The sequence below is a fragment of the Salmo salar genome, chromosome ssa22 (assembly GCF_905237065.1).
Source record: "Salmo salar chromosome ssa22, Ssal_v3.1, whole genome shotgun sequence".
Lineage (NCBI taxonomy): Eukaryota > Metazoa > Chordata > Actinopteri > Salmoniformes > Salmonidae > Salmo > Salmo salar.
In genome coordinates, this window is record NC_059463.1 from 12,506,911 (window position 1) to 12,795,268 (window position 288,358).

Sequence of the window (288,358 nt, forward strand, 5' to 3'; positions counted from 1 at the left end):
TGGATTGGAGTCTATTGGCTTATTGATATGTTCCTCATTTCCATAACTGTTACTTACTGCAGCTAACATTGTCTCTGCTGTGGTAAAATTCAATACGCAAACTGGCTCGTCCTCACCGTGGTCGATAGATCTGGGGGACATTTTGTGGGAGAGGACAGGGAGAGAGCTGAGCGTAGGGCAGTCTGGTGAGGGCATGGTGGGTAGGACAGGGGGAGGTGGCGTTGGAGAGGTCAGGCTGGAGCCGCAAGGGGAGGAGGGGTTCATCGTGACGGGCGTTAGGGAGGGGGGAGAGGGATGGGCTGATTCAGAGGGCAGATTGGAAGAGGGACTGTGAGAAGCGGTGCCTGTACCACTGCCTGCAGTATACTGAGAATCTGGGCTTCCCAGGGGAGAAGAGCCTTCCTCTTCTGCTGGGTTTAAGCCAGCATACTCGTTCATCAACACCTTCTCTAGCATGCTGGTGTTGGGTTTCTTCTTCTTGGTGGGGGGCTGTGCCGGAGATGGACTTCCCTTAGACTCTGCTGTACTCTTCCGACTCATGCTTAAATCCAGGACTACCTCCCCGGGCGTCTTGTTGAAGCTGTCACTCCTCTTACTGATGCCGCTGGACAGATCCAAGGGCTGCTGATTACAAGAGTTCCCTCCGGTCCGAGAGGCAGACCAGCTGCACCCGTTCTTCCCGCTGGGACTCAGTGTGTCCCTCTCCTCCTTGTTGGACAGACTCCAGGCAGGGGACATGCCCAGGCTCTCCAGATTTGGCACCTTGAGGGTGTACGACGAGACCCCCGCCTCGTTCTTACAGCCGTTTTCTTTCAGCGCAGGGCTGAGCTGTGGAGATGAGGAAGGGGAAGCTGTTCTTCTCTTAAACCTGCTTGAGGCTGCAGGCAGAGATGTACCGGAGAGAGGGGGAGCTAATCTGTGCCTCTCTGCTATCAGGGCGATGGCAGGTTTCTGACTGTCTGTCTGAGTCTGAAGGAGCTGTTTGAGCTTAGGAGACAGATAGATCGTTTTCTCCTTTTGAAATGTTAATGAGTCTGAGGACTGAGGGAAGACACTTCCCACCAACAAGGCGGATGAGGAAGACGTGGAGGAGGAAGAGGAGGCGGAAGAGGACCCAGTTTCAGACTCCATTTTAAGACTTGGCATGAGCGGGGGTGTCGACGTTCTCCTTTTCGACATGGGCTGGCCGAGATTCGAGACCTGCCTCACAGCACATGTCCTGGTATCCACTTTGAGAGCCTGACTGATCTGATTGGGGCTGATGACCAATGCGTCGAGACCAAACAGTGCTGCAGAACTGGAGTCCACTTCGATCACCTCACAGCCGCTGACTGAACTAGTGGACAGGATCTTGCCGTCGATGTACAGGCTGAGATTCTCTGAGATGTTATTGGCTATGTCGACCATGTACTCCTCTCGGTCCCCCTCATCCTCAGTGTCTGCACTGGGCACGTAGACGAGGGGTGGGCTGACGCTAGGGGACTGTTCAGGCAGATGATGCAGCTGCTGCTGAGATGGGCTCTCCTGCAGCAGCATGCCTTTCCTGCGCACACCCTTGGGCAGTAAGTGGCGCTCGTGGATTCTGCGCTGGTGTCTGCGCATGTTGGTGTGAGTGCCGAACGCCTTATTACAGTACTTGCAAGGATGAAGCTCCTTTGTCTCGCCATTCTCATCCACGATAAACGGCCGGTCACTCGCAGCCGCAGGGTCCTTCCTCACAACCTCAAGGCTCCCCATAGGTCCTCCAGGGACAGGGGAGCCCCTGACAACATAGTGGCCAGAGACGGTGCCACAGTCTGGGCTGGAACCACCAGCCTGCCCCAGAGGAGTGAGTAAAGTAGCAGTCCCAGCCAGTGAGCCAGGCCTTTGGCCTTTGTTTTTTGGCCCGTTCTCATGCCTCCGCTCGTGCCGCCGACGCCCCACCTGCGAGCCGAAGGACTTGCCACAGTAACGGCATTTGAATGTGTGCGTTTGCTGGTTTGCGGTGGCATGGATGTGTGTGTGGCGCTCCAGGCCCTGTTTGGTGGAGAAATGGCGCTCGCAGTGCTGGCAGGGATGGGACTCCTCTCCGTGGGGGTCACCTTCCAGGTCAGGGTCGGGGTCAGGGTCTGCCTCTGGTTCAGGCCTTGATAGGGATGAGGCAGTCTCAGTGTCATGCTGAAGGCTCCCAGGCCCCTCCTCAACTGGGCTGCTATGGCTTAGTGGCAGATCAGGCTGCTCACTCCTCTCCTCTGGCTCAGCTTCAGTAGCAGACTGAGCACTCTGCTGTGTCAGCGACAGCGGCTGCTGCAGATCCCCTGGGTCTTCTTCATCATCCTCCTCCGCTTCCCCTCTTATTGCTGCTGAGATGAACTGGGCTTGAGAGAGGCCGTTCCTCCCCATGGGGGAGCTCTCCCGAGTCCCCTTGGAAGGCCCTGGTGATGGGGAGAGTCTCTCGTCTTCCTCATTTGGACCTACAACAACAGCAGAACAACAACAGTTAGTTACATCATTTCAAAAAATTAAATGCTGAGATTTTAAGAGAAGAATATTGCCGAAATGGTTGAAATACATGAATAACAGGATTTGACTAGCTTATACCTAGGGCTGTTGCGGTGACCGTATTACCGCCACTAACGACTGCAGTAAAATGCCACATGACCTTTGAGACACGGTAATCTCCTTATGCGCTCAGGTCATGCGTTGGTAGGACCCTAATGACCAGCAGGTCCTAATACCCTGGTACTCAGGGCTCTATTGTCCCTCTAACCCCTCTGACATCAATGCAAATAAAATAGAAAATCATATCAAACAGTGATCATCAAAACAGTATCATCCTCTTAAAACTCACCTCACTGTGATGATCAATGTGAAGAAAGAAGTTCAACAGCAGGTTGAAACAGTGTAAAACAGTTTCGTTGTGGATGTTGTTTCAAAGTCTAACAACAAAATGGACAACTCTTTAAGGTGGTTACTAATTCATAATACCCATACACATATGAGAGCTTATGCATGTCAGCCCAAGCCCCTCACCCCAAAAAACTGAATTAAAACGATGATTGTGCCGTCATACAATACATCGCCTACTGCATATTACATATGGCAGGAATAACATGAAACAAAACTGATTTAAGATGTCTTTGGTACACAATTGGTCTAGCAGTCTATACTCCAAAATGAAATGCATTCTGTTAATCACCTTTGAGTGTGGACTGTATTATTATGCATACTGGATGGACCGGTTGCCTTACGCTACGCTCCAAACGTTCTTTCCATGAGTCTGGGGGAGAACGTCTAGCCCTAGGCCAGGTACTCCCAAACTGGGGTACGCGCAATGCCATCGAGGGAACACAAAATACTTTACTTTTCTTCACATTTTCAAACAGTCCATTTATATTTTCCAACGGGGCTATACCTTTGGGTGAGTTCCCCCTCCCGAGTCTGAGTAGCCTCGTTTCACTGCCAAAAATACAATTAAACCATCTAGTGTTCAACGAAATAACAAAGTCAAATACAGGTAGCCTAGTCAAATAATGAACATCAAATCACATTAACCGTTACTCTCTCGCGGGAATTCCACTAACGGTCCGTATGTAGCCAAATGTAGCTGCTGCTCATGTTGGTATCTGTACTGATGGAGCAAAAGTCATGACAGGGAGACATAGGGGAGTGGTAACACGCGTAGAAGCAGTTGCTCCCGACGCTACTTGGATACACTGCAGCATCCACCAAGAGGCTCTTGCTGCCAAAGGAATGCCGGACAGCTTGAAAGACGTTTTGGACTCTACAGTGAAAATCATTAACTTTGTTAAAGCAAGGCCCCTGAACTCTGTGTATTTTCTGCATTATGCAATGATATGGGCAGCGACCATGTAACGCTTTTACAACATTCAGAAGTGCGCTGGTTATCAAGGGGCAAAGTATTGACACGTTTTTTTAAATTGAGAAACGAGCTTAAAGTTCTTTACTGACCATCATTTCAACTTGTCTGACCACTTGCATGATGACGAGTTTCTCACACGACTGGCCTATCTGGGTGATGTTTTTTCTCTGCTGAATGATGTGAATCTAGGATTACAGGGTCTCCGCAACTATATTCAATGTGCGGGACAAAATTGAGGAGTTGGAGCTCTTCTCTGCCTTCATTAACAAGGACAACACACAGGTCTATCCATCATTGTATGATTTTGTGTGTGCAAATGATCTCAAGCTTATGGACAATGTCAAACGTGATATAGCGAAGCACCTGTGTGAGCTGGTACTTTCCCGAAACAAACAACTGGATTCGTTATCCCTTTAAATTTAAATCAGAAGCAACTGACAGATTTCTGGATTGGGCTGCGCTCAGAGTATCCTGCCTTGGCAAATCGCGCTGTTAAGACACTGATGCCCTTTGCAACCACGTACCTAAGTGAGAGTGGATTCTCAGCCCTCAATAGCATGAAAACTAAATACAGGCACAGACTGTGTGGAAAATAATTTCCTGAATAAAATAATGGCATGGGACTTACAAGCATATCTTTTCAGCTAAATGAACAAGCCTACAGCCTATGGTATGGAGCACAGCCAGATAACATAGTTGGCCAATTCATATTCTGTTATTCTAAAATAAATGTTATTCATATCATAATGTTTCTTTAGGCCTAAAATAAACAATGGATTTATTGTGATGGTGTATATTAATTTTTATTATATATTTGTTTTACCCTTTTTCTCCCCAATTTCATGGTATCCAATTGGTAGTTAGTCTTGTATCATCGCTGCAACTCCCATACGGACTCGTGAGAGGCAAAGGTCGAGAGCCGTGCGTCCTCCGAAACGCAACCCAACCAAGCCGCTCTGCTTCTTGACACAATGCCCACTTAACCCAGAAGCCAGCCGCTCCAATGTGTCAGAGGAAACACCGTGCACCTGGCGACCGTGTCAGCCTGCACTGCACCCGGTCCACCACAGGAGTCCAGGTGCGCGATGGAACAAGGACATCCCTGCCGGCCAAACCCTCCCCCTAATCCAGACGACGCTGGGCCAATTGTGCGCCGACCCATGGGTCTCCCGGTCGCAGCCGGCTGCGACAGAGCCTGGACTCGAACCCAGAATCTCTAGTGGCACCGCTAGCACTGCGATGCGGTGTCTTAGTCTCCCTAGTGGCGCGGTGGTCTATCAACTTTTTGCATGTACATGTTCCAAAGGCGCACATCAGCGGCTTGAACGCAGCTGGGATGCGTGGAGGCCTGGAGATGCTAAACTTGTTTATGTTAATTAAATACCGTGAGACCGGCAGTCTTTTGCATGACAATAATTGGCTAACAAAATGTCAAGACCGCCATAGCCCTACTAACACCTCAACTGACTCCCCAAATTACACAAATATCCATAATAATGGGAGAACTACTAACCTTCCTCTGTGTCCCACATCTCTCTGACAATAGGTTTGGTTACGCCTGTTTGCTTGGGCCCACGGAATGCACCCAAACCAGCCTGTCTGGCTCCCTCCAACAGCTTTCTTCTGGCTAAGGGGGAAAGCACACATCAACCAACAAACATTAGCTAAACATAAATAAACCATTTCACACCAAAGCAATACTGGTAAGTTGTGGAATTTCATTATTTCAAAATGTTACATTGGACTACTTCTACATAAGTAAGTCCACTATTAGAAAAGGAGATTTTCAGATGAGTAAACATCTAGCGGGGGAAGTGTACTAATTCCCTTTCACACCTCAACTCACAACTGTGCTATGTATTGGTTGGCACTTAAAACTACATGGAATTACAAACTCATAACATTAAAATGTGGCTAACAGAAAGCAAAGCAAGATATGACTGCTGAACAAGTTCTGAAAAATCTAGGTCAAGTACCACGTGTGCTTATGTAAAATTTTATTTCAATATTAACAATGTTTTTGTTTTTTTTACAAGCTGCTGTGGGTTAAAAAGTCCATTAAGAGTCCAATACATTAAAATAAAACTGCTGGCCAAAATCACTTTTAACAGCCTTGATGCCCTCATTCCGAATATTTCAAGAATAAAACACTTTTCTTGGCTACATAATGAACACACAAATGTGAAGTGAATTATGGAATGGCTCATCATTGTGGTATTTATGGCCCCAGGCAGGAGACCATTTTAAGTTTTAATCTCAGCCTGCCTCAAGAGACTGGGCTAGCACCCAGTCATCACTGGAGTTGCTGTGACAAGAAGGTAATCTGGCATGGTCTACAAAGCCTGATTCATGCCACAGAAAGACACGCTACAGCTCAGTCATCTGACAAGCATGGTCAAATACATTCTGCAAAATATAAAACAGTGCCTCTCAAATGGGTTTCAAGTCAGAAAATGTAGCAAGTTTGAGTGCTTGGAAACAAGTATTGCAATGTTGCTAGCATTGAGGCTCTCTACCTGAAGTACCCACTTAGTGTTGTGCATTTGATACAGATTTGCTAATATCATTTAGCATTGAGGGATTGCAGATGAATGACAAGCAGGCTCAATATTACACAACTCAGAATGTTGAGACGTCTAACATCTCACTGAGTCAATAAATCATACTGCAAATTCAAAAACAGACAAGGGTTGCATGCATAGGCCTACACCGCATATAGACTTTCAGTAGCGACTGTGGATATACCACCAGCACTAACATTTTCCTTCATATTGAAAAATAAACACTAGGCCAATTACATGGAGAAAGAATTCTCAAATGCTATGGATTGCATTCTAGCAGCTAGCCTAAATCAAAAGATAATTATGGAAAATGCAACTCAATCTGAAGGTTTAGTATTGTGGAGAAAGGAAGGGTGGGACTTCAGAGCTTGTGCAACTGCATTCATCCAGGGCCTAGTCTGCACTACCTCAACTTTGCATTGGTTTTGGCTGAATAGCTAGCTACCCTCCCTAGGCCAAATGAAAATAGAGCTCACACTTACCTGGGGGAATTAACAAAATATCTAACCGTTCAGCTAAGTAGTCTTGGTTTCATCGAAAAACTAAAACAAAGTCTTTATTTTCAGGGCAGGCATATATTCCTTGCGATGGTACAGACAAAATTGATAACTTATCCAGCTAGCTAACAGTGGGTAGCTGGCTAGATGTAGCTTACGTTAAGGGTTTACAACACATGTATGACACATACCTTAAGTTATCTACCCTAGCTACTTTTTCCCCATTATCACAACGGCCCTGTTTTGATCAGTTAGCCATTTGCTGAACACAAAGCCAGCGCTTGCCATCTTCCCTGCACGGGTTGTCTGGCACGTCCGGGCTTGATTTAGCCTGCTAGCTACCTGAACTGGATTGACAGGTCCGATCGAAACAAACAGATCAGACTATGAAATGTATAACCTGCAAGCCTTGTAACAGAACTAACTAGCTGGGTACCTTTTAAATATAGGTAAGTATCTAATGTAATCAACCGATCAGATAACGTGGCTCGCAACTGAGTTGTAAATCTGGAAAGGACGCGTCATATAAAACGACATGATGAGTTAGCTAGCTAACTTATTATTCTGATTTATTTAGCTGACTAGCTAATGTTGACAGTGACGTACTGTCTGTGTTGTTACATAATAGCTACCAACTTAGCTGCAATCACACTCTTTTATATGAATTAACAGTAATATAAAAGTAGCTAACTTTTTGAGATTGAAAGTTTGGAAGGAAAAATGGACTGCATCAAAACCTCGCTACAGTTAGCTAAGCTAGCTAGCATGCTATCAAGAATTCAACTTTGAAATGGCATAAATACCATTTTCTTCGACCGCTGCTACCCACTGCGAACTACCGTATCGAATAGGTGGGTGAATAATATCCTGCAAAATGTATGACAGGATTTGTTTTATTGTAGGGGTGTACGCCTTACCTCGCTTTGCCCTGGGTGAATTTTTCTTGCTCAGACTGCTGCCTCTTTCTTCCTCTAATGCAGCTGTTATCTCAGGGTTGTCTTCCCCATTGTACCACACCAGCAGCTCATCCCCTGGCCCAATTGGCTGTTACAAGGAAAGAGGAGAGTGGGAACCAATCAGAGACACGTTTGCTAAAAGACAGGACGAAATATTTGGGCCCCTGTCGTGTCTGTCAAGTCAGAGTCCAACAACAGGAATGATAGGTCTTGACATTTTGGTAGCTATGGTAGTTGGGTGGCAAACGGTATTTTAAAATGTCATTCCTTTTATGTTCATTATTTATTAGTCTACCAGAGACAACATAATCATTTAAAATGTGCTTGAATTATAGAAAGAGGTACTTACAATGGTAAACATAGCAAAGACCAAAAGGTTGTAATTCTCTCATTTGGCTTTAAAGCAGCAATCAGCTGATGAAACACTAACAAAGCTTTTCCCCGCCCCTGTTTTCAGTAAAAAAAAACTGAGGGTTGGGGCAGGACAAATGTAACCACTCTCAAATTCATAGACAGAGCTATGGATGCAAGGACTAACCATCCATCACAACAATGATCGTTTTGACCATGTTTTGAGGCTATATAGTGTTTGTTGACATTTACTTTCTTCACAAACATTGGATCACAACAAGCTTCCATTTTAGATTCGGATGGGTTACGACAGCTAAACTAAGCTAATGGGGCATTTATAAGTTGTGTACCTATTGATTCTTTAAGAACATATCAGTAATTTATTAGTCCAAAAATGGATGTAGCAACTGATTGCCCCTTTAATAAGAATGTAAATAGCCAATACTCTAGATTCACATTAGAGCTGGGACGATAAACCGAAAATCATCGAATCTGACCACAGAGATCACTTATCGCAGGCATTTTGCTGATATCGTTCATTACAATAAGTAGCCCATGCTAGAGAAATGTTAAGTTTGAAATGAAATAAGTTTGCTTATATGGGTGATAGTTAATGGGACAATTGATGGTTACAAGCATCTAACTAGTAGTAGTATAAATGAAAAAAATGTTAAACTATGGTGCACATTAATTATTATAAACATATTCTATTCATCGTTATTGCATCAATTCAAGTAATTTATCACAATATGGATTTTTTGTCCATATCGCCCAGCTCTAATTCACATACCTAAATAGCAAACCATCTCATCACTCTGCTTTAGTGATCACCTGAATGAGAATAACATTTTACCAGTGAGACTAAATGTCTAACTTACCCGTAACACTTTGTAGTAAATGGCTCGGTTTATCTCCATGGGGAAAAGGTTCTGTTCTTGAGTGGAGTTAGCCCAGTTTACATAGCGTAGCCAGTTCCCCTTCATGGGGTCTGTGGCATCCACACACATCCAGCCCCTGGCTGGAAAATACACCTACAGAGGACATCTTGGTTATCTAGCCAATATTCTTTAAAATGGATGTATGAAAATGGATAACAGCATATATAATAGGGAGGGTGTCCTGTGCCTGTAATGTGTACAACCTACAGTACCAGTCAAAAGTTTGGACACCTACTCATTCAAGGGTTTTTCTTTATTTTTACTATTTTCTACATTGTAGAATAATAGTAAAGACATCAAAACTATGAAATAACACATATGGAATCATGTAGTAACCAAAAAATGTTATATTAAAATATGTTTTATATTTGAGATTCTTCAAAGTAGCCACCCTTTGCCTTGATGACAGCTTTGCACAGTCTTGGCATTCTCTCAACCAGCTTCATGAGGAATGCTTTTCCAACAGTCTTGAAAGAGTTCCCACATGCTGAGCACTTGTTGGCTGCTTTTCCTTCACTCTGCGGTCCAACTCATCCCAAACCATCTGAATTGGGTTGAGGTCAGGTGATAGTGGAGGCCAGGTCATCTGATGCAGCACTCCATCACTCTCCTTCTTGGTCAAATAGCCCTAACACAGCCTGGATGTGTGTTTTGGGTCATTGTCCTGTTGAAAAACTGATGATTGTCCCACTAAGCACAAACCAGACGGGATGGAGTATCGCTGCAGAATGCTGTGGTAGCCATGCTGGTTAAGTGTGCCTTGAATTCTAAATAAATCACTGACAGAATCACCAGCAAAGCAACCCCACACCATCCACACCCTTCCTTTCCTGTGGTGGTCTTCATGAGATCCAGTTTCATCATAGCGCTTGATGGTTTTTGCGACTGCACTTGAAGAAACTTTCAAAGTTCTTGAAATTTTCCAGATTGACTGACCTTCATGTCTTAAAGTAATGATTGACTGTCATTTCTCTTTGCTTATTTGAGCTGTTCTTGCCATAATATGGACTTGGTCTTTTACCAAATAGGGCTATCTTCTGTATAACACCCCTACCTTGTCACAACACAACTGAGTGGCTCAAACGCATTAAGGAAAGAAATTCCACAAATTAACAAGACACACCTGTTAATTGAAAAGCATTCCTCCTCATGAAGCTGGTTGAGAGAATGCCAAGAGTGTGCAAAGCTGTCATCAAGGCAACGGGTGGCTACTTTGAAAAATATCAAATATATTTTGATTTGTTTAACGCTTTTTTGGTTACTACATGATTCCATAGGTGTTATTTCATAGTTTTGATGTCTTCACTATTATTCTACAATGCAGAAAATAGTACAAATAAAGACAAATCTTGGAATGAGTAGGTGTGTCCAAACTTTTGACTGGTACTGTGGATGTGTGTTAAGGTTGATCTGAGGCTATCGCTCTATCCTCTGCTGCTCACCTCCCACATGTAAACATTGCTGGACACCTGGGACCGCTTTTTCTTCTCTCCTACAAATGGGCCGAACCTCTTGCCTTTAGGAATCGGCCTAGAGGTCCAGACACCTGGGGAAAAGAGTGGAATGAAATTCAAAATTTCACCATGCAATATAGAGAATCTTTCAGTTTCTAAAAATGTGTTAAGATGCTATGATTCTCTGAGGCATGCCAGGACAGGCTGGAGATTGTTTTTTTGTATAATGTACTCTGCTTCCACTACCTGATCTAGTTCATCCTCTCCCTTGTGATCACTTGTTGTTACTGTATGATCATCAGTATCAGGAGCTCCACTCGTCCTAGGGCCCTGTGTTTTGATTGATCATTTAACCTGGATTTGAACCTTTATTTAAAAGCTTTTTCATCAAACTTTCCCCTTTTATTTTTATGTCAGATGGTCCAACACCATCCTCAGACAATTGCTTTCATTTTTGGTGTAATTCTAATTTCTGGAAAAGACTTAAAATGAAGGTTAAAATCCAGGTCATGTGACATGGTCAACCAAAACACAGGGCCCTAGACCACACCAGCGAACACCGCAGAATCAGAAACCACACAACCACTCACTGCTTATCGGAAGATACACTGCTGCTATTGGAATTTTATCACAAACAAACGATCATGGATCACTTATCTACGAAACTGATTAGTAATGTTACGTTAGAACAAACCCAAAGCAGCTAATTTTCAACTCACCAATACGACTTGGATCAACAGCAGAGGGGCTTAGTCTCAGGCCATCGGGCAAGCTCTTCCACACATGGTGTGGAATGTCAGCAAGCGTTTCCATTGTCCCCCCAGGAACAGCCATGGTCACCTAGAATATAACATATCCTCATGTCTCAAACAGACCAACACCCTGACCAAAACATTTTAAAAACTGTCACACCGGGAACACTAAAACTCATGTACAGAATGGGCATAAATGTATTGGCTTATTTAACCTACTCAGGTAAGACTCCACATGGACTCTGGGTCTGGCACTTCCGGCAGGCTGTGGGATGGGATCTAAAGGGGAGGCAGGACAGGAGACATGGTAGGATAATAGCATTGAGGCTGACTGCCAATGCCACATGTCGGCAGAGTCACTGTACTGATTATCAAGGGGATAGCTATCAATACTACTCAACTATAATTATGTGTGCATGACACTAAAATGTAAAGATGAACTGCCCCTGTATTAACAACAAAATGTTGCAGTATATGATCTACCAGTACCACACAGATCTGCATGTTTGTTGAATCAAGTTGTGTTCTTATTTCAACAAGCTCGAGGAGAAATATCCTTTTGTAAGAAGTTGTATTCGTTTCTCATGATGAATAACTTATTAGGAAAGGAGTGGGGATTGTAAGGCAAACTGTCCTAGCTGTCACTGGTTCCAAATAACACACTCTCCTTCATGTAGGCTATCAACCAGCTGTGACATGGTTTTCTTCATCGGTGACAAAGTCCTACACAAAGCAGATAACATGCTGGCCAATTGTTTGAAGCTTGCAGACATGCATATATTTGAGATTATAGGATGAATTCAGTGTAATAACTCATTTTTGTAATAGAGGTTAGTTTATATAGCCTGGAATAGTGATCAACTCAAATAAATGAATCCCATCTCAAAGATGCAAGATAATGTGCAGTCTTCAGTAGGCTATATATATAGGCTGCACCTCATGTAGAATATAGGGTAGGCTATAAGGAATTCATTTTAAAAACAGATTCCACTGATGATAATTTTAATGAAAAGAGACTGTGGCCTATTGCCCATCAGATAAACGATTATTTATCCAGAACATTCCTAGGCTGTTCACAAATCAATTAGGGCCTCAAGAAATATAAAGACGACCAATTTAAGGGCTGGTGGTTAAAAAACGCATATAGGCCTGTACTGTTATCTATATTTTTATCATCGAATACATTTAGACTTAGTTTGTATTGAAAGGTTTGAATTAAGAGATCAAACTACCAGTACCATTTGATAAAATAATGGATATACGGGAAGTTTCTGAATTCTTAGTTCATAAATAAAATAAATCATTATATGCCATAGCCTGAAGTACAATGAGGCATGCTTCATTTTTTATTTTATAAAGGCTATTTGCAATTGGAAACAATAAAGGTCTGCTGATAAAAATATAGCCTTTTAATTTAACCGTATATATTGCTTTGGCCTACTTATATGCTAGAATGGCCCAGTAAAGCCTAGATTTACCGCTAAATCTTAACAAAAGGGATTTATTTATTTTTTAAATGCCTCCATCATGTGCTTGGAGTTGTATTCCGAGATTAGATATCAAGCAAGTATTCCATTGTTACAAACAAATAGATACAGAGGATATCACATTTTTCTTTCAGATTGTGTAATGCGCTTGACCGAAAATTTGCGCGAGATGTAGTGCATCCTGATCAAATAATATGACAAAAAAATGCTTTGTATTGCATCGACCACTCGCAGGGTAGGCTATTCCAAGCCGATGCAACCATCGACGAGGCGTTTCTGGTTTTCCAATGTAGGCCTATGTGTCGTCTACAGGTTTGATTGGGATACATATTTGTGGACTTACCGGTTTTATTTTGATCAGCACTGTGATTTTTGTCTACCTGCTTTCAATCTGCTGAAAATGGCGGATGGAGGCTTGAATCGAAATGTTATCCAATAACTATTCGTTCGGTTCGTAGTTGGGAGAGGCAGGCAAGCGCCTCGTGCAACCATCGAGGGGCAACGTTCAATTCGGCCCTTAAAAGATTTTTGTTCAATGACTGTGGAAAATGGACAACAGACATCGCTTGAATTTTTTTATTAAATATGAATAATTGTTTTAAAAAATGTACGCCCCCAAGTCACTAAGTAACCTAACCTCAAGTGCCGAATTGTTTGCCGATGGTCTTTGCATAATAATGCCTCACATCATTATTCAAGGGCATATCTAATGGAATTTAGGGGTCAAGTGCCTTGCTCAAGGGCACAGTGGCATAATATGGCACCTAGGATACTGATGCCGGCTCACTCCCCAAGAGATTTTCCCTTCGGACTATGAATGGACGTACTCTTAAATACACCATCACATTGATTTAATCGCATGGTATCTTATCCAGTTTATTTTTACTTTAAAAATAATGAAATGCAGTACATATGAAACTAGCTACTGCTTCAGGGAAAACATTTGTTGTCAAAGTTATGTTTCAAACATGTTAGTGGCCACCAGAGGAGGCTGTGTTCCCATGTAATGTAGGTGATGACAGCCTAAACTCCCTTTCCATCTACCAACAGTAGAGCAGCACACTGTCATTGCAATAAATATTTACAAAGTCACAAGCCTATCAAGAGTATTCAGTTCATAATCCATGGTGAATTGTCAACCTGAGCAATAAGTATCTCTCATTCATGTTGTTGGCAAACAGATGTAATAATTCATTAGCAACCCCCTGGCATTGTTAAAGGGCAGCTGAACTCAAGAAACAACTTCTCAGGATGAAAACGGTCCATGTTGCATCAATATTAGTCAGAAACTTTTATTCTAGTGTAACGTATGACTTCAAAGTGTAAATAGCATCATATTTTGGTCATAAAGTTAGTGTCTTCCAGAACTGAGATTTGCGATATTTATGGAAGCTGTTAAGTTCCTAGAGCCAGTGGATATTTGAGGGTTGGGTTTTGATTTCAATCATGCCCACTTTCCTATTAACACAGGATGGTAACGCCTAGGAAGAATTGTTTTGCATGGAGAAACAGCTGCACTGATTGTGCTCTATCCAATCATACAGTACCTATCTATAGACAGTGAGATAGACCTACCCACATTATGCAGCGCCTCAGACTTGTTTACATAAGACAACACGTCACCAATGTTCTGTTCAAAGAACAGTGGCCCCTAAACCCTTTATCGAGTGGCCACTTGCTGATGTGTCTGCAAGTGTCTTGGGCAAAATGAGAATTGAGACGGTGCGCACTTGCATCCCCTATATGAAAAAAGATTGCAGTTAGAGTGCAGTATAACTGCATTTATTCTGCAGTTACGGTGTCCAAAATACCACAGTCGACTGCAGTTACGGCACTTATACTGCAGTTTCAAAACGGCAATCTTTTTTCAACTGCCACTTGTCAATATTCAAACATTCAAAACCCATTCGCGAGCATCTTGTGTCCCGCCGGAAACTTGTTTTTGCAACATGATTCGCTATTGTTATGAATTCCCTCTCTCAGAGACACAAACTCTGTAAGTCCAACTACCGCAGTAGACACCCCCTCCCCCACTGAAGACTATCAGGCTAGTGTTGGTTGCTAGGGGTCATATCACACCGTGGGGTCAGCCAATCACAGGCAGTCATCTTGGGTCCCAGATCCCCAATTCCTGCCTCCCTCTCTCAGTCTCCTCCAAGCAGTGACAGAGAGAGCAGCAACGTCATCTCTGTCCTGCACATCAACTGGACTCATCTCTTTGGACATGTGGGATGTTGTGTGTGTGTGTACAAAGTAAGTTGTGTGACATGTACATACACTGAGTGTACAAAACATTCAGAACACCTGCTCTTTCAATGACAGAGACTGACCAGGTGAATCCAGGTGAAGACTATGATCCCGTATTGATGTCACCTGTTAAATCCACTTCAATCAGTGTAGATGAAGGGGAGAAGACAGGTTAAAGAAGGATTTTTAAGCCTTGAGACAATTGAGACATGGATTATGTATGTCTGCCATTCAGAGGGTGCATGGGCAAGACAAAAGATTGGAGTGCCTTTAAACAGGGTATGGTAGTAGATGCCAGGCGTTACAGTTTGTGTCAAGAACTGCAACACAGCTGGGTTTTTCACGCTCAACAGTTTCCTGTGTGTATTAAGAATGGTCCATCACCCAAAGGACAGTGGGCCAGTATACCTGTGGAACGCTTTCGACACCTTGTAGAGTCCATGCCCCCACGAATTGACCTGTTCAGAGGGAAAAAGAGGTGCAACTTAATATTAGGAAGGTGTTCTTAATGTTTTGTACACTCGGTATATATTGTTCTTCATACATAGTTGCATAAATTGAATAACAAGATGGCACAGTTGGAGAAAGCCGACACCTTACGAGTTCCAACCCGACTTTGCTATTTAGTTACTTTTTTCTTGTTTATCTTTACATTTTCTATACAGAAAGTTCATACTATTATCACATATGACCGTGAAGCACTTTTGGACATCAGATCGACAGTTACTAACCTTGATTTCGACTTCAAACTCAGCTGTTCCCTTTTTCACACCCGACCCTATTGCTTTGTCTCAAGCTTTTGCGCACCTGATATAGAATACCTCTTGGTAAACTTCAGACCTTTTTTATCTACCAAGAGAGTTCTCATCTGTAATTGTCACGGCTGTCTACTACACTATGGTGTCCCACAGAGCCCAAACAGGCCACTTTACACACTGCCCACCTGCGGTCCAGAGGAGTGTGGCTCCAGTGTATCCAGTGGACTACCATCATTTGGATTATGCCCTCTCTCTGGAGCCTATGCCAACGGCGCAGCATGGACTTTATGGCCCCTCTCCTCCACCACATGGATTACAGGCATCAGACATTGTGCCGGCTGGTGCAGGTGTGCAAGGGGCTATTCCTGTTGTTCCTGCGCCAGCCCTGAGTGACTGGACTATTTCAACCTGGGAATACAAATGGCGGAGGAGCCAGTTGCAGACGGCAGTGAGGTTCTGCAGCCACCCAGGCTCTACATTGCAGAGCAGCATGATTTTCTGCCACTCACAGCTCCACAGGTGGCCCTGCAGTTCTGTAGCCCGCTTGCAGTCCACTGGTCACCTATGTGGGAGCCAGCACCGGTACCAGCTCCTCTGCCACGGCCCCTATTGGAAGCACCCAGGCCAATCCAGCAACCCCTGCGACTACCAACAGTCCGGTTGCCTGGGCTGGATCAGCGATTCCTTGGACTACAGCCAGTCCGGTCACCTTTGACCTTTGGTGCTCCAGCCAATACCCCAGCTGACGAGAGAGATGGCACTCCAGCTGCTACCGCAGCTAGAAATCCAGCCTGTCCGGGAGCCACGAGCACCCTCAGCAGATCATCATCGGCCAGAGCTTCCCGGAGAGAGTCTCCAGCAGCAGGGGAACCTCCTCAGTCAGGCCTGCTTTCCTCAACTGACCCAGCCTAGGGGGCCCTCCTAGCTTCCCTCCGGGTATGACCCACCTCGGGTTGGTGAACCACCGCCACCAAGCCTGCTCTCCCCCGCTGAGGCAAGGCCCGTCTCAGTTGGGGAGCCACCACCATCGCTCCTGCTCTCCTCCCTGACCCAGGCCACCTGGGCCCTCCTGGCCCACCTTAGCACCGAACGAAAAGGGTAAATATCAGGGGATATCTTTATCTATATACTGTATTTTTTGGATATCTGAGATTTTATTCGAAATAAGAAGTAGACGTGCTCCAAATACGCATGTCCTTAATTTCATATACGAAGCTAGGATATTCTCCATAATGGGACAGTTTCTACATGCATCCAATCCGGACCTCCGAGATCTCCCTGCTACCATATACAGTGCATTCGGAAAGTATTCAGAACCTTTCCCTTTTCCACATTTTGTTACGTGACAGCCTTATTCTAAAATTGATTAAATTATATTTTTTATCATCAATCTACACACAATACCCCATAATGACAAAGCGAAAACATGTTTTTAGAAATGCTTACAAAAGTATTAAAAACAGACATATCTTATTTACATAAGTATTCAGACCCTTTGCTATGAGACTCGAAATTGAGCTCAGGTGAATCCTGTTTCCATTAATCATCCTTGAGATGCTTCTACAACTTGATTAGAGTCCACCTGTGGTAAATTCAATTGTCGAGACACAGATCTGGGGAAGGGTACCAAAACATTTCTGCACCATTGAAGGTCCGCAAGAAAACAGTGGCCTCCATCAGTCTTAAATGGAAAAAGTTTGGAACCACCAAGACTCTTCCTAGAGCTGGCCGCCCCGGCCAAACTGAGCAATCGGGGGAAAAGTGCATTGGTCAGGGAGGTGACCAAGAACCCAATGGTCACTCTTACAGAGCTCCAGAGTTCCTTTGTGGAGATGGGAGAACCTTCCAGAAGAACAACCATCTCTGCAGCACTACACCAATCAGGTATTTTTTGTAGAGTGGCCATACGGAAGACATTCCTCAGTAAAAGGCACATGACAGCCCGCTTGGAGTTTGACAAAAGGCACCTAAAGACTCTCAGACCATGAGAAACAAGATTCTCTGGTCTGATGAAACCAAGATTGAACTCTTTGACCTGAATGCCAATCGTCACGTCTGGAAACCTGGCACCATCCCTACGGTGAAGCATGGTGGTGGCAGCATCATACTGTGGGGATGTTTTTCAGTGGCAGGGACTGGGAGACTAGTCAGGATGAACGGAGCAAAGTACAGAGAGATCCTTGATGAAAACCTGCTCCAGACCACTCGGGACAGACTGGGTTGAAGGTTCACCTTCCAACAGGGCAACGACCCTAAGCACACAGCCAAGACAATCCAACCTGACAGAGCTTGAGAGGATCTGCAGAGGATAATTAACTCCCCAAATGCAGGTGTGCCAAGCTTGTAGCGTCATAGCCAAGAAGACTCAAGGTTGTAATCGCTGCCAAAGGTGCATCAACAAAGTACTGAGTAAAGGGTCTGAATACTGATCTAAATGTGATCTTTTTTTTATTTTTATTAGCAAACTTTTCTAAAAACCTGTTTTTGGTATTGTGTTTAGATTTAATCAATTTTAGAATAAGGCTGTAACCTAACAAAATGTGTAAAAAGTCAAGGGGTCTGAACACTTTCCGAAGGCACTGTATATGAGGCTTATCATTATACTGGATTTTGTACATGCCTTGTGCTGACATGAAATTGGTTAGTGCAAATCCTACCCTTGTAATCTAGGTGGGGAGATGTCTGGAAGCAGGAGATAATGGGATCCTTATCTTAGAACATACAACCTCTACCACCAAGTTCAATGTCAGATACTTTTGTCCCAGAAGGTCTGATTGGGAATTGGAGGTGCCCCTGTGATAATGAATATGGTTTGCCTAAGACTATCACAACAATTACATTGTCTATGCTAAATTTGTTTAAATTGTAAAATAAAGAAAATAGTTGGACTATAAGAAATACTTTTTATTCAATGGGGCTAGGCTGTCACGACTTCTGCCGAACTCGGCGGTCGCCGGTCTTCTAGCCATCATCGATCCACTTTTCATTTTCCTTTTGTTTTGTCTTGTCTTTCCACACACCTGGTCTCATTTCCCTCATTACATGTTGTGTATTTAACCCTCTGTTCCCCCCCATGTCTTTGTGCGGAAATGTTTATTGCAAGTGCATGTGCACGTTTTCTCTGGTGTGCGACGGGTTTTGTACCCATTTGTTTGTTGTTCTGGTCTCCGGTGGTTTTATGAATAAAACTGCTCCGTTGATTACCCAGTTTTGCTCTCCTGCGCCCGACTTCCCTGCCGCCAGTTACGCACTCCCTTACATAGGCAAAGCAGAGACTACAAAATACTTTTCATTTCACCATACAACAACATAGCATATTATTAAAGTACTGTATGTTTACAATATCATGAAAAAAAAGTATTTTCCACGTTCAAAATTATATTTAATATATTCATACGTTTTAAGGGGGCACTTTTGTCATGACGTCAAGGGGAAGGTGCTCTCTACTTAAATGGAAGAACAGAATCATTCAGATAGTCCGAAAAACAGTATATATGACAACCATCTCATATAACTGAAGGATGTCTCCTTTAATACCTGGAAAACGACAAAGTTGAAGTAGAAACAGATGCTGAGCATTGCTCATCTTCACAGAGGGACATGGGTGTCTTGATAGAGGTCAGCTGGTGAACCTACAGTAGGACATAAACAAATGAAAAGCACTCCTGGTGTTAGAATATCACTTCTTCAGGTCACCTACACCATCAGGGCACTTTAGTGTTTGGTTGTGTTAAGTTCATTCAGGTGTTTTAGTGTCATATAAAGATGAACTCTATTGTTGGGCTGGATCAACCAATAGTCAACACAACAGGTTGTCCTATCCCATTGAGGCCTTTGTCCTATGTCCATACATTTTCCCCCCATTATATGAATATATGATAACCACTGGAGTTTTTTGGACAATAATGTCCTCCAGGCTATACGGACGTCAGATCGTACAATTTACATCTCCCCTTTTCATGGCCATGGCTGGAAAGGATCCAACGTTTGTCAAATTAACGTAATATTTGACATTTCGTAGAAGATTAGGATAATTAACGCAGCAGGTTAGGAGAATTAAAGTAGCAGGTTAGGAGAAATAGCTTAAGGTTAGGGAAAGGGTTAGGGTGAGCTAAAATGCAAAAAAATATATTTGGGCGTTAACTTGACAAAAGCTGGCTCCCTTTTAGCCAAGACCCCTTTTCAGCCTAGATTACATGGTTGCCTTCAAGACAAGGTCGTTTATATTGAGCTGTGTCAGTAGAGTAGGCCTAGGCTACCGTCGTATTAATAAAGATTCTGCTAATGTCTCCAGTCATGTAAAGTGTAGTAGAATTGCATGAAATGTTTATCAAAGGCCACATTTTTCCTGCGCAAAGGAAAGAAACGTCTCTGATATAGCCTATAAACCTATGTCACTACACGCTTATTAATAGCCTAAATTATCACTATCCAATCTACTCATCATATCAGGAATAGTAGGTTTAAATTGGTCTGCGATGATAGAGGCATTCAATCCTTTGTTATTAAGGTGCATTTTTATGGTAAAAAATGTGCTTTGGCTAACTTACTGTAGTGTTGTTGTTAACACCTGGTTAGCATAACAGCTAAACTAAACTCAAAATCGATCAGACTTGACTTGCCAGTGATGAAATGATTGTAGCAGACCATGTATTGACAGCTGTCTGGGTTCAGGCCTTGATGGGCAAAACGGTTTCTTCGCTTTTCTGACAATTCTTGAGTCTTATCTCATTGGTATCACCAATAGTGTTTTGTGATTGCAGGGAATCTGTAAATCATTTCCCCCGTTGTCTTTCCTGCCTTGTCAGACCGTAGTGATGAATCAACTAGTTTTAGGCACTGTTATCATTTTTAAATGTATTTATTTCTATTTCACCTTTATTTAACCAGGTAGGCTAGTTGAGAACAAGTTCTCATTTACAACTGCTACCTGGCCAAGATAAAGCAAAGCAGTGCGACACAAACAACAACACAGAGTTACACATGGAATAAACAAACATACAGTCAATAATACAATAGAGAAAGTCTATATACAGTGTGTGCAAATTAGGTAGGATAAGAGGGGTGAGGCAATAAATAGGCCATTGTGGCGAAATTATTACAGTATGGCAAATTAAACACTGGGGTGATAGATGTGCAGAAGATGAGAGTGCAAGTAGTGGTACTGGGGTGCAAAGGAGCAAAATAAATCAAATAAATAACAATATGGTGATGGGCTATTTACAGATGGGCAATGTACAGGTGCAGTCATCTGTGAGCTGCTCTGACAGCTGGTGCTTAAAGCTAGTGAGGGAGATATGAGTCTCCAGCTTCAGTGATTTTTGCAGTTCGTTCCAATCATTGGCAGCAGAGAATTGGAAGGAAAGGTGGCCGAAGGAGGAATTTGCTTTGTAGGTGACCAGTGAAATATACCTGCTGGAGCGCGTGCTGCGGGTGGGTGTTGCTATGGTGACCAGTGAGCTGAGATAAGGCGGGCTTTACCTAGCAAAGACTTATAGATGACCTGGAGCCAGTGGGTTTGGCGACGGATATGAAGCGAGGGCCAGCCAACGAGAGCATGCAGGTCGCAGTGGTGGGTAGTATATGGTGCTTTGTTGACAAAACAGATGGCACTGTGATAGACTGCATCCAATATGCTGAGTAGAGTGTTGGAGGCTATTTTGTAAATGACATCGCCGAAGTCAAGGATCGGTAGGATAGTCAGTTTTACGAGGGTATGTTTGGAGGCATGTTGCGAAATAGGAAGCCGATTCTAGATTTAATTTTGGATTGGAGATGCTTAATGTGAGTCTTGTTGGAGAGTTTACAGTCTAACCAGACACCTAGGTATTTGTAGTTATCCACATATTCTAAGTCAGAACCGTCCAGAGTAGTGATACTGGACGGGTGGGTAGGTGTGGGCAGCAATCGGTTGAAGAGCATGCATTTAGTTTTGCTTGCATTTAAGAGCAGTTGGAGGCCACAGAAGGAGAGTTGTATGGCATTGAAGCTTGTCTGACGGTTAGTTAACACACTGTCCAAAGAAGGGACAGAAGTATACAGAATGGTGTCGTCTGCGTAGAGGTGGACCAGAGAATCACCAGCAGCAAGAGCGACATCATTGATGTATACAGAGAAAAGAGTCGGCCCGAGAATTGAACTCTGTGGCATCCCCATAGAGACTGCCAGAGGCCCGGACAACAGGCCCTCCGATTTGACACACTGAACTCTATCAGAGAAGTAGTTGGTGAACCAGGCGAGGCAGTCATTTGAGAAACCAAGGCTGTTGAGTCTGCCGATAAGAATGTGGTGATTGACAGAGTCGAAAGCCTTGGCCAGGTCGATGAATACAGCTGCACAGTATTGTCTCTTATCGATGGCGGTTATGATGTCATTTAGGACCTTGAGCGTGGCTGAGGTGCACCCATGACCAGTTCGGAAACCAGATTGCATAGCGGAGAAGGTACGGTGGGATTCGAAGTGGTCGGTGATCTGTTTATTAACTTGGCTTTTGAAGACCTTAGAAAGGCAGGATAGGATAGATATAGGTCTGTAGAAGTTTGGGTATAGAATGTCTTCCCTTTGAAGAGGGGGATGACCTCGGCAGCTTTCCAATCTTTGGGGATCTCAGACGATACGAAAGAGAGGTTGAACAAGCTAGTAATAGGGGTTGCAACAATTTCGGCGGATAATTTTAGGAAGAGAGGGTCCAGATTGTCTAGCCCAGCTGATTTGTAGGGGTCCAGATTTTGCAGCTCTTTCAGAATATCAGCTATCTGGATTTGGTTGAAGGAGAAATGGGGGAGGCTTGGGCAAGTTGCAGTGAGGGGTGCAGGGCTGTTGAACGGGGTAGGGGTAGCCAGGTGGAAAGCATGGCCAGCCGTAGAAAAATGCTTATTGAAATTTTCAATTATTGCGGATTTATTGGTGGTGACAGTGTTTCCTAGCCTCAGTGCAGTGGGCAGCTGGGAGGAGGTGTTCTTATTCTCCATGGTCTTTACAGTGTCCCAGAACATTTTGGAGTTAGTGCTACAGGATGCAAATTTCTATTTGAAAAAGCTAGCCTTAGCTTTCCTAACTGCCTGTGTATATTGGTTCCTAACTTCCCTGAAAAGTTGCATATTGCGGGGGCTATTCGATGCTAATGCAGTACGCCACAGGATGTTTTTGTGCTGGTCAAGGGCAGTCAGGTCTGGGGTGAACCAAGGGCTATATCTGTTCCTGGTTAAAAATAAAATTGAATGGGCATGCTTATTTAAGATGGGGTAGCAGTTTGTGGTAGCCACTCAGCTGTTTTTATCGGAATAATTAATGTGGTGGTCTTCGAACATGGCCACCAGGAGGCATTGTATGTCAACTGCAAGCCCTCTACTGGGAAAATATGATAATAACACAACAACTGATGGCAGTAGCTAACTACTGTAGCTAACTTCTGTAGCTAGCCAGCACACAAGCAACGCTAAAGGGATTGAAAATGGATAGCATAACTCTAGCCCAAAAAATTAAATACTCTAAATATTAGCTAGCTGGCATGTGTGAAACACGTTCCACACATGCTAGGAATGTACAGTATTTCCTCCAACGTTATAATGAAAAGACGCCTCTCGGTCCCAAAACACACATTTTCTGGACACTTGTGGGAGGAGTGTGTTGTGTTCATCACTGATTGCCTAGTTTAACATCCATGATTCGTATCACAGTCTATTTTGTTTATCGGAAATGACTAGGTGATTTGGTGGCTCTATTTCCTTTGTATATTGAGATGCTACTCGTTGAGATAAAACCTCATCTTCAACTGAGAACAAATGTTTGTTGAAAAACATAACATTTGGCAAACGAGGATGTCTGAAAGTATTTCTACAATATCTCTACCTCCACTGGAGCAGTTCGTGATTCAAAGGGCCCTTCTTCTCCACTGTCTCGGCACCGAGGGCCTGCAGATCTTCCAAACGCTCGGGGAAGCATACACATATGATGCAGCTGTTGAACTTTTGGATGTACATTTCGCAAAGAAACAAGTGTGCTTCTGAAGAGGTTGGATAGAGGGAGGCGCTAGCATTCGTCTGGGCCTGCGAGCGGTGGCACATTTACCTCTACGGGCCTTCTTTCACCCTGCGCACCGACCACCAGGCCCTCACAGCCTAGATGTCTACCTCCGGGTCAGGTCACAAGCCCCTCCGCATGTACCGCTGGGTAGACGGCCTCCAGCAGTATAACTTTAAGCTGTAGTTTACGCCGGTCAGGGACAATGTGGTGGCTGACCTCCTTTCACATCAGTTCCCCCAGACCCCACCTGTGCCCAGGTTGACTCCGAGGAGGACCTCATCCAGCTCCTACACTCACCTCTCCAAGACACAGTGTCGCTCAAGGAGCTGACCCGAGAATCAGCCAACAACCCCATCTTCACGACCTTGCGGGAATACGTAGCCTATGGCTGGCCAGCACAGCTCCCGTCGGAACTCCAACCATATGCCAGGTTTGAACATGAGCTGTCATGCTGGGATGACACGTCTGGCTCGCGGAAACTGCACCGTCATACCAAGCAGCCTCAGAGGACGAGTGTTGGCCATGGCTCATGAGGGCCACCTTGGCATTGTGAAGCTTAAGCAGCGCTGGCGGGACCTGGTGTGGTGGCCTGGCATCGATCATGATATCCAAGGGCTAGTACGTGACTGTGCTCCATGCCTTGTCAGTGGAAAGACAGGCCCACCCCCGGCATCACCACTGCAGCCACTGGCCTGGCCATCCTGTCCATGGGAACATATCCAACTGGACATCTGAGGTGAACTCTACAATGTGCCACATCACCAACGCTTCCTGATGGTTTCGTATGACCTTGTCTAGTATAGCAGCCATGATTCGTATCATCGATTGGACAGTCTATTTTGTTTATATGTTTTTTATCGGAAATTACTAGGTGATTTTTGAGATGTTACTTGTGGAGATGTGAACAAGTGTTTGTTTTTTTAAACATAAGAGTGCTGATGATAACGCCCACTGTATGCGCTTTCGGTAGCTTGATTGTGTCCAGACTGAGGAGAAATCTGCATACAATGCAGCCCTGGTCAGCCAGATCTGAACACAATCAGACCACAAAGCGACTTTTGTGTGTCTTGACCAGAGTATGGGAGCATAGTTGAGCAGTTAGTTATCCCGCTCACGGATCGCGCTCCACTTCCTTTCCAACCATTCAGCTAAAAAATAATATATATATTAATTAAAAAAACAATTTAACCAACATCCATCTATTTTTCTGACTACCTGAACCTAACATTTGGTTTTAGGTATTGAAACCAAACCATATGAGTTGAATGAAAAGTATTTTAATAAACATTAAAAGGTAAATGTAAGAAGCGCTCATAATTTCAAATAGGCTACATGTCATATTAAACAGCATATAAACACTCTAAATAGGTCAGGAGACAGACAGGGAGCCTAAGAAGGAATGGAAGTGAATTATTTAGGCTATATTATTTCAAGGCTATAGCCTACAAAGAAATACATTGTGAAGCATTTGCAAGTGCAACACTATAGGCTGGTAGGGACATAAAGTGCTCAGCTGTCAATGTCCGTGTATATGAGATGAGAAAATGAGTCAGTCGCAGGACACCGAACTGAGTAAAACATACGTTATTTTACTCTATGAAAAGTTCAAATACAAAATCCACGCAGGGATAAAACAATAACTATACATACAAGGAACACGACCAACAGTAAAACAATAACGCACAAAAAATACTGAATATCGGAGGGTTTAAATAGGGAAGTAATCATAACGAAATGGGACCCAGGTGTGAACAATTAAGACATAACAAATGGACAAAGAAACATGGATCGGTGGCAGCTAGAAAGCCCGTGACGATGACCGCTGAACGCCGACCGAACAAGGAGAGGCACCAACTTCGGCGGAAGTCGTGACATCAGCATTTAAACAACATTTCGTGGTTTAAATCACTATATTTTATAAATTGTGCATATCGGCTGTGACTTACTTAGAATTAAATATAAATTAAATGAAAAATGCCTTATTAGGCTCAGTCTACAGTGCCTTTGAAGTAATTTTTAGAAATAAGAGTTTGGCCAGTCTGTGGCTTCAGGCTGATGCAATGGTGCCTGGAGAACAGGCCAGCAGCGTTCTCCGCGCTTGCAGAGCCACTGGGGATGCTAAACACCCTTTTGGCCACTCTTGCCAGGCTGGGGAGAGACCTACAGTACAGTATGTTTTAGCAGGGAAGTTTGGTAGGGTGACCTGATTTTATAACTATGAAAATAATTTTGTCGAACAGATTGAGAACCCAAAAGTTTGATTCTAGATGGGGAACAATAAATCAAAAAATGATTTGGTAAGGGACATGTAGGGTCAGATTCATGACATCTTGTCTTCAGGATATTTTATTATCCATTTTCTTTATGTAGTCTGAACAGTGGAACAATTCTCATTCTCAACCATGTGCTATAATATAGCGTAATTAATGTGCTTGTCAGCAAGAACACTACTGTTATTCCCCACAATTATTTTTGTAACGTCTGCTTCCAGCTCACACTCTCAAACACGCAGATCCCCTGAACGCAGCTCACTCTCCAGATCCCAATCACCTGAATTCTGATCAGCTGTTCACACACCTGTATGTCATTTACACACACTATTTAGTTCAGTTCTTTGCACCCCATCATTGTAAAGTATTGTTTATTTTGATACACATTTCTATTTGGAGCGCTGGGTTTTTCCTGTATTAGTCCTCCTGTGTATTGTAGTTTTTGGCCATCCTCACTAACGTTGATTTTTTTTGCCTATTCCCTGCCTGTACTTTTGCCTATTGGATTTACTATCATCAACCTCTTGCCTGATCTCCCGGACTACGTTATTAGCCTTTTCCCTGCCTGTACTGTTACCTTTTTGGAGCCCCTGTGTATGACCTTCTGCCCCTGGACCCAGCTACCTGCCTCCTCCTGTGGTCCTTTACAATCAAACACCTGCGGCGCCCTGCGCTTGAAACCAGCTCTCTGTCTCCCATCATATTCATTGCAATTTTATTATTCCACTTCTTCACAATTTTGCCAGTGTAATCACATATTTGAAATTTGATATGCCAACTTGTGTCTTTGAACATGAATTATATGAGGCTATGTATTTTGGCAGCCATTCATGGACAGTTTTGAATACGTCGTACAAATAAGCATGGGATATGCTCAAGGAATCAAATCAAATGTAGGACATTTTAGTATTGTGCACATGCTAGGCAGAAATGGTAAGGGAACTCAACTTTCGTCTATGTAGAGTAAGATGATGGCAAGGATCTTCAACTAGTAGGTATAAACCACCTGAATAATGATATTCATTGGGTTTTTCTTAAAGGTTGGATGTTGTTGAGAAATGAATTGTTATAACAATAACATTTTCAAACACCCAGCACTTGGGAAACAGATCAGGGGTGGCCAACCCTCCTGGAGAGCAAGCAGGATTTTATTCCAGTCCTATTTTAAAGAGATCGTTCGCCCAAATGACAAAATATCTCCTTACCTTGAAAACAGTCTATCAACAAGGAGACTGCAATCTATGATTTGGTTACCCACTGCCATCAACCAGTAATATGAATATTTCCTGTGCAGAGCCTTGGTGTAGTGGTAACACTCCCTGGCACGTGTCGTATACAACTTTCCACCTTAGAACAGGGATCAATCCCTGCTTCCAACCTTCTGACTTTTTCACCCATTTGCCTGTCTCCCCATCTCATTTAATTACTGTGTGAATAAAGTGTCAAACCACCTAAAAAATAGTATCATACTTTACATTTCATCCCCCCCAAAATCTCAAAGTAACAAAATCGTTGAATTTTGAGTGTTCGTTTAATGTTCAAAGTATGCTGAATTCACCTAAAATAGAATTGCAGGAAATTAGCTTTAAAACAGTACAACTTTACTGGGGGAAGACCAGTCCCTCCCCATCTAGGGGTTGTGCCAGTAAATCTCACACCAAGCTTTCTTCAAAAGTTGGCTGTCCTGGTAGACTCTTCTAGCCTATTCACTCTATTGTTGGCGGTGCTTGTCTACTCAACGGCACAACTGCAGGTGCTCATACACAACAATACACAACTAGACTGTCTACAAGTTAAAACCCCTCACATTTTTCACATCTTTGCTAAAATCCCATCTAAATGCCCCATTATTGACTCAGAGTGTAACTAAACCCTTTTTATTTTCTTTTTTTTACAGATGAACATGGTTTATTGTATGATTACACATCTCCATAATCATTCTTCATGTCTTTCCAGGAGACTTGCAGTACAAGACAAATCTTCTGAAGAGGTCGAAGCAGTGGGTGGGACTCTAACCCGGAAGCAGTGGGTGGGACTCTAACCCTTGCCACATCTGACGCTCGTCGGATGTGGCAAGGCTTGCAAACTATTACAGACTACAAAGGGAAGCACAGCCGCGAGCACAGCCGCAAGTAACACAAGCCTACCAGACGAGCTAAATTACTTCTATACTCACTTCGAGGCAAGCAATACTGAAGGCCATGAAGTGGCCATGAAGTGCTTTGAAAGGCTGGTCATGGCTCACATCAACACCATTATCCCAGAAACCCTAGACCCACTCCAATTTGCATACCGCCCCAACAGATCAAACAGATGATGCAATCTCTATTGCACTCCACACTGCCCTTTCCCACCTGGACAAAAGGAACACCTATGTGAGAATGCTATTCATTGACTACAGCTCAGCGTTCAACACCATAGTGCCCTCAAAGCTCATCACTAAGCTAAGGACCCTGGGACTAAACACGTCCCTCTGCAACTGGATCCTAGACTTCCTGACGGGCCGCTCCCAGGTGGCAAGGGTAGGTATCAACACATCCGTCACGCTGATCCTTAACACAGGGGCCCCTCAGGGGTGCGTGCTCAGTCCCCTGCTGTACTCCCTGTTCACTCATGACTGCATGGCCAGGCACGGCTAAAACACCATCATTAAGTTTGCCGATGACACAACAGTGGTAGGCCTGATCACCGACAACGATTAGACAGCCTATAGGGAGGAGATCAGAGACCTGGCCATGTGGTACCAGGATAACAACCTCTCCCTCAACGTGATCAAGACAAAGGAGATGATTGTGGACTACAGGAAAATGAGGAACGAGCACGCCCTCATTCTCATCGCCGGGGCTGTAGTGGAGCAGGTTGAGAGCTTCAAGTTCCTTGGTGTCCACATCACCAACAAACTAACATGGTCCACGCACGCCAAGACAGTCGTGAAGAGAGCATGACAAAACCTATTCCCCCTCAGGAGACTGAAAAGATTTGGCATGGGTCCTCAGATCCTGAAAAAGTTCTACAGCTGCACCATCGAGAGCATCCTGACTGGTTGCATCACTGCCTGGTATGGCAACTGCTCGGCCTCCGACCGCAAGGCACTACAGAGAGTAGTCTGTACGGCCCAGTACATCACTGGGGCCAAGCTTCCTGCCATCCAGGACCTCTATACCAGGCGGTGTCAGAGGAAGGCCCTAAGAATTGTCAAAGACTTCAGCCACCCTAGTCATAGACTGTTCTCTCTGCTACCGCACGGCAAGCGGTACCTGAGCGCAAAGTCTAGGTCCAAAAGGCTCCTTAACAGCTTCTACCCCCAAGCCATAAGACTCTTGAACAGCTAAATAAATGGCTACCCAGACTATTTGCTTTGTCCCCCCTCTCTTTTAAGCTGCTGCTACTCTCTGTGTATGATCTATGCATAGTCACTTTAACTCAACCACATGTACATTTTACCTCAGTTACCTCAACTAACCTGTGCCCCCGCACATTGACTCTGTACCGGTACCCCCTGTATATAGCCTCGCTATTGTTATTTTGCTGCTGCTCTTTAATTATTTGTTTATTTTTTACGTATATATTTTTTACTTAACACCTATTTTCTTAAAACTGCATTGTTGGTTAAGGGCTGTAAGGAAGCGTTTCACTGTATGGTCTATACCTGTTGTTTTCGGCGCATGTGACAAATAAAATATTATTTCATTTGGTGAAGAACATCGCCACAATGCCAAAGTCTGCTAAACCAGCTGCCATTACCCAACACAAGAAGAGGTTCACCAGCTGAAGAACATTCTGGAACCTGCCTGGAACATTCAACGAACACAACATCCATATAGATTTCGACTGATGTTGTAGTATAATATAGAATGCCTTGTATGCTCACAACTGCATTGTGGTATTGTTATTGCTAGCTGTTATACATATGTATATGATGGTGTTTTATATAATATTTTTTACAAGTGTACTGACAAGTGACTAAATGATTCCAGCTGCATCAGAAACCAATAAAGTGTTGAATTCAACTTCTGTATCAATTAATTGTGATATTCATGAAATGTATTTGGATAAACTAGCTTCAATCTTACTGATAAAACAAAAGATGCAGGGAATTGGTGTATCATTTAAACTTTAATTTGTTGGCAAGTAAACATGTTTCAATAAAACAGTATGTTAGTCTGTCAATATAGCAAATAAGTAGACATATGGCTTGTATTCAATGCAAAGTGTAAGGACTGACGCTTGAGTCGAGAAGTAGGTACCGGGAGTCAACATTTAATTGGAACAGACAAGGCAAAGGACAGGAACAGCGTCAGAACCGGATAATACACAGACGTAAGATAATTAATGCAGACGCAGGGAACAGAGCTGGGGAACAGACAGATATATTGGAGGTAATAAAACAGGTGATTGAGTCCAGGGGAGTCCAATGAATCGCTGATGTGTATGACGAGGAGGTGTGTGTAATGATGGTTGCAGGAGTGCGTAATGCAGGGCGCCCTCGAGCGCCAGGGGGGAGAGCGGGAGCAGGCGTGACACAACGTTTATTTGCTCAGGAGACCGAGAGGAGTTCACACAGCAGTATGCAGGAACAGTTATGGCAATGTATCACATATACACAGTAGAATACAAATATACCACTAACGCTTAATAAATACTACAGTTTTACAAAGGGAATACATGCACATGGTGTTTTTGGGTGGTGCAGTGAGGTGTCCGGAGTCACTTTGATACAAGGGGAGATTGTTGTTATGGGACCTTTCACATCTCCTCTTGAGAGTCATCAGATTATTTGTATCCAAGTGGTATTGTCTGTGAGAGAAAGACAAAAATGCTATTAGATATTCATGTGCAATCGTTGTGTACTGTCTGTATTCCTGCTGTAGCAGCATGGTGTAAAATATGAAACATCCCACAAACCCACGTTAGCTAGCTTGCTACAACAAGCAGGTATAATTACTCCAAGACTAATATGAGTCATAAAGCCAAAGTCATTCCTTTACACTCTGCCATCATCATCATCAACATTTCTCAATTTCTCCACCTAATGAGAAGCACTGAGGCTAGCTAGGCTAGTTAGCTAGCTATAATGTCAGACTACAGTACATTTTAGGTATAGCAAACACAGCTAGCTAAACTTGGCTAGGTTGGCTTGTGGTGGTACTAGCAAGCCCAGTTATGGCCAAATCTATCACAAAAATTGCACTGTACTGAACAACACTGCCTCGTGCAAAAAGAGAGGTTATATTGCAAATGAGTCAACTTAGATATCCTGCAATGTCTTGGCAGATAGGAACATTGTTGAGACCAATGGCTCTATTGAATAAGGACACCCATAACTACTCGCTGCCAGCGTGATTGTGCAATTGGCAAAACACAAAGGCCACAATAATTGCTATAAAACATGACTCCATTCATTTTTAGATCAGACAGACAGCAGGCTCAATCAACAAATGAAGTCATTGGTTGAACTCTCCAGGTGCGAAAATAAAACAAATATATATACAGATATAGTGCATAATTGAATGAATTAAATGTATGAATGTATGAAACATCCTCTCATCATTCATAATTATGTAGGGAGACTGGAAAAATACAGGAACACCCATCCTGTAGAATGAATGCATTTGAGCCAATCAGTTGTGTTGTGACAAGGTAGGGGTGGTATACAGAAGAAGATAGCCCTGTTTGGTAAAAGGCCAAGTCAATATTATGTCAAGAACAGCTCAAATAAGCAAAGAGAAACGACAGTCCATCATTACTTTAAGACAAAGGTCGGTCAATATGGAACATTTCAAGAACTTTGAAAGTTTCTACAAGTGCAGTCGCAAAAATCATCAAGCGCAATGATGAAACTGGCTCTCACGAGGACCGCCACAGGAAAAGGAAGACACAGAGTTGCCTCTGCTGCAGAGGATAAGTTCATTAGAGTTACCAGCCTCAGAAATTGCAGCCCAAATAAATGCTTCACAGAGTTTAAGTAACAGACACATTTCAACATCAACTGTTCAGAGGAGACTGCGTGAATCAGGCCTTCATGGTCGAATTGCTGCAAAGAAACCACTATTAAAGGACACCAATAATAAGAAGAGACTTGCTTGGGCCAAGAAACACGAGCAATGGACATTAGACTGGTGGAAATCTGTCCTTTGGTCTGATGAGTCCAAATTTGAGATTTTTGGTTCCAACTGCCGTGTCTTTGTGAGACGCAGAGTAGGTGAACGGATGATCTCCGCAAGTGTGGTTCCCATGCAGTGGCAGATTGAGGTATAGGCGACATGGGCAGCAACTTGCTGGGGGTGGCACCGGCTGCCTGCACAAAGAAAACGTAATGGTGACATTTGCGCGATAGGTTTTCTATCGCTCATTTGCAAGTCACGTCAATGATATCATGTCACCGTGTGGGACTGTGGGTCAATTAACCTTAGTTAATAAAGTGGGCGCCCTGATTCTAGTTTGTGAGCTAGGCAGGCTACTGCCTGGGAAGGTCTCCCACTCAGAAGTACGAGATGCTACCAAATAAATCACAAATCATTCATAATACTGTGAATATATAGTTTCACAGACATATTGTTGCATTTTTTTCTGGTTTGTGCGAAATCGTTAAGAATAATATAAAACCAGTCTGCACACCACCAAGGTGAATTGGTTTAGTCTTGACTCTTGGTTGACAGTGTTGGGGGACGGGTAATGTACTGATGCTTGCGTGCCAATGTAACAGTGTAGGTTCCGTCCCTCTCTTCGCCCCAACCTGGGCTCGAACCAGGGACCCTTGCACACATCAACAACTGACACCCCACGAAGCATCGTTACCCATCGCGCCACAAAAGCCACGGCCCTTGCAATGCAAGGGGAAACCCTACTTCAAGTCTCAGAGCGAGTGACGTCACTGATTGAAATGCTATTAGCGCGCACCACTGCTAACTAACTAGCCATTTCACATCAGTTACACCAAATCAACTCAAGATTGTTTCTATTTGTCTTTGTTACTTCTTTTGATATTTATGAGTCTTATTTTTATATGTATATTTATATTTATATAGTTTTAAATGTTATGATTATTTATTTGTGTTGTTCCAAATGTCTGAATAAAAATTACAGATAGTGCAGAATGGTGCTTTTTTTGGGCAGGGGGGCTGAAGGAGGGGGTCGCCCAGCATTCTGCAGCGATATGCCATCCCATCTGGTTTGCGCTTAGTGGGATTATCATTTGTTTTTCAACAGGACAATGACCCAAAACGCACCTCCAGGCTGTGTAAGGGCTATTTGACCAAGAAGGAGAGTGATGGAGTGCTGCATCAGATGACCTGGCCTCCACAATCACCCGACCTCAACCCAATTGAGATGGTTTGGGATGAGTTTGCCCGCAGAGTGAAGGAAAAGCAGCCAACAAGTGCTCAGCATATGTGGGAACTCCTTCAAGACTGTTGGAATAGCATTCTAGGTGAAGCTGGTTGAGAGAAAGCCAAAAGTGTGCAAAGCTGTCATCAAGGCAAAGGATGGCTACTTTGAAGAATCTCAAATAAAAATTGTATTTTGATTCAACAGTTTTTTTGATCATACATGATTCCATATGCGTTATTTCATAGTTTTGATGTCTTCTCTATTATTCTACAATGTAGAAAATAGTAAAATTAAGAAAAACACTTGAATGTGTAGGTGTGTCCAAACTTTTGACTGGTAGTGTATATTGTTTTAATTCAGATTTTTCAGGGGGTGCTGCAGCATCCTCAGCACCCCTTCTTCCTGCGGGCTATGCGTGGAGGCTCCAGTTAGTTATTCACTTCTAACGTACTTCCACCAGTTTGGTCCAAAGAGATGGAGCAGAATTCCAAAATGAGCATGAAGGCAAGTGTGTCATGAGGAAGTGTGAAAACCTCCTGGTGTCATTGGGAGCATGACCTGGACATACACGGACCTGGTAGTCATGTGTAGGGGCTAGGGGAGGGTCTTCGGGGGGCTGGGCGGGGAAAAGGACATGCATGTCTTGATAAACCTTTGATTTCTGATATCTAAGGAGGTTTCCATCCTTTTTATGCGAGTAAAGTACATATCGGATGAAAAAAATGTAATGACAGGCCAGATAGAAACATAACATTTTCCGGTAAACTTTCCAAATGTCAACAAAACAAAATATGGTAGACAAGGTGGGGTATTTTTGTGTAGCTAAAATGATTTATGCTAGAAATGTGCAAATATTGATATAATAACCATCATATCGAAGTAAATTTAAGAGTCACGCCATGACATGTACTCCCACTACGACTCGTCAGAAAAGCATGACGTTTATCAGGCTACAGATTAAATAAATGATTAACCTCACAGGGTAGTGAAAGTGCAAGATGAGCTTGATGCTCCTTTCCAATAAATATCGAGTCTTATTCTAGTGATCATCGATGCGTTGTCATTTGACAAATGAAAATAATCTTGCTATTTTGTCCATAATAATTTAGGCTATAAGAGCGCATCGCTATTGGCTAGAGCGCACGGGCCAATACCAGAGTGGGCACACTCGCAATGTAACGCATTTCTTTGGTGAGAAAACCATCAGTAGAGTTGAAAATCAGATGGAAACCCATTTAACTTCAATTTTTTATTCGGTACATGTGAATTTAACCACAAGAGGTGGGCCTATTCTTTATGTGCACCACACCATCACACAGCCTTTAATCTGCAACAAGTCAATTTGATGGAAACTTCTCTGGGACGTAAAAACGCGCATATTGTTTTTATGCGGATTTTAGAATATTCGCATTACAATCTGTCGCCAATTGGATGAAACCTTAGCTAGTAACCGTCCTGGGAGACTATTCTAGTCCAGGAACGTGTTAATGTGGAAAATAACATATGGAACCTGTCACTAGGCAGATTCCCATTGACCCAGGTTCTTTCGCCAAATGCAATCATTGCGAAATGTGTAGGCCTAATGGAAATGGCAGATACAGGAGAATTGTTCTACAATATACATTTGTCATTTAGCAGACGTTCTTATCCAGAGCGATTTACAGTAGTGAGTTCATACATTTTCATACTTTTTTCGTTCTAAAGAGCGATAACATTTTCATCCGTTCAAAGGTGGATTTTTCTTTTTTTCAAACTTTATTACGACAAATTATGGATTTTCTAATAATTTTGAAGGTACGCGGTGCATGTGATGTCATCACGTAACTATAAAGCGCCACTCCACATTTAATTGTAAATACCTACTGCATACAGTAGGACTAGGATTGTCCTGACATTCAAGAATGCCTGAATTGTTTAGCCTTGATTTCCTGATTGGCCGGCAAGATTCACCATCCAATTATTTCAGATCTACAGGAGTGCAAGGACTGTGGCGATACGTTGGCACATGATAATTATGAGAATATGGCAGATTATTGCATTCTATCCATGTTGGCATTCGCAGGCTACCGGAGGTATTTAACAGATACAGTAGGTGGGATGCCATGCAGGCTGTAGCCAGTTTATTAATGCGCAATTTTCTGAAATAAGTAATGGATGCATTTCAACCAGTGCAGTTTTATTCGACACTAGGTTTTTGCGAAAACGGTTTAATTAGGTGTTACGTCATTGTTTAAAAAAAATCAAATATAGTGAAATGGAAATGCATCATAGAAAATAGATGTAACAATTGCCTGCTATGTGAACTTCCTAAGTGTAGAGAAAAAAAAAAAAAAAAACACTAGACAAGTTAATGGAAACAACTATTGATATGAAAGTGTGAATTGTTCACTTGGTAAAGGACAATGAGTATGGAAGACTACTGTACTATTGTAATACTAACCTTCTGAATTAGGAAACTTTTAAACATTGAGTGCGCCGATCAAAGTGGAATGTTGCAGGTGAAAAAAAAAAAACTTACCCCAAAAATATTTTAGGTATCATGCTTGAGAGATGTGACCAGAGGAGCTGCACTACTACCGGTTATATTCAACCCTAACCTTTAAGTTCGCTGTTTCATCACAATTGCTGTCATTTTACACAGTGCACATAGAAAGTGCAATTCCACTACAGTTCTCTCAGACTGCAAAACACATTTTCTGTGACTGATAGCTACTTCTACTGTTCAAAACAGTAAATAATTCACAGGATAATTCACCGTAACACAAGTCTGCTTCATATAACTCATTGAAATACGACAAACACCACTCCTTTCCACAGTGAAGTTAACATTTTATTTCTTTAAGTGCCATTCATGCATATTGGGGATGGGGGTGGGATAGACAATTCTAATAACACTGGAGTTATTTTACAGCACTAAACCAATACAAAGAGTAGCTGTGTCACCTCATTGGACAGCAAAAGTAATAAACCGTGCAATAACCAAAAAAAGGACAAAAAGAAAACAAATACAAGAAATGACAAAAGACAAAATCAAAAACCGAAAAAAACAAACATTATCAACATTGAAACACTGTATGTAGAACCATAGTACAGGTAAAAGGTAGTGTCACACAAAAAGCCAACGCATTTTCATCACATATATACAATATAGATATATACATACTGTGTCACCCTCTGATTGGACAATAACAAAATACTCTATTCTTTTCCCTCCTCTCATGAGTAAGTCCCACCCCTGCCTTGATGCCCCACCCCCAAGAGGAAAAAGGGATGATTGAAAATACATTTATTTACAAGAAGCACAACACACCAGCACTGAATAAAATAGGCCTCAATCAGCAGTACTTGTTGGCAGTTCTCCGATGTAACAAGGCTTATTTTCTTTTTTTGATATCATAGTAATCTCTCTGGCAGGTACATCTCCAGTGGTATTTTAAAAATTGAGTTGTGTTTTCAAACAAAATGTACTCGCTCACACGGACAGACACACAGACTCAGTAAAGAGGGTGATGCATAAACATGATCCAGTCATTGTCTTTCCCTTACTCGTTCACGCGCATCACATCCATGAGCTCTTCCCCGCCCTTCCCATCTCTTTGCGCTGTGGGGGGTGGGTTAACAACTACATACCCTTTGACGGTCCTCTAGTGTTTTTCCATTAGTGCCCTCATCATTACCAGTGATGAAATGCAACATACCAAACATGCCCTGCCAACCATGGGCTGCCAAGACTTCCCTATCACATTTAGATCCACATTCTAACCATCTCCCCCGAAACACTGATTCCTTGGGTCAGTCTCAATAGAGTCTGCAGGACCCAAGCTGACCTTATCTAGCAGTCAAATGGTAAATTCACGATCACTACTTCTTCATAAAGTATTCATTATTCACTAATGAAGGACTCAATGGTTGAGAATCTGAAGTAACCTTGGCATTTTAACTGAATGAGCATTCTGACTGTTTTAAAGGGATACTGTGAGATTCTGGCAATTAAGCCATTTTTCTACCTACCGATATGCTAGCGTACCTGCAGACTTCCAGTCAATGTGCTAACAGAGGCTTGCGAACTACCTCTAACTTCCTTTATACTGCACGTAGAGACATAAAAATGGTATCCACGAGTTCAGCGGACTCCGGGGAAGTAGAAAAACAATTGTCCGAATCACTCAGTATCCCTTTAAATGACTGACTGATTTGGGCCAATAAACAAAGCCTAAACACTCAATGGGTATCCACAGGCAAGAATATGAGCCACACACACAACGGTTGTTTAAAAATACAAGGAACATTTGGGAATCTAACCCAAAACCAGCTACAGGTAAAGGTAGAAGTAGTAAGACATGATGGATAAAGATAGAAAAGCAACAAATAAAAACAATTCGCCTAAAATATCAAAAACAATGGGTAGTATGAACCATTTAAAGAGTGAACTGGCTGGCAAAAGATCTGTACAACCTTGCAGACACGCCTGGCAATATAGGTTTTTGTAAGAAGCTCTAGTTCCATCCAAGCTTCCCCCACTTATGTCTTCTGCATCCTGTTTCAAAAGGACAGCCACATTGTATCTACACATGTATACTCACTGTTACAACAGACAAAAGGTGTCTGGGCTCAGCTGTGTTAATGTGATACTACAAACCTTGTCGCGATTGTCATTAGATCACACACGAAAATCTACATTTTCAACAATGGAGAGAAACAAAATCCAACCCAAGCTTTAGTTTGTCTAAGGGGGGGGGGCAACAGTGAATGTTTAGTTTATCTCGGGGATCCATAGTGAAAGAAACAAAGTCAAAAGGTAAGCTGTACTGTGCTAGACTCAGACCAAGCTCCCATATAGGTAGAGCAAAGCAACCATGTTGAGGGTTCAGGACAAGTCAGATTCAGTAGCCACTAAGGGACAGGCAGGACAGGTGAACAGGAGTGTTTCCAGCACCACTAGTCTCCCACCCATCTTCTCTCTCTCCCTCTCTCTCCACTTGGCTGTTGACCAGAAAAAGTGCTAATTTCTCTGCATAAGAAACCCTGCCTAAAAAAAATGCATATCTGCCTCTAACCGTTCATTTCTCTTTTTTTTGTGCATCTGTTTTGTGCTCATTGATAGCATATGCAGATGATTGGAGCAAACAATCATAGCCCTAAAATTACATTAAAATCACACACTCATACACACACACACACACACACCACACCACATTCCCATTGTTTTTTTATTTTATTGTTCATGATTGTATTACAGCATATTCTCTGCCTTGCAGTGCGTAAGTCTGACTGGGTCACAGCAAGGACGATATTGGGGGAGATTGATACTGATTCAGATGTATAGCATCTGAATGAAGAACATTCCTACTGCATGGCTTGTAGTAGACCTTACGACTGGAAAAATGAAGGTAGCCTGTACATTTCCTGCATCAGAGGAGAACAGGGAGATATCCTACAGTTCTTTATGCAGCATGTGCACTGGATTTAATAGGTGAAGAGACACCCACAGACAACAGGCGTACGTGTCCAAATTCATTGTGTATTAACTATTACTAGTGAAAGGATGTAGTGATTGAGAATGAGACTGCACTTGCAGTCTAAGTATTATTCAACAAGTCAAACAAAGGAAAAAAGGAGGTTTGGATTTCTTACAGTTACCCACTCATGCATCTTTCAGTCTTGTTGGAGTATTGGAGATTAAAAAAAAGGTACGATACATTGTTGACAGAATAGACAAAACCACAAATACTGCCGGTAATGTTGCTGAATTTCCACAATTAGCTTCTTTTTTTTTTTAACTGGACCAGATGGGTTGGTTAAAGGACAACTGGATGGATTACTCAATGATGAAGCATCTGTGATCTTTATATCAAGCAGAGTTCAATGCAAAACACCCTGGTCATAACGTAACCTCACTACCAATAAACCCACCATCGGGGATCCATCGTCCACCCAAAAAAGGTGACCAACAAGCACCATCACGTTACTCAAAAAGGCCTGCGTTTTCCATAAAAGAACAACGAAAATGAAGAGAGCAACTCATCGACGAAGCAGCTGAGGCCTAAAGTCAACACGAGAAGGATAACAAGCCGAAAAAGGTCGCTCAAATCACACAACAGTTACGGACGGACCTGGGGGACTTTGGATGGCTGCTGGCTGGGGGGACGGAGAGGGCTGGCTGAGGGATGAAGGCTGGAGCATGTGTTTGGACATGAACATGTGTTACTTGCCTCATCAAGACAAGTACATAAGCCACCACTTAAACATGTTTTACTAAATATGATTGTCTTCAAAGTAACACTTTTTTTTTTTTTGTACGTTTTGATTTTGTTTGTAAAAATGTCAGGACTCTGAAGTCTCTCCTCCGAAAGTGACCCCTGTTCTATGGTTCTGTATCCCACCAACAACAGTTCGTCTCCTTTTACTGTGAGCGTACAGCTCAGCCTGGCTTCTTCCTCATACACTCATCTCCTCTGCACCTCCTGGACGCTCCTCGTTAGGGGCAGAACATCTAACATTAGACAATGGAGTCCCAGTCAAAGTCATCCTGGATGTCATCTGCTGGCATGCGGTGCATCTGGAAGTTTCTGGGAGGGATCATGTGCTGCTGGTTCATCTGCGCATGGTGTCCTAAGAGAGGGAGAGAAGGGGAATGAGGGCATAGTACATATACACTGTAGAAGCATCATTGGTTAAATTAGTCATTTTGGGCTTCCGAGTGGCGAAGCGGTCTAAGTTACTGCATCTCAGTGCTAGAGGCGTCACTACAGACACCCTGGTTCGATTCCAGGCTGTATCACAACCGGCCGTGATTGGGAGTCCCATTGGCCCAGCGTCATCCGGGTTAGGGTTTGGCCGGGGTAGGCCGTCATCGTAATTAAGAAGTTGTTCTTAACCGACTTGCCTAGTTAAAGGTTGAATAATTGTTTTGAAATAGAAGTAGTCAAATGAGGAAAGGACCTGACAAGGTGTTGTTCTAGTGCTTGTTTAATGGATACCTAGTGTACTGTTAGAGACCATGCCCTTGGCTGAGACCTAGGTTAGTGATTAGTTGAATGGGGGCTAGAGCTGTACTGTACCTGTCATGTGGGGGTACCCTGGGGGCCCCATCATAGACATGCTCTGTCTGGAGTCCATGTAGAGATTTCCTGTGGTGAGAAAGACCAACTTCACTGAAATACCACAATCCCAAAATAATGTATACGCTAGCTTAAACAATCCTCCTCATCCCCAGCATTATTGCAATGTAAGTTCACATAAGAGGAACATGTCGTCAATAATGTCCTAATAATGGGAGTGGTCTGAAACGCTAAATGCAATCATAGTGTGAGCTAGGATGTAGGTGAGGGTCACTGACCTGTGGTGATGTGCTGGCTGGGCTTGTTGGGGTGCATGGAGCCATGGCATACGGGTACGGGCGGCGGCTGCACTGCCCCCTGTGGCTGAATGACACCAGTGCGGGTGAAAAACTGGTTGATAGACGAGCAGAGGTCAGCGATCTGGGTGGGCTCCAGGGACCAGTTGTTCAGCTCTGCTTGTCTCATGCTCTCCTTCAGTCCTGCACGGGGTCAGACCCAAATGCAACATGAGCCAAGGAAAACAGCAATACACAGCCACCTCTGCAGCACACCAGTCAAACCATATCAGTAGTACTAGCTGCCAGTCACAACAGTGGAGCTCTAAAAATCACACCACATAAAAAAGGTCAAGAGGGTGTAGATAAGTTTATGTAAAAAAACATATTACACAACTACATTTCAGCAGTGAAATCTAATTAAAACCTATTTTGCAATTGTAGATTGTATACTCAGCTAGCACATATTGGAATATGTTCTGGGATTCATCGGATGGCATTGAGGAGTTTACCACAACCACCCGCTTCATTATCATCCTTGAGATGTTTCTACAACTTGATTAGAGTCCACCAGTTGTAAATTCAATTGATTCGACATGATTTGGAAAGGCACACACCAGCCTATATAAGGTCCAACAGTTGACAGTGCATGTGTAACAGTGTAGGTTCCGTCCCTCTCTTCGCCCCAACCCGGGCTCGAACCAGGGACCCTTGCACACATCAACAACTGACACCCCACGAAGCATCGTTACCCATCGCGCCACAAAAGCCGCGGCCCTTGCAACGCAAGGGGAAACCCTACTTCAAGTCTCAGAGCGAGTGACGTCACTGATTGAAACGCTATTAGCGCGCACCATCGCTAACTAACTAGCCATTTCACATCGGTCACACGTCAGAGCAAAAACCAAACCATGAGGTTGAAGGAATTGTCCGTAGAACTCCGAGAAAGGATTGTGTTGAGGCACAGATCTGGGGAAGGGTACCAACACATTTCTGCAGCATTGATGTCCCCAAGAACACAGTGGCCTCCATCCTTCTTAAATGGAAGAAGTTTGTAACCACCAAGACTCTTCCTAGAGCTGGCCGCCTGGCCAAACTGAGCAATCGGGGGAGTAGGGCCTTGGTCAGGGAGGTAACCAAGAACCCAACGGTCACTCTGACAGAGCTCCAGAGTTCATCTGTGGAGATGTGAGAACCTTCCAGAATGACAACCATCTCTGCAGCACTCCACCAATCAGGCCTTTATGGTAGAGTGGCCAGATGGAAGCCACTCCTCAGTAAAAGGCACATGACAGCCAGCTTGGAGTTTGCCAAAAGGCACCTAAAGACTCTCAGACCATGAGAAACAACATTCTCTAGTCTGATGATACCAAGATTGAACTCTTTGGCCTGAAACTCAAGCGTTACATCTGGAGGAAACCTGGCACCATCCCTATGGTGACGCATGGTGGTGGCAGCATCATGCTGTGGGGATGTTTTTCAGCTGCAGGGACTAGTCAAGATCGAGGCAAAGATGAACGGAGCAAAGTACAGAGAGATCCTTAATGAAAACCTGTGCCAGAGCTGGGGCAAAGAATCACCTTCCAATAGGACAATGACCCTAAGCACACAGCCAAGACAACGCAGGAGTGGCTTCGGGACAAGTCTCTTAATGTCCTTGAGTGGCCCAGCCAGAGCCCGGACTTGAACTCGATCGAACATCTCTGGAGAGACCTGAAAATAGCTGTGCAGCAATGCTCCCCATCCCTTCCTGACAGAACTTGAGAGGATCTGCAGAGAAGAATGGGAGAAACTTCCAAAATACAGGTGTGCTAAGCTTATTGCGTCATCCCCAAGAAGACTCGTTGCTGTAATCGCTGCCAAAGGTACAAGCGTTTCGCTACACTCGCATTAACATCTGCTAACCATGTGTAAGTGACAATAAAATTAGATTTGATGTGCTTCAACAAAGTACTGAGTAAAGGGTCTAAATGCTTATGTAAATGTGATAGACAAAACTAGGTCAAGGGGTCTGAATACTTTCTGAAGGCACTGTATCCCAATCAGATGCCATAGATTACAGGCAACATCCGTACTCTGACGCTCGTCGGATGTGGCAGGACTTGCAAACTATAGCCCCTGTGCCCAAGAATGCCAATGTAACCCATCTCTGGCCTCGTAGCCCTCTCATCTGTAGCCATGAAAAAAAACTTTGAAAGGCTGGTCATGGCTCACAAACACCATCATCCCAGACACCCTAGACCCACTCCAATTCGCATACCGCCCCAACAGATCCACAGATAATGCAATCTCTATTGCACTCCACACTGCCCTTTCCCACCTGGACAAAGGGAACACCTACGTGAGAATTTTGTTCATTGAACGCTGAGCTGTAGTCAACACCATAGTGTCCTCCAAGCTCATCACCAAGTTAAGGACCCTGGGATTAAACAACCTCGCTCTGCATTTGGATATTGGACTTCCTGACGGGCCACCCCCCAGGTGGTGAGGGTAGGCAAACACATCCGCCACACTGATCCTCAACACGGGGGCCCCTCGGGGGTGCGTGCTTAGCCCCGTCCTGTACTCCCTGTTCACCCACGACTGCATGGCTGCACACGACTCCAACACCATCATTAAGTTTGCAGACGACATGACGGTGGTAGGCCTGATCACCGACGATGAGACAGCCTATAGGGAGGAGATCAGAGACCTGGCAGTGTAGTGCCAGGACAACAACCTCTTCCTCAACTTCAGCAAGACAAGAGAGCTGATTGGGGCCTACAGGAAACGGAGGGCCAAGCACGCCCCCATTCACATTGACAGGGCTGTATTGGAGACGGTCGAGAGCTTCAAGTTCCTTGGTGTCCACGTCACTAAGGACCCATCGTGGTCCAAACACACCAATACAGTCGTGAAGAGGGTACGACAACGCCTCTTACCCCTCAGGAGTCTGAAACGATTTGGCATGAGCCCTCAGATCCATCCGGCTGCACCATTTAGAGCAGCTTGACTGGCTGCATCACCGCTTTGTATGGCAACTGCTCGGCATCCAACCGCAAGACGCTACAGAGGGTAGTGCGTACGGCCCAGTACACCACTGTCATGTCATACTTCAATCAATCACCTAACTAAACCTACATGTAGATATTACCTCAAGTCACACCAACTACCTCACTTGGGACTGGTACGCCTTGTATATAACCTTGTTATTGTGATTTTATTGTGTTACTATTTTCTTTATCCATTCGCAAATGTTATCCATTTTTAACTGTATTGTTGGGAAAGCGCTTGTAAGTAAGCATTTCACAGTAAAATCTACACTTGTATTCAGTGCACGTAACAAATAAAATAACATTTGTAATTGGATCAACTCTGACCTGCTGAGCTACACTGCATTTGGTAATTAATCTTGAAGGCAGCGTTCTTTAATTGAAGAGCTCCTTCAAATGAAACCCTTGATTGGCAACACTTCAGCACACCAACAAAAGAGCTCCAATAAACTTGCCTGTTGGTGCTCATCACAGGCATTATGGCATGAAATAATTTTGATAAAATGACTCTTGTAATCACAATAAACAGCTTTTGAAATGTTGGTAAAAAAAAGACCACAGGTTGACAATAAAAATATTAAAAATAAAAAGACAAGTGTATAATTAGTTAGCTTATTGAGGCTTAAGTTGGATATGCCAATGCAATGGAACTGCATTCCCAATCCTTCATGGCCGCACCTTGAAAAGGTGAGAGATCGACATCAGCCCAGTTATAACTGCTGGCAATACGGCAGCTCTCTTTCAGTGCGTCCAGATTGGGGTACCAGTCAGAGGGCAGACCTGCAAACAGAGAGGGGAGCACAGATATGTTTTTAGAGGCTGGAGAGGAATCAGCATTTAATCATTTCTTTTGCAACAGTACTCTACTTTGGCCACGGGGTGGAGTCGGTTCCCTCTGAAAAGGTTGCAGGGCTCCAGAGGTACTGTCTGGATGCAGCATTTGCTTTGTTCTCATTACAGCAAACCACATAAATCAGATAATAATTTACTGTCTGTTGACCAAAAGCAGGTCTCTGTACTTAATGCAGAATAAATACTGAGGTAGCCAGGTCCAGCTGTGTCTCACTGGGTTATCTCTGAATGCATCTGAATGAGTGTGTGGTGCAGAGGAAAGAGGCAGGTCTTACCTGTGTTGCAGGCCATCTGTTGCTGGGCAGGATGGGGCTGGTGAGCCAGGCTCTGGTGCTGCTGCTGGGAGGGGTGCTGGCCGTGCTGCTGGGCATGTTGGGAGGGGTGCGGGGTGTGCTGTGCGTGTTGGGAGGGGTGCGGCGTGTGCTGCTGCGGGTGCTGGGCGTGCGAGGGGTGCTGCCCATGCTGAGAGTGTGGAGGGTGCTGTGGGTGCTGGGTGTGTTGGCCGTGTTGGCCATGTTGGTTGTGTGGGCCATGCTGGCCGTGCTGGGAGAGGTGCTGTGTGTGGGGCGAGCCGTGGCCCGGGTGGGTGTTCTGGCCAGGGAGCTGGGGAGGGTGGGACAGGGGCACCTGGCCACCGCTGCTGGAGTGGTTGTTTGTCAGGCTGTTCTGGGTGCTGATTGTGCCACTGGGGGAGTGCTGATAGGAGCAGGCGGTATGGGTCTGCTGGGACGACTCCGTTGGCATGCCCATCAAACCTGGAAGTCCATACACACACACACAGTCATCCTTATTACTCTGTGCTTAGACAAAGTAATTATTTTATATAAACATACAATGCAACAAACTACAACGAACCACTTAAATGTTGCAGATAAGTCATTAACACCAAGTGGGCTTGTAGGTTTCAGTTGTAAAAGCACCCATTCAAGTTAACGACGACATCATCATGCAATCAGTGGATCTGGGACTCCCTTGTTCAAGGAGCAATACACTTGACACAGCTGCCATTTTGAACGAGCAGCTAAAAAAAGGAATGAGTGAGCAGCAGCAGAGCTTCTGAAAAATCAGAGAGCCCGAGCATTTCTTCTTCCGAACCCTGCAATTCTTTTGACACTTTTCATTGTGTTGCCGCAACTATTTTGAAAAACAAGCACGACTGGAGCGCAAACATCTGCACATCCAACAACAATAATCTGAGTGTAGGGGAGCGGTTCTTAAGAGGCCCTGTCCATCACGGCTTTGGCACGGTAAAACCTATTTCACTGGAGTGCTTTTAGAGCCGACTCCAGCCCTGCCACAATCGCCCCCAGAACACTCACTGCAGGGGTGACAAAAGGTACATCTCTTATCGGCACAGAAAGCCCATTGTCCAACCAGGGAAATACAGAAAGCAATTAGCGCGCAGCCCCAGAATAATAATGCGAGCTCATTACCTATTATCAAAGCCGGTGAATTAGCTCACTGTCTACAGCACCAGGGTGTGAAATCCTCTCGCTCGCATATTTACACTTTTTAATTGCAAGGGCTTGTCTGACTAAGAGATTTCACTTTTATGCATATAAAAAAAAAAGGTAACAACTTTAAACTAATGAAACCTAGATGATAGATTAAGGGAGAGGAACACTTTTGAAAACATTAGCATGAAATGCATTTGATTTGTGAAAGTAGGTTATACAAGAAAAAGCTTTGTCGGCGTTTGCCCATAACCCGCTTTTCAAGTGCTTTTTGTTCATCAGTCAATCAGATTACAAACAAAAAGCATTACATTCTAAAGGGCTGCCAGGCTTTTCGAGTGTCACACTTGATCCGACCCTGTGCAATAGTTCTATACCATTATGAATATCATTGTTATGGAAAATGCGCCAACAGACAGAGGTTTGATGCTGCAATCTTGTAATCATCTGAAAAAGAATAAATGTATACAACACCGTAAAGATATACGAGACTACAGGCAGAGTAACAACAAAGCTGCATTTACACGTTCACAAGACTGCATTATTCTGCTATGAACTCTGACTCATTTGTGCATTCGCATTGGGAATGAGGCCAGAGGATTTAGCATGTGGCTTTAGCACACCGTAGACCGTGTAAACAGCCATATGGATTTGCACTAGAGCTACTGTCTATCGAATCCCTACTCATCCAACCCACTTAACCTAATTAGTGCCAATTCCACTCTCCTTCGACCAACTGTTTAGTGCAAAACAAAGGCCATAGAATAATCCTGGCCTCTTGTGCACAAACTTGTCCACTACAGTACCTGATGTGTAACCCTTCTTGACGAGCACTCACCCTGTTGGCTGAAGGACTGCTCAAAGACAGACTTGTAAAGGCTGCGGAAGGAGGCACTGAGATCTTCAAAGTCGGAGAAGAGGAGTTGCTTGTCCCTCTCTGGCATACTGTACTGGGGCTGGGGCGGCTGCTGGAGGCTCATGGACTGAGACACTGACTCTTGATGGTTAGTCACCTGGGGAGGAAGAGAGAGCAGGAGAAATAGAGGAGAGATTAGAGATTTGGGAGCAGTGAATTAAATCTATTCTGCTCTGCTTAGAGAACCTGAGGGCTCTTATTTCAGTCATTCAGTACAAGCTAGCGGTCGCACCTCAGTCTAAAACTAACCACAATACAAACCTATTCCAGACAGACTACAACTTTCACTTTAACTGTTGACGGGTGCTGATTACACCGTCAAACTGACTCTCGACTGGGAAACATACTTCTCAGAGACATCGACAGATATCTGCACATAGATCTGCTGGAGAACAAGAGAGAAACTGAAACATTTCACGCAAAACATGTTTATTTAGACCTACCTACCTACCTACCTACCTACCTACCTACCTACCTACCTTAGTCCACTAAGCTAATCGAACATGAGACATAATGGACATGTATAAGCAGCTAAATATCCGTGTTCATTCTTCAACCTATCAGCTACTTGCCTTTGACAGTCTTAATCCCTGCCTGCAGCCTGATCCCAAATAGTAACCAACATCAACACTAAGCCAATAACTCAGATGGCCGGCAAAATGTATTTAAAACAAATCAATACCAAAGCCTTGTACAAACATCCATTCATTTTAGTCATGTACAGCATATGCCTGGGGGTCAATTTCTATCTGCTGGTGTATGAGAGTGCAGGCAATGTTGTGCTCTAGCAAGACTCTCTAATGAAGTGTATCATGAGAAGAACACCAACATGGAGTCATCACTATTCTATAACTGAGGACACAAAATAGTCTACATTATTTATCTCCACATCAGAGGTAGCTTTTCAAGCCATACCAGGTTTAACATGTGGAGGACACTAATAACTGAGCCATCACTACACTATCACTAGGGAGATTGCTTAAATTCACCACATTATTTACAACAGCAAAGGCTTTGAAGCCATACTCGTGGGCTACGGTATAGATTGCCTTGCTATAGAATCCAGTCGGTGTGGCTGGCTGAAGTGAGGCAGTAATAAGAGACTGGTCTCAGCAGCACTGGAGAAACATCCATCAGTCTGAACAGATCGATGCAGAGAGCCTGGAGCAGAGAGCACCCTGGGAAGCGGAAGGACCACACCAAAGAAGGGGGCATCTCTGGTGGGAGGACATCACAGGCAGCAGCTCTCCAAGAACGTGTACAGATATCTTTCCCTTAACCCCCCCCCCTGGTCAGGGGCACTGCCCTCAGAGTGGAGCTGCTTCACTGTGTTAAAGTTCCAGGCTTTCAGCTAACTAACCGCTATGTAACTGTGATACTGAGGTTAGGGATCGGCATGCACGGTCTAATTGACTATGTCTAGCGGTGATGCAGATGGTAGCGGTTTTAGGATCTGTCTTAGAAGTATATAGTTGTCAGTGTGATTACAGATTGACATACATAGTCTAAATTACTGCATGTCTAGCTGTGATACAGTGGCAGTGATTTGTGGTGTTTCTTTGGTCTTAGCTAGTGTTTAGCCGGGCCACTGTGGTTAGAGGTTGATATACAGTGCATTCGTAAAGTATTCAGACCCCTTAACTCTGAATTTTGTTACGTTACAGTCTTATTCTAAAATTGATTAAATGTCCCCCCCCCAAAAAAAAATCTACACACAATACCCCATAATGACAAAGCAAAAACAGTTACATTTTTTTGCAACCGTCACATTTACATAAGTATTCAGACCCTTTACTCAGTACTTTGTTGCAGCACCTTTGGCAGTGATTACAGCCTCAAGTCTTCTTGGGTATGATGCTACAAGCTTGGCACACCTGTATTTGGGGAGTTTCTCCCATTCTTCTCTACAGATCCTCTCAAGCTCTGCAGGTTGGATCAATTATTTATAAAAAAAATAAAAACTGAAATATCACATTTACATAAGCATTTAGACCCTTTACTCAGTACTTTGTTGAAGCACATCAAATCTAGTTTTATTGTCACATACACATGGTTAGCAGATGTTAATGCAAGTAGCGAAATGCTTGTACCTTTGGCAGCGATTACAGCCACATGTCGTCTTGGGGATGACACAACAAGCTTGGCATACCTGTATTTTGGAAGTTTCTCCCATTCTTCTCTGCAGATCCTCTCAAGTTCTGTCAGGAAGGGATTGGGAGCATTGCTGCACAGCTATTTTCAGGTCTCTCCAGAGATGTTCGATCAAGTTCAAGTCCGGGCTCTGGCTGGGCCACTCAAGGACATTCAGAGACTTGTCCCAAAGCCACTCCTGCGTTGTCTTGGCTGTGTGCTTAGGGTCGTTGTCCTGTTGGAAGGTGAATATTCGCCCCAGCTCTGGAGCAGGTTTTCATCAAGGATCTCTGTACTTTGCTCCGTTCAGCTTTCCCCTCGATCCTGAGTAGTCTCCCAGTCCCTGTCGCTGAAAAACATTCCCACAGTATGATGCTGCCACCACCATGCTTCACCATAGGGATGGCGCAAGGTTTCCCCCCCAGACGTCATGCTTGGCATTCAGGCCAAAGATCAGACCAGGGAATGTTGTTTCTCATGGTCTGAGAAAATGTAGGTGCCTTTTGGAAAACTCCAAGCTGGTTCTCATGTGCCTTTTACTGAGGAGTGGCTTCCGTCTGACCACTCTACCATAAATGTCTGATTGGTGGAGTGCTGCAGAGATGGTTGTCATTCTGGAAGGTTCTCCCATCTCCACAGAGGAACTCTGGAGCTCTGTCAGAGTGACCATCAGGTTCTTGGTCACCTCCCTGACCAAGGCACTACTCCCCCGATTGCTCAGTTTGGCCGGGAGGCGAGCTCTAGGAAGAGTCTTGGTGGTTACAAACATCTTCCATTTAAGAATGGAGGCCACTGTGTTCTTGGGGACCTTCAATGCTGTAGAAATGTTTTGGTACCCTTCCCCAGATCTGTGCTTTAACGAAATCCTGTTACGGAGCTCAAAGGACAATTCCTTTGACCTCATGGCTTGGTTTTTACTCTGACAAGCACTGTCAACTGTGGGACCTTATATAGACAGGTGTGTGCCTTTCCAAATCATGTCCAATCAATTGAATTTACCCCAGGTGGACTACAATCAAGTTGTAGAAACATTAAGGATGATCAATGGAAACAGGATGCACTTGAGCTCAATTTCGAGTCTCATAGCAAAGGGTCTGAATTCTTACGTAAATAAGGTATTTTTTTTGTTTTTTTAAAAATGTGCAAATAAAATTAAATGTAAATCTGTTTTCACTTTGTCATTATGAGGTATTTTATGTAGATTGATGAAGGAACAAAAATTATTTAATCCATTTTAGAATAAGGGTGTAACGTAACAAAATATGGATAAAGTCAAGGGGTCTGAATACTTTCGGAATGCACTGCACATGGTCTAAATTGTATCTAGCTGGAATCTTGTAGTCGTTTGCGGTGCTTGGTCTGAGAAGTGTGTAGAGCTGTTGCAATGTGGTTAGAGGTTGCAGTGCAACGTCTTACCGGTGTGTAGCTGTGCACGTTGGTAACACTGTTAAGATTGACTGAGGCCAGACTCTGGTCAGACAGGCTGTTGTTAAGGCTGCTTCTTGGGCTGTCACTCCCATCCTGATCTGGGTTGTATAATGCCACCTGAAATAAGATGAAGGCACTGCATTAGCTTTTCTTGCATATCACACATCACACATCCTGGAGATCCACCAACAGGGTTTTTATGCAATGACTGCATGCCATCTAAAATCATTATCATTCTGATGGTAAAAATGCATGCAAATCAGTTTGGCTCCGTAACAAACTGAATTTGGCTTGTGTGTCTAGGAATTCGATACCTGTGTGCGCGTAAAGCTTTTGTGTACTGGATGTTATCACTTGTCATTACTGCAGAGTGCTTTCTCTGAACCGAGATGGTGGCTGGCCTGGAACACCTTTACTGAGGCTACACAGCCAGCAGAGCAGAGCCCCAGGGGGCCCTTCTGAATGAGTGTCCAGGTAAAGGCTCTTCTCTCTGGGTAGGTAAAGTGGGACCGCCCCCTTCTTCACTAAAGGTCACACTACTGGCTGTGTCAGACCCATCTGCTCACAGTGCGCAAATCGGTTTGGGACAGCCAACAAAGGTCTTCAACGCAACCGAGACCATGACCTTTCAATACAGCAACGCAAGCAGCCAGAGCACTTAAACACTTTATTATCATCATCTGAAAAAGGTTTCGCTAAGGGGAAAAAAGTGTATTGTGGCATAACACAACAGACCGCAAATAAGTAGCATTGGTGGTAGAAACAATCTGGTAATGAATATAATGAGATCCGGAGAGAATAGCTGTTGCGTTCAGTTTTTTCCATTGTGTGGAATGGCAGCTATGTGGGATGCTGCTAGCTGGTGTGTGTGCAGGGTTTCTTCTCATACACATTGTGGCCACCACCGCAACATTTTTTACAATAAAAAAAATACTAAACTTGGGTTGGTATAATGTTTTCAGTGAAAACGTAAACGACTAAAACAGATAAAGTATGTAGAAAAGATAATGAACACACACACACACACACACACACACACACACACACACACACACACACACACACACACACACTTTTGTAAATAAGATCTTTGAGAACTAACAATCACCAAAATAAAAACAAAGAGTCACAGAGTATCAGAAATTCCAAAAATGGCATGGGGCCCCATAGATTTTTCTATGCTATCTGAGTGACTCAAACATTATAAGAACAAGGCATAAGCCATGGCAAAATGTGTCGAATTGCAGGAAATTTGCCTTAGAAATAGCAACATTGTGTCTCTGCATCCAAGAAGGCCTCTAAACCCTCCCCCCACTAACTACACCACCGCAGCTGAAAAAAATCCTTGGGGAAACACTGGTGTGACAGACCATGCAGATCTTGGCAGCCTCAGCCTGGATGGTGCTGGTGATGAATCTGAGTCTTGCCCAGTGGCCGGTCGGGGCTGCCTGCTCATCAGGCTGAGTGGAACAAGGCTGGGCTCTGTGCTCTGCACAATGAGACATGCAGCCCTTGGGCCGAGTGTCTGTGGCCCTGCCTGCGCCCTCCCCTCTCTATAGCTCCCTCTGTCTAACAGACAACAGCAGGACATGGCTGCTTTCCTTTCTGAGGCCAGAGGGAAGTCCAGGCCTGACTGCCCTCCAGTACTTGTGCGTGATTGAGCATGACGGGCACAATGGAAGTCAAAAGTGAAAACCCAGCAAATCTCAAACCAGGAAAGCGGAATCAAACCAAACGCTCAAAGTACGTATTATCTATTATGAAAGAAAACAAATAACATTCAAACCCAGATCGAGCTGTTGTCCTTATTGTTATGTTGCCAGTCTGAGCACAGACACCTCTTAACTCAGTTTGATCTGTCTGTCATTCTAAGCTCTCAATTTCTCAGCTAGAGAATGACACAAATGTTGTGCTTTAATGACAACAGTCAGAAGAGAGAGCATTGAATTCAGCATTGTATTGTATTGTATTGTGTGTGTGTGGGGTGGGGGAAGGGGATGCAAGAGAAGCTCATTAGTCGACTCTAGCCTTCCACCACTCAGTGTGGGCTGGGCTCCAGTGTTCATTAGCGTGAATGGGGAACTCAATGAGCGGCTAAGACTGAGGGCTTAGGCACGTCTGAGAATCAGCACTACAATGCTGATCAAACTCAGTACGCTGCAGAAATATAAATGGTATGTGTAATGAAGTCATAAAAGAGGCTTTTAGCCTTAAGCTGCTCGCCATAAATCTATTTTTACTCTCCTCATCCATAAAGTGTGATGATTTCCAAACATCACTGCTCTGTGGGTTTAAACAGACCCTAGAGACCAGGGAGTCAAGACGCCCACTTGAGCATGTACCCCACACAGTCACAGACCAACACTCAATGTCATCATGTCTCTCAGACACATGCACTGCTCCCCCCCCACACACACACACCTCCCCCCCCCACAAACACACACATACAGCCCACCTCACAGCTCACCCACACAGCACTCACCCCCCCCACACCCCACCCAGCTCACCCCCCACACACACCCCACCAGCTCACCTCCCACACAGCCAACCCCCCACACACACACACAGCTCACCCCCCACACACACAGCTCACCCCCCCCACACACAGCTCACCCCCACCACACACACACACACACACACCTCACCCCCCCCACACACACACACACACACACAACTCACCCCCCACACACACCTCACCCCCACACACACACACACACACACCTCACCCCCCCACACACACACACACCTCACCCCCACACACACACACCTCACCCCCACACACACACACCTCACCCCACACACACACAGCTCACCCCCCCACACACACACAGCTCACCCCCCCCCACACACACACAGAGCTCACCCCCCCACACACACAGAGCTCACCCCCCACACACACACAGAGCTCACCCCCACACACACACAGCTCACCCCCCCACACATACACACAGCTCACCCCCCACACACACACAGAGCTCACCCCCCCACACACACAGCTCACCCCCCACACACACAGCTCACCCCCCCACACACACAGGTCACCCCCCCACACACAGGTCACCCCCCCACACACAGCTCACCCCCCACACACACACCCCCACACACACAGCTCACCCCCCCACACACACACACATCTCACCCCCCCACACACAGCTCACCCCTCCACACACACACCCAGCTCACCCCCCCACACACACACACAGCTCACCCCCCCACACACAGCTCACCCCTCCACACACAGCTCACCCCTCCACACACACACCCCCACACACACACTTCCCCCCACACACATCCCCCCACACACACACACACCCACACAGCTTACCCCCCACACACACAGACCTCACCCCCCCACACACACAGACCTCACCCCCCCACACAGCTCACCCCCACACACACACACAGACCTCACCCCCACACACAGCTCACCCCCCCCCACACACACACACACAGCTCACCCCCCACACACACACAGACAGCTCACCCCCCCACACACACACAGCTCACACACACAGCTCACACACACACACACAGCTCACCCCCCCACACACACACACACACACAGCTCACCCCACCACACACACACACAGCTCACCCCCACACACACACACACACACACAGCTCACCCCCCCACACACACACACACAGCTCACCCCCCCACACACACACAGCTCACACACCTCACCCCCACACACACACACAGCTCACACACCTCACCCCCCCACACACACACACACAGCTCACCCCCCCACACACACACAGCTCACCCCCCCCACACACACAGCTCACCCCCCACACACACAAAGCTCACCCCCCACACACACAGCTCACCCCCCACACACACACACACAAACCTCACACCCCCACACCTCACACCCCACACACACACACCTCACACCCCCACACACACACACCTCACACCCCCCACACACACACACACACCCCACACACACACACACACACACACACCTCACCCCCCACACACACACACACACACCTCACCCCCCACACACACACACACACACCTCACCCCCCACACACACAAAGCTCACTACCCCCCACACACACAAAGCTCACTACCCCCACACACACAAAGCTCACTACCCCCCACACACACAAAGCTCACCACCCCCACACACACACAAAGCTCACTACCCCCCCACACATACAAAGCTCACCACCCCCACACACACACACACACACAAAGCTCACCCCCCCACACACACACACAGCTCACCCCACACACACACACACAGAGCTCACCCCCCCACACACACACAGCTCACCCCCACACACACACAGCTCACCCCCCACACACACACAGCTCACCCCCCACACACACACAGCTCAACCCCCACACACACACACACAGCTCAACCCCCACACACACACACACAGCTCAACCCCCCCACACACACAGGTCAACCCCCCCCACACACACACACACACACACACACAGCTCAACCTCCCCCCCACACACACACAGCTCACCCCCCAGACACACACACAAAGCTCACTCCCCACAGCTAACCCCCCACACACACACACAGCTCACCTCCCCCCCCCACACACACACACACACACACACAGCTTACCTCCCCCCCCCCACACACACACAGCTCACCTCCCCCCCACACACAGCTCACCTCCCCCCCACACACACAGCTCACCTTCCCCCCACACACACAGCTCACCTTCCCCCCACACACACAGCTCACCTCCCCACACACACACACACACACACAGCTCACCTCCCCCCCCACAGCTCTCCTCCCCCCCACACACACAGCTCACCCCCCCCACACACACACAGCTCACACCCCCCACACACACACAGCTCACCCCCCCACACACACACACCTCACCCCCCCACACACACACACAGCTCACCTCCCCCCCCCACACACACAGCTCACCTCCCCCCCACACACAGCTCACCTCCCCCCCACACACACACACAGCTCACCTCCCCCACACACACACACAGCTCACCCCCACACACACACACAGCTCACCCCCCCACACACACAGACACAGCTCACCTCCCCCCCACACACAGACACAGCTCACCTCCCCCCCACACACACACAGCTCACCTCCCCCCACACACACAGCTCACCCCCCCACACACACACACAGCTCACCCCCCACACACACAGACACAGCTCACCTCCCCCACACACACACACAGCTCACCTCCCCCCACACACACACAGCTCACCCCCCCACACAGCTCACCTCCCCCCCACACACACAGCTCACCTCCCCCACACACAGCTCACCTCCCCCACACACACAGCTCACCTCCCCCCACACACACAGCTCACCTCCTCCCCACACACAGCACACACACAGCTCACCTCCCCCCACACACACACAGCTCACCTCCCCCCCACACAACACACACAGCTCACCTCCTCCCCCACACACACACACACAGCTCACCTCCCCCACACACACACACAGCTCACCTCCCCCCACACACACACACACAGCTCACCTCCCCCCCACACACACACACACAGCTCACCTCCCCCCACACACACACACACACAGCTCACCTCCCCCACACACACACACAGCTCACCTCCCCCCACACACACACACAGCTCACCTCCCCCCACACACACACACAGCTCACCTCCCCCACACACACACAGCTCACCTCCCCCCACACACACACACAGCTCACCTCCCCCCACACACACACAGCTCACCTCCCCCCACACACACACAGCTCACCTCCCCCCACACACACACACAGCTCACCTCCCCCACACACACACACAGCTCACCTCCCCCCACACACACACACAGCTCACCTCCCCCACACACACACACAGCTCACCTCCCCCCACACACACACACACAGCTCACCTCCCCCCACACACACACACAGCTCACCTCCCCCCACACACACACAGCTCACCTCCCCCCACACACACACAGCTCACCTCCCCCCACACACACACACACCTCACCTCCCCCCACACACAGCTCACCTCCCCCCCCACACACACAGCTCACCTTCCCCCACACACACAGCTCACCTCCCCACACACACACACAGCTCACCTCCCCCCACAGCTCTCCTCCCCCCACACACACAGCTCACCCCCCACACACACACAGCTCACCCCCACACACACACAGCTCACCTCCCCCCCACACACACAGCTCACCTCCCCCCCACACACACACAGCTCACCTCCCCCCACACACACACAGCTCACCTCCCCCCCACACACACACAGCTCACCTCCCCCCACACACACACAGCTCACCTCCCCCCCCACACACACACAGCTCACCTCCCCCACACACACACAGCTCACCTCCCCCCACACACACACAGCTCACCTCCCCCACCACACACACAGCTCACCTCCCCCACACACACACAGCTCACCTCCCCACACACACACACACAGCTCACCCCCCCACACACACACAGCTCACCTCCCCCCACACACACACAGCTCACCTCCCCCACACACACACACACACAGCTCACCTCCCCCCACACACACACACAGCTCACCTCCCCCCACACACACACACACAGCTCACCCCCCCCCACACACAGCTCACCTCCTCCCCCCACACACACAGCTCACCTCCTCCCCCACACACACAGCTCACCTCCCCCCACACACACACAGCTCACCCCCCCACACACACAGCTCACCTCCCCCCCACACACACAGCTCACCCCCCCCACACACACAGCTCACCCCCCACACACACAGCTCACCTCCCCCCACACACACACACAGCTCACCTCCCCCCACACACACACAGCTCACCTCCCCCACACACACACACACAGCTCACCTCCCCCCACACACACACACAGCTCACCTCCCCCCCACACACACACACAGCTCACCTCCCCCACACACACACACACAGCTCACCTCCCCCCCACACACACACCACCCCCACACAGCTCACCTCCCCCACACACACACACAGCTCACCTCCCCCCCACACACACACACACAGCTCACCTCCCCCACACACACACACACAGCTCACCTCCCCCCACACACACACACACAGCTCACCTCCCCCACACACACACACACAGCTCACCTCCCCCCACACACACACACACACACAGCTCACCTCCCCCACACACACACACACACAGCTCACCTCCCCCCACACACACACACACACAGCTCACCTCCCCCCACACACACAGCTCACCTCCCCCACACACACACACAGCTCACCTCCCCCCACACACACACACACAGCTCACCTCCCCCCCCACACAGCTCACCTCCCCCCCACACACAGCTCACCTCCCCCCCACACACAGCTCACCTCCCCCCACACACAGCTCACCTTCCCCCCCACACACACAGCTCACCTCCCCCCCACACACACAGCTCACCTCCCCCACACACACAGCTCACCTCCCCACACACACACACAGCTCACCTCCCCCCCACAGCTCTCCTCCCCCCCACACACAGCTCACCCCCCACACACACACAGCTCACACCCCCCCACACACCTCACCCCCCCACACACACAGCTCACCTCCCCCCACACACACACAGCTCACCTCCCCCCACACACACACAGCTCACCTCCCCCACACACAGCTCACCTCCCCCCCCACACACACACACAGCTCACCTCCCCCACACACACACAGCTCACCTCCCCCACACACACACAGCTCACCTCCCCCACACACACACAGCTCACCCCCCCCACCACACACACAGCTCACCCCCCCCCCACACACAGACACAGCTCACCTCCCCCCACACACAGACACAGCTCACCTCCCCCCCACACACAGACACAGCTCACCTCCCCCCCACACACAGACACAGCTCACCTCCCCCCACACAGACACAGCTCACCTCCCCCCCACACAGACACAGCTCACCTCCCCCCACACACACACACAGCTCACCTCCCCCACACACACACACAGCTCACCTCCCCCACACACACACACACAGCTCACCCCCCACACAGCTCACCTCCCCACACACAGCTCACCTCCTCCCCCACACACACAGCTCACCTCCCCCCACACACAGCTCACCTCCCCCCCACACACAGCTCACCTCCCCCCCACACAGCTCACCTCCCCCCACACACACACAGCTCACCTCCCCCACACACACACAGCTCACCTCCCCCCACACACACACACACAGCTCACCTCCCCCACACACACAGCTCACCTCCCCCACACACACACAGCTCACCTCCCCCCACACACACACACAGCTCACCTCCCCCACACACACACACACAGCTCACCTCCCCCACACACACACACAGCTCACCTCCCCCACACACACACACACAGCTCACCTCCCCCACACACACACACACAGCTCACCTCCCCCACACACACACACACAGCTCACCTCCCCCACACACACACACACAGCTCACCTCCCCCACACACACACACACAGCTCACCTCCCCCACACACACACACACACAGCTCACCTCCCCCACACACACACACACACACAGCTCACCTCCCCCACACACACACACACAGCTCACCTCCCCCCACACACACACACACACAGCTCACCTCCCCCCACACACACACACACTCACCTCCCCCCACACACACACAGCTCACCTCCCCCACACACACACACACAGCTCACCTCCCCCACACACACACACACACCCTCCCCCCACACACACACAGCTCACCTCCCCCCACACACACACACAGCTCACCTCCCCCCACACACACACACAGCTCACCTCCCCACACACACACACACACACAGCTCACCTCCCCCCACACACACACACAGCTCACCTCCCCACACACACACACACACAGCTCACCTCCCCCACACACACACACACACACAGCTCACCTCCCCCCACACACACACACACACAGCTCACCTCCCCCACACACACACACACACAGCTCACCTCCCCCCACACACACACACACACACAGCTCACCTCCCCCACACACACACACACACAGCTCACCTCCCCCCACACACACACACACAGCTCACCTCCCCCACACACACACACACACAGCTCACCTCCCCCCACACACACACACACACAGCTCACCTCCCCCACACACACACACACAGCTCACCTCCCCCCACACACACACACACACAGCTCACCTCCCCCCACACACACACACACACAGCTCACCTCCCCCCACACACACACACACAGCTCACCTCCCCCCCACACACACACACACAGCTCACCTCCCCCCCACACACACACACAGCTCACCTCCCCCCACACACACACACAGCTCACCTCCCCACACACACACACAGCTCACCTCCCCCACACACACACACAGCTCACCTCCCCCCACACACACCACCTCCCCCCACACACACACACAGCTCACCCCCCCACACACACACACAGCTCACCCCCACCACACACACAGCTCACCCCCCACACACACAGCTCACCCCCCCACACACACAGCTCACCCCCCCCACACACACAGCTCACCCCCCCACACACACAGCTCACCCCCCCACACACACAGCTCACCCCCCCCCACACACAGCCTCAACACAGCTCCCCAGCCCCCCCATGTGCGCAGCGCACACGCAGCAACTCCCTCAACAATAACTCCTGATGCGTGTTTGGTGGTAGCGAGTCAGTGTGTGATATTCTTAGCCATGAATTAGGTAAAAAGCCAGGGGTGTCTTTTACATGAGAGTCTAATCTGGAGCATGAGACACGGATTATGAAATCAAAGCGAGATTCACCCAGGTGTCGCTGACAATGCCAGCCAGTGTTCTGCAGAATCCCTCTTCAGGGGATTTAAGAGGGAGAGAAGCAAAGCACAGGGCCAGACGTTTCCTCAGTAAACACACGTCTTCCTACAATCCCCCTTCCTTTATCACACTAGTGCCCGACTTCCGTCTCCTTCACGCCACTACAAACGGCTACCTCAGAACAGAGAAACGATGTGCGTTTGTTTCAGAGGGAACGAGAGCGAGAGGAAGAGGGCTAACTTGAGAAATGTCTGCGGGATAGTGGTATCTATCGCTGGTTCTGTAGCCCTGACAACCTCACACTGACCTCTCAGAGAAGGCGGGAATTTGAGAGAGAGCGAGCGAGAGAATTCCTGTGGTTTGGCACAGTGCACTGAAAGAGGCGTGGCCAGTTGTGTATTTACAGTGTACTACAATGAGAAACCAGCTCCCTGGCAAGAGCAGGGCTCCGATCTGCTGCTGCTACTTCTCCTATCCACTTGATCTTCGCATAGCAGCAGTTACAAGCAGGAGAACAAAAAGACACATAATAACATCCTCACACACACACAGCCCTGCTGTAACCTTGCCTGGAGCGAGCATGTTCACAAGATTGGTTTTCCTGCTCATGATTCTTAGCATGTGTGAAATCTTAACGGCTGTTGTTATGCCGTGGAGGACGTCCGTGTTAAAATGCCCAACTGAGGTTTGAAACCCCGGCAAATCAATGACAAGTGCTTATTTGTTGAGATGAGAGGAGGAAAGACAGACATGTGGGTTTGTGTGGGTTTACAGTGCCCCCCCCCCCAAGACAACGGGCAGCCACTCACACAAACAAGACTCTAACTGCACACTGATTTTACTTACACACACACACACACACACACACTGCACATCCCACCACACCTACCAGCGCCTCCCACCCGTTTACATTAAACCCAGTCTTTTTTTATGCCTGCTGCAGTAAATGAATAAGCGACTTGCAGGCTTTTTAAAAAGTACTCCAGAGAGCTGCCCCCACTGGGCCCAGAGGAGAGGGCTTAAGGTTAAAAAGCCTATTTCAATATCAGAGTGAACAGCACACTCAGAGCCAACAGCTTGCAGTCCCTGTGGTTTCTCCCCCTCTCTGCAGTATCGGCCCCACCCACACACACACACCCCTGCAGCAGAGAGGGTAATGTCCCCAACCACACCTGAAGGACAGAGGACTGGGCATCAACTTCCAGGTGTGTCGGCAAAGGGGTTGGGGGTCAGTTCCATTTCTCCTCAACAAGTAAACCAAATTCCAATTGGACATTTTCTTCATGGAAATGAGAAATGTCAGTGTACTTCCTGAATTGAGCCCCAACCCTTGTGTGTAGAGTATCACATTGCAAAGTCTGTGTGTAGTGGTGTCGATCATATTGCAGAACGGCCAAGTATCGATACTGTATCGCACAGTACGAGTAATCCCTAGATGTGGTGCTGTGTGCGTGTGCGTGTGCGTGTGTGTGTGTGTGTGTGTGTGTGTGTGGAATGAAGCTGGAGAGGAGCGTGCCTAATTTGGCTGGAGCGGATTTAAAAAAAATGTTGGCTCGACCTTCTCCCCCACTCCAATTTTGCTCCGGTACCAGTCAGCCACGAGCTCTGGGCATGCTCTGCCCAGCATTTTGCTTCATTTCCTTCATCACAGTTCTTTAAAAAATAAAAATCAGGGCCTGGCGTTGTATTTATTTAGCCTAACCCACCACTAATGCGCAGAGATGTTGATGTGAGTCGACGGAGAAATAGGTCACACGGCCTGTGTTATTGACGGCAAGACAACGAATGAGGCGATGCAGCAGCAACGGAGACGTTTGGATTTCTATACAGGCTATTGTTAAAAGAGGAGTCTAAGTTTGTAACCGTCCATCAACTGTAAATGTGAGCGCCACAGAGACGCAGCTACAACTGAAGTATCTGATTATCAATTGAAAAAAAAAAATAATTCAATTTAACACATCAGGTAGGTCCTTGTTGAATTGCCTGCCCTACAACATGTTGAATTGTTGACGATTGTTATGATAGCCTACTTCAAAACCAAATGGTTGATGGGGTGACTATGAAATTATTTTTTAAATCCCAAATTTGAGAACATTTGGAGCAGCATTTTTTTTTTTTTGCGGAGCCGAGGATAAGGACATTGACCGTTCTGTGAGCAACAAAGGGGGATTTCTGACCGCTCAACTCCGCTCGCATACTCACCACTACAGTATTTTTGTATACAGTGCTTCTTGTGCTGCATTGCAGCTGTGCGTTAGTGTGAGATGTACTGGAAAGAATCTGTAAATGTGTGTGTGTGTGTGTTTATCCCAGTTGAGTGCTACTCTCAGGGGGGGAATAAGCTGTGGGTGGTTGGGTGTAAGGAGGGAGGGTCAGGGCGGTGCAGTGTGTGCAGGTGCATGCTGGGAAGGTACCTTGTTTGTCACAGTGTTGATTGCCAGCGTTGGAGAGGCACTTCCAGAGATCATACAGTCCATTCCCAAAGACTCCGACTCCAGACTGTACGGTGTGGAAGCCTGGAGGAGGGAGACCAAAAATAAAAATCACTCTTTTAGCTAATTATCAAATAAAGGAGCACAAAAAAACCAACCGTTCTAAACTAATTATCAGAATGATACAGGACCTCAAGCCATAGGCGGAGGTAAAGGTCCTAACGCTCATGTTGCCGTGTTTGTTGGGAAGCTAGTTTTCCTTCCAGGCAATAGGGAGGGATGCAGATCTCCAGTATGGAAAATACACCAGGACCATTTAGAAAACAAAAACGAGCAACACCTTTATTTAGGTCACATCTGAAATATTTCCAGAGGAGATGAAGAGAAGAGCACAGCCCCCATTGCTCCCTGCACGGCTCGGGCGCTCGGTCGGGGGAGATAACTCCACCACGCCTGTCTCCCAAAACTGCTTACTGTAAGAGGATTGGCTGGCAACAATACCATTTTTAATTCATGATAAACATAAATGAGATTTCACAATTTCTAATGTCGGAGGACTTAATGGGATGCCTTGTAGGCAGCCAGTCAAAACTGTAAGGGAGGATGGCACGCACGTGTCCTACCAACACAACATACATGTACAAACTTGAGAGAGAGTGAACACTGTGCATTTGTCATGCTTTTGAATTACACAACAATGACTATATTTAAGCTCATTTACACAGCGTGTGTCACACACGCATAGAATGGAATGTGCGTTGCTCTATCCCTCTCCCTATCTTACAACCACAGATAGACAAACGGAGGCACACATATAGACAGACACACACACACGTGGGTGGTTAACGGAGTGAGTGGGTTTGCCTTTCCGCTGTGAGTCTTTGTGTCTTCGTCTCAGTGTTTCAACCGAAGCCTCACATGTCTCTTGTAGCCTATAGCGGGCCACACAGGGGAGGCCAGACTGCAGTAGCCAGGGAGGAAGGGATGGATGCCTCGGAGCCAGGTCAATCTGGGCAGTTGACTAAACCAGTATTATTACACTGGACACGACTCATGCATAATTAAAAGACAAACGCTCCCACTCAGAATAACCAGCCAGAGGACATTAATTGATGTTTTAAAAAAAATAATTGTATATACACACACAAAAGTATGTGGACCTGGCTATTTCAGCCACACCCGTTCTTGACAGGTGTAAAAAAATAAATAATAATAAAGGCACACAGACATGCAATCTCCATAGACAAACATTGGCAGTAGAACGGCCTTACTGGAGAGCTCAGTGACTCAACGTGGCACCGTTGTTACATTTCTGCCCATGTCAACTGTAAGTGCTGTTACTGTGAAGCGGTAGGCCCAGCCGTGAAGTGGTAGGCCACAACAAGCTCACAGAACTGCCGAGCGCTGAAGCGCGAAGAAAAAAAAAAAGGAAAAGCCTGTCCTCGGTTGCAACACTCACTACTGAGTTCCGAACTGCTTCTGGAAGCAACGTCAGCACAAGAACTGTTCATCGGGAGCTTCATGAAATGGGTTTCCATGGCCGTGCAGCCGCACACAAGCCTAAAATCACCATGAGCAATGCCAAAAGCCGGCTGGAGTGGTGTCAAGCTCGCCGCCATTGCACTCTGGAGCAGTGGAAAGGCGTTCTCTGGAGTGATGAATCACGCTTCACCATCTGGCAGTGCGACAGCTGAATCTGGCGGACGCCAGGAGAAGGCTACCTGTCCCAATGCATAGGAGGAATAATGGTCTGGTGCCATTTTTCATGGTTCGGGCTACGCCCCTTAGTTCCAGTGAAGGGAAATTAATAACAGCATACATTGACATTTTAGATGATTCTGTGCTTCCAAATTCGTGGAATCAGTTTGGGGAAGGCCCTTTCCTGTTTCAGCATGACAATTCCCCATGCACAAAGCAAGGTCCATACAGAAATGGTTTGTCGAGATCAATGTGGAAGAACTAGACTGGCCTGCACTGAGCCTTTACCTCAACCCCATCTAACTCCTGTGGGATGAATTGGAACACTGACTGCAAGCCAAGCCTAATCTCCCAACATCAATGCCTATCCTCACTAATGCTCTTGTGGCTGAATGGAAGCAAGTCCCTGCAGCAATGTTCGAACATCTAATGGGAAGCCTTCCCAGAAGAGTGGAGGCTGTTATAGCAGCAAAGGGGGGACCAACTCCATATTAATGCCCATAATTTTGCAATGAGATGTTCGACGAGCAGGTGTCCACATACTTTTAGTCATGTAGTGCATGTAAATAATGGCATGTGTTAAGTGAGGGTATCTACAACTGTATGAAGACAAAGAATCAGGGTGTGTTGTCTGGAGGACTTACCCTCTCTCCGGACCGTGGCCTCTTCTTCGGCCGCGTGGGCAAGGCGTCTTCCTTTGGGTTGGTGTCGATGGCCCAGTAGGAGCCCTGTGGAGAGAGAGGACCATTGAGCACCGCAGTAAAGAACAAAACAGACAAGGCCTTGCCTGGCCTCACACCACCGGGATGTTAGCAACGAACGTGATGGCTTTCCATCTCAGGACAAAGAGTAAAAGCATCAGACTTCTTTTTGGAACTGCCACATTAGTGCTTTGACAAAATGTTAGCAAAACGCCATCCACAAAAAAACAAAAAGTATAACAGTCAACCTGTGTGGGTATTAAGTGTGCGCGTGGGTTTTGTTTGTACTTTTAAGGGAGCTGTGTTTTGTGGTAAGGCTTCCCTTTGTCTCTGGTGCTCTTTAGTTAGAGACTGGGGCTGTTGAACTGGTAAACCCCTCTGAGAAGCAGTGCTAGTGTGTCCAGGTGTAGCTGGCCTGCTGTCGCCAGGCGCGGGAGCAGCGCGTTGGGTTTCTGTTCATGTCTGAGCCCAGCTAATCAAGGAGAGAATAGACCTGCTGGCTCGGAGGCTCCACACAACTCCACCCCCTGGCTGCATTATTTATCTCTGCATTCGGCCACATTTAATTCATTTTTCAATGGCGTTCCTCCGTGAAGCCACAGGCAACACTGCTTACAGTGGTTAAAATGAGATTCTCACCCCCAGGCCATTACAAGTTGTGATTTCAAAAAATATTTTATATTACTCCTGATAAAATCATTCACAATTGTCCGGGGAAGTGAGATCAGGACCTTTAAAATGACTTCCTCAGCAGAGAGAATAATTGATATTGACAGAGAAATTGTCAGTCTAGACAACAGAAGAGAAGTACTGTTGCAACAACCTGTGTCTAAAGTCATCCATACAACACGTGTCCCGTAGTAGGCCCCTTTCGTAGTCGTCACGGTACTACTGCCATCTAAAGCACGGTCCTGTGTTTCTCTCCTAGCTTTCATTTTGAAACACTGCAACTTTAACCCCACTGCTGCAACAATACAATGTTGAGAAAATATGTTTTAATATTTTCAAAGCTTGGGGTCAATTAGTGTATCCCTCAGAGGGAGAATAATTCACAGTGCAAATTAACCAGAGATAAAGAAGCAGTAATAATATACAGTTGAAGTCAGAACTTCACATACACTTAGGTTGGAGTCATTAAAACTAGTTTTTCAACAACACACATTTCTTGTTAACAAACTATAGCTTTGGCAAGTCGGTTAGGACATCTACTTTGTGCATGACAAGTAATTTTTCCAACAATTGTTTACAGACAGATTACGTCACTTATAATTCACTGCATCACAATTCCAGTGGGTCAGAAGTTTACATGCACTAAGTTGACTGTGCCCTTAAACAGCGTGGATAATTCCAGAAAATGTCATGGCTTTAGAAGCTTCTGATAGGCTAATTGACGTCATTTGAGTCAATTGGAGGTGTACCCGTGGATGTATTTCAAGGCCTACCTTCAAACTCAGTGCCTCTACTTGACATCATGGGGAAATCAAAAGAAATCAGCCAAGACCTCAAAAAGAATTGCAGACCTCCACAAGTCTGGTGCATCCTTGGGAGCAATTTCCAAATGCCTGAAGGTACCACATTCATCTGTACAAACAATAGTACGCAAGTATAAACACCATGGGATCACGCAGCCGTCATACCGCTCAGGAAGGAGACGCGTTCTGTCTCCTAGAGATTAATGTACTTTGGTGCGAAAAGTGCAAATCAATCCTAGAAGAGCAGCAAAGGACCTTGTGAAGATGCTGGAGGAAACAGGTATACAAGTATCTTTATTGACAACCTGAAAGGCCGCTCAGCAAGGAAGAAGCCACTGCTCCAAAACCGCCAGAAAAAAAGCCAGACTACAGTTTGCAACTGCACATGGGGACAAAGATCGTACTTTTCTGGTCTGATGAAACAAAAATAGAACTGTTTGGCCATAATGACCATCGTTATGTTTGGAGGAAAGGGGGAGGCTTGCAAGCGAAGAACACCATCCAAACCCTGTGAAGCACAGGGGTGGGCAGCATCATGTTGTGGGGGTGCTTTACTGCGGGAGGGACTGGTGCACTTCACAAAATAGATGGCAGGAAAATTATGCGGATGAATTGAAGCAGCATCTCAAGACAGTCAGGAAGTTAAAGCTTGGTCGCAAATGGGTCTTCCAAATGGACAATGACCCCAAGCATACTTCCAAAGTTGTGGCAAAATGGCAATCAAGTCAAGGTATTGGAGTGGCCATCACAAAGCCCTGACCTCAATCCTATAGAAAATTTGTGGGCAGAAATGAAAAACCATGTGCGAGCAAGGAGGCCTACAAACCTGACTCAGTTACACCAGCTCTGTCAGGAGGAATGGGCCAAAATACACCCAACTTATTGTGGGAGGCTTGTGGAAGGCTACCCAAAACGTTTGACCCAAGTTTAACAATTTAAAGGCAATGCTACCAAATACTAATTGAGTGTATGTAAACTTCTGACCCACTGGGAATGTGATGAAAGAAATAAAAGCTGAAATAAATCACTCTACTGTTATTCTGACATGTCACACTCTTAAAATAAAGTGGTGATCCTAACTGACCTAAGACAGGGAATTTTTACTAGGATTAAATGTCAGGAATTGTGAAAAACTGAGTTTAAATGTATTTGGCTAAGGAGTATGTAAACTTCATACTTCAACTGTATATGTGAGTATAAATCTCATTATACTCACTGTTCTGTAGCTCAATTCCATTATTGGTGTATTTGACGATGTTGGTCTTCACTGCAAGAGGCTGAGAGTAACGGACAGAGAAACGTCTAAGGACGTCTGAAGGTGAGCTGCGTGTTTTGATCAAAGCATCTGGTTCACTGCTAGATGTATGAGGATTTTGGGGTTAACTGTTTCAATTAGAGCTCTTGGTAGACTCAGACTCACTGTGCCGGTGGAGAGACGGGCGGCGTTTCTTTTAATTAGGCAAAAAAAATCTTTAAGCAGAAACCCTTCGGGAGTTTCTGCATTTCTCCACACGCCCCTCGAGACTCGACGGGGGAAGAGAGAGAGAAAAAAAAAACACCCATAAAGACTTCTTAAATAAAATCACAAATACACTGCATCATAGTGAAGCCGGCACAGCAAGAATGTCTGTCCATAACATAAGCTACAACTGTAAGGAAAACTAAGCTCTATGATCCATGTAGTCTCTACACAAAATGCCATGATGGACATGTGATGATTCCACCAGAAGCCCTGATTACCTGTTTCTCTCAGAGGCTGGTGATTTACCTACAGTATTGTATGTCAACCTATTTCTTGTTGTAATCACGGTGCACATTTAGCATGCCTAACCGGTTAACATGTGAAATAAATAGGTCTCTGCAGTGGGAGCCGTAACGGTGAAGGAGTACGCCACGCGTGTCATCTCGCTCTCCATCTCAGAGGTAGACACGGTGCTCTCCTATCTCATCCGACCAGCAGTGCTCATATTCCTGCCACATTACAATACTGATGGAACCTATCTAGAGGCTAGCACTTCTTTGAAGTTGTCTTCGGGGGGGGGAGGGGGGGAAGGGAGTGAGGAAAATTCCAAATTAAGTTGGCCATGCATTTGGAATGGGATCCACACAGCAATAGATTATTTTGTATTTAGTGCAGCTCCCAGGAGTGTCAATATCAGAGGATTACAGCAAAACATGAAATTAGCATTCAGTCCCCAACCTCTACAGTACATAGCTTGGCGTAGCTCTTCAAGCCACTGTGTGCCTGTTCATGTGCCTGTTCGCCAGACAAAAACTCTTACATACGGGTCGACCAATTCACATAACCAGGATACACCAAATATAGGCCCACATGGTCCAACCACGTGAGAAACAAAGCGCAGTGAGAGATACTAGTAAGACAAGTGACAGGGTGAGAGATTGTGTGGTAAAACAGGCTGGTATGGGAGCTGGTGATGTCATAGCGGTCCCTGCCGGCCTGAGAGAGGGCAGGAAAGGCAGGTGCTGTATGTGTCAGCGTGGCCTCCCTCTCCTCTCACCCTAAGTGCTGAGCTGAGGGCTTTTCTCCTCATAACCCAGCCCGAGAGGTACTTTTGGGGCGTTACTCGAAATGCACTGACTACGGCCTTATTATGGACTGTTCCCACAAGGACAATGACTTATTACCACATCTTCGTACTTATTATTATTTTTTTTAGACCAGCAGGGCAGACTAACACGGTCTTTACATTTGCCATGCAATTTTGAGGGGGTGGAACGTTCATAATAGATTACGAGCATGCCATGCATTTCCAGACTGTCAGAGCACTGGCAGGCGTTCACAGCCAACATGTTTCTCATGCAGATAGCATTAGATCATATTGGAGGACTGGTAGGTCTGTCTGTGGACACCAGCTGCTTATTTCCGCTACGTTTACAGTCATCTCTGTATGTTGGGTTTGAATAAAACACGGTCGTCTTACCTTTCCTGGGTCGTCTTTGGAGCGAGGCACTTTGAGAAAACACTTGTTCAATGACAGATTGTGCCGTATTGAGTTCTGTAGGGAGAGAGAGAGAAATTTGGGGTTAGAGATAAAAAAATAAATCACATTAAAAAGGGAAGAGGTCGTGTCTTTGAGCAGAGAGCATGTCATAGCCACAGAGGCTGTGACATTGTGAGAAAGACAAAACAGGAACCTTGGTAGCATAGTAAACGTCATGCTTTGGTGTCAAGTCCCATTTCCTGTCAAGATACACTTGTTTTAGAATGACACCTTAAAATAAACTGCTATATCTGTGACTAGATGTCAGTCTACACACTGATTGTCACTGGACCAGGACAAAGCTACCAGGAAGACATAGGGCCTAATCTACCCGGTAACAGCAGACTGGCTTCTACTACTTCTCAAATTACATGGGCGCCAACAATCAAAGCTCAGCTTGAATTAAGAGACACGCATCCCAAATGAATCCCTCACTGGGACGACGCCTGATATTAATTAACGCTACACAAGTCTCCTTGGGGGGGGGGATAAATTATGTAGATCATTCTGAAACTTAACTCATTATGATGTTAGCTATTCCTCACCCACAGAGGCTGATATATCTGCCTGGTCGGGGACTCGAAGCAGCCATGACGATGGCTGTAGAGTGGTGCTCCTGGTTTAGTAACAGTTAGGGTGGAGCCGGCCAGCCTCCTGGAATCAGCTGGAGCTGGGCCAGCCACGGGCTTAACGGACGAGCCAAACGCACACATCTCCACACCATTTTAGCATTGACAGACGGCCGCACAAAAAACCTTTGAGATCCTCAGACGAGTCGGACGGTCGTTGGGCAGATGTGAGATGTGTACAGCCCAAAGCCGATAAGATGGCGCTGATTGTAACATCAGTATAGAGAAATACACCTCAGGAAGAGGCTGACGACAGTCTCGTTATCGAGCTGTCAATCTCTGGTGGTAAAATCTCCTGAAATGGAGAAATCCAATACACCAAAACAACAAAACGTGGCAGGACCGTTACAGCAGGGCAGATCGCGTTCGAAAATCAATGACGAGGTTAATCAAACCACAAAATCTGTGGCACCGTCTGATAGCATCAGTGCTAGATCTTCCAGTCTAGTGTGGGACTGGAGTGTATCAGTCAGTGTCCATGGTTGGATGGAGAGATGGTCCGGTCAGTGCCTGCCTGATCTACTGGGAATCTGTTGGAGCAGCCGTTCAGTCAGGCCTGGCAGGGCTTCCTCACAGACTGCACTAAATCAATAGGATGGTCTCTATCCTGTCTGTCCACCAGTTTGGGAACTACTGCATTAGGTGATATGGCCACATGTCATGTGGGGACACTCAGCTGTGTCTGACAGCATGCATGTGGATACATCTGTATAGACATACAGTAGACCATACAGAATATTCATAGCCTACATTCAGGTCCAGGAACAAAAGGGTGTGATGCATGCCATCAGTTTAGAAAACATTAAGGCCATCTGGCCCCTAGGAAGACAAAAGAGAGAGAAAGTGACCGAGTGTAATGCTGACCTTACAAGCGTAAGCACTTAAGACCGAAGTAAAAACCCGTCCACCTTCCACAGACTCAGCCGGCGAGGAGCAGGAGGGCATGTCGAGCACTTGATGCCACGAGGTGAGAAGGGCAAGTAGCGCTCGGCCTCACGCGCCGCGAGATGTTGCTCAGTCGCCATTTAGTGCCTTCTTGCAGGTCGAAATCATTGATACGGTCATCCAGTCTGACCCAGCCTAGAGTACTGCCAGTGCATTAACAGGTTGACTTTTTAAATGCACTCATCTCTCTGACCGGCTCTGTGCTCCAGCGACACGCTGTATTCTATCAAACACAGCTCCCTTCTCTAAGCTTACAAGTCACTGGTGTGAAACTAACAGGCTGAGGGTCAATCGTAGAAGAAAAGGGTGAAATGGACTGGATAGAAGCGTTTAACACATTACGACCGCAGCGTCTCGCAGAGAAACGTCATGAGAGCCACTTCTGCTCCATTTGAGAGACCCTAGCATCCTTACAGGGAGGCAGAGCACAACCCGTCAATAAGACAACGCGCTGGTGACAATCCTCCCAATTAAAGCCAGTTAGCTTTTCCAAAATAAACCCTTACTGGCTATACTACAATTAGCCTTAGCATCTCCAGCATGCAGAGCATCATACTGGCACACAATGAGGACGGAGCAGCCAGATCAGTAACTCACAGTGTGGTCAGAAGTACACTGAGTAGAAGGATTTTTTGCGTTAAGGCAGTATTGCAGGGGTCCATCCAAAGTACTGCCCAGCACGTACAGCACCTGCAACCCCCACAGTGCGGCTCACGCCCAGCCGGTGTCTCCCACTGTCGCCTCCCACACACACACACACACCACAGCGTCTCAAAACTACCGTGGTGATTTAACGCCAGGACAGCACCGTCCCTGCCCCGTCCCGCCTTAACAAATCACTCACACACACACCCCCCCTGCGGCTCAGCAGGAGGGTAGCCAGGGGAAAGTAGGTCACGTTGACGACCTCACGCCACGTGTCAAACGTTCAGAGTGAGCCAAAGGGACAGGCCGTGTCACTGCCCTGCTCCTCACAGGGAGGGCGGGAATGGGGGTCAGTGTACCCTGCCGAGGCCCAGCGGTCCGCAGCCTCACCGGGATGCAACTGCGACGCAGGGAGGTGGAGTTCTCTCACACAGAGAGAACCCGTGGAGAAAAGAGGACTCGCCACAAGTCTAACACAGTCCTTCTCTGCTGCTGCGCCACTACCTCAAATACATGTCCTACTGACAGGCATGCCAACACACATGACATTTCTCCCTCATGTAAAAGTTGAGTATTTTACTTGTCAGCCCATTTAAAAAAATTAAATAAAAACAATCTTAGTAAGGGAAGGTCCAGACGAGCTCTTTAAACTCCAAATGGGACAGCGCTTAAATGCCTTCAGATTTGCAGCAGTGTGTGATGCCACAACTGTGCAGTAGTGGGATTGGAACCCATTAGATTGCATAAGCTGTTGTACTGGAGTTCCACAGTTTCTTTTGATACTTTCCCCCAATAATAACACTAACAACGTACCCACAAGTTCACTTTACATTCCCAACATCTCTTCAACATTAACAATTAAAGACAGACAGCACCAGGAGGCTTTTAAGAGCATCTCAAACATGCATGTAAAAAAATAAATAGAATACAGGCCTGAGCCAAAAGCAAATAGTACAAGGATAGCATGACCTTTAAATGACCTGTGGGAAAAACTCCATGTGAATGACTGAGGCAGACAAAAAGAGTTGAGCCACTGCTGCTGCGGTGCATACATCAGATCTAGTCTTGTTATACAGAAAGGGATGTGATCTTTCAGATAAGGCCTGCAGCAGCATTCTGTGAGCGAGGACAGAAAGAGAGCTCTCGCTGAGCCACAGCACAGCTATGATACAACAAAGGAAGGAACCAACCAGCAGTGAGGATAAAGCATTGGTACAGTAGATTAGTTTGCATTGTTGTTACACACATTCTATACAAGGTCCCATTCCTACACAAAACATAAACCTGACCTCAGCTTCAGAGATCTCCACAGGGGCTAAGGAATGTAGCACCTTCGCTGTCTATTTGTTGTGGGGGTGGGAAGACGTTGAACGCTACAGCGCGCACACACACTCCTTCACTCCCCCTCCTCCCGCCTAACACAGTTCTCCCCCAACCCCACCAACTGAAGAGTAGACGCACAGGCTCGATGCACAGCACACACCGAAAATCTCTCATAACCAAAGTACTGAGACCCGTAGCCCACACTTGAAGAGCCACGAAGTCAACTGCAATGATTTTCAACTTGATTGTTTACAGGCTTCAAAGGCATATAATCTGCCTCCCTTGGTATCTTGTAGCAGTCTTGGCATGCTAGGCTTTAAACCCCTTAGTCTCTGATCTTCACTCGCTTGTATGTCGTTTTAATAAAACATCAACAGTTTGCTTGCTGCAGCAAAATGCATGCCAAGGTAAAAACTCACATTTAAAAACCCTACTTGGCCTGACTCCATTTAGTCGACTAGTCAATTGTTTGGTCGATAGCCGTTGGTCGACAGAGATGTATTTTTTTAGTCGAGCCACGGCAAATAGATATAACTATACACATACAGTACAAGTCAAACGTTTGGACACCTAATTCCAGGGTTTTCATTTTTACTATATTCTACAGTGTAGAATAATAGTGAAGCCATCAAAACTAGAGGTCGACCAATGATTTTTCAACACCAATACCAATTATTGGAGGACCAAAAAAAGCCGATACCAATTCAATCGGATGATTTTTACATATTTGTAATAATGACAATTACAACAATAGTGAATGAACACTTTAAATATATTTAATATATTAAGTTGTCTCAAATAATGAAACATGTTCAATTTGGTTTAAATAATGCAAAAAAAGTGTTGGGAAAGTAAAAGTGCAATATGTGCCATGTAAAAAAGCTAACGTTTAAGTTCCTTGCTCAGAACATATGAAAGCTGGTGGTTCAACATTCCCAGTTCAAGTTTTAGGTTGTAGATATTATAGGAATTATGACGCGTCGACTATTTCGCTCTCTACCATTTGTATTTCATAGACCATTGGATGTTCTTATAGGCACTTTAGTATTGCCAGCCTAATCTCGGGAGTTGATAGGCGTGAAGTCAAACAGCGCTGTGCTTCAAGCATTGCTAAGAGCTGCTGGCAAACGCAGGAAAGTGCTGTTTGAATGAATGCTTACGAGCCTGCTGCTGCATACCACCGCTCAGTCAGACTGCTCTATCAAATCAGACTTAATTATAATATAATAAACACACAGAAATACGAGCCTTTGGTCATTAATATGGTCAAATCTGGAAACTATCATTTCGAAAACAAAATGTTTAGTCTTTTAGTGAAATACGGAACCATTCCGTATTTTAATCGAACGGGTGGCAACCCAAAGTTGCACAACCTTCAATGTTAGGTCATAATTATGTAAAATTCTGGCAAATTAGTTCACAGTTCGCAACGAGCCAGGCGGCCCCAAACTGTTGCATATGCCCTGACTCTGCTTGCACTGAAAGCAAGAAGAAGTGACACAATTTCCCTAGTTACTATTTATTTTAACTAAATATGCAGGTTTAAAAAATTAAATAAAAAAACACTTCTGTGTTTTGATTATAAGAAAGGCATTGATGTTTACGGTTAGGTACATTTGTGCAAAGATTGCCGAAAAAAGCACAATGCGCTTTCGTTAAATCACCCGTTTGGCGAAGTTGACGTAGGCTGTGATTCAACGATAAATTAACAGGCACTGCTTTGATTATATGCAACGCAGGACAAGCTAGTTAACCTAGTAATATCATCAACCATGTGTCATTAACTAGCGATTATGTGAAGATTGTTTTTTTTATAAGTGAAGTTTAATCCTAGCTAGCAACTTACCTGGAACCTTGCAGCCAAAAGGTCCTTTTGACGCTGCACTCGCGTGGCAGGCTGACCACCTGTTACGCAGTTTCCTCGTGGATGGCAATGTAAATTGGCATCCAAAAAGGCCGATTACCGATTATGAAAACTTAAAATCTGCTCTAATTAAAAAATTACATTTAAAAAAGCCATGCCGATTAAATTGGTCGACCTCTAATCAAAACTATGAAATAACAAATATGGATTAATTGAAAAGAAAAAAAAAAAAACACATTTTAACTAGGCAAGTCACTTAAGAACAAATTGTTATTTACAATGGCGGCCTAGAAACAGTGGGTGAAGTGCCTTGTTCAGGCGCAGAACGACAGGTTTTTACCTTGTCAGCTCGGGGATTCAAGCTCGCAACCTTTCGATTACTGGCCCAATGCTCTAACCACTAGGCTACCTGCCGCCCCAATCAAGTTGTAACAAAAAAAAAAAAAGGTATAAAATCTTGAGTAAGGAAACACACCGGATTACTTTTGATCCCTTGCGCGAATAGCCTACAGCCGTGTCTGTCAGGAGCTCACTGGCACAGGCAAAGTTAATTATTGATACAATGTCTCAAGTTCCTTGCAGGCAGGCCATGGGTATCCAATGTGATTTATAGGATATTTTTTAAATCAGCATTTTTACCTATGGGCTGCAATGTTATTTGTTGGCTTTATGTAGGCAATTTTTACATACTGGCAATAGAAGTTAACTTTAGATTTGTATAATTTTCATTTAGATAGAATTTTGATTAACCACATGATATTGATTGAGATATAAAGATAAATTAAATGAAACTGTTCCACCATGAACATCCTAAAATGCACGCAGATCAGTAGAAATGGTACGATAGTCCTGTGGCCCCGGGCGCAGTGCACGCCGACACGGTCGCCAGGTGTACGGTGTTCCCTCTGACACATTGTAGCGGCTGGCTTCTGGGTTAAGTGGGCATTGTGTCAAGAAGCAGTGCAGCTTGCTTGGGTTGTGTTTCAGAGGACGCACGGCTCTCGACCTTCGCCTCTCCCAAGTCCGTATGGGAGTTGCAGCGTGAAACAAGACTAACTACCAATTGGACACCACGAAATTGGGGAGAAAACAGGGGGAAAAAAAGAAAAAAAAGATCTTTTTTTGAAACGGTAGAATAACTTGGCACTCCGAATGGAAGCCAACCGCTGGTGTAGCCTATCACTGGCAATTTCAGGAGCGTAACAGCTGCAAAGGGCAGTGGGATGAGTCAGGAAAATGTTTATCTTTTGTTTAGGCTATATAGATCTCTGGCTCTGTCTTCATTTTTAAATCACAGAGCTTAAAGCATCAGACATGCGCAGTAGCTTACATAGTTGATTTTATTAAAACACAGGGTATCTACATGGAAAAATGCACGTTTTAAAATGTTGACCAAGCATGCAAGTTGAGGCCATGTGAATTAAAAGACGGAGAGAACAGTAAAAATAGAAAAACATGTCGATCACAAAACGCACAGTTTGTGATGAAGATCCTATCTAGCCTACCTGTGTGTAACATGTTGAAGTAGGCCTAATCTAAACCCAAAATAATCCTGTCCTCTGCAAAGTGAGATTACACCATCTGGAAATTCTATTTCAAATGGTTAAATTAAACCCATACTTCACATGTATATTTAAAATATGAAAGCGATAAATGCTTGCATAAGGAAATGTAACAGATAAGATGCATGTGCAAAGAAATCAGTGCTCAAAATAACCACAGTGATAACTCCTGTTTCTACTGTACAATAAACTATTTGCTTAAATCAGATAAAGCTTTTAAAAACGTACTGACTATTTAGAAAGGTTTCTCCTTACAATTTGGTTCTCAAGAGCTTCAGATCCAGTACAATAAAAAGCAACCCACGCAAGCCGTTTAAACCCCAGTTGAAGCTGTGCCGACTACACCCACTGCATAACCATGGTGGGAGTTGCTTGCTAAGGTCATTTGATTCCATACAGATCTTAGATTCACTTTTGTATAGGCTAGTATACATCATCCATACATATGCATTGGGTCATGTTAGGTAATAGGCAGATGACAGACGGGCTGGTTCCTGTCCATCAGGTGGGTATGGGGTCGTTAAGCCTCGCTTGCCAGGCTTAGAGCGCTACTTGCCTATATTAACTACACTTTAGTGCAGGGGTGAGCAAAATACGGCCCACGGTCTGGAGCCGGTCCGTCGGCCGATTAAACGCAGACCTAGGTATAAACTTCGAAATAACTGCAATAGGTCCAAAAATAAATTTGTGCAGCCTTCAAGAAATAAGTATTACCCACCCCTGCTTAGTGCGTGGCTGGCTGTGAAGAGGCGACATGACTGGGAATGAAAATAGGTGTGGGAGACACGGAGTCCCTCCCAGGCAGGTGTGCAGGGGACAACAAGATGCCGAGACAGAAACGGACACTCACTGGCTGAGCCGACTCACACGCCAGTCAGTCACGGTCTATCCAAAATGCACTGATAGATACTCTGCTATTCGAAACAGAATATTCCCCATATTCTGGCTTTTCAGTTAGTCATAGAGAGTGTGATCCTGAAGACATCCGTCTTCATCTGAAGTTACTTTGTGAAAGTAATCTGAGGATACTTACACCCACATTCAGTTTAGGCACAGACAAAACTCCTATTCTCCGGAGTGGCACAGAAGTTTATGAACGCTGCACTAAGGATGTTCCCTGTTCAGCAGAGTAGGAGGGGGTTGGAGACCAAAAGCACTGCAAAGAAAGTGTTCTGAGCTCAACCTCGCTCACACCCACATCTTTACCTGCTTTGTTGGGTAACCTTGAGCTCTGTCTACGGAGAAAAAAAAATAACCAAACTCTTCTGCATTATTTCCTGGATGCATTCAAGGTTACAGCCCTGACTCTTCAGTGCAACATTTGAGATTTTTTCCAACGCTTCCATTTCAAAATTGGTGGCCAGGTTGGCTGCTGCGAATTTATTTGAAAGGCTACAGGGGGGGGAAAATTCACTTAAATTTAACACTGAATGACAGGTCAACACAATGACAAAAGATCTGAGCCACTCATCTGAACCCTTGTAATCATAGTCCTTCAGGGAGAGCGCTCTCGCCTGGTGCTGAGAGCAAAGCACACACATTCAAAGGGCTTTCCACAGTCTCCAGAGCAGAGCAGCTCCACTCATAACTAGGGCCTTTCAAATTGTTTTATGTTTTGGCCTGATTCAGTTTAGTTTTCCCCAAAAACTCCATTTAGTTTTTCCAGGTTTAAGGTTTTTTCCCCCCCAAGTTTCGCTCTCAAAAATCACAAGGACATGGACCTTGTTAAAAACAGTCAGAGAGAGGAGAGGAGAATAGAGGGGAGGGAGAGGGATGGAGCCCCTGTTCAGTCATCATTCACTGGTCAGCACAGGAGACTAAGAAGAATCGGGTCTAGAGGAATGGATTAAGGAACCAGGTGGTCCAGAATAGTGGGGGGAAAAAAAGTAGTGGACATATAGGCCTAGTCTAGTATTCGCTTCATTTGTCTGTATATTTGGTTTTTCTTACCAGTCTGGTGATATTCAAACTGAAGGTCTCACTGAATTCATTGGCAGACAAAGGAAACATGTCTAAAAACAAGATCTGCATCATCTAGATGAGGGCCAATTGCACTTCCACTCTGACTTGATCCCCGAACTGTGAAACTCCAAGAGTGGTTTTCAGAAGGGAAAACATTCCTCACACATAGCATTCACCATTTGACATAACGTCGCAAAAAACCTGTTCTGAATTCGCAATATTTGCCATAAGAGAGAAGCACACAATAAGCCTGGCTGTAAATTGGGTCTGTTCCTTTCTGACGGATGCAAGCTTGCACTTTCGTGCTTCTGTGCAATACATGGCTCTCCCCTCCCTCCCTCTCTGCGGAGGCAGCACAAGGCCATGAGAGATTGGAGGCAAAGTGACGTCCTCCAGTTTATCCTCCCTGAAAGCCTTCGCATGCTCTCAGTTCCACATGAGAGATCTGATGAAAGCCGTTTGTCAGCACGCCACTTAATTATCAGGCAGTAGAGCGTCCGATAGCATCCTTCCACTAACAATAGCTGCTCACAGCAGCCCCCTATAGTGCCCACACTCACACAGCTTCTTCGGTACCTAGTAGTGCCAATGGCCCACTTAAGAGTAGAACGAATTAAAATGCTACAAAGACGTATTGGGTATAAATTCTGATTTATATGGCCTTGTGTCAGTCTCTAGCCTTGTAAGCTGTGGATAGAAAATATACGCATGTAAAATGTAGTTAGTTACCTGTCCGGGAGATTTTTTTGGTCTACAATAATGCTGCAAAACATTGCCCATGTCACCAAAATTAAATGCATATACCCTTTTTGGAGGTAGAGGGCATAATATTGAGGGGTAGATGACATGTTTTAGGTTACATTTTGTCTTGACCCTGCCGCTTCTTTGACGCTGATTTCGTAAAGACAATTGAAGGATGTGGGAAAATAAATGTGGTCGTTTTGCGTCATGAAGTGTGGCAGAGAAACGAAACACATTGACCTGTAATTTGCTTCCATTGAATTTACAGAGCTTATACTCCACAATAATCAAAGCATACAAAGCAAAATGTAGGCAACACACATTCATTCTTTAGGTCTACCATTCTTGGCAGAGTCAAATTTGTCGACTTTTAAAAAGCCTGAGAACAGCACAATGGCTCTGGGATGGAAGAAAGATAAAAAAATAAATAAAAATCACCACATCTAACGTAGCCGGAAGGTCAAAGTGGAATAATATGAGACTGAAATAAGGCATTTGAATTTAGTATTCAATGTCAGAGACAGAAATGACTTGCCAGCCATGATTGAGCACCACTAAAAAAAAGGCAGGAGGAAGTACGTTTCGCGATTGGGACGATCTCATCAGAAACGTGGCGGAGTTCTCTGGAGGCATCATATATTCACTATGCCTGGTGAATGCAAACCGCCTGCCTCTGGGAGTTTGGTTGTTTAATGAATTGCAAAAAAATTAGATTCTCAGCGGAAATGCAGGTCCATCGTTTCATATTCAGTTGTGTTCTTCTCCCGGCGCTCTTAGAGAACAAGCAGTGAAAAGACGAGGATAAATGAAGGGTTCACAAATAGACCAGGGGTCTTAAGGTCCACATTTACCTCCATCCAAAGCTGGGGGTGGGTCAAACTCATTCCATGGAGGGCCTAGTGTAGGGCTGGGCTTTACACAATATACACACACACACCGGTTTAGGTTTTTACTTTACCTTCTATAACAGTATTTCCATGTTTGGTTTGTTAAATGTGATACGCCACTCGGCCTTGTGTAACCTGCGTTTTAATAGTTTGATATGCTACTTGAGTGAGTCGTCCCTCTCTGCCTCTCACCAAGCCCCGACCCGTCACTAAAGGAGCGCAGTTGCTGTTGCTCGCCCACTTCACCCGACTTGAGTCTGCATGATCAATGCAGCAGCTGGCAACAAGATGTTGATGAAAACGACGCAGATTTCCACTTTGCGTCTTAATATAGAAAACCACAGCGTTCTATGATTACATTATTAGTTTGTGTGTCTTACTGTCGTCTTGTCTGCAAAAAGCTAGTTTGTCTTTTCTTAGGTAGTTGTGGCTAAAATAAAGTGTGTTAGCTGCTAATCACTAGTTAGCTAATAAATGTACTGAGTCAGAGCAAAACGTAGCTAGCTAATACAGCCCGATTGATACCAGTGCTGATGTAGGCCTAAATCAGCATGTTGCTTGTACAACATCTAAAATCAGAGAGGAATAGGTGAAGCATGAACATGTTAGCTACATGTACATGAAGTAAGAGTAACATTTAAAATGTTGCCAAAGATTACAGGTTTCCCTGGGAAACACATTGATTCCCACCCTGACAATAATTCCTCCCTGTCTTTTTCCATAGTCGTCATGTCAAACTGTATTCGTAGCGCCCAATATTATATTCTAACTATATCTTTAGAATAATCATTCTATTTCCATGATTGCAACGGTTCACCCATGTTTTGATCTAAATCGCAAGCGAAATCACAATTGCAACATTTGGTTAAAAAGATGCGCTTGATTGTTTGCCCATTTCATACAGACCTATGTGGCAGTGTAGAAATTCTCTCAAATAAGTGCCAACATTCAGCATTTTCTGCTAATGATTATTTAGCGTTGAAGTTTGATTGAACAGTATAAAACAAATCAGAATTGAGAAAGACCCATTGAAATCACTTAGAACGTATGTGTTGCCACCAATGTGTATAAACCCTGGATGACTGACAGGGGGCGTTGTATTGAAGCCACAGCACAGCCATCTTGGTACACCTCAAAATGAATGTATTTATTAATGTCTACGTTAATTTGACACGTTTATTCTACTACAGACACCTTAATTAATGCATCATTTAAAATTATGTGAGCTAAAACATATTTTCCATTGTTGTTGAGAGTTAAATGTTACTGTCCCCACTACAACCCCCGAAAATACTTAAAAGCTTGTAATTTTGTCCTTTAATTGAAATACTGTAGAATTGCATTCATTCCTATGGAGGACTGCACCTACAAGGAGGTGCCAATATGGCCGACCGGTGGCTTCAAAGCCTCTCACTGGCCAACACATCATCAGCAATCCAGGGTTTATATAAGTCATTGGTTGCCACCCTAGGGTTTTGCACTTCTCATAAAGCAAATTTAGAACTATTATATAAAAACAAAGATACTGTTAAAAATGTTAAAAATATATATTTTGGCCATTGATCGCCCAGCTCACTGTCTGCTGGTTTTTCCTTTCAATTAAGACCTAGATAACCAAATGAGGGGAGTTCGTTACTAATTAGTGACCTTAATTCGTCAATCAAGTACAAGGGGGGAGAGAAAACCTGCAGACACGCTGCCCTCCGTGAAATGAGTTTGAGACATGCGATCTAAAGCCTCTGGATATACAAACAATCCCCCAATAAGACAGAGAAACTATCCTACCTCAGATTAACCAATACAGAATCAAAGAAGTTCATATGGGGCAACCAAGCACGTCATGCCTTTGCATCACAGGCAGACAGAGCATGACTCAACCCTGTATCCGAGGTAGATCTCCCATGGTAACCTGTCCTCAGGGTGCACTATTCATTCTTACAGGAACTACAGAGGAACAAAAAGAGCCTTTAAAAATTGTAAGCGTTGCCTTAGCTTCAACCTTCAGACCAAACCAGAACTTTCCCGAATTCTGTGTGACTTGCTACTGATTTAAAAGAAGCAACAGACCTCCTATACAGCCCATTAGCCAAGTTAATGTTGAGCTGACAGACTCGCTGACCCATAAATAATACATGGCAGTGGTCAAGAGAGGCCAGACACCTCGGAGCACCCGTTCATCCCTCTACACGACCGCATTAATGGGCTAATTCAGAGGCAATTAACTGGTGGGGAAGAGGGCTGTGGCCTCGCGGCTGCAGGGCTCAAAGCCGGGGCTAACAATTGCTCTGAGCATTCATACACACACACACACACACACACACACACACACACACACACACACACACACACACCATCTCCCACACTGAGCCCCATTTACATATTGTTGTTTTAGGACAGAACTCCCAGCATCTAGAAAGAGCCTGAGCAAAACCACAAGTTAACAATAAACAATTGTTAAAACGTTTGTTTCCGTTCTTCCTGGTCACTGCTAAGATTCCAGAGTACAATCCTGTCTCAACACTGGCGACTAGTAAGCATAGTCAAACTGTGCTGCTGTGAGCCACATTGGTTTTCTACTGCAGCCTTTATGCTTACACAGCCTCTGCATCGTAGCAAATTGACTTAGACCATTTCTTTGATGTTTGTTAAATGGGACTTTCATTCGATAAATTAACTGCAGAAAACTTGCATTGACAAACGGTGACATTGACAAACGAGCAATTACAACCAGCAATATTCATGTGTCATATCCGTGGGTGCAGTGACCTGCGATTAGCCATGCTGATGCTGGATGGGAGAGTCGTGGCTGTCAATAGGAGCGGAGGGAAGGCTGAGCAGCCCATCCTGACATGTCATCCATCACTGGTTCCGCTCTGCCGCCACAGCTGTGTCACTGTCGCCCCTCTCCGTCGAGCACCGACCCCAATGAGGACACGCAGGCACGGGGTTCAAGTTTCCCTCTCAGAGACCGTCCTGACGTGAGCAAGGCGTACAGAGAGAGGTGTACAAAAGCTCTCCGATTTGTGGCAATGACGACATTATAATAATCAATACGTCGCCATGTTATGCTTTGCACGTGGAGATATCTTGGCATTCACACCACATTCATGTCGTTCCAGAAAGCGGTGATCGCAAGCGGCAGCGTGAGGTTATTAGCTCTGGGACAATGACCGAAGGGGTGATCAGGGTTACGTAATTACCGTCGAGGCTAAAGGACTCATGATAACAAAGATGAAATGAGAAAAAATTAAAATAAATAAATAAAATAAATCAGCCAGGAACCTTCTCACTATAATTACTACCCATGCTGATTAGATTAACATGCCAATCAATCATTAGAGCTTGTTACCTCTGCTTTTAATTCCTATCAGATGACGGTGACCTGCACTGTGGCTGTATAGGCTTGTTAGCGCAGATAACCCTCCAGGTTTAACGGTATACCCTCAGCGAAGGGCTTACCTCAGCCAGCCTCCAGAACTCCGGCCTGATCCCCAGCCAGTCTCATTCCCCAGGACCTTCCCACAGGTTCTAATAATTAGTCCTGGCTGGAGCTTCTTTCAAAAAGGGGGGGAAAAAAACAGAGCACGAGAGAACAGCTGACAAATTAGCAGCGAGCTTCACAGGAGGCAAACGATCTACAGGGAGAACAGACTACCTCAATTATGGATATTATTAATGAAATCAAACAAAGACCGGGAGGCCGAGAGAAGGGAAGAAATCCGTCACACATACTTTATTAAAAACACGAGAGCATTGATTGTTTTGTTTGATCGCTCATGTTTTCTGGAGGATTTGTGAAAATAATAGTTTTTATATAGCAGAAGCCAGCGGCAGCAGCAGTAGCCGGCCTAGCCCAGCTTAGGTGGATTTAACAGGGAAGATTCAGAGTTAAAGGCGGATTCCAAGGACTTGGCTCTATTTATAGCATGTAGAATTCATCATGGCTCAGCGACTCTCCACCCCCTCTCTGTCTACCCCCCCCGGGAGAAATCACAGTACCTATGAGAGGCCATGCTTAGGCCCAGACTGACCTAACACCGAAAGGCCATGAGTAGGAATTGAATTCAAAACGTCTAGCTTTCAATTAAAACGAGACCGGTAAAGAGGCTTTCAGTCTTATACTGAAGCCATGGTAAAGCCGTCACCATCTCTCATACTAGGGCCCTGTAACATGCATGATTTTAACCTTTATTTAAAAGCTTTTTCCATGAAACTTTCCCCATTTTCTTTTTATGTCAGATGGTTTAGCACCATCAGACAACCGCTTTCATTTTGTGTTTAGGCTTTAAATAGAGGATTAAAATGACGACGTCACATGACTGCGCAAACCAGAGCCCTGCACTTAGGACTGTTAGACGCTCGCTGCCCTTGCTACAATGACTGGAACACCCATAAGGCCAAAATGGACACACCACCTCAGAAGAACATCACATCTAAAAATGAAATACAAATATCCAAATCTGATTGGGTACAAAAGGATGACTGAAGGATTCTCATACTCCCCATCCATTTCCCTTTAGAAGAACCTGAGGACAAGCTAATTCTTTTTCTAGTTTAAAGATGTTTTTTTTTTTTAAACGCCTAAAATTCCTTGCAGTTCATAACTCTGTAGCTAGGGTTATTTCACCCCCCCTCCCCCTCCCTCCCAAATTGTCTCCATTTCCAGCCTCAGATCTGAGACAAAGCATGGGCACAGCCCATTGGAGGTGATGATCTCAGTCGCCACATAAGCGAACAAATCTGGAAAAGCCATAAAAATACAGAACCACCCCCTTTCCTCAGTTATTAAATACGAACATATAAATCTCAGCGAATCAAAATGCATCCCTATACTGTGCTTCAACGTCTCACTGAATTGCTTAAAGTACCAGCCCAAACCCTACCCCCAGCTACTGAGCAGCTGTAGAGCACATTCTGCTTCCTCACTGCTTTAGTGTCGTTGTAGCACTCAGCGGCTGAGCAACATGCCCCCATAACACAGACCGAGACACACTGCTTTTCAGAAAGGCCAGGAGCAGTGACTCAGCAAGTATGCACCCCATCCAGAGCTCAATAGTGGATCACTGTCCAACACCATCGGTGGAGAAATAAACAGCACAGCAGCAGTACTACTACTGGGGTCTCAGAGTCAGACATTGACTTTAAACAGATTTCATTATCACAGTCCAGGGAGCTTCGGCGATCAATTCCTGACTAATGACGGATGGTAAAATGTGTTGCTCAGCAGGGAAAGGAAAAACGGTAAAAAAAAGGGTGGCTAATATTTAGGCTAAGATTTGCTTGTATGGAATGGAACCTATAGATAAACTGAACTGTGAAGTCATGGTCATGAGCAGGGAAAAGACGCGGTTACATAAAAAACAGAGCCAAAATCAGTACATATGGACCACAAGAGACAGCTCCAGAGCCCCGAGCCCTTTCATGTTCCTCAATGTAGTCGACTCCTCACTCAACGAGGTGTGGGGACAACAGCTCCTGCCAAATGGATGCGAGGCATGCCAGCCAGCATGTCCTCTCCGCCCACTCCAAGGGGCAGAGTGTGAGCAGTGGGGAGGCGGTGGGGGGAGGAAAGGTGAGGCTGGTGGGCGGGCAGCCAGGCAGGAGCTTCCTGACACGGGAACCTGCCACACAGCAGGATCAAACCGGCTGCCGAATGAATCACTACCACTCCCACCACCAACACAGTCGGCACCGGGCCTCCACACAGCCACTTCTGCTGCATCTACAATTAACAACAATCTGGGGAGAGACGGAGTTGCTAAAAATAATCCCACATGCATCTCAAAAAACTGGGCTCACACTTTGCACTGTCAGTGCCTTTGATACAGCATGATAAGACGGTGTTCTAAAATGGTCGTATTTTTTGGGACCGGGGAAAATAAGCATTAGTTACTCTAAATATGTATCTCAGCTGCTGAATTATTGAATATCTGCAAAGCGTTTAAAATGTAACTGCTTGCTTAGCGGGGTAATGGAGAAGTAGATGGAGGTATCACAGAGTCTACCGTTGAAGCAATTTTACACTTTCACATTCCACGCCCTGAAACCCAAGCTTGGAGGTGGGAGATAGCAGGGGCAGAGAGAAGCGCAAAACAAGCTTACCTGACTGATCACATTTAAAATAGGCAACAGGAGCTGCCTGGGATTTCTGTGCTGCAGTCAGTCACTATGTTAGTGAGCAGCAACATTATCTCCAAAGTAAATAATGTCCCGGAGGAAAGGCAGCTCCCCAAATCACTTCTTAAAAAACAGAAACCGCTCCAGGCTGCTATTATTAAGCCTGCGCCATCCAATGGGAAGGGGAACCTTTGATCCCTTTAGGGTGAAGCGCATTTGCATTTTATAATGAGATCAAAGAGGCTAGGTCTGTCCAGGGCCCCTGCAGAAGGCAGCGCCGTACCCCATCTCAAGTCTGCAGACCAGCCGATTTATAGCCTCCTAGACACTGGAGTCGTTTCTTAATCAACATGACAGTAGCTGTGAGGACATGTGGACATGCAGTAGGGAGATGGTGTTTGTAGGGCAATCAGCATCCATTCTTTGCCAGCTTGCCTTCACGCAGGTGTGGAAAACGGAGAAAAAAAAATAAACACACCAGTCGCAACAATCTCCTCCTCAACAGTTAAAGTTCAAGAGCAAACGTTTCAAACCTGGTTGAGAATTGCGCCACGTTTTCTTTGACATCCTTCACCTGCGAGAAACGCAGCAGGGAAAGAGTTTCTGCCTGCACTGGACGACATAAAGTGTGGGAAGAAATATTTGAGACGGAGGTGGGCGGCTCCACAGTCAGCGACTATCGGATTGGGTGTACATGCGTGCGTGGGTGTGTTCCATCCGAGAGCACTAACGAGCTGGTTTCCCGGAGTTGGAGCAGGCCGAACAGGAGTTCCGCTGGTGTCATCTGTGGGCACCCTAGCATCTATACATTTAATACCTTAACACCGAGGTTTATACTGAACGTGTCACACGTCAAAGAATCCCACACTACTGCATTTCAGCGGTAGCCTATAGGCTGTGTGGTCTAAAGAGAGAACAAGTCACTGCAGGGCCGAGGTATGAGACCAAAGCAGGTCAGGTAGAACTTGGATCGCTTTAAATTCATTAGCGGTGCGTACATCTGCCAAGGCCCGGCCGGCCACACGTTTTCAGAGGGCCTGATCAGATTAGATGGCCGGTTTGAAGCGGGATTATAAACCCGTTTTGTAAACAGAGATTTCAGATCTCTGCAGATAACATGAGCTTTTGCATGGACTGGGTGCCCGGTAATCCTCTAGTGTCTATACATTTAATACCTTAACACTCAGGCTTATACCGAACGTGTCACAAAACAAAAGGATCGTACACTAATGCATTTCAGCAGTAGCCTACAGGCTGTGTGGTCTGAGGAGAGAACAAGTCACTGCAGAGCCGATGTATGAGACCCCAAGCAGGTCAGGTAGAACTTGATCGCTTTAAATTCATTAGTGGTCGCTCAGGCAGGAGCCAGCCAGTTTGAAACTCATAACCTTAGAAACTGACCCACAGCCAAAACGTCTTGATAGAAAAGAAGAAGAAGTCTCATCAGCATCAAGAGCTTTGGACAGGCGAAGCAGGACATCCTAACCTGGGAGAGACCAGATCACTCTGATTTGCCTTTTAATCTGTTGAAAGTCATTAGGGCCAGCTCCACATATCCTACACTGCAATGACAGACTGGAATGATTAGTTTGAGCAGCAAGATTGAAATTGGACTAGAGGGAACAACACAGAAGGGTCTGTTTTAGAATACAAAAAGCACTACATGCACAGACAGAGATATATATATATATATAAATAAATTCTCCCATGTAACATGCTCAGTGATGTTGGTACAAATATATGCTATGGGATGAAGGGGGGGGGACTATAGAAAGGACGATGTATCCTTAAGCAAGTATCCATGTGGCAGGCATACTGGGTCAACATAAGTCAGGACTAGCCAGTGTGTTTCTCCAAGTACTAGCTAGTCCCCAAACATCGTTCTCGTCAGCTAATAGAGTGTGACCTACAGCACAGGCCTATAAAAAAATAACTCTTCTGCATCGCTTAAGAGTGCAAAAATATATCCAAAAGTGCTTTAGAGAGCTGGAGAGGGTTTAAGAAAGCCTCTGTTTAATTGCCTGCTCGTGGACGCTGTGTGCTTATTCGCTCCTTCAAAAAACGACCACGCTCATATTTTTTGACCTTGATGAATTAGCTGTTCCTATTGACAGCACTTATTGATATTTCTTAAAAGCGTGGGCTAATGGAGTTCTATGGAGATGATTAAATGCCTGGATTAGCCCGGTCTCATCTCGGAGGCACAGCCCGCATTATCATACAGAGCAGACGCGTGCGTGCTCTGGCTCCTAAATTCTTGCAGCCCGCCAACATCTCTCCAGGGGAATAGCGGAGTGATGACTGCATCCGACCTACATTCACCCCGCCCAGACATGCTCACATCAACCCCTCTCTCACACAAACACGAAAGGATCTAGACACACGCTATCCACATTTTCTAACGTTGCTATGTGCACAGACAATAGAAGTGAAGGATTCGACTTACGCCTTCCTTACCAACTGCAGTGCCTTCCTGGCAAACCTGCTCGAGTTAAAAAAAAATTAAGGAGTCAATTTATAGAGTATTAAAGTCAAGTAAACAAGTGAAATTGTATATGTATTTAATTTAAGTTAGCTCAATCTACTAGCAGTTATGTTGTGATAATTAGGTTAGTTGTGTAAGAGTTAACCTCTATGGGATCGGTGTTCTCCCCCCCGCGGGTCGGTTGAGCTAACATGCGCTAATGTGATTAGCATGACGTAAGTAACAAGAACATTTCCCAGGACATAGACATGTCTTATATGGGCAGAAAGCTTAAATTCGTGTTAATCTAACGGCAGTGTCCAATTAACAGTAGCTATTACTGTGAAAAAATACCATGCCATTGTTTGAGGAGAGCACATAACAAAATATACTGCTCAAAAAACTAAAAGGGAACACTTAAACACATCCTAGATCTGAATGAAATAAATAATCTTATTAAATACTTTTTTCTTTACGTAGTTGAATGTGCTGACAACAAAATCACACAAAAATAATCAATGGAAATCCAATTTATCAACCCATGGAGGTCTGGATTTGGAGTCACACTCAAAATTAAAGTGGAAAACCACACTACAGGCTGATCCAACTTTGATGTAATGTCCTTAAAACAAGTCAAAATGAGGCTCAGTAGTGCGTGTGGCCTCCACGTGCCTGTATGACCTCCCTACAACGCCTGGGCATGCTCCTGATGAGGTGGCGGATGGTCTCCTGAGGGATCTCCTCCCAGACCTGGACTAAAGCATCCGCCAACTCCTGGACAGTCTGTGGTGCAACGTGGCGTTGGTGGATGGAGCGAGACATGATGTCCCAGATGTGCTCAATTGGATTCAGGTCTGGGGAACGGGCGGGCCAGTCCATAGCATCAATGCCTTCCTCTTGCAGGAACTGCTGACACACTCCAGCCACATGAGGTCTAGCATTGTCTTGCATTAGGAGGAACCCAGGGCCAACCGCACCAGCATATGGTCTCACAAGGGGTCTGAGGATCTCATCTCGGTACCTAATGGCAGTCAGGCTACCTCTGGCGAGCACATGGAGGGCTGTGCGGCCCCCCAAAGAAATGCCACCCCACACCATGACTGACCCACCGCCAAACCGGTCATGCTGGAGGATGTTGTAGGCAGCAGAACGTTCTCCACGGCGTCTCCAGACTCTGTCACATGTGCTCAGTGTGAACCTGCTTCATCTGTGAAGAGCACAGGGCGCCAGTGGCGAATTTGCCAATCTTGGTGTTCTCTGGCAAATGCCAAACGTCCTGCACGGTGTTGGGCTGTAAGCACAACCCCCACCTGTGGACGTCGGGCCCTCATACCACCCTCATGGAGTCTGTTTCTGACCGTTTGAGCAGACACATGCACATTTGTGGCCTGCTGGAGGTCATTTTGCAGGGCTCTTGCAGTGCTTCTCCTGCTCCTCCTTGCACAAAGGCGGAGGTAGCGGTCCTGCTGCTGGGTTGTTGGCCTCCTCCACGTCTCCTGATGTACTGGCCTGTCTCCTGGTAGCACCTCCATGCTCTGGACACTACGCTGACAGACACAGCAAACCTTCTTGCCACAGCTCGCATTGATGTGACATCCTGGATGAGCTGCACTACCTGAGCCACTTGTGTGGGTTGTAGACTCCGTCTCATGCTACCACTAGAGTGAAAGCACCGCCAGCATTCAAAAGTGACCAAAACATCAGCCAGGAAGCATAAGAACTGAGAAGTGGTCTGTGGTCACCACCTGCAGAACCACTCCTTTATTGGGGGTGTCTTGCTAATTGCCTAAAATTTCCACCTGTTGTCTATTCCATTTGCACAACAGCATGTGAAATGTATTGTCAATCAGTGTTGCTTCCTAAGTGGACAGTTTGATTTCACAGAAGTGTGATTGACTTGGAGTTACATTGTGTTGTTTAAGTGTTCCCTTTATTTTTTTGAGCAGTGTACTTTATGGCAACTGGTTTACTTACATTCAATAATCTTGCTATGATGTGTCATCCTGAGGGTCCCAGAGATAAAAAGGTAGCATAGTTTTGTTTGGTAAAATATATTTTTACATTCAAAACGCAGGCACTGGGTTCTACAGTTTGAACCCCTACTGTGTCTGCCCCCATCTAGATGTGAAGGTTAGTGTCTTTTCTGTAGGGAAGCCATCATTTATGACATTCCTGGGAGAGTATAAAATATATATATTACCATACCATTCCTATATGATCTCTTTAGTTATGTACTTGAAATGTATCAATTAACCAATTCGGCACATTTGGGCAGACTTGATACAACATTTTGAACAGTAATGCAATGGTTCATAGGATCAGTCTTAAACTTTGTACATACACTGCTGGCTACTAAATAGTGGCCTAAATCACACCTAGAGTCCTAAGTGATATAATGGCCTTTCTTGCATTTCAAAGATGAAACAAAAAAATTGAAAATGCATGTATTTGTATTATCTTACTTGTTATATTCTTCTACATTAATTTCAAATTTCCACAAACTTCAAAGTGTTTCCTTTCAAATGGTATCAAGAATATAAACTCAACAAAAACAGAAAAATCCCTTTCAGGACCCTGCCCTCCAAATAATTAATGAAGATCTGTGAAGTTATGGTTAATTGAACAAGCATGGGGAAACGGTGTTTAAACCCTTTACAATGAACATGCACCTGTGGAACGGGTAATAAGACACTAACAGCTTAGAGACAGTAGGCAATTAAGATTACAGTTACGAAAACTTAGTACACTAAAATGGCCTTTCTACTGACTCTGAAAAACACAAAGAAAGATGCCCAGGGTCCCTGCTCATCTGCGTGAACGTGCCTTAGGCATGCTGCAAGGAAGCATGAGGACTGCAGATGTGGCCAGGGCAATAAATTGCAATGTCCGTACTGTGAGAACTAAAATAGAGCTACAGGGAGTCAGGACGGGCAGCTGATCGTCCTCGCAGTGGCAAACCACGTGTAACAACACCTGCACAGGATCGGTACATCCGAACATCACACCTGCGGGACAGGTACAGGATGGCAACAACAACTGCCCGAGTTACACAAGGAACGCACAATCCCTCCATCAGTGCTCAGACTGTCCGCAATGGGCTGAGAGGCTGGACTGAGGGCTTGTAGGCCTGTTGTAAGGCAGGTCCTCACCGGCAACAACATCACCTATGGGCACAAACCCACCATCGCTGGACCAGACAGGACTGGCAAAAAGTGCTCTTCACTGACGAGTCCCGGTTTTGTCTCACCAGGGTGATGGTCGGATTCGCGGTCATCGTCGAAGGAATGAGCGTTACACCGAGGACTGTACTCAGGAGCGATTTGGAGGTGGAGGGTCCGTCATGGTCTGGGGTGGTGTGTCTCGGCGTCATCGGACTGAGCTTGTTGACATTGCAGGCAATCTCAATGCTGTAGTTTACAGGGAAGACATCCTCCTCATGTGGTACCCTTCCTGCAGGCTCATCCTGACATTACCCTCCAGCATAACGCCACCAGCCATACTGCTCGTTCTGTGCGTGAATACCTGAAGACAGGGATGTCAGTGTTCTGCCATGGCCAGCGAAGAGCCCAGATCTCAATCCCATTGAGCACGTCTGGGACCTGTTGGATCGGAGGGTGAGGGCTAGGGCCATTCCCCCCAGAAGTGTCCGGGAACTTGTAGGTGCCTTGGTGGAAGAGTGGGGTAACATTTCACAGCAAGAACTGGTACATCTGGTACAGTCCATGAGGAGGAGATGTACTGCAGTACTTAGTCCGTATCTGGTGTGGCCACCAGCTACATTTACGCTTGATTTTGACCACCTCTATGTTCAGAGAGACATTATTCAATTTCTGTTACTCACGTCTGTGGAACTTGTTCAGTTTCTCTCAGTTGTTGAATCTTATGTTCATACAAATATTTACGCGTTAAGTTTGCTGAAAATAAACAGTTGACAGTGAGAGGACCTTTCTTTTCTTGCCGAGTTTACATATCCTTGCTTCAGGTCCTGAGCTACAGGCAGTTAGATTTGGTTTTAGGCGAAAATTGAAAAAAAAAACGGTCCGATCCTTAAGAGGTTTTAAGGGCCATCAAGCCAATAACTATAAAAACAATGAAGATAAACTATAGGCTACAGGACTAGAAAACGTTGGTGAGCATCCACAAGAAAGTTCATCGTTCTACAGTCCTGCACCGGTCGACTGATCAACACATCCTATTACATGTTGCAGATTAATAAGGTGGTAACAAGACTTCCCTGTGGCTCAGTTGGTAGAGCATGGTGTTTGCAACGCCAGGGTTGTGGGTTCGATTCCCACGGGGGGCCAGTAAGGAGAAAACATTTTTTTTTTTATGAGATGAAATGTATGCATTCACTACTGTAAGTCGCTCTGGATAAGAGCGTCTGCTAAATGACTAAAATGTAAATGAAAGACCATTCATGACATTTAACGCAGATACTGGTTCAGACAATTCAGTGCTTTCAGGGTGTGTTTGTCAGTGACAACTGAAAATAATACTTCAATGTACATGTAGGCCTAAGGAAAAATAATAATTATATATATATATACACACACACCTCAAAAAAATAAAAGGGAACACTAAAATAACATCCTAGATCTGAATGAATGAAATAATCTTATTAAATACTTTTTTCTTTACGTAGTTGAATGTGCTGACAACAAAATCACACAAAAATAATCAATGGAAATCCAATTTCTCAACCCATGGAGGTCTGGATTTGGAGTCACACTCAAAATTAAAGTGGAAAAACACACTACAGGCTGATCCAACTTTGATGTAATGTCCTTAAAACAAGTCAAAATGAGGCTCAGTAGTGTGTGTTGCCTCCAGGTGCCTGTATGACCTCCCTACAACGCCTGGGCATGCTCCTGATGAGGTGGCGGATGGTCTCCTGAGGGATCTCCTCCCAGACCTGGACTAAAGCATCCGCCAACTCCTGGACAGTCTGTGGTGCAACGTGGCGTTGGTGGATGGAGTGAGACATGATGTCCCAGATGTGCTCAATTGGATTCAGGTCTGGGCCAGTCCATAGCATCAATGCCTTCCTCTTGCAGGAACTGCTGACACACTCCAGCCACATGAGGTCTAGCATTGTCTTGCATTAGGAGGAACCCAGGGCCAACCGCACCAGCATATGGTCTCACAAGGGGTCTGAGGATCTCATCTCGGTACCTAATGGCAGTCAGGCTACCTCTGGCGAGCACATGGAGGGCTGTGCGGCCCCCCAAAGAAATGCCACCCCACACCATGACTGACCCACCGCCAAACCGGTCATGCTGGAGGATGTTGCAGGCAGTAGAACGTTCTCCACGGCGTCTCCAGACTGTCACATGTGCTCAGTGTGAACCTGCTTTCATCTGTGAAGAGCACAGGGCGCCAGTGGCGAATTTGCCAATCTTGGTGTTCTCTGGCAAACGTCCTGCACGGTATTGGGCTGTAAGCACAACCCCCACCTGTGGACGTCGGGCCCTCATACCACTCTCATGGAGTCTGTTTCTGACCGTTTGAGCAGACACATGCACATTTGTGGCGTGCTGGAGGTCATTTTGCAGGGCTCTGGCAGTGCTTCTCCTGCTCCTCCTTGCACAAAGGCGGAGGTAGCGGTCCTGCTGCTGGGTTGTTGCCCTCCTACGGCCTCCTCCACATCTGATGTACTGGCCTGTCTCCTGGTAGCGCCTCCATGCTCTGGACACTACGCTGACAGACACAGCAACCTTCTTGCCACAGCTCGCATTGATGTGCCATCCTGAATGAGCTGCACTACCTGAGCCACTTGTGTGGGTTGTAGACTCCGTCTCATGCTACCACTAGAGTGAAAGCACCGCCAGCATTCAAAAGTGACCAAAACATCAGCCAGGAAGCATAAGAACTGAGAAGTGGTCTGTGGTCACCACCTGCCGAACCACTCCTTTATTGGGGGTGTCTTGCTAATTGCCTATAATTTCCACCTGTTGTCTATTCCATTTGCACAACAGCATGTGAAATGTATTGTCAATCAGTGTTGCTTCCTAAGTGGACAGTTTGATTTCACAGAAGTGTGATTGACTTGGAGTTACATTGTGTTGTTTAAGTGTTCCCTTTATTTTTTTGAGCAATATATATATATATAAGTAACTTGTATTTTCTTTTTAAAGAATTTAAAAAAGTAGCAATTCAACAAAAAATGCCATTTACGCTGGGCTAAACTTTACAGCATGTCATTGCCCAAGTGGTTTGCAATTGATTTCCATTTTTCTAACGGTTATCAATTGCTCTGGGTCTTTCACTGTGCTCATCTAGGCTACGTAACAGTGTTATCATAACCGGCCAAAAGTGATCACACCAATGCACTTTGTCCTCAACTTTCTGACGTGCATTTTCTATGCTGTAGGCCTGTTTCACATTCAGCAAATTAGTAAAAGTAAGCCTGCTTCTTTCCACAAATAGGCCATTAGACTTAGTATATTAAAAAAGTATCAAAATAAAAAATGTCCTATAGCTTGGTAGCCTATAGCTTTCATTGGATTTCACGAAGAGAGGACAGGCCTATTATTGGAGAGCTGTAACAGACGCTTGTGATGTGTAGCTGAAGAAAGAAACTACAATATTAGTTACCTATATTAGGCCATTCATTAGCTAAATATATTAGGGCAATATTTACCTGTCAAAGTGCAAGGGGAGAAAAAAAGTTGAGATCTGTAGTGAGTTCCTCCAGGCTAAGATCTGTGGTGCCTGGGAACACAAAGTTTCACTAGTGATTAGGCATAGGGCCATGTTTTTACACAACACAATGGCTATACCTGGGCTACAACAGGGCGACGAGGAATTTATTGTCGTCATCTCGTGAATACACAATTATTGTCCATAGGTTGTAAACTGCAGTGACGTAGCAACCATTTGGATGAGTTTGGGTATGTTCTTGACAGTTTAGAAGGACAAGGTACCATAGCAGGCCACTCATACGGTGGATTTTATCAGTGTTAAGATAGTAGGTCCTACTATAGGAAATGACGGACTTCCCCTTTCCATCTCCCTGCCCGTTCTTAATGCTGTAGCCAAATCTCTCCTCCAATAGGCTGTTAGGCAAAAAAACTACATTTGAAATAAGTGTCCAACAAGCTTTTGTAGTCTGGCTTTTCCTGGGACTCCAGGAATAGCCGTGGCAGCGGAGAGGCCAGGTGCGTAATTGTGCAACAGTACAAAGACAGGCTCGAGATGTAACCTACAGCCTAAGTAGAAGTGTACGCATATTAGACCATAATTCATATAAGCGCAATGTTAGGCTTAATACCGCAGTGAATATATCCAGTCAATTTACACAGCGAACTAAAACATTTATTAGATAAGGAAATCATAGGTAGCTACCCTATGTGCCTCCAGAGGCTGCGCTGAGTGCACTCCCTACCAGTCCAGGGGTACGCAGCTGGAGAAGCTACCATACGTTACAATGTAATGAAGAATGTTATTGTTTTCAAGTGAGTATAAAACTCTAGGCTGGAAACTGCAGTGAATAGCCTATGCAATTGGAATAACTGCTTAAATGCCTGGTGTTTTGAATGCATCCCGGTATTCATTTCAAAAGAACTGCATCTAGACTGCCTGATTGAGAAACCATTCATTTCAGTTACAGGTTTTTTTTCTTAGCAGTTTTACAAGGTTCAGGCACACAAGGCCAGTAATATGTTGTATTTTGTCAGGATGTTTCGGCTAACAGAAATGTGCTAATGTAGGGATTTCTAGTGACGCGCATATGAATTATGATAATGCATGAGCACGGAGGAAGTGGTATCCATAGTTCACACATTTGGCTTCCGTGTTTTAAAAGCGTTTGAAAAGGAGTTATATAGGTGCGTACATATCATAGTAGGTTGCATTCCCAGGACTATCAGTGGGCTAATTGAATTAAACACTGTTGCTCTTGTAATTACCATGTTTCACCATCATCTAAAAGACAATGCCGTCTTTGAAAATGTCATCATGAATGAACAGACCGCAAAACATGCGTAGTGATACCACATTTCACATCACAGCCTCAATAGTCAACCTAAATACATTCTACCACCATGCAGTACTTCTTTTTACATATGTTCAAACTGTGTAGGCTAACAATTTGTTTTGTTTGTCATTTAGCAGACGCTCTTATCCAGAGCGACGTACAGGAGCAATTAGGGTGCTTTTCTCAAGGGCACAGACCGATTTAACCTAGTCAGCTCGGGATTCAAACCAGCGACCTTTCGGTTACTGGCCCAACCTCTTAACCGCTAGGCTACCACCCAGCCCACAATCCACTATTCCTTAGTAACCTCTGCAATGTCAACAGTAAGCATGTCAGTCTCTCTTGGCTCAAAGTAGAGGAGAGATTGACTCAGTGTTAATTTCGTCGCCAATAACTGACGAAAACTCGTCAAATCCCCATCTTTCCCTAACTAAAACTGACGATAATGAGATGCCCCGAAAAATAACCCCAATAACTTTTACAAATTTTAGTTAACAAAAAGAATTCCACGTGAGCCTAACGGACATTTCATTTGACATGAAGCTCCATTTCATCTGTTTTGTCCAATCCTAAACATGCATGCACAATATTTCATGCAATCCTCTCATTGGCAGAATTGACATCTTTCAGTCATGTGGTCTGATTGAGCTGATCTGCCCCGGCTCTCCCTCACAGCTCCCAGGTGGTCACTTCAGTCACTTGTCAGTCTTTTAAACTGATGCGAAGCCAGGACACTTGACTTGCAACTAACCTCAACTAGAAACAATGTTTACGCTCTCTCCTACTTTCATGTAGGCTATTTTTGCTTTGATCAGAAGCTCCATTTTCCCATGTGTGCTGTTATTCACTCATCGGTGTTGCCGCCGCCACGCCGCAGTCCGCAAATGAGAGTTGTGGTTGCTTTCTTCCTATGGGAAGAACAAATGCTATTTGTTGAATATTAGGAGTACTGTAATCCGTCTGGCATTTTTGGAAAGATCCCATTTACCCACTTTCAAAGGAAACCACTGTTATTTACCCCCTTGTTATTTACCTCCCTTGACTGTTATGATGGGGGGGGGGAATCAAAGTTGTAAATTGTTTAACCTGTAGCCAAGGCTTTAAAGCCTATATAGCTAATTATGGCTGGCATTGGGCACAATCTGCCACAATATTAATGTTGCCAGCTTAAGGTATAGGAGGGGATAGTAGGCCTAGATGGACAAGGCTATCTGAATATGATTACAATGGAAGTTGGAGGTAGCCTAAATATTCATTATTTCACCTAGACAAATCTATACAGAACAATTTCTGTATTTTTATTTTACACAACAATTTCAAAGATTTTACGGAGTTACAGTTCATAAAGGGAAATCAGTCAATTGAAATAAATAAGGCCCTAATCTATGGATTTCACATGACTGGGAGTACAGAGGAGTCTTGGTCACAGATACATAAAAATAAAATAGGTAGGGGTGTGGATCAGAAAGACAGTATCTGGTGTGACCACCATTTGCCTCGTGCAGCACAACACATCTCCTTCACATAGAGTTGATCTGTTGATTGTGGCCTGTGGAATCTTGTCCCACTCCTCTTCAATGGCTGTGCGAAGTGGCTGGATATTGGCGGGAACTGGAACACATTGTCCCACACGGCATTCCAGAGCACCCCATATATACTTCCTGAGCATTCTTATATCTCCAAGATATAGGGCAAACACCTCAAAACCTTGTTTCTTATGATACATTGTTTGCCATTTCTGAATATGTTATTCAATGTGTTTCTCTGGGCTATACTAGTAAATGCCAAATTCAATATTTTACCAAATAATTGTTATATATAATTTTACCTAAAGGGGCCCTAAAATTCATAATCAAATAGCTAAATGATCCATAGTATGACCATCTTAAAACAATTACATTCTTCACCTTAGAACCCCCCCCCCCCCACGATCATATTCATCTCAAATGACTCAAGCAAACAGAATTACCTAAAAAAATAAATAAGAAAAACACCTCTCCCCGACCTAGTTAAGACAAATGTAGTAAAGTATTTTTGTCTAATACAACTGTTTTTTTTGCGCCGGACCACAGGAAGACTAGCTGTCGCCACTGGCGTCGGCTAATGGGGATCCCACTAAAATCCCCATCTAAAATCTAAGACAATGCATATCAACATGGTTGATATGAAGCTAAATCAATCAATTTAATGCTGGATACTTTCTTATCCCCTCCCCACATAGACGCACACAGGAAATGGGCTGCATACATCATGTCTGACTGCAATAAACCAGTGCCGCACATCCTCCTTCCTATAAATGTCTACTGATTGGAAAACTCATTCTTGTATCACTTTCCATCTGGGCTCTTTAAAAGGCAATCAGCATAGCTTCATCTGTGTATATCATGTGCTCCTTGAGATGATGATGACGGCACTGGCTCTCTCCTACACAACGGCCTTCTCCCTATCAAGGCATCTGCAATGAATAATACCACCCATGAATGAGTTATTTAGTCTTTGTTTGCTCAGATAGGGACATCTCTGAATATTAATCCAGAATTTTACACTTCACAGTTCTCGCAGGGCTGCTCCGATTTTTTTACAATTTTTTATTCAAAAAGGATGTACAGCTCGCTTTGAGCTTTAGGGAAATTACAGTGTGGTGCTTGTTATGAAAGACATTGAGCTTCACGTCTACAAAACTAACTCGATAGCGTTCCAAAACCACACACTGGGTGATGTCATCAGCTGGGAATTGACATCCGTTCTACTCCAGCTCGTCTGTCTGTCCTCTTACAGTACGTACCTTCCAGCCGCTGCCTGCCTCCCTGTAGTAGGGGAAGTTGTCACAGATCCACTGGTAAATCTCGCTCAGGGTCATCTTCTTCTTTGGCGAGCTGTTGATGGCGAAGGTGATGAGGCTGGCGTAGCTGTAGGGCGGCTTGCCGTCTTTGTGCTGCTGGACCTCCTCCTGGTCCAGCGTGGTGTTGGGGTCCAGCATGGCGTTCTTCTTGCCCATGCCCTGCCCCCCGTGGCCCCCCTGGGCATCCGCCTTCTGGATGGCAGCCCGCATGGTCAGCTGAGGCAGCCAATCCATGGAGGTCAGACTACTCTCCAGCTCCGACGTCATAGCGGCGGCAGGCTGGGCTAGGCTGGGGGGGGGCGGGGGGGTGTTGATGGGTGGAAAGCAGGCCAGGTGAGGTGAGTGGAGGCTGAGGGCAAGGTTCCCCCAGCTCAGCTGTCTAGCGGTCTCTGAGTGAGGCCTAGAAGAAGATAAGACAGGTAGTGTTTAGTCCAATTACACACATTTTGAAATTACACTAACAATGAGGTTGGTGAGCATAAAAAAAAAAAGACAAAATGTCTGGCAGCTAGCTAGACATACTGCATTAAATTAGTATATTCCCTGTAGTAAAAAGGTAAACGTCTGACTGCTTTTAGGTACTTTCAAAACATATGGATGCTTCCCGTTTTACAGGATACTAGAAGAAAAAAAATAAAAAAATATATATATAATAATTTTTAAAAAAACAGGTAGGTATGATTGACTCAGCCTGGCCTTAAATCCACATATTGGTAGCCAACGCTGTGCCACATTTTGTTAGAGATGGTTCACAATACCACACAAGGCTGTCTAACAAACACTCCATAATCCCGATCCCAGGCCAGCACACAGGAACTCAAGTCCAGGAGCATCCCACTGGCTTGCTTCTGAAGCTAAGCAGGGTGGGTCCTTGTCAGTCCCTGGATGGGAAACCAGATGCTGCTGGAAGTAGAGTTGGAGTGCCAGTAGGAGGCCCCCTTTCCTCTGGTCTTAAAAGAGAGATCCCAATGCCCCAGGGCAGTGATTGGGGACGTTGCCCTGTGTAGGGTGCCGTCTTTCGGATGGGACGTTAAAACGGGTGTTCCGACACTCTGTGGTCGCTAAAGATCCCATGGCACTTATCGTAAGAGTAGGGGTGTTAACCCCGGTATCCTGGCTAATTTCCCAATCTGGCATTCATACCATCATGGCCACCTAATCACCCCTAGTTTAAAATTGGCTCAGTCATCCCTCTCCCCTGTAACTATTCCCCAGGTCGTTGATGTAAATGAGAAAGTGTTCAGTCAATTTACCTGTTAAAATAAAAGATATCCCACCACCCCTGCAAGTTAGCACATTCACTCTCCCTGCTGCCCATAGAGCTGACAGAGTTAAATGCTAGAGGGAGAATTGTTTTCACAACTGCCAGCCAAATGGGGGAATGGCTCAGGAGGAATTCTGACTGCAGGGGAGTAAACCCTCCTCCCCCAGGCGGAGCCTCTACCGTAAACAACTAGCCCTGTGTCATCATGCCAACCGTCCTAGCCTATGCTCGGCCCTTTGTATCCGCCTTGATTTGCACACAAACAGCCCCTCTCTCGCTGGGCTCGATGCCCTCTCTGGCTTAAAATAGCAGCAGAAGAGAGGGGCCTAAAGTTACAGGCATAGATAGGTGAAGGCAGGCAGCCATGCAAAACAAGCCCCCTGTGAAGGACTGACACTGCACTATGGTGGGGGAGAAAGCCCCACAGGAGAAAGAGGAATCTCCACTGTGTGTGTGTGTGTGTGGCTCACATGCCCACCCTGCTGTAATAAATACCTCCCAGACCTCAGAGAGTTTGAGGAGCAGCAGGAATGCCCTTCACAGAGACAAGGCTATAACGCTGCAGCAAGTCACTGACTGGAGCCTCAGCCTAGTGTTAACTAAGACCCTGATCTGTGAGAGGAGACATAGTAGCAGCACTTATGCAAGCTCACTGCTGCTTTATTACCTGAAACTACCAAAATGCCACAGTGGCTCTGGAGCTAATTGAAATAAAAAGGTGAGTCACGTCCTGCTAATGAGTCATTTTCCACTTTAAATGAGATAGCAGGGCGACCAACCCTCTCCTAGATCAAATTAACACACTATTCTCATTATCTTTATGTACCATTGAAAATACGAATCTAATTGTTCTACTACCAATTACATTGTAACACAAGCCACAATACCCCGAAATACAACTAGCAGACTTTCCCCTGCATGGTCTCTCACTCTGTCTGCAGCTGGTTCTAACATGTGGCTCAGTGGCAGTGATAGGCTGCATCCTTACAGTAGGATGATGAAGCAGGGCTAGGATGCAGCCAGACCCCATTGGCTTGCCATGAGAGGCCAGCAAGCTGACAGACAGCAGGTTGATGAGTGGCTCCACCCGCAACACTGAGACGAACGCCATTTGACCCTACGCTAATGATCCAGATGTTTCAGAATCTGCAGGGCCAATCGTCTTAAATTGGTGAACCCTGGCTGTGGCAGGAATGATGAAGAGCGGCAGCAGCCCCTCTGCCTTCATCAGGCCAAGGCTCCGTGACAGGCAGCCAAGGGCAGGACCATCCAGAGGTCAGAGAGTTCAGGCCCCGACACTTAGGAGACCCAGGGAGGAGATTACCACTCCGCACATGGAATCGCTTTGATCCGACTGAGTCTGTCACTGTCGCTTTCACAAAGCAGGGTTTTTCCCTCAACTGTAATTTGTTTTGAGTGTGGTGCTCTGGGGCGCGTTTTACAACTGAGGAATAAACGCCTCGTCAAATTCATTTCTATTCAGTGGCGCTTGAAGGGTTTTATCCCCCTCAGATTAATGGCAGATTTGGTATTGAAATACCTTAATCCAACAAGTTCCCTACCTTTTTTTATTACACAGAGCACCGACAGTGATTCAGTCATGCCTCACTGTCAATAAGTCCAATGTGGCTCAAACCCAGTGCAATCACTGCGTAGTGCCAAACCCTTTTGTCAGTAGGCGTCATCCTCTGAGGCAACAGGGTGACTAATGATGGAGCCTGCTGTCCTCGCCATAACGTCACAGTAGATGACACCTTCACGGTCTTGAGATGGAGCGGAAAGAATTGGGTTTGAAACTCACCCCGTCCCACTGTCTGCTGCATAGCCTTACACTTGGCAAGCGATAGTTTCAGTACCTGCTTATAGTTCCATATAGGCTACATTTCCTACTACCTTATGCTCACCACGTTCTCTTTACCTAGCTGTAGAAACCTGTAGATATCCATAATCCTGAATCATTCCCTATCCCGGAGAAAGGGATATCCAGACTCCACATTCCCAGTCACACTTCGACGTAAAACTCTTGATAGGTACCAGACCAGTGTTCCTTCTACTGCACTTATCTGCAATGAATTCCCCCCCCCCCCCCCCCAATTTACTCCAGCCATGCATCTGTCACACTTAACACCTCAGCACAGCATATGTCTGCCGGGCTACACAAGACCATGAGACCCATGGCCATGATTGTGCTGCACATCTCCTTAAGACCAAACACCGTCACCGGTAGTCAAAAACTCGACAGTAAATATTTACACCACCGGTGATTAAATGCTGCCCCTGAGCATGTTAGAGTACAGGAAAACTAAGAGGAGAAAGAGAAAAGCTTGTGGTGACAGAGATATCTTCCTGTAGTGGGAGGGATGGCAGGTAGCCTAGCGGTTAACAGCACTGAGCCAGTAACCGAAGAAGAGCAGACTGGGTGAAACATCTGTTGATGTGCCCTTGAGCAAGGCACTTAACCCTAATTGCGCCTGTAAGTCGCGCTGGATAAGAGCGTCTGTTAAATGACTAAAAAAAAAAAAAAAAATTAAAAAAAAAGGTAAAAAAAAAGTGTAATGTAACTTGGCGAAAGAGACGGGAATGGCTCAGCGAGTCCCCCGCCGCTACGCCTGAAGATCTGGCACACAACTCACAACAGTGATGTAACCTGGTAACAAGCTTTTGGTATCATCTTCACTCTCGACCGAAACCCAGGCCATACCTTCCATATCAACAGCCGTATTCCACTGCTTGAAAAGCCCTCGTTTTCTTAGTGATATGCGGGGGGGGATGGGCGGGAACCCTGCACACCTGTCCGTCCGTCAGTCAAAAGGAAGATTCCTCAATTTTTCCAGTCCTGGAGGCAAACGGCTTATTGGAAGAGTTATTTTTGGAAGAACACGGCTGGCCATTGTGATTAAACGTGAGCGTTTGTAATCGTGCCGTGTGAACGCCCCCAAGGGGGTTTCATCTTCATAAAAAAATACATTCAAGTAGGTAACGGCAGTGCCAAGGCAATGACTTTTAATTTCAGTCTTCCTTCTCAATTAAAGGTTTAATGGTGCCGTTGAAACCACCGCCAGGAAGAGAGGGAGCATTAATAACCCAATCCTTACTTGCATTTTTTAGGATGTGTCAATTATCGCTTCACTGCTCAAACTGCTGAGCACATTGTTCAGCTTATTGTAGCCCGCAGCCAAGCTGGGCTCAGAGACAGGGCCTGTGTTTGCAGATAGCTGCTAACTGTGCGTTTGGAGTTCTGTTTCGGTGTTGGGAAGCGGTCTATTAAATTGGTTGGGTTTGGTGGTTGTGTGAAGCAGTCTATGGTATAGTGTTGGGGAAGTGGGTTCTCTCGGTTCACCTGCTCCCACTTCAGAGACTTAACACCATACTCCAAAACTATTCTGCCAATCAGTGGAGATTGCCACTATGCTGTGTGTGAGGCAGTTTAAAGCGTTAGTTGCTGAAATGTTTGGGCTTACATGTACCCATTGATTCTTAAAAGAATATAACTTGTAAATGCCTCATGACCAAGCAAATTTTACTCCAATGTTTGTGAACAATGTAAATGTAAACAAACACTAACCTCAAAACAGTTAAAACGTTAATATCATGGATGGCCAGTCTTCGCAGCCATAGAGCTGTATGAATTTGAGAGGTTACTTTTCTCCCAACCCTCAGCTTTTTACCAAAACAGAGGTGAGGTGATCATTTCAATTCAAGACACAAGCTTTAAAATACACAGATCCATACGGAAGGGACTCGTCTTTGCCCGCTTGCCCTTTTCAGGCCACGTTGATGTGAACAACTTGGCTCTTGTTGCACTGAGCAAAAACATACTAGTTGGGGTGCTTGAAGCACTTAGCATCAAACCAAGCAGAGTATAATAGGCTGCATGGATGTGCATGCCTGTCAACATAAGCCGTAGCAGGCAGCTGACACCAGCCCAGCCAATACCGTCAGAGTTGGACGAGGCCCAGCCATGCAGCTCAAGCCTCCAGGCTGTCATGAGGTTACAGCACAGACAACTGACTCTGTGACCCCCCCCCCCCCACCCCACATCAAGACCTGGTCAAAACAGACACCAGGGGTCGCGTTAACGCCGATTGTGATTTTTCACGCATAAGAAATACCTTGTACTGTATTGTAAACACAGATGTAAAATGTTTATTGTAATCTCTGCTCGGAATCAGACTAATTTTGAGCTTCAGTTGCACTTCTCCACTTGAATGAGAATTCAGGAACTGGCATTCTATCAGCAGACAGCGCTTTGACTGGTGTGTAGCTACTCTCTCTGGTATTTATCCTCGTGTAGCCTACTTTTCTCCGGTATTTATCCTCGTGTAGCCTACTTTTCTCCGGTAAAATGCGAGATTAACTTCAAGCAAAACATTAGGAAAATGTAGCAGGCTGCATTCGCTCTACGATAAACAGACATAGGATGGCCATGCATTGTTTTAGCAAAAATGCATTGCACTAACGCAATGTCTGAGAATGTAAACTAAAGCTGTACGCCCCTGATCACTATTGAAGAAAAAAAAAATCCCCCCCCCCAAAAAAAAACAATCATAAAAACGCAGTTGAAATGGGGTTTAACCTGTTGGGGGTAGGGGGCAGTATTGACACGGCCGGATAAAAAAACGTACCCGATTTAATCTGGTTACTACTCCTGCCCAGTAACTAGAATATGCATATAATTATTGGCTTTGGATAGAAAACACCCTAAAGTTTCTAAAACTGTTTGAATGGTGTCTGTGAGTATAACAGAACTCATATGGCAGGCAAAAACCTGAGAGGATTCTATATGGGAAGTGGCCTGTCTGACAAGTTGTTGTTCATCTGGGCTCTTTTTATTGAAGACTGAGGATCTTTGCTCTAACGTGACACTTCCTACGGCTCCCATAGGCTCTCAGAGCCCGGGAAAAAGCTGAACGATATCAAGGCAGCCTCTGGCTGAAACACATTATCGCTTTTGGCAAGTGGCCGATCAGAGTACTATGGGCTTAGGCGTGTGCCCGAGTCGACCCCATGCTTTATTTTCTTTCGTCTGTTTACCTAAATGCAGATTCCCGGTCGGAATATTATCGCTTTTTTACGAGAAACATGGCATAAAAATGGATTTTAAACAGCGGTTGACATGCTTCGAAGTACGGTAATGGAATATTTCGATTTTTTTTGTCACGAAATACGCCATGCTCGTAACCCTTATTTACCCTTTCGGATAGTGTCTTGAACGCACGAACAAAACGCCGCTATTTGGATATAACAATGGATTATTTTGAACCAAACCAACATTTGTTATTGAAGTAGAAGTCCTGGGAGTGCATTCTGACGAAGACAGCAAAGGTAATAACATTTTTCTTATAGTAAATCTGAGTTTGGTGAGTGCTAAACTTGCTGGGTGTCTAAATAGCTAGCCCTGTGATGCCGGGCTATCTACTGAGAATATTGCAAAATGTGCTTTCACCGAAAAGCTATTTTAAAATCGGACATATCGAGTGCATAGAGGAGTTCTGTATCTATAATTCTTAAATTGTTATGCTTTTTGTGAACGTTTATCGTGAGTAATTTAGTAAATTCACCGGAAGTTTGCTAGTTCTGAACGTCACATGCTAATGTAAAAAGCTGGTTTTTGAAATAAATATGAACTTGATTGAACAAAACATGCATGTATTGTATAACATAATGTCCTAGGTGTGTCATCTGATGAAGATCAAAGGTTAGTGCTGCATTTAGCTGTCTTCTGGGTTTTTGTGACATTATATGCTAGCTTGAAAAATGGGTGTCTGATTATTTCTGGCTGGGTACTCTGCTGACATAATCTAATGTTTTGCTTTCGTTGTAAAGCCTTTTTGAAATCGGACAGTGTGGTTAGATTAACGAGAGTCTTGTCTTTAAAATGGTGTAAAATAGTCATATGTTTGAGAAATTGAAGTAATAGCATTTCTAAGGTATTTGAATAACGCGATTTCGTCCCGCCGGCCCTAGAGAAGTTAAAAAAAGGCAGATTTCTGGACGGTCTGTGTTTTGAAACAGCAGACTTATGAACGCTAACGCGACCCCCTGGGCACTTGAAAACAAGAGAAAAGGATTCTGAATGGAAGCTGCAGTAATTACGCCGTTTCGGGATATTAGAAATTAGCAGTCTGCCATTTTTCACGGTAGTGTTCTGAGCCTGGGCTTGGAGAGAGCTGCGCACGCAGGAAGGCAAACAAGGCCCTCAAGCTCATTGTGCAATCTGCAGCAGGTCCTCACAAAAAAAACACATACAGCATTCCAGTAATTCAATAAGCCTTTCCAATGAATTACACCAGTGATCAGTAGAGGTTTGTGTTTCTGTCCCTAACAGCTTGGCTGGGAGGTGGCCTTTATGTAGGGAGCAGTGGGGGTGCCCTGACACCGACCATGCAAACCCAATTACCCTGGTCCCCGGGCCTGAGGGCCTGCATTAACACTCTCCCCCGGGGAGCTTGACTCCACGACAGCCTGGCAGCCGGCGCGGGAGACAGAGAGAGAGAGACAGACAGGACACAGAGAGAGAGAGACAGACAGGACAGAGAGGGGCTGCTGCTGAATCCCAAATAGACCACTTAAGGGACTGGCAAGAGGACTGTTTTGGTGGCATTATTGAGAGCCTTTCCCCTCATCAGCATTCCCCAGATCCCATCCTATAGGCCACAATTAAATTCCAGGCTCTGGGGGAGGCAGGGTAAGGAGGGAGGCGCCGGCACTGCCTCTGGACCAGATATGATCGGCCCCAGTGTCACGTCAGTAGAGATACAGCAAACTCACATTATTAAAATCAGGCAGTTCTCCTGCAATTAAAAACGCACGGACTCTACCTGAATAAGCCGTTTCGTCTTGACATGGAGTTCCAGCACTACGCTGTGCATTTGTAAATCCCATATCACCGCCGTCACAAATAACGGTGCACAAGCCCTCTTCCTCGCGGCAACTGAAATGGTGTTCAATAACGAGAACAAGCTGAAGTCGCCCAAGCGTGAGTCGAAGGAATTACCTGGGTGGGCAGAGCATGCTCAGAAATCACATCACAGGAGGTGGAATAATGTCCTGAATTTCAAAATGGAGACAGGGTTCAGGCTAGGCAGCTAGGTTGTGCAAAGATGGAGAGTGATACTAGAGCAACACACAGCTACAACACTAGTCAGGCCTATTTAGGGCTACAAATATAAATGCCATTCTAATGGGAGAACAAGGCGCTTTGGTTCAGTCATTAGAGGTTCTTCTCACGTAAGCCTAAAATTGCCTTCACTTGGGATGGCATTAACATTTGAGTTTTAATTAAAACCGCTTTGCTTTTTAATCAATATCCACTCTCTCAGAAATAATTAAGAGCTTATGAAAAGAGTTTACTGCCTGATGGAACTGGACGCTGTTGAAGAGCTGCTCTTTGACTCCGAGTTCCATTTCAGCGTTTTACTGCACCTCCAGCTCCCTCCCCCCTTTAAAAAAAATAAATACTCAAAGGCCTCACTGTACCCTCTACCCTGCATGAGATAACACCTCCCAGTAGCCAGTGAAAAAAAGCATGCAGCACACCCCACAAACAGATAAACACAAACACGCAACAAAAATAGTATGGTACAGACTGCAGCCTTCCAGCCAGTAATTGACTAAGATAAAGCTTACGCTAGAGTGACCCTGCACAATAAGAGCATGATGGGCATTTATGGCACATTGCAAAGGGGCTGGCTGGGCCACCCGTCACAAAACCGTGCCCTTTCCCTGGAACGATAATGCCTCTGCATTTGTGGTTGCACAATAACAGCAGAGATTAGAGGATTAAGTCACAGGTCAATAGTTTCATCTTTTGTTGGAGCGTCAGCTTAGCCTCTGCTCAGACAGCGTAGCCATTTGGCGCAGGGCGGGCAGGCAGGCTGAGGAGGCCATCTTTGCGGAGGGCAGCTTGATGTGACGTCAGAGCGTTCTGCGGATGTGCGCGCGAGGGGGATAGCATGCCATCACTAGATCTGTGAGTGACCCCCCCCCCCCCAATCACTGGGTCACAGCCAGCACAGACAGTCCATCGGTGGCCCATATTCACTGCCAGGAGAAACAAATCATCCATTACAGAAGGCTACATTCTTTCTGGAGAGCGATCCCATTCCATTCCAGAGTGAGACTGCTGCTGTGTGTTCCGGTAGCCCTAGTAAATGAGAGAGTTGACAAAGCGTGGAGAAACCACAATCAACTGTGGAATGGACCAGGGATACCACGAGTCAGTCACCAGGACTCAGCCACGGTCAAACCTGGTTAGAAATTCCTCAGGAATTCTCTGGAAGCCTTCCAAATCAAATCAAATGTTATCTGTCACATGCTTCGTAAACAACAGGTGTAGACGAACCGTGAAATGGAAACATATAGGCCCTCCCCAACAACACAGAGAAAAGAGGTGTAGACGAACCGTGAAATGGAAACGTATAGGCCCTCCCCAACAACACAGAGAAAAGAGGTGTAGACGAACCGTGAAATGGAAACGTATAGGCCCTCCCCAACAACACAGAGAAAAGAGGTGTAGACGAACCGTGAAATGGAAACGTATAGGCCCTCCCCAACAACACAGAGAAAAGAGGTGTAGACGAACCGTGAAATGGAAACGTATAGGCCCTCCCCAACAACACAGAGAAAAGGAAAAAAAAAAATTATTAACAAGGAATAAATACACAATTACTAACAATAACTTAGCTATATATATATATACACACACACACACACACACACACACACGGGTACCAGTACCGAGTCCATGTTTTTATTGTTTCTTTTTTTATTTAACTAGGCAAGTCAGTTAAGAACAAATTCTTATTTACAACGACGGCCTACACCGGCCAAACCCCGACGATGCCGGGCCAATTGTGCACCGCCCTATAGGACTCCCAATCACAGCCGGATGTGATACAGCCTGGATTCGAACCAGATACTATAGTGACACCTCTTGCACTGAGATGCAGTGCCTTAGACCGCTGCGCCACTCGGGAGCCCGATGTGCAGGGGTATGAGGTAACTGAGGAAGATATGAATTTTTTTTTTTAAAAGGCAGGGACAAAGTGACTAGGCAACAGGTTAGATAATAAACATTAACAGCAGCACGTGTGAGGAGTCAAAAGAGTTCATTCAAAAAGGGTTAATGCAGATCCACTAACTATTTAGCAGCCGGATGGCTTGGTTCCAGACTCGGCGCATCCGTACCACTTGCCGTGCGGTAGCAGAGAGAACAGTAGGACATGGGCGGATGGAGTCTATAACAAGACTAGCTGGAGTAGCACGGCTTCCTTCTCTCTCCCTGGCTGAGACCGAGCAACTTCAGAAGGCAGCTTCCTGGAAGCTTTAGGCCATGTGAGGGACTGCGAGTCGGAGATAGACAGGCATTCAGCATCGCCACCTGTCAACATCCTCCCTCCCACACACCCTGTTCCAGGTTGCGTCAACGCGTTTGGTTTCCAAGAGACCACACTGTTTACCTGGGTGTGGAGGAGGAGAGAAGGTAACTGTACGAGTCATTGTTGTTCTAGGCCTTTGCTGTTCAAATACCTCCAGGCAAAAAGGGAATCAACATGGCATTGCTCATCAAACAGCTCAATAGGGCATCACTAACCCAGAGGATTTATCGTGAGACCAGGTATATACGATTTAGATTTTAAAAAAGCTCAAAGTAAGCAAAAATCATCTCCCAAAGCCAAGTGCACGATGTTCAAATGAAGCGATGGAAATTTCAGACACGCTGTCCGAACAGCCGCTGTGCAGCAGTATCAGACTGTGAAATCACCATGGGGACTGAACTCGTACTGCCTGGTAGAGCCACTGCCGACATGACGCTGATCACAGATCTGATCCGAGAGATCACTCCACATGCTGACCAGTCCACACAGTTGGAAATAATAATAATAAAACCAAACAATACAGTGTTGCAGACTATCAAGTCCCCTGCCCAGACCTGGCTTGCTGAACTTGTTTACTTACATTGAAGTTGCAAGGCAACAGAACAAAGCCACCAGCCACCACTCCCACATGGCAGCAGCTTCAGGAGAACAGCACCACGGTGTTGTGTCCAGTGACATGACTCAATGCTACAGTAGCCTGGCCGTCAGACAGACAGAGGAACTCCCTCCAGCGTTAGGACGCAGCCATAGCCAGGCGGTAATCGGAAACTGGTGTTGTCAGAGAGAGAAGGCAGAAGCCCATGCAGGCAGTGAGGAGAAGCATGCTTCTGCTATGGAACTCACACTTTATGAGGGGAGGAAGGCATGGGAGTTGCTTGATAAATCCTGAATCTGGTCACTAGCGAACTGTACTGTATTCATGGGACAGACTGGTGTGGACGCCCTCTGCTCCTCCCATGAAACAGCTGCGTCAAGGCCGTTTGTACATGTGTGGTTAGAAACATCTGGAGACGCATAAAGCAGTGGACCACGCTGAGTATGTTGTCATATACACCATATATAATTTCCCAATATTTTATGACATTATTTAGAGAGAGAAGTCTCTGGGTTGTCTAGTGCACTACTGTGGATATTGTACAAATTGGTCTAGTATTTTATAGAAAGCGCCCAGTTAGCGCAGCCATTTCGCAGGGCTATAAGGGCCTCCAGGGAAATTCCCATCAAGTCAGTGGCAGCTGACGATCGATTTGCAAAAGCTCATCAAAAAACGGAGTCTTAATTCCTCAGTGTATTAACATTATATGACAATGGCTGAAGGCGATAAATCGTACATTGATCGAGGACGTTTACAGACAGCACAAAGCTCATCTGTGCACGTCACATGACATGCACCCGATGGATTATTTCTTTCCAAAGATAAAGGTAAAGTACCCTGCACGCTTTGTAGTCCACAGCAAGGAAAACCTGAATGTACTGCAGACACATACGGGGGGGGGGGTTGTTAAGAACAGACAAATGGAGGAGTGTTTGGGGATTCTAAACATCCAGACAAATCAAAAACTGTAAAAGCCCTCACAGTAATTCTCTGCGTGAAGCAATGTGCATTACTGTTGATGCTGGTTGAAAATGTAATTACCAACAAAAAAAAAACCTTTGCAGCTTCACTCCAGAGTGTTTTAGCGCCAAAGAGAGGGAGCCACGTCAGATAACAGAGGGGCTAATGAATGTTTGAGTCGAGAGAGGAGACTTCCTATCACATCTACTGACATACCCCTCAACCTCCCTCACAGATTACAAAGCCTTTTTCTCCCATGCTGCTCTGGCACGTTGCTGTCGGTTGCTCACCTTACCTTCCTTTTACCCCACTTTAAAATTCCTGAGCATATCCCCATCCCCCTACACACACACACACACACACACACACACCCCCCACAGGCTGCGCTCATTAAAGCGGATTTGCATGTCTGCTCCAGAGCTGTATGAGAGGAGATGAAACAGAAGTCCCAGTTGCTGCCTCTGCCGAGCGTCACTCATCTGACAGAGACACCTTCACTTAGGGGCCCCAGAAACAGCCAGCCAGCAGACACGGGCTCCCCTTAAAGGGGCCATGCACACAACACCATAGAAATGGTATTACTAATACGTCTAAGAGGGTACACACAGCCATTGTACAATACATAATATTCACAATGAGTAACAGCCATATGCAGAAAATCCATGGAAACAATGTCAAGCCTATATACTGCAGGAGACACTGCGTGCGCTATATCAATCAGAACGGTTCAGCTGAGAGGGTGAGCGCCGCGATACGAGAGCTCCAAACCAATCAGTCTCCATTGCCTCAGAGATCACATGCCCAAGACAACGATCATTTCTTATTTGTGCATCTCTGCCTCTATGCCTGTCATTATGGTTTTATTATAGCCTAAGCATGAGAAAGCATGTGTTGGCCAAGGACAAACAGCTGTATAGGTTAATAAAACTCCCTATTGCTCTCCTGGGTCTTTGGCATGGCTTCTGTTCAACAGTGAGCGAAAAAGGAATTATACTGTAACACAATGAAGAGCCACAGCAAAGATTCACTATGAATTCTACAGCAAAATTGACTAACAGACTTCAAATGATATAGCAGGATTATTAAAACAAGGAAGGCCAGAGAGTAGAATGCCTTGGAGTTCGAATCAAATTCTGGGGGGGGCTATAGCTTTTGTGAAACAGCCATGGAGGACATGTCTGTCAGATAGCAAGCGCGTGAATAAAAATAGAAAAACTATTCAAAAACAGATGAAATGCACAACACTATGCTGCTTTAAGTTCTCTGCCAAGATCGCTGAAAATATGAGAAATGTGAGAGAATTCATGCAGTGGATAGGACAATGACAACCAAATTGCATTTAACACCACCCTATGCTATACAATCCTCACCAATTCCTGGTTATCAGAAAACAGAACACACGCGTACGCTCACAAAACTAGGCTAATGACTAGACAGATTTGGAGAAGCCGATAGCGGACAGCACGAGGAAATTTATCATATGACCTTTTACAGCAATTTTACAATTAAAGACAAAAAAATGATTTCTCCGAAAGACGTTCCTGGTTCCCCCTCAGCCTCCTCCATATGAGGCGCTTTTGTTAGAGATGACTCACTTGGCGAAAGTGGTGAGTCATGTGGTATGCAACATGACTCACTGGTTCAGAGGAGCTGTGGTGCAGCAGAGCAGACTGCTGACCCACAGGGCCTGTCCACCAGGAGCTGCAACGTCTTGACAGTTCTCAAAGATCATGCCACTTACAGACCAAAACACTTATCGAATAGCCACACACACACTGAATGTATTCTGCATGTAGACTCCTTAACCTTAATACAATTCCTGGCTCTCATGACTGTGTGAATTTCTAAACATTTGTTAGCACTACAGTAGCGTGTATCACCTTTTTGGGGGATTAAAGTTCAATTATCCATGAGTTTTGAAATAAATAAAAAGTAGCGTTACACCTTTAGGTTCTAAAAAGTGCATTTGCAACTTCTTGCCTTGGGCGCCAAGTTAGCATGGTAAGTAGGGCTGCAAAACAGCAAGAGTAGAAAACGAATAGGCTAACGCTAACCAAATAAATAAAGCCTGCTTGCTATGAACCCTTAAAAATGTGAAGTTTATAGGACAACATGAAAGTCAAAGAACAAGAATGAGGCAGGCAAGGGGGTTTCAAAGCCAGTCATTTCTGAGGAGGGATAATGTGACGAGAGCACTATGGGGATTATGAGTCTGTAACCGCTCCACCCAGTAGTAAATCAGTATTAGCCAAAGAGGCACTACTAATTTCTTCATCCTCAATCATGATCACTTTTGTCAGAACATTAACTTTGACACTCTGCAGCTAGACATTGTGTGAGCTACAGAACTTGTGTGCTCGGTTTCTACAGCGCCCACTAAGTAATTAAAGTCCCAATGCGCACACACTCGCCCTCACCCCCCTACCGAACAGACTTTCTCTGCCTCCTGCATCTTAATGGGGGGGAGAAACCAGAAGGCGTCATAGTATTAGAGGAAACCCAATAAAAATGTGTGAACACACCCCCTGGAGCGGCCATGCCGGGGGGGGGGGGTTACAGGGGGTCGAACTGAGCAGGGCCGATCGTGTCAAACTGACATTTCAAAGCAGCAAAGCCTTGTACAAGGGAAAGAGCAGCCAAGATGCCGCATTCAACAGCACAGCTTGTTTCTGCTTCAATGAGGCAACACGCTGAAAAACTGCAATTAGAGATTAGTTTGAGATGCTGTCCTCATAGGAAAACAGCACCGTTTTCCAATTAAAGCCAGCTCATATCAGACCACTCTCATAAGCATTGATCTTCCCCCTGCTTTATTTTCAGTGATCACCAAGCTTTATGGTCCCGCCCCTTTTAAAACTTAATTCATGTAGAATCGGTTCCTCGGTCTATAAAGGCTGGGAATTGCCAAGGACCTCACGATACGATATTACCACGAGACTTAGGTGCCGATACAATATGTATTACGATTGTCCTCATTCTATATGTATTGCGAATCAATACTGCGAGTTGATGTTGCAAACATAATGCTCCCTAAAATATATATACCTGCTGTAGAGATACGAGAGAAAGCATGAGGAAAGTTTCAGTCAGGGAAATGTGCCCAAACCATGTGGACTCACTATTTTAAAAAGATTGATAACAAGCTATAGGATGAAAAATACCTGAGTTTTGGCGCAGGTAATTGAGTGATCAGTGCTTTGAGGTCAGTTCGATAACTGGGTTATTTTGTTTTCTATTTCAATTATTATTATTATTATTATTATTATTATTATTATTATTATTATTATTATTATTATTATTATAATAATAAACGCACCTGCATCGTGGGTTGAATGTAACAGAATAAAACAATGAATAAAAGACCCATGGTAGTTAGTGCTCATCGCTTAATCATTCATTTTCAGTTGTGTATGTTACTTTTATTTGACGACTTTCATTCCAAGTCATCATTGCATCTCTATAGAGCTGCTGCCTAAGCTGTCTGACAAAATCTAAATTGTAGTAGTTCTTCAAAGTAAATAAGGCATACTTTTATGACTGCTGAATACCAACCATCACTTAGATCATGCATTTTCAGGTAGAGGTAGCTCACGAAGCAAACGCTCTCTATTCTTCTCAATCGCGCATTCGAATGGCTATTCTCTGTGTCAGCCCCACTCGAACCTAACGTAGCATGCGTAAAAGATACAGACTGGACAAGTAGGTGCGCAATGGATTATGGCCGTTGTAGTTAGTTTAATGCAGACAAAGTGGCAATTATGTAGAATATAGGCCTGTTGGAAACTAACTCCTTACTACATTGCACAGTTCGGGCTTGATCGGATTTCTCTCTAGAGAAACTGCACAGTGTGCTTCGTGAGCGCACAAAAAAATATATATATCCATTTAGTTATACACACACACACACACAACTAAATGGAATTCAAATAACTCAACCTAGCATTAGCCAACTAGCTAATGCTACCCACAGTAGCAAAAATATATACATTGTTTTTTTTCACAAAACCGATACTTTGAGTCATATCTATAATAGTGCATTACGCAACTGTATCGGTTCTCCCCCGCAATTAATACGGTCTATGCACACGTATGGGGGTAGACCAAGATGGCCTAGGTACTATAGGGGTTTTCCCCTTCATGCCCAGTGCCACTACACTAACTAAAAGCCTTTGATATCGATTGAATCATACGTCTGAGTGACAACATGGATACATCAAACAGAAAGTATACCATTACGGACTTTGACAAGGCTAATTAGTTAGATGCTGACATTTTTGGAATTGGCTTGAGGGAGGGAGAGCCAATATAAAATTCAATCATTTGTTGCTAATGAGATATTACATCTGAAATGTTTGCAGAATGCCTCTGTGGCTCTGCGATAACGAAGGGAATTCTCTGAGGTGACTACCATGCTGACACAGCCTTTGGGTGCTTAAATCCTAAAATGGGTTTAACTACATTTTAATTGACATATTTAACCACCGTATTCTCCTGCAAATATAAGTATCTCCGGCACTCTCAGAAGACATAAGTAGGTCACTCAGTCTGAGTTATTGATCCTGGCAAGGGATCAAATAGAGCAGGTATAGGGAAGACAGGACTAAGCCGAGTGAGGGTCAAACACTAACCGTTATCAACACTAATGTGAACGCCATGTGATTTAACTATACACCAATACAATTGAATACAGTTGACATAGCCTACATAGCAATGACTACTCCAAATCAATGGAGTCTGTGCATTGCGCAAAGTAAACAGTAGCCTAAGAATTTCTCTACTATAAAAATAAATATTCTTCCTAGACGTCAAGGTTGGCAGATGTGTGTGTGTGTAGCCCTATTGCACAAGACGTAACAAAGTGCATGCTTTGATGAAGGAATCTTAATTCCTGCACTGGCCAAAAGACTAACACAACACCAAATTCCTCCAGAGATAGAGGCGGCAATTGCTTCAGACATGACCAGGTGCAGCAGGCTCCATCCTCTCCAGCCCCGGGGCCTGCCTGCCTGCCTCCCAGGCCCAGTGGAACACAGCCCTGCCAGGGTCAGCGGTTGGGCTTCCAGGCCGTCAGTTTACCAGGGGATGACTCACCCTGGCTGACCCACTGTCCGTCACGCCAGCCACCTGAGGACTGCCATTCTGTTGTACCGTGGATCTGCCTCGCCTCAAGCTCCTTCACCGACACACTGAGAAGGGCCCTATACACTACACATGCAGTTCTACTTACTCTTGTGTGGCAAAACATTTTTTTAAATAATAAAAATGTTGGAACGGACCGTGTACAACGCTCTGACGCCGTTTGCATGAAGTGTGTCGTGGCCTTGACACTTCCTTATTACATTATAGGCCACTGGCACAGTGGCAGGGCACCGCAGCCATCCTGCCACTCCCCTCCCCCCACCGCACACCCGCTCATTCATCCACTCTGAGGCAGAAGCACACAGGCCAGAGGAAGTATGACTCATCTGAGTAACAAGATGCATTCTTCAGAAATCTCCACAGACGTGTTGTTTGCTAAGTGAGGAGCAGCAAGTGAATGTAGTGGTATGGGGTTAGCAGAGAGAGAAAGGGGAGGGGGGAGAGAGAGTAAATCACTCATTGTGTCGGTTATGGCTCCACAGACCGACGTTTCCTCAAACTCCACAGAGATCCCTTGGCTTCATTCTGGGATTTTCTGAATCACAAATGAAATCTGTGTGCACATGAACTACGTGAAGAGTAATTTATTAGTTTCAGAAACACACAATATAGCGGGGGAGACTTAAGACGTTCTGTTGAGCAGGCAGAAAACATCGAGGCACAGGGTAAAGACCATTTAAAATCATAAGTTTGAGACATCTAACTTAACACAGCAGCCCCCCCTCCACCAAATAATACATCTGCTAAACTTTGCCATGATCCCTAAAGATCATGTGCATTGCACCACATCACAAGTCTAGATAAAACCTCAGAAATTAGGTGGAGATAATTTGTCTGGTCTGCATTAGCATTGCAAGAGAGAGATGAGGGAGGGAGAAGAATGAGCAGTTACTGAAGCCGTAGAGACGAGGCTGGTTGAATGGTGGCCTAACTGGTTCAACGCCAGCAGGACTGACTTGGGACAGTGACCGTCACAGTGAGTAGCGTCTCCACATACTAACACATTTAGCCTGACTTTACTAAAGTCAGGATTAAGAGCAAAGGCTTCATTAAACCGACCCTGCTTTTCCTCACTGAACAGAGGCTGGCAGTATAAACACACACACAGGTCATTGTATTATTCCAGTGTTTACAGCAAAAGGACTTGGCTACAACTTTGTTTTGGGATGAAGATTCCTCTCTCAAAAAGGTCATCTTTAGCAAGTTAAGCCATTTAACTTGGAGGTGAAATTTGCATTCGCTAAGAGCGAATAAGCTAGCCACTGTAATTAAAATGGATACTAAATAGCATGAGGAGAGCTCCATTCTCATTAAGCTGTGTAAGCTTAGCAAAAGCCGTCGCCAGCACACAGCTCACAAGTCTCTTAAGAGTGTGAATCGTATAGGCATATCAATTGCTTCTACTGAGCATAGGAAGAAAAGAAGAAAGAAATGTAAGAAAGTCCTGCGATAGGCGATGACAACTCAAGGACACCGGGTACAATACCATGAACTAATGAAATCCTGTCAAGGTATTAAGCAGTCAGTCTTACGCATACTGTTAGTCTCACATGGCAGAGATGGCAAGGTCCTACTATGGATGCTCTAATCTACACTTATTTATGGTCAAACCTTCACTGAGGTCAATTCCTCTGGAACATTTTTTTCTTGTGGTGGTTAGGCCTTCGTACAGCTGCCACGTGCAGCCTATTCTGAGAGAACCACAACAGCCCCGCGTTGCAAGAGATGAATTCATGATTCCCTCTGTCCTCTCTCACCCACACGTTCTCGAGCGCGAACCCACCAGGCCACAGTGTGGGTAGCTGGTTCCTCTGTAGCAGCTTCAATAGTCAACATGGGGATGGTTGGTCCAAAAACATGACACCAGTACACAAAACAAAGCCCTGATCTAAGCTAGCGGATGGCAACATGGACACATTAAGAGATTGAGTTAAAATGTGTAGACTTGTTTCGATAATTCTGGGCAAGCTGAATAATTAAAACATTTCTTTCACTGATCAGTGTCCACAACTAGTTTCTGCCCAAATACACTCCACAGACACATTTTCAGCCTTGCATATTGGAGAGAAGGAGACAGAGTTAGGCAGTGTATTGCTAGATGAAATAAAAAAATAATTCAAGCATAGTTCTTCAGTAAACTTGCTCTCTCCATCCCATGAGGAGGTTGGGGGGGTTGTTTGAAAACTCTGAACCAATGCTGCATTCCCACATCCACCCGTATCCAGCGAACGGCTCTTTAAAAATTCATTAATTTACAGCAAAAATAGATTAAAGCGCCCAGCTGAGCAAAACAAAAAATTTGGCTCCTGAATAACATTAATGATAAAACATCTCCCACATGCCCTGGGGGTTTCGCCTGAGGAAAAGAAGTTCTGGCTTTCTTTCACCTTACAGCACCTTGAGAATAATTTATTTTTAATCATTACAAAAAATAATGCGTTTCTAATTGTTATTTTTAATTATGACTTTCCTTAGATGCAAAACAGCTGCATAAAACCTGCAAAACTAATTAAAATCCATCCTTGAACATTCCATTTCCACATAATGCTTTGCCAATGTCAATCTATTCACCATTTGATATCACAGCTTCAGAGTGTTCAATGACAGCTGCTGCAGGCCCCTGAAAATGCCTGGAACTGCAGTTACTGTAATTGCTCTGGCCAGCACTAAATGAGGTTCACTTAAGAGCAATTATCCCCCTCTGATCTCTCACATAAAGATATTTCTTTAACATGGAGAAGTGGGCTCACACAACTGCAAATAAGATTCAAATTGGAATCAGGGACGCATTTCCAGGAGATGAATGGCTTCATAGCTCATCTGCATTCTGGTGATGCACAACGTTGCTAATGAAGACTGAGCTAGTCCCATCTCACCAACACCGCAACCAGGAGCACAAACTACATACTGGATTAGAGCAGAACATAGGAGAGATTTCATACGAACCCTTCAGACTCACTTAGGCCTGAGCTGCTTCAGAGAAGGCGCCTGCAATAGTTGCCTGCCATCACAACAACGAACAGAGGAGCATGTATGTGCCCACCCAATACCCAGGAGAAAGTGTTGTAACACACAGAGTCAGGACAAAAAAAATATATATTCACGTTGGAGGTATTTTTTAGGCAAACATGACAGTTAAAATAAAAGACCATTTGTTACCCATAATTCCTCCATGACACCAATACATTTTTGCAGTTAAAGAATTTCTTGCAATTCTACAAAACTTTCCACTTTGCAGTTTTAAAGCTAGTTCCCTGAAATTCTATGCATTTTGCAGTTTTAAAGCTAGTTCCCTGAAATTCTATGCATTTTGCATGGCTAATGCTGTGTTATTTATTCAAAACAATGTTTTGGGGGAATTTTCATTTCTCCCCGTCTTGCTTTTATATTGGTGATTGTTAGTTCTCAAAGATTATATTATAAAAGATATATATTGGTCCATTATCTTTTCTACATACTTTGTGATTTCAGTCGTTTAAGTTAATACTGAAAGCATTTCTTTCCCACTGTTTGGCAGCCAGCTCAAGGATTAATGGCAGAAAAATCCCTGGTTATGAACAAAGATATGATCAATCAATAAGGACAATGCACCACAATATTGCAATTGGATTGAAGACATACTGCCCTCTACACTTGCACTACTGTGGTCAGTCACCAGTCGATGAAAAGAATAGCCCAGCCTATAATATATAATAGGATGATGATTGCTAATATCTTGACATTGACTGCTTGGGCTGGTCTGAATGGATAGCCTCCCTCCTGAGTTCTGTCTGTCCGATCCCTGGGCAGCAGGGGACTGGTATATTCAGGCTGCCGGGCCTGGGGCTCAGCTACCACCAGCCGTCGGGTTCCGGAGTCTCATGGACTGCCATTTGAATAATCACTTCAACAGGGGGAGAAATTAAAAAGCCTCTCAGTGAGACGGAGCTAGGCACAGGGCCACAGATGAATTTGAAATGAGCTGCTCGTATGTGAAAGGTGAGAGACTGCCTCTTACAAAGGCTTTGTCAGTTTGGAGACCCTACCCACCTCTCCACAATGGTGTCATTATCCTATTAAGCTTATTAAAAGAAATAGCACAATATTCAATACTGGATTCCACAATTTTATGAAATGCAAAACCTGTGAAATACAGTACTTGCAGGTAGATAAAGATTAATACCTTAAGCCACTGAACAGGCTCCAATGATTCAAAAAATGAAAAGTAATTTTGTTTCATTCAGATGTTTGTAGTACCACTGTTAAGCACAGCTGGATCAATCAATGCTGCACAATATCTCAAAAGCCAGGGAAAATGCAGGTCTTCCACAGAGGGCTCTGAAAAGACAGCAGGCAGACTCAAGCATGATCCTTGTGAGGGTACATCTGAAGCATTAATCTAAACCATCAGCACACTGTATAGATATTCCCGCCCCTGATCACAAGAAAACCTGCCAATCTAGCTTGTGAGGAATGGAATCTTTCAGTCCATAACAGTAAGGTGGTAATTGGGTGGGTGGTATAGCCCCTTTCAATGTGCTGGTTTTCATTTGTGGAACACTTATGTTGAGCAGATTTAACCCCATAGTGCTTGCTTGTGGTCGCATTGTGCCTCATCTCCTCAAAATGCTGCACATCCTTGGATGGAAATGGTTACAGACAGACCCGAACAAGCAGATGCTGCACCTCTACTTCCTCAACTGACATTGTGCATTTATCCCTGCTTGGAGGTTATTTTAAGATTTAAAAAAAATGAGGCCTACAATTTCAAACTGAAAGGGGTAGCCTAATCCTTAAAATTATTGGTAGATACATTTAATTACACAGGACCAGCGACACAGAGCATCTAAGAATTGCCTAATTTAATGCAGACAAACGTTGTGGCTGATACTGTTCAAAGTCTAGGCTACATGGCCCATACATTTGCATAGATAAGGGATATGAAAACCCCTAATAGAATAGAGGTGAACACTGATGCACAGACTGGTGGACTAATTTCACAATGCTCAGAGAACAGTTAAGCACACAGCCGCAACCATGCTGCATCACGCCGCACAATATCTCCCGCTCTACTATCCAGTCACCCAGAAACAACTCATTCACAGTTCACACAATTCCTTGAAAACACTATACATTTTTTAAAACGTGTGAATTTCTCACTCGGGAAGTGGGGGGGTGCCAAAAAGTCTTAGAAATCTAATAAAAGATGATTACTCCACTTATCACTATCAAAACAGATTAGGTTACAACCTAAAAGCAGACTACCATCCCTGTCCTAAAGACTCAAACTGTGGACAGCATGAAGGCTAGTACAATATCGATCCCAAAGGGAAATGGGGGGGTGAATAATGAACACCTATCCATCACTAGGGGAGAGGAGAGAGTTAGAACCTTGATGGCACATTGAATGACAATTATTATTTTTATCACACACATTTGCAAAGCCCTCCCCATTACCGTTCAGTAACTGAAACTGTACTTTGAGGAATCAGATGCATTTGTGACTTATGCACATCGTCATTTCTAAAAACCAAGTCAAAATAGAACCAAAGACTTACTCAAGTCATTAATGTAATGCCGGTGGAGTGATATCAATACTTGAACAGCTTCAAGGCTGCATGTACATGCAGACAGCACACTGTAGCTGCTATTTAAAGATGCACTACGCAGAAATCATGCCGCCATTTCCTGGTTGCTAAAATTCTAATAGTTTGTCTAATTTCAGTTTGTGACAAAACAAGCCGTCATTGTACCATTAAACCGCTGTGAAATTCATTTTCCATAACCAAAAATGTTATATATTCAGCTGTTTGAAACGGATTTACATAACCGAAAGACTCAAAAACGTAACTTCAGAACGGGAAGCATTGAAATAGCACACAAAGAACAGATCTACAGCTTCTTAGACTTGCTTTCAATGGGAATTAAAGATCTAACTCACATTTCTGTGTGAATTTGGTCAGGTCACCAAAAAAGTTAAATATTGTAGCTTTAAATAATGGATGATTAAGACAAAACGGGTCTGGTCTATCTTTGTGGGACTAAGTTAGAGATTTTTTTTTGTATTTGTTAGTAGGACATATAGCAGAGATGGCACATGTATAGAAACAACTTAACTTATGTTTCGTAGACATGTGATAATAGAAAACTGTAGCTACATATTTTACACCAGATAATGTGATATAACCAAAGATTTTAAGGACTAAAGTCGCATACAAACCGCCGCCATCAATTTTGCAACTAACCTGTTCTTGCCAATACCCCCCCCCCCCCTTCTCCAAATCGAGGACAAAATAAATTCTTCAAAATGTCATTTTCCAGTTGATTCTACAAAAATCATAGATTTAATATCTTTCTGAATTTATGTTTTGTATCGAGTGAGATAGCGTGCATTCGGAAAGTATTCAGAACCCTTAACCTTTTCCACTTTGTTACTTTACAGGCTTATTCTAAAATTTATTAAATAGTTTCCCCCCTCAATCTACACACAATACCCCATCGTGACAAAGCAAAAACAGGTTTAAAAATATGTGCAATTTTCTTTTTTTTTTTACTGCAATAACACTTACATAAGTATTCAGACACCTTACTCAGTACCTTGTTGAAGCACCTTTGGCAGTGATTACAGCCTAGAGTCTTCTCGGGCTCCCGAGTGGCGCAGCAGTCTACGGCACTGCATCTCAGTGCTAAAGGAGTCACTACAGACACCCTGGTTTGAATCGGGGCTGTATCACAACCGGCCATGATCGGGAGTCCCAACTGGCCCAGCGTCGTCTGGGTTTGGCCGGTGTAGGCCGTCATTGGAAATAAGCATTTGTTCTTAACTGACTAGCCTGGATAAATAAAAGGTTAAATAAAAAAATGCTACAAGCATGGCACACCTGTATTTGGGAAATTTCTCCCATTCTCCTCTGAAGCCCTGTCAGGTTGGATGGTGAGCGTCGCTGCACAGCTGTTTCAAGGTTTCTCCAGAGATGTTCGACCGGGTTCAAGTCTGAGCTCTGGCTGGGCCACTCAAGGACATTCAGAGACTTGTCCCAAAGCCACTCCTGTGTCGTCTTAGCTGTGTGCTTATGGTTGTTGTACTGTTGAGGTCCTTAGCGCTCTGGACAGGTTCTCTCTCCCTCGATCCGGACTAGTCTCCCAGTCCCTGAGAAACATCCCCACAACATGATGCTACCACCATGCCTTCACCGTAGGGATGGTGCCAGATTTCCTCCAGAGGTGACACTTGGCAACAAGGCCAAAGAGTTCAATCTTGGTTTCATCAGACCAGAGAATCTTGTTTCTCATGGACGGAGAGTCTTCAGGTGTCTTTTGACAAACCCCAAGCTGGCTGTCAGGTACCTTTTACTGAGGTGTGGCTTCTGTCTGGCCACTCTACTATTATTTTCTGTTTTTGTTTCATCATTATGGGATATTGTGTGTAGATTGAGATAAAAGTACTTGAATCCATATTAAAGTTAAGACTAACATAACAAAATATGGAAAAAGTCAAGGGGTCTGAATACTTTCCAAATGGACTGTATACGTCTTACATGTGTGCAGAACTTTGTTTTTGGTCACATTGTATGACTAGCTGTCATCTACTACGTGGCTGCAGGCGTGATGCATTGAAACAACTAGTTCCTGCCAGGGTTTGGAACCGGTTCTGGGAAAATAAGTACATTTTCAGAGCAACGGAAACAGGACCAGGAACGAAAGTGACTTCTAGTGGTCCAGAACAGAATCGTGATTTTCTAATGTTCAGAACTGGTTAATGACGTTATTTTTTGTTTTACATCTTTTTTCAAAAATATTGTCTATTAGCTATATAATTCGGTTTAGTTATAGTGCTAGTAATAGCCTAAATACATTCCAATTTCGTCATGATGTTCAGAGCTTCAAGCCAATCCCCCTCCATGTCTGCCCCTGTCCCCACCTGTGAATTTTCAGTTAAATCAAGCTCCTGCAAATTATCTGACCAATCAAACATGTAAACAACTATCTTACCCGTTGCTGCTCTATTGGCGCTAATTGGAGTAAATTAATGAGCTCAAAGTAAAAACGATGTTGATTTCGCACAACAACAAAATATATACGAAAACTAAACATATGAACCGTAACTTTTGGGGGATTTGAACTGGTTTATAACTTTATTTTTTACCTCAAGTGAAATACAATTTAAAAAATGTTTTTAAAAATTGTAAATTAATTTCGGTTGCAACACCTGGCTCCTGCAAAGATGCTGGGAAATGCTATATGTGCAGAAGCTACGATGGCGAGGAACATCTTCACGCAATACAATTTTTTTACTTTTTTTATTATCTTTGAGTTTTCGCTGGTTTTTGTATATCTACTTGTAACTGGAAATATACATTTTTTAAATATACTTTTTCACGGAATCGAGAACTATGAAAATATCGCAAAGAACAGGTAAATTGATCAAATCTATGGCGGCGGTTTGTATGTGGCTTTCCTGTAACGCCCATAAAGGACACCAACAATATTTGGTTATATCACATTATCAGGCGTACAATCTGTAGCTAACAAATCAGTAGTTGGTGTTACGTCCCTGGTTCTGGAGTCATAGGTTGTGCAAGTCGAAACTACTATAACCTGAATCAACTGATCAACAAAGCCTTGCTCTCAAGTGCTTTTTTCCCCCTCAATTCTTCACTTCAGGTAGCCAAACTAGCCAGTGACATTTTGACAATGCATACATTTTTGATTAGCTAGTTAAAGTACAAACGCTTAAGACCATTGATTATTTTAGACTAGTTATCATCCATATCTCGGGAAATCCCACAAAGTCAGACAACATTAAATTGACAGACGTAACGCATTCCAACAGCTGATGAGGGACCAAAGTACCAGCCAGTCAAGCTGGCTAGCTCGAGCTAGCTAAATACAGTGTGCGCACAGTGTGACCCATTCCCAAGTTAGCTAACGATAGCAATTTAGCTTGGGTAAATGTTGCTAAAATGGCTAACATTTTAGCAACACACCTTGTCAAAGAATGGTCAGGCTTCTTTGCAATATGGCTAGTTAGCTAAAGACATGTAAAAACGAATGCTACCGTGGTGTTAGCTGTCAAAGTTGCTCAGTTGTCAAATGGTGCTAACTGTCAAGTTCGAGAGTTATAGCTAGCTATCTACGTATTGTGATCAAGCATGCTAATTATCATGTTAGGAAACGAGCTACCTGGGTCGTTACGAATGATGTCCCTATACGCCCCGTCCCAGCAAAAAGAAAACTATCAAGGCCTGATTGCTGAACTCAATCCCCAGAACTTCAGTACAGCTCACTTCCCCCATGAAAGTCGTCCATTTCATGGGCCTCAGTTCAACTACCATTCCCATGTTCTTACAGCTCACTTACCCTGGGTATGTCAGGTCGTTACCTTGGTCCAGGGCAGTATTGAAGTATCTGCCCCCTCCCCTTTCACCTCTTCTTCAACAAGAAAGTCCCTCAGGTGCCTATGCTCTTGTCGTTTGTCCTAGGTAAGACCCGTTGAACTCTCACCAATGTGCCAGTGTCGTCCCTCTTCGGCTTCTCTGCCTTTTCCCGTTCGCCTTTCTCTCGAGTCCAGTCTCGACAGCCAACATCCGGGACTCTGTCGTTTTCTACACAGGCTACAAAAAAAAAAAAATACCCGGAACTACTTTCGATACAATTCAGAGAACGACGCAAATTACATACTGCACTGGCTACATTACTGCACTCGGTGTACACAGCCACAAAAACTAGTCCTCTACTTCACTGTCCTCTCTCTCTCTGCCTCTGCTAGAACTACTTTCATAAAACAATAATACTAATACTTGTAATAATAATAACGACACATATTTACTCAATCATTATGATTACAACAAAATACGTGATTTTTGGTTTTGTTTCTTAGCTATTAATACTCGTACTACAGTACTACTCGAGGTTATATTTATCAGCAAGACATTATTAATTTAGCTATTTTCTTGACTTTCTTTAGATATATTACACCGTTGTTAGAAGCATCCTGTCAGCTACATGGAGCATTATCTTTAATAATGTTCATGAAACATGAGAACGACACAAATTACAAACTGCACTTGGAGATGTACACAGCCACAAAAACTAGTCCCCTACTTTACTGTCCTCTCTCTGCTACAACTACTTTAATAAAACAACAATAGTAATAACTGTAGTAAGAATAACACATATGTACTCAATCATTATAGTAACTAAATAAAAAACATGATACAAAAAAAGTTGTTTCTCTGTGTTCTTACGCCTCGATCACACCAACAGTGCCTTGTATTTTGGTACACCAGAAGAAGTATATTAATTTCCAATGGAACTCTGCATTAGCCATACAGCATTGCGTTGTAGAGGCTGATGCATTGCGTTCTTTGTGGTCCATACGTTGGATGTATCGAAAGTATGCATCGAATTGTATGCATAGATCGATGGCTTGGCGGAAATGGTACCATGTGAAAGCTGAAATTTTGTTGCACACATATCCAGATGATGCTGCGTACCATTTTGCGTGTAACACTGTAGGTGTGATCGAGGTGTTTAGCTCTGAATAATCTTATTACAGGAGTTACTACAGTACTACTAGAGGTCATATTTATTTGCAAGAAATTAATATTTTTGCTATTTTTTAGAAGCATCCTGTCAGCTATTATCTTAATAATGTTCATCTTCATGAGACATGCATTGATATTTTGGTCAATTCATCATACCTTGCTGGACCCAAAAACGTCTAATCTGAGCTAGTCCAGTTCAGTATCATTTCAGTGTGCTCATCCAGTTTTTGGTGAGGCAACAGCACCTCCAGTGGATTAACATTGAAAATGCTTCACTTGAGCCGCAAACAGGTTGCGATTCATATTTCTTCCTGTCCAAACACACATGACCAAAGGTATGTGGACACCTGCTCGCCGAATATCTCATTCCAAAATCATGGGCATTAATAGAATAGAATAGAATATAACTTTATTGTCCATCCAGGATGGATCCACATCTTTGGCATCACCTTCATTAAAATAATCACATACACATACATTCTCACATCATACACATTTAAACCAGTCAGTCCATCATGTTGCATACACTAACAACATAGAGGACATTAATACATTCACTCCCAACGACCACTGTCCCAACTGCACTAGATAGATAAGTACAATAACCGATACAATTTACTTTGCATTTAATAGTCCAACAGCACAAGGAACGAATGAATGTTTGAACACGTTCTTCTTGGCCATGGGCATACTGAAGCACCGGCCAGAGGGAAGCCTCGAACTGAGGGTGTAGAGGGTGGGAGGGGTGACAGCCAGTGCCTTCTTTTTGGTTGCCTTGTGGAACAGAATTCTCAAATGTGCCTGTGGTCGACCAATTACTTTGCTGGCTGTGTTTACTATTCTGGTCAGTTTGCTTTTGCTCCTCACACTCAGATTACCATAGCAGACTGTCATATTGAACGTGAGGATGCTCTCCACCAAGCTGCAGTACACCCTCTCCAGAGCATCCTGGCTGACCCCAAACCCCTTTCATTTCCTGATTAAGAACAGGCGTTGGCTTGCTTAAAAAGAAAAATACAGTCTGCATTCTCTGTAAAACTCAGCTTGTTATCACTTTGTGTCCCTAGGTATTTAAAACAGTCAACCACCTCCACTGGTTGGTCATTCAGAGACAGTGGTTGGGACATTGGCAAATTGTTGCCATTGATGATCAGCTCTTTTGTCTTTTCCACATTGATGTGGAGGGCACTTGACCGACGCCATTCTTGAAGGTTGTTGGTCTGTTTAAAACAGCTGTCCCCATCTGACGTAGCATCTTTAAAAAAAGAGTCCCACCAGATCCATGTCATCCGCATACTTTAAAAGGCTCACATTGTTTCCTCGGCTCTTCATCTCGTTAGTGTAGATAGAGAACAACAACAGTGAAAGGACAAACCCCTGTTTTTCAGGGTCAGTTCATCAGAGAGGGCCCCATTCATGAGGACCCTCTGTGGGCGGTCAGTTAAAAAGTCCTTGATCCAACCTGCGTGGCCTCCGTTGACATTCAGGTCCAGTAGTCGTTTCAGCAGTGTGTGTATTTGCATTGTATTGAAAGCTGAACTAAAATCAATAAAGAAAATGTGATGAAATGATTTAGCATGTTGAAGGTGACTAGCCACCATGTTCACCAAGGTCAGTGTAGCAGCCTCAGTCCCCCTTTGTGCACAGGGGCATTGTCATGCTGAAACAGGAAAGGGCCTTCCCCAAACTGTTGCCACAAAGTTGGAAGCACAGAATCATCTACAATGTAATTGTATGCTGAAGCATTAAGATTTACCTTCACTGGATCTAAGGGGCCTAGCACGAACCATGAAAAACAGCCCCAGACCATTATCCTGGCATCCGCCAAACCCATATTCATCATACCCCCCAAAAAATACTAACCTTCCCTGTTATTGTAATGTCTTGGGGGTATGATAACAGTGCGTCAGTAGCTTTCTCACTCATCATTATTCACGATTCCTTCAGGACTATCCGCAATCACGGTAGCGTCCATATTAATATAGAAGTTTTTAGAAACATTCTATTCTTATTTACAATAAAAGTGACTCAAAAATGATAATACATTTTTTGCCATTAATTTCTATTGGGCACCAAATTATCTGAAACACATCCAAAACAAATAGCAAATGCATCCAACAAGTTTGTAGCATCACAAGCTGTAATTGGTGTACTTTCTGAACAGTTCCCCCGATATGGATGAAAATAGCCTCAAATTAAAGCTTAAAGTCTGTATTTTAACCTCTTAGGCATTGTATCATTTCAAATCCAAAGTGCTGGGGCACAGACAAAACAACAAAACATTTGTCACTGTTCCTTTTGGAGCTCACTGTGAAAACGGATAACAGCCTCTTTTTCTTCTTCGATGGGGTTTAACGGCGGTTGGCATCCAATATTAATGGTGCATTACCGCCACCAGCTGGACGGGGTATTGAATGAGAAAATACAAAATCCATTGAGTGAAAGACAGCAAAACAACGTCATACAAAATACAGAAATTGACACGTCGACAAACAATATTCATCCCACTTATTCAATCACAATCCATTCCTCTCTGTGCTATTATCTTCACCCGACTCACTAGCAGTTTCAAACAAAACCTCAGTTTCCACTATCTTCTCCTATACGCTCTTTCCGGGACTACAGCATCTGCCAAGAGATGTGGACTTGTAGGTAGTGCACTTGTCCTGTCGCTGATTTTATCCCAGCTGTTCCCCCTCAATCACTTCATTGCTGGCAGCAGAGTAGTGATCCTGCAGTCACAGGCTTTTGTTTGAAGTTTGCCTTATTTGTATAGCCTTTCTGAGGCTTACTACAGTCTCTGCCAGGTCTGGACCTTCATGGCACAGGAGGTTGTTTGCCTGTGACTCAAGGTATCTAGAGAAAGGCCACTGAATCACTACGTGGGTTATTATTATATCTGCATTTTTTTTAAAGTGTGATAAATAACTGAAACGCAATGTATAGGCTAGCCCCTACATTCCTTTTGTTGTTGGAATCATTTGTAATGCAGTCACCTGACAATTCAACCTCCACGACGTTAGGCGGCGACATAATTCCGAGTTCTTTACCTCCAATGAATGTAGCTAATCGAAAAAGACATCACGCCAGACAGCATCCGGAAGTCGCCCGGTACCTCTCAATCATCAGCTACATTTTCCCCTCGGTGCCTTTGAAAGTAAGGAATGTTTCTATGAATGAATAAGAATCATATAAATATGAAGCTAATTCACTGATAACTGCAACATTAGCCGAATGATTTTAGGTGCGTGCCCCATGCCAATGAACTTCCTTGTAATAGCAGCTAGTGTGAACCGCATTTTCTAAGGCATAACGTTAACTGCTGTTAAGTGCAGTAAAGTTGTAGCTAGTAGACAAAGGTGAGTCTAACATACTTACTTATCCTAGAGGCAAACCAGATACTCTTTCAAATAATCAACCAGTGACTACTATTCGTCCCCTCAAAAGTTTGTCAAGGTCACAAGTATCCTATTCCTACCAAAAACGTAAATGATCTAAGAGATTGATGGCTTGGCTCCTCTCACTGACGTTTAAAGGTGCTCCGCCATTTCTTGGTTGTTACAATTCTAATAGTTCGCCTAATTTCAGTTTGTGACAACAACAAAAACAGGTATAGTGTTGAGAATCATTGTTCTATCTAAACCGCTGTGAAATATCTTGTCCATAACCAAAAATATTGCATTTTTAGCTGTGTGAAACTGGTGTAAAAGACGCAAAAACGAAACTTAAGAATGTGAAACATAGAAATAACACAAAACAGTTCTACCGCTTCTTAGACTTGCTTTCGATGAGAATTATATATCTATAACTCACATTCTTGGGTGAATTTGGTTTGGTCACCCAAAAAGTTACATGTTGCAGCTTTAAACCAAATTATAAACTGGGTGGTTTGAGCCCTGAATGCTGATTGGCTGACAGCCGTGGTATATCAGACTGTATACCACTGGTATGACAACATTTATTTTTACAGCTCTAATTACGTTGGTAACTAGTTTATAATAGCAATAAGGCACCTCAGGGGTTTGTGGTATATGGCCAATATACCACGGCTAAGGGCTGTATCCAGGCACTCCGTGTCGTGCATAAGAACATCCCTTAGCCGTGGTATATTGGCCATTTACCCCCCCATGCCTTATTGCTTAATCACATACTTGGCAATGCATGTTAGGTTTCACATTCCTTTTCAACGTAATATTTGTCTTGTAAGCTGATGTTCCCCCCCTCTCCTCGGCCAACCAGGCATGGCAGACCCCAGGACCCTCACTGCAGAAGGGAAGCTGTCTGAAGAGTTTGCTGTTCCCTCCCATGTAGAGGAGGTCAAAGGGCAGATGGCAGCTTTTGCTGTGCAGCACAGGGCTGCAGGGCATAGGGTGGTGCTTATCACCTCAGGAGGCACCAAAGTCCCCCTGGAGTCTCGCACCGTCCGCTTCCTGGATAATTTCAGCAGTGGCCGGCGCGGAGCCTCCTCGGCAGAGTACTTCCTTGAGTCAGGCTATGCTGTGATCTTCCTGCACAGACACCGTTCCTTATATCCTTTCACACGCCTCTACTCTGGGATTAATCTGCTGGACAGCCTACAGCTGGAGAATGGAAAGGGGGGTTCGGTCTCTGACCAAGTTGTGGTCAACCAGCAGGCACTTCCCAACATTGCCAAAATCCTGATGCGTTACCAGGCGGTGAAAGAGGCAGGGCTTCTTCTGCCTGTGGAGTTCAGCACCCTGTCCGAGTACCTGCACCTCCTCAAAGCAGCAGCACAGGCACTCAGCCCCATAGGTAGGTACTGACAGTCAACTAGTGGTAACAGGGCTTAGTAAGATGTACAGTACCTGCATGTGCTGGGATAACTAACTTGCGCTCTGTGTTCATTCCACTCAGGGTCCAACGCTATGTTTTATTTGGCTGCAGCAGTGTCGGATTTCTACATCCCAGCATCTGACATGCCAGAGCACAAGATCCAGTCTTCCAATGGACCACTTCAGGTGAGTAAAGAAAGCCATCAAATACAAAAGCACATGCTCTTTATTAGAGATCCACTGTTAAGTCAAGATTCTTTCCTGTAGATCAGTATGAAGATGGTCCCCAAGATGTTGTCGCCGCTGGTGAAGGACTGGGCTCCTCAAGCATTTGTGATTTCCTTCAAGCTGGAGACAGACCCATCCATCCTGCTGGACAGAGCTCGGCGGGCTCTGTCCACCTATCGGCACCAGGCTGTGGTAGCCAATGTACTGGACACCAGACGAGGTTACGTAGTAGTGGTGACACCTGACACTCAGGTCGAGCTGGTACTCACAGATGAGGAAGCAAGCAGAGATGTAGAGATTGAGGACAGGATTGTCTGTAATCTGACTGCAGCTCACAGCCAATTTATAACCCAACAAGGCTGAGACCCCAGTTAACCATGCTAGGGCTTTCCCCAACGAAATAAAATCTTTGTTGACCGAAAGTTCTGTTCTTTTGGCCAGTTTGTTTGAAATTTGTAAATGTGTATTTTTCCATATAGACATACCTTGTTTTAATAAATTCAACTATAGGCATTGATCTTCTGACACTTTAAACTTAGTTTGATGTAAGACATGCCTCAAGAGGGCGCCAGAGATCTAGATAACCAGAAGGAAACAAAATAGCCTACATATAAACATTGCAGCCTGCAGGTAGAAAATAACCTGATAAAAATAAATATTCTATAAATCACTGGCAACACATGGCCTGTCTGCAACTAACTTGAAACATGATCTACTATTACGTTGGGTCTAGCCCAAAGCTTGCACTAGCAAAGTTGCAGAATTGTATAAAATATTGTGGGCCTACAGACACAGCTGTAGGCTATTTGCACTAGGATAAGAAGCAGTGCTTGACTTGGGCAGAAGCTCACCGGAGCAGAGTACGGGCACCTCAAACTTTCTACTGCTTGAGCTTCCGTTCCTCTTATAGAATATTAGCTCAAAAGAATTGTGGCGCTCCTGCACCTCAATATAAACAGTACCGGAACCTACACTACCGTTCAAAATTGTGGGGTCACTTAAATTGTTTTTGAAAGAAAAGCACCTTTTTTGTCCTTTAAAATAACATATTGATCAGAAATACATTGTAAATGACTTATAGCTGGAAACGTCAGATTTTTTAAATGGAATATCTACATAGGCGTAGAGACCCATTATCAGCAACTACCTGTGTTCCAATGGCATGTTAGCTAATCCAAGTTTATCATTTTTAAAAGGCTAATTGATCATTAGAAAACCCTTTTGCAATCATGTTAGCACAGCTTAAAACTGTTGTCCTGATGAAAAAAGCAATAAGTGGCCTTCTTTAGACTAGTTGTGTCTTGAGCGTCAGCATTTGTGGGTTCGATTACAGGCTCAAAATGGCCAGAAACAAATAACATTCTGAAACTCGTCAGTCTATTCTTGTTCTGAGAAATGAGGGCTATTCCATGTGAGAAACTGAAGATCTCGTACAACGCTGTGTACTCCTCCCTTCACAGAAAAGCGCAAACTGGCTCTAACTAGAATAGAAAGAGTGGGAGTCCCCGGTGAACAACTGAGCAAGAGGACAAGTACATTAGTGTCTAGTTTGAGAAACACGCCTGACAAGTCCTCAACTGGCAACTTCATTAAATAGTACCCGCAAAACACCAGCCTCAACCAGTGAAGAGGCGACTCCGGGATGCTGGCCGTCTAGGCAGGGTGGCAAAGAAAAAGCCTTCTCAGACTGGCCAATAACAAGAAAAGATTAAGATGGGCAAAATAACAGATACTTGAGCTCTGCCTAGAAGGCCAGCATCCCGGAGTCGCCTCTTCACTGTTGATATTCCATTAAAAAAAATTAAAAATCTGCCGTTTCCAGCTACAGTAGTCATTTACAACATTAACAATGTCCACACTTGTATTTCTGATCAATTTGATGTTATTTTAAACGGGGGAAAAAGTGCTTTTCTTTCAAAACAAGGACATTTCTACGTGACCCCAAACTTTAACGGTAGTGTGTATATGTTACTGCTCGACAAACAACCTCGATCAATTAACAGCCTAACGACCAGTTGACTAATTGGACCTGGCTACTTGTAGAACACTAATGTACAGTACAAATCCCCGGGCTTGGGACAATCTCTTTGTACTAAACTGTTTAAAATCTGGCTGCAATTCATGCTTGTCGAGTTTGGATCTTTATTTTATCTGGCTTGGCTTTCACCCACCTAGTTCAGACATTCATATGCATGAATAAGCAGGTTTCAGTACTGCCTAAAAAAACATTACGTAACGAAAGCAAACCAATCCTTGAGCATCTTAACTTTCATACCATCTTGTCAGGAAGCAGATTACAACATGTGGGTTGTGGAATAATGCCAAATGAAGTTAGATTTGATTAAGAACAACTTTATTGCAACAAAGCAGATTGTCAGAGTAATGTCAGACAGTAGTACATCAGTAAAGGTGACAGACTTGGGACATTAAACCTCAACTGTATGTTGGTATTACATTGTGCTGGAGAAATCACACAAATCACCTCCAGTCTACAGGGAACTGTTGACAGTCTTCCTTAAAGGAAACAGTTGGGTTGGTTACTTGAGTTTGACACTCTTTTTAACTCCAGCACGAATACCAGACAGCTCTCCACTGTATCTTGTCTCCTCACGACGGACTTCACGAACCTGGAATACATTAAATACTTTCATGTAGATTTCTTTGAAGAACTAGGAATTCCAACAGTCTTTTTGTAATTTGGCCCATAATTGACAAGTTAAATGATACAAGTTGTCAATGTTGCTTTCAAATACTGTATATAATACCGTTATACAGCAGTGGTTCTGAAAGATTTACCTGAAGGTGTCAGTAATTCCTGCAAAGCACTTCTAGTCAATCATTCATAGGATCTGTATACACTGCAACTTCAAGTTTAAATGTAGTCTACAAACCTGTCCCTTTCTGCGGATCTTGGCTCGTCTGAACTTCTCTCTGTGTTTGACTCTGGGATTGCGGTCAATCTTCTTCCTCTTTGGTGTAAGCCCTTTGTTCTTGGCCATCTTCAGGAAGGATAGAGCAGCATGTGCTAATTAGACTAATGGTTTAAACTAGGAAGGGAATATAATACGCTTACAAAGTACAAGATTGATCTGAAGGCCATGATTTTATGTATTGTGAGAATAAATGCCTCATACTGTGCTTTGTACAATGAAAATGTGAACAAGAGACATGAACCAGTTCATTTTGTACATGAAGGCTAAGATGTACAATAAATCATGGCTGCTGTATACTTGAATGCGTGTGTGTGTAACTCATTCTAATTCTCAGAGGGTGTTGCACTGTACCTGGTAGGTAATGCGTCTCTTGGCATCTGGATCCACTTCGTCATCTCCTGCCTCCTCCAATCTGCTACGAGGAAACAGATCTACCATCAAACCCTGCCCATCTCATTCCTACTCTTTGAACTTGAATAGAGTACCACAGTATGTCCCAATACCCATAAAACCCAATATCCGGTCAAACAGGGAAATGGTTAGAATCTTTTTTCCACCATTCATTTTTCCCATAGGGGATTTTAGAAACAGCCTTACAAAAAAAGATTGCAGTTCTGAAACTGCAGTAAAAGTGCAGTAACTGCAGTCGACTGGTATTTTGGACGCAGTAATTGCAGAGTACTGCAGTTGAACTGCAGTTACACTACAAAACTACTGCAGTAAAACTTTTTTTTTTACTCATTTCGGATGCAGTATACTGCAATCTTTTTTTGTAAGGGCACTTAAAATAAGGGCTGCATTTCGTGAAGGCTTACCCTGGCGTGACGTTTTGATAACCGTGTAAATCTCTTGGTTAAGGTGACTTATCAATATAGTCGCTTGTATTTACCCCCAACCAAAAAATTGCCAATTATCTGCTAATGTGGATATCATAAAGAACTACAAATGCCATGATCTGAGTGAGACTGACGAATCAAGGCAACCCTAAGAATCTCTGGGTTAACTATCTGTAAGCTAAAATGTAGTAATGAATAAATTGGCAACATTTCTTTAAATTGACACGATACCTGTTAGCAAAGGTGTCAGCAGGAGCTTGCAGTGACTTGTAGTATTGCATGATATCTGCACTCGACAAGCTGTATAAGGCCACAAGCAAACAATAAAATGCTCATCCTAGTGTGTAACCTTTAACTAGGCAAGTCAGTTAAGAACAAATTCTTACTTACACTAAGCTATGGACCATGAGACTAAACACCTCCCTCTGCAATTGGATCCTGGACTTCCAGACGGGCCCCCCCCAGGTGGTAAGGGTAGGCAACAACACATCTGCCACGCTAATCCTCAACACCGGGGCTCCTCAGGGGTGCATGCTTAGTTCCCTCCTGTACTCCCTGTTCACCCACGACTGTGTGGCCAAGCACAACTCCAACACCATCATTAAGTTTGCTGACGACAACGGTGGTAGGCCTGATCACAGACAACGCTGAGACTGACCTCCCTATAGGCTGAGACCTGGCAGTGTGGTGCCAGGACAACAACCTTTCCCTCAAGGTGAGCAAGACAAAGGAGCAGATCATGGACTATAGGAAAAGGAGGGCCAAACAGGCACCTATTAACATCGACGGGGCTGAAGTGGAGCGGGTCGAGAGTTGAGTTCCTTGGTCTCCACATCCACAAACTATCATGGTCCAAACACACCAAGACAGTTGTGAAGAGAGCACGACAACACCTTTTCCTGAAAAGACTGAAAAGATTTGGTATGGGTCCCCAGATCCTCAAAAGGTTCTACAGCTTCACCATCGAGAGCATCCTGACCGGTTGCATCACCGCCTGGTATGGAAACTGCTCGGCATCTGAGGCGCTACAGAGGGTAGGGCATACGGCCCAATACATCCCTAGGGTCAAGCTTCCTGACATCCAGCACCAAAAAAATTGCCCTAGTCATAGACTGTTCTCTCTGCTACCGCACGGCAAGCGTTACCGAAGCGCCAAGTCTTAACCTGTTGGGTCTAGGGGGCAGCATTTGCACGTCTGGATAAAAAAAATGTACCCGATTTAATCTGGTTACTAATCCTACCCAGTAACTAGAATATGCATATACTTATTATATATGGATAGAAAACACTCTAAAGTTTCTAAAACTGTTTGAATGGTGTCTGAGTATAACAGAACTCATTTGGCAGGCAAAACCCTGAGACATTTTCTGACAGGAAGTGGATACTTGATGTGTTGTATTGACTTTAAACCTATCCCATTGAAAAACACAGGGGCTTAGGAATATTTTGGCACTTCCTATTGCTTCCACTAGATGTCACCAGCCTTTACAAAGTGTTTTGAGTCTTCTGGAGGGAGATCTGACCGAACAAGAGCCATGGAACGATGATGTCCCATTAGACACCTGGCGCGCGAGTTGATGTTGGGTACCCTCGTTCCAATACGTTATAAAAGAGTATGCATTCGTCCACCTTGAATATTATTCATGTTCTGGTTAAAAAGGCCCTAATGATTTATGCTATACAACGTTTGACATGTTTGAACGAACGGAAATATATTTTTTCCCCTCGTTCATGACGAGAAGTCCGGCTGGCTTACATCATGTGCTAACGAGACGGAGATTTTTGGACATAAATGATGAGCTTTTTTGAACAAAACTACATTCGTTATGGACCTGTGATACCTGGAAGTGACATCTGATGAAGAGAATCAAAGGTAATGGATTATTTACATAGTATTTTCGATTTTAGATCTCCCCAACATGACGTCTAGTCTGTATCGCAACGCGTATTTTTCTGGGCGCAGTGCTCAGATTATTGCAAAGTGTGATTTCCCAGTAAGGTTATTTTTAAATCTGGCAAGTTGATTGAGTTCAAGAGATGTAAATCTATAATTCTTTAAATGACAATATAATATTTTACCAATGTTGTCTAATTTTAATTATTTAATTTGACGCTGACTTGACTGCCGGTTATTGGAGGGAAACGATTTCCTCAACATCAATGCCATAGTAAAACGCTGTTTTTGGATATAAATATGAACTTGATAGAACTAAAAATGCATGCATTGTCTAACATAATGTCCTAGGAGTGTCATCTGATGGAGATTGTAAAAGGTTAGTGCATCATTTTAGCTGGTTTTATGGTTTTGGTGACCCTGTCTTTGACTTGACAAAACATTACACACAACTCTTGTAAATGTACTGTCCTAACATACTCTAAATGTATGCTTTCGCCGTAAAACCTTTTTGAAATCGTAAAACGTGGTTAGATTAAGGAGATGTTTATCTTTCAAATGGTGTAAAATAGTTGTATTTTTGAAAAATTTGAATTTTGACATTTATTTGGATTCAAATTTGCCGCTCTTGAAATGCACCTGCTGTTGATGGAGTGCACCACGGGTGGCACGCTAGCGTCCCACCTAGCCCCAAGAGGTTAACAGCTTTTACCCTCAAGCCACAAGACTACTGAACAATTAATCAAAATGGCCACCCGGACTATTCACATTGACCACCCCCTTTGTTTTTACACTGCTGCTACTCGCTGTTTATTATCTATCCATAGTCACTTTACAAATGACCTCGACTAACCTTTACATTGACTTGGTACCGGTACCCCCTGAATATAGCCTCTTTATTGCTATGTCATTTTCTTCTGTTTGATGATTTTTTTCACTTCAGTTTATTTAGTAAAACATTTCTTAACTCTATTTCTTGAACTGCATATTTGGTTAAGGGCTTGTAAGTAAGCATTTCACAGTAAGGGCTACACTGTTGTATTCGGCGCACGTGACAAATAAAATATGATTAGATGTCTAATTTGATGCTAATTGGCATTTTCGAATCAGTTTAAATCGAGTCGAATATAATGATACAAAAGTCAGCTTGTCCGAAAGAGATTTATTTACATGGTTATCAAAACGTCATGCCAGTGTTAGCCTATAAGAAACACAGCCCTTATTTGAGGTGTTTATAAAATCCACTATGGGAAAAATGAATGGTGGGAAAATGATTGGAACCATTTCCGTTTGACCACTAGGTTTTATTGGTCCTACGACACCTCCACTGTGGTGCTCTATAATGTACTCCGGTAACACTCACCCTTCCTCAACCTGTGGGTCCTTGCTCTTGCTCTTCCTCTTCAGTTTCAGCCTCTCCTCCACTCCTCTGTAGAAGCGCAGAGCAGCCTCCTCATCCAAGTCAGAGTTTGAGTCTTCAGATGATTCCGCCCGAGCCTCCTCAGATACCTGACAACATAGGGAGCAGTCCAGTTTAAAGGTAGACCCGGCCAAATGACATCGTCACGAGCAGCACCGTAGATATTGCGTTGAAGGAGATGCAAGACTTCCCTCTCACACAGTTTATGCGCACGGGTTCGCTTCACACTGACAGCGTGGTAGCAACGGGACCAACACAGCAGAGAAGTTAAGCCTTGTGCATCTACGTCTTATCGCTGAGTCCACCTTGAAGTACATGCAACATCCACATCACCCAATGGACCAACGTCCAACTCATATCTCACCTTGACCTTCTTGTTGGTGATCTGCTTGCTGCTCTCTGACTTTCTAGCGGACTTCTCCTTCTGGTCTGCAGAGAGCAGCTGGCACAGCTGTGGGGCAAGCCGAGCGTCTACCTCACCCATCTCATTAATCAGCTGCAGGGACAGTCAGAGAACAATCAGAATCATACCAGCTACATGACAAGCACTGTGAAGTTCACTACATACAGTATACCTACAATTGGATCAAATTACAATGCATCTACTCACATTTCTGTAAGTCAACAGTCTTTCAATCACAGGGTGGTTGTGTGCGGGAATACGCTTTGCTTTCAGGACCAGGTAGAAACTGATGTTTGTGCAGTAACTAAGGACAGAAATAACAATAAGCGAGTACATCCTCATTGGCATTGTTTTTGCAATTTGTGTCCCAAATAACATTCACACTTACTTTAGATAAAGCTGCTGTTTGGTCTTGAGGTAGTTGGCACCCTTTCCTGGTGGGATCCGTCCATCGTTGACCATCTCCAAAAGAGGCTGTAGCTCGTCCTTCAGCTCTGCCAACTGCACACAACACCATTGGCAAACAGCACGGCATTACCACACAACACCACCGTTAGTAACTGTAACTCTTGTTACAGGCTCAACAACATTAAGTGTGGATTACACTGCATGTTTCTTATCCTGCTGCACATACAGTAGTAGTGATGTTGTGGTTATCATACTGTCATGACGTTGGCCTCTTTGAGTACAGGGAGGACAGTTGACCCCCTCCCCCCTTGCACCATCCCCCAACCTACCTCCCCCCACCCAGGCCCTGTGTGAGGGGGTTGTAACATTCCAGGAGAATCTCTTGCCACATGGCCCATAGAGAGACACAGGACATTCTTCCAACTCACAGAATTGGGGAACCGAATGACATTTGTGTTCTGGAGAAGGTATGGAAGATTGGTGAAGAATCCAGCTACGAACTGGTCCGCTTGGTACAATTTTGTGATACTCAGAGACAATATAGCCATATTACCATAAAACGGTTTATATAATAGCCTCAGCCTTGCATCCACATGGTTGTATAGAATGTATTAATAAGGATAAAGCTATTTGTAATACATTGAGATGCTATGTACTGATGTTAATGTGATAGAATTATATTTCTGTACCAAGCTTAACTCAGTCATCGGCACGCCCCCAGGGACACAGACAGGACCAGGCGTCATGTGACAAGCTGTTCTATGTCACTATAAAACCCACCCTGATTTACATTTCTCCAGACCTGGCCTCCACTCCATTGCGAGTTGGCCAATAGGTTTGACCATCCAAGTACTCTACTGAAAGTGAACTATACCACGTGGTTAACTTTTAGACTATTGATACCGACAGAATAAGAACAAGTCTTTGATATTAATTATTAGTCTGCAGATAAGTAAATTATATCATTGAACGCGAAGACCAACGAAACACCCATTCTATGACGACATTAATGAATGTCGCTTTGAAAGATCCATTCTAACCGAGAGAGAGAGAGAGAGAGAACTCTCCAACAGAACGACGCTCCAACAAGGATCCCGACGACACACTGAGCGTAAATATATATTGATTGCAATTGTTCCCAAATGAGTGAGCGTTCATGGGCAATTGATTAGCATGTCAATTGTTAATATTAATGAACTCTGTACCTCCTCAGCTGAACATTTTAGGACCCACTGTTCTACAAGACACCAGCCATGCCTGTTAGCCACTAGGGCACATTACCAATTCTTTGTGATGATAATTACTGTTTGTATACTTTCTGTGAATTAATTAGTTTAGTAAATAAATGATTTTAAGACAATTGATGTATGGATGACTCTTAGTAAAGACTGGGTTCGTGCAGATACAACAATTTACGACGTTTGGAATGAGACTGGACGCGAGGTAAACTACACCATTTAAACCAGAAGATAATCGGCCTATACTATACTATAATAGAATATAATATATAATGTTATAATATAGGAAAGTTATATTAGGAAAATTATAACTTTGTAATCTGAATATTTTCCTTGGTGCCCCGATCTCCTAGTTAATTACAATTAAACGATTAATCAGTTTAATCGCGTGATAATAATTACAGGGAGTTAATTGATAAACATGGTACCCCAAAGACACGACAATACCTTTGACTTAAAGTCCTGAATGAGCTCCAGTAGCTCTGGTGACTCTTTCTTCAGCAGCTTCATCTTCTCCTTCTGGGACATCTGCTTCAGATCCTTCACAATCCTCTCCTTCTCCACCCCCTGCTCCTCTACAGCAAACTCCTACACATGCAGACACACAATGAGGACAACAGGAACATTTATTTATTTACTTTGATAGAGCTAGAGGCTCAAGCATGTACAGTTGAAGTCGGAAGTTTACATACACCTTAGCCAAACACATTTAACCTGTTATGGCTAGGGGGTAGTATTTTCACGGCTGGATAAAAAACGTACCCGATTTAACCTGGTTACTACTCCTGCCCAGTAACTAGAATATGCATATAATTATTGGCTTTGGATAGAAAACACCCTAAAGTTTCTAAAACTGTTTGAATGGTGTCTGTGAGTATAACAGAACTCCTATGGCAGGCCAAAACCTGAGAAGATTTCATGCAGGAAGTGGCCTGTCTGACAAGGTGTCGTTCTTCTTGTCTCTGTTTATTGAAGAGTGAGGATCTTAGCTGTCCCGTGACACTTCCTACGGCTGCCATAGGCTCTCAGAAGGCAGCAAAATGCAGAATCGTGGCTTTGCAGGCTCTGGCTGAAACAAAGTAGCGCGTTTGGGTAGTGGCTGGTTACAGTACTGTGAGACTCAGGCTCGTGCCCGCGTCGACCGAAAGCTTTGTTTACTTTCCTCTGTTTAGCTAAATGGACATTCCCGGTCAGAATATTATCGCTTTTTTACGAGAAAAATGGCATAAAAATGGATTTTAAACAGCGGTTGACATGCTTCGAAGTACGGTAATGGAATATTTAGATTTTTTTTGTCACGAATTGCGCCATGCGCACGACCCTGATTTACCATTTCGGATAGTGTCTGGGACGCACGAACAAAACGCCGCTATTCGGATATAACGATGGATTATTTTGGACCAAACCAACATTTGTTATTGAAGTAGCAGTCCTGGGAGTGCATTCTGACTAAGACAACAAAAGGTAATCAAACTTTTATAATAGTAAATCTGATATTGGTGAGTGCTAAACTTGCCGGGTGTCTAAATAGCTAGCCCGTGATGCCTGGGCTATGTACTTAGAATATTGCAAAATGTGCTTTCACCAAAAAGCTATTTTAAAATCGGACATATCGAGTGCATAGAGGAGTTCTGTATCTATAATTCTTAAAATAATTATGCTTTTTGTGAACGTTTATCGTGAGTAATTTAGTAAATTGTTAGCAAATTCCCCGGAAGTTTGCGGGGGGTATGCTAGTTCTGAACGTCACATGCTAATGTAAAAAGCTTTTTCTTTTATATAAATATGAACTTGATTGAACAAAACATGCATGTATTGTATAACATAATGTCCTAGGTGTGTCATCTGATGAAGATCAAAGGTTAGTGCTGCATTTAGCTGTCTTCTGGGTTTTTGTGACATATGCTAGCTTGAAAAATGGGTGTCTGATTATTTCTGGCTTGGTACTCTGCTGACATAATCTAATGTTTTGCTTTCGCTGTAAAGCCTTTTTGAAATCGGACAGTGTGGTTAGATAAAGGAGAGTCTTATCTTTAAAATGCTGTGAAATAGTCATATGTTTGAAAAATTGAAGTTTTTGTATTTTTGAGGATTTTGTCATTCGCGCCACGCCTATCATTGGATATTGGAGCAGGTGTTCCGCTAGCGGAACGTCTAGATGTAAGAGGTTAAACTCAGTATTTCACAATTCCTGACATTTATTCTGAGTAAAATGTCCCTGTGTTAGGTCAGTTAGGATCACCACTTTATTTTAACAGTGTGAAATGTCAGAATAATAGTAGAGAGAATTAATTATTTCAGCTTTTATTTCTTTCATCACATTCCCAGTGGGTCAGAAGTTTACATACACTCAATTAGTATTTGGTAGCATTGCCTTTAAATTGTTAAACTTGGGTCAAACGTTTTGGGTAGCCTTCCACAAGCCTCCCACAATAAGTTGGGTGTATTTTGGCCCATTCCTCCTGACAGAGCTGGTGTAACTGAGTCAGGTTTGTAGGCCTCCTTGCTCACACACATTTTTCAGTTCTGCCCACAAATTTTCTATAGGATTGAGGTCAGGGCTTTGTGATGGCCACTCCAATACCTTCACTTTGTTGTCCTTAAGCCATTTTGCCACAACTGTGGAAGTATGCTTGGGGTCATTGTCCATTTGGAAGACCCATATGCGACCAAGCTTTAACTTCCTGACGGATGTCTTGAGATGTTGCTTCAATATATCCACATCATTTTCCTGCCATCTATTTTGTGATACGCACCAGTCCATCCTGCAGCAAAGCACCCCCACAACATGATGCTGCCACCCCAGTGCTTCACGGTTGGGATGGTGTTCTTCGGCTTGCAAGCCTCCCCCTTGTTCCGCCAAACATAACAATGGTCATTATGGCCAAACAGTTCTATTTTTGTTTCATCAGACATTTCTCCAAAAAGTACGATCTTTGTCCCCATGTGCAGTTGTAAACCGTAGTCTGGCTTTTTTTAATGGAGGTTTTGGAGCAGTGGCTTCTTCCTTGCTGAGTGGCCTTTCAGGTTATGTCGATATAGATACTTTTGTACCTGTTTCCTCCAGCATCTTCACAAGGTCCTTTGCTGTTGTTCTGGGATTGATTTGCACTTTTCGCACATTCATCTCTAGGAGACAGAACGCGTCTCCTTCCTGAGCGGTAAGAAGGCTGCGTGGTCCCATGCTGTTTATACTTGCGTACTCTTGTTTGTACAGATGAACGTGGTACCTTCAGGCATTTGGAAATTGCTCCCAAGGATGAACTTGACTTGTGGAGGTCCACAATTTTTTTTTATGGGGTCTTGGCTGATTTCTTTTGATTTTCCCATGATGTCAAGCAAAGAGGCACTGAGTTTGAAGGTAGGCCTTGAAATACATCCACAGGTACACCTCCAATTGACTCAAATGATGTCAATTACCCTATAAGAATCTTCTAAAGCAATGACATTTTCTGGAATTTTCCAAGCTGTTTAAAGGCACAGTCAACTTAGTGTATGTAAACTTCTGACCCACTGGAATTGTGATACAGTGAATTATAAGTTAAATAATCTGTATGTAAACAATTGTTGGAAAAATTATTTGTGTCATGCACAAAGTAGATGTCCTAACCGACTTGCCAAAACTATAGTTTGTTAACAAGAAATTTGTGGAGTGGCTGAAAAACGAGTTTTAATGACTCCAACCTAAGTGTATGTAAACTTCCGTCTTCAACTGTATACTTTGTTGCTGATAATGCATACCTGAAGGAGGTTAAGATCATAGTCCTCCTCGCTAAGATCGACAGCCAATCGTCTCTGAATATTCTTAGCTTCTTCCTCTTCCTCTTCATCATCTGCCTCTGCGTCTTGCTGAGATTTCCCCTCTGCAACAAACCAAAAAAGTGAGTCGTTTCAAAGTAACAGCCTATGTCGAACAAACGTAACTACAGCAACCAGATTTAAATATTCAGGAATCATAGAAGACTACAGGTAACGGGTCTCAATAATATGAATGAATAAAATGTGAAATACTCACTGGCGGCCACATAGTCAGAGTCATAGAACATCTTCTTCCTGTTTCCCCATGCCATATCATTGGGGAGACCTAGGAGAAAACAACCACATTTAATATGTTAATTCAGCAAAATACACATGTAGGGGAAAAAAAAACAGGTTAATAGTGGAGTGGGTACAAAAACTGCTATAGTAGGTTGACATTGGGCTGTATAATTACCATCCTCCTTCTTCCCCTCCAGATCACTGTCCATATCAGCCTCCTCTTCTTTCTCCTCCTCCTCCTCATCATCATCCTCCTCTGAGTCAGTGAGGTCCAGAGCCATCACTTCCTCCTGCAACCCACATGATACTCATCGGCTCAATGTGACGTTTGCGCGGGTAAGTCATTCAAGTTCTGCTCTATTAGATACTGTTCGCCTGCAGTTGTTTGCCTTTGACTCACCTCGTCATCACCATCTTCCTGGTCACTGTCCATCTGAACACCACGCGCCAGGAGTTTCTATAGTGGCAAACGTATACAACATTAAGACTGAGTCGAGTTAAAAGATAGTTAAGAAGTTGAACTGTACAAATGTATAGATGAGACTCACCGCGATTTTGTCATCGTGGAACTCATCGATCTTGTCCTTCGTATACTGTGAGGATCTCTTAAAAAGATTGTACGTTGAAAGGAGGTTGAATGGAAACTTTCAAATCTGTCTACAGCAACAATGACAACTATTGGTCAAGTAAGGGACATACTCCATAAGCATAGTTGACAATCAACATTGTGCAGATGTTGATAACATATGAGGTTAATCACACTTCTAGTCACACAGGCTTCTCCATAACATATATAGACTGTACCTTATCTGGGACAGGCATGTCCTTATATGCTTTAGGGTCATCTTCGTCAAATTGTTCCGTCTTCTTCACCGTAGGGGCGCGTTTGGTTCTGAGTGGAGCAGGGGGTTAAAGTTGTCACATCCAAGCCAGGGCCCAGTTTTTCAAAAGTAATCTATTTGGATTTCGCCTCTCGGATAGGATTAAATGCATAGAAATGTAATGAATAGAACGGACGACACGTGTACTTAAACGGTAACCTCCGTTCTATTCATATGCATTTAATCGTATTCGAAAGGCGACATATAGTTAACTTTTGAAAAACGGTGCCCTGGACATCATAAAGACTACAATCTTGCCATCTCATATGACAATTTAAAGGTTAAATGTCTAGCATATTGAACTAAAGTTAGCTAGATTTCTTTGCATAAACAGTTAACCTACCTTAGCGCCCGAACCATGTTGAGAAGCTCAGTAGAGTAACGTTTGCTTGCTAGCTATCTTACTAGTGGGATAACTTTTTCTGTTGCCTAAAAATGTGATCTTCCAAACATAAATATGACAGGCATAATTAAAGTCCTCGGTAAAAAAAAAAAACGCTGTCTCTATTCCGGTGACTAAACAAACTTTAAATTGACAAATAATTGTTGGCAACTCCTAGCAGCCTCGCATTTTCTATTTTCTTTCCACGTGCTTCCGGGTTGTTTTCTTCCTCTTCTTCGTTGGGGTTTATAAGCGTTGCCGCCACCTACTGTACTGGAGTGTGGGCCAGAGACAGGGAAAACGAAATTCTTCCTGCCAGCCCCGTTGCTCTTAAAAAAATATAACAAAATATTTGAAACTATATTTAATGAAGTTCCACTCAATATACTCTTTGAACTAAATTCCTGTATCCTCTTCTCCCTCGTACTAGATCTCAGCCTCTCTCTTTCCCTCTGATACTCCCCACGCTGTAGCAATACATGCTCCACAGTCTCTGTTTCCTGGCAATAATCACACTTTCCTGTTGGATGCTTTCCTATCATATTTAAAGTCTTATTCAACCGGCTGTGTCCCACCCTTAATCTTGTAAAAATAGCCTCCTCTCTTCTGTCCCTTCCTGCCGTCCTCCCCTCCCCGACTTTCCTCTGTACTTGAAATAAATGCCTGCCCTTATTATCTCTATTCCACTGCTCCTGCCATCTCTGCACCATCACTGTCCATATCAGGCTTTTTGCCTCTGCCTTGCTCATTAAAACTACAACATCAACATACCCACTACTAAGTGTTTGTTTAGCCAGTATATCAGCTGCCTCGTTCCCCTCCACCCCCACATGGGCTGGGACCCAAGTAAAGCTTGTCTGTTACCCATCTGTCTAATCCTGCCATGGATTTGTAGCATCTTATCAAGCAGGTCTTGTCTGCTACGTGACCTAAAGGACTGCAGACTCATCAACACTGCACATGAATCAGAGCAAATAACTACTCTGTCTGGCTTGACTTCCTCCACCCACAGCAAGGCCAACCCAGTACGTCCTGTCCTTGGATCTTTTGAACCATTGTGTAAATGGCCACAACATGCTGATACACAGTATCCAGACGTCTCTTAAACAAATCAGATGGGTCAACACCCTCCATATCTTTCTGTAGTCTCTCCAACACTTCTAGATCAACTACTGGAGGCAGGAGTAGCCATGCTGGATTACAGGAATAGCTACCGTTGGACTAAACTCCCTTCCATACAGTCCCATTTTCTTCGCCTGGGTATTACCCACCCAGCTAAAGCGTTCCGTCTTCACTTGTGTTCCCAGCATGCCTGTAAAATCCCTTTCGCAGGATGAGACACCCCATGTCCCTGTAGGTTGATCCAATAATTCAATGCCAGCTGCTGTCTCCTAATCTGCAATGGCATATCCCCCATCTCCACCTGTAGTGCAGCCACTGGGGATGTCCAGAAGGCACCACTACATTTTCTGAGTCCTTGCCCCTGTATGACATCTAGTCTTTCCAATGAGGTCCGTGGTGCCGAACCAGATGCTTTACTGCCATAGTCTATTACAGATTGGATCAATGCAACATACATGGTCCTCAATGAGGAACGCCCAGCCCCCCACTCCTTCCCCATCAGACAGCGCATCACATTTAGCACCTTACACTTTCCCACCCCTCTCTCAATGTGTTCTGCTCAGGTCAGTCTGGTGTCAAAGTATACCCCAAGAAACCTGAAGGCCCCCACCCTCTCCAAGTTTCTCCCATATAACCTCAAGCATACCTCATCTCCCACCTTCCTCCTGGTAAAGAAGACTGTCTGAGTTTTGCTCTACAGAGAACCTGAATCCCCACATTATCTACACCGGTTGTCTTGTGGATATCATGAAAAATACTCGTAATACTACTGCCATCTAGCGACTGAACCAGAATATGACAATTTGGCTGAAAGAGATATTATATATACAGTGGATATAAAAAGTGTACACACCCCTGTTAAAATGCCAGGTTTTTGTGATGTAAAAGAATGAGACAAGGATAAATCATGTCAGAACTTTTTCTACTGTTAATGTGACCTATAATGTGAACAATTCAATTGAAAAACAAACTGAAATCTTCGAGGGGGAAAAATGAAAAATAAAAACCTTACAATAACCTGGTTGCATAAGTGTATAACTGGGGATGTGGCTGTGTTCAGAATTAACCAATCACATTCAAACCCATGTTAAATAGAAGTCATTACACACCTGCCATCATTTAAAGTGACTCTGATTAATCACAAATAAAGTTCAGCTGTTCTAGTAGGATTTTCCTGACATTTTCTTAGTTGCATCTCAGAGCAAAAGCCATGGTCCGCAGAGAGCTTCCAAAGCATCAGAGGGATCTCATTGTTGAAAGATATCAGTCAGGAGAAGGGTACAAAAGAATTTCCAAAGCATTACATATACCATGGAACACAGTGAAGACAGTCATCATCAAGTGGAGAAAATATGGCACCACAGAGACATTACCAAGAACTGGACGTCCCTCCAAAATGTATGAGAAGACGAGGAGAAAACTGGTCAGGGAGGCTTCCAAGAGGCCTACAGCAACATTAAAGGAACTGCAGGAATTTCTGGCAACTACTGGCTGTGTGCTACATGTGACAACAATCTCCTGTATTCTTCATATGAATGGGCTATGGGGTAGGGTGGCAAGACGGAAGCCTTTTCTTACAATGATAAACATCCAAGCCCGGTTGAAGTTTGCAAAAACAAACATCAAGTCCCCCAAAAGCACGTGGGAAAATGTGTTATGGTCTGATGAAACCAAGGTTGAACATTTTGGCCATAATTCCAAAAGGTATGTTTGGTGCAAAAACAACACTGCACATCACCCAAAGAACACCATACCCACAGTGAAGCATGGTGGTGGCAGCATCATGCTTTGGGGCTGATTTTCTTCAGCTGGAACCGGGGCCTTAGTCAGGGTGGAGGGAATTATGAACAGTTCCAAATTACAGGCAATTTTGGCACAAAACCTTCAGGCGTCCATTAGAAAGCTGAAGAGGAAGTTCACCTTTCAGCACGGCAACGACCCAAAGCACACATCCAAATCAACGAAAGCATGGCTTCACCAGAAGAAGATTAACGTTTGGGGTTAATCTGGGGTGATCTGAAGAGGGCTGTGCACAGGAGATGTCCTCGCAATCTGACAGATTTGGAGCGCTTTTGCAAAGAAGAGTGGGCAAATATTGCCACATCAATATTGCTACCCAAAAAGACTTAGTGCTGTAATAAAATCAAAAGGAGGTTCAAAGTATTAGTTAAGGGTGTGCACAGTTATGCAACCAGGTTATTGTGAGTTTATTTTTCCCCCTCAAAGATTTCAGTTTGTTTTTCAATTGAATTGTTCACGTTATAGGTCACATTAAAGGTGGAAAAACTTCTGACATGATTTATCTTCGTCTCATTATTTTACATCACAAAAACCTGCCATTTTAACAGGGGTGTGTAGACTTTAAATCCACTGTATGTATGTATGTGTGTGTATATATATATATTATTGAAAATGTTTTTTTTTGTCTTCCCTGGACTATAAAATATAGTGTATTTGCGAGGACAGAGACATAGTTAATCATGATAATAAACAAAATATCATATGATTGAAAGTTATATTAAACAGATCAACCTTTGTGAATTAACATTATGAAAGGTTATTTTATTCAGTTTGACCTATAATGAAAAACAGTCCTAATCCAATATTCCATAAGAAACAAAGGAATATGTCAAGAAATCTATTGTTGTAGTCAAAGACCGGTATGTATACATTTGCGTGGGGCCTGAAACCATGAATACTGTGGCTGTTTTAGATTTGTTCTGCTAAGCATTTTATCATCTTGTAGGACCTACAACGTCGGTATTATGAGAGATGATTTACATTTTTCACATCCATTACATTACATTACATTCCATTTCAAACTGCTGTCCTTAACAGATGGCTTCCCTGCTTCATCTTCCAGGTAAATACAGTAACCATTTTCACTGAAGATGCACATCAAATTTGTCTGTGTGATTCAACACTAGACTCTGCTCTCAATGCAGCTACCATTGTCTGTCCCGTTCGCATAGTGACATTTCCTCGTTCTCTTCCATCCTCTTTACTCAATCACTTTCTATCCTCCTTCCCTCGATCCAAGTCACTCTGTGGCCTTCTCCAGTCCCTCTGGAGTCCAACGCTGCCACTGCGAGGCCTGGTGGTAGGAGGCAGAAAGGTTTTGGGAGGCCTAAGGATCCCCGTTTTAAACTCATCATTCCTCTTCCTCATCAGGGCGAAGGCTGGGGTCATTCGAATAGGGTCAAAGTACTGTCAGAAAAAGAGAAAACCAGAGAATGTCTCAGTAGATGCTCTCTATATTCATCTTGCTCACACACAGGGAAAGGAACACACACATACGTACATACGTACATATACACAGTGAGGGTGTGACATAAATCATAAATCCTTACACTTACACTGGCTTGTGGCACAGATGTTCCCTTCTCTTTAAAGCCTGGGTCTGTATGCATCACACTCAGGTCCATCATGGAACTGCTGAGTTCTGACACGGTGGTCTTAGCACCCCTCCTTAGCTGGGTTGAAGAGCTCTGACGAGGTTGCAGCCTCCTCATGATGTCACTCAAAGAGCTGAAGCTTTCACTTTGAGGCACCTTCAGTATCAGAGGTCTCTGCATGAGAGAAAAGCAAACCTTCACTGTCCATACTCTGTCCTTGAACATCTAACAGTATTGGATTTTATTGTACTCCAAATGATACAGAATCGTCATTCCATACAGGATGAATCCGTAGCAGTAGGACTGTGTGTATATTTATTAACCAGAGACTCACCCTAGAGGTAGAGGGGCTATCAGCACCAGAGTTGACTCTAGATTCAGTTGCCTCTGTGCCTAACTCCTCTGCCATAACATCTTCCCTTCTAGTTGGACGATCTCTTCTCTCTCTGGAGGGAAAGCCCACAGCTTCTTCTCGTGGGCCTGTCTCCATTTTGTTTTCACTGGGCCCCACAGACTCTTTCTCATCAACTTCAGAGCTCTTCTGTTTGGAGAGGTGTCCGCCATATGTTTTGGGTTGGACCCTTCAAGAGAAAAATTACATTTTAGTACTATTCACTGACAAAGTATGGCTTGGTTTACTATGGTAATGTACCCATTTAATTAACTTGAGTTCTGAACTTTAATTCACAATCACAATTATAGTCACAGTTATCACAGTGTTACACACCTGTGTTGGGTTTCTGTTTCAGTGGACGGTTGGTTCTCTTTCTGACAGGGTAAAGCTCCGCTGCAAAGTAATCCGAAACCAGACAGGTGTTATAACATTACTACTCATGTATTGTGGAGAGTTACTCTTATGTAAACTCATTATCTTCTTAAGGATGCCATAACATTGCAAACTGAGCACATATGAGTCTCATATTTCCCAAATGGACTCACTTAAAAGTCGTCTGATTATCCAGCTGAATTTCAGTCTCCAAATTGATATTGTTGGCCCATATTCTGTAACGTGAAAAGAACAAAAAGACCTCAACACCGATCTTACAGAAACTGCTACTGTCCCCACAAGATAAAAGTATTACAGATAAAGGTGATACAGAGAGAAAATACAATCAAGACAGTGGCTCACAGTACATACAATCACACATCACATGCTTTCTATGACTGGCTTCATATGTTCTAGGTTTCTACACCCCTAAGCTCATAATATGGGTCTGCGTTGACACACGGGCTATGTTTGCACCTGTTGACATATGTTTAGAAGGGAATGAAAGGTAAATGATCAAACCTGAATGCATGAAACTGACTTTTTGTACACTTTAGAGCCGTATACGCTTTTATCAAAAACCTTTCAAATGGTTAGGAAATCTGGCCTTCTGTGGCATAGAAACAGGTATGGGAATCACATTGTGGCAATCCCTGTGGTTTCATCACACATACCTCCCCTCATACACATGCGTAGTTGTGAGGTGATCAACCTCCTTCGGACAAAACTCCTCCCCAAAAGGTGGCTTTTTGTTCACTGCTGTAAAATGTTGTAATGGGTCCTCCATGTTCATATTCATGTCCATGGGTTCACCTTGTTGATTGACAGGACTTCCTCTGTGGATGACGCCCAGGGCCTCCCAATCCAGGGTGTAGTCTGCAGGTGGGGGAGGAGGGAGGCTGTTGATAGGCTCCATGGGGAAATACTTGGGCCGGTTGTTGAGGTCCAGGAGCACTGAGTGGTGATGGGGCTCATCTATTAGGGCCTTAGCGGTCTTCCATGTGTCTGGAACTGGAAGTGAGGCTGCAAAGAGGATCCGGAACTCTCGGTCGAAGGATTCCACCACCGGGCCACTCAGCACCGTCACCAGCTGCCGGTGCAGGTGAGCGTCTGACCATGTGAAGCTAGTGAACACAATAACAAGCTGTTATTTGATGTCAGAGGGTAATTGAGTATGTTATAAGTTAGAACCAGTGGAAAGCGCCTAGCTGCTTTACCTGTAGCTTCCATTGACCACTGTCTCCAAATCCACCAGGAGGAAGTTGTCCTTCAATTCCCCCATCACTATCTTTCCCTCCCGTGAACAGAAGGTCTTTCCTCCAAGAACACGAACCTGTATATTCTGTGAAGTGCAGAATACGTGGAAATCAACTTTATTTCAACCCTGTCGAACCCTGTCGATACAGACATAGACTTTGAATTTACTTACATTTTGCCAGAATATACAGTATACATCAAATCAAATGTTATTTTTCACATGGGCCGAATAAAACAAGTGTAGACCTTACAGTGAAATGCTTACTTACAAGTCCTTAACCAACAATGCAGTTTTAAGAAAAATAAATTTAAAAAACGAACAAATAAATGTTACAAATAATTCAAGAGCAGCAGTAAAATAACAATAGCGAGGCTACAGGGGGTACCGGTACAGAGTCAATGTGGGCACCGGTTAGTCGAGGTAATATGTGAAGCTGTTTAGAAGCCTCTTGGACCTAGACTTGGCGCTCCGGTACCACTTGCCGTGCGGTAGCAGAGAGAACAGTCTATGACTAGGGTGGCTGGAGTCTTTGACAATTTTTAGGGCCTTCCTCTGACACCGCCTGGTATAGAGGTCATGGATGGCAGGAAGCTTGGCCCCGGTGATGTACTGGGCCGTACGCACTACACTCTGTAGTGCCTTGCGGTCGGAGGCCGAGCATTTGCCATACCAGGCGGTGATGCAACCTGTCAGAATGCTCTCGATGGTGCAGCTATAAAACCTTTTGAGGATCTGAAGACCCATGACAAATCTTTTCAGTCTCCTGAGGGGGAATAGGTTTTGTTGTGCCCTCTTCACGACTGTCTTGGTGTGCTTGGACCATGTTAGCTTGTTGGTGATGCGGACACCAAGGAACTTGAAGCTCTCAACCTGCTCCACTACAGCCCCATCGATGAGAACGGGGGTGTGCTCGGTTCTCCTTTTCCTGTAGTCCACAATAATATCCTTTGTCTTGTATATCATTACCACAGACGTGACCTTGGCCACACCAAGAGATGCACAGACTGACACAGTAAATGCAGAACAACCTGTTCAGTTGTGTTGCTTCACCCAGATACATTCCACAAATGTCCCCAAAAAAAGGAGTTACCAGAGACTCGTCAGCCTGGGCGTGCATCAGCTTCTAAAGAGCCAGATGTCAGGTTAATGACTCCCCTCTCACAGAGCTCGTACTGCTCTTATGAAACCTGATGCACTGTGACAAAGATTATTACTATGTTGAGCTGTTGTTTCGGTACTGTGTGAATTAACAAGGTATGTGGGATTGGCTAAGTGGTATGAATGACATCAGGAGTCAGAGTCTGTAGTCCTTATATGGTGTAGTTACTCACCGGATGCCTCAGCCTGTGAGGGGGGAGGTTCTCCTGGCTGGATCTCTGGTTCAGGACAATGTAAACAGGGACTCCCCGTGAAGCGATAGTGCGTAGATCCCCAATCACAGTGCTATCTGTCAGTCTGTCTGTCACCATGGCAATAACCTGTACAGCAGACACTCTGGATTAATATGTGACAGAGTGGATATTCCTCCCTGACCAGGTCGCAAACCCTAACACAACATACTGAAGAAGCACCATCAACAACACTGACTCAGCAAAGAAAAGGCCTTTATGGATCCGGCTTGACCGCACCTCTAGATCTCAGTAAGGCAGTAGCGATGAACTCAGCCATCCGCTACAAATAATCGTCGTACAATCAATATTTTTACTGATGTGCCAAGTGCATGTAGGCCTGATTATATTTTTGTGCCTTAAAAGTATATCATCTTGAATCATTCAGACATACCTTGCTAGCCCCCTGCAGTAGTCTTCTGATGATCTCTCTGACAGGAGGTTGTTCATCTGCAGGTGGGCTGGTGTAGACCATGGCGCGTCCCATTCCCACCCAGGTGACCCCCTCAGGCCAGCCCAGCTCCAGGCAAGGTGGAGGGAAGTCTGAGTGGGTGGGGAAGTACCTGGCAGAGAAGTCTTGCACCCCTGAGCTGCCATCCTCCTCAGCCCCCTCCAACTCCTCATAGCTGCTATGGTAGTCCTTGACCCTGCCACTGATCTGGTTCACCTCCTCTGGGGAGAGGAAGGGTACGAGGTGCTCTGCACTCAGCGTGGTGTAGAAGGCCTCGGGGCCCGCACTCAGCAGGCGTTCTAGCGCATAGCGCTCCCTCTCGCAGTGAAGGTACTCCGGGCTGGACTCAGACAGAGGCAGAAATATCACGTCCTTATTCAGACTCTGTTCCTGGGAGTTTGACATGGCCGTACAGTATGTAGCCTCCTCGGTCTTTGGGAATGAGGATTGTCGTTTGAACTAGTACAAACACTACTAGGGCAGCACAGATCCAGCCAAAGTCATGACACCAATTACACTAGCTAGTAATGATATGCTAATTGTTACTGGAAAATTGTGTGCGGTAGAAGTCTCCTTTTCAATACCTCTGTTTCTTCTGAGAGAAATGCAGTCGCCAATGAATCTTGATTCTCACATTAGATCTCATTGGGGTGGCAGGGTAGCCTAGTGGTTAAAGCATTAGGCTAGTAACCGAAAGGTTGCAAGTTCAAATCCCCGAGCTGACAAGGGACAAATCTGTCGTTCTGCCCCTGAACAAGGCAGTTAACCCGCTGTTCCTAGGCTGTCATTGAAAATAAGAATTTATTCTTAACTGACTTGCCTAGTTAAATAAAGGTAAAATAAAAAATTGAAAGCATTGTCCAGAATCAGTTAAATAAGGTAATTTCCACAAACAGCTTGGGCTGTGACACAGATATATCTTCAAGGGAATGATCTTGAAAACACAGGCAAAAAAAGTTCCCAGCCTTTCACATACATGTCACAAGTCCTTGTTGACATAAGGAACAAATAGCTCTGAGTGAGATATGATATATAATCACTAAAGAGATCATAACCACTAAAAATGATGAAATAATGATAGTGGTGATAAAAAAAGACAACTCACCCTTCACACTTCATATCCTAAAATATGAATGATTACCTCCAACTTATAACAGATTCTCTTATCTTCCTCCTCCCCCTCTCGTACAACTCCTCCCTCGCTCTCAACTTCCTCCCCTCTCTCTGCTCACATTGCCTCTCTCTGCTCACATTGCCTCTCTCTCTGCTCCAAGCGTTCTGCTCTGCTGACAGATCCTTTCAGTCTCTCACAGCCATGATCCTGTTTCCTCGAGATAATCGCCACTTCTTACCCTGAAGTGCACAGCTGACAACTTTCAAATCCTCATGTCAACTTGTGTTCCAAAATAAAGCAGCTTTTAGGTGTCTCCCTACAGAGGGTGTATATAATATTTCTTCCCTTGTGTTATCTATTATGTGCTGATGAAAGAAAACCTTTTCATTCACTTCATAGCTGACTCCTGTGACCGGTCCAGCCAGACGGACAGGTCTGCTAGCCACAGGAGCAGGACTGGAGTCAGACTCCCACTGACTGCCTGGGGAAGCCTCGCTGGGGGCAGTCCCCTCTTCCCACACCTTCTATTGACTCTCATCGAATTTCCACCATCCGTGCTCAGAATGATGTCATGAGATACGGGTTTCTACAAAGTGGAACAATCATTTTGTCAGCTAATGATGTTATTTGACCATAAAGTGTTTTTTACAGTAAGATATTAATGTTGTGGTGTATGTGTGGTAGCTACCTGTGAATGCCCCTTCACAGGAGTGTCTCTGAAGCTCAAAGAACATAATGACACACTCTACAGAGGTTATTATGGTACGGCATACTGGAGTTCTCCACAATGGGCATGTGCTATGAATATTAAGTAGCTTTCACAAGGGAATTAAACACACAAGAGCCCCTCTGCAGTTAACTCCATGACTTGAGGCTTTTCTTGCTGATCATGAGGAAGATTTTATGCAATCAAATACTTCATCACAGAAACGACAGAATTAACCCAAACTGCAGCAATATTGCCTACAGTCAAAAATGTTCTATAAAATGAAGTGACTCAGTTGATAGATGAAATTAAATGATAAAAAGTGTATTTCACAGATACAGTAATAGTATGCACACAATACATACACTATATATACAAAAGTATGAAGACACCCATTCAAATTAGTGGATATGGCTATTTCAGCCACACCCGTTGCTGACAGGTGTATAAAATTTAGCACACAGCCATGCGATCTCCATAGACAAACATTGGCAGAAGAATGGCCTTAATGACAGCACTCGTGGCACGGTCATAGGATGCTACCTTTCCAACAAGTCAGTTTGTCAAATTTCTGCACTGCTAGAGCTACCCTAGTCAACTGTAGGTGCTGTTATTGTGAAGTGGAATGTCTAGGAGTAACAACAGCTCAGCCGCGAAGTGGTAGGCCACACAAACTGACAGAACGGGTCCGCCGAGTGCTGAAGGGCATAGCGCATAAAAATTGTCTGTCCTCTGTTGCAACACTCACTACCGAGTTCCGAACTGCTTCTGGAAGCAACGTCAGCACAAGAACTGTTCATCTGGAGCTTCATGAAATGGGTTTCCCTGGCCGAGCAGCCGCACACAAGCCTAAAATCACCATGCGCAATGTCAAGCGTCGGCTGGAGGGGTGTAAAGCTTTCCGGCATTGGACTCTGGAGTAGTGGAAACGCATTCTCTGGAGTGATGCATCCCGCTTCACCATCTGACAGACCGATGAACAAATCTGGGTTTAGTGGATGCCAGGAGAACGCTACCTGCTCCAATGCATAGTGCTAACTATAAAGTTTGATGGAGGATGAATAATGGTCTGGGGCTGGTCTTCATGGTTCAGGCTAGGCCTCTTAGTTCCAGTGAAGGGAAATCTTAACACAACACCATACAATGACATTCTAGACGATTCTGTGCTTCCAACTTTGTGGCTACAGTTTGGGGAAGGCCCTTTCCTGTTTCAGCATGACAATGCCCCCGTGCACAAAGCGAGGTCCATACAGAAATGGTTTGTCGAGATCGGTGTGGAAGAACTTGACTGGCCTGCACAGAGCCCTGACCTCAACCCCATCGAACACCTTTGGGATGAATATGAGCGCTGACTGCGAGCCAGGCCTAATATCCCAACATCAGTGCATGACCTCACTAATGCTCTTGTGGCTGAATGGAAGCAAGTCCCCCGCAGCAATGTTCCAACATCTAGTGGGAAGCCTTCCCAGAAGAGTGGAGGCTGTTATAGCAGTAAAGGGGGGACCAACTCCATATTAATGCCCATGATTTTGTAATGAGATGTTCGATGAGCAGGTGTCCACATACTTTTGGTCATGTAGTGTATGTAAATCCCATTGGAAATCTATTACAAAGAAAATAAAGACCTCTCTTTCATCGCACATTGCGTCTCTGTTGATGTTCACTACAGTCGAGTGATAACAGGATAACAGTACCAAGTAATACTGAATGCTGCTGCTTATTGCCCTCACATCTGTCTTGGCTCACTGCCTCTTGCGCAGGTGGACATACAGAACTCCACTGAAGAGCAGGAGGGGTACACAGGACCATGCCAGGATGAAGCAGTAGCCAAAGTGACCCATGCTCAGGTCTCTAGAGTCCTCCAGGATCTCCTTACGGTGGAACGTGAAGATGAGCGAGGCAGCAAATGATGTGAAACCTGGAGGAGCAAAGCAGATAGGGGACAGGGAGAGTAAATAAATCTTCAGAGAATAAACGTGTGTGAATCAATAACCACAATTAACAGAGAATGAGGAAGCAACTTATCTAGGTTAATGACAAAACCTCTAAAACAATATACATTAAGTACACACGCAAAATAACTGGCTGCCATAAACTGTTACGTTCTGGTCCAGTACAGTACCTGCGAAGACCTGACAAAGGCCTGGGAAATAGAAGAGCCCGACTTTAGACATGGTGAAGAGCTGACCCAGGAAGACCAGGAAGGAGATAGAGGAGAAGCCCACAGAGAAGACCATCAGGGCTTGGACAGCCTGCAACCAGTCTGGAGGAACAAGAGAAGAGCCATGAGACTCCATGTCATTGGGACCAACACACAGACACATTGAATATGAAGCCTATATTGGAAACACAAAACACAAACATCATGCACATGATCCCTCAAAGGCATAATTACACAGAATAATGGTGGGACGCGGTTATATAAAGTGACATCCTCATTCACACGTAGACTAGATCCTAAAGATCACATGTAGACTGGATAAAACTTCCTATTTTATTTACCATTTTCGTTAGAGGCAGCACACAGCCAGTTTCCCGTCACGTTGTCGTGAATGCAGTTATACCAGAGGTCTGTGATCTCAGCATCGGTCCAGACCCACCAGGACTAGAGAGAGACACACAATACAAGAAAGGTTTAGTTCAGTAGGCAGGTTCTGTGCATGGCAATCTGCCCATATCATAAAACCTGGTAGGCTACTTCCCACTGTTGGATTCCTTCAGAGCTTTCGATGTGATTGGATACCCATAAATCAAATTCCTGCATATTATATAAGGTCACGGTAGGTTTATCTTAAGCACCATAGTACTATCCGTATGTTGATATTCAACATTGTTGTGGTTGCACTCTTCAGCCTTTGATAGTCATATCAGCAACATAAGCCAGGAAGTGCTGCGGAGTCGGATTTGGTATTTTGGTATTTTATTAGGATCCCCATTAAGCTGTTGTGAAAGCAGCAGCTACTCTTCCTGGGGTCCACACAAAAAATTGAACATGACATATTATTGAACATTAATAGACAACAACAGCTCAAAGGCAGAACTACATAAATGTCAAAATGGCACACACGGCCTACATATCAATACGTACACACAACATAACTAGGTCAAATAAGGGAGAGGCGTTGTGAGGTGCTGCTTTATCTGTTTAAAAAAAGGGTTGCTGTTCCTTTAAGCAATATGAGATGGAAGGGAGTTCCATGCAATAATGGCTCTATATAATTCTGTACACTTTTTTGAATTTGTTCTGGATTTGGGGACTGTGAAAAGACCCCTGGTGGCATGTGGGGACAGCAGACTGGGATAAGGATTGATTGAATATGATTGATTGAATATGTCTGTAAACACACCAGCCAGCTGGTCTGCACATGCTCTGAGGACCCCGCCCTGTGCAACTGGGTCCTGGACTTCCTGACGGGGCGCCCCCAGGTGGTGAGGGTAGGTAACAACATCTCCACCCCGCTGATCCTCAACACTGGGTCCCCACAAGGGTGCGTTCTCAGCCCTCTCTTGTACTCCCTGTTCATCCACGACTGCGTGGCCATGCACGCATCCAACTCAATCATTAAGTCTGCAGACGACACTACAGTGGTAGGCTTGATTACCAACAACGACGAGACGGCCTACAGGGAGGAGGTGAGGGCCCTCGGAGTGTGGTGTCAGGAAAATAACCTCGCACTCAATGTCAACAAAACAAAAGAGATGATCGTGGACTTCAGGAAACAGCAGAGGGTGCACCCCCCTATCCACATCAAAGGGACAGTAGTGGAGAGGGTGGAGAGTTTTAAGTTCCTCGGCGTACACATCACGGACAAACTGAAATGGTCCACCCACACAGACAGTGTGGTGAAGAAAGCACAGCAGCGCCTCTTCAACCTCAGGAGGCTGAAGAAATTCGGCTTGTCACCAAAAACACTCACAAACTTTTACAGATGCACAATCGAGAGCATCCTGTCGGGCTGTATCACCGCCTGGTACGGCAGCTGCTCTGCCCATAACCAGAAGGCTCTCCAGAGGGTAGTGAGATCTGCACAACGCATCACCGGGGGCAAACTACCTGCCCTCCAGGACACCTACACCACCCGATGTCACAGGAAGACCAAAAAGATCATCAAGGACAGCAACCACCCGCGCCACTGCCTGTTCACCCCGCTATCACCCAGAAGGCGAGGTCAGTACAGGTGCATCAAAGCTGGGACCAAGAGACTGAAAAACAGCTTCTATCTCAAGGCCATCAGACTGTTAAACAGCCATCACTAACATTGAGTGGCTGCTGCCAACATACTGACTCAACTCAAGCCACTTTAATAATGGGAAAATGTATGTAATCAATTTATCACTTGCCACTTTATATTATTTATATTAGATAATGTTTACATAACCTACATTATTCATCTCATATGTATATACCGTACGCCATACCATCTACTGCATCTTGCCATCTTGATGTAATTAGATGTATCACTAGCCACTTTAAACAATGCCACTTTATATAATGTTTTCATAACCTACATTACTCATCTCATATGTGTATACTGTACTCTATACCATCTACTGCATCTTGCCATCCTGATGTAATGTATCACTAGCCACCTTAAACAATGCTGCTTTATATGTTTTCATACCCTACAATACTCATCTCATATGTATATACTGTACTCCATACCATCTATTACATCTTGCCTATGCCGTTCGGCCATCACTCATTTATATATTGTTATGTACATATTCGTATTCATTCCTTTACACTTGTGTGTACAAGGTAGTTGTTGTGGAATTGGTAGATTACTTGTTAGATATTACTGCATGGTCGGAACTAGAAGCACAAGCATTTCGCTACACTCGCATTAACACCTGCTAACCATGTGTATGTGACCAATACATTTGATTTGATTTGATGTCTGGTGGGGTAAGTGTGTGTCAGAGAAATAACATTGTATTTGGGCAAACACCATTTTTCCAACAGTTTGCTAAGAGCTGGCAGATACGTCTGCTGTTAGAACCAGTAAAGGCTGTTTTACCACTCTTGGGTAGCAGAATTACTTTGGCTTCCCTCCAGGCCTGAGGACAATTTTTGATGTATTATTATTTAACCTTTATTTAACTAGGCAAGTCAGATAAGAACAAATTCTTATTTACAATGACGGCCTACACCAGCTAAACCCGGACAACGCTGGGCCAATTGTGCGCCGCCCTATGGGACTCCCAATCCCGCCCGGTTGCGATACAGCCTGGATTCGAACCAGGGTCTGTAGTGATGCCTCGAGCACTGAGATGAAGTGCCTTAGACCGCTGCACCACTCGGGCGCCCCCAAGTGGTGCAGCTCCCTCTAGACTGATTAAAGATAGGACAGATGGGAGTGGCCATAGAGTCAGCTGCCATCCTCAGTAGCTTTCCATCTAAGTTGTCATTGCCAGGAGGTTTGTTATTATTGATTGATAACAATAATTGTTCTACCTCTCTCACACTAACTTTGTTAGTTGTTGAGATTGGCTAACAGTGGAGAGTGTCTCACCTTCTCCATGGTAGCGATGAACAGCATGGCCAGAGTGAGCAGATGCAGCACAGTCACAGACATGAGCAGGAGAACCATGATGGCTGCTGTTGGGAGCTTCCACTGAGGCCACACCCAGGGGTCCTGGACATAGACAGAGTCTTGAGACAGTGGCCTGAAACACTGCTCTCTCTCTCTCGCTCTCTCTCTCAGGGGGAAACATGTTCGCTTTCATCATGCTCCTCAACATATGCCTGCAGTGACTATCTCTCTCTGCCCATCTATCAACCCACCACAGGCATCTTAGTCAGGGGAATCTAGAGAGCCTGAACTGCTTTTGAAGAACATAGCAGAGCTCCAACATGCTGTAGGTTTAGTAAATAAATCCTGTCACTTGTCTGAAACCCCTGTCTACTGCTACTATTATTACTATTATAATTTCAATCAGACTAGAAACATGTACAGTTGAAGTGGGAAGTTTACATACACATTAGCCAAATATATTTAAACTCAGTTTTTCCTGACATTTAATCCTAGTAAAAATGTCATGTCTTAGGTCAGTTAGGATCACCACTTTAGTTAAAGAATGTGAAATGTCAGAATAATAGCAGAGAGAATGATTTATTTCAGCTTTAATTTCTTTCATCACATTCCCAGTGGGTCAGAAGTATACATACACTCAATTAGTATTTGGTAGCATTGCCTTTAAATTGTTTAACTTGGGTCAAAGTTTCGGGTAGCCTTCCACGAGCTTCCCACAATAAGTTGGGTGAATTCTGGCCCATTCCTCCTGACAGAGCTGGTGTAACTGAGTCAGGTTTGTAGGCCTCCTTGCTTGCACACGCTTTTTCAGTTCTGCCCACAAATGTTCTATAGAATTGAGGTCAGGGCTTTGTGATGGCCACTCCAATACCTTGACTTTGTTGTCCTTAAGCCATTTTGCCACAACTTTGGAAGTATGCTTGGGGTCATTGTCCATTTGGAAGACCCATTTGCGACCAAGCTTTAACTTCCTGACTGATGTCTTGAGATGCTGCTTCAATACATCCACATAATTTTCCTGCCTCATGAAGCCATCTATTTTGTGATGTGCACCAGTCCCTCCTGCAGCAAAGCACCCCCACAACATGATGCTGCTACCCCCGTGCTTCACGTTTGGGATGGTTTTCTTCGGCTAGCAAGTTTCCCCCTTTTTCCTCCAAACATAACGATGGTCATTATGGCCAAACAGCTCTATTTTTGTTTCATCAGACCAGAGGACATTTCTCCAAAAAGTAAGATCTTTGTCCCCATGTGCAGTTACAAACCGTAGTCTGGCTTTTTTTTATGGCGGTTTTGGAGCAGTGGCTTCTTCCTTGCTGAGCAGCCTTTCAGGTTATGTCAATATAGGCCTCGTTTTACTGTGGATGTAGATACTTTTATACCTGTTTCCTCCAGCATCTTCACAAGGTCCTTTGCTGTTGTTCTGGGATTGATTTGCACTTCTCACACCAAAGTACGTTCATCTCTAGGAGACAGAACACGTCTCCTTCCTGAGCAGTATGACGGCGGCGTGGTCCCATGGTGTTTATACTTGCGTACTATTGTTTGTACAGATGAACGTGGTGCCTTCAGGCATTTGGAAATTGCTCCCAAGGATGAACCAGACCTGTGGAGGTCAAACATTTTTTTCTCAGGTCTTGGCTGATTTCTTTTGATTTTCCCATGATGTCAAGCACGGGGCACTGAGTTTGAAGGTAGGCCTTGAAAAACATCCACAGGTACACCTCCAATTGACTCAAATGATGTCAATTAGCCTATCAGAAGCTTCTAAAGCCATGACTTCATTTTCTGGAATTTTCCAAGCTGTTTGAAGGAACAGTCAACTTAGTGCATGTAAACTTCTGACCCACAGGAAATGTGATACACTCAATTATAAGTGAAATAATCTGTCTGTAAACAATTGTTGGACAAATTACTTGTGTCATGCACAAAGTAGATGACCTAACTGACTTGCCAAAACTATAGTTTGTTGACAAGAAATTTGTGGAGTGGTTGAAAAACAAATTTTAATGACTCCAACCTAAGTGTATGTTAACTTCCGACTTCAACTGTTTGTAGACGTATCTCTTTCCTGTGAGCCTGTGCACATATATACAGATGTCTAGAAGCAATGCAGGACAAGATTATATCCCATCCCCATCCTCATACTGTAAATAATCTAATATGCATCTCTATTCAACAACAAATGGCTGGAATAAAAGTATTTCTTGAGAGGAGTTCATTTCACAGTCTCCTCTAGCTTGCCCATTTGCCTGTTTATGGGATGAATGCCAATGGAGGTCTAAGTTCAGACATTCAGTTTCAGAATAGAGCAGACTGTGTGTATGTACTTGTCACGACTTCCTCTCCTTGTTCGGGCGTCGTTCGGCGGTCGACGTCACCGGTTTTCTAGCCATCGCTGATCCACCTTTCATTTTCCATTTGTTTTGTCTTGTTTTCCCACACACCTGGTTTACATTCCCTCATTATTTGACGTGTATATAACCCTCTGTCCCCCCCCCCCCCATGTCTGTGTGTGAAATTGTTTGTTGTTACGTGTATGTGCACGTTAGACTGGTTTGCGCCGGGTTATGTCAACCCGTATTTGTTTAGTATTCTTAGTGCCGTGTGTTTGTTCGCCGTAATAAAGGGATCCGTTTGCTACCCAAATTCTGCTCTCCTGCGCCTGACTTCCCTGCAGCCAGTTACGCATACCTTACAGTACTCTTCTTCTCCTTTCTAAATTCAAATACAACACATACATGTTCCCATGCGTGAAATAGTGAGAGAGAGATTTGTTTCCATTATATTGGTAATGACTATTCTAAAAGGTATGTGTCTCATCACATTCTTTATCTGGTTGGCATTAGGCTTTTTCCCTGCTGAGGTAAACTGTACTGTTTATATAGTACTTACCTAGTACGAAGAGGAGCAAACCTAAGGGAATTAACATAGTAGGAGGGAGAATGTACAGTTATGAATATAACTACTGTTCCCTGAAGGAGGGCATGAGGCAAAAAATACTGTGGGGAGTCAACGACCAATCATATTCACCTGAAGAAAACTGAAATCACTCCCAATGGGCCAATTGATGCCGAGACTGCCTTCGGAAGCCCCGCCTTCCTGGCTGTAATACAGACGCTCACATTTATTTCCTAAATTCAGTACCGCTCTTCAGCTAGCCCAAACCCCTTGATGGCGCAGGGCCAAAATATGTTATACCTCGTTCCCTCCTTTAGGGAACAGTAGTTATATTCAGAACTGTAAGTTCCCTTTCAGTTGGTCACTCGGTATAACATACTATGGGGATATACAATCTGTAAGGGGACCTGTAAGACTTACTGTAGTACTGTAGTCCTAGCAACATGGGAGGGACCGTGGCTGGAGATGAGCTGGGCTCCTCATCAGGAGCAGGTGGGGGCTTGTTGTTGGCTTCTGAAGCCCCCCTAACTGGAACAGGGATGACTCTTAGCTAAGAGCCAGGTGGTGGTCCCTGGGCTACAGCTGGTGGAAGAGATACTGGGACAGGGGCTGAGGATCCCTGGGCTGTGGCTTATTGATCCTAACATACCAATGTTTAAGCCTACACAGAGTCAGCTGACAACACTATAGAGATCACAGTGGCATGTCAGATGCTTTTGGTCGGTAATAAACCTAGGAGCTGCATGATACACAGAATCAAGTGCCTTCAGGGTAGTGCTTGAGGTCTGCATATAAATGACATCATCAAGATAGACAGGAATATACACCGTAGCAGCTCTTTTCTGGCCTCCAAAGAAAAACAAGCCTGAAAAAAAACTATTCTCAACTTGATCTTCTTCACCAGGTCCTCAACATGATTAGCGAAGCTCAGCTTCTCATCCACCCAAACTCCTAGATATTTGTCTTTACTTGCTATATAGACTTCCTTTCCAAGGTAGTAATGACATGGTTTTCAGAGTGTTTAGTATTGGAAAATACCATGTATTTTGTTTTAGAGCAATTCAGAAAAAGCTTCAAATCGTACAGATTCTGTTGAATGATGTTAAAAGCCATTTGAGTTTGTTTTTAAACCAAAGTCAAACTACTGCCACTTGAATAGAGAACAGTGTCATCCACATAATTTTTTTTACATCAGCTGTCTCAATGTCTCCCAATGTTGTTGACATAGATAATTAACAACAGTGGACCTAAAATTGATCCTTGAGGCACACCTCTAGAATGTCAGATTTACAACCTCTTGCCAAGATTTGGAAGGATTATTCAGATTATCAGCAGTAGATTTGAGATAGTGGTCTGCTTACACCAGTTCTCAGTCAGAACTTGTGTGTAAGCGGTAACTAAGGGAACGATGCCATACACATGTTCTCTATGCATATACACAATATGAAGTGCTAATGCACTAACCATGCTACAGATACACCATGCTAGTTTACTTAGCTTATTAACACACTTAGCTGCTGACTACACAGCATTACACAGAGTAAACTCTGAGGGAAATATAGTGTGTTAAACTCGACATGTGCATGATTAATACAGTGTAAACAGTGACATGAAATGCAACTTACTGTTCAATAAGCTGCAATATGTAACTTTTTGGGAGACCTGACCAAATTCACATCTGTGTTATAGATCTGTCATTCTCATTGAAAGCAAGTTTAAGAAGCGGTAGATCTGTTCTATGTGCACTATTTCTATGCTTCCAGTTCATAAGTTTAGTTTTTGCGTCTTTATTTTGTGATTTTGTACACCAGCTTGAAACAACTGAAAATACAATATTTGTGCTTATGAAAAAGATTTTTCACAGCGGTTTAGATGGTACAATGATTCTCTATCACCCACGTTGAGAGATCCAGGAAGATACGTCGCCCTGAGCGACAGGAAATGCGCACTGCTCTATACGAGCAGATAACAGGCCATGTGTAGGAGTGAGAGAGACCGTGTCCCCCCCATGCCTGTTGATGTACGCCACCACCATCCTGTTGTTGGACCTTACCAACACATACTGACCTTCCAACATCGAAAGGAAACGCCTCAGCGCTAGCAAAACAGTCGGTAGCTCTAGATAATTGATATGCTGCGCTCTTTGCACTGTTGACCAAATCCCTCTTTCCGAGTAGCCCACACACAGCGCTCCCCATCCCAGTAAGGATGCATCTGTCGTGATCACCCTGCTGAACACTACCTGGCCCATGAGAATCCCCTGCAACAGCAGTCACGGGTCCCTTAGGCACCACGGAGATACCTTGAGCAACCGATGGCAGTGGTGAGATGCGTCCAGACACATAGCAACCACCCAGCACTGAAACAGACACATCAACAGAAGTCCCAGAGACACCACAGCTATCATAGAGGCCATCAGACCTAATAACCGCAGGCACAAGCGAAAAGGCACAGCTGAAACCTTGCCAGACAGAGCCGGTATGCGAGCCTCCTCTGTTGGGACAAAAACGCATGATTCAGAACCCGAGTCCAGAACGAGAACCAGAATGCGCTGAGCCGGCGTCAAACAACTTTTCTTGTGATTCACTATGAACCCCAGAGACTGAATATGGGAAACCAACGTGTGGAGCTCCTCCTGTTCCCTCGACACCGCTACGACCAGCCAATCACCCAGATAGGCCAATACTCCTATCCCTGGCACCACAACGGTGCCAAAGCCGGCTCCACCACCACAGAAAAGGTGCGGGTGATAGGGAGAGCCCGAAAGGCAGGACCGCTATCTAACTAGCCATTTCAAATCGGTTACATAAATACGCATCCTTCAGATCTACGGATTTGAACCAATCGATGAGACGCATGGACAACAATAGCCGGTGGAGTGTGAGCATTTTGAACTTGCAAACCCTGAAACTGGCTTCCCCGCCTCCACAGTCTTATTCAGCTCCTGCAGCAAATCGATTTGATATATCTGCAGCATTGTGACCACATTCAATGGCCGGGCCGCCACACCCCTCACCCTGGTACACTTTGTCCAGCTGATCTGCCGGCACTGTTTATTCGGCAGCACCGTGCTAGGATTATCCCCGTTATTAGCATCTGGAGCTCAGTTTCTCACCAGCTTTCCATCCATCAGACTGTAAACGTGCCCCGCCTTCTCCATACCCTCAACAATCACGAACTCGCCATAACCTGGTAGCACCAGCCTGGCTGAATGAGGGGAATCCCAGGTCGCCTTTAGCTCATCGGGGAAAATCTTTATACAGGGGTAAGTGACGCTTCACCGCACTGAAGGGACAGGAGGTAAATGCCTTCTCCCCAACCTGGAGGAACTCTGCTGCGGGGGAGAAGACAGCCAATCCATCTCCAGGTGATCTGCCACCCGACGACACAGCTCCAACAAAGGCGCATTAACCACCAATGGTTCACTCTCCACCACCAAATCCAAAGCTGGGGCTTTAGGCTGCCCCAGAGCTGCCCCTGAGCCAACTAGGGATAGTATAACATCCCAGGAATCTAGACTCTGAACACTGCCAGAGAAACCGGAATGAACTCCTACCACCGCTGCTGCTCTCTCTCGGCCTCAGACAACCCCATTCCTGAGGTTGCTTCATCGGAATAACCGTCACTGGTCTGAGCCAAAAGCCTACTGAGCGTGTTTCAACACTTGTGAGTATGCCCTAGGGTACGGTCGGAGGTTAAAACTCAGCTGGTTAGCCTTTTTGAACTTACTCTTACCACTGGCCATCTTACTCAAGCAAGGAAGCACTGGCTACACAAGCAGAGCAGAAAGAACAGAAAGAAGTTAGCTTTTATCAAACACAAAAACCGATACCAACACCCAAAACTCGCAACACTTAGGGGTACCAGTACTCTCTCCCCAATAACAGACACCTAAGTTGGTGCCGAAAATCGTAATCTTTTTGTGCTTGAAAAGCTTGTAAATTGTGTGACCCTTTCTCCCTTTAGGTGAGCTGAAGAGCGAAGAATTGAGGAAATGAATGCGAGTCTGGTATTATAACCAGGAAGGCTTCCGAGGGCAGGCTCAGCAACTATTGGCCCGTCATTGACGTTGACTCCCCATAGTATGTTACGCCGAGTGAGTGACTGAAAGGGAACTGTTGCGTGAAAACAAAGTACATTGACTCTGATAACATTACATTCTAGATTGAGAATAACAATTATATTAAATGATATACTTTCACTGATTCTTAAAAGTATCCATTTCAACACACACATAATGATGTTGGTATATAGTATATTTGTGTCACTGTTAAATCAAAGCAAAAACACAATAGATATCACTATAACCAAAGATGGATCAAGACTGTCAAGTCAAGTTCAAAGCCTTGATATTGCGACTTACCTTAGACTGCAAATCTCAGTTCCTGGGGCCAAGTGGCTGGTTCTGTAACCCTCAGCAGCCCTCTCTCTTCTGCTGCAATCGGGCTTTCCTCACAGATGCCAATCTCCTCCCCCTCTACTCTTCGTCTTCTCCCACACTCTGTCTCCAGAATTTAGAGAAAGACAGGGGTTGGAATGTAGAGTGGGATATAGGGGGAGTTTTAAACTTCCACTTCCTCTGCCCTCCCCCAAAGTCTACAGTCTGGACCAACTGACTAAAAATGACTACCGACTACCCACTGCACTGGACCCCCCACAGTCATAAACCGAGTCAATCACATGAAAAGCTACATATTGTAAACATTACATTCGTATGTTGGCATGGTATACATAGAATGGGAATAATTCATACTTTGCTTTCGACCTGTTCCATAACCCTACAGCAAGAGTAGAAATATGTAATATACGTGTTCAGTGTCAGTTTATTGAGACAGAAGGATCTTAACTGTCATATCAACATACATTATTATTGCATTTGTCAGGAGCAATTGACCTCATGTATTTGTTTTGTCAAGTTGTATCCAAAGTCACACTATAGTTGAGTAGACTACCAGTTTAAAGTGATCCATTGCTTTGATCTAGGGTCAACTGTGAGGGAATATGGGAGATGTACTGTATAACCCATTCTGGGTTAGTCTGTCTGTAGTACAGTTCGGTTGGCTACTGTTGCCAGGCTGGATTCAGTCAATGGGAGGAAATTGCTTCTCATTAGAGAACACTTTTGATTCCTAGTGAGTGGGAAAACTGAGACCACACAAGAAACCTAAACAAGTAGGCTAAAGGTTAACACAATAAGACAAACTAAAATATGTTCACGAAATCTGCTTTATTTGAATGTAAAGGCAAAATTTGACAAAAAACATACAATAAAATAGAATAATGTAAAAAGACACCAAATTAACAAATGTACATTTTTCCATAAAGTGCCTTGATAAAATTCAATGTAATTCAATTCCATTAAACTGAACACTGATGTTTATTTTTGTATATAATGACCCCCTATTTTGATCTGAATTGCAGCTTGGTCTATGGTTGCATGCAGTTTTTTTAAATAGAAAATGTCCATAATATAGCTGCAGTAATAGTGGAATGATAGTGTTTCACAGTATTACTAACCCTCCAGTGTTGTGATTGGCTGTGATATTCACTTTTTGATGTCTCCCAACAGAGCTGCATCTGTCAAAATGGGAAATGGGAAAGCTGCTTTGACTTTGTGGCTGTGTTATCTAGTGGAAATTGGGTCAAGTGACCAATGTAGGAATTCTGCTAAATTCTAGGTGTAGCACCTTTAAATTGGGAATTCAGAGGTGGGGGAGCCCTATTTGGAGAGGTTAAGATTTGAGCCAGGGTTGAACATAAGGGTTATGCCAAGATTAGGCTGATACTAGGGTTAGGGTTGAACTGGGGTGTAGGCATGAAGCTACAATTAAGTTAGGGTTGAAGTGGGGTGTAGGCATGAAGTTAGGGTGAACTGGGGGGTAGGCATGAAGCTAGGGTTAGGGTTGAACTGGGATGTAGGCATGAAGCTAGGGTTAAGTTATAGTTGAAGTGGGATCTAGGCATGAAGCTAGGGTTAGAGTTGAACTGGGATGTAGGCATGAAGCTAGGGTTAAGTTATAGTTGAAGTGGGGTCTAGGCATGAAGCTAGGGTTAGGTTATGGTTGAAGTGGGGTGTAGGCATGAATCTAGGGTTAAGTTAGGTCTGTGGTTAGGCTTAGTACTTTTATCCTACTGTCTACCCTACTATATCCTGACCACATCTATGTTTATCATTTTATTATAAACTGGAAACACTTATCTCCCTCACTAGCTTTAAGCACCAGCTGTCAGAGCAGCTCACAGATTACTGCACATGTACATAGCCCATCTATAATTTAGCCCAAACAACTACCTATTCCCCTACTGTATTTATTTATTTATTTTTCTACTTTGCACCCCATTATTTCTATTTCTACTTTGCACTTTCTTCCACTGCAAATCTACCATTCCAGTGTTTTACTTGCTATATTGTATTTACTTCGCCACCATGGCCTTTTTTTGCCTTTACCTCCCTTATCTCACCTCATTTGCTCACTTTGTATATAGACTTATTTTTCTACTATATTATTGACTGTATGTTTGTTTTACTCCATGTGTAACTCTGTGTTGTTGTACGTGTCGAACTGCTTTGCTTTATCTTGGCCAGGTCGTAATTGTAAATGAGAACTTGTTCTCAACTTGCCTACTTGGTTAAATAAAGGTGAAATAAAATAAATAACATTATATTTAAATTATATAATGACCCCCCATCTTGATCTGAATTTCAGCTTGGTCTTTTGTTGCATATCTGTTGTGCATTATATGTGCGCCCTCTAGTGTTTCTGCTGTTATGGGGAAGGGTTGATGCAAAGTTTACTATCTTACTGTCATTCGTTACATTCACCGTATTATTTCGATACCAAATTCAGATGATTTCCTAATTAAGTCTGTGTATAAAACATATTCAACTAACATGAGGAATAGTATGATTGGGAGAGTTGGCTACAAAAACGTACACATTCTAAACAGATTTATAGTCCATGGTGGCGTGGGTATATGTATTTTCTCTCGATGGTTCATATTCTGTAGACAGAAAATAGAAGCGAATGGTGCGCTGGTATCCCGGTGCGCGTTCACGACTCCAGAAACAATCCACCCAGTCAAAAATAACGGTAGCCAATGATGGGAAGGGAGTGAGACCAACTGTGCACTGATCCGTGGCATACCAAGACAGACGACAGAAAAATAACTGCGATCATGACACGTAAAATTAACAATAAAATAGAATAGATAAACGTATCATGTTTTGAAATAAGGTTTATAAAGAGAAGGGACTTAGAGAATGCCTTATAAAAAAACGTATCCTTGTTTGGAAATAGTGCTGGCTTGGGAGTCGTAGTCCATGCGTCTCTCTGGATGAGTGTTTCTACAGTAGGTCTGCTAACGCCTTTTGTATTCAGCCATGTCCGAACTAAAAACCCGTGAACTGCTCAATGCCTTATTACGCGATCCGTGGCTCTGGAATGCAATGCAACATTGTTGCGACGCATAACGATAATGTGTTCCACTTTAGAAAGCGAGTTTGTTCCAGCCATTTTTTGGGGGAGAAGCAAATCACTTATATGTTTCGCATCGCGTATGTATTTTTGCGGATTAAACGCCTAAATAACTCGAAATAACTGGAAGATTACTATTTTCTCGCCTATCATGGAAGATACGGAGCAGAGTGAGGTAAGTCCCTCTTTCCTTCATAGTTTTACAATTTGATGTTGAAGACTTTATACCAGACTATTTGCAACTGTTGATCAACATTTACCATTCAACTTTTCTGACAACCCGTCAAAATAAGTTTAGAATGAGTACAGTATCTAGGCTACAAACCCTCCGTGACAGACTTTCTCTGGCAAACTAGAATGATGACTAAAATCAACTGTCATTAACCGCAGACTTGATTTAACAGGATTTACCTTGGGCATTTTCCTTATAGTAAATTCTAAATGTAAGATTCCTTTCCAAAAACGACTCTTAAAATAGTTGGGAAGGTCTGGTGGGCATTTAAACAGCTGCACATTTCAGGCAAACCTCTCCGGACTATCCCAACTGCAGCTGACGCTAATAACCAACAGTTGTTTCCCAAAGTCATGTTGATCCATAGTCTCAACAGTATAGTCACCACAGAGGAAGGAAACGGCGATACCTAGTCAGTTGCACAACTGAATGCAGTCAACCTACATGTGTCTTCTGCATTTAACCCACCCCCTCTGAGAAAGTCAACTAACTGTATGTTTTTCATACTGAACAGTGCAGTGCATGAGATGTGGAAAAAACATTCATAAATTATAGTTGAAGTCAGAAGTTTAAAACTAGTTTTTCAACCACTCCACAAATTGCTTGCTCACAAACTATAGTTTTGGCAAGTCAGTTAGGACATCTACTTTGTGCATGACACAAGTATTTTTTCCAAATATTGTTTACAGACAGATTATTTCACTTATAATTCACTGTATCACAATTCCAGTGGGTCAGAAGTTTACATACACTAAGTTGACTGTGCCTTTAAACAGCTTGGAAAATTCCAGAAAAGATGTCATGGCTTTAGAAACTTCTGATAGGCTAATTGACATCATTTGAGTCAATTGGAGGTGTATCTGTGGATGTATTTCAAGGCCTACCTTCAAACTCAGTGCCTCTTTGCTTGACATCATGGGAAAATCTAAAGAAATCAGCCAAGACCTCAGAAAAAAAATTGTACTCCTCCACAAGTCTGGTTAATCCTTGGGAGCAATTTCCAAACGCCTGAAGTTACCATGTTCATCTGTACAAACAATAGTATGCAAGTATAAACACCATGGGACCACGCAGCCATCATACCGCTCAGGACGGAGACGCGTTCTGTCTCCTAGAGATGAACATACTTTGGTGTGAAAAGTGCAAATCAATCCCAGAACAACAGCAAAGGACCTTGTGAAGATGCTGGAGGAAACGGGAATAAAAGTATCTATATCCACAGTAAAACGAGTCCTATATCAACATAACCTGAAAGGCTGCTCAGCAAGGAAGAAGCCACTGCTCCAAAACCGCCATACAGTTTGCAACTGCACATGGGGACAAAGTCCTCTGGTCTGATGAACAAAAAATAGAACTGTTTGGCCATAATGACCATCGTTATATTTGGAGGAAAAAGGGGGAGGCTTGCAAGCCGAAGAAAACCATCCCAACCGTGAAGCACGGGGGTGGCAGCATCATGTTGTGGGGATGCTTTGCTGCAGGATGGACTGGTGCACTTAACAAAATAGATGGCTTCATGAGGATGAAAATAATGTGGATATATTGAAGCAACATCTCAAGACATCAGTCAGGAAGTTAAATGTTTGGTCGCAAATGGGTCTTCCAAATGGACAATGACCCCAAACATACTTCCAAAGTTGTGGCAAAATGGCATAACGGCAACAAAGTCAAGGTATTGGAGTGGCCATCACAAAGCCCTGACCTCAATCCTATAGAACATTTGTGGGCAGAACTGAAAAAGCGTGTGCGAGCAAGGAGGCCTACAAACCTGACTCGGTAACACCAGCTCTGTCAGGAGGAATGGGCCAAAATTCACCCAACATATTGTGGGAAGCTTGTGGAAGGCTACCCAAAACGTTTGACCCAAGTTAAAAAATGTAAAGGCAATACTACCAAATACTAATTGAGTGTATGTAAACTTCTGACCCACTGGGAATGTGATGAAAGAAATAAAAGCTGAAATAAATAATACTCTCTACTATTATTCTGACATTTCACATTCTTAAAATAAAGTGGTGATCCTAACTGACCTAAAACAGGGATTTTTTACTCAGATTAAATGTCAGGAATTGTGAAAAGCTTAGTTTAAATGTATTTGGCTAAGGTGTATGTAAACTTCTGACTTGAACTGTATGTGTCAGAGATACAGTCCATGCCTCCTCATCAAAGTGCCATTGACAGGCTTCATATTAAAACTTTTATAGGTAAGAATCTGCCTGGCAAGGCAGGTGATCTGACAAGTTCAGCATTTTCTCCTTCAATTAAATCAAATTAGTCTCAGAGAGAGCACTAATCTCTCTCAACACAGGGTCATGTTGCCTAAAGCCGGCCTTGATACCTTGAGACGCTGTTAAGTGTCTCTCGGGTGCAGCCCATTGGCCAGTACCCAGAGCAGATCCCCAGCCTGTCTGAGCAGAAGGATGTTCTAGCCCAGGAGGAGAAGCAGGAGAATGTGGTCTCCGAGTTTCACTTTGTTTTTGCCTTTGACCATCTTCATAGCAGCTATTTGCTTTCCAGCTGATAGTCAATCATTACAAATGCAATTACAAAAAACAGCATTGAGACATTCCATTCAATAGAAGGTGCCTATCAGTGTCTGATCTCTGTGGTTGTCTCTGTCATGTTAACCCCAGGAGGAGCAGAAGGAACTGGAGCTGGTGGTCCTCTGTCTGCAGGAGGAGGGCATGGCCCCCGGGGCCTCAGTGAAGGAGCAGCTGGGTTTCCTATGGAGGCTGTTCCAGCACAGCGAGGGACGCCTCGTCGCCGTGACCCATGACCTGGACAGCCTACGAGCACGCCACTCTGCCGAGATGGCCGAGGTGAGCCATTATCTAGAGTTTTGTCTGTGATGCTACACTGTACAGGCTACCCATACATTCATCTCAATGAACTCACTCATCTGGCTTCAGCCAAAGCTCAGGGCCTGAGCTGATGATATGTGTCTATCTCAGGTGCAGAGGTACCTGGAGCACATCCGTAGCCTATCAGAGAAGAGGGATGCCCTGGCCCAGGAGTACGAGCAGGAGAATGAGGTCCTCAGGGCCCAGCTGCAACGCCTGACACTCCAGCAAGGTGGGACCTAGAACCCAGATAAGATGTGAAAAATGTAACCCTGTGGAAACAAATTAACTTTTGCAACGAATAACCACGTTGCTTTAAAAAAAAAAATAATCTGATATTGTCAAGTGTCTTTGTTTGGTATGTGTATACCACCTCAAGTGTAATTATTGAACGATCATGTCATCACACTTCTTTCAATTATACTTTCTAGTTTTGGATTTCATACATCTTTTCCTTTTTATAATGATTTACAAAGTCTATAAAAATACAATCTAAACGCACATATGGTTCTTTGTGTGTAGGATTCAAATGTGTATCCCATTCCCTGTCATATCAGTGTCATAAGTGTCCTTATCAATGTGTATCCCATTCCCTGTCATATCAGTGTCATAAGTGTCCTTATCAATGTGTATCCCATTCCCTGTCATATCAGTGTCATTAGTGTCCTTATCAATGTGTATCCCATTCCCTGTCATATCAGTGTCCTTATCAATGTGTATCTCATTCCCTGTCATATCAGTGTCATTAGTGTCCTTATCAATGTGTAATAGTCCCCTTTTAAGTGAAGTGTTGTAGGTATTGTACTTACAGTTTAATTTCTTGTGTGTGTGTGTGTGTGTGTGTGTGTGTGTGTGTGTGTGTGTGTGTGTGTGTGCAGATGCCCAGATGAATGAGGTGGCTGAGATGTTGTACCAGGAGGGCCTGGCAGAAGTGATTCCCAGCAGCCACAGTGAACAGGTGGCCTACCTGCTGGTGGAGAGGGCTTCCCTGCTGGAGAGACCTAATGACCCCCAGGTCCCCGATGCCCAGGCAGGCACACCCTCTGCCAGCCAGCAGGAGACACAGTCCCAGATTCAGTGCCCCAAAGAGAGCATGGACCAGGTGAGACCAACTCGCTGTCTCATGCTTTCTCTCAGTCCAAGATTATACTGAGTTTAGATGAGAGGATTAGGGCTAACCAAAGTACTTTAGAAGTCACATTTCTTTTCTTGTTCAGCTCATTCCAGTGGTTTAGTAACTGTCACAAATGTTACATGAAGATATATAGTTACATGGAAATACTATAGTTGGTTCATGTTGTTATAGTGAATTTGCTAAATCAGGGTGTCTTAGACAGTGGACATGCGGCAGCTCCGCTGGTAAGACCATGGAGGGAGAAGATGATCCAGACCCCTGTCTGTGACTAAACTGTTCATTCATTCCACTGTCTTTCCACAAGGGGGCACCCTCACGTGGCCAGAGCCCATGGAAGAGGCTCTTTGGACTCCGCAAGGCAGCTCAGAGCAAACAGGCTTTGGCCTCAGTATGTCCATTTAGATAATACTGCATCCCCGTTAACACTTAGCCAAGCCTGAACAAGATGCTCTATTTTATGTTGAAACTCTTCAGCATGGTGTGGGGACCCCTGTGCATGCCCTCTAATTGCTGTGTTTGCTGCATCTCTTTCCTGTTCTCTTTGCAGCTTGACGTTTATTGGGATGAGTCTTGTCCTTGAGGCAGAACTGTGCGATTTCTGCTAGATGGGTCAAAATTGGCTACATTGAAAAAATTCATCAAAACAAAAATATGCCTTTTGGTCTCAATTTAAAGTTAGGGTTAGCGGTGTGGTTAAGGTTAGGGTTAATGATTTTATGACTTTGTGGCTGTACCAGCTAGTGACCACTCTGAAGAGCTGCCTCCAGAACAAGATTCATGACGAAAATGCTAATTCTTTCTAGTTAACATTGTTCCATGTTTCTGGGTGTGTGGATGTAATGGGTATTTTGGAGTCTACACCCCTTAGTGTCAATGGTATCCTGTCTGAACCAAATGCATGTACTGCACGTGTGATTTCTTGACCAATTAAAAATTTTAATTGAATGTTTCTGTTTATTCTGTTTTAACCTTGTTTAACCTTCTCGGCGTGAGGAACAGCGAATGCCGCACAACAGTGATCTTTCAAATGACTCCACCTTTTCCTGCAGAGAATGATTCGTCAAATCAATAGTACTCCTGTAGACAGCGATGATAGATTCCTCTCCGTGCTCAGTGGTGTGGTCTGCTCTCTTCCCCTCCCCAGGTTGAGCTCAGGCCGGGGTCAGGGCTCAGTGTGGAGCAGGAGTGGGCCCGTCTAGAGAGAGACCTGGAGGAGGCGTCACGTCGCTTGGCCATGGCCCACAGAGAGATCCGACGTCTGACCGATGAGCTAGAGTCAGCCCACATGACACAGAGTGCCTATGGTGAGACCAGATTTCACACAGCCCTTTTCTCTGCTAAGTACTAGTTAGGGTACTAGTTACTGTTCAAATAAAATAAAATGTTATTTGTCACATGCGCCGAATACAGTGGGGGGGAAAGTATTTGATCCCCTGCTGATTTTGTACGTTTGCCCACTTACAAAGAAATGATCAGTCTATAATTTTAATGGTAGGTTTATTTGAACAGTGAGAGACAGAATTACAACAAAATAATCCAGAAAAACGCATGTCAAAAATGTTATAAAATGATTTGCATTTTAATGAGGGAAATAAGTATTTGACCCCTCTGCAAAACATGACTTAGTACTTGGTGGCAAAACCCTTGTTGGCAATCAGAGGTCAGACGTTTCTTGTAGTTGGCCACCAGGTTTGCACACATCTCAGGAGGGATTTTGTCCCACTCCTCTTTGCAGATCTTCTCCAAGTCATTAAGGTTTCGAGGCTGACGTTTGGCAACTCGAACCTTCAGATCCCTCTACAGATTTTCTATGGGATTAAGGTCTGGAGACTGGCTAGGCCACTCCAGGACCTTAATGTGCTTCTTCTTGAGCCACTCCTTTGTTGCCTTGGCCGTGTGTTTTGGGTCATTGTCATGCTGGAATACCCATCCATGACCAATTTTCAATGCCCTGGCTGAGGGAAGGATGTTCTCACCCAAGATTTGACGGTACATGGCCCCGTCCGTCGTCCCTTTGATGCGGTGAAGTTGTCCTGTCCCCTTAGCAGAAAAACACCCCCAAAGCATGTTTCCACCTCCATGTTTGATGGTGGAGATGGTGTTCTTGGGGTCATAGGCAGCATTCCTCCTCCAAACACGGCGAGTTGAGTTGATGCCAAAGAGCTCCATTTTGGTCTCATCCGACCACAACACTTTCACCAGTTGTCCTCTGAATCATTCAGATGTTCATTGGCAAACTTCAGACGGGCATGTATATGTATTCTTGAGCAGGGGGACCTTGCGGGCGCTGCAGGATTTCAGTCCTTCACGGCGTAGTGTGTTACCAATTGTTTTCTTGGTGACTATGGTCCCAGCTGCCTTGAGATCATTGACAAGATCCTCCTATGTAGTTCTGGGCTGATTCCTCACCGTTGTCATGATCATTGCAACCCCACGAGATGAGATCTTGCATGGAGCCCTAGGCCGAGGGAGATTGACAGTTCTTTTGTGTTTCTTCCATTTGCGAATAATCGCACCAAATGTTGTCACCTTCTCACCAAGCTGCTTGGCGATGGTCTTGTAGCCCATTCCAGCCTTGTGTAGTTCTACAATCTTGTCCTTGACATCCTTGGAGAGCTCTTTGGTGTTGGCCATGGTGGAGAGTTTGGAATCTGATTGATTGCTTCTGTGGACAGGTGTCTATTTTACAGGTAACAAGCTGCGGTTAGGAGCACTCCCTTTAAGAGTGTGCTCCTAATCTCAGCTCGTTACCTGTATAAAAGACACCTGGGAGCCAGAAATCTTTCTGATTGAGAGGGGGTCAAATACTTATTTCCCCCATTAAAATGCAAATCAATTTATAACATTTTTTACATGCGTTTTTCTGGATATTTTTGTTGTTATTCTGTCTCTCACTGTTCAAATAAACCTACCATTACAATTATAGACTGATCCTTTCTTTCAGTGGGCAAACATACAAAATCAGCAGGGGATCAAATACTTTTTTCCCCCCACTGTACAACAGGTGTAGACCTTGACGTGAAATGCTTACTTACAAGCCCTTAACCAACAATGCAGTTTTAAGAAAAATAAGAGTTAAGAAAAATATTTCCTAAATAAACTAAAGTAAAAAATAAAAGAGCAACTGTATTTTCTTAAAACATTTTTTATTTCACCTTTATTTAACCAGGTAGGCAAGTTGAGAACTTGTTCTCATTTACAACTGCGACCTGGCCAAGATAAAGCAAAGCAGTGTGACACATGGAGTAAACAAACAAGCCAATAACACAATAAACAAGTCAATGATACAGTAGAAAAAAGAAAGTCTATATACAGTGTGTGCAAAAGGCATGAGGAGGTAGGCCATAGGAGCAAATAATTACAATTTAGCAGATTAACACTGGAGTGATAAATTAGCATATGAAGAAGGTATTAATGTATGCGTGTTTTGTGTGCCAGTTGTGTGTTATGTATTTCTCCGACATCGGTCTTGAATAAGTGTATGTGTGCTTTACCCAGAGCCAGAGCTGCAGGGAGCCCAGGAGGAGGTAGAGCAGCTCAGACAGGAAGTGGAAAAGCTCAAGAAATGTGGTAAGAAGATATTTACTTTACATTTAAGATTACTGTTAAAAAAAATATATTCCTTTGTGGAGCATTTTCAGAGAACAGCCTTTCAGAATGTCAAAGGAACTGCACAGTATCGCTTTAGGCTTTTCCAGAAGTATGACTGACTGACTGTAACTGATGTGGAGACGGTGACGCCCATAGTTTGGAGGGTAAAATGTCCCTTTGTCCCTCCCATAGACGTGGTGGAGTTGCGTAAGGCCAAGGAGCTGAATGATCGTCTGGACCAGGAGATCAGAGCCCTCAGGACGAGGGTGCGCACCATGGACGCAGAGAGAAAGACCCTCCTAGAGACGGTAATCTGCCATTCCTGGATTCAGTTATCCCCCCTCCTTAAATTGTCATAAAGAAATGGATAATGGACAAGATGCAGTCATTTTGGCTTCAATGTGTGAGGGGTGGGGTGGGTGAAGGTCACGATATTTACTGTATGTCATTTGGACATACTGTTGTTCCCTAGGTGGAGAAAATGAAGGACTCTGACAATGCGGCTAAGACTCACCCAGAAGCACTGCAGCTTAACTTGGCTAAGGTACAACCAAACGCAGTATGGAGATGAGACCCCATCAAACTACAATCAGTTATTGATATCACCATCTTTATAGCAATATCTGTTGCTTCAAAAATAATTGAAGTGGTCGTGCAGTAGGTTTTGTCTTTCAAACATTGCCTTAATTAACAGTTCCTGTCACGTAACTGCCTGTGCTGTGTTGTGTGTTTCAGGGAGAAGGGATAGCCGCCCCTCAGATGCACACTGTCTGTCTCCAAACAGAACTACTGCTCCTGGACCAGGACAAGACCCATGAAAGGTCCCACCTTAACTTTGTCTCTAGAACTTAGCCCAAAACCAAACCCAGTACATGTCTCAGATTTGTGTTGGCTGCTAGTAGATGTTATTCCAGTTAATTAATGTGAAAGAGGAAAGGAAAGTGAAATCTGTTGTCAGATGGTGGCAATGTGTCTCTCTTTCATGCAGACGCCTCCAGCAGTCCGAGACCAAGGACAAACTAAATGATGTGCGGCGTCAACTGCAGGGGCTGCAGGAGAAATACGATGAGCTGATGAACGTTACGAAGAAGGCAGAGGAGTACGAGGACTACGAGGAGCTGAAGAAGCAAAGAGAAGAGGAGGAGAAGGTTCTGGAGCTGCTGATGGATAAGACCGAGGTGGTGGAGGGGGAATATGAGGAGCTGAAGACTAAGAAAGAGGAGATGGAGGAGGAATATGAGGAGCTGAAGACTAAGAAAGAGGAGGTGGAGAGGGTGTATGAGGAGCTGAAGACTAAGAAAGAGGAGGTGGAGAGGGTGTATGAGGAGCTGAAGACTAAGAAAGAGGAGGTGGAGAGGGTGTATGAGGAGCTGAAGACTAAGATGGATGAGGAGAAGAAGGAATATGAACATCTGGAGAATATGAGGGAGGAGTTGAAGCTGGATGAAGCTCTGGGCCGGAGCAAGCAGCAGCAGCAGCATAGTAGTCAGGCGGTGGAACTGCAGTTTAAGGTGAGGATGACTCCTGTCCGCTGATGATGTAGTGTTATGCTGTGGCCACTAGGAGGGGCTACAGAATTAGTGTGAATGGGCTAGTTAGGACCAATTATGTGTCTATGGTTAGGACCTAGCCTACTGTCAATGTCAATATTTATCACATTTGTTAATGGAATGAACTTACAAGTTTTAACTTTGATAGAATAGTAACATACTTATCTCACAGCAAATTGCTTAAATCCACGTTTACATTTAATCTTAAAAATCATCTTACAATTTAAATCCTCTTTCCTGACTACCTTTCCTAAGAGCTGCTGGCATAACAAAGTTTTGTTTTTACTGTCTACATCCCACACAATGGCCCATTGGAAGCAGCTGATGTTAATGGCTTGTGCTGTGTTTTTCATGGATTTAGCGGGTATTCATTTTACATGGCAGCTTGGTTGCGCTGTCTTTCTTCATTTAATGTCACCCTCCATTGTGTGCCACAAACGGTGTATTATGTACAGTAGCTGTGGGCGCAGGCCTGCTGTTGATGTATTGATGGAGCATGGACATGTTGTTCTGGGTCGTGACTGGTAGAGGAGATATTACCCAGTAAGCAAAATTACGTTGAAAAGATGTCTTTTAGACATCCTTTCCAGATGTTGACATCACATGCATTTCAGTGGCTGAATGAAAGGTTCGAAAGCTTATTTTCCGGATGTTTAAAACACGTATTTTCCAGACATCGATAAAATACGCATAATACGGACGTCAAAAAGACACAGCCTGACGGTAAATGCGTAGTGGGTACCCAGAAATCCAGAACCTGTTTTAAGATAACATTCCACTTCCTATAATCCTTGTCATGCTAAAATCAAGAAGTGGAAAGGAGTGGAAAGACAACAGAAACAGACTGGTACCCAGGCTAAAGAGATATTGTCTAAATAGGGAAGTCTCAGTTAATCCATGTTTTGATTAGAAAACAACCTGTTTTTTTTGGGGGGGGGGGGATCTTGCTACTTAATTGAGACAGTTATGAAATTACAGAAGGGGAGATAGTTACGTGGGAGAAACAGTTTGAAGGGTTGGAATGGGGAATTAAACCCAAGTCTATGGGCAGAGGCGTGTATGGGCACGTTCCTCTGCCCAGGTGTTGCTGACGCATGCCAGATCTTACAATGCCTGGTTAGGTATTTTATGTATCATCTAACCACATATGCAATCTAGTGCCCGATGCCAGTTGATGACGTGGCACCCAACCATTGGTTGATGCAGGGGAATGCATATGGCTGCGTTTCCAAAGGCAGCCTAATTCTGATATTTTCTTTCACTAATTGGTCTTTTGACCAATCAGATCAGCTCTGAAAAAGCTCTGATGTGATGGGTCAAAAGACCAAATGAGTGGGGAAAAAATCTGAATTGGGCTGCCTGTGTAAACACAGCCTAAGTGTCGATGCCTGTAGTGTTACCACTAGACCACAGGCTCTGCACTAGAAAACAATCAGCTTTAAAGCTGAAACAGCGCACTGTTCGGCCCAGCACCTTTTGTTATTGTATTTGTTTTGTTGATGAAACAGAGGAGATCAGCAACCGGCAATGTGGGGAAAAAAATTGCTGTACATATTCTGGTGTTCTATCTTGCGTGCAATGATGTCCAAGGGAAAAATAACAGTGTTCGTTGTTTGAAGGAACTTATTTGTTGTAATATCCCAAATAGACGTAGCAGTTTCACCAAGTACCAAATGCTTCCTCAATAGGGGCCCGTTTCTTCAAGATGGCGTCGGATGGGATGGCTGCCATCTTATTGGCGCTTAACCAACCATGTTATTTTGTTTGTTTTTTCGCGTTGTTCGTAACTTGTTTTGTACATAATGTTGCTGCTACCGTTTCTAATGACCGAAAAGAGCTTCTGAACATCAGAACTGGGATTACTCACCTCAAACTGGACGGGGAGTTCTTCTTCAATGAGTCGGACGCGAGGGATATACTATGGACACCCGACCAGGCCCAGATCCCTGTGATTGGCTGAAAAAGAAAATGTAGGTCTTGCGGAAAGAGATCAGGATGCCTTGTGAGGATCAGGCGACTAGTGGAGTACACCACATCAGCTTTATCAATAAGTGCATCGAGGGCGTTGTCTCCACAGTTACTGTACATACATACCCCAACCAGAAGCCATGAATTACAGGCAACATTCGCACTGAGCTAAAGGGTAAAGCTGCGGCTTTCAAGGAGCGGGACTCTAACCCGGAAGCTTATAAGAAATCCTACTATGCCCTCTGACGAACCAAGAAACAGGCAAGTGTCAATACAGGACTTAAATCAAATCGTACTACACTGGCTTCGAAGCTCATTGGATGTGGCAGGGCTTGCAAACTATTACAGACTACAAAGGGAAGCACAGCCGAGAGCTGCCCAGTGACACGAGCCTACCAGACAAGCTAAATAACTTCTATGCTCGCTTTGAGGCAAGTAACATTGAAACATGCATGAGAGCATCAGCTGTTCTGGACGACTGTGTGCTCACACTCTCCGCAGCCGATGTGAGTAAGACCTTTTAAACAGGTCAACATTCACAAGGCCGCTGGGCCAGACGGATTACCAGAACGTGTACTCCGATCATGCGCTGACCAACTGGCAAGTGTCTTCACTGACATTTTCAACCTCTCCCTTTCTGAGTCTGTAATACCAACATGTTTCAAGCAGACCACCATAGTCCCTGTGCCCAAGAACACTAAGGTAACCTGCCTAAATGACCTCCGGCCCGTAGCACTCACGTCTGTAGCCATGAAATGCTTTGAAAGGCTGGTCATGGCTCACATCAACACCATTATCCCAGACACCCTAGACCCACTTCATTTGCATACCGCACCAACAGGCCATGAGGTAGTCATTTGAGGTAGTCATTTGGAATGCATTTCAATTAACAGGTGTGCTTTGTTAACAGTAATTAGTAATTTGTGGAATTTCTTTCCTTCTTAATGCGTTTGAGCCAATCAGTTGTGTTGTGACAAGGTAGGGGTGGTATACAGAAGATGGCCCTATTTGGTAAAAGACCAAGTCCATATTATGGAAAGAAAAGATCAAATAAGCAACGAGAAACAACAGTCCATCATTACTTTAACCCATGAAGGTCAGACAATCCAGAAAATTTAAAGAACTTTGAAAGTTTCCTCACGTGCAGTTGCAATAACCATCAAGCGCTATGATGAAAATGTCTCTCATGAGGACCGCCACAGGAAAGGAAGACCCAGAGTTACATCTACTGCAGAGGGTAAGTTCATTAGAGTTAACTGCACCTCAAATTGCAGCCCAAATAAATGCTTCACAGAGTTCATGTAACAGACACATCTCAACATCAACTGTTCAGAGGGGACTGTGTGAATCAGGCCTTCATGTTCGAATTGCTGCAAAGAAACCACTACTAAAGGACACCAATAAGAAGAAGAGACTTGCTTGGGCCAAAAAACACGAGTAATGAACATTAGACCGATGGAAATCTGTCCTTTGGTCTGATGAGTCCAAATTTGAGATTTTTGGTTCCAACCGCTGTGTCTTTGTGAGATGCAGAGTAGGTGAACAGATGATGTGGTGTGATGGTGTGGGGGTGCTTTGCTGGTGACACTGTCTGTGATTTATTTAGAATTCAAGGCACACTTAACCAGCATGGCTACCACAGCATTCTGCAGCGATATGCCATCCCATCTGGTTTGCGCTTAGTGGGATGGCCCTCCAGGCTGTGTAAGGGCTATTTGAACAAGAAGGAGAGTGATGGAGTGCTGCATCAGACGACCTGGCCTCCTCATTCACCCGACCTCAACCCAAATGAGATGGTTTGGGTTGAGTTTTACCGCAGAGTGAAGGGAAAGCAGCCAACAAGTGCTCCGCATATGTGGGAACTCCTTCAAGACTGTTGGAAAAGCATTCTTAATGAAGCTGGTGGAGAGAATGCCAAGAGTGTGCAAAGCTGTCAAGGCAAAGGGTGGCTTATCAAAATGGCAAATCAAAAAAATGTTGATTTGTTTACCACTTTTTTTGGTTACTACATGATTCCACATTCATAATATTGATGTCTTCACTATTATTCTACAATGTAGAAAATAGTCAAAATAAAGAAAAACCCTTGAATGAGTAGGTGTGTCCAAACTTTTGACTGGTACTGTATGTCAACAATCCAAAGGACCATTTTTATGGATTTCATTTTGTGAAAACAAATCATGGTTTCTCTGTATGTAAATGTACTGTTTGTGTGTGTGGTTGTGGTGGTGTTCAGGTGTGTGCTGAGTTGAAGCAGGGCCAGGCTATGGTCAGCCATCTGGAGCAGAGGGCTCTGCAGCAGGAGAATAGGGAGCTGAGGGAGGGGCTGGCCCAGAGCAGCCAGAAAGCCCAGAGTTGCAGCCATCTGCAGGAGGAGCTGAGCGCTGAGAGGGCCAAGCTCAAAGCCATGGAGGTAGAGGTGAGACACCACACAGGCGTGCAGTGTCATTCATAGTCTTCAGCCTATAGTCTCAAGCCAGGTGTGGCCAATCCATTTCCGCAGAGGGACAGTGAAATTTGTTCCAATCGACTTTGTTCCAGTTAAACTAATTTAAATTCCATGCAGATTAGTTGAGTCGGTTGCATTACTGTGGATAAGATTGGTACCCATAGAGAGAGAGAATCTGTAGTTCTGAGCTCTCTGACCAAGCCAAACAGAATAATAGTAGTAGTACTTTCCACACAAGGTAAATGACCTCTTCCCTCCGCTGCCTCTTTGACTAAGATACAGGGTCTGCAGCAGCAGCTGAAGAGCACAGAGCACCAGCTGAACGTGGAAAGAAACCGCAACACAGAGTCTGGCCAGCAAGAGGAGGAGGCAAGATACACGGCCCTTAGGACTCAGGAGAACCAGCTCCACAGGTACCTTCTCCTACTAAAGGCCCCTCTGCTGCTTCAGTTAAACTGTTTAAACCAGCAACCAGCTGTGTGATGGTCAGGTGTGGTCTTGTAGTGGTTTGCTTGTGCAGTTGTAGATTTCTGGTCCTGGTCTAAAAGTGTGTGTGGTTCATTCAGGAGGATGTGGGAGCAGAGGGAGGAGGAGCTGCAGGAGGAGGGGTGTTCCCTGCGAGAGGTGGAAGCCTCCCTGAACTGCACTAACTCAGAGCTGAGCCGCCGATTTAGAGGCCAGCAGACACATCGAGATGTCCTACAGAGTCAGACAGCCACAGCCAGGCAGGAGGTGAGTGTCTTGGCACTCTCTCTTAATTTCAAGAGGAAGCTGTCAAATAACTAAATGTATAGTGCGGCCCTTGATAAAGATTAGCAACAATGATTGTATAAAATAAATAATTCAAATACTGAGGTGTATTGTATGCCAAAAAAATAGGAAATTATATTCTTTTAAACTAATATAATTGCTGAGAGGAAGACATTTTGTTAATAGTAATGAAAAATGGTTTCCAAAAAGGTAGAGGTCAAAATTATTGACAAACCTGAAGATTCTTATAAATAAAGTAGTCAAAAGTTTTTGATTTGGTCCCATATTCCTAGCACACAATGACTACATCAAGCTTGTGACTCTACAAACTTGATGAATTCATTTGCAGTTGGTTTCAGATTATTTTGTGCCCAAACAAAATTTATGGTAAATAATGTATTGTATCATTTTGGAGTCACCTTTTATTCTAAATAAGAATATGTCTCTAAACACTTCTACATTAATGTGGATGCTACCGTGATTACGAATAATAATGAGTGAGAAAGTTATAGCGGGTCAAAGGTCATACCATCAAGACATGCTAACCTCCCCTGTTATTATTCATGGTGAGAGGCTCTCATATAAAACTAGCATACAAGTATTAGTATGCAATCTAATAATTTCTAAAACAAGTTGAGCATACAACACAGTTCAGTATGAGTCATTTATTTTATACCGTCATTATTGTTCATCTTTATCAAGCGTGTCAATAATTTCAGACCCCACTGTATCTGTGTTTCAGTCCGAATTGTATGGTATTGGAACAAATGTAAACTGAGACCCTCATCTAGCCTATGTAGATGTTGATCATGTCTTTCTGTCTGCCTGCCTGCCTGTCTGACTGACCACAGATTCCTGCTGATTATGTAAACCTGAAGGAATGCCTGGAGGCCAGGCAGGAGGATTGTGAGAAACTGACAAAGGAGCTCATGGAAGTTCTCACGTGCCTGGATTTACAGAAAAGGTAAAGATCCTAGAGAACATTCACAAAGCAAAACCAGGGACTTAGCCTAGCTACTGTAGTCACACTTTCACTCTCTTCTGGTGCTCAACAATGCTGTGTGGTTTGGTTTCCTCTGCTCCCACAGCAAGAACGCCGAGAAGCGATCTCAGCACAAAGCCAAAATGCGGCGAGCCAAACAGATTTTTTTGAAGGAGACAGGATGTCGTGATGAGAGGATTCAAAGCCTTGAGAGAGACTTGGCTCTCGCCTTAACCTCATCAGCCAGGGTAAGAGGTCAGACCCACCAGCCAGATTGTCAGACTGCACAATAGGGGTCCGCTCCTTTGCCTGGCACAACAATAGGTACCACCTGCTGTGTGCCTGACAACTTTGAGCCAATCAGAGAGCACGAACTTCAGTGAGAGGGAAAGGAGTGACAACAAGACGGAGAAAAGAGGGCACTTTTCCTGCACTGCCACTTTCATGCTCAAAACAGTTAACTAAAATCATAATTGACTTTTTTTTGCTGTTGCAAGTCTTGCATCTTACATCTAGCTAAGGGAGTTTTGTGTTTGAAGGATAAACAGTATTTTGCTTAAAACCTCTCTGGGAAATGTGGGACGCCAGTGAAATCGCAGAGCGCCAAATTCAAAACAACAAAAATCTCATAATTCAAATTTCTCACACATACAAGTATTATACACCATTTTAAAGATAAACTTCTCGTTAATCCAACCACAGGGTCCGATTTCAAAAAGGCTTTACGGCAAAAGCATAGCATTAGATTATGTTAGGACAGGACCTAGACAAGAAAAACCACACAGCCATTTTCCAAGCAAGGAGAGGTGTCACAAAAACCAGAAATACAGCTAAAATGAATCACTAACCTTTGATGATCTTCATCAGATGGCACTCATAGGACTTCATGTTACACAATACATGTTTGTTTTGCTCGATAAAGTTGATATTTATATCCAAAAACCCCATTTTACATTGGCGTGTAATGTTCAGAAATGTTTTGCCTCCAAAACTTCCGATGAATGAGCACATCAATTTACAGAAATACTCATCATAAACATTGATAAAATATACAACTGTTATGCATAGAATTAAAGATACACTTCTCCTTAATGCAACCGCTATGTCAGATTTCAAAAAAAGCTTTACGGTGAAAGCACACTTTGCAATAATCTGAGTACAGCGCTCAGTCACCAAAACAAGCCATACAGATACCCGCCATGTTGTGGAGTCAACAAAAGTCAGAAATAGCATTATAAATATTCACTTACCTTTGATGATCTTCATCGGAATGCACTCCCAGGAATCCCAGTTCCACAATAAATGTTTGTTGTTTCGATAAAGTCCATATTTATGTCCAAATACCTCCTTTCTGTTCGCGCGTTTAGTCCAGCATTCCAAATTCACAAGAGCGCGCGTTTAGTCCAGACGAAAAGTCAAAAGTTACATTACAGTTCGTAGAAACATGTCAAACGATGTATAGAATCAATCTTTAGGATGTTTTTATCATAAATCTTAAATAATATTCCAACCGGACAATTCCTTTGTCTTCATAAAGGAAAGAGAAGGGAGCTTGTGCGCACGCCTGCGCGCGTGACTGAGAAGATGGTCTACTGCCAGACACCTGATTCCAACAGCTCTCATTCTCTTCCCATTCACAGTAGAAGCCTGAAACAACGTTCTAAAGACTGCTGACATCTAGTGGAAGCCTTAGGAAGTGCAATATGACCCCACAGACACTGTATATTGGATAGGCAATCACTTGAAAAACTACAAACCTCAGATTTCCCACTTCCTGATTGGATTTGTTCTCAGGTTTTTGCCTGCCATATGAGTTCTGTTATACTCACAGACATCATTCAAACAGTTTTAGAAACTTCAGAGTGTTTTCTATCCAAATCTACTAATTATATGCATATTCTAGCTTTTGGGCCTGAGTAGCAGGTAGTTTACTCTGGGCACCTCATTCATCCAAGCTACTCAATACGGCCCCCCGATCCCAGAGAAGTTAAGTTTGACAATATACAGTAGTTGAAGTTGGAAGTTTACATACACCTTAGCCAAATACATTTAAACTCATTTCTTCACAATTCCTGACATTTAATCCTGGTAAAAATTCTCTGTTTTAGGTCAGTTAGGATCACCACTTTATTTTAAGAATGTGAAATGTCAGAATAATAGTAGAAGGAATGATTTATTTCAGCTTTTATTTCTTTCATCACATTCCCAGTGGGTCAGAAGTTTACATACACTCAATTAGTATTTTGTAGCATTGCCTTTAAATTGTTTAACTTGGGTCAAACATTTCGGGTAGCCTTCCGCAAGCTTCCCACAGTAAGTTGGGTGAATTTTGGCCCATTCCTCCTGACAGAGCTGGTGTAACTGAGTCAGGTTTGTAGGCCTCCTTGCTTGCACACGCTTTTTCAGTTCTGCCCACAAATGTTCTATAGGATTGAGGTCAGGGCTTTGTGATGGCCACTCCAATACCTTGACTTTGTTGTCCTTATGCCATTTTGCCACAACTTTGAAAGTATGCTTGGGGTCATTGTCCATTTGGAAGACCCATTTGCGACCAAGCTTTAAGTTCCTGACTGATGTTTTCAGATATTGCTTCAATACATCCACATAATTTTCCTGCCTCATGATGCCATCTATTTTGTGAAGTGCACCAGTCCCTCCTGCAGCAAAGCACCCCCACAACATGATGCTGCCACCCCTGTGCTTCACGGCTGGGACGGTGTTCTTCAGCTTGCAAGCCTCCCCCTTTTTCCTCCAAACATAATGATGGTCATTATGGCCAAACAGTTCTATTTTTGTTTCATCAGACCAGAGGACATTTCTCCAAAAAGTACAATCTTTGTTCCCATGTGCAGTTGCAAACCATGTACCCGTTTCCTCCAGCATCTTCACAAGGTCCTTTGCTGTTGTTCTGGGATTGATTTGCACTTTTCGCACCAAAGCACGTTCATCTCTAGGAGACAGAACGCGTCTTCTTCCTGAGTGGTATGACGGCTGTGTGGTCCCATGGTATTTATACTTGCGTACTATTTTTTGTACAGTAGAACGTGGTAACCTTCAGGCGTATGGAAATTGCTCCCAAGGATGAACCAGACTTGTGGAGGTCTACAATTTCTTTTTCCTGAGGTCTTGGCTGATTTCTTTTGATTTTCCCATGATGTCAAGCAAAGAGGCACTGTGTTTGACGGTAGACCTTAAAATACATCCACAGGTACACCTCCAATTGACTCAAATGATGTCAATTAGTCTATCAGAAGCTTCTAAAGCCATGACATATTTTTCTGGAATTTTCCAACTGTTTAAAGGCACAGTCAACTTAGTGTATGTAAACTTCTGACCCGCTGGAATTGTGATACAGTGAATTAATGTAAAATATGTGAAATAATTTGTCTGTAAACAATTGTTGGAAAAATGACTTGTGTCATGCACAAAGTAGATGTCCTAACCGACTTTCCAAAACTATAGTTTGTTAACTAGAAATTAGTGGAGTGGTTGAAAAATGAGTTTTAATGACTCCAACCTAAGTGTATGTAAAGTTCCGACTTCAACTGTAGCTAAGCCAATCACACTTCATTAAACAAATGGGAAAGCTTCCTTCCTCCATGCTAGCTATCTAGCCACTGTAGGTATACATCATTGGTAGTAACAAATCAAAGTGAATTAGGGTTTCATTTATTATTAATTAAAATCAACTTTAATTAGAATGAAATTTAAATTTTCATAATGGAGTACTCGTCAAGGTTGAATGTTAGCTCATTTTGCGTCCTCATATCCACCGCTTCTCTTGTTGTATTTTTGGTCTCGTCTCCCTCGCTCTTTCTGTGCTTTGCAACTTCACCCCACAACACATACAAACCAAGCCCTACCCGCTGCAACTCACAACAAGCAGTTCCAACTCTATGTGAATGCTAATTAAGCTAACGCTTGCATCCCGAGTGGTTATACTACGTGAGAAAAAAAAACGTTTTTATTGATTCAAATAAGTGGACGAGGCTACATAAAGTGGATAAGCAACTCGTTCTCATTCTGAGGTCAAAATAAACATCTTATCCAGGTAGGCCACTTGATTTCAACATATATCCAAAAAGGACAGGCTAACATGCTGTTCGGACAGGTGCAGACAGGCAGGAGGGTGTGTTCGCTAACTACATTAGATCCAAGTTGGCAGTGGCAAGACTTGAACTATACATATTAGCAGACTATTTACAAGGAAGGGGACTTGTGCTTGAGAGATTGAGACCTGTGTTCATTTTCTATAGCGTAATGCATTCATTTGCTACAAAAGCTTATTCATTATTAGTTGATGTGCATTGGAATGGAGTGGTAGGTAGCCTAGTGGTTAGAGCGTTGGATTAGTAACCGAAAGGTTGTAAGCTTGAATCTCAGACCTGATAAGGTAAAAATCTGTCGTTCTGCCCCTGAACAAGGCAGTTAACCCACTGTTCCTAGACCGTCATTGAAAATAAGAATTTGTTCTTAACTGACTTGCGTCGTTAAATAAAGGTAAAATAAAAATATAGTTAATATAAGTAGACATGTAATCATAACTGACTGTAGTGCATATAAAGCACCCACAAGTTACTGGTGGCTGAAAATACAATCATCGCGGGATGAAAGAGTGACAAATTTCCAGGCAAGGGCGGTCCATTTAAAAAAATCATTCATTCCTTCCTTCCTCACCCTGCAAGTGTATACTCGCCAGGATTGATGTAGCCATAGGGAAAGAATCTGCCTTGGACCTCACTCTGGCATCTAATGCAATGGCAGGAATCTGTGAGTGGGAGGTATGGGAGGAGTCGACAGTAGGGAGTGATCATTACCTCATAGTATGCACAGTAGGGAGGAGGTGGTGTCAGTGGATGGAGTAGGCAGGTGGGTGGGTGTTTGGAAGGGCAAAGTGGGATCACTTTCAAGAGCTGAGTGAGCAGGTGATGGCTCGGATGGATATGAGAGGGGATATGGATAGTATGAATAACTGGGTGAGAACAGCGTTAGTGGGGGCAGCTACTGAGGTTATACCTAAGAGTTCAGGGAGGAGGAAAACGGTCCCATGGTGGACGGAGGAGCGTGGGACAATGGTGAGGAGTAGGAACAGGGCATTTAGAGTACTGAAAAGGACACACAACTTCCATCTGATTCAGTATAAGGAGGCTCAGGCCCCGGTGAGGAGAACTATCCGTCAGGCAAAGAGGTTATGTTGGCGTCGGTTCTGTGACACCATTGGAAGGACGAAACCAGTGGGAGAAGTGCAGGGGATGATTAAGAGGATGAGTGGGGTCAGAAGGGAGTGGGATTATCCAGTGTTGACGACTGGGAAGGATGTGGCAGTAACAGATGAGGAGAAGGCAGAGATGATGGCCAAAGCGTTTGTCCAAGTGCATAGCTCAGCATATTTGTCAGAGGAGTGGCAGAGGGGGAGAGAGAGAACAAGAGAGGAGCATCCTGGAGTGCTGGATAGGATGGAGGATGCAAATGATGCGTTGAATGCACCATTTACTATGGTAGAGGTGAAAAGGGCAATAGGTAAGGCTGAGTTAACTTCACCTGGGAAAGATGAGTTGTGTTATGTTGACCCAGCTTAGTGATGAGGCCCTGGATAAGGTGTTGTACAACAGAGTGTGGGAGGAGGGAAAACTACCAGGCAGTTGGAAGGAGGCAGTAGTGGTACCAATCCAGAAGCCAGGGAAGGACCCAATGAGGCCAACAAGCTATCGGCTAATAGCTTTAACATCACATGTATGTAAGATTATGGAGCGTATGATTATGGAGAGTCTAACTAACTTCCTGGAGAGCAGGGGGCTAGTATTGCCACATCAGAGTGGATTCAGTAGAAGGGTAGGAGAACTATGGACTCAGTGCTCTGCTTAGAAGCAGAGGTCAGGAAGGCTCAGGTGAACAAGGAGACTGTTGTAGCTGTCTTTTTTTGATGTGGAGAAGGTGTATGATATGATGTGGAAGGAGGGGTTGTTAATCAAGCTTGATATTATGGGGGTAGGAGGAAGAACCCACAGCTGGCTAAATGATTTCCTGTTTGGAAGGTCTATCCAAGTGAGGGTGGGGAAGTCACTATCAGTCAGCTACCTGGTGGAAAACGGTACACCGCAGGGGTGCGTGATTAGTCCTCCGTTGTTCTCAATCATGATCAATGATGTTTACTCTCAGGTACAGCCGGCTATTGGGAGGTTGTTATTTGCAGATGATGGGGCCTCGTGGAAGAGAGGAAGAAATGTGCCATTACATAGTCAGGAAGGTACAGAAATCAATTGATGAGGTAGAGTGGTGGACATTATTGTGGGGATTCGGGTTCTCTGTAGAGCAAAACTCAGACAGTCTTCTTTACCAGAAGGAAGGTGGGAGATGAGGTATGCTTGAGGTTATAAGGGAGAAACTTGGAGAGGGTGGGGGCCTTCAGGTTTCTTGGGGTATACTTTGACACCAGACTGACCTGAGCAGAACACATTGAGAGAGGGGTGGGAAAGTGTAAGGTGCTAAATGTGATGCGCTGTCTGACGGGGAAGGAGTGGGGGGCTGGGCATTCCTCATTGAGGACCATGTATGTTGTTTTGATCCAATCTGTAATAGACTATGGCAGTAAAGCATCTGGTTCGGTACCACGGACCTCATTGGAAAGACTAGATGTCATACAGGGGCAAGGACTCAGAATATGTAGTGGTGCCTTTCGGACATGCCCAGTGGCTGCACTACAGGTGGAGATGGGGGATATGCCATTGCAGATTAGGAGACAGCAGCTGGCACTGAATTATTGGGTCAACCTACAGGGACATGGGGTGTCTCATCCTGTGAAATTGATTTTACAGGCATGCTGGGAACACAAGTGAAGACGGAACACAAGCATTGGGTGGATGGGTAATATCCAGGCGAGGGAGATGGGACTGTATGGAAGGGAGTTTAGTCCAACGGTAGCTATTCCTGTAAATCCACCATGGCTACTCCAACCTCCAGTAGTTGATCTAGAAGTGTGGCAGGGGTGGCAGTCAGGAAACGTATTACAGATCATCTGGCTCTATATACAGCGGAGCTGATGGCCATATTGTTGGCCTTGCTGTGGGTGGAGGAAGTCAAGCCAGACAGAGTAGTTATTTTCTCTGATTCATGTGCAGTGTTGATGAGTCTGCAGTCCTTTAGGTCACGTAGCAGACAAGACCTGCTTTGAGGTGCTACAAACCCATGGCAGGATTAGACAGATGGGTATACAGATAAGATTTACTTGAGTCCCTGTCCATGTGGGGGTGGAGGGGAACGAGGCAGCTGATATACTGGCTAAACAAGCACTTAGTAGTGAGGATGTTGATGTTGTAGTTTCAATGAGCAAGGCAGAGGCAAAAAGCCTGATATGGACAGTGATGGTGCAGAGATGGCAGGAGCAGTGGAATAGAGATAATAAGGGCAGGCATTTATTTCAAGTACAGAGGAAAGTCGGGGAGGGGAGGATGGCAGGAATGGACAGAAGAGAGGAGGCTATTTTTACAAGATTAAGGGTGGGACACAGCCGGTTGAATAAGACTTTAAATATGATAGGAAAGCATCCAACAGGAAAGTGTGATTATTGCCAGGAAACAGAGACTGTGGAGCATGTATTGCTACAGTGTGGGCAGTATCAGAGGGAAAGAGAGAGGCTGAGATCTAGTATGAGGGAGAAGAGGATACAGGAATTTAGTTCAAAGAGTATATTGAGTAGAACGTAATTAGATATAGTTTCAAATATTTTGTTATTATTTTTAAGAGCAACGGGGCTGGCAGGAAGGATTTAGTTTCTCCATGTCTCTGGCCCACACTCCAGTGCAGCAGTTGGTGGTAACGCACCATAACATTGGATGCCAACCGCCGATAAACCCCACCGAAGAAGAAGTGATGTGCATTGTTCTGTTTTTTACATTTTTATGAAAGGCATTTTCATAGAAAGACAGAATTTTGATTAAGATCATTGTTAGTTGCAGCCCTACAATGAATTTGTTTTCATTAAGTAATTTAACTGCCTGTCTGCCGTATGTCATAAGCTTTGACCAAGTTTTTATCTAGCTAGCGAATGATGATGCCAAACGCTAGCTAGCAAGCACTGGCAGTATCGTATAATGGAGAGTGAATTAAATGATTTCTTCATGATCTTCCTAGCTAGTTATCTAGTTGTGGCTATCTAGCTAAAGTATGAGCCAGGACGTTATACAAATTCTAGCTAGCTAGCAACATTAGCGCAGCAGAGCTAGTTTTGGCTATCTAACAGAACATGGACATACCAATGGAAACAAAGCAAGCAACGCTACAACTCGTTCTGGCCTGGAGTATTTTAACCAGGCTGACGGTCGATGTACTGTGCTATTTCAACACACACAAAAATGACTGCCTGACATGCTGGGCAGAGGTGCCAAGTACCACGGCCAACAGTCTTGGTGGTCTGTCCAAGCCCTAAATCTGCTGCTCCCTCATGTCACACACTCTGGACAATGCCAATTGATGCCATATATGCAAAACGGAACTAAGGAACTTTCTCTGTTTTCTCTAGGAGAAAGAGATGATAGTGAACATGAAGGAGGAAAATGGGAAACTGCTGGCAGAGAAGAGGGATCTGCTCGGAAAACTGAATGATGTGGAGGAGAAAACAAACAAGAGTGTGCTTGCTGCCACTACCACTCAATGCAGGTATTCAGAACCCCCCCACTAACACCACTCAATACAGTACTGAACCCCACCAATGGTACTAAACACTGGTACTACTAATAGCCTCCGACTTAGCACAGGAATGAGAGTACAGCTCCACCATTTAGAACAGGAATGAGAGTACAGCTCCGCCATTTAGAACAGGAATGAGAGTACAGCTCCGCCATTTAGAACAGGAATGAGAGTACAGCTCCGCCATTTAGAACAGGAATGAGAGTACAGCTCCGCCATTTAGAACAGGAATGGGAGTACAGCTCCGCCATTTAGAACAGGAATGGGAGTACAGCTCCGCCATTTAGAACAGGAATGAGAGTACAGCTCCACCATTTAGAACAGGAATGAGATTACAGCTCCGCCATTTAGAACAGGAATGAGAGTACAGCTCCGCCATTTAGAACAGGAATGAGAGTACAGCTCCGCCATTTAGAACAGCTACAGAACCTCCTGTAGTGTTAAGTGTTGGATGTCTCTGTGGAGTGTCTAAGTGTGGTGTTTCCTATCGTTTCATTCTCCAGTGTGGATTTCCTGGAGAAGGAAAGCAAGCACTTACAGGACACCATAGTGGAGATGTCCGGTCTGATACCTAATGGAGCAGCATTGCAGCGCGCACTAAAGAATCTCCATAAAGCACGCAGCGCTAATGTACAGGTACATTGGGTGGCGTAGATAAAACATTTAACCTTTTTATTTAACTAGGCAAGTCAGATAAGAATACATTCTTATTTACAATAACGGCCTAGGAACAGTGGGTTACCTGCCTTGTTCAAGGGGCAGAATTACAGATTTTTACCTTGTCAGCTCGGGGATTCGATCTAGCAACCTTTCGGTTATTGGCCCAACGCTCTAACCACTAGGCTACCTGCTACCCAGAAATGTGAATTGTTGTTTAAGTTGCCAAAGTATCAAACTATTTAGATTTCCCATAGTCTGTATTCTTGGAAAGCCAGTCATAATTGGACTTCATACTTAGCGGCGTTAAAGTTGCAATCTGCAGCTCAAACAATAACAAAGTGGCACACCCTGCCACTGATTTGGTAAAAAGCTCAGGGATGAGGCAGGAGAAATGTAACCACTCAAATTCATAGACAGAGCTATGGATGCAAGGCCTGACCATACATTGTACATGTGGTTGTATTGTGTTTAAAATGATCAAATATATAAACAACAAAAAAGCTACCAAAATGACATTTTAACCATGTTTTCAGGTTATACATTCTTCATCATCAAAGGAGTAAAACAATATTGTTTTGGTACCTGATGGGGTCAGAGAATGCAGCTAAGCTCATAAGGAATTTATAAGTTGTATTCTTCAAGAATCAATAGGGCATATATCATGAATTTAAAATAAATACAAATTATGTAGCAATCAGATTCCCATAAAGGGGCAATGTAGCTGCTTGTTAAAGTGCAATTCCACCACTTTACAACGTCATATTCATTATCTCCAGCAGAATACCAGTGTCTACATACAGTTGAAGTCGGAAGTTTACATACACTTAGCTTGGAGTCATTAAAACTTGTTTTTCAAACACTCCACAAATTTCTTGATTACAAACTACAGTTTTGGCAAGTCGGTTAGGACATCTTCTGTGTGCATGACACAAGTAATTTTTCCAACAATTGTTTACAGACAGATTATTTCACTTATAATTCACTGTGTCACAATTCCAGTAGGTCAGAAGTTTACATACACTAAGTTGACTGTGCCCTTAAACAGCTTGGAAAATTCCAGAAAATGTCATGGCTTTAGAAGCTTCTGATAGGCTAATTGACATCATTTGAGTCAATTGGAGGTGTATCTGTGGATGTATTTCAAGGCCTACCTTCAAACTCAGTGCCTCTTTGCTTGACATCATGGGAAAATCAAAAGAAAATCAGCCAAGACCTCAAAAAAAAAATTGGAGACCTCCACAAGTCTGGTTCATCCTTGGGAGCAATTTCCAAATGGCTGAAGATACCACGTTCATCTGTACAAACAATAGTACTCAAGTATAAACACCATGGGACCACGCAGCCGTCATACCGCTCAGGAAAGAGGCGCGTTCTGTCTCCTAGAGATGAATGTACTTTGGTGTGAAGAGTGTAAATCAATCCCAGAACAACAGCAAAGGACCTTGTGAAGATGCTGGAGGAAACGGGTGCAAAAGTATCTATATCCACAGTAAAACGAGTCCTATATCGACATATCCTGAAAGGCCGCTCAGCAAGGAAGATGCCACTGCTCCAAAACCGCCAGAAAAAAAGCCAGACTACAGTTTGCAATTGCACATGGGAACAAAGATTGTACTTTTTGGAGAAATGTCCTCTGGTCTGATGAAACAAAAATAGAACTGTTTGGCCATAATGACCATCGTTATGTTTGGAGGAAAAAGGGGGATGCTTGCAAGCCAAAGAACACCATCCCAACCATGAAGCACAGGGGTGGCTGCATCATGTTGTGGGGGTGCTTTGCTGCAGGAGGGACTGGTGCACTTCACAAAATAGATGGCATCATGAGGCAGGAAAATGATGTGGATGTATTGAAGCAACATCTCAAGACATCAGTGAGGGTGTTAAAGCTTGGTCGCAAATGGGTCTTCCAAATGGACAATGACTCCAAGCATACTTCCAAAGTTGTGGCAAAATGGCTTAAGGACAACAAGAAATTGTGTGCGAGCAAGGAGGCTGACAAACCTGGCTCAGTTACACCAGCTCTGTCAGGAAGAATGGGCCAAAATTCACCCAACTTATAGTGGGAAGCTTGTGGAAGGCTACCCAAAACGTTTGACCCAAGTTAAACAATTTAAAGGCAATGCTACCAAATACTAATTGAGTGTATGTAAACTTTTGACCCACTGGGAATGTGATGAAAGAAATAAAAGGTGAAGTAAATCATTATCTCTATTATTATTCTACTATTATTTCACATTCTTAAAATAAAATGGTGATTCTAACTGACCTAAAACAGGGAATTTTTACTCGGATTAAATGTCAGGAATTGTGAAAAACTGAGTTAAAATGTACTTGGCTAAGGTGTATGTAAACTTCCGACTTCAACTGTATGTGAAAACAGCGCGTTTCTATCAAATCAAAGTTATTGCGAATGTAGCGAAATGCTTGTGTTCCTAGCTCCAACAGTGCAGTAGTATCTAACAGTGAAGTAGTATCTAAAAATGATTCACAACAATACACACATCTAAAAGTAAAAAAATGGAATTAAGAAAAATATAAATATTAGATTGAGCAATGTCGGAGTGTCATTGACTAAAATACAGTAGAATAGAATACAGTATATACATGAGATTGGTAAAGCAGTATGTACACATTTAAACATTATTAAAGTGATTAGGGGATTCCAAGTCTATGTATAAAGGGCAGCAGCCTCTAAGTTGCAGGGTTGCGTAACTGGGTGGAAACCGGCTAGTGATGGCTATTTAACAATCAGATGTCCTTAAGATAGAAGCTGTTTTCAGTCTCTCGGTCCCAGCTTTGATTCACCTGTACTGACCTTGCCTTCTGGATGATAGTGGGGTGAACAGGCAGTGGCTCTGGTGGTTGATGTCCTTGATGATCTTTTTGGCTTCCCTGTGACATCAGGTGCTGTAGGTGTCCTGGAGGGCAGGTAGTTTGCCCCCAGTGACGCGTTGATACTGGCCAACAGGATGCTCTCAATTGTGCATCTGTAAAAGTTTTAGGGGACAGGCCAAATTTCTTCAGCCACCTGAGGTTGAAGAGGCGCTGTTGCGCCTTCTTCACCACACTGTCTGTGTGGGTGGACCATTTCAGATCGTTAGTGATGCGAATGCAGAGGAACTTGAAGCTTTCCACCTTCTCCACTGCAGTCCCATCGATGTGGATAGGGGCATGCTCCCTCTGCTGTTTCCTGAAGTCCACAATCAGCTCTTGTTTTGTTGACGTTGAGTGAGAGGTTATTTTCCTAGCACCACTTTCCCAGGGCCCTCACCTCCTCGTCATTGTTGGTAATCAGGCCTACTACTGTTGTGTCGTCTGCAAACTTGATGATTGAGTTGGAGGCGTGCGTGGCCATGCAGTCATGGGTGAACAGGGAGTACAGGAGGGGGCTGAGCACGCACCCTTGTGGGGCCCCTGTGTTGAGGATCAGCGTAGTGGAGGTGTTGTTTCTTACCTTCACCACCTGGGGGCGGCCCGTCAGGAAGTCCAGGACCCAGTTGCATAGGGCGGAGTTCAGACCCAAGGCCCCAAGCTTAATGATGAGCTTGGAGGGTACTATTGTGTTGAATGCTGAGCTATAGTCAATGAACAGCATTCTTACGTAGGTATTCCTCTTGTCCAGATGGGATAGGGTAGTGTGCAGTGCGATGGCATCGTCTGTGGATCTATTGGGGCGGTACGCAAATTGAAGTGCGTCAAGGGTATCAGGTTAGAGGTGATATGATCCTTAACTAGCCGCTCAAAGCACTTCAGTCCCGAAACACAGGACTGCACAGAACAGAGAGAGTTTAATTGATTGTTTGCGTATGATGATGGATAACGTTGTCGCTGGAGAGTGCTAGCTCGGTGTGCAGGATATGGTTCAAAGTGAGGTTGACTTGGAAGTGGGATTTTGCCTCACCATAACATGCCACATTTCATTCATTTTATTTTTTTTAATCAGGAATCGAAGAAAATGTCTCATTTTGAGAGCATACTGCTAACGTCTAGCCATCTGGAAACCAGGTAGAGAAACTTCACCGTTCTGTTCTCCTTTTGTTCCAAACCGCCATTGTCATGAAAGGATACTGTGCTCACTTTAACAGAGCATCTTAGATGGAATCTTTGTTGCACTTTCCTCAAAGTAAGACACTGTATTGAATGTTTTCTGTGGTCAACAGAGTTCTGCCTGGAGCATTTGACATGAGAAGCCATTTGGACAACATCCATAGGAGCAAGGCCAGTCACACAGAGGAAGCCACCTCTCCACGCTCTACACTGACCACGCAGCCTGTGGAGATGGGCTATCTGAACCTGACCTCATCCCCAGGGGTGTGGGACAGCAATCTGAACCTGACCTCCCCTCTGACCAGGGCTGACCACAACTTCTGGCGCACTGAGCTCGGACAGTGACGAGGTGTGAGGACAGACATGCAGATACAGCCAAACATAAGAAGGGAATGCTGCAATGAACAATACCCTGACAGGACTAGTTGTTTTATTTTTATATTACATATATTCTATGCATTGTGGTTTAAGTCTATTAAAGTAAATTTTGTGTCATGATATAACTTGTGATATTTTCACATTGTCAGTATTTAAAGGGGTAATCAGCAGTCGCTACGTCCATTTTTGGACTTAAATTAATGATATGTATCCATTGATTCTTCAAGAATATAACAAATGCCTCGAGCTTAGTTCAACTGTCATACAACTGCTTGTTTTACTCCCAACGTTTGTAAACAAACACTATATAGCCTCAAAGCATGGTTGAAACTATAATTTTGATATCATGGATGGTCAATCCTTGCATCCATAGCTCTGTCTATGAATTTGAGAGAGGCCAGATTTCTCCAGCCCCATCCTTCAGCTTCTTACCAAAACGGGTGGGCAGCACGCTTTGTTTCAAATGCTTATTGCTGCTTTAAGTTTAAACCAAGGATATTAACTAGTATTAGAATAACATTTAGACTTAGAAAACCAGCAATAACTTGTTAAAATGGGAATAAATAGGATCATTTGTCAAAGAATCGAGAACATCACCGGTTTCAATTCTGCCCACACGGGACCGTTGCCTGGCACTGCTGGCAGCACCCGCAGCACCCACATCGTCCCGGAGCACAGCTGCACCTGTGCTGCAGTGCACGCTATCCAATCGTAGCAGCAGAACCAACCTACTGTCATTTCTTTACAGAAAGAACTACCAATCGTCGCCAATGTTATGTTGAAAGAACAAGACTTGTTCATTATAAACAGTTTGGTTTTCTTACAACCCCCCCAACTAAAACATCTAAACATTCCTGAGCTAATGTTAGCATCACAAAACACACTTATTCCTTTAACCAAAGTCAGAAATTGTATGGTGGCTTGGGATGTGTGGTGGAAATTCTACCTTTTAACTAATGAGAGGAAAAATCTATAATCAATCAAGGTATTAAAAACATATTCTAATGAGGCTGGTCGCACCACCCATGCAGGTGAAATGGAGTGAGAGCCTCCTGTACAAAGAGTACAGGACTATTTACAGTGGCTTGCGAAAGTATTCACTCCCCTTGGCATTTTTCCTATTTTCTTGCCTTACAACCTGGAATTAAAATAGATTTTGGGGGGGATTTGTATCAGTTGATTTATACAACATGCCAACCACTTTGAAGATGCAAAATATTTTTTACTGTGAAACAAATAAGACAAAAAAAACAGAACTTGAGCATGCATAACTATTCACCCCCCAAGTCAATACTTTGTAGATCCACCTTTTGCAGCAATTACAGCTGCAAGTCTCTTGGGATAAGTCTCTATATGCTTGGCACATCTAGTCACTAGCAGTTTTGCCCATTTTAAGGTAAAACTGCTCCAACTCCTTCAATTTGGATGGGTTCCGCTGGTGTACAGCAATCTTTAAGTCATACCACATTCTCAATTGGATTGAGGTCTGGGCTTTCACTATGCCATTCCAAGACATTTAAATGTGTCCCCTTAAACCACGAGTGTTGCTTTAGCAGTATGCTTAGGGTCATTGTCCTGCTGGAAGGTGAACCTCTGTCCCAGTCTCAAATCTCTGGAAGACTGAAACAGGTTTCCCTCTAGAATTTCCATGTATTTTGCGCCATCCATCATTCCTTCAATTCTGACCAGTTTCCCAGTCCCTGCCAATGGAAAAACATCCCCTCGGCATGATGCTGCCGCCATCATGCTTCACTGTGGGGATGGTGTTCTCAGAGTGATGAGGTGTTGGGTTTGCGCCAGACATAGCATTTTCCTTGGACAAAAAGCTACATTTTAGTATCATCTGACCAGAGTACCTTCTTCCATATGTTTGGCAAATACAAAATATGTTTGCTCGATTTTTTTATTTCTTTTTTCTTTAAGCAATGGCTTTTTTTCTGGCCACTCTTCCATAAAGCCGAGCTCTGTGGAGTGTACGGCTTAAAGTGGTCCTATGGACAGATGCTCCAATCTCCGCTGTGGAGCTTTGCAGCTACTTCAGGGTTTCCTTTGGTCTCTTTGTTGCCTCTCTGATGAATGCCCTCCTTGCCTGGTCCGTGAATTTTGGTGGGCAGCCCTCTCTTGGCAGGTTTATTGTGGTGCCATGTACTTTCCATTTTTTAATAATGGATTTAAATGGTGCTCTGTGGGATGTTCAAAGTTTCTGATATTTTTTTTATAACCCAACCCTGATCTGTACTTCTCCACAACTTCGTCCTTAAGCCGTTTGGAGAGCTCCTTGGTCTTCATGGTGCTTCTTGCTTAGTGGTGTTGCAGACTCTGGGGCTTTTCAGAACAGGTGTGTGTGTATATATACTCAGATCATGTGACACTTAGATGGCACACAGGTGGACTTTATTTCACTAATTATGTGACTTCTGAAGGTAATTGGTTGCACCAGATCTTATTTAGGGGCTTCCTAGCCAAGGGGGATTTTTCATTTCACTTCACCAATTTGGACATGTCCATTACATGAAATCCAAATAAAAATCAATTTAAATGACCGGTTGTAATGCAATATTTTTTTTTGAAAAATGCCAAGGGGGATAAATTATTTTGCAAGGCACTGTATATAGTCAAGCTACCTCATGCAAGCATATGCAAAACACGTGACCCATGTACATGCAAAGGGAGACCACTGAGACATACTTCCTCTAACAGCAGCGCAACGGTTCCCCCAATTTGGGCAAGCAAGTGTATTAGACTGTCAGCCCAGATGACATGTGGTTGTACTGGTCACACACACACGAAACAGGCTCCAAACAGAACAATTGCACTGGTGTGCAGAGTAACACTTCCCCTGTCTCCAGTTGAGCTAAGAGGAACCAGTTAGTTTGTCAGCTCTTGGCTGAGCAATCGGATATGGTCGTGCTACACACACAGAAGTTAGAACAGGCCTCTAATGCATACACACACATTTCTATCATATGAGTTAAAAGAAACGAACTCAAGCCCAGTGAGTAGGCTTAAAGATGGATATTTTAGTACAAAAGCATTAGTAAGGTTTAACAGAAAATGCCCTCACATTCCCCATTTAAGAAATGAAGTTTCTTTTAAACCTTCAGTTAAACCCTTACAGCGTTAAAACAATCAAATGAAAATAAGAGCGATTAAAAACCCTTCTGGTGCTCGGCCCTGCCATACATGGTAAATAACCTCCGTTGGGATACTGAGTTGAATCTCTTTCTGCCATCAGCACAGTCTTTTCTATATCAAATAATATTTAGGGAATTAACTGACTCTGGGACCACATCTTCCCTTTAAACACCATCTGTAGTTGCTCCTCTTAGGACAATGTACACAAACCAAATGGGCCATTAGATCAATTTGGGCCCCGTGCTCAGGGTTTGGACCAATATCATAAAAATGTAATTTGGTAATAGATATAGATAAATTAATTTGACTCTCAGGATCAGAGTTACCCTCTCCCTTCACCAGGGCATGCTGAGTATAGTGTCAACATCTTCAGTACACAACTTCTTCACCCATGTCACAATTGTTGTGAAATTGTTAGGTGATATTACTGCATGGTCGGAACTAGAAGCACAAGCATTTCGCTACACTTGCATTAACACCTGCTAACCATGTGTATGTGACATAAATTTGATTAGCTTAACATCAATCGAAACAACAAATCCATAATACATGAATTGCTTCACTCATATAGTGAACGTACTCAAATCAATTGGTCAGTTTTCAACAACAAAAAAATCATTCAGTTTCCAAATCATAATCAAAACCCAATTAATTATCCAAACCAAAATTTGAACGACAATGCTTCAGTGATTCACATTATAACCACAGATCAGTATCCCAATGCATTCTTAATTCACCCCCCCCTTCAGGCACTTAGTCTTCTTCAGATAGCTTCATAGTTCAAGTGGATGGCCCATGATAATGTCCCAAGTTCAATGTCCCATCTCGGCCACCCCCACCTCTACCACCCATTATATCTTGACCATTTGCCAACCAGCATACCAGCAACATGAGAAGTTTTGGAACGGATCTCTCTTCATGCTTACTCCACGTGGACTCCTGTCACACGCCTGAGAGAAAAAGCAGTTGATAGCTTTGATTGGTTGCTGGCTCTGACTCAGGTCTCTCGGTGAAAGGGGTGCAGACAGAGCCATATTGAACACCTTTGTCGCTCTTCTTCAGCTGGTTAGAGGGGGTTCACACCGTTCTCGTGGCCAAAAGTATCCATGCATTTAGACACCGACCGTAGTCACCCTCACAATAACCTCGAGAGAGGACAGATCAGAGCAGTTTGGTTAATTTCAGATTCAGGAAAACCAGAAGCAGACTATATGAAAAATTATTACTTTTACCAATTATTCTTAATACAAATCTCTAAAACACGTCAATGAGAATAACACATTCTGTTGAAACAATTTTCAAATGGGCTTATACTCCACACTGTCAACTTCACCGCAGAGCCACAGGATCAGGAAGTTAGACCTCTAACCCATCGGGAGAATCCCAACAATCCAGCAGAACCAATCTGGTGAGATTTGTATTGAAACAGAACAAGCAACACAACAGTACACTCCTGCATGCATCACTCGATACACTCCTACATATCACTATTCCCCCATTTTGACACAAGACTCACAATGTGAGATGTGTAAAAAAAAAATACAAAAATAAAACACCACTACTGGTTAAAAATAAAACAATTTCAAATGACAAAATTGAATTAAAATCACTACCCATAACTCCATAAAGAAAAAGTATTTTTTTACCCATACAGTCATAGGAAAATATACTTAAGACAGCCTACCCTTATTCAAAGGCAACACCCTCCCCTCCGTCCAAAATCACAAATAGGGCTGTGAACCATAAACTTCATAATTATCAGTATTACAAATCACCTTAAATTCATCATCCAAATGGCTTTCCAGTGAGAGTGATCAAACCCCACTGGAAAGTCAAGACAGAGGTCACACAAACCCTTCAAAAAGAAGTGTTCCTTACTATATTCGACTAATTCATGAAAAAACAGTCAAATGTTTTGGATCCCAGGTTTCCATTAAGTTTCCAGTACATTTCTTATCAAAAGAATCTACAAGTGTTCAATTAAAACTCCGAAATTAAAAACTTTGAAATTCCATGTGTGCCCCTTTAAGATAGGGCCGCGCTAACTTGTGAAAACTCACTAACCCAAATGAAATAGTCCACTCAAGTCAAAACACGGTATTAACACCACTAACAAATATTCATAGCAAATGTTTTGTGAGTGGGTTTTTGCAAACCATACGTCAAAAAAATAAATAAAAAATGGCCAGGCCAGTTCCCTTTACAAATCTATTTCAGAATAAGACAACATAAAACAAAATCTCACATGAGATTAAAAGACCCAAGGTTCTGAGTTTGCAAGGAGTATTTTTCATTTATTACCCTTTAGACTCCTATGTCTTTAATTCTCCAACCCCAAAAATCAGTTCAATTTCCTCCCATGTCAAATGATCCTGGTGTCGTTACAGGACCAATGTTGTAATAGCTGTTTCGCCTCCTTCCGGTAATGTTATCACTTTAACCTGTTGTATTGATTTAGTCAAAATATAAACCTGTTTAACAAATCTACAGCCTTCAAAATGTTTGTGCTGTCCTATCAGCGTAATAGTCAAATAAAACATTTACTTGGATCTATTTTAATTTTAAGCACTGTTCCCCGCAATGGAAAGAGATTATAATTTGAGAATACATTACCTTTGTGCTCAAATTCAGTGGTGTTACCTACACTATAAAACCCAGCAACAGTAATCAGAAACTATTAAAAGAAGGTTTCCGATTCAACTATTCAGACCTCTGCTGCAAATGTCCCACTGCGTCCCTTACAGCCCAGTGAGCATGACTCGCTTTCACCAGCGGACTAAAACATGGCATTAGTAGTCTATCCAAAAACCACTAATAACATATTTCCATTCAAATTATTAGAAGGCATTGTTTTCATTTCAGTCTACTCAAACAATATTATTCTATATTTTTAATACCAACCTCTGCTTCACACTTGTTAATTTTAAAGTCATGGACGTTTAATTAATATGTAAATGCACCAAATAAAATGCATTCGTCAATTCATGAGGAAAAAAATACATTGATGGGAGCTAATAGTTCACAATGAGAGCCTCTTTCTGTCAACAATATCAATCCATTGCTGTTGTAGCCTTATATTATCATGCATTAATGAATATCCATATTTTAGTTGGCAATTATAATCATGGTCACAGATCTATCGCAATTGCCTATCCGCTATTATTGGAATTCATTAGATTTAGTAATTGTCCCCTCTGATTAGGCTACAGGTAATAAAACAAACACTTGCAATTTTTAACAAGCATATATTCAGTTCATATCCATATCATTAATATTTGATTCAGGGATTTCAATTACGACATCATTCCTTGTAGCCTATTCTATCAGACGATTAAAGAGTCGTTCAATTTGAACTAAGCAAGCTGCTAAATCGTCAAGAGTTTATCTTAAAACAAACATTGGCTGCTATAAAACTTTAAGAAAAAAAAATGGCAAATAGTTGAAATTACAAATCAGAAAGTCAGTAACATAGACCCTATGCTATTGAAATGACAAATAAATCCCGCAAATAACCCAATTATAATGGTCTGTAGTCTTAACATCTAGCACAATTTCCAGAAAATAGCCTTAAAGTTCGTTCAAGTGTTTCTCAAATAATGCTTTAACCTTATCTCTTAACAAATGATCCATAAAAAGGGGACCAACACAGAAACCGTGTATTTATTATTTTCCCACCAGACGTACATCTACGTCTGGGTGCGCAAGTTAATATATTACTTATAGTTTAGTTCCATCATTACTTCATCAAATCTCTAGAAATCGATTATACACACAGACAATATCATTATTTTTTAAAATATTTTCTCATATCTTCACAGAATCAATATAAACTCAGCAACAACAAAAAATGTCCTCTTACTGTCAACTGCGTTTATTTTCAGCAAACTTAACGTGAGTAAATATTTGTATGAACATAATTTTCAACAACTGAGACATACAGTGAGGGAAAAAAGTATTTGATCCCCTACTGATTTTGTATGTTTGCCCACTGACAAAGAAATGATCAGTCTATAATTTTAATGGTAGGTTTATTTGAACAGTGAGAGACAGAATAACAAAAAAATCCAGAAAAACGCATGTCAAAAATGTTATAAATTGATTTGCATTTTAATGGGGAAAATAAGTATTTGACCCCCTCTCAATCAGAAAGATTTCTGGCTCCCAGGTGTCTTTTATACAGGTAACGAGCTGAGATTAGGAGCACACTCTTAAAGGGAGTGCTCCTAATCTCAGTTTATTACCTGTATAAAAGACACCTGTCCACAGAAGCAATCAATCAGATTCCAAACTCTCCACCATGGCCAAGACCAAAGAGCTCTCCAAGGATGTCAGGGACAAGATTGTAGACCTACACAAGGCTGGAATGGTGTGATTATTCGCAAATGGAAAAAACACAAAAGAACTGTCAATCTCCCTCTGCCTAGGGCTCCATGCAAGATCTCACCTCGTGGAGTTGCAATGATCATGAGAACGGTGAGGAATCAGCCCAGAACTACACGGGAGGATCTTGTCAATGACCTCAAGGCAGCTGGGACCATAGTCACCAAGAAAACAATTGGTAACACTACGCCGTGAAGGACTGAAATCCTGCAGAGCCCGCAAGGTCCCCCTGCTCAAGAAAGCACATATACATGCCTGTCTGAAGTTTGCCAATGAACATCTGAATGATTCAGAGGACAACTGGGTGAAAGTGTTGTGGTCAGATGAGACCAAAATGGAGCTCTTTGGCATCAACTCAACTCGCCGTGTTTGGAGGAGGAGGAATGCTGCCTATGACCCCAAGAACACAATCCCCACCGTCAAACATGGAGGTGGAAACATTATGCTTTGGGGGTGTTTTTCTGCTAAGGGGACAGGACAACTTCACCGCATCAAAGGGACGACGGACGGGGCCATGTACCGTCAAATCTTGGGTGAGAACCTCCTTCCCTCAGCCAGGGCATTGAAAATGGGTCATGGATGGGTATTCCAGCATGACAATGACCCAAAACACACAGCCAAGGCAACAAAGGAGTGGCTCAAGAAGAAGCACATTAAGGTCCCGGAGTGGCCTAGCCAGTCTCCAGACCTTAATCCCATAGAAAATCTGTAGAGGGATCTGAAGGTTCGAGTTGCCAAACGTCAGCCTCGAATCCTTAATGACTTGGAGAAGATCTGCAAAGAGGAGTGGGACAAAATCCCTCCTGAGATGTGTGCAAACCTGGTGGCCAACTACAAGAAACGTCTGACCTCTGATTGCCAACAAGGGTTTTGCCACCAAGTACTAAGTCATGTTTTGCAGAGGGGTCAAATACTTATTTCCCTCATTAAAATGCAAATCAATTTATAACATTTTTGACATGTTTTTCTGGACTTTTTTGTTGTTATTCTGTCTCTCACTGTTCAAATAAACCTACCATTAACATTATAGACTGATCATTTCTTTGTCAGTGGGCAAACGTACAAAATCAGCACGGGATCAAATACTTTTTTTCCCTCACTGTAAACTGAACAAGTTCCACAGACATGTGACTAACAGAAATGGAATAATGTGTCCCTGAACAAAGGGGGGGTCAAAATGAAAAGTAACAGTCAGTATCTGGTGTGGCCACCAGCTGCATTAAGTACTGCAGTGCATCTCCTCCTCATGGACTGCACCAGATTTACCAGTTCTTGCTGTGAGATGTTACCCCACTCTTCCACCAAGGCACCTGCAAGTTCCCAGACATTTCTGGGGGGAATGGCCCTAGCCCCCACCCTCCAATCCAACAGGTCCCAGACGTACTCAATGGGATTAAGATCCGGGCTCTTCGCTGGCCATGGCAGAACACTGACATTCCTGTCTTGCAGGAAATCATGCACAGAACGAGCAGTATGGCTGGTGGCATTGTCATGCTGGAGGGTCATGTCAGGATAAGCCAGCAGGAAAGGTGCCACATGAGGGAGGAGGATGTCTTACCTGTAATGCACAGCGTTGAGATTTCCTGTAATGACAACAAGCTCAGTCCGATGATGCTGTGGACACACCGCCCCAGACCATGACGGACCCTCCACCTCCAAAATTGATCCCGCTCCAGAGTACAGGCCTCGGTGTAACACTCATTCCTTCGACGATAAATACGAATCCGACCATCATCCCTGGTGAGACAAAACCTGCTACTCGTCAGTGAAGAGCACTTTTTGCCAGTCCTGTCTGGTCCAGCAAAGGTGGGTTTGTGCCCATAGGCGACGTTGTTGTTGCCAGTGATGTCTTGTGAGGACCTGCCTTACAACCGGCCTACAAGCCCTCAGTCCAGCCTCTCTCAGCCTATTGCGGACAGTCTGAACACTGATGGAGGGATTGTGCGTTCCTGGTTTAACTCGGGCAGTTGTTGTTGCCATCTTGTACCTGTCCTGCAGGTGTGATGTTAGGATGTACCGATCCTGTACAGGTGTTATTACACGTGGTCTGCCACTGCGAGGATGATCAGCTGTCCATCCTGTCTCCCTGTAGCGCTGTCTTAGGCATCTCACAGTACATACATTACAATTTATTGCCCTTGCCACATCTGCAGTCCTCATGCCTCCTTGCAGCATGCCTAAGGCACGTTCACGCAGATGAGCAGGGACCCTGGGCATCTTTCTTTTGGTGTTTTTCATAGTCAATAGAAAAGTCTCTTTAGTGTCCTAAGTTTTCATAACTGTGACCTTAATTGCCTACCGTCTGTAAGCTGTTAGTGTCTTAATGACCGTTCCACAGGTGCATGTTCATTAATTGTTTATGGTTCATTGAACAAGCATGGGAAACCGTGTTTAAACCCTTTACAATGAAGATCTGTTAAGTTATCTGGATTTTTATGAATTATCTTTGAAAGACAGGGTCCTGAAAAAAGGGATGTTTCTTTTTTTGCTGAGTTTATAACTTAGAAATCTAAAAAAAGGTACTCGCATTAATGAACCACTCCGTGTGCGTTTCCAACGACTCCCCTTGTTACAAGGCAGCTCTGCAAACACTCCCAGCAGAATCCAAAAACGCTAGACTTGCCCCTACCCCGTGATATTCTATGATGGGCAGTGATGGACGGAACCCCAAGATAACGCTATATATCGAAACTTATTATCCGAGTTTAAATCAGTATATTATACAAAGCTCTTATTATGCAATATTCTATATGTTATTATCCAAACTTCACATGGACACTTATTTCTACACTCACAACTCTCATATATCACACACACGGGAACACGAACGCACAGGGGAATGAGACAGACGAGGAAAACCGGTTAATGCTGATTTTAGATTTCAAAAGCTTAGTCACTTGTAAAGGGTTGCCAATATTACCCTCAGAGTATTGCCTAATCAATGGTCCCAAAACGGGATTTCTCCACATGGGAATGTCACCTATCGCAATCAATGTGGTACAAACCCTTTTATGTTTACCAAAATATGCAAGGCAGAGTACCCGTGTCTCCTATCTAATTGAGTAACACGGTCCCAAAAATCCAATCGGAAATCCAATGCCTATGCTTAAAGGTGGATATTTTAGTACAAAAGCATTAGTAAGGTTGAACAGAAAATGCCCTCACAGATGACTCAACTACGTTGAGTGAAGCAGGACAAACAGCTGCCAGGGTACGCTATAGCTGAGTTATACCACAGCATTGTTGAATACTCTTTTCTGACTGGCTAGAAGGGCTAACTCGCCGTCCCATTGTGTCGTCCACTTTTTCAAAGATAATGTACAGAACATCGGTGTTATCCCTTGCATAATGCCCCCCACATCGAACCTCACCCTCAAGAAGCAAATCTCATTTTAATGAGTAGCGGAAAACCCCAGGCGAAATGAGGGAGTTCACCACCCCCTCAATCTGTAGCGCTGCTGATCGAATCTAGGCCTTCATTTGGAGTCGGTTTGCTATGGGTGGATCCTTCTGACAAGATCTTATACATGTTTTGTGTTTTTAAGGTATCCATCTTTATTTGTAAAAGAAATGATACATAAAAACAATTTCCAATATATAATACAACTTTATAAAACAGACTTTTACTTCTAATCCACAAATATAAACCATACAAAAGAAGCAGTGTAAGCATAGTCTATTTCCCCATTTGTTCAATCCCCGCCAGCCACAGACAACAGACTTTGTGGGTGGAGAGATAATACCGCCAGACAACTGAAGCAACACAGGAGAACCAAGAAACCTACTACTTGCAAGATCATGTTTCAATACACAAGCCATAGATTCCACAGTTTCACAGCTCTAATAGTCTGACAGCCCATTGTGACACATTTACAAGCCTCATTGCTCTAACAAGGCATGGGCATAAATCACATTGGGCTGTAGACTATCGCAGCTCCGTACTGAGGACCATGTTTGAAGCTTCAGGGGCTTTTGCTCATTAGATTATTGCACACAGGTTCTGATTACTCACTCTGTAACCCGGAGTGAGTCATATTTCTTCTCTGACCAGAGCAGGCGGACCACATGTATGTCACCACGGTAGCCAATGTTCTTGTCCCAGCAGTACTCTGGAGACAGCACTTTGCTGGGCTTATGGAGCCACAGGTACTTGTTGAGGTGACTCTCGTCATGCCACAGAGCCTCCACCTGGTTCTCTTTGTCCTCCATGATGGCCTGGTAACAGGTCTCCGTCATATTCTTCACAGTTCGCCACGAGCCTCCGAACACAGCAGCATGATAGTAGAAGTCTCCAGTCTCCATGTAGGCCCTGGACCTGGGGTTGCGGTCGTAGGTGTAGAGGCTCTGTGGTCGGTGGTAGTAGTAGGCGTGGAGCAGAGCAACAGAGTCTCCCAGAGCCTCGGAGCCGAACCGACCCACAAACACCTGGTCCACGTCAAAGCAGAAGACGTACTGGCTGTGGTGACGAATCTGTGACTCGATGGCATCTGCGATGGCCCTCATACGCATCATGGAGATGTCCTGCCAGCGAGAGTGTCTCTGCACCCTCACAACTTTCAGGCTACGCCTAGAACCAAGATGGATGTCTGGTACCCTCTCGGGAACGTCCGTGAACACATAGTATGTCACAGGTAAAACCACCATAAAGTGACGCTCAGCAGAGAGAAGGAATGCCTTCAGGTAGGCATCTAGATACCTTGGGATGGGAAGGAGTAAAAACTCTGGTTCAAGAAGAACTTATCAAAATGTTGTTTAAGTGACTGAGAAGTGTTTCATAAGAATTGATAAATTGATAATAATTTATTTATTTTTTAAATGGTAACAGATGAAAAACCGACCTGCCCACAGCGAATACAGTGAGAGACACAGATGAGTGGTTCATCCTGTGCTCCTGGTCGTAATGATCTGGGTCAAACATCCCATCCCAGATCACAGGGGCTCCCCAGTCAGTGCAGGTCTGAACATCACCTCTGGACCTGGTTGGAGAGAAAAGAACAGACTGGGTTTCAGAACAAATGGTAAAAAAATAACAAATTAAAATAAAAGTGGCTTCACTGTAGTGTGTACTGTGTGGTATATGGAATAGGAGAGTTCAGGTAGACAACAGGAAAATTATATAGAATGAGAGTAATAAGGGTAATTAAACCCCTTATTCTAGAGACAGTGGGGGATATGAAGCAAGTTAACATGCTGTCAATGCTCAAGGGATTGGCCCTTTTTAGTGCATTTGAATATAGCAGGACTTACAGTGCATTTGGAAAGTATTCAGACCCCTTCCTCCACATTTTGTCATGTTACAGCCTTATTCTAAAATGGATTTAATCAATTAAAAAAAAATCCTCAATCGACACACAATACCCCATAATGACAATTTTTTTTTGTTGCAAATGTATTAAAATAAAAACATTTATTTACATAAGTATTCAGACCCTTTGCTACGAGACTCGAAATTGAGCTCAGGTGCATCCTGTATCCATTGATCGTCCTTGAGATGTTTCTACAACTTGATTGGAGTCAACCTGTGGTTTATTCAGTTGATTGGACATGATTTGGAAAGGCACACGCCTGTCTATATAAAGTCCCACAGTTGACAGTGCATGTCAGAGCAAAAACTAAGCCATGAGGTCAAAGGAATTGTCCGTAGAGCTCCGAGGCAGAATTGCGTCGAGGCACAGACCTGGGGAAGGGTGCCAAGAAACGTCTGCAGCACTGAAGGTCCCCAAGAACACAGTGGCCTCCATCATTCTTAAAACAAAGAAGTTTGGAACCACCAAGACTCTTTCTAGAGCTGACCGCCTGGCCAAACTGAGCAATCAGGGGAGAAGGGCCTTGGTCAGGGAGGTGACCAAGAACCCGATGATCACTGACAGAGGTCCAGAGTTCCTCTGTGGAGAAGGGAGAACAACCATCTCTGCAGCACTACACCAATCAGGCCTTTATGGTAGAGTGGCCAGACGGATGCCACTCCTCAGTAAAAAGGCACATGACAGCCCCCTTGGAGTTTGGCAAAAGGCACCTAAAGAATCTCAGACCATGAGAAACAAGATTTTCTGGTTTGATGAAACCAAGATTGAACTCTTTGGCCTGACTGCCAAGCGTCTCATCTAGAGGAAATCTGGAACCATCTCTACGGTGGTGGTGACAGCATCATGCTGTGGGAATGTTTTTCAGGGGCAGGGACTGGAGAGACGTACAAATAGCTGTACAGCGACACTCCCCATCCAACCTGACAGACCCAAGAAGACTCAAGGCTGTAATTGCTGCCAAAGGTGCTTGAAAGTATTTTTTTTTAATACATTTGCAAAAAAACAAATTAAAAGTTTGTCATTATGGGGTATTGTGTGTAGATTAATGACAGGGAAAAACTATTTAATCCATTTTGGAATAAGGCTATAATGTAACAAAATGTGGGAAAAGTCAAGGGGTCTGAATACTTCCCGAATGCACTGTATACACGAAAGCACTCAAAATCAAATCTGGATCTCGGAGCTAGTCCCACTTTTTTTCTCCATTTTCCCCTCCAACCAGGGGTGCAATTAATTATCCAGTAGAACATTAAACCAGCAGTCCCACTGGGCACAAACGTCAATTCTATGTTGGTCCTTCTCCCCTGATTTCTCAGTTTGGCCAGTTCTCAGAAGAGTCTTGGTGGTTCCAAACTTCTTCCATTTAAGAATGATGGAGGCCACTGTGTTCTTTGGGACCTTCAATGCTGCAGACATTTTTTGGTACCCTTCTACAGATCTGTGCCTCCACACAATCCTGTCTCGGAGCTCTACGGACAATTCCTTCGACTTCAAGGCTTGGTTTTTGCTCAATTTCATTGAAGTGGAAACAACGTTGAGTCAACCAGCGTGTGCCCAGTGGGGTAGTCCGGACCTCGTTAGGGAACATTTGAATACCCCTGCACTGAAGCGTTTGACTGCGGGCTGACTAGCTCATTCATACAGGGTCAGACAAACATACCTCTAACTAGAACCACCGCCCGTTCTCCCAAATATGCTGCCAAACAGGTTGAAAAAACAGATAATGTGGTTGAAATTGCACCAACTAACCTATTACAAGGACGTATGTGGTACAGAACTGTGTTGAGCTTAGCCCCATACCTTTACCAATAACACTTTGGTATCAATGCACGCCATTTAAAAGATGAAGATTTCATTGTCGGCCAAAACAAATAAAAGTAGTTAACACAGTAAAAGTAATGGCATGTTCTGTGCATGTCATTGTTCAGACAATAATCAATAAAAAAGGACTACCAGAGGTCTAAGGAGGCATCTATACTGTTCCCCAGCTTCAGCTTCTCTGCAGGGGCTTGAGGACATCGGCTCATGGGAATGAACCCCTCCAAGTACCTGCAACACAACATGTTGAGTCAGACTGTACACATCTTTCTGTTTCTGGGTGAAGTGTATGGATTGTTTCTATAGTGTGTGACTGGTAATGTGTTTCTGGTTATGGAAAGTTCACCATACCTTCAACATATGGATTTACTGAAAAATATATATATATATAGCCATTGATTGGCAAATGGGAGGAGTTGTTATGTTTGATTAGAGAGAGGGTATGTTAATTGTTTGGTTAGGGAGAGAAATTCTCACCTTACTGATGTGGGTGTGAAGTAGGCTATGAAGAGCAGCACAAAGGCACAGAATGCAAATGTTAATACACACTTTGCCTTGTAAATTAATCTGCTGGAAAATAGACAAGAAAATATTTTTAAAAGGTGCAATAGAGAGTCAATGCAATAACTCATCAATTGGCCAATATTTCCTGAACACATGGCAAAACGACAAACCGACAAAAACGACACAGCCTACCTCATTGTGTAGCCAATGCGGTTTTTTTTCTTCCAGAAGTCTGTTTCAGATGGTAAAAAGGAGTGAAACGAATATGCTGAGGGAATAACATTTACATTGATAAAGTGAATACCAAACTGATATTATGGCCATGACGAACAGCGCATTGTAAAGTTAAGTCATGATTTACTTGGATTTAGGGTAATAAAATGTAGGCAATAGATTTATCATACATCTGTGATACTAAAGTAGCAGTAGGGATAAGTCACAAATATCCCCTAAATATGACTTAGAGCGTTTACACAAATGAAAAACAGCAACAATGTCTTCAGGTGTAGATGGAAATGTTGTAGCCTACCTGTTCTTGTAAGCACATCTGCTTGTTGACGCGTCTATAATAAACGGATGCTGCTTTCAAGTGCGAGTCAGAACTAAAACCGTATAATTCTTCCGAATTGCTAACTGGTTGTAGTGATACAAGTGCAGTTTCAACGAATCAGAACGCGGCATAAATCTCAATAGGTAGTAGTATCCTGTACACGGGGGGGTTGTGATTGTCAACAAAGGATTGGTTGTCATAGTTTGGTTGAAAAGGTAAATGGGTATGTGGTGAAACGTCACAACTCAGGTAACAAACATTTCCCCGAGTTTCCCCTGAAATGACGATTTAGAGGGTCGTTAAAATGAAATTTCCCACTTCGAACTAGGAGCTCCAGATAACTTGGATAGTACGTGAACGCGGCATCTTTCCCCCACGCCAACATGACTCATCTGACCATTCGTCGGATTGTCCTGAGCTCATTTGACATATCACACGACGGAGCGAGATATTTTCGAGATGAGGCGTGTGTGACAAAGCAACAAGGGAAAGTAATAAAGAACAGGCTCAAATAAATTGCGAGTTATATAATTACCAAAGCGTGGTGCTAAACATCACTAGGCGTGTATCAGAGTCAAATGCTTGTTGGCATCAAAAGGTCATAGAATGGTTTGGGAATCTGTTGATTCAGGTGGCTGAGGTGACCATTCCTGATTGCAGTGCATACCTTACACAGGTAGCCAGCATCATATACCCATTTGAAATACATGTTTGCCAAGGAACAACAGTTGATATGAAACGCTTATGTAGGTCTTGAAGTATAATTTATACATTATTATGTAAGGACATATTGGCCAATAAAAATAATCCCGAACTATTGGAACATTTGAATACTTTTATTTTTTGCTCATTCTTACACAAAGTCAATTCATTCTACGTCTTGACTGCGTGTAATGTGGACATGGTACCACAATGCATGACAAATGAAACAATTATTTTTGTAATAATAGCTAGACCTATATAATCATTTACTATAGAAAAGGGATTAACAGTTAATATAGTTTATTTACAGTATATTCCATGCTATGAAATAAAATGCATAAAACACTGGGTACAGAGAGGCATCAATATGGGACAAATAAAATGTAATACAATGACAAAAGTTAAGGCTTAAATGTGTATAAAATTAACTAAATGTTAATCATTCATACATGAGACATGAGAGCAAAATGATTACAAGACACAAGGAGGTCTTTTTGTACATAAAGATATCTATACATATTTCATGGGACACCCAAAACAGGAATTTACTCATTTTCAATTTAAACATTAAAGGGCATAAAATAACCTGCAGGACATAGATGCCGAATATATGTACAAATAATCACTCAATAGAAAAGAAGACAGTGAGGAGGCAGCACATGCTGTTCTTTGCAAAGAGTTTCACAGGTGTTAACCAATGAAAGGGCAGGAGGTATCACATTTTGTAATGTGCTCTGCCATTTTCTACCAGACAGCACACCATATCCATCACTGGCAGACATGGGGAAAATATACAAATTAAAAAGGATTACATTCATTTCGTTTCAAACCTGTGGATTCTCGTATTTGTACTTTCCGTTCCTATTTTATAGGTAAGATAAAAGGAAAAATGAGGAGACCCCTTCCTCATCAACATCGGTAAACAAATCTTTGTAGCACACAGGCAGAGCTCATGCATGTAATTGACCACAGCATGACACATGGTAGAGGGTTCAATCGAGTCACATTGAAATGTTACATATAATGGAATGTGTGTTAAGATATTTCATACATTTCGATTTGAAATTAGTTCTCTGCCTCCATTAAAATCTTGTTGAAAATCTGTCAGGTACTGGAATGGCTTGAACCAACAAATATGTCAGTTCCATTATGGACAATTCTTTGTGCTACATTTCTTCAATACATCACCAAAATATTTTTACTCTTACATGCTGAGTTTCTACAAATACCAACATCAGATTCAAAATATATTTTGGTGCTTTTCAGGATTGCCTTAAGCAGTGTCCTTTTTAATACCATGGACAATAATATTAACAAGATGAAAAGTACAACAATAAAACATAGGTATTGACCCTCCAGTTTGAAAGCCTTTTGTGTACATTTTTGTCTAAAAGACATACTTAAGCGTTATAAAGCTTACATGAGAACAATTCCTTTTTAAGTGATGCAAACAAAGTGATGCAAACATTGACATTAGGAGTGGCAACAACAAAAAATGCTTGGATACATGATTTAGTTGACCTAACCAAAAGGAAGGTAAAGTTCCCAATGTAAATATACTTTTGCAAAGCTTAGAGAGAAAAGGACAATATAAAAAAACATAGTAGGAGTGGTCCTTTAATGCATTATAACACCTATGGTTAACGTTTTAGCTGCCTGGAGCAATGCCTTTTATTGTCTTAGTAGACTAAAAACCTTTTTGGCCAATACTATGAGGCCTGAAAGTGCTGTAAAATCATCTTTGGATGTCCCAAACATTATCCAACCACATCATATAGATGACAGAAAAAAAAGTCTACCTCTTGATAAGGTACAAATACAGTTTGACACATTTTTGAAACCCACATGGGGTATACAAACAAACAAATAAAAGCCAATATCTGGGATTGATTACGCTTAAGTGGAGGGGTAACCTTACAGGGAGTTCCTCCATGGGTGTCAGGGCGAAGTGCTCAGATGAGGGAGATCCGTATGGGGATACTGGGAGACTCCGTCCTCTGTGGAGAGTGATGGCTCACCAGGTGTTCCACCACCGTGTGTTTGGACATGTGCTTCATAAGGTAGGTCTCCTGAGGACAAACATCAAATAAAGGTTCAGCTAACACCAAGCTTCAGTAGACAACGAGGTATAAATGCTTCCCCAAAAGTGTCATTTTTTAAAAGAGTGACGATCTACAGTACCAATACGGTTTATATATTGACTGAGAATTAAGAAACGTCGCTAACGACATTGAAAATGTTTGCCCACATCCTGTGAAAACATCAGCTCATGCTGCCGCATAGCCTACTCACTGAGGTGTAGGCCCTGCCACACATGCTGCAGCAGTAGGCCTTGGCGTTTTTGATGGCATGCGCAGACAAGTGGATCTGTAGTGAGGCGGAGTCCGAGTAGGCACGGTAGCAGTTCGGACACTTGTAGGGCTTGTCTTTGTTGTGCTGTCTCTGATGAGACTGAGGTAGGGAAACAGACGGACACAGTGATCACATTACACGATTCAAAGACCTATCTAGACTTTCAAGGTAGGGAAACTTTATCTTGCTGCAAATGCACTTCCTGTCAAACCAGGCCATCATCTGACCAGAATTCTGAGAGGTGGGAATGGAGGAAAATCATGCTGAAAATCCAATAACTCAAAACATACTACAGTAAAAATACAATTATTTCCAAAGGTTGTCAATATTTTCAGGTATAATAGCATGTGTGTGAAATATAAGAAGAATGAATAGCATTGTTGTCTGTGACTATGTGGATTTTATATGTTTTTATTGCCTTCTCTGGGACAAAATCCTTCGGTTGAAGGATCTACAATCATGCCTGACAAGGCCAATGCAATCCGCTCCTCGCTGGAAGCCCCGCCTTCCACAGGAGATAAGCGTGCGGCTCGGATTCATTCCTTCAATTTAATACCGCTCTTCACCATATTCTAGTTTCTGGGCCAGAGTAGTAACCAGTTTAATTTGGGTACATTTTTCATCCGGCCGTGAAAATACTGCCCCCTACCCCAGACAGGTTAAAGGAGTTCCCACATATGCTGAGCTCTTGTTGGCTGCTTTCCCTTCACTCTGCGGTCCATTTATTTGGGCTGCAATCTGAGGTGCAGTTAACTCTAATGAACTTATACTCTGCAGCAGAGGTAACTCTGGGTCTTCCTTTCCTGTGGCGGTCCTCACGAGAGCCAGTTTCATCATAGCGCTTGATGGTTTTTGCGACTGCACTTGAAGAAACGTTCAAAGTTCTTGAAATGTTTCGTATTGATTTACCTTCATGTCTTAAAGTAATGATGGACTGTCGTTTCTCTTTGCTTATTTGAGCTGTTCTTGCTATAATATGGACTTGGTATTTTACCAAATAGGGCTATCTTCTGAATACCACCCCTACCTTGTTACAACACAACTGATTGGCTCAAATGCATTAAGAAGGAAAGAAATTCCACAAATTAACTTTTAACAAGGCACACCTGTTAATTGAAATGCATTCCAGGTGACTACCTCATGAAGCTGGTTGAGAGAATGTCAGGAGTGTGCAAAGCTGTCATCAAGACAAAGGGTGGCTACTTTGAAGAATCTCGAATATAAAACACTTTTTTGGTTACTGTCACGACTTCCACCGAAGTCGGTTCCTCTCCTTGTTCGGGCGGCGTTCGGCGTCACCGGTCTTCTAGCCATCGTCGATCCACTTTTCATTTGTTTTGTCTTGTTTTCCTACACACCTGGTTCTCATTTCCCTCATTAAGTGTTGTGTATTTAACCCTCTGTTCCCCCCATGTCTTTGTGTGGAATTGTTTGTTGTAAGTGCTTGTGCACATGTTTACTGGTGCGCGTCGGGTTTTGTACCCATGTTGGTTATTTCTTTATGCCGTTGGTTTTGAAATTAAACTGCTCCGGCTATTACCTAGTTCTGCTCTCCTGCGTCTGACTTCACTGCCACTAGTTCCGCAACCCTTACGGCACAGGAATACGTAATAGGGTTTTTATTTATCCCAAATTACGGTGTGCTGTGTAAAGGCACAGGGACGAAGACCAAACAAAAGAGCGAGGACTACCTTGAACAAATAACACACTCGCACAATGATTAACACACGGGACGAGACCCGTAACCATCTGCGCAATCCACAAGGGCACGAAAGCTCAAAACACACAGCACGGGCACTCACACGCACCAACGGACATTGTACAATAACCAACAACACCATGGTGAACAAAGGGCACATATATACAAATACAATCAGTGGGAATCGGGGCCAGGTGTGCGCAAGGAAAGTTCCAGAGGGATCCGTGACAGCTCCTGAAACTTGACCCCAAAAAAACATCTGGTTACGCACCCCTTACAGTTACTACATTATTCCATATGTGTTATTTCATAGTTTTGATGTCTTATTCTACAATGTAGAAAATAGTCAAAATAAAGAAAAACCCTGGAATGAGTAGGTGTGTCCAAACCTTTGACTGGTAGTGTACATACTACTACAATTACCTCAACTACCTCATACCCCTGCACATTGACTCAGTACCGGTACTCCTTGTATATAGTCTCGTTATTGTTATTTTATGTGTTACTATTTATTTATTTTGCTAAATGTTCTTACTTTTTAACTCTGCATTGTTGGGAAAGGGCTCGTAAGTAAACATTTCACTGTAAAGTCTACACCTGTTGCATTCGGGGTATGTGTCAAATTACATTTGTTCCAATTGTTTACTTTAGTAGTGTGATTCACGCTAAAATTGTTCCTGTTCACACTGAGGTGAAGAGCGGAATCATTTATTCCCAGGAATAAAGCCTTGCGCTTATCATCTGTGGAAGGTGGGGCTTCCAGAGAGGTGCGGATTTCATTGGACTTGTCAGGCGTGATTGTAGGTCCTTCAACCGAAGTCGCAAGAGTGTGACACCCCCATAGTAAATTTTACAGAAGTTGACTGACTGAAAGGGAACTCGAAATCCACCCTTCGAAACTAGAACAGGGTTGATGTGTGTGTGTGACGGTTGATGGAAATCTTGTGGCCGGGGAGCAAGAGGTGTGGTTAAAAGACCAGGATGTGTTTAAAAGACTAAGCATGAGGTTAACTGAAAACCCAGTCCAGTTCATACCTGCAGATTGGAGAGCTGAGTGAAGGCTTTTTCACAACCTGGATGGGCACATTTATAGGGCCGATCTCCAGTATGAATCCTGTAAAAGATATAGTAAAGAGGAGATTTAATGAAGCCGCAGCATCCGGCACACGTGTCTACGGTTTTGACATAGGAAAAAATCCAGCCTACTGCCCTTTGACACAACCCCTCTCTATCTTTCCCTACGGTAAGCCTCTCTGTTGGTTCAATAAAGTCTGAAAATACCTTAATATATACAGTTTAAGTCGGAAGTTTACATACACTTAGGTTGGAGTCATTAAAACTCGTTTTTCAACAACTCCACAAATGTCTTGTTATCAAACTATAGTTTTGGCAAAAGTAATTTTTCCAACAATTGTTTACAGACAGATTATTTCACTTATAATTCACTGTATCACAATTCCAGTGGGTCAGAAGTTTACATACACTAAGTTGACTGTGCCTTTAAACAGCTTGGAAAATTCCAGAAAATGATGTCATGGCTTTAGAAGTTTCTGATAGGCTAATTGACATAATTTGAGTCAATTGGAGGTGTACCTGTGGATGTATTTCAAGGCCTACCTTCAAACTCAGCGCCTCTTTGCTTGACATCATGAGAAAATCAAAAGAAATCAGCCAAGACCTCAGAAAAAAACCGTGGACCTCCACAAGTCTGGTTCATCCTTGGGAGCAATTTCCAAATGCCTGAAGGTACCACGTTCATCTGTACAAACAATAGTACGCAAGTATAAACAGCATGGGACAACGCAGCCGTCACACCGCTCAGGAAGGAGACGCGTTCTGTCTCCTAGAGATGAACGTGCTTTGGTGCAAAAAAGTGCAATTCAATCCCAGAACAACAGCAAAGGACCTTGTGAAGATGCTGGAGGAAATAGGTACAAAAATATCTATATCCACAGAAAAACGAGTCCAATATCGACATAACCTGAAAGGCCGCTCAGCAATGAAAAAGCCACTGCTCCAAAACCGCCATAGAAAAGCCAGACTACAGTTTGCAACTGCACATAGGGACAAAGATCGTACTTTTTGGAGAAATGTCCTCTGGTCTGATGAAACAAAAATAGAACTGTTTGGCCATAATGACCATTGTTATGTTTGGAGGAAAAAGGGGGAGGCTTGCAAGCCGAAGAACCCCATCCCAACCTTGAAGCACGGGGGCGGCAGCATCATGTTGTTGGGGTGCTTTGCTGCAGGAGGGACTGGTGCACATCACAAAATAGATGGCTTCATGAGGCAGGAAAATTATGTGGATATATTGAAGCAACATCTCAAGACATCAGTCAGGAAGTTAAAGCTTGGTCACAAATGGGTCTTCCAAATGGACAATGACCCCAAGCATACTTCCAAAGTTGTGTCAAAATGGCTTAAGGACAACAAAGCCAAGGTATTGGAGTGGCCATCACAAAGCCCTGTCCTCAACCCTATAGAAAATTTGTGGGCAGAACTGAAAAAGGGTGTGCGAACAAGGAGGCCTACAAACCTGACTCAGTTACACCAACTCAATTCACCCAACTTATTGTGGGAAGCTTGTGGAAGGCTACCTGAAACGTTTGACCCAAGTTAAACAATTTAAAGGCAATGGTACCAAATACTAAATTGAGTGTATGTAAACTTCTGACCCACTGGGAATGTGATGAAAGAAATAAAAGCTGAAATAAATAATTATCTCTACTATTACTCTGACATTTCACATTCTTAAAATAAAGTGGTGATTCTAACTGACTTAAGACAGGGCATTTTTACTAGGATTAAATGTCAGGATTTGTTAAAAACTGAGTTTAAATGTATTTTGCTAAGATGTATGTAAACTTCCGACTTAAACTGTATACACTGAGTGTACAAAACATTAAGAACACCTGCTCTTCCCATGGCATAGACTGACCAGGTGAATCCAGGTGAAAGCTATGATCTCTTGTTGATGTCACTTGTTAAATCCACTTCAATCAGTGTAGATGAACGGGAGGAGACAGGTTAAATAAGTATTTTTATGCCATGAGTCAAATGAGACATGTATTGTGTATGTGTGCCATTAAGAGGGTGAGACAAAAGATTTAAGTGCCTTTGAACGGGGTATGTTAGTAGGTGCTAAGTGCACCGTTTTCTTAATCTAGAACTGCAACGCTGCTGGGTTTGTCACACTCAACTCCAATGCTTCCCACAGTTGTCAAGTTGCCTGGGAGTTCTTTGGGTGGTGGATCATTATTGATACACAGGGGATTGCTTGACAGGCCTAGATGTTGATTGTAGAAGTATCGGCCTACTTTAAATGGATTATTTCTAGTGTTTGTTATGTTTACCTACGGATGATCAAAATGGTACTTTCTAGAATTTTGAATGCATAATAGGCCTATCATCCTGATTGATTGGTGATCTTTTTATGCAATTAAAAACGTACTAAACCAATGGTGACATGTTTGCTAAAATAGTTTATAATTTGACTCATGAAGCTATGTGAGGAAATACAAAACAATATCTTAGCAAATGCGCAGAAAATTACCCAATTTGTATTTGTAGGCATATTTATGGGAATCGTTCCCAATCACAGCCAGTTCGTGCTCAAGAGCTTTTAAAGAGCGGGGCGGCAGGTAGCATAGTGGTTGGAGCGTTGGGCCAGTAACCGAAAGGTTGCTAGATCGAATCCCCGAGCTGACAAGGTAAAAATCTGTCGTTCTGCCCCTGAACAAGGCAGTTAACCCACTGTTCCTAGACCGTCATTGTAAATAAGAATTTGTTCTTAATGGACTTGCATAGTTAAATAAAATAAAAACTAAATGCACAAAACTATGTAGCTTGCAAGTTACTAAAGCTCCAGGATTTGTTGAAGTATCATGTTGCTGAAAATGAAAACAAAATACACAGAAAAGGATCACATCAATAATTGAGCTAAGGTTAGGAAATGGGTTAGGGTGTGTGTATCAAGAATGACCCATCACCCAAAGGACTCCCAGGCAACTTGACACAACTGTGGGAAGCATTGGAGTCAACATGGGCCAGCATCCCTGAGGAATTCTACCTTGTAGTGTCCACGCCCCAACGAATTGACCTGTTCTGAGGGTAAAAGGAGGGGTGGGGGGTTGCAACTCAATAGTAGGAAGGTGTTCTTAATGTTTTGTACACTAAGTGTATATTAAAAACGCATAATCTATGAAGGCAAATAATTAACACTAGTGTAAATACACTTTAAAAGCGTAGTACACACATGACTTTGGGGTTCTGGGAAAGATACATCATCATCATCATCACTACACTATAGAACCTAGTTGGTGGGTACATGAAAACAGTATCAAACTGATGATCAAATTAGTCCATAGATTTGACCTGGTGTGCTGCTGCAGGTGGGAGAGCTGGCGGAAGCATTTCTCGCAGTAGGAGCAGTGATAAGGTTTGACGCCCAGGTGTATGCGGAGGTGCTGGGCCAGGTAGGATGCATTGGCGAAGGATTTGGAGCAGTGAGGACACTTGTGAGGCTTGGCCTCTGTGTGGGACTTGGAGTGGATCTGCATGTCTGACTTGGAGAAGAAGGTCAGCGGGCACGATTTACACCTGTGCAAAACAACACACACATGGAAGACACCGTAAGCAATCAATATGACAGTAAGACATTTGGAGTATAATCAACATGTAGCAGTCTGTAAAAGGTTCATGTGTGCTCATGCCTGTAGCATTTGCCCTGTTTGGGGGTGATGGTGTGGCAGGATTGATCGTTGCCTGAAGCTAGGATGGGGTAAGGCACCACCAACAGAGAGCCACCACTGTTCTCAGCTTTTATCTTCTTACGCCCTCGCCCCTCCATCTTGGGAGGGGGCCCCAGCAGTCCAGCAAGGCCTCCGTTACTTTTGATTTGCTCCATCCCAGGGCCACTGGCCAAGCCTGAGAGGACATGATGTGGTGAGGGGGCTCCGCCTAGTCGGCTCAGGCTGTTGGAGGTGGGTGTGGTCAGAGTGACGGACTCTGAGGTGTTATGGTTGCCCATTCGAGAGGAAAGCGCCAGACCTGGCAAGTCAAGAGGTAAAAATGACTCACAAACTAAATAATCACTACATAATTATGTAATGACTAATCTCCAACAGAAGAACGCAGTCAGTTACATGTATTCTTCTTAAAATTGTGCATACTTTTTCAGAGACAATGCTCAAAATTAACTATTGACATGTTCCCTTTTAGTTATTCGCTCAACATAGGAATACTCTTTGTGCCTAGTTGTTGGCTGAAGTAGTTTGAAATCACGTTGATACGCCAAAAGTCCTGTCACGTTTTGAGAGGTCTGGATTAGTCTGAAGGCCCATAGTACAGGAATCTTGGAATGGGCTATGGAAGTCTGCCTCTCTTTCCGTGTGGGGGAGAGTTGGGTAAGTTGAGCCATTTTTTACATTCAGCATCACTCGGGTCAAGGGAAATATAGTATTATTTCTAACAAAGATATCTACATATATATTGTAAATAATGTGAATTCATGAAAACATAGCTTGTCCAAAAAAGTGGTCTCTTTGCACTAATTACTCCGGATGGGGGACAGGGTAAGTAAAGACGCTTATACATTTCTGTAATGCATGAAATATTACCACTTACCATCTTAAAACCATGTCTATCTTTATTTCCCAAACACAATTAATCACAATAACTTTTTTTTGGCCTTTTAATAATTTTAAGCTTTTTTTGTTGCCTTTTAATCATTTTATGCATATTTTAACATTGGCTTAACACCTAACAAACATGTTGTTACCTCATATGCCTTGCATTACACCTGCGAAGAAAACGCTTCAATTTGCTCAACCAACTTACCCATTTTACATTTTAGTCATTTAGCAGACGCTCTTATCCAGAGCGACTTACAGTAGTGAATACATACATTTAATTTCATGCATTTTTTAAATGTTTGTACTGGCCCCCCGTGGGAAACGAACCCACAACCCTGGCGTTGCACACACCATGCTGGCGTTGCAAACACCATGCTCTACCAACTGAGCCACAGGGAAGACCCCATGGCCATTGGCTAAACTTACCCCAAGGCAAACATTTTGACTATATTAGCCCACACAGCTACAAGGATGCACTTTCATTCTAGGTTTAGGACCTCATATTGTAGCTTATAGAGACCCCAAATGATGTATAGAACAATTTTAAAATTACCTACTTTGGTTTAGATACAAGCACCATGAAACCTCTTAACACAATAAATTAATTTGACGTTGTGAAAATCTTTTTTTTGGAACTAACTTGCTTAACACTTTTTCCATGTGGTTACTTCCTTTACAGACTCCATGAAATGATGACCTTGGTCAAATTATACATTTTGTGTATGGTTTCCTAGAAACTAGCATGGCTCAACTTACCCCTTTGGCTGAACTAACCCCAGTCTCTCCTATGTGCCTGACGGGCTTTACTGTGTCAAAAAATCATGTGATTACCTGACAGGTGGTTCGTTCTAGAGGGTTGGTCTATGATTTGACGCAAATGCCAGTCTTCCCACAATCCTCTAGCTTTTATAGCTGTTTTATCATCCAGATTAAAGTTTACATCACCGAGAATACGTCCTGTTAGAGATGTGCAGAAAATTCACAGAATTTACCAACAAAAAAAACTCTTACCATAGAAAATTAACAGGAAATATAAAGCCTGGCTCATACAAGGCTCAACAAGTATTTTCCCCATCCATCTATCAACGATAGAAAAAGATTATAAGTAGGCCTATTACAGTAATTACAAGTGACACAAAAAGTATTTATAAAAAGTGAGGGGATGTGTGCCAATCACTTGATGAGATTGAGGAGGATGGGAGGGGGTGTGATCACATGACACACTGTAGAGATGCATTCTGATTTGAACCGCCTCTGAGAATAGAAGTGTGTGAGTGGTGGTGGTGATCAATGACAGCGGAGCCTGGCCTGGTGAAGGGAGGTGGGGGGCGGTCAGGGTACCTGCGACAGAGCTGGAGGCCGGCCGGGCGTGCAGGGCAACGTCTGGCTGGGACGGGCTGTGGGCATGGAGTTCTTGTTGCATCTGCTGCAGTTTCTCAACTGACATCTGGACATGCTGCCCACCTTCTGTCTGTGTAGGATTCCCCAGCAGTTGCTGTTGGGAGGGAACTGTGGAAGATGGCAGGTGGGGTGGTCTGATCTTCTCAGCCATCAGCTGTTCCTTGATCTTGTTGATCAGCACAAGGTTATCCAGCTGACAGCAGGGAGACAACAACACACAGAGACAGAAGAACAGTCCTTAGTTAACGTCTGTGTGGGCTTACATTCATTTGTTCTGCTTTGGCTCCCTCCAATGGACTCAAAGGAAAATAACTCAACAATGTACATTAACAGTAATCTATGTCCTCTCTTCAAGTGAGTCGTAAAAAATAATACATACTTTACGTGGACATTTGCGTGACAATCAAGCAGGCAAAATACATTTCACTGCTCATGGGTCTCAATGTCAATTATTATTCTAGGTAATGTAACAATCTTCACAGTCTACTGTCCACCGTCCTCATCTTCTCCTCATCCTCTTTTATACTAACTACCCTGTTGTTGAATGTGAGGGTAGAGTCTAGACAGTCACTACTCACCTGGCCAGGCATGGTGGGTGGTGGAGGCCAGAAGTAGGGATTATTAAAACGAGGTTCAGCCATCCTGTGACAAACAAACCAGATGTAAATATGACTGTCCATTTAAATAGATATAACAACAACAACACAGCTAATTCAGCCTCACAATTCATTCGAATGTTTGCAGCACTTTAATGATTTCATAAATAGTTGCTGAATCTCCAATGACTTATTGCAATAGACGTATATAGTTAACGCTGGCCATTTAGCCACTTGCCAAACACTGGGCTTATGCTGGTAAATGTATTGTAGTCTAGCCTCACGATTCAAAGTAAATGGGACTACTTTCTAACTTTCTCCCTTCCTCTTCCTCCGTCATGTCCACCACGGAGGTGTGTTTCCAGTTCCACACGCACTGCAGCTAATTATAGAGCTTAATAATCACACTTTTCTGAGTCACAACTTCCTGACCGTGGCCCACAGACAGCTGAGATCTTGCAGAGGATTCAATTCCGCGAGACATTATTCAAAGAAGGAGAAAAAAAAAGGTGTGAGTCACAGGGATCCTCTCATAGGAAGGGAAATACCCACGAGGCCTTGTTTATTCTCCCTCTCTGTCAGCTCACCAGCAGACTCTCTAACCATCACACTGAATGATGGGCATCTCCCCAAAGAAACACCATAACATCACATGGTAGCTATAGCTTGTTAAGAAACACTTGTCATATTGGCAGTTTCCTATACCATTTTGTGATTAAAGATAGAATTGCATTGATGGTTGAGGCGTTTGAAAATATATGGTATTTCTGTCGCCTGCACTGTCAATATTTTCATAGGGAACAAAATAACCTATATCCCTGCTCCCTGATGCTCCATTTAATCCATTTAGAGTGAATGTCATTGAACAGACTTTTACTCCAATCTCTCTATGCAAAAGTCACATTTGGAAGAATTTGGGGCAAGGGGCATTGCTGCTCTTTGTCCCATGGTAGAGCCTGCTGCTCTCTCATAGATGTCTGTGATCTGTGGGCTTTCTTTCCATCGCTTCTCTTTTCAAGCCTTATTCATTTCTTTCTATGACATATTGCATTGTGTGTTTTGGCACAGTCCACCATTCTAAAGTCTGTTTGATTTAGCAGCAGCGTAACACAGTCCACTTGCATCAGCCAAAAGAAACTAAAATGATACGTCCAGCCGTATGAACAAAAAAAACTGAAAATATTTCCCTAATGATGCCGACAGGGTGTCCATTTCACTTCCTGGAGGCACTCTGAGTTTCCTGGGTAAGAGCGGAATACAGATAGAGAGTTGATAATCTCCCCCATATGACGGCTGTCTCTGTCTTTGATATGCCATGTTTGATGTTGGTGATAATAACAACACAGCTTCATAGGCAACCGAGAAAAGTGTCAAACTATATTAAAGTAGAGTCCTTTGTGTATTCGAGATGGAGTGTACAGCATCCTGTCCGACGGAGACTGTAATGCCTACAAATGTATTACTGCCATAATCAACAATCAAACAGGAAGAAAAAACATAAGTCTATGCCATGGCAACCCCTAGAACCAAGACTGTGTACTGTTTTCAATAAATCAATCACATTTAATTCGACAGTAAACTGACAGACTTTTTTAGGTTATTTCTGGGATAACATGGACATGGTTGAGAATCAAGCCTTGGATCAGGTCCAGCTGCAAGATCTATAAAAAAGAGTCAGTCCCCGGAATGTTCTGTGTGCAGGTTTCAATCTAAATCAATTACCCTCATTAGCAAGACAATCAAATAGATGAAATCTTAACTATTCCACGTAACTAAAGCTGCAAAGAGGATAGGTGATAATAGGTTGCTAATCTGATATACTAACTATGTAAAATCCAACATAGTTGTACACTTTGGGTCCCCAGGATCAATGTTGGGAAATTAACACACTTCACTCTTGTTATTGACTGAGCCCCTTGAAAATCCCATAATGCCTAATTCCGATTAAAGCCACACTCTGTAAAATGTGCCAACCATCAAAGAGTTGACCACTGCAAAAATGTTTAACAATGGAGCAAATGTATCCCATTACCTTCCCACATGCAAATATTGCTTGATTTCCATTATGTATAAGTAGTGCTCAAGTTGCTATTCAAGGAGACCAACATCACTTTTTAATAACAACAACTAATCTTACAGACTGTGGTTTTGAAATATTTTTTTAAACCCACATTTTTCACAGTATACAATATTGAATCAAATTTCAATTGTATTGAGGAATCAAGTCTTCAATTGAAATACTACAATATTTTGCATTAGTTGTTACAGACAGTGAAATAGCCACGGTGAACCACCTAAACTATTTGAGTCATAGCAGAAATAGCTGCATGCTGAAAACATCTGTGGTGAGAATCTGAAATGTGTCCGGAGATTTAAGTCAATTTGAACCGATATCAGTGATTTTATCGTTCTGTGTCATGCCCCTACGCAATAAAAACCCAAATACTGCTGTTTCTCAAAATGGTGTCTATTGCTTTCTAGTCCGTCAGATGTACGATTTTTTAAATTACTGTAGCCCATAGACCGAAATGTATAGGCTAGTCGTGTTTAAGGAAATTGAAAATATTAGGCTGCAGGTTATCCATCTTCAGACAATTAGAGGCAAATTAGGCTAGTAGACCTATGTCAATCGTGCAACATTAGCCCAACTAAATATTTGCAATACGAATACTATAGGCTATTATTTGCTCTATAAATCATTTTCTTAACACTGATATGAAAATAAATGAGTAATCAATTATCAGCCTATAACAAGGGTAGACAAATCACTTGAGGCTGGTCTAGACTTGTGAACTAAAACAAAAGTTAGGCTACTTAACTTTTCCTTATTCTATCTGGACGTCTACGTTTATTTGCAGATTAAAAAAAAAAACCTTTAGAACTTAAAATGCTAACACATAAAGCATCAAATAAGGAGCAGTTTGACTGCAGAGCAACTCTGATCCCCCCCTGGTGCCTCGCTCCACAGCCTCTCCCACATTCTCAGACAGTTTTATTTAAAAAATTCAGACAAAAGGAAAACAAAAATGGCAGCCTGTCTTATTTTTATAAGGACTGGACGCCATATTCTGCAGATCCCAAATGTACAGTAATAATTCGCCTAAAAAAGTAGACGTGTCACGATGCATGCACATTTGTAATCCATTTCTTTGCATTAGCGTAAGTGTTCGAATGATTGTTTACTTAGATTTGCAGGTTTGAATAGCCCGGCTCGAGGAAGAAGAAAAAAAACAGACACTTCCTACAACAATCATGCCTTGCAAAATGCAATGCGTTATGGACAACTGGGTTCTCTCGCTATGCAAATCCATAATTTAATTCCAGAATAGTAGCATAACTGCATCTCATCTGCCGCATGCTGTGTGCTGTGCACAATACAACTAGAACGTTGTCCTTTTCAAATATGCTCTGGTAATGGCTAGTATTTTTTTATTTGAACTTTTTGACGACTCAAATGGTAGCGATAACTGCTTTCAAAATAGCATTGCAGCCGAACGTTTTTAAAATTGCACACAAGAGAGGAGAAAAAATGTATACAAACCTGACACCTCGAAGGTAGATTTAATGGTATTTTATAAAATAATAAGATGTTCCTTTTGCTTGCCTTCAGTCGGAGTTCAGACCTTCCGGGTCGCCTACTGTTCACTTCTGGGTGCTGCAGGCGAGGATTTGCTTTCACTGAAGCAGATTTAGGAAATATAAAAACTACAAATAGGCCTAAAGATATTCAGAATTGACATAATTGCTGCGATATAATCTTGGTTTAGGATATGCCTCATTGTAGTGACATAATTGGTGACAGCTTTTGGTTTGACAGGCTGTCAACTGTCTGCACCATAATATCAAGGCATCATCATTTCTCAACTGCTTTACGTGATCAGAAATGGAAAGAAAGAAGCTACATTTAATGGATACAATGAAACAATATTCAACTAATGTGGCAACAATTGACCATCCCGCCCTGAATTATCGCAGACTAATCCATTGTCAGGTGCCGCTCTTTTAAGGCACACGCTAGGGGGGCCGCATATCCTATTGCTCTTTTTGGCGCAGTAGCGATGACCAGGGATGTTCTCTTGATAAGTGTGTGAATTGGACCATTTTCCTGTCAAAATGTAACGAGTACTTTTGGGTGTTAGGGAAAATGTATGAAGTAAAAAGTATAATTATTTTCTTTAGGAATGTAGTGAAGTAAAAGTTGTCAAAATTATAAATAGTAAAGTACAGATACCCCAAAAACGACTTAAGTAGTACTTTAAAGTATTTTTTACTTAAGTACTTTACACCACTGGGTATCAAACATCCTCATAGTAATACGCTCTCACGCTCACATAGTGTCTTCAACTAGTGTGTCTCCACTACTTCTCAACCATAAAGGATTTGAGGATGAGGCCAGGGTTGAAAAACAGGGGGGGGGTCTCCGTTAAATTACTGCCCATGTAACCCCTATGGCGCAAAGTAGAATATTTGGTTTTACCCTGAAACAATAATAAATATACTACAATAAAAAAGGATATACATTTTGAATAGCCATAAATATAATGTATTAGCATGTAATTACCATTAGTTATGTGCTTTAATCAGTTTGTTGGTAAACCATGATACATTTAGCCACTTCTCATTCCATAACATTTGACATTCTAGTTATTTAGCAGACGCTCTTATCCATTTAGCTAGGTGAGACAACAACATATCACAATCGTAGCAAGTACATTTTAGTAAACTCCATAAAGCGAGCCTAACTCCTAAAACCAAATTTTCAAACTAACAGCAGGGGCTTCGGGGCAGGGGTCAATTCGAATTGAAGGCTGTCAATTCAGGAAGTGATTTTAATTTAAAATCCAAAAATTTTAAAACTTTTGAAATAAATAGCTCATTTGATCGAGAAGTCATTGTAAATAGTTTGTTAAATGTTTTTTTTTTTTTGTTATTTAAGTTTACTTCCTGAATTGATGACCTTAAGTTAGCAGTGCCGCGGGTCAATTCTATCAGAGATGCAGGGTAACCTGAACGCTATGTGCACGTTTCCGCATGAGATGACAGTACCGCAGAACACATAAGAATATCTGAGTGATCACATTATGGACATGTAAAACAGTAGTCTACTTTCAATGGCAATGTTGCCCAACAACAAGCTTTCATTTCGCAACAGAACACATCAACCTACAAAGGACACCACAGAGGTGCCAGTTTCACTAGACAGACAGACAGATACAAACACAACCCATCAAATTGTATTGGTCTAGTACCCATATTTTGTAGATGTTATCACAGGTGCAGCGAAATGCTTATGTTTCTAGCTCCAACAATGCAGTAAAACCTAACAATACAAAAAAAAGACACACAAATCGTAAAAATTAAAAGAAAGGAATTAAGAGATATCAAAACCAGCAATGTCAGAGTCCGGAATATACATCCAAAAGGATGGCAGACATTGGGTGAATATTAAAAGTTAATATCTTCGGCTGTGAGTGATGGGGAAAAAAATCGGCCTCAATGAAAATAACTGGGAAAATTCTACGGATATTTTTGGTTACAAAGGTGATAATGAAAGTGTCTTTTTAGGAATTTTAAAATTGGACTTCTCTATGGGGCAGTCTATGGGAATTGTCCTTTTGGGCTTGACTTCAGCTAAAATGCAGTACCGAAAGTGCCCTCTGAGCACAGACCGGAACCCTGCCCCCCTGGACTGAACATGTCCCACAGGGGGAGGGGCGTGGGGAGGTGGATAGAAAGGAAGAGAGCTGTTTGGCTCACACTGACGTGCTGCTGGAGGCGCCTGTGTGCACAGGTAAGGTACTAATTCAAACTTCACAACGATTTTCATGCAAACTCACTCCTTGACTGAATTGGGATCATTGACCGACCACCACTATGCATTGCTTTGGGCTGTAGACTAATCTGTTCGATTGTTGCTAGGATTTAAGATGGTGGAGATGGGCTTGAGAGTGTTAGTTTGCATAAAGACAGAAACTGGCAGTGAGGCATACATAACTCAAAACAAATCAGACATGGGGGAGGAGTGTCTGTTCGTGTGCTAGAGTTCTCATGACATTTGCGTCATTTCAGCTAAACCTACAGTATGGCACATTTACAACCACCCCCTCCCCAATGATTAAAAAATATATAAAGTTAAAGCTTATTTACTGCATTTCTAAACATTTAAAACTCTAAAATGATATTCGGAGAGCAGCAAAAAACAAGAAACATTTACTCCATCAATTTGGTTGCAGTAGGGACATGCATAACATTCTACAACAACATTTTATACGTGAATTAGCTGCAACGCACTAGCTCAGCACCGGGATTAAACACTAGTTTAGTTTCATGTCAAGTCAAACAGGAGTTACCAAGCCATCTACAGACGTCTTCCACCTCTGCACTGTTTAGAGAGGAAAGTCGTGCTGTTCACTGCAGCCAGAGTTGCTGGATATAATGACGAGATGCTTGTGTCTCCGCTCTAAGAATAGAATTCGTTGTCCACAGAGCGGGATGGCAGGCTGTCAAGCTTCAGCCAATTCCTCTCTTTGGATTGGTGGATACATCTCATAATTTGAGAACATTTTGGAATATTAGATGAGGGGTGTTTGCATCAACTGCCTGTATTCAATGGAGTGTGAGATCCCAGCTAACAACAAACGTTCTCACAACTTTAGAGAACGTTCCCTTACAGTCTCAGGTCATTACCTAGCGTTTTCATAGGAATCTTCCCATGACATGTCTAAGATACCATTCCCCCTAATGTCAAACAGTAATTACGTTATGGGTAAATTCTATGTTCTCAGAATATTCAATAATAATGTTTTAGACATGTTTTACTGGAACGCTGCAAACTCATTCCTGTGTTAAGTTTTCTAAGGGCAAGGAGAATATTCCATCAACATCCCACCAAACATACATAGAACATGGTTGCCATTTTCTCAGAATGTAAGATATCAATGTTCTAGACATGTTTTGTGGGAATGTTGCAAAAACATTCCTGTGTCCAGTTTTCTGAAGGTTAGTTGAATATGTCATTAATGTTCCACCAAACATACACAAAACGTGGTTGTCATGTTCTCAGAATATAAGCTATTAATGTTCTAGACATGTTTCATGGGAACATTGCATGTACATTCATGTGTCCAATTTTATGTGGGTTAGGAGAATATTTCATTAATGTCCCTCCAAGCCTATTATTTTAAATGGAAACTTAAATGAAAACAAAAACAAATTATGAAAAAACAATTTCATAAACTGAAATAAAATATTTAACAAACCCGTTTTGAAAAAATACAATTATTCTGAAACTATTATCTTTGACTAAAATGTAAAAAATTCAAGCTTCTGAATCTGCCAGGTCTCATTATAATTGACTTCATAATTTAAAGGTAGACTCAACGAGATGTTGTTGCCACGAGCAGCACCGCACATATTGGGAGCGTTTGAGTGGTAAGGCTAATGCAGCCGACTGTAGATGAAAGTCGAGGAGTGAAGTCGGGGGAGGTGCATCTGTGACAGCTGAAAGTCGTACACTATTGGGGTTTTCCAACAGCAAGGCTCAGATCGACATGGCAGTGTTGCCATTGTTTTCTAAAATGGTATTTGAAATAAACGTGTTACCACTGCGCCCCTCAGTTTGTGAACCACAGTGTTGTTGTACCTTCAACAGTCAACAACCGGACAGTGAGATTTGATAGAACCATCTCAGAAGAGTACGAAGTCATTATAGCTATCCAGTGATGATGTGATACTGACACACACACACACACACACGTCTTGGAAGGGTAAAAGGTCATTACATCGCTATTGTGATGTTGACACTAGTGCGACGACAGTTGAATCACTTCAGGATTCCAGAGGGGATTATATATATATAAAAATCCAGTGTTCTAATCACTGCTTTTCCACAGTTATGCTAACATTACGGCGAGGGAAGTAGCTAGCTAGAATGCTGTGCACCAAGATGTTGCATGTTCAAATCCCAGGTGGGGACATGTAAATAATAATTACTGTATGAATAAACATGCACAATGTAATTATGTATGTCAAATATGTCGGTTGAAAAGACAGACAACAGACTAAGAGCTGTGAAGAGCCTTTGTACCTTTTTAGTTATAGGTACATAGTTGTACAATTGCAGTTCGTACCTTAAAAGAGCCAGTAGTGTACCTTAGCGACAAGATGGTACAGGTACAAGAACATACCTTTGGAAAAGGTACAAATGTGCCTTTTTAGGTTACCACCACAGTGACAAAGTTCCTTTTTAAGTGGCAAAAATGTTCATCTAAGAGGGTTTTTGGGTGTTCTAACACTGTAGGGTATAAAACCTTATTTGCATATATCCCAGTGTGCCTTTTAAGTTAATTTTGTAATTACCAGTACCACCCATGACTGTGTTTGCAAGTGACTAAGACACGGTTGTTGCATTCAATGGCTTTCAGTCCTGTAGCCTTCATCAAGTGAGTGCCTAAGTGAATATTTTATAATTGAAATTAAACTCATGAGTCACAATACATTACATACCGTATATCATACTTTGACAGTTTTACCCCAACACAGTGGTCTGAAACTCGTGGTTTGCTGGCATCACATTATGCTGGCTTGCAAAGATATGTATTCCCTATCACCCGCAACCTGCATATAGAATGACTGCCAAGTTGGGGAACATTTCTAAATTGGACTACCTAAACCATTTAAACAGGAACAACCATCTCAGTAAATGCATGTTATTGATCTTATGCTAGACAAAGTGAAGTCAATCAATGTGCATGCAAAAACTTGTACAAATCTACCTGCACAAGAGCATGCTGGGGAAATATGATAATGATGGGCATGGTTTTTGAGTGTGTGATGATTGTACATTTTTATATTCAGAATATTGGGTCCAAAAATGTACCATCATACAAAATTATCCGCACATGTACCCTAAAAGGTACCGAAGAATACCATGTGAGATTATGTGTACCTCTGAAGGTACATTTTAAGTGTATTTGTATATTTTTGTACCCCTGATAACAATACTGTACCCTATCTGTACACTTATTACAGATGATCGAAATAAAAACATAATACATATGATAATAAGTTTGTTATGGATCTCAAAAGTTGAAAGGCCCCAAAAAAATAATCATACACTGATTTCATTGCTGTCTATTGACTTTTCAGTGACCAAAAACATGAATGGGTGGCTGAGAAGGCCATGGATTAATGCTAATTTACACAAAGAAATATTGATCTGTTGCAGCAGCTCAACATCATTTGGATGACAGCATAAAATTATTTTTTAAAGTATTGCTTGCATATATTTGCTACAGTATTTCACATGATGGGTCTTGAGTTAAAGGCCCACTGCAATCAAAATAATTTTTTCCTGTTATTTGTATCATATTGTACAACAGCTGATAAAACTAAGGGCTCTATTCAATCCGTATCGCAGAAATACAGCTTTAAAGAGTGATTGATTGAAATTACAAGGCAATATTCCCGCCTCAGCGGAGACTGCATTCATGTCGGTAAACACTGCAGATGTCGGCCCAATGGCGCGCTAGACATTTAAAGGTAATTTCCTATCTGTAACACTTCAGCAATACAGATTGAATAGAGCCCTAACACTGTAAAAGTGAACATTTGATCAGAGTTATTTCCTGGAAGTTGCTGGTTGAAAATGCATTCTAATCAGCACGTTGTGCATCTGTGGAGTTTTGGCTTGCCGGATGTCACCAGGTGGTATACGTTTTAATAGTTCCAAACCTCTCTGCACTTTGACACTCCAAGCAAAATTCTTGTTTGAGAAAAAGCTATTTCTGTTTATTTTTTGACAATTTGAATGGAAAACTATTACAGTAAGGAACTAAATTGTTATCCATAAAAGATATGATATTGAGATTAAAATGGCTGCATTGTGCCTTTAAGTCATTCCAGGGGTCTAATACATTGAGTTTAGATGCTATGTTTTGTACGTACAGTAAGCTTTCTCAAACAGTGAATATTGCCCTTGAAACTCTGTTTTGTAAGGCACCCTAGAGTCAACACCCAGGTCCTATATAGTGAAAAGACCTGGGTGGTGATCAGTGTATGCGCCAACTGGAGTAAAAAAAATCCAGTGATAATCCAATAATGGTTTGTAATATATACCTCTTGTCTGTGTTGTTTTTGTTTTAGCCATGGATGGTGTGTTGGAGGGAGCAGCTGTGGTGTGCGTGTGTAAACTGGCCTGCAGTCTTCTCTTCCTGCCCACGGTCACTGCTTCTCTCAGTGCGGTCAGCTTCTGCTGCAACTGCCTGCTGCTCTTCACAGACCTCGTAGTCACAAGTACGTGTCCATCTCTAACCTTATCTCTGCTGTGTACATCAGAGCTACAACGACCTGTTTTTCCTTGTAATAAGAATCGTCTGGAAAACAGAAAGGGGAGCAGTTGCTGAAGTCCATGAATAGAGTACATTTTGCGCACCTTTTGAATTTTAAAAGCCTGGTATACAATAAATCAAATTCTTTACATGAATAAAGACCAAAAATCAGCATTTTGAAATGTCCCTCGTCATGTTTCTTCAACTTCTAGGAAGATTCTAACATTTACATTTAAGTCATTTAGCAGACGCTCTTATCCAGAGCGACTTACAAAATGGTGCATTCACCTTATGATATCCAGTGGAACAACCACTTTACAATAGTGCATCTAAATCTTTTAAGGGGGGGTTAGAAGGATTACTTTATCCTATCCTAGGTATTCCTTAAAGAGGTGGGGTTTCAGGTGTCTCCGGAAGGTGGTGATTGACTCCGCTGTCCTGGCGTCGTGAGGGAGCTTGTTCCACCATTGGGGTGCCAGAGCAGCGAACAGTTTTGACTGGACTGAGCGGGAACTGTGCTTCCTCAGAGGTAGGGGGGCCAGCAGGCCAGTGGTGGATGAACGCAGTGCCCTTGTTTGGGTGTAGGGCCTGATCAGAGCCTGAAGGTATGGAGGTGCCGTTCCCTTCACAGCTCCGTAGGCAAGCACCATGGTCTTGTAGCGGATGCGAGCTTCGACTGGAAGCCAGTGGAGAGAGCGGAGGAGCGGGGTGACGTGAGAGAACTTGGGAAGGTTGAACACCAGACGGGCTGCGGCGTTCTGGATGAGTTGTAGGGGTTTAATGGCACAGGCAGGGAGCCCAGCCAACAGCGAGTTGCAGTAATCCAGACGGGAGATGACAAGTGCCTGGATTAGGACCTGCGCCGCTTCCTGTGTGAGGCAGGGTCGTACTCTGCGAATGTTGTAGAGCATGAACCTACAGGATCGGGTCACCGCCTTGATGTTAGTGGAGAACGACAATGTGTTGTCCAGGATCACGCCAAGGTTCTTAGCACTCTGGGAGGAGGACACAAGGGAGTTGTCAACCGTGATGGCGAGATCATGGAACGGGCAGTCCTTCCCCGGGAGGAAGAGCAGCTCCGTCTTGCCGAGGTTCAGCTTGAGCTGGTGATCCGTCATCCACACTGATATGTCTGACAGACATGCAGAGATGCGATTCGCCGCCTGGTTATCAGAAGGGGGAAAGGAGAAGATTAATTGTGTGTCGTCTGCATAGCAATGATAGGAGAGACCATGTGAGGATATGACAGAGCCAAGTGACTTGGTGTATAGCGAGAATAGGAGAGGGCCTAGAACAGAGCACTGGGGGACACCAGTGGTGAGAGCGCATGGTGCGGAGACAGATTCTCGCCACGCCACCTGGTAGGAGCGACCTGTCAGGTAGGACGCAATCCAAGCGTGGGCCGCGCCGGAGATGCCCAACTCGGAGAGGGTGGAGAGGAGGATCTGATGGTTCACAGTATCAAAGGCAGCAGATAGGTCTAGAAGGATGAGAGCAGAGGAGAGAGAGTTAGCTTTAGCAGTGCGGAGAGCCTCCGTGACACAGAGAAGAGCAGTCTCAGTTGAATGCCCAGTCTTGAAACCTGACTGATTAGGATCAAGAAGGTCATTCTGAGAGAGATAGCAGGAGAGCTGGCCAAGGACGGCACGTTCAAGAGTTTTGGAGAGAAAAGAAAGAAGGGATACTGGTCTGTAGTTGTTGACATCGGAGGGATCGAGTGTAGGTTTTTTTCAGAAGGGGTGCAACTCTCGCTCTCTTGAAGACGGAAGGGACGTAGCCAGAGGTCAAGGATGAGTTGATGAGCGAGGTGAGGAAGGGGAGAAGGTCTCCGGAAATGGTCTGGAGAAGAGAGGAGGGGATAGGGTCAAGTGGGCAGGTTGTTGGGCGGCCGGCCGTCACAAGACGCGAGATTTCATCTGGAGAGAGAGGGGAGAAAGAGGTCAAAGCACAGGGTAGGGCAGTGTGAGCAGGACCAGCGGTGTCGTTTGACTTAGCAAACGAGGATCGGATATCGTCAACCTTCTTTTCAAAATGGTTGACGAAGTCATCCGCAGAGAGGGAGGAGGGGGGGGGAGGGGGAGGAGGATTCAGGAGGGAGGAGAAGGTAGCAAAGAGCTTCACTTAATATTAATACTTAATACTTCACTTAATTCACTTCACTTCACTTCACTTAACTTAACTAACCCACTTAAGCCTACTATTTCTCCTTGTTTTCACCATCATTGTAAAGCCCTAGTCATGTTCTTGCTTTGAGTCACTTCTGAATATTATTATTTATTTAATGTGATGAGTGATTCATTTATGTCTGTCCCTCATTTTAAGGTCATACAAAAACCCTGTCTCTCATTTTAAGGTCAACCCTGAACTCTCGTTTTTAATATGGTGAAAATATTCCTTTTTAAAAATATTAAAAGAAACATTGAACATCTAATAGTCAAATCATAGTGTAAAAGCAGGTGAGCTGGTTCTACTCTTTTCAGCCATTTTCTGATGTTTTGTGGTGGAAAACTGAGCGGGCCGAGCATAACACATCAACCCTGTTACCCACAGACAGGCTAGAAATGTTTTAAGTTTCAATTTTTTTGGTGACGTTTGCATTCAATTGCTCTCCCTGTTGCACACAACAAGCTTCCATTCCCCCAGTCACAAGGGGATTTATGGCTAATTTTAAGATGAAGTCGTCAACCCTGTTACCATCAAGCCTGTTACTTTAATGCACTTTATTGGCACTTACTATAGTCATTTTTTTATTTATTTAACTATTTGAGAAGAGAAGTTTATTTTTTAATGAAATTGAAAATGTGTTACAATTAGGTGAAATGAACACTACCCAAAATGTACTCTATTCGTGGAACGACCCCAATCTGGTTTATTACAAGTTCCAACAGGGCTCAGAAGCACCCTGTAAACCCAGCACAGAAGAAGAGACAGGCTGTCAAAACAAAAGGATGTAAAAAAATAAATAAAAAAAAGGCAGTGACTGTCAGCTGCTACAGAGTCATAGTGTTCACAGGATGGTCATCCAGTCTGGCCTCAACTGCTATCAACAGATGTGAGAATAAGCCATACGATTCAATATCAAGTCTAGTGACCATCAACCTGCACCTTCAGTGTTGTAAACACTCTAAATGATGTGTATTACAGAAAGGCAAAATATATCAACGTGCTAAACATTGTGTTAATCACTGAATACGAACTTTAGTGATCTTACATTTTAAATGGGAGTTCTTTATACTCCTATGGCCTACTTCAGTGTCCCAATCCTCATGCTGCTAGTCCCATCCTCCACATTTCTCTATTTGATTGATTGGTCTTTGTTGTCCCTCAGCTATCCTGGTTGTCCTCTGGTTTGCAGACCCCTGGCTACCTCAGTTTTCCACGTCCTCTGATGTCATTGCCCTGCGCTTCCTGCTCTTCCTCGGCCACACCTACTGGGCGGTGCTGCTGATGACCACTCCTCTTGTTGCCGTGGAGACTGCCATGAAGTTGCAGTGGCCCCAGGCCCATGGTAGCAGAGGTAGAGCAGTGGACGGAGACACAGACGAACATAGTAAAACTCCAGGCTCTGAAGCTCCTGCACATCACCATGGTGTGACGGTGGAGGTAGAGGACGGGCAGAGCAGGGACACAGACAGCCAGAGAGGAGGGAGAGAGGACCAGGAAAAGTGCCTGCCCCACATCATTTACTTCCTCTGCTGTCTGCTGGTGTGGGTTCTCTGTGGTGTCTGTGGGGGTCAGAGCTGGAGACTTTGGGTGAAGGTCTGCATGGAGAGGACCAGCTCCCTCACCATGTGCCTTCCCAGCCTCCCCAACAATGTCCTGTCTGCTCTGGGTGAGCCCTGCTGGGCCCTGGCCACCGTGACCTTGGCCCTCCTGCTGGTGCTGACGGTGGGCTGGGGCCTGCTCAGACGACACCTGGCCCACGCAGAGACGGACCCACACTCAACGACACACAAGGAGGTACATGGCACTGACATTCAACTGCCCGTACAAACATTCGCTGCACCATGCATGGCTGTAAACCCTGCGACGTCAGCGCTGTCAGACACACAGTCTGTTGACCCAGAGACAACACGGTCCAGATGCTCCCTTCACAGCCCATGTTCCGGGAACAACATACAGCTATCACTGGCTCACCATGGATACTCTGTCCTCTTATCGTTGGAGTGTTTGTCAGCAGACATACTAGAGGAACACAGAGAGACAGAAGGACTAGGAGACATGCCTCTCAGCAGTACTGTGGAGGAACACACAGACTCTACCTACAGGAGCCAGTGTGGGATGGGGCAGTGGGGCTTTCCCTGCCTGGGGGTAAACGTAATGACAGGGTTTGTGTGTCTGCTCATTGTCTGTGTGTTACCTCTAAATCTCAGCGTGAACATCCTACTGATCAGGCACATAGAGACAATGCTGGAGTGGAGTTTGAAGCTCTTATTGTTTGTACCCAAAGAAGCCACAGACAACACAGGGCTCTCCCAGTCAATGTAACACAGGCATCAAGTCAGTGTACTGGACAATAAACCTGGATGGGGTAGTGTTAGATACTAAAGTGTGGCTTGGGAATGGGATTGTGTTGAGAGGGATTTATTAGGTATTGTCCGGGGGTGGGATCAGATGAATATTACATGTACTGTAGACAGCTGGTCTACCTGTCAATGATAAAAAGTAAACAATTCCCCCTTTGACTGTGACTGTCTATTCATGCGTGCCGAGTGATCTCTGGGAAGCTGCAGAGGAGTGCAGAAAAAGTCAGGTTGAGGCTTGCTTTCCAGATCTATAGACATGCAACCCAATAATTAGGTTGCTGAAACAGTAGGAATACAGTAACAGTAGATGGGGGGGGGTGGTTCAGTTATCTGGTGTGTGATTTAGATTAGTTTGATGGGAGATGATCCGACTTCACCTTACCTCAGCAAAAGGCAAGTGATTTGTCATGTACGCTTAACAAGAAGTGGCTCTAAACACTACTGCCATTGGGGTTTTGCTAGGCATGAAACGACAACAAAGCTTTCTCTTCACTCAGGGGTTTTCTGAGTCAAGGAATTAGATTCCGCTTGATCACAGGCGCAGCAGGGAGCTGAATAACATCTGAGAAATTCAAGGTATTAACACACACACACACACACACACACACACAAACGGCCTTGTTCATACAGGTACCACGTTGCAGACACATGCTGCATACCACCTAACGTCAGGTTCAAATGTCTCCGGAGTTCAGAGGAGATGCTGATATTACCCAGGCCAACACCAGAGGGCAGCCTGCAGCCAGCAACAACCGCAGGTAGCAACAACCGTAGCTCACAACGGAGACCTCTGAAGCTCCCAGGCTAGAATGTGTATTATATACAGTACGTTGAAACAAGAGATGGAGAGGGATTTCTCTAAACAAAGGAGTAACGTTTAGGTTGTGCTGCCCTTGAGAGAGCCAGAGGGCAAACACTGAGTCAACAGCAGGTAGGCCTAGTTAGCTACATCTTCCTGGCTGCCAAAGTATTCAGACCTGTACAGACAGATACACCGCAGAATAGTGATTCAACCAGGAGCCCAGAACAGATCAAAATGAGGCTTAGCTCATTCTCTCAAGTCTCCGATACTGGATATTGATTGAAATATATATATATCTATATCATTATTATAGGTGTAGTTGCAGCCAAATTTATTGGCACCCTTGCACTTTTCATAAATAATTCCCTACTTCATCTAAGAAGTGAAATATTTTTTAAAGGTGTTATTTGATTTTCAACATTGCAGAACTTAAGTTTACAATTTTAATTGATGAATTAAATAAAAATGGCATTGACAAAATGAATAGCACCCCAGAGCTAGTACTTGGTTACACAGCCTTCGGCAATGATGACTGCCACAAATACTTATTGTAGTCATTGTTGGACACGATCTGACTTCAACCGCTTTAAATGCATAATCCACTTAGTAGTAGTAGTAATACCTTGTTATTGGTTAGCATGTTGGAGCTGGAGAGTGTTATTACAGTGGCAAGGGGAAGTACAGAAAGTCTCTCTATGTCCAAATATGTTATTGCTGTATATTAATATTTCTAAGGAAGTAGGTAGAGCCACAGTTGAGTCTCAGTTCCTGGTAAGGTCAGGCTAGTTTCTGTGGAACTAGGGCAGGGAGAGATGTAGAGTTCAACATCGAGGTGAGCACAACAGTTGAAGAGAGAAGAAACCTCTGGGAGGGGGGCCCATCCCAACAATAGTCCAACAGTAGTCTTATCTCACCTCCCTGCCCACGAAAATTCTGGACTCAGGAGGAGGAACAGACTCAGTTGTTGCCCAGCAACAGAGACTGATTGTTTATACTAGACATACTTTTAGTCATGTAGTGTATGTGGTAGAGGTCGACCAATTATGATTTTTCAACGCCGATACCGATTATTGGAGGACCAAAAAAGCCGATACCGATTAATCAGCCGATTTTATATTTAAAAAAATTCCTTTTTATTTATTTGTAAGATTGACATTACAACAATACTGAATGAACACTTATTTTAACTTAATATAATACATAAATACTATCAATTTAGCCTCAAATAATGAAACATGTTCAATTTGGTTTAAATAATGCAAAAACAAAGTGTTGGAGAAGAAAGTAAAAGTGCAATATGTGCCATGTAAAAAAGCTAACGTTTAAGTTCCTTGCTCAGAACATGAGAACATATGAAAGCTGGTGGTTCCTTTTAACATGAGTCTTCAATATTCCCAAGTAAGAAGTTTTAGGTTGTAGTTATTATAGGAATTATAGGACTATTTCTCTCTATACGATTTGTATTTCATATCCCTTTGACTATTGGAGACACTTTAGTATTGCCAGTGTAACAGTATAGCTTCCGTCCCTCTCCTCGCTCCTACCTGGGCTCAAACCAGGAACACATCGACAACAGCCACCCTCGAAGCAGCGTTACCCATGCAGAGCAAGGGGAACAACTACTCCAAGTCTCAGAGCGAGTGACGTTTGAAACGCTATTAGTGCACACCCGGCTAACTAGCTAGCCATTTCACATCGGTTACACCAGCCTAATCTTGGGAGTTGATAGGCTTGAAGTCATAAACAGCGCAATGCTTGAAGAATTGCGAAGGGCTGCTGGCAAAATGCAGGAAAGTGCTGTTTGAATGAATGCTTACGAGCATGCTGGTGCCTACCACCGCTCAGTCAGACTGCTCTATCAAATATCAAATCATTGACTTAATTATAATATAATAAACACACAGAAATACGAGCCTTAGGTCATTAATATGGTCGAAATCCGGAAACTATCATCTCAAAAACAAAAGGTTTATTTTTTCAGTGAAATATGGAACGTTCCGTATTTGTGCAGAGGTGACACATTTTCCCTAGTTAAAATAAATTCATGTTAGCAGGCAATATTAACTAAATATGCAGGTTTAAAAATATATACTTGTGTATTGATTTTAAGAAAGACATTGATATTTATGGTTAGGTACACGTTGGAGCAACGACAGTCCTTTTTTGCGAATGCGCACCGCATCGATTATATGCAACGCAGGACAGGCTAGATAAACTAGTAATATCATCAACCATGTGTAGTTAACTAGTGATTATGATTGATTGTTTTTTATAAGATAAGTTTAATGCTAGCTAGCAACTTACCTTGGCTTCTTACTGCATTCGCGTAACAGGCAGGCTCCTCGCGGAGTGCAATGTAAAGCAGGTGGTTAGAGCGTGGGACTAGTTAACCGTAAGGTTGCAAGATTGAATCCCCGAGCTGACAAGGTAAAAATCTGTCGTTCTGCCCCTGAACAAGGCAGTTAACCCACCGTTCCTAGGCCGTCATTGAAAATAAGAATGTGTTCTTAACTGACTTGCCTAGTTAAAAAATATAATAAAAACATATATATATAAAAAATAAAAAAAATAGGCAAATCGGTGGCCAAAAATACCGATTACCGCTTGTTATGAAAACTTGAAATCGGCCCTAATTAAATCGGCCATTCCTATTAATCGGTCGACCTCTAGTATGTGGACACCTGCTCGTCGAACATCTCATTCCAAAATCATGGGCATTAATAAGGAGTTGGCCATCTAGAATGTTATTTTATGCAGTAGCGTTAAGATTTCCCTTCACTGGAACTTAGGGCCCTAGCCCGAACCATGAAAAACATCCCCAGACCATTATTCCTCCTCCATCAAACTTTACAGTTGGCACTATGCATTCGGGCAGGTTCTTTTTAATTATTTTTATTTTTATTAAATGCTTTTATTTAACCTTTTATTTAACTAGGCAAGTCCGTTAAGAACAATTTCTTATTTACAATGACGGCCTACCCCGGCCAAACCCGGACGATGCTGGGCCAATTGTGCGCCGCCCTATGGGTAGCGTTCTCCTGGCATCCACCAAAACCAGATTCATCCGTCGGACTGCCAGATGGTGAAGCGCGATTCATCATTCCAGAGCCTTTGGTGTCCGACTGGATTTGTACCAGAACTTAGAACCTAACACTATCAATGAGCTTGCTGCACCTTTGTACTGGCAATATGGCCCACTGTTCAGCACCAAACGGATCTAATTCTGCTGTTTTCAGCTCTCACCATAGGTTTTGGATGTGATTTAGATCTGGACTCATCACTGGCCACTCCAGAACAGTCCAGTGTTTCTTCTTGAATCATTCCAGGGTGCTTTTTACACCGTTTTTGGACACTGGGTTGAACATTGCACTCAATCTGCTGATTTCATGATGTCTTGCACACATTCAAGGTAGCAAAGCAACCACACAGTGTCTTGTTTTGCACGCTTTGTACAAAATAATAAAATACAGTTCTACAGGATATTTCTTAACGTAGCTCTTTATTAGCTAGCTACAACTTGCATGTTCACGTATCTCCAACCATGATCAACTGACCATGACCTAACCATCTGGATGGTCTTAACCAATCATAGCACAGTACGATACGGCGGTAAAATGCATCCAATTATAATTCTGTATGTTTACACATATATTACATCCCCCAATTTTTAAAACCAAAGAAAATGTTTACGTATTCTAAGTGTTTCTTTTGAAAACATGCGCTGCAGTTTGAACTCAATGTAAGTAACCATTTATATTGCATACTACACCAACTGAATCAACATAGACTCTGAAACAATGATCCAGCATACTGTTACTTTTCGAACAAGGGATTCTCAGCAACTCAGCTTCACTGTAGAAATGACATCTTAACATTTCAAACAAATACAATATCAAAGCATTTCAAGTGAACTTTCAATAACAAGTTTACAGTCTGGAACTCTTTTAGGGCAGCGATCCGCCTACACCCTTTGACATTTCACAGGTCTAGGACAGCTCTGGGCTTGACCTCTCTTCCTGACCTTGTGTGATATGATGCTGAGCATTCTTCTGTGTCAGTCAACAGTTCTTGTGGTATTGCAGGTAAGTATGGTGTATGTTGTGCTGTGTGTGTGTTTAGTCCATCTCGTTCTCTTTCAGGGGAACAGTTCATCTCAACAGTGTGTTGTTCTTTTGTGTTCAGTAGGTGACAACGATTGCGGCGGTAAACCGCTTCTTCTGCGGTGCGGACGTGATATGAACGTTCAGTGTCAGCTGGCTGGATGACGACTGCTGGCTTCGAGGCCATGCTCCTGGATTCTAACTGACTCTCCATCGATCAGTGGTGGCAGTGGTCTAGCTGACCTGTCGTTGTATCGCTTTTGTTGTTGTTGTCTCTGTGCACATTTTTCATGCATTTCCTTGTAGCTGACGACCTCAGGTTGCAGCTGCTGGTTGGTGCTGGGAAGGATTGAGTGAAGTCTGCGGCTCATCAACAGCTGGGCTGGTGATTTGAAGTTGTCAACTGGAGTGTTGCGGTATTCAAGGAGACTGAGGTAGGGGTCTCTTGTCTGCTTTTGCTTTGTCCATGAGTGATTTAGCAATCTGCACAGATTTTTCAGCAAGGCCATTACTTTGAGGGTAATGTGGGCTTGTGGTGACGTGTAAACTCCCATGCTTTTCTGAAGGATTCAAACTCATTTGATTTGTAACAGGGCCCATTGTCAAATATTAAAGTCTCTACAATGCCATGCCTGGCAAAGGCTGCTTTCAGCTTGTGTATCACAGCTGCAGATGTGGTGCTGTGAAGCTTGTCGAGTTCGAAGTATCTGCTGTAGTAGTCCACTGTTACGATGTAGTCCTCGTTGTTACAGGTGAACAGATCGGTTGCCACGACCTGCCAGGGTCGGTCTGGGATACAGTGAGGTAACATTGGCTCTTTGGTGTTTGAGGGGCGCCGTTGAAGACATATGTTTGCACATTCCGGGCCAAAACAAAATGTCCCGTGCTCTCTGTTTGCACTTTTCCATGCCCATGTGTCCAGCATGGATCTTTGTCAAAATCTCTCCTCTGAGACTGGTAGGAATAATGATTTTCTCTCCTTTGAAAATGATTCCGTTGTTCTGTGATAGTTCATCACGATTGTTCCAGAATTCTGAGACGCTCTGAGGGCATTTTCTCCTCTCCTCAGGCCATCCATCCTGTATGACTTTCCTCAGCTGTGCGAGTTGTGAGTCCTTGTCTGTTTCTGCTTGGATCTCCTTCAGTTTTGTGTCACTAACTGGTAAGTTGCTGTACACAGTGTGCACTTGCATGTCCATGCCCTCACTGAGGCTGCTGTCCTTGTAGGTAAGAAACTTCCTGGAGAGTGTGACTGCGACAGGGATGTCTTTGCCTGGACGGTGAGTGATTGTGAAGTCGTATTTTTGTAGTTGAAAGATCATTCTCTGTAGCCTTGGCGGGGCTGCGGCTAGTGGTTTCCTCATGATTGACTCAAGGGGCTTGTGGTCGGATTCCACAATGACTTGTCGTCCATATACGTACTGATGGAAACGTTTACATCCGAACAGAATGGCGTAGAGCTCCTTTTCGATTTGAGCGTAGTTGATTTCACAGTCTGTGAGAGATTTGGAAGCGTAGCCGATGGGCTTTCCTTCTTGCAGTAGCACTGCACCTAGTCCATACTTCGACGCGTCCACTTGGAGTCTGAGCTCTTTGTTGGGGTCGTAGTAGGCAAGGATTGGTCCTGGTTCTCTCGTGATCAAGTCTTTCACATTCTGGAAAGCAATGTTGTGTTCTTTGTGCCAGAGAAACTCACTGGACTGCTTTAGCAGTTGACGCAGGGGTGCATTAGCATTGGAGAGGCTGGGTGCGAACTTGGCTAAGTAGTTGACCATGCCAAGCACTGTTTCATCTCTGCACGGTTTTTTGGTGGCTCCATTTCTTTTATGGCTGAGATCTTCTGTGGATCTGGCTTGATTCCAGTAGCTGTGAGAAGATGTCCGAAGTAGCTGACCTCTGTAGGGCCGACTGTGCTCTTCTCGGCGTTGAGCCGGACTCCTCACTCGCGGGACCTTTGCAACATCGTGCGGAGGTTTCGGTCGTGCTCCTCTTTGGTTCGACCATAGACAAGGATGTCGTCCACAATTGCCACAACTCCGTCGAGGCCTTTCGTACATTTCGTCGATCTTTCGCTGAAACTCGTCTTGGGCTGAGATAATCCCAAAAGGCAGGCGACGGAACCTGTAGCGTCCAAACGGTGTGTTGAATGTTGTGAGCTTAGATGACTCTTCTGTGAGCTTGATAGCCCAGTAGCCTGATCTAGCGTCCATGACACTGAAGTAGTGTGCTCCCGCTAGCTTGTGCGTGATACCATCTAGCGTCGGTAAAGGGTAATGGGGCCGTTTGATAGCCTTGTTCAAGTCTCTTGGGTCGAGGCATACTCGGAGCTTGCCTGTGCGTGGTTTCTCCACCACCACTAACGCGTTTACCCAGTCAGTCGGTTCTGTAACCTTGGTGACTATGTCAGATTGCTCCATGCTCTCCAACTCTTTCTTCAGACGAGCACGGAGAGCAAGGGGAATCTTTCTCGGTGGGTAGACCACAGGGGTTGCGTCTGGGAATAATCCTATTCCTGTAAAAACATCAGCAAACTCCTCTAGTACATTTTCTGTCTCTACTGGTGCTGTCACTGATAAAACTAGCTTGATGAGGTCCATGTCTAAACATGCTTTAAGACCTAGCACTGCAGGTGCTCTAGTGTCAACAACGTCCAACATCATGTCACTTTCCTTGTATTTGCATTTGAAAGTGCATGTGCCTTTTACTGGGAGCTGTTCACCACCATAACCAGTCAGTCTGCGCATGGTGGGCTGTAGCTCGCACTCAGATCTCAAGCTGCGGTACTTATTCAGAGGAATAATGTTTACTTGTGCACCAGTGTCTAGTTTGAACTTTAGCTCTGTGCCTTGTGTTCCTATCTCAAATGTCAGCAAAGGCTCGCTCTGTCTCTGATATTTGACATTTCTGTGTCACTGAATCAATAAACAGTTCATCGATTGACATTTCATCTTCACTAACTGCGTGTACTGTTTTTCTACGGTAAGCTCTGCACACTTTTGCAAAGTGATTCCATTTACCACATTTAGTACACCGTTTGCCTTTAGCTAGGCAATTTCCTTGTTCGCCAATGCACTTTGTATCCACATGTTTTGAGTCTGTGTCGCTCTGTTTTAGAGTTATGTCTCTCTCCGTTCTGAAACGCGCTCTCTGGGCACCGGAGGTGATGTCTGCCTGACCGCGTGCACTGCTTGTTCACGTGATGCGCTCGTGTTGCCGCGCGAAATGCTTTTCATCTGAGCCTGTGCTAGCTCGTGACATCTGGCTATGTCGATAGCTTTGTCCAGCGTTAGCTCAGACCCAACATTCAAATGTTTCTCTCTCACTCGCGGTGAGTGTATTCCAAATACAATACGGTCCCTGACCATCTCATCCTTGTTTGCATAATTACAGTCTTTCACAAGCAGACGCAGTTCAGTCACAAACTGTTCAAAAGACTCGCTAAGCTCCCTGCACTTTCTCGTGGAATTTGGACCTAGCGAAAATCGTATTGGTCTTCGGCACAACATATGCTTCAAAACGATCGTAGTATGTTTTCAGGACCTTTGATTCAGCCTCGGTAAGTGTCCATGTGTTGTGAATGGCTCTTCCTCTTTCCTTCAGAGGATCCGTGAACATCAGCTCCACATGCTGTTTGTACTTACGCCATGCATCGGGTAAGTTTGTAGACTCCCAGTCCATTCGAGGTGAAGGAACTCCAGAAAAATCCATCTTTTAAGACCTTTTACTCTGACACCATGTCTTGTTTTGCACGCTTTGTACAAAATAATAAAACGCAGTACTACAGGATATTTCTTAACGTAGCTCTTTAGTAGCTTGCTACAACTGGCATGTTCACCTATCTCCAACCATGATCAACTGACCATGACCTAACCCTCTGGGTGGTCTTAACCAATCATAGCACAGTACGATATGGCGGTAAAATGCATCCAATTATAATTCAGTATGTTTACACATATGAATATTACACACAGCATTATAAAACTTACCCCATAATTGATTGTAGGAAGGTTGTTATTTTCTTTGAACGGTTCATTTGGTCGTTGGTAAACATATGAAGACCTCAGTGCTGAAGGAGTCAAAAGAAACTCACAGGGCACAGATGTCTGTTCAATGTCTAGTTTTAATTGACATTTGGTTGTTGTCAACCAATGTGAATTCAAAGTGATATCAACCAAAAATGTCACCATTTCATTGGATTTAGGTTAAAAGTTGGGTGATAAAAAGACGAAATGACCTTATGTTGATGACTTTTTGCAAATCCAGTCATTTTACCATGTTGATTCAACATCATCACGTCTATTTTTGGGGGGAGTTGAAATGACGTGGAAACCAAGTTGATTCAACCAGTTTTTGCCCAGTGGGAAGCCTGATTTTAACTTCTCAAAAACCCACCTAAAGAAGCCTACATCCTGGAGAAAATATTCTGTGGACCAATGAAACTAAATCAGAGCTCTTTGGCAATTCAGATCAGCGTTGTGTTTACTGATGATCAAATGAAGCATTCAATGAAAAGAACACCCTCCCTACAATCAAAGATGGGGGAGGTTTGTTAATGCTGTGGGGTTGCTTTGCTACCTCTGGAACTGGGGGCCTTGAACATGTGCAAGGCATCATGAAATCAAAAGATTATCAGGTGTTTTGTTCAACCCAGTGTCCAAAAACGGGGTCTCCATTGAAGTTTGTGGGTCTTCCTGCAGGACAACAACCTCAATTACACATCAAAAAACACTCAGGAAGGGTTAAGAAGAGATGCTGGACTGTTCTGGAGTGGCCTGCGAAAAGACCAGACCTGAACCACATCCAAAATCTATGGTGAGATCTGAAAGGGAACCCCTTATATATTGAAGAACTACAGCATTTTGCTGCTGGAAAATGGTGCAAATTGTTAGTACAAAGGTGCAGCAAGCTCATTGATGACAACAATAAGTATTTGTTATTTTGGCCAAAGGCTGTGCAACCAAGTACTAGCTCCAGGGTGCCAATCATTTTGTCAATTTTCTAAATTCAAATCATAAAATGAAGTTTACAAAAATAAAATTGGTTTTGTAATGTTATATCCAATAACAAGGTGTGGTGGCCAAACGTTTTTATTGAAGAAATAGTGAATTATCTAAGAAAAGTGCAAGGGTGCAAATATATTTGGCTGTAACTGTAAATGCATTATGTACATTTATACAACGGGTGGTTCTAATCCTGATTGGTTAAATCTATGACGTTAAAATGTATATTTACTCTGTTCCATCTGAATGTACATACACACTTTTGAAAGAGAGAGAGTGCGTCTGTAGCACTGACACACTGTGAAGTTCAGGAGCTGATGAAACGATGAGGAAATGTCTTAGCTGCAACTTCTGCCACAGGGCAGTTTGATTCAATCAAGAATTTAGTGATTCTGTTCATTTCCTTGCTAGTTGAACAGAATATCAGTAAGGTGTCATACATGACATTCAAATGAATGGACAATTCAAAAAGCTTATAAGGAATATGAGTCCCAGGCATGAAGTAAGGTGTTACATGCATTGGGGAAATGCAGCCCTCATTTCACAATATGCCAACTCCCAAACACGATGCTAATGTAGAAATGCACAACACGGCTATCAGGGATTCCATTAACATACGCTTAATCTGTGTCTGGTTAATTCTCAGTACACATATCTAAGAGTGCACAAATCCAGGTGATATAAAGAAATCACCTTTGAGAAACTGTATGAAATGATTCTCTTTCGTATGTTGAAGTCATCCCATTCTGTATGGACGATATACATTGTGGCCGAAAAAGAGCGCTGCCGCTTTAATGGCACCCGAAAAATGTATGAATAGTGGAATATTACGCAATATTAGTGTTTGTGAATATGCTACATTGAATTTATATTATTTGTGGATTTATTTGTTATTTTCTTATTTCTGAAGCACATCATTTGTGTTGAGAAAAGGGTTTGTGTTGGTTTTATATAAATACATATTTGAATTGACAAATCACCTGCTACGTTCCCGTATTTTCGGTTGTTGTTACTATAAATCCTCTGTGGTCACCTCGAAGGCAGAATCACTCCCACGCAAAACATCTCAAACAACCATTACCGCTGTATAAGACCTGAATATGCCCTTCAGGCGCTACATTTACAAAAAAACTTATGTTCAAAATGCTCCTTTGTTCAAACCGTGAGCGTGCAGATATCACTCAACAAAATATCATTGTGACGAGAGTTCCCGCTCGTCATCTTTCTCAAGGTCACTCTGTATTAATTTACTTTCTGATCTAAAGTGTATGTGGTCTACTCAGTGTCTATGGCATTTCATTTGATAGAGTGAACGCTCGCTCTCCAGCTCATTCAGTCACTACAGTTATGGTACCAGTGAGAGAACAGCCCTACTTACCATCAGCTCACTGTTCTTAGAAGGACAGCGAAGCCAAAAGCTCACACTACACCCATAGCTGAACCACATGTACCTGCATTAAATTGTGAGGGTTTCATAAAGATCTCCCCATGGCAAAAAAAAAATCCCTTTTTATTTGAATGTACAAATTCTCCTGAGTTGAAGTTAGATTGTTTGCTCCTTCACAGGAGTGTAAGAGGAGAACTAAATACTGTAGAGGAGAAGTACTGAGATCTGGTCCTGGGGTGATTGACTGACGGTTGTTAGCTGCTCTGCTCTGTTGCCAGGTCCACAGCTCCTCTGTAATAATGATGCAACTAGACTCAATCGGCCCTGAATTAGCATGTACAATGGAGCATGAGGTAATGTCACACTACAAGCGTAACCTTTCCTCCAACAACAGCACCGACATCAAATAGCTGGCAAACCGCTGCGTCTTACTTCCGATGTTCACTTTATACAATGGTTTCATAAAAAAATGAGTGGGCTGGCTTTTTTTTTTTAGAAGGCATTCTCCAATCTCCAGGCATCCTCGCAGACAGCAGACAGAGAGACAGTGAGTGAGGGATCAGCCCTGCATACACCACAATAAGGCCCTGCCCCGCAGTGAGGTTGTCCTGTGTTCAGACAGTGTGATCCATCACAGGGTTACTCTCAGCTTTTTATTAATCTAGTTGAGAAATGCCTCAGCATGAGAAGGGGAGGAACAAAGGGAGTACATCGTCTCTGGCTTTTCAGAGGCACTTTCACAGGGCTGGGATTTGGCACAACTCGGCTGAAATATGCACCTTGACACAGAATGTACACCGGCAAGCACTGCCTGATCTCACGCTGTACAATTCTGATAGATTCGAGCTGCGCTCTAGTAATGAGTTCTGTTAAACATTGTCTGAGAAAGCATTTCACTTGCATTATGTCAAAGGACTGAGCCCCAACAAATCCATTAGTACTAGTATGTTAATCAGTGTTTCTAAAAGAAAGTCAAACAGGCATGTTGGTTTTACCCATCTTTAATTGTACATTAAAACATTTCTCAGGAACCTCAGGCAACAAGCACACCAGTGTGTGTTCGCACAATGATGGTTGCACAGCCACCAACATCCCGACACAATCATTAAAAGTGGTATTATAATCATCACCACTATCACCACCACCACCACCACCACCACCAATACCAGTTACCCACCACCACCCCATAATAATAATAATCTTTCTACTTCTTATCCATATCACCGGACAGCAGTCTTGCTTTTATTAGACCCCACAGGGATCTGCATCATACTGCACATAGTCATCAGAACACACCAACAACGCATCCATCAAAGCAGGGCACTGCCCCAGTTCTTTAAAGTGGACAACACGGACACGACACACACAGAAGGATGCAAGAGCAGGAATATAGGGGGATCTTTTATCACTGCACCTCACAGACAAGAGGCCAGAACATACAGTGCCTTCAGAAAAGTATTCACACCCCTTGACTTTTTCCAAATGTTACAGCCTGAATTTAAAAATGTATTAAATTAAGATTTTTCAAAGTGAAATTATGTTTTTAGACATTTCTCCAAATTAATTACAACTGAAAAGCCTTGAGTCAATAAGTATTCAACCGCTTTGTTATGGCAAGCCTAAATAAGTTCAGGAGTAGAAATCGGCTTAACAAGTCACATAAGTTGCATGGTCACTCTGTGTGCAATAATAGTGTTTAACATGATTTTTAAATGACTACCTCATCTCTGTACCTCACAAATATTTGTAAGGTCCCTCAGTTGAGCAGTGAATTTCAAACAGTTTCACTCAAAGACCAGGGAGGTTTTCCAAACGCCTCGCAAAGGGCACCTATTGCTAGATTGGTAAAAAAAAAAAGCAGACATTGAATATCCCTTTGAGCATGGTGAAGTAAGTTATTAATTCACTTTGGATGGTGTACCAATACACCCAGTCACTACAAAGATGCATGCGTCCTTCCTAACTCAGCTGCCGGAGTGGAAAACAATTACAGAGTTTAATGGCCGTGAAAGGAGAAAACTGAGGATGGATAAACAACAATTACTCCACAATACTAACATAATTGACTGAGTGAAAAGAGGGAAGTCTGTACAGAATAAAAATATTCAAACTAGCTTCCTGTTTGCAACAAGGCACTAAAGTAATACTGCAAAAAATGTGGTAAAGCAATACAATTATTGCAATGAATACAGGCTGTATCATATCCGGTCGTGATTGGGAGTCCCATTGGGCAGCGCACAATTGGCCCAGCGTCGTCCAGGTTTGGCCAGGATAGGCCATCATTGTAAATAGGAATTTGTTCTTAACTGCCTTGCCTAGTTAAATAAAATATATATTTATTTATTTACACACACACATACATACACACACACACACACACATTACAAACACATATACACACACGTTTGGGGAAAATACTCTCCATATTTTAAAGCATAGTGGTGGCTGCCTCATGTTATGGGTATGCTTGTAATCGTTAAGGACTGAGGAGGTTTTCAGGATAAAAAAAGAAATGGAATGGAGCTAAGTACAGGCAAATCCTTGAGGAAAACCTGTCTCAATCTGCTTTCCACCAGACACTGGGAGATTCATTCACTTTTCAGCAGGGCAATAACTTAAAACACAAGGCCAAATGGAGTTGCTTACCAAGAAGATAGTGACTGTGCCGAGTTACAGTTTTGACTTAAATCTACTGGAAAATCTATGTCAAGACCTACAAATGGTTGTCTAGCAATGATCAACAACCAATTTGACAGAGCTTGAATAATTTTTTTTAATAATAAAATGGGCAAATGTTGCACAACCTAGGGGTGGAAAGCTCTTCTGGACTTACCTAAAAAGGTCGCAGCCAAAGGTGCTTCTACATACAGTTGAAGTCGGAAGTTTACATACACATAGGTTAGTCATTCAAAATCATTTTTCAACTACTCCACAAATTTCTTCTTAAGAAACTTTAGTTTTGGCAAGTCGGTTAGGACATCTAATTTGTGCATGACAAGTAATTTTTCCAACAATTGTTTACAGACAGATTATTTCACTTATAATTCACTGTATCACAATTCCAGTGGGTCAGAAGTTTACATACACTAAGTTGACTGTGCCTTTAAAAAAGCTTGGAAAATTCCAGAAAATTATGTAATGGCTTTAGAAGCTTCTGATAGGCTAATTGACGTCATTTGAGTCAATTGGAGGTGTACCTGTGGATGTATTTCAAGGCCTACCTTCCAACGCAGTGCCTCTTTGCTTGACATCATGGGAAAATAATTCAGCCAAGACCTCAGAAAAAAAATTGTAGACCTACACAAGTCTGGTTCATCCTTGGGAGCAATTTCCAAATGTTTGAAGGTACCACATTCACCTGTACAAACAATAGTGCGCAAGTATAAACACCATGGGACCACTCAGCCATCATACAGCTCAGGAAGGAGACGCGTTCTGTCTCCTAGAGATGAACGTGCTTTGGTGCGAAAAGCGCAAATCAATCCCAGAACAACTGCAAAGGACCTTGTGAAGATGCTGGAGGAAACAGGTACAAAAGTATCTATATCCACAGTAAAACGAGTCCTATATCGACAAAACCTGAAAGGCCACTCAGCAATGAAAAGGCCGCTGCTCCAAAACCGCCATAAAAAGCCAGACTACGGTTTGCAACTGCACATGGGGACAAAGATTGTATTTTTTGGAGAAATGTCCTCTGGTCTGATGAAATAAAAATAGAACTGTTTAGCCATAATGACCATTGTTATGTTTGTAGGAAAAAGGAGGATGCTTGCAAGCCGAAGAACACCGTCCCAACCGTGAAGCACGGGGGTGGTAGCATCATGTTGTGGGGGTGCTTTGCTGCAGGAGGGACTGGTGTACTTCACAAAATAGATGGCATCATGATGATGGAAAATTACATGGATATATTGAAGCAACATCAAGACATCAGTCACGAAGTTAAAGCTTGGTCACAAATGGGTCTTCCAAATGGACATTGATCCCAAGCATACTTCCAAAGTTGTGGCAAAATGGCTTAAGGACAACAAAGTCAAGGTATTGGAGTGGCCATCACAAAGCCCTGACCTCAATCCTATATAAAATTTGTGGGCAGAACTGAAAAAGTGTGTGCGAGCATTTGCTCTGTTAGGAGGAATGGGCCAAATGTATTGTGGGAAGTTTGTGGAAGGCTACCCGAAACGTTAAATTTAAACAATTTAAAGGCAATGCTACCAAATACTAATTGAGTATATGTAAACTTCTGACCCACTGGGAATGTGAATAAATACATGCTGAAATTAATATATCATTCTCTCTGACATTTCACATTCTTGAAATAAAGTGGTGATCCTAACTGACCTAAGACAGGGAATTTTTACTAGGATTAAATGTCAGGAATTGTGAAAAACTGAGTTTAAAGGTATTTGGCTAAGGTGTATGTAAACTTCCGACTTCAACTGTAGTTGACTCGGGTGTAAATATTTACGTAAATGAGATATCTGTATTTCATTTTCATTAAATTTGCAAACATTTCTAAAAACATTTTCACTTTGTCATTATGGAGTATTGTGTGTAGATGGGTGAGAGGGAAAACTTTAATTTTTTTTTAATTCAGGCTTAATTCCACATTTTGTATGAATACTTTCTGAAGGCACTGTATATATCCCACCAACATGAACACACACTAACATACAGACAGTCCGCCCCCTGGCTCTCTCAATGCTGGACTTGGCTAAGGGACAAGAGCTCTCGTCTTAAACCAGGGAATAACAAGAGCTCTTGGGGCATATGGGGCAGAGGAGCCAACACATACCTGGGCCTCAGAGAATATATATATTGGTGTATTATGTTTACACTGCAACAGCCTTATGGAACTAAATGTAACATTGCCAACAAGATGCCAACAGTCCAGGCCAAGGCAGTATAATAATGTACTGTAATATTGCTTTCTTTGGCCATTTTCATATCCTTAATGTTATTAAATTACACTGAACAAAAATATATACGCAACATGTGAAGTGTTGGTCCCATGTTCCATGAGCTGAAATAAAAGATCCCAGAAATGTTCTATACCTACAAAAAGCTTATTTCTCTCAAATGTTGTGCACAAATATGTTTACATCCCTGTTAGTGAGCATTTCTCCTTTGCCAAGATAATCCTCCCATTTGACAGGTGTGGCATATTAAGAAGATTATTAAACAGCATGATCATTACAGAGGTGCACCTTGTGCTGGGGACAATAAAAGGTCACTCTAAAGTGTGCAGTTGTGTCGCACAACATCATCTCACAGATGTCTCAAGTTTTTAGGGAGCGTGCAATTGGCATGCTGACTGTAGGAGCTGTTGCACAGAGAATTTGGCAGTATGTCTAACAACCCCACACCACGTGTATGGCGTCGTGTGGGCGAGCGGTTTGCTGATGTCAACATTGTGAACATGGTGGCGGTGGGGTTATGGTATGGGCAGGCATAAGCTACGGACAACGGACACAATTGCATTTTATCGATGGCAATTTGAATGCACAAATATACTGTGACGAGATCCTGAGACCCATTTTTTTAAGGTATCTGTGACCAACAGATGCATATCTGTATTCCCAGTCATGTGAAATCCATAGATTAGGGCCTAATTAATGTATTTCAATTGACTGATTTCCTCATATGAACTGTAACTCCGTTAAAAAAAAAAAAAAAATCAATGAAATTGTTGCATTTGGTGAACAAAGAGACAGAATGATTAAAGACCTTCCAGAGCTCATTAATTCCAGCGTCATGCTGCTCGAGTTGTCAGTGGTCTCTGCCCCATAGGCTAACTGTAATTCAGCAGATGTCAAGATTCATTTATTCTGATTAACCTCTGACACCTACGACGTCGAGGGAGGAAGGAGGCAGGGAGATGGAATCCACAGGTTTGTGTGTCAATGACATTTGATCTAAGTTTCAATGGAGGTTTCAGAAAACAGCAGGGCTCTTCTACTGCAGCAACAAAAGTTGTTAATGATATTTTTGATGCCACAGACGAGAAACGGCACCGTCTCCCTTTTCATCGAGCTGTCAAAAAAAGGCATTCGACGCCGTTGATCATGGCGCGTTGCAAAGACTTGGATAGGATCATCTGATTGGGCAGTCTCATGGTTCAAAGGGTAACTATCACATAGAACTCAGTCTGCTCAGTTTGATGTCATGTCATCAATTGTCCTAACTAAGCTCTGTCAGTTGAAGTTGCTTTTAAATGATAAGACAAACGTTATGGGTTTTACACATAAAAACATCACCTCATCCACGTACAGTCAGAGTAGCATCTTCCAAGTACTTGGGTTTCAAAACACCACATCGAATGTGTTAGGCTCAAGTTGGGTTTTTCTTTTGACATGAGGAAGAGGCTATTTTTCGTGGCTGTAATTAATGATGGTGATATTTTGTACATGTACGCCCCTGTAACTACATTGTCCAGCAGACAAATTAGGGGGGGGAGAAGTATGCCAGTTCACTGCCCCTTTCACTTGGGACGAGCTTCAAAAGAGGTCCTGAAATGACAGGAGCTCGTCCCTTTAAATGAGATTAAAACTAGGTTAAACACTATGATGGGAAATTATGTGGGGGGGGGGGTTGCGGTCAATGTTTCGACCCCTAGTTGCACCACACTTTCCCAAATCATCTTATTGTTCAATGTGTAAATGTATGTTGTTGTTTCTTTCCAACTGTAGTGCTTTGTGTTGTATTTTGTAAACGTGTCTGCAACTTTGTGTACTGCCATTTTGGCCAGATCTCTCTTGTAAAAGAGAATGTTCATCTCAAAACGAGACTAACCTGCTAAAAATAAAAGTACAAAAAAAAGATGTAACATAGGTACATGCCAGGTAGAGTTGAGCTCTCATGCTGGAGTGGAAGAACCCAACAGAAACCACCCGGTGGGGAGAGAGGTTCCCACTCGCACAGCGACACATTTTCATGCCACACACGACCTCTCCAAGCACCCCCAACGTCGCTCGCAGGAGGGTGGGTGTGCTGAGAGAGGAGAACAGAGACGGAGAGGTGTAGGGAAAAGAGGGACTTTCCATCAGTAAAGTGTACAGGTACACGGGAGGACATGGAACGGCACTCACTGCCACACCGATAGGCTTTCACTCACGAGCTCTCACAAACTGCTAACTGTGCCAAAGAAAAAGGAGCAGAGCGTCGTCGGACACGTTCCACAAACAAGCCTAAAAAGAAAGGTGACCGCCAGTTTCAAAATGTCTGGCTGTTGAGAGAGACAGACCGAGCAGCCGTCTGTCAGTCAGTCTGGAGCCTAGTAAGGAGAGCATAGCCCTTGGGCCTGTGCAAGGTGGGCCTCAGTCACAGCACAGAGATCCTACTACTAAACCACGGTGCGATGACGTCATCTATGCAGACAGAGTAAAGCCCAGAGGGGCTTGGGTGGGGTGGGGGGTCTCTCTCTCCTTCCACCGCTGAAGAAGCTAACCGGGGCTCCAGCTGAAACCATGATGCCGCAGCAATGTCCACATAGTCCCTTCCTGGTGAGATCAGTGAGGAGCCACAACGACAGGCAAGACAAAAACACCGACCCGGACAGAACACCAGAACAAAAGAAATTCACATTTCATAGTCAAACACCCTGTTTTTTTCCCCCCTCTCTCATCATTTTAAAAATGAGCCGTCTTTAGGATCTTAGTTACATCTCATTGTTGGTATCCTATCCTCAGGGAGGGTTGAGGTGAGCGAGTCGATCTGTAGAGTGACCCTGTGTGTGGCTCTTATAGACGCACCGTGTTGATTCTCAGCGGCTGGACGTTCTTGCCGTTGGCGTGGCTCTGCCCGGGGCTGAAGTAGGGGCAGAGCTTGGCCGGGAACGTCTTCTCCCTGTAGGTGTACAGCCAGGACATGTCGTCAGCATTGTAGAACACCAGCAGGCCCTTGGGGTAGTCCAGGTACACGCCCACCTTCTCCAGCTTGCTCTTGACGTTGAGGCGGGTCCAGGGCTCGGTGCAGGCGCTGTACTGGTTGCCGTCGTGCATGACGACACAGTAGAAGCCGCGGCTGGGCTGGATCTGGATGCTGCCCTTGCGGCTGACCGTCTCGTTGGCCACGCCGATCATCCACTGTGTCTTCTCTGACACCATCACCTCCCAGTAGTGCACCCCGGAGCCGAAGCCCTCGGCCCCCAGCACAGACACCTCCACGTCGAAGCGCCGCGGGGAGTCCTGCAGCGGCTGGGGGTGCAGGTTACCATAGGCTACGATGGTGCAGTCATCTGATAGGATAAGTCTCTGGTGGGCTGTGATGGGGTCTAAGGTCAAAGCTGCTGGCACTACAGAGAGAGAGAGAGAGAGAGAGAGAGAGAGAGAGAGAGAGAGAGAGAGAGAGAGAGAGAGAGAGAGAGAGAGAGAGAGAGAGAGAGAGAGAGAGAGAGAGAGAGAGAGAGAGACGGTTCAAAAACAACATCAGAGACGACCTGACAGGGCAAGCCCAGATAAAGCCAGTTAGACAGGATACAGATAAGAACATATTCTTCCCTACTGTTTACCAATAGAGAAACATAAATATGTTATGAGGACGCTCCCTCCCTCAGACAGACACTAGCTCCAGAACGGCAGTGTCATTCGTTGCACTCCATTTGTCACCATCGCCGCTGTACTGTCTGAGTTTTATGCTGAGGCAGTGAAAACGTCCTGGCATCCCGTTTCAGCCAGTCACTGAACTGGAGAGGGGATCTGAAGGCAAGTGCATACAAATTGATTTTCTAAATGTTATCTTTAAAAGTGATTCATCAGCCATCTGGGAGAGGACCAAGGACATTCTGTTTGGAGGGAGGAGCGGAGTCACTGGCACAGTCTCTGTCTGCAGTGGTCAGTCAGTGTAGGTTTACTGACTGTGCCTGGTGTTTCTGCTCTACCAATCAAATGAGCCGGTGCTGCTGAAGGACCCTATCAGGAGAAGAATAAGGGACTGTCATGGTGCTGGGATGACTGATGGCTAGCCTAATAATCCACTCTTGTAATACCCCTATTGCCCAACATCTACTGTAATCATATTTAAGGAAATGAAGACCTCATGAAGAGTATTTACATGAGCCATGTTTGGGACTGTTGGTTCATACCCTTTGACTTTATGCTACAAAAGGGAAACAGCTTATAGAGTACGCATTCAAAATGACCTCGACCTCCACTACACATTGATATTGTACAATGTCATGCAAAGCTATGGAAATGGAGCTGGGAGGAGCATGTCTCCACAGCGCTGTGTTGGCTTGGCAGGGCTGGAGGCAGCTAGCTACATGTCGTTAACTGTGGGTTAGGGAGGGAGTGTGGTTGTTGCACTGGGTTCAGTCTATTTTTTTTTATAGTTCTGTCTGGTTCTATGGAAAAAATGAGCTGGGAGAACAATAGCAGCTTGTTCTCCTCACTCACTCCCATACATAGAGCTGGTTAAAAACAGAACAGAGAAAGGAATTTGCCAAATCTCCCCCCTTGATCTTCAGTGTTTAGCCTTGCCACTAGCCAGGACAATGTTTTCCCAAACGCAACGACGTCGCCAGGCAGTGTGTGTGTTTCAATCTATTCATGAAAATGTCAATCTCTCTTGCACACACAACAAACACAAGTGTTCATACACTCAAGTCATGCACACGTATGCCATTTTCAGGTTGGTAACATGATGAAAAAAGGGCACCGGGTTTGAGAGAAGAGGAGAGGTAGGCTACTATTAATCCCCTAAACTATCATCTGCAGAGAGGGAGCGAGGGATGATGGGAGAATAGGCTTTGTGTTGTCACCATGGCAGCCAGTGTTGATGGATCTGAACCAATTGTTCCATTTGGCAAGCAGTCAAGGGAGGCCAAGAAACCACTCTGCCTTCTCTCCAGCTTCAGGAGGCCAAAATGAGAGAATTGACAGAATTGAGTGCATCGTTTTAAATAACCTTCCGTGAGAGTGAGCGATGGCTGTGGGCTCAGGGAGAACAGGAAGAGGGAGAAGAAAGGAGAGAGATCTTCATCAGCTTTCCTGACAGCGAAGGGCATCTCAGCCCTCCAGCCACCATTTTCTCACAGAACTCACAAACATCCCAGATATTTGAATGCAGGATTAGCTCACACTGTGGGAGTCTTTTCCAAGGTTTCCAAGGCATCAATCAGAGCCCAATTTAAACCCAAATCTATGCTACATTTTACATGTGTATCATTTAGCAGACGCTCTTATCCAGAGCAACTGACAGGAGCAATTAGGGTTAAATACCTTGCTTAAGAGCACCCTTTGGAGTACAAACCCATGGTGGAGACAATGATTTGTATCATAACTGAATGATGGGCTGAGGTACTTGGGTGCATCGAACAACTCATAAGACACTCCTGGTGAAGCGAATGCTGTTACACAGTTGAATTATGTGAGGGTTACCTGGTGAAATATCCTGAAATAGAGACTTCCATATTGTGTACTGCAGGGGCCCCATGTACTTCGAGGTCGGGAAATCTTCATATGTTAGATTGGTCTCATGTATCTTTCCTTTTATCCTGTAGGTGAAGAAGAACGATCAATGTCAATTATCGATTTACTTTCACATCTCTTTTCTCGCTCTGTGAGATGTCTCTAGTCATTGCTCTATTTTCACAGTTCGTTGTTGATAAAAGTATCTGTCAGATTCTGGGTGCCCACGTAATATTCTACAGCAGTGTAGATTGATATGGGTGATGGAGGAGGGGGTCGGCTGAAACGCTATTACAGTATCCACCCCCACATTAGTCATTCTCATTCCTCCCACATGTATCCTTGAACCCCCCCTCTCAACCCTGCCTGGGAACCATTGGGCTGCACAGCTGTACACCGAAAATCCTGAGAAACATTGAAACAAAAAATGATGCAAAGCTAACCATTCACCTGCTGTGAGTCTGTGAGAGTTACCCTGAGGAGAAACCACAACCTTGTCAAGTCTTTTCTCACATTTTCCAAGGGTTTCTGCCAGTACTACACTTCCTGGAATCGTTGTGACTTTATGAGAAGACAAACCTGTATATCAGTTCATTCTTCACTCATTCCTGTCAATGTCCTCTGGACCGTTTGTTAGAAAGTAGTATTTTATTGCATTTATTTTTTGTACTTTTTAACCCTTTTCATCCCCAATTTCGTGATAAACAATTGGTAGTTACAGTCTTGTCCCATCGCGGCAACTTCCGCACGGACTCGGGAGAGGCGAAGGTCGAGAGCCACGCGTCCTCCGAAACACTACCAGGCAAAGCTGCACTGCTTCTTGACACAATGCTCGCTTTAACCCGGAAGCCAGCCGCACCAATGTGTCAGATGCGCCCGGGCCCGCCACAAGGAGTCGCTAGAGCGCGATGGGACAAGGACATCCCATCCGGCCAAACCCTCCCCTAACCCAGACGACGCTGGGCCAATTGTGTGCCGCCTCATGGGTCTCCGGTCGTGGCCGGCTACGATTTGAAAGCATTCTGACGCAACAACTTCCTCAGTCCACCTTATCAATCCCTTCTAAGATCTTAAACACTTTAACTCAATCCCTGAGCACCCTCTTTCCCCGATTTAAAATAATGAGTCTGGTATATCAATGAGTTGCTTAACTCCGCACTCTCCAAGCTATCACTATCGGTATCACTGTCACTATCCTGACGATGAGCAGAATGGGTTACATTCATTACATTCAGGGGATGGTCTTATGTCGGGAGGGGAGTATAACATAACAACCTCAGACAGCGTGCCATCTTACAAAAGTTTAGGACTGTGGCTTTTTGGAAGAAGAGCTGATCCAAGGTCAGTCAGACAGTAAGCAGAGCACCTCTCGGAGGTGAGGGCCACGCCCTCCAGGAAGTCGTGGCGTCCCGTCTCGTTGAGGCGCTCCTGCAGGATGCCGATGCCCTCCTTGACGTCACGCAGCTGCTGGCTGAAGCGCTGGATCTTGTGCTCGATGTCGGAGAGCGTGCGCGCCGTATCCGTCTCCAGTTCCTCCAGCATGGCCTTCTGGCGCTCTCGCAGGAACCGCTGCAGACGTTCAAATGCCTCGCCGATGGTCGCACGCAGGCCCTTGGCCGACGACTGGAATGAGAGCGAGAGGGATAAGAGAGAGATGACAGGATGTTTATTTAGGATTAATGTGCAGGTTGCGCTCCAAGCATTAAACACACCAATATAAAATGTATTCTGCCTCTGTCACTCTTAGTTGGATGAAAGTCTGCCACCCCAGGGCTTATAAACCTTTTATCACCTACCCTAACGATTATGTAAATGTGAAGTCATTAATTGAAAAAAAATCTGTCTAACAGTCAAAGGCAGGGCTTCTAAGGACATAAAATCCCCATCTGCTGTTATAGATCATCCAACACTCATTAACTCAATAGGAAATGTACTATCATAAGAACAACCTATGCAGATCGCATTAGGAGTTAAATAGGGCAAAGCTCAGTGTGCCTTTTTAAATGGTGACACTGCTTGTGAGATGGCGAGCATTATTTTAAAAGGCTGATGCTGTGGGGTCGACTGGGGACAGACTAGCTGTGTGTTCAAGGCAACATTTACAAGGCCTGCGGATAGTCAGATAAACGGACGCCATTCTAGAAAGGGCAGGGCTGTTGATAAGGGGGAAAGGAGCAGAAGCTGAGGAGAGAGTTGGATTCATTTATTTATAGTGTAGCGGAAATGAATCACCTCCAATGCTAACAGCAGTAGCAGAGTAGACAAAACAAAGAGGAGATCTAGACGCTCAGTCCAGTTACAACTGGAGGAGAGGGAGCCGCTTCTCACTCAGGGCTTCCCTCTGTCTCTACAGAGGAAACATTATCTTTGTCCAACATTCTAAGCTCTGTTGTAGTTAGGGTTACGAAGCTACCGGTAAGTTACCAAAGTTACCGGAATCTTCAGTCATTTTGGTAATTCAATGAAAATCTAATGTCATTCTATCGGTTTCCCCCCCCCCCTTCACATTATACAATACACAATGCAGGATCACGTTACAAATATTAGCCAATATAGTATTAATTTAGTTATATCTGTGTCCATATTGTCCATGAGTTTCTATTAGATAGACCAGATGGTTCAAGAGAAAAATAGCCTAATTAATGAAAAAGCATTTAAATCAATGGCATCTTTTTATTACCTCTGCAACTCATCCAACTATTGGCTTTTTTCACAACTGCCACCAGTTTGACATATTTATTTTACTAAGTGTGTAAATTTTTTTTTGAATAAAAACATTTTATGCTGAAACCCTCATATTTCAGTCCATCACTTATAATGTTCTGTACTATGTACTATGTCATGTGGACCCCAGGAAAAGTAGCTGATGCTTTTGTAGAGGCTAATGGGGAGCCTAATAAACACCAAAATACAAAATATTAAAACACCAATGGTGTTCACTAAGTCGATGGTTTATATTTAGGATAATGTTTTGCAGCTGTTATTAAAATGCATTATAAAATCGTATTTCATTATTTCATACACTTTACGTGTGATGCGGCCACACAGAGGGCAAGAGATAAATACAGACACCTGTGATAGTCTGAAGTACCAAAAAAGACCACTAGATGTCTTGTGATAAAATACATGAAATCCTTGAGACACCACAGTTCTGGTAGTTTACTGGTAAACCAGTTCTACTAGTCTCTGGGTCGTTCCACAAAAAGAGTGCCTTTTGTGTCCCTTTGATATTTTAAGTAGAAATTGTAAACCAATATTTAATATAACCTGTTATATTAAATGAAGTGCCTTTTAATATAGACAACATTTTGACAGTACACCCTATGTGACTTAAGCACAACATTTCTCCAAGTTTTCACCATCACTAGCAAAATTTTTTGGCGTTAAATAGTAAAATGTGCCTACTCTGGTCTTGGCACGTTCGCTCTAGCCAACAGCTCACGATACACTGCAGGTAGGCTAGTCTACATGGTGAGATTATTATGGTTAAGTTTATTTTAAATTTGTCAAACGGCAGTCAAGCATCGATCACATCACCACAATAAGACCCTTGATATTTATTGGAAAGGAGCATCAAGATCACTGTGCACTTTCACCATCCTGTGAAGTTCATCAGAACTTTCATCTGTAGCCTAATAAACTGCATGGTTTCCTGAGTGGTAGTGGGAGTACCACACACCATATCATCGTGACTCCAAGTTGACGTCGATATGATGGTTATTATATCAATATTTGCGCATAAAAAAGGTATTTCCACCACCATCTCTCACATAATACATTTTACAGACACAAAAAGATCCCCATGTCGAACGAACAAATTCTGTCGGCATTTGTAATATTGTACCTGTAGTGATTTGAAAAAATATGTATGATGTAACTATACTCATAAAAGAAGTGCGGCTGGAAATGTGGTAAATGTAAAGCCCTAGTTATTTTATTGCTTTGACAAAGTCACCTCTGAAGAATATTATATATTTAATGTGATTAGTGATCCATATTATCACATGAAATGTCTGTCCCTCATTTTAAGTTCAATCTTGTTACATGAACTGAACTCTTTTAATATGGTAAAACAATTCCTTTTTTTTTTTTTATTCAAAAGAAACATTGTATAGTCAAATCACAGTGTAAAAAACAGGTGAGCTGGTTCTACTCTTTTCAGCCATTTTCTGGTGTTTTGTGGTTTAAAACTGAGTGGGTCGAGCACAACATGTCAACCCTGTTACCAACAGGTAGACAGGCTAGAAATGTTTTAACAATTTAATTATATATATTTTTTAAAGTTTGCATTCAATTGCCCCGCTCTGTTGCACACAACAAGCTTCCATTCCCCCCTGTCACAATAGGATTTATGGCAGATTTAAGATGAAATTGTCAACCCTGCACAGTCAACCCTGTTACAGTCAACCCTGGTACTTTATTTGGCACGTAATAAGCACTTACCATAGTCATTTATTTTTAATGTAACCTAGAGATGGGAAAACATGTTTTTAATTTATGTTGAACATGTGCTCTTTATGACAGAATGTTCAAATTAAGCGAACTAAAACTACACTACCCAAAAAGGTACTCAACTGTTGGAAAGACCCCTCTACTCCTCTCCATCACAGGGGAGTACGGAAGATCAGGGGCAGTAGCATTATAATCTGGGTTTTATTACTACTGCCTGCGATCAATCAATCAATCAATCAATCAATCAATCTCCCTCCAGCAGCATGCCTGTTCCTCCTGTTCCAGTAGGAACCTGGAAGCAGGCAGATATTATCTCTGTGCTGCTGGGAGCTCTCAGCCTATTAAGACCATTTATCTCCAGTACAGATGGGCTGTGGGCTGCTCTCCTCCACCTGGTGACAGAGAGAGGAGGACAGTACTGATGAGGCCTGTGCCAGGTCCCAGCAGGGTGTTATGGCTATGGCAGGGGGAATATTTAAAGCCCATATTAAGCCTACAGGGAGAGGAGGCTGGGTCTCAGAGCAGCAGCATGTGCTTATCAGGCGAACCCCCCAGGGGCCTGGGAATCAGACAACGTCTGCTCTTCAGACGGGGGAGGGGACGTCCCTAAACACATGGGCCCAGGGCTGGAACTAAACTAGAGCACCAGAACCAATATAAACCAATTAACTGACAAACAGCAGTATTAGTGGACATTTAAGAGTCACACCAGAAACAACGGTAATGGCAGCCTCACACCACCCTGCTCAAAGTTTCCGTTTCAGCACCATGTTGCCGGTGAGAGAGGGGCAGAGAGGATTATGGGTGTTTTTTGAGGGTTTGATCCTACTAATCAATTTTCCTTTGGTGTCGGTGTGAGGTCAAGCACGAAAACCAAGAGAACAACAGAGCAATTCATTGTCATAAACCTAAATGCATCTGTGAGGCAAAGAGATCAATGTATGGCCCTCTTCCAGGCAAAGCACGTCACCTCGGACAAATGGATGCAAACCTAATGAGATGGGCTGATTTATAATGGAGACCTCCAGCTGGCACTCAGTTGGAGTTGATGGCAGTGGAAGCAGGCAGGTCTGCCTCTCTGGAACAGAGCCAGGGTAAAGTAAAGTCCTGCACTGCAGAACTCAAGCAGACAGGACAGAACAGGAAGACAGGAGGGAGCTGGCTTGGCTGGCATGCCAGTGGACAGCCAGCATGTAAACAGCAGGAAAAACGATGCATCCCAAATGACAAATACCGCTGACAGCACAAACCCCATCTGTCAGAGAGCCCTCCCTCTCTGACCGATACAGCTCAAAGACGCTTAAGGGGGAGAGATGAGCCAGAAAGAGAGGAGAAGCTGTTGTATCGACTGGATGCGCTGGCTCCGCTGGTTAAAACAAGTTGAGATTAAAGAGATGCTTAATGAACCAATTTGCTGTTTGGATTCTCACTGTCAGCTGTGGGAGAGACTGAGGTAGAGAGACACAGAGACAGAGAGAGAGAGAGAGACAGAGAGAGAGAGACACAGAGAGAGAGAGAGAGAGACACAGAGACAGAGAGAGAGACAGAGACAGAGAGAGAGACACAGACACAGAGACAGAGAGACAGAGAGACAGAGACAGAGAGACAGAACACACGGGTGCTTTTTATAGGTCAAAAGGCTCTCTATACTGTAAGCTACTTTGGTCTAAGTGAATTTGTGTGCTTGGTGTGTGTTACCCCGGTCTCACGGAGTAGAGAAGTGTGTGTGTTACCCCGGTCTCACGGAGTAGAGAAGTGTGTGTGTTACCCCGGTCTCACGGAGTAGAGAAGTGTGTGTGTTACCTTGGTCTCATGGAGTAGAGAAGTGTGTGTGTTACCCCGGTCTCACGGAGTAGAGAAGTGTGTGTGTGTTACCTTGGTCTCACGGAGTAGAGAAGTGTGTGTGTTACCTCGGTCTCACGGAGTAGAGAAGTGTGTGTGTGTTACCTCGGTCTCACGGAGTAGAGAAGTGTGTGTGTGTTACCTTGGTCTCACGGAGTAGAGAAGTGTGTGTGTTACCTCGGTCTCACGGAGTAGAGAAGTGTGTGTGTTACCTCGGTCTCACGGAGTAGAGAAGTGTGTGTGTTACCTCGGTCTCAGTGAGTAGAGAAGTGTGTGTGTTACCTCGGTCTCAGTGAGTAGAGAAGTGTGTGTGTTACCTCGGTCTCAGTGAGTAGAGAAGTGTGTGTGTTACCTTGGTCTCAGTGAGTTGTCTCTGCAGTAGCTGCAGGGCCTCTGTGTGTCCCTTCTCACTGTCCTGCAGAGTGGCCAGCTGCTCCTTCATCTCCCTCTGCAACACAACAACAACAACTTAGCAACCACTGACTAGAGAAACACACATACAGCATTGTTCCTAGTTGCTAACGAGGTGCATTACTGATTTACTGGAGCACACATTTCATCAAGTTCCTCTGTTGAATCAAATTGGCGCATAACATTACATTAAGTCCGTTGATTTGATGTTGACCAATTGTCCTGCAGCAGCATAGGGCACCATTCCTTTGCCATCACTTGCTACTGGGAAAAACCGTCAAACTCTAAAGTTCAACTCAAGGTTGTCGTCAGACATCTACATCTGTTTCAGCCTCAGCGGGAGGTTCAGGTATCGCAGACACCTCCTCCTCCTAACGGCCTAAAAGCCTTTTATGACTTATTGATTTAAGGAAGGCTGTATTATGTTAACCTTCTGCGGTCCCTGAACACCAGGAGTCTGGGGAGGGAACTGAGTCTGAGGAAAGGAGGTTCTGTCAGACAGAAAGTGGGTCGTCTCCTCCAGGGCACCCCCTCCATGGCAGAACCAGGCCGTCTCTCTTTCTCCCTGTAATCCACCTCCAAGTTTCCTCGGGCAGAAGGAGGACACCAGGCAGTGGAGCTGGAACTGCTGTCACCAACAGGTCCCCTGAGCCCAGCCCACCGCAGACACACAGTGAACAGAATCCATTTATCAGGCAAGAAGCAGATCCTCGTCGGACTGATGATGCTTAGGGCCAGAAGAGGGGCAGGACTTCAGGTGCAGGGCTTGAGAATGTGTTCAATGTCATGCTGCCTGTGAAGGTCATAGCTAATCTCTCCTGCAGTGCCAATAGTCTAAACGGGATTGACAGTAAAAGGACAGACTGGCTCATTACAACAGCTGTTATTTATTTGCTTCTGCGGAAAATACTCTGAGGAATATCAATGCAGTGCTGGAAAATTGCTTCCTGTTGACTATATCGAGTCAAATAGCCCAGTCAACAACACTCTTCAAATTCAGTTCTCTGCTCTTTGGCACAGAAACAGGCCAGGCAGCCGCTGCATGTAATTTGGTTTACGATGTGTTGACGGAACAAGCCCATGTCCTTAATAAGCTACAAAATAAAATGTGAAAGACAAATGTTGGTAGTTTCTATACAGTTTTGAACAGAACCTAATCAAGGACCTGAACTAAGGAAAACTATCTCCCAGTGCTGTGAAGAGCCTCCCAGACAGAATGTGGCTTTACATTTTAATAAGAGAACTCCAGTAGGATCACTGGGTTCCATTTCTCTCAGTGCCAGCTCCAGCCTGCAGTAGGATCACTGGGTTCCATTTCTCTCAGGGCCAGCTCCAGCCTGCAGTAGGATCACTGGGTTCCATTTCTCTCAGTGCCAGCTCCAGCCTGCAGTAGGATCAGCAGGTTCCATTTCTCTCAGGGCAAGCTCCAGCCTGCAGTAGGATCACTGGGTTCCATTTCTCTCAGTGCCAGCTCCAGCCTGCAGTAGGATCACTGGGTTCCATTTCTCTCAGTGCCAGCTCCAGCCTGCAGTAGGATCACTGGGTTCCATTTCTCTCAGTGCCAGCTCCAGCCTGCAGTAGGATCACGGTTCCATTTCTCTCAGTGCCAGCTCCAGCCTGCAGTAGGATCAGCGGGTTCCATTTCTCTCAGTGCCAGCTCCAGCCTGCAGTAGGATCAGCAGGTTCCATTTCTCTCAGGGCCAGCTCCAGCCTGCAGTAGGATCACTGGGTTCCATTTCTCTCAGGGCCAGCTCTAGCCTGCAGTAGGATCACTGGGTTCCATTTCTCTCAGGGCCAGCTCCAGCCTGCAGTAGGATCACTGGGTTCCATTTCTCTCAGGGCCAGCCCCAGCAGGTCAGAGGGCACACTCCTCTCCCTGGCTGAGGACCAATCCTGAGAGAGAAGGAGTGCCGTTTATACAGGCCTTCCCACTTCCAGGGCCCTCGTTCTGTTGTCTGACAAGTTGGCTTTAATCCAGTGTAATTGGAACTGAACTTGTTCTGTGAGGTTGTAAGCCAATCAGTGTATTGGCCTATAGCATTGAAAAACTCAGAATCATCTTGATCCAAGATACTAACAGAGAGAGAGGCAACACTGTCTGATGCCGTTTGAAATCCAGTCTGTCGGTCTCCTCTACGGCGACAACCCTAGACTCTCCCCGTGTCCATCTCAGCAGGAGGACCAAACATGACATTTCCCCCCGGATGCCGAATGGCAGGGAACAGGGTCGCAGCTGGCTGGCCAATTATTAAACACATTTCCTAAACACACACTGGGGCTTTACACATTTTCCCAAACATTCCTACCAGCTGCAGGCCTTATTAAAATAGAGCAGAGCTTTGTTCAGGAGCTAAATAGGGTTATTGGCTTCCAACAGGCTCCCTGTACTGACGAAGACCAGAAAAAAACTGCCCCAGTCCTAGTATGAATAATGAGCTGCTTACAGGATGCCGAGCTGAACATGTCCTCTGGATACACACAGAAACACACACACACACACACACACACACACACCTTACTTGGGATGTCATTGGATTCACTAAAGTAAAGCCAAGAAACTTCCACTAAAGTTGTGAAAGCCCACACAGAGGTAAACAGCATTGTGATTTAGGTCGAGCTTAAATTAATATGTATAGATTTAATTGCAGGTTGTTCTGTACAGAATCATATCCACGTCTCTTTGACCTGACAATCGTTACATATCCACAACCCAGCAGGAATGTACTTTACGCAACACCCTCAAAGGGTGCTTTATGCAAGTCAAGGACAGTCTTTAGCATTACCTCGCTCAAGCCAGGCTCATAACTCTTTCAGGCAGCAGACGTGGAGGCTAAACACGCACACAGCGACCAGTACAGCCGTCTACTTGATGGGCCCGGTTGTGTAAATCAGTGTGAACAGGAACACAAACCTGCCATCTCTGCTCACAGACACACACACACACACCTATATTTACAGCCCTAGAATAGGTGAGTCACAGGGGCGAGGAGAAACTATGAGTCATGGGCCATCAGCGCAGATCTTCGGGAAGGAGAGAGAAAACAGTAGTTTGTCTTCTTGGCTGCTTTCGCCGTGATGGAGGGTTTGTACACAGGAGGAGAGCAAGTAGTGATGGGGAACTCAACTGATACAGTTATATACACTATATATACACAAAAGTATGTGGACACCCATTCAAATTAGTGGATTCGGCTAGTTCAGCCACACCCGTTGCTGACAAGTGTATAAAATCGAGCACACAGCCATGCGATCTCCATAGACAAACACTGGCAGTAGAATGGCCTTTCTGAAGAGCTCAATGACTTTCAACGTGGCACCGTCATAGGATGGCACCTTTCCAATTAAGTCAGTTTGTCAAATTTCTGCCCTGCTCCGGTCAACTGCAAGTGCTGTTATTGTGATGTGGAAACGTCTAGGAGCAACAGTGGCTCAGCAGCAAAGTGGTGGGCCACATAAGCTCACAGAACGGGTCCGCCAAGTGCTGAAGCGCGTAAAAAAAATCATCTGTCCTTGGTTGCAACACTCACTACAGAGTTCCAAACTGCCTCTGGAAGCAACTTCAGCACAAGAACTGTTCATCGGGAGCTTCATGAAATGGGTTTCTGTTAAAGGAATTCCTGCTTGAGAGTAATGATTAAATAATTCTACCCTGAATTTAGGGATGTGGTCTATATAGCCTGGAGAATGAGTAACTAGAGGGTTAAGCAGAAGTCTCATGAGATTGACTAGGATAGGAGAGGAATGGGGGTCTGTGTGTTTAAGTAAACATCAAGAACTGTTAAACTGTGGTTGACCTGACCTAGCTTGAACCCTCTAGGTTTCCCTAATCTCAGAGATATGAAAATGTCGGCAGGATCAGGATTTACGGTTTTGAGAGTTCTGGGGAAGAGGACAATTAACTCTCGATGTTAGTGTGTAATGTGTGTGCGTAAATGAGGAGCCTGGTATATAATGATGTTCTGTAAAATTGACTGCAGAGCGCACTCCTGAATAAACAATTCTGATTCTTGTAAGCTGGACCTCTGTCTGTGTTATTAAACCAGAATCTTACACATTCTGGATGGCAGACGGAGTATTTTAATTGACGTTAACATTGAGAACATAATTCTCTTAACAGTTTCCATGACCGAGTAGCCGCACACAAGCCTAAGACCACCATGCGCAATGTCAAGTGTCGGCTGGAGTGGTGTAAAGGTCACCGCCATTGAACTCTGTAGTGATGAATCACACTTCACCATCTGGCTGTCTGACGGACAAATATGGGTTTGGCGGATGCCAGGAGAACGCTACCTGCCCCAATGCATAGTGCCAACTGTAAAGTTTGGTGGAGGAGGAATAATGGTCTGGGGCTGTTTTTCATAGTTTGGGCTAGGCCCCTGAGTTCTAGTGAAGGGAAATCTTAATGCTACAGCAAACAAAGACAATGTAGATGATTCTGTGCTTCCAACTTTGTGGCATCAGTTTGGAGAAGGCGCTTACCTGTTTCAGCATGACAATGTCCCTGTGCACAAAGCGAGGTCCATACAGAAATGGTTTGTCGAGATCGGTGTGGAAGAACTTGACTGGCCTGCACAGAGCCCTGACCTTAACCCCATCGAACACCTTTGGGATGAATTGGAACACCGACTGCGAGCCAGGCCTAATCGCCCAACATCAGTGCATGACCTCACTAATGCTCATGGCAGAATGGAAGCAAGTCCCTGCAGCAATAATCCAACATCTAGTGGGAAGCCTTCCCAGAAGAGTGGAGGCTGTTATTGCAGCAAAGGGGGACCAACTCCATATTAATGCTCATGATTTTGGAATGAGATGTCCATGTACATTTGGTCATGTAGTGTATCAGGATATTAAATTTGACGATATATCGCAATATTATTTTTTGCACTAGTCCTTGTCCCTGCACCAAAACTCCAGTATTTTTCCTTTATAGCTTGTTCTCCATCTTTTTAAAATGGTGAGACTATTTGTTTCCAGCCCTTTTCAAAACTTGTTTTCTCATGGCTCTTGTCCCTCTGCAGCATACATGGTGAGCAATATTTTTGGAAGACCGAATGGCAATATATAGAAATCTCAATACATATAGTATTGTGATATCGTATCGTGAGGCCCTGGCAATTCCCAGCCCCTAACAGCAATTGTATCAGACTGAAAAGTATTGATTTCTACACCCAGGGAGGGGATTCAGGAATCCATAACCTATATAGAAAATGGAACAGAGTGAATCTGCTGTGTCTCACACCTTTGGACATGTTGCCACAATCCAAGTGACATAGCAATGTACATTTGTGTACACTGATTTTAGGATCACAACCCTGACTTGAGGCCAGGCTCAAGATTGATTGTTTCAACTGTCGTTTTGATCAGTTTAGGTAGTAAGACGCAGGTAGTTTGAGTCAGTTGTTGGGGAAAGAGGCTGTTTATCATTGACACGGCTGTCTGCACTGTCTGGCAACTCTCTGCTAAAACAACAGGTCATCCTTTTCTACCACCCAGATCTATTCTTCAGCCCCCTGCCTTGCCCTTCCATACTACTGCCAGGGTCCCTCTCTGTGATCATTAACATACAGCTCTATAAGGCTATTTGCATGAATGAAAATGTAAGGAGAGGCAGCGCCATGAGATTTCAATTTATAATATGTACTGTACATTAACTTTTCAATTTACATTACATCTTCGCTTTCGCTGTGGCTGGCAACGTGACATTCTTGCTCTGCAGCTCCAAATTCCCCCTAAATATCAGTATCACAACAGCCACTAACTAGCCAGTAAGCTATAGAGTACTACAGTATGAGTCATGATGCCAATAAAACCGAGCGGTCAAACAGGTTAATGATTCCAATCGTTTTTCCACCATAGGAGATGTTAGAAACACATAAAATAAGGGCTGTGTTTCATGTAGGCTTACCCTGGTGTGACGTTCTGATAACCGTGTAAATCGCTCTAGGACAAAGGCGACTTCATTCTCGTCAATGAGAATAGACCCCGTAGCACCATTCCTGGAAGCCTCACACTCACTAAATGTCCATCTATAACCTCTGCTGCCCTTACACTGCAGCTCTGCTACCATGTTCAAGCACTAAGCCCTTCAACATGGTGTGATCTCTTTCCATGACATTGTGTGTCCCTTCATTAACAGGAGTCCGTTTCTGGGGGGGAAACTCTTGGTAGTGTTTCTTGTAGTTGGAGATGGGCTAGATGTGGAGCAGGCTGGGAGCATTCATCATTTACATGACTCGCCCTACATTCTAACCACTGGAAAAAGCCAGCATCACCACCTCCTCTCTTTTCCTTTTTACTCTCCGTAGCCACACAATTTTCAAGGAGCTAGATCCACTTTGGTCTAATTGGACAAGGCGTTTGTGCGTGTGTATGCGCGCGATGTTGTTCAGCAAGCTAAATTGCGTTGGGCTCCATTGTCGTTAGTGGGCATATCATTCTGTAGCGAGAGCTGGGCAGTGAGCCGGTCACAGCAGCCACTAAATGACTCCTCAGACACAGGTCAGTCAGACCGGTTCTCTCACCAATCTCCCATCTGACTGCTAGGAATGATCAGACCATTTCACTCCATCTCCTCTGAGGGGAGAGTCCGATACGGAGGAGGAGGAAGGGCCATGTCCGTCTCTGTGTGTGAGATTCTGTCGCCATCGCTGTCTGTGCATCTCAGCCTGGCCTAGTCACAGTCATACACAATGACAGACAGGGCTGTCTATCAAAGCCAGTAGGTTACATGGGGTGGATGATGCCTCCAGCCCCAGTTTGCCCAGTCAGCTGGCTGCTGTAGCCTGGATGCTGCTGCTGTGCTGTTTAGACTGCAGGGACTTCCCTGGAGAGGGTGTGAGTGGAAAATGAGGGACTGGGATTTTAGGCGCAGCTTGAGCGTATTTGGATGTTCCCGAAAAACGCTGTGGCCTGGCACAGTATGTTGGTGAGTGTTTTTGATGATATTTTCCCTGACTGCTTACCCTAGAGGCAGAGTGAGTGTATTGGCAGCAACCAGACAATTGGCAACCAGACTGTTGGCAATGTTCGGCGTGGGGGCAGGCAGTTCCATACTCTTTATGGAGGCACAACTGTTGGCTGACCTCAGATTTACCATTTCTAATAGCTACTTACAAATCATGAATAAAAACACTTCATATATTTTTATGATTTGGTTTGGCCCATTCTCTTGCACTGTGGCTAGCCCGCCTTGATCATTTCTAAGAATAATGAGTTAGGAATGAAGAAATCCAGAAAGCATTTCCCTCCCTTATACGTCATGGAAATAGCTCCCCGCCAGAACATATTCATGGGTTTGACTGATTGTGAAACTGATAGTCTGTAATGGTCTCCTCCTCACGTCTTCAGTCAGCTACTCTGTCAGGGACTTGAGGGTGCGTCTTTACTCTGTCATTCTATTGGGAGCAGAAAAAAGGCCACGCTCTGTCGGGTGGCTCAGCGTCATTGGTCCCCATGTTGTCTGGGCCAATCAGCTGACTAGAATGGGCCTGTTGTGTAGGGCCTTTACTTACCCTGATGCACTGTATACTGAAACTTTAGGAACTTTTTCGATACTAGGACCTGAAAACCGGTTCGGTATTAGAATGTGTGTTACTTTCGGTACTTATGTAAAATGTGTCTCACGTCGTCTACTAATTGAGAGAGGATCAAGTTTATCAGCGGAGCCGATGTCCCCTTATAGCGCGAGAGCACCATGCCTGCTCCACTTCCTCAGTGCTAGTTCTAGCCTGTCTCACTGCACACCACTGCGCCACTAGAGATTCTGGGTTCAAGTCCAGGCTCTGTCGCAGCCGGCTGCGACCGGGAGACCCATGGGACGGCGCACAATTGGCCCAGCGTCGTCTGGGTTAGGGGAGGGTTTGGCCGGCAGGGATGTCCTCGTCCCTTCACGCACTAGCGACTCCTGTGGCAGGCCGGGCGCAGTGCACGCTGACACGGTCGCCAGGTGTACGGTGTTTCCTCTGACACATTGGAGCGGCTGGCTTCTGGGTTAAGCGGGCATTGTGTCAAGAAGCAGCGCGGCTTGGTTGGGTTGCGTTTCGGAGGACGCACGGCTCTCGACCTTTGCCTCTCACGAGTCCGTATGGGAGTTGCAGCGATGATACAAGACTAACTACTAATTGGACACCACGAAATTGGGGGAGAAAAAGGGGTAAAAATATATATTTTCTTAGCCAAAGTCCAGTTGATTGTAAAATTGTTTCAATAATGCATAGATTTTTTTTTTCTAAAATTGCAAATCTGATGCTATTGAACTCAAAATACACAAAGTTGATTCAGCTGCGGGATCGGGGCACCACCAGTACAGAGCTTATTCAGGAATGGCAGCAGGCAGGTGTGAGTGCATCTGCACGCACAGTGAGGCGAAGACTTTTGGAGGATGGCCAGGTGTCAAGAAGGGCAGCAAAGAAGCCACTTCTCTCCAGGAAAAACATCAGGGACAGACTGATATTCTGCAAAAGGTAAATGGATTGGACTACTGAGGACTCGGGTAAAGTCATTTTCTCTGATGAATCCCCTTTCCGATTGTTTGGGGCACCCAGAAAAAAGCTTGTCCGGAGAAGACAAGGTGAGCGCTACCATCAGTCCTGTTTCATGCCAACAGTAAAGCATCCTGAGACCATTCATGTGTGGGGTTGCTTCTCAGCCAAGGGAGTGGGCTCACTCACAATTTTGCCTAAGAACACAGCCATGAATAAAGAATGGTACCAACACATCCTCCGAGAGCAACTTCTCCCAACCATCCAGGAATAGTTTGGTGACGAACAATGCCTTTTCCAGCATGATGGAGCACCTTGCCATAAGGAAAAAGTGATAACTAAGTGGCTCGGGGAACACTTATGAAAAGCTTGTAATTATACTTCAGTATTCCATAGTAACAACTGACAAAAATATCTAAAGACACTGAAGTAGGAAACTTTGTGAAAATTTATATTTTTGTCATTCTCAAAACTTTTGGCCACGACTGTAGATATGGTTAAAGTGACTACGCATATATGATGAACAGAGAGTAGCAGTAGCGAAAAAGAGGGGTTAGCGGGTGGGGGACAATGCAGATAGCCCGGTTAGCCAATGTGCGGGAGCACTGGTTGGTCGGCCCAATTGAGGTAGTATGTACATGAATGTATAGTTAAAGTGACTATGAATATATGATAAACAGAGTAGCAGCAGCGTAAAAAGAGGGGTTGGGGGGGCACACAAGGCAAATAGTTCGGGTAGCCATTTGATGACCTGTTCAGGAGTCTTATGGCTTGGGGGTAAAAACTGTTGAGACGCCTTTTTGTCCTAGACAAAAAGTCCTAATTCTGTAATGTATTGATTGTTGCTGCATCTTGGCCAGGTCTCCCTTGAAAAATACTCTGTGTCTCAATGGGCTTTTCCTGGATAAATAAAGGTTAAATAAAAAATAACAAATTAGCTTTGTACATTACATAACTGAAATGCATTAGTGGTGCTCATAAATCAGCGTTCCAATTATTTCCAGAGACAGGCTCATTAGAAGTAGCGACTCAGCGCTATATTTGTGTTGTGTTCCACCCACCCACGCAAAAACTATTTTACCAAACAAAATGCATGGATGAAGAGGACAAGCTTAGGTTTTCAAGAAAGCACCGCTGCTATTTCAGATGGGATGTTGGAAGGAATACAGCATCCTGAGCATCAGAGCTCCTTGACCGGGGGGATTATGACCAAAACCAAATATAACCATGTCATCTTAAAAAAAAGCTTCTTAGGATTAGGCAAACGCTTTGATAGTCAGCATGTTGTTCATTTAAAACCAAGTATCCATTATGTGTAAGAGCCACAAATCTCCACGGAGAACATCCTGTCATTACACACTACATGCAGACAGACTACAGAGTTAACAAACACTGGTTTAGCTTCTACATCTTGGCCCTGGACGCAGCTGCATACCATCGTCTCTCTGTAGCTGGCTGGCTTTACTATTTTACTGCTTGCCAGCGTTTCTACTTCATGTAAACTCATTAAAGTGTGTGTGTGGACTTGTGCGCACACACATAAAACAAACATTAATTTGTCCTCACACAGTTTCAGAGTATCCAGGCCAGTTCAGATTTACTCTGTAGCTCCCAGTCCATCGATTCACTTTCCATCTAGTCAATAAATACAGGGGTGAAACAGGCCAAACCACAATGCTGAATGTTAGGCCGAAGGGAAGCCCTGACTTTAGCTTGAAATGTACACTGAACAAAAACAGGTCAAAGTCGCCACTGGCTGGGCAGAGACTCTGCAGTAGTGTAGTCTGCTGCATGGACAGGGACCACTCCATCTGAGAGCAATCTGGCCTGGGGGTGCAGAGTGGAGTTGAACGCAATGAAGACAATGGGGAGAGATGAGAGAGGACAGTGTCACTGCAGTGATTAGTCCCATACAGTGCCCAGACCAAACCAGGACCAATAACAAGAACACACTCTGGACAACAAAGAGATGTCTTCTATGGGAGAAACTTGGGTCTTGTTTAACTTCTTTGGGCTAGGGGGCTGTATTTTGACGTCCGGATGAAAAACGTGCCCAAAGTAAACTGCCTGCTACTCAGGCCCAGAAGCTAGGATATGCATATAATTGGTAGATTTGGACAGAAAACACTAAAGTTTCTAAAACTGTTAAAATTATGTCTGTGAGTATAACATTACTTATTTGGCAGGCGAAACCCCGAGGACAAACCATCCAGGAATTTTTGTTGTTGAGGTGACTGTTTTCAATGGGTTTTCTATGTGTATCTAGATTTATAAGGCACTTGCTTGCACTGGATGTCAGTCTTAGAAATTGGTTGATGTTTTTCTTTAGAGAAATGAAGAAGTACGGCAGTTCAGAACGAGGGTCCAGCCTAGTGCACTCTGTTTTGATAGGCGCTCCACGTGACGCGCTTCACGTTGTTTTTATCTGGTAATGAACACCGTTTATCCCATCTTAAATTTTATCGATTATTTACGTTAAAAAATACCTAAAGTTGTATTAGGAAAGTTGTTTCAAATGTTTGGACAGCGTTTACAGGTAACTTATTAGATATTTCGTAGTCATGCTGGGCGAGATGGAACCGGTGTTTTTCTGAATCAAACGCGCCAAATAAATGGACATTTTGGAGATATAACGACAGAATAAATCGAAGAAAAGGACCATTTGTGATGTTTATGGGACATATTGGAGTGCCAACAGAAGAAGTTCTTCAAAGGTAAGGCATGAATTAAATAGTTATTTCTGACTTTTGTGTTGCGCCTGGCGGGTTGAAATCTGATTTTCATGTGTTGGTATGCTGGGCGCTGTCCTAAGATAATCGCATGGTTTGCTTTTGCCGTAAAACCTTTTTCAAATCTGACACGGTGGCTAGGTTAACGAGAAGTTAAGCTTTAATTTGGTGTGTTGCACTTGTGAATGTATGAAAGTAAAAAAAAAAATGTATAAAACAAATTGAATTTGGCGCTTTGCCATTTCACCGGATGTTGTCAAATCGATCCCGTTAACGGGAGTTGAGCCCAAAGAAGTTAAGAACAACCAGTCTAGCATACACACTCCGCTTCCTCCATCCCCTCTCCTTCCAGAGCTGCTTTAATATTCATCTTGGCTTCACACCTCGTTAATAATCCAGCGAGGATATTGAAGGAATTGTAGGGCTCCCTGTGGGTTCACTAGACACCATATTCTCATTACAAATCCAGGGTTGGTAATAGGCAGCGTTAAGAGGATACGGGGGATTTCCTTGGTGCACCTGCAAGCCTGCCGATCCCTCGCTCATTCCACTGCATCTGGACTGAGGGGTCTAAGACACCCGAGTCACTGAGTACAAAGCGGTAGTGTTCCATAATAGACCATGTAAACATCTAGTCTAGTCCACGGCAGGCAACAGCACAATACTAACGTCACCATGCAGGCTCCTCCCCACCCCACACTCCTGGAGCACCATTAGAGTGGAGAGGTTGGGGTGCGAGTCTGTAGAGCAGTAATGAGGACTCCTATCAAGAGCACGTCTAATTAAATCATCTGGAGCTAATCACGGACACAGGGAATTACAGGAGATAATGGCCCAGACTAGCCCTGAACAATGGCCTGTAATCTGGGCTGCTAAATCCCAAACTAATCAGGAACGCACAGCTCAGAGCTGGGCAGGGGTTCTGCTGCTGTCCGACCACACACACACACACACACACACACAGCAGCTCAATACTAATTACATTGTGGAAGTGCTTACCACTCAGGCTGCACTAAAGAGAACTGAAGGAGGGCTATGTATAGGCAACCACGGCCTTCTTAGTCGCCCACTAGACTAGCATTTAATATCAACTCTGTACTCAGATTATGTTGTCGCAAATGATCAAATAATCTCCATGTAAAACAGATTTCCTTGCAGATGTGGACAGCAACATTGTGTTAGGAAGAGCTGATTTCCCTGCTGAATTATACCGACTGGTGTACACGCAGGGCTGAGGATAAGACCTTATTGTACCTTAAGCTGTCAAAGTTAGGAGACAGCACTTCCCCTTTCATAGCCAGGCAGACATGACCTGCAAATCCTCCTGCTCCTCTCTTCTCCTGCACACATACCACTCCCCAGGCAGTCTGGCAGCTAGCTAAATAAAGGTTAAATGTAAAAATAAAATAAAAACATGGGCCTACGGGGACAGGGTGGGACCAGCACGGACTGACTACAACCAACTAGGCTATATCAACATCATTACACATAACTTATACTAAGGTATTCCACTGCCACAGTATCAACTAGGTTAATTGGCAGAAATGAGCTTATATAAAGCTAATTTTATTGGCCTATTTCTTCCTGCGTTCTTAGACATTTTACAGCTTATTGCAAAAGAGGGAGTGAGTTGGGCTGTAATAAAAACAGATGCGGGGACCTAAGAAAGCACACGAGAGAATAAAGAACAAACATCCAACCAGTCAACAAACAGTGGAGACGAGTGAGGGCTCAAGACTCCAAAATCGGGAACACTGGAGGGACCCCTCCTTCAGTTTAAAAAATGCAAATCCCCAACTAAGTAAATTAGGGATGCACGATATCAAAAATAAAATAAAAGCATAGCTAGAAATGACAATATCAGCATTGGCCCGGTGTCTAGTTTAACGCCGATGTGCAAAACCGATGTCCAAGCTGACGTGCATACCTATATAACGTAGCTTTATGACGTAATGACGCCGCAAAAAATACAGCGCTACAAGTGCAACACAGCATTCCTAACCTGGCCCACAATGTCTGTTGTGTGGATCTATTTTGAAGTTTCAAAGGAAGATAACAAAAAGGCCATATGCAACGTTTGTGCTGCTATTATTCCCCGAGGAGGGGAGAAAGTGAAACCGTTCAATACCACAAAGCTAATTACTCATTTGAAAGTGCATCACCCCCAGACGTTACGCGACTACTTAGAACAAAAGCAGGGAAAAAAACTAAGCGCACACTTCCAACAATTAAACAAGTTCAAGTCGAGCAGTCATTTGAAAGAGTAAGAACATTTCAGCGAGACAACCCAAAGGCGAAATCCTTGAATGAATTCCAGATAATGTAATTCATTGCCCTTGACAATCAACCATTCTCTGTCGTGGATGATGTTGGCTTTCGCCGACTGGTCGAGCACCGGTACACATTACGAAGTAGACGGTATTTCTCAGATGTTGCCCTACCGGAGTTACACAGTATTGTTGAAACGCACATCCATGAGCTACCTGCTATGGGCGTCACTGCTATTAGCTTCATGACTGACGTTTGGACCAGCGATGTCAGCCCCATGAGCATGCGGAGTCTGACAGCACAGTGGGTCGACGAGGATTTCGTACTGAGGAAAGCCGTAGTGCATGCTCAAGAATGTGCTGGTTCCCATACCGCTGCTGCCATTTCAATGGCATTTGAGATGTTTGAAACATGAACACACTCCTAGCTCCATTCGAACAACTGACTGCGTCTGCAGCAGACGTGATACTCTCTGTCATGGCAGTGAAACACCTGCTCAACAAAACTGCCGACAGACCGTGGGGTTAAAACTTGCAAAAGTACTCTACTAGAGACTGTGAACAAGCGAGTTGGTGACATTCTCTCTGAGCCTCTACTGTGTCACCACCATGCTCGATGCTAGGTACAAGGACCGCTACTTCGATGCAGACAAGAAACAGGGTTTACGTGAAATGCTGTTACAGACACAGCTGGACAAGATGGAAACGGACACAGTGACAGTGCGCACCGAGGAAGAGAGGCCACGGACAGACAGAGCTGAAACTTCACTGCTTGACATGTATGATGAAATCCTGGTTGAGAATGAAACGACTGAACAAATGAACAATGAAACAGCACAGCAAGTAAGTGAAAGAAATATGCTTTGATTATGTTTAACTGGTAATGGGGACATACAGTACGTAAATGCCAACAAAATAACTTTTTGGTCAGTTGTGTGTGTGTCAACTATTTAACTGTACTAGAATGCTTAAAAAAGCTAAAATTATAAATATCTGTTATCGATATCAGTTTTTGGGAAGGAGGATATCGGTATCGGCCAAAAATGTTATATCGGTGCATCCCTACAGTAAATGCAAAACCCCAAAAATCTACTGCAACAGTCAACGTATTCTCAACACCTCAATTCAGTTAAATCAGTGCCACTGTGTTATAAAAAGACAAATGTGCAGTGAGATGAAGAGTGGGA

General features: G+C 43.9%; 11 protein-coding genes across 37 annotated transcripts in view; 3 read left to right on the forward strand and 8 right to left on the reverse strand.

Moving 5' to 3' along the window:
- The window catches only part of prdm2b (PR domain containing 2, with ZNF domain b), a 17,947-nt gene extending 4,579 nt beyond the window's left edge, over positions 1–13,368 (reverse strand). The window contains exons 1-8 of one of the 3 annotated variants that reach the window (XM_014166258.2): positions 13,202–13,366; positions 11,591–11,650; positions 11,339–11,459; positions 10,608–10,711; positions 9,106–9,258; positions 7,838–7,964; positions 5,376–5,489; positions 1–2,453 (exon numbers count right to left, since the gene is read on the reverse strand). The exon at positions 1–2,453 is cut by the window's left edge and continues 2,202 nt beyond it. In XM_014166258.2, the coding sequence (XP_014021733.1) occupies positions 1–2,453; positions 5,376–5,489; positions 7,838–7,964; positions 9,106–9,258; positions 10,608–10,711; positions 11,339–11,453 (3,066 nt within the window). In that variant the 5' untranslated portion in view covers positions 11,454–11,459; positions 11,591–11,650; positions 13,202–13,366. Of the gene's footprint in view, positions 2,454–5,375; positions 5,490–7,837; positions 7,965–8,225; positions 8,290–9,105; positions 9,259–10,607; positions 10,712–11,338; positions 11,460–11,590; positions 11,651–13,201 lie in introns of those variants that run through there. The other 2 variants (XM_014166259.2, XM_014166260.2) reach the window with 2 other exon arrangements.
- A 22,931-nt stretch (positions 13,369–36,299) lies between these two features.
- Positions 36,300–126,634, reverse strand: LOC106582813 (forkhead box protein J3). Its single transcript, XM_014166268.2, has 12 exons — positions 126,351–126,634; positions 99,617–100,073; positions 69,658–69,732; positions 65,187–65,270; positions 62,827–62,928; positions 50,624–50,752; positions 47,000–47,174; positions 44,983–45,462; positions 44,534–44,635; positions 40,827–41,027; positions 40,549–40,617; positions 36,300–40,099 (listed from the first exon to the last, which is right to left on the reverse strand). Exons 2-12 carry the CDS (start codon positions 99,938–99,940, stop codon positions 39,987–39,989), a joined length of 1,854 nt encoding a protein of 617 aa, XP_014021743.1. The 5' UTR covers positions 99,941–100,073; positions 126,351–126,634; the 3' UTR covers positions 36,300–39,986.
- A 3,892-nt stretch (positions 126,635–130,526) lies between these two features.
- On the forward strand, positions 130,527–132,980 carry ppcs (phosphopantothenoylcysteine synthetase). 4 transcript variants are annotated; one of them, XM_014166201.2, is made up of 4 exons: positions 130,527–130,694; positions 131,777–132,310; positions 132,413–132,516; positions 132,603–132,980. In XM_014166201.2, exons 2-4 carry the CDS (start codon positions 131,779–131,781, stop codon positions 132,801–132,803), a joined length of 837 nt encoding a protein of 278 aa, XP_014021676.1. In that variant the 5' UTR covers positions 130,527–130,694; positions 131,777–131,778; the 3' UTR covers positions 132,804–132,980.
- A 1,914-nt stretch (positions 132,981–134,894) lies between these two features.
- Positions 134,895–147,237, reverse strand: utp3 (UTP3 small subunit processome component). 2 transcript variants are annotated; one of them, XM_014166272.2, is made up of 15 exons: positions 146,953–147,237; positions 146,533–146,620; positions 146,277–146,333; positions 146,129–146,185; positions 145,904–146,018; positions 145,706–145,774; positions 145,432–145,553; positions 142,138–142,278; positions 140,433–140,545; positions 140,252–140,348; positions 140,006–140,137; positions 139,585–139,730; positions 135,843–135,903; positions 135,450–135,557; positions 134,895–135,185 (listed from the first exon to the last, which is right to left on the reverse strand). In XM_014166272.2, the coding sequence occupies exons 1-15, from the start codon at positions 146,967–146,969 to the stop codon at positions 135,096–135,098; spliced, it is 1,413 nt and encodes a 470-aa protein (XP_014021747.1). In that variant the 5' UTR covers positions 146,970–147,237; the 3' UTR covers positions 134,895–135,095. The 2 variants fall into 2 exon arrangements, with proteins under 2 accessions (XP_014021747.1, XP_014021746.1); XM_014166271.2 differs by having other exon boundaries at positions 135,843–135,906.
- A 3,417-nt stretch (positions 147,238–150,654) lies between these two features.
- Positions 150,655–158,393, reverse strand: fam83e (family with sequence similarity 83 member E). 2 transcript variants are annotated; one of them, XM_014166269.2, is made up of 9 exons: positions 155,315–158,393; positions 154,864–155,010; positions 153,492–153,616; positions 152,949–153,398; positions 152,448–152,510; positions 152,236–152,295; positions 151,843–152,089; positions 151,464–151,682; positions 150,655–151,320 (listed from the first exon to the last, which is right to left on the reverse strand). In XM_014166269.2, exons 1-9 carry the CDS (start codon positions 155,774–155,776, stop codon positions 151,123–151,125), a joined length of 1,971 nt encoding a protein of 656 aa, XP_014021744.1. In that variant the 5' UTR covers positions 155,777–158,393; the 3' UTR covers positions 150,655–151,122. The 2 variants fall into 2 exon arrangements, with proteins under 2 accessions (XP_014021744.1, XP_014021745.1); XM_014166270.2 differs by having other exon boundaries at positions 151,470–151,682; positions 155,315–158,389.
- A 232-nt stretch (positions 158,394–158,625) lies between these two features.
- On the reverse strand, positions 158,626–170,138 carry emp3a (epithelial membrane protein 3a (MAM blood group)). Its single transcript, XM_014166273.2, has 5 exons — positions 169,990–170,138; positions 162,705–162,827; positions 159,694–159,796; positions 159,314–159,454; positions 158,626–159,109 (listed from the first exon to the last, which is right to left on the reverse strand). The coding sequence occupies exons 2-5, from the start codon at positions 162,780–162,782 to the stop codon at positions 158,934–158,936; spliced, it is 498 nt and encodes a 165-aa protein (XP_014021748.1). The 5' UTR covers positions 162,783–162,827; positions 169,990–170,138; the 3' UTR covers positions 158,626–158,933.
- Positions 170,139–172,714: 2,576 nt separating this feature from the next.
- Positions 172,715–202,488, forward strand: si:dkey-264d12.5 (plectin). 9 transcript variants are annotated; one of them, XM_014166274.2, is made up of 20 exons: positions 172,715–173,276; positions 175,967–176,152; positions 176,285–176,405; positions 177,052–177,275; positions 177,613–177,696; positions 178,453–178,612; positions 180,807–180,878; positions 181,092–181,207; positions 181,372–181,443; positions 181,635–181,720; positions 181,888–182,410; positions 186,654–186,836; positions 187,143–187,279; positions 187,433–187,598; positions 188,468–188,580; positions 188,705–188,846; positions 197,117–197,253; positions 197,787–197,919; positions 201,887–201,948; positions 202,104–202,488. In XM_014166274.2, exons 1-20 carry the CDS (start codon positions 173,253–173,255, stop codon positions 202,333–202,335), a joined length of 2,973 nt encoding a protein of 990 aa, XP_014021749.1. In that variant the 5' UTR covers positions 172,715–173,252; the 3' UTR covers positions 202,336–202,488. The 9 variants fall into 9 exon arrangements, 8 of the variants coding, with proteins under 8 accessions (XP_014021749.1, XP_014021750.1, XP_014021753.1 ...); XM_014166275.2 differs by having other exon boundaries at positions 187,149–187,279; XM_014166278.2 differs by lacking the exon at positions 201,887–201,948.
- A 2,586-nt stretch (positions 202,489–205,074) lies between these two features.
- LOC106582820 (alpha-1,3-galactosyltransferase 2) lies at positions 205,075–218,691 on the reverse strand. Of its 7 annotated transcripts, none has more exons than XM_045705768.1 (7): positions 218,597–218,691; positions 217,704–217,779; positions 217,485–217,577; positions 217,143–217,238; positions 214,722–214,859; positions 213,896–214,579; positions 205,075–206,648 (listed from the first exon to the last, which is right to left on the reverse strand). In XM_045705768.1, the coding sequence occupies exons 2-7, from the start codon at positions 217,706–217,708 to the stop codon at positions 206,639–206,641; spliced, it is 1,026 nt and encodes a 341-aa protein (XP_045561724.1). In that variant the 5' UTR covers positions 217,709–217,779; positions 218,597–218,691; the 3' UTR covers positions 205,075–206,638. The 7 variants fall into 7 exon arrangements, with proteins under 7 accessions (XP_045561724.1, XP_014021768.1, XP_014021764.1 ...); XM_014166293.2 differs by lacking the exon at positions 218,597–218,691 and adding an exon at positions 218,041–218,507 and having other exon boundaries at positions 217,485–217,509; positions 217,704–217,743; XM_014166289.2 differs by lacking the exon at positions 218,597–218,691 and adding an exon at positions 218,041–218,507 and having other exon boundaries at positions 217,485–217,574; positions 217,704–217,743.
- Positions 218,692–218,882: 191 nt separating this feature from the next.
- Positions 218,883–240,720, reverse strand: znf362a (zinc finger protein 362a). Of its 4 annotated transcripts, none has more exons than XM_045705766.1 (9): positions 240,640–240,720; positions 230,427–230,490; positions 229,789–230,041; positions 229,279–229,404; positions 227,527–227,863; positions 227,189–227,413; positions 223,850–223,928; positions 221,056–221,214; positions 218,883–220,832 (listed from the first exon to the last, which is right to left on the reverse strand). In XM_045705766.1, the coding sequence occupies exons 2-9, from the start codon at positions 230,487–230,489 to the stop codon at positions 220,716–220,718; spliced, it is 1,359 nt and encodes a 452-aa protein (XP_045561722.1). In that variant the 5' UTR covers position 230,490; positions 240,640–240,720; the 3' UTR covers positions 218,883–220,715. The 4 variants fall into 4 exon arrangements, with proteins under 4 accessions (XP_045561722.1, XP_014021759.1, XP_014021757.1 ...); XM_014166284.2 differs by lacking the exon at positions 240,640–240,720 and adding an exon at positions 233,986–234,118 and having other exon boundaries at positions 227,527–227,821; XM_014166282.2 differs by lacking the exon at positions 240,640–240,720 and adding an exon at positions 233,986–234,118.
- On the forward strand, positions 236,088–245,457 carry LOC106582821 (uncharacterized). 2 transcript variants are annotated; one of them, XM_014166294.2, is made up of 3 exons: positions 236,088–236,235; positions 240,588–240,737; positions 244,101–245,457. In XM_014166294.2, exons 2-3 carry the CDS (start codon positions 240,590–240,592, stop codon positions 245,258–245,260), a joined length of 1,308 nt encoding a protein of 435 aa, XP_014021769.1. In that variant the 5' UTR covers positions 236,088–236,235; positions 240,588–240,589; the 3' UTR covers positions 245,261–245,457. The 2 variants fall into 2 exon arrangements, with proteins under 2 accessions (XP_014021769.1, XP_045561723.1); XM_045705767.1 differs by having other exon boundaries at positions 244,128–245,457.
- An 18,738-nt stretch (positions 245,458–264,195) lies between these two features.
- The window catches only part of trim62.1 (tripartite motif containing 62, tandem duplicate 1), a 41,705-nt gene continuing 17,542 nt past the window's right edge, over positions 264,196–288,358 (reverse strand). Inside the window, exons 3-6 of one of the 2 annotated variants that reach the window (XM_014166295.2) lie at positions 273,637–273,732; positions 268,288–268,613; positions 266,961–267,076; positions 264,196–264,877 (exon numbers count right to left, since the gene is read on the reverse strand). In XM_014166295.2, the coding sequence (XP_014021770.1) occupies positions 264,324–264,877; positions 266,961–267,076; positions 268,288–268,613; positions 273,637–273,732 (1,092 nt within the window). In that variant the 3' untranslated portion in view covers positions 264,196–264,323. The remainder of the gene's footprint in view (positions 264,878–266,960; positions 267,077–268,287; positions 268,614–273,636; positions 273,733–288,358) is intronic. The other variant, XM_014166296.2, reaches the window with a different exon arrangement.

Excerpts from the sequence above, each read along its gene's own strand:
- LOC106582813 (XM_014166268.2), bottom strand. The coding sequence starts at position 99,940 with ATGACGTCGGAGCTGGAGAGTAGTCTGACCTCCATGGATTGGCTGCCT. Across the intron at positions 69,733-99,616 it reads AGGCAGGCAGCGGCTGGAAG|AACTCAATACGGCACAATCT; the intron begins GTACGTACTGTA and ends CTCTCCCTACAG. Across the intron at positions 50,753-62,826 it reads TCAACACTGTGACAAACAAG|GTGGCATTATACAACCCAGA; the intron begins GTACCTTCCCAG and ends ATCTTATTTCAG.
- ppcs (XM_014166200.2), top strand. The coding sequence starts at position 131,779 with ATGGCAGACCCCAGGACCCTCACTGCAGAAGGGAAGCTGTCTGAAGAG. Across the intron at positions 132,311-132,412 it reads ACAGGCACTCAGCCCCATAG|GGTCCAACGCTATGTTTTAT; the intron begins GTAGGTACTGAC and ends CATTCCACTCAG. Across the intron at positions 132,517-132,597 it reads CTTCCAATGGACCACTTCAG|ATCAGTATGAAGATGGTCCC; the intron begins GTGAGTAAAGAA and ends TCTTTCCTGTAG.
- utp3 (XM_014166271.2), bottom strand. Across the intron at positions 145,775-145,903 it reads GGAGGGGAAGAAGGAGGATG|GTCTCCCCAATGATATGGCA; the intron begins GTAATTATACAG and ends GTTTTCTCCTAG. Across the intron at positions 140,546-142,137 it reads TTCAGGACTTTAAGTCAAAG|TTGGCAGAGCTGAAGGACGA; the intron begins GTATTGTCGTGT and ends TGTTGTGTGCAG.
- fam83e (XM_014166269.2), bottom strand. The coding sequence starts at position 155,776 with ATGTCAAACTCCCAGGAACAGAGTCTGAATAAGGACGTGATATTTCTG. Across the intron at positions 152,296-152,447 it reads GATAATCAGACGACTTTTAA|CGGAGCTTTACCCTGTCAGA; the intron begins GTGAGTCCATTT and ends ATTACTTTGCAG. Across the intron at positions 151,321-151,463 it reads TGCCACAAGCCAGTGTAAGT|TACTTTGACCCTATTCGAAT; the intron begins GTAAGGATTTAT and ends TTTTTCTGACAG.
- emp3a (XM_014166273.2), bottom strand. The coding sequence starts at position 162,782 with ATGGTTCTCCTGCTCATGTCTGTGACTGTGCTGCATCTGCTCACTCTG. Across the intron at positions 159,455-159,693 it reads TGCTGCCTCTAACGAAAATG|ACTGGTTGCAGGCTGTCCAA; the intron begins GTAAATAAAATA and ends TTGTTCCTCCAG. Across the intron at positions 159,110-159,313 it reads CCTTTGTCAGGTCTTCGCAG|GTTTCACATCATTTGCTGCC; the intron begins GTACTGTACTGG and ends TTGCTCCTCCAG.
- si:dkey-264d12.5 (XM_014166274.2), top strand. The coding sequence starts at position 173,253 with ATGGAAGATACGGAGCAGAGTGAG. Across the intron at positions 176,406-177,051 it reads ACGCCTGACACTCCAGCAAG|ATGCCCAGATGAATGAGGTG; the intron begins GTGGGACCTAGA and ends GTGTGTGTGCAG. Across the intron at positions 188,581-188,704 it reads TGCCTGGATTTACAGAAAAG|CAAGAACGCCGAGAAGCGAT; the intron begins GTAAAGATCCTA and ends CTGCTCCCACAG.
- LOC106582820 (XM_045705768.1), bottom strand. Across the intron at positions 214,860-217,142 it reads GATGCCTCCTTAGACCTCTG|GTCCAGAGGTGATGTTCAGA; the intron begins GTAGTCCTTTTT and ends CTCTCCAACCAG. Across the intron at positions 214,580-214,721 it reads ACTGTATTCGCTGTGGGCAG|GTATCTAGATGCCTACCTGA; the intron begins GTCGGTTTTTCA and ends TCCCATCCCAAG.
- znf362a (XM_045705766.1), bottom strand. The coding sequence starts at position 230,489 with ATGGCTGAACCTCGTTTTAATAATCCCTACTTCTGGCCTCCACCACCC. Across the intron at positions 230,042-230,426 it reads CACCCACCATGCCTGGCCAG|CTGGATAACCTTGTGCTGAT; the intron begins GTGAGTAGTGAC and ends CCCTGCTGTCAG. Across the intron at positions 229,405-229,788 it reads GGCCTCCAGCTCTGTCGCAG|GACGTATTCTCGGTGATGTA; the intron begins GTACCCTGACCG and ends CATCTCTAACAG.
- LOC106582821 (XM_014166294.2), top strand. The coding sequence starts at position 240,590 with ATGGATGGTGTGTTGGAGGGAGCAGCTGTGGTGTGCGTGTGTAAACTG. Across the intron at positions 240,738-244,100 it reads CACAGACCTCGTAGTCACAA|CTATCCTGGTTGTCCTCTGG; the intron begins GTACGTGTCCAT and ends GTTGTCCCTCAG.